This window comes from Haliotis rufescens, unplaced genomic scaffold (assembly GCF_023055435.1).
Source record: "Haliotis rufescens isolate VD_foot unplaced genomic scaffold, xgHalRufe1.0.p SCAF_8, whole genome shotgun sequence".
NCBI lineage: Eukaryota > Metazoa > Mollusca > Gastropoda > Lepetellida > Haliotidae > Haliotis > Haliotis rufescens.
The window spans coordinates 40031981-40320338 of NW_025964372.1; the positions used below are offsets into that span (position 1 = coordinate 40031981).

Sequence of the window (288358 nt, forward strand, 5' to 3'; positions counted from 1 at the left end):
TTTTGAAACGCTGCCGAAAATAAAGCATGCTACCATTTTGTTCTAATTATTTATCTATTTTAGTGATTGAAAAACAATAATTAAATGAAACCATAAAATTATTCTGTCACTAGTATTTATTATGTAGCTTTAAAACTGTTAATTGAGGTTTATAAAAATATAAATGGAGCTACTTGTCAATTCGTACGTATTTCAGCATGTAAACGACTCTATTCTCGTAACTTTCTCCGACAAAATCATCGAACCATTTACAAAAAATTGTTTCTTTATGAAAAGCATCACGAATGCGTGGGTAGGTGTTTCAATCATTCTATTATTGAGAATTAGCTGTGATCTCAGTGTTTTTCATGATATTCACACTGATCGCGAGCTAACGAGCAAATAGGCCGGATGTTGATATGCCAGTTCTGGCATTATCATGTGGAATTATGGGAATCGTGATCGCTGGGGCTATAAATAGACTCTGTCGCCGAAATACGCTGCGTTGGAGTTATTTTGGTATAAACTGAGACGGATATATACATGGGTCCAGAGGGTGGTCGAGTGTTGATTTGTTGCGGAAAAAGTGTTGCGATGTTAGATGTTTGATTCAACATAAATATCTCACGAGAAAATGGGATTTTGATTAAAGTAGCAAAACCACACTTGGCGGAAATTAATTTTGACGTGATGTGATTTGATGTCGTTTTGAAATAGAATGTTTACGACCACATGTATATTGATGAATTATGGCGAATTATATAATTTCTTGGTCTTGTTTTTAAGCTTAATTTATGCCTGTTACACATGGGAACAAAATAAGTTTTTTGGATGGAGTGGGGGGTGGTATTGGTTGTGCTGGAGGTGAACGCCCCAATGACAAATACCAAATAAAATATACCGGACCCTGCAAATCAAATTTTGTAAAATCTATTAGAGTCTTCTCAGATACCATAAGACCTTTGCATGAATTTTAGCAAGGCTATCCGCCTAAAAACTGTTCATGACAGTAGCGTAAACAAATATGATAAAATATCATTTTAACTTGGAAATGAGACAAATTGTTTGTTTTTTAATACATAAAAAATAATAATCCAAATGGGGAAAATATCCGACCTTCACAAGGCTCTGCCCTGTTGTAGAGCACTACAGTTGTCTTAGCGAGGCAAGACTGTCATCTAGCCTATATCAAAGCCTAGTTTCCTCCTTCACCACCATCATCTTCGCGTCATCGTCATCCTTATCAACATCACCGCCTCCGTGGTCTTGTGGTAGAGCATCCGCCCGGAGAGCGGAAGGTCCGGGGTTCGATCCCCGGCCGCGTCATACCAAAAGACGTTAAAAAGATGATACTTGTTGTTACCCTGTCTGGCGCTCGGCATTAAGGGGATAAAACAAGGACTGGTCGGCTCGGAGTCAGTATACTGTGTCTGAGTGGGGTATTCATGTTAAACTGCGGCATGGTATCTCAGTGAGCTAGCACTATAAATCGGCATCAGTCCGGACTAGTACAAGCAGCCACACACACACGTACATGCACGTCGCTATATAAGTGCAATAATCTTGGACGCGACGTTAAGCCCAATTTCACCTCACCTCACCTTATCAACATCACCACCGTCATCGTCATCACCACCATCGTCTTCATCACCAACATCATCGTCATCGTCATCAGCACCCCACATCATCACCGTTATCAACATCACCACCGTCATAAACATCATGATCAACATCACCACCGACATCATCAACGTCACCAGCATCGGCATAACCACCACCATAACCGCCAACATCTTCACCAATATGTCCTATTTCACATCATCTTAAGCATCAGCATCGTCATCCCCGTCATCATCAACGCCATCATTACCACTATCACCATCGCCAGCACAAATACCCGTGGAGATCCGGGGTAGAATAGGTCTTCACCAACCCATGCTTGCCGTAAAAGGCGACTATGCTTGTCGTAAGAGGCGACTAAGGGGATCGGGTGGTCAGGCACGCTGACTTGGTTGATGCATGTCATCGTATCCCAATTACGTGGATCGATGCTCATGATATCAATCACTGGATTGTCTGGTCCAGACTCGATTGTTTACAGACCGCCGTGATATAGCTGGAATATTGCTGAACGTCGGCGTGAAACAACAAACAAACAAACAAACAAACAAATCATCACCACAGTCAGCATCACTATCATATCATCATCACTATCATTCACATCAATATCACCAGTATCACTTCCATCACCATAATCACTAGTCATCTATCCCCGTGAAGATTCCGGGGTAGAATAGGTCTTCAGCAACCCATGCTTGCCGTAAAAGGCGACTATGCTTGTCGTAAAAGGCGACTAACGGGATTGGGTGGTCAGGCTCGCTGACTTGGTTGATTCAGGTCATCGATCACAATTGCGTGGATCGATGCTCATGATATCAATCACTGGATTGTCTGGTCCAGACTCGATTATTTACAGACCGCCGTCATATAGCTGGAATATTGCTGAACGTCGGCGTGAAACAACAACACTTCCATCACCATAATCACTAGTTATCTGGGCCGCTGAAAATCGCAGAGCAGAGTTGTGTCCCCTGGAAACCAGAAACCTGTGATCGTGGGTTCTAATCCCTCACATACCCCGATTATGTTTCAAGGTTTGTCGGCACCATACCCCTACCCGTTGGTATCACCAAGGTGGTAAATGTCTAAGACCTGATGCCTGTCTCCCTTATCAAACTGAGACACCGTAGTATATTGACATACGAAACTGAAATAATGGTCGTTAAACCAAACTCACTCACTCACTCACTCACTCATGATGCAAACACAATTTCTGCATGATGCATGTCGAACAGAAGGTATATCTAATTGATATAGGACTCATGACTCGACACCTGCATTAAACCCTCAGAATACCAGGGGGCACGTGTGGCCCAGTCGTCTAAGACGCCGCGATTCGCTGCGCAGAATTGCGTCCCTTGGGCACGCCCAAAACCTATGATTGTGGGTTCGAAGCCCTGTTCGCCCCGATTATGTTTCTAGGTTTGTCAGCACCATACCCGTGCTCGTGGGTTTCACCGAAGTGGTAAACGTCTGAGACCTGCTTCACTTCGGGCTTACCTCCCACATTAAGCTGGCACGCCGCGATATAACTAGAATACTGTTAAAAGCGGCGTTAATCCCAACTCACTCACTCAGAATACCACGGACCTCGTTCTAAATATCATTCAAAGACACGTTCACAAATACCATCATTAATACTCGCTATAATCTTTCCTCAATACCAAGTTGAACCATTCAATGGTTTTGAGGAAAGTAGTGTTCAAGATCATAGGGTTCCATCGCCTCACGCGCAGGTCACGTGGTCATACTTCAATCAAACGAAACGGAGACTGATTGATTGAATAAATCACGGCTTCAACTCTGACATTTCGAATGCTGGATATAGACACACAAGGTTGACACGGGGTCATGGAGACTTCAATCTGTGCACTAGGCAGGCACTCTTACATGGCTTCGATATGGCTGGCAGTCGACATTTATACTCCATCTTTGTCCTTCATATTGATACTGGCTCGCCAAGGTCACACTCAAGTCATCTGCTGCTCCATATAAGAGACCGCGCTCGAGACTAACGTCTAGAATATAATAAATCGTATTTGTTTGTTTGTTTGTTGCACCCAGCAATAGTTCAGCTATGTGAGTGAGTGAGTTTGGTTTAACGCCGCTTTTAACAGTTTTCCATGCAGTTATATCGCGGCACGGGTTATGGTGCTGACAAACCTAGAAACATAATCGGGGCGAACCAGGATTCGAACCCACAATCATAGGTTTCTGGCGTACCCAAGGGACGCAACTCTGCACAGCGAATCGCGGCGCCTTAGACGACTGGGCCACCCGTGCCCCCTTCAGCTATATGAAGGGGCCTGAAAGTAATCCAGTCTGACCAGACAATCCAGTGACTGATATTGTGAGCAAGGATCCAGGCCGTCAAGGTACAATGACATGCAATCCACTATTCTTCCGAGCCTGTCCACCCGATACATTAAGTCGCATCCTACGACCAGCTTAGGTTGATTGGGACCAATTCAGACCAGAGTCCCCAAGGGGAAACATTCATGTACAGTAATACCCCGTTAATCCGGAAACCTTGCCTTACGGACACTTACTGTTAGAGCCTCGATAGCCCGGACATGAGATTTTAAATTGATAAATGGGGTTGCGTAAAAGAATGTAATTGTTCGCTTTATATTTGGGGCAACATGTTATACAGTGAGTTTCTGCGGTACACTATTGAGTGAGTGAGTTGGGTTTAACGCCGCTTTTAACATTATTCCAGTTATATCACGGCGTGTCAGCTTAATGTGGGAGGAAAGCCCGAAGTGATGCAGGTCTCACACGTTTACCACTTCGGTGAAACCAACGAGCACGGGTATGGTGCTGACAAACCTAGAAACATAATCTGGGCGCGAACCGGGATTTGAACCCACAATCGTAGGTTTCTGGCGTGCCCAAGGGACGCAACTCTGCACAGCGAATCGCGGCGCCTTAGACGAATGGGACACCCGTGCCCCCCGTTAAAGTATGGGGTTACGATCACCTTAGCGCTCCGGTCATTTCAGCTCTTAAGACGAACCGGGATTTGAACCTACAATCACAGGTTTCTGGCATGACCAAGGGACGCAACTCTGCACGGCAAATTGCGGCGCAACTAGCGCCCCCATTCTGAGTTAGAACTTGTCCCCACCAACCTATGCTGTTTGTAAGAGGCGACTCAACGTATCGGGTGGTTATACTCGGTGACTTGTCTTTGCTTTGTTTGTTGTTTAACGCCGAACTCAGCAATATTCCAGCTGTAGGACGGCGGTCTGTAAATAATCGAGTCTTGACCAGGCATTCCAGTGATTGACATCATGAGCATCGATCCAAGCAATTGGGATACGATGACATGCACCAAGCAAGTCAGCGAGCCTGACCACCCGATCCCGTTAGTCGCTTCTTACGCCAATCATAGTCGCCTTTTACGGCAAGCATGGCTTGCTGAAGACCCTGGATCTTCACTGGTCGGTGACTTGGTTGATAGCGTATAATCGCATTATAAGGCTCACAATATAATGCTCCAATATCAAACACTGGTCGTCTGATCAAGACACGATTGTTAACAGACAGCCATCTTATTATTTGGTTACATATCTAGAATGTTTTACTTATCCGCCACGTCTTTGGACATACGGGCGGTCGGGTAGCCTAGTGGTTAAAGCGTTCGCTCGTCACGCCGAAGTCCCGGGTTCGATTCCGGACATGAGTACAATGTGTGAAGCTCACTTTTGACATACTGATGAAGTCAAACATGAACACATGTAGAACTTCTACTGGTTCGTAGGTGAGTGAGTGAGTATGGTTTTACGCCGATTTTAGCAATATTCCAGCAATATCACGGCGGGGGACACCAGAAATGAGCGTCACACATTGTACCCATGTCGGGAATCGAACCCGGGTCGTCGGCGTGACGAGCGAATGCTTGGTCGCAAGGATCGACTAAATGGATCGGGTGGTCAGGCTCGGTGACGTGGTGACGTTGTGTGTCATCGTACCCTGACGGCGTTGATCGTTGCTCACAATATCAATCACTGTACTCGATTATATACAAGCCGCCGTCATATAGCTGGAATATTGCTGAGTGGGGTGTTACACAAGAAAAAACGAACAAACAGTTCTTGAAGCACCACTTCCTGAGTGATGTTCGCACCCTGTCCTCAAAGTTACAAGAACTCGCAGGAGAGGATAGATTGCATGATATTATGACAGTAATTCCCAGTCTCGACCTTTCAAGTGCTTGCATCGTGTGTGACCGTCACTTACTTGCGCTGTCAAGGAATCAATTGAAGTCAAACATTTGTGACAGATTCCCATTTGACCATACATTATCGGTCTAATGGCTTGTTGGTTTGGGCAATTTCGTATAATGATTTTCTGTCGCCTTCACTGTGGAATACTATCCCTTTAATTGGAAGGGCCCCAGGTGTGAAGGTTTATTGACCAAGGTCACGGTCAAGGTCACGGCCAAGGTAGGTTGTGTAACTCGTGAACATGGAGATCGATTTCAAGAAAATTACCGGAAACCTGTCAATTCCCCATGAAGGCAAAGACTTGACAAAGAAACGAATCGTAATACAATTAGTGGCCAATATATATACTTAGTATCATTTGCTGTATAACGAGAAAGTGGGATTGGTCTTTGAACTATCATATCTTCGCCCCCCCCCCCCCCCCCCCACACACACACACTTTATGTAATATTTGTCCACTCAACCACCCCTAATGATTGATCAGTTGTGTTAATGTTCAAATCGCTAATTGTATATTTGAAAAAAAGGAACGGTGAAATTTTGTCATTCCCACCCCCGTCATATAATTGCGATATATTTTGGCCACTCCCCTCTTTCACTGTATCATGACTCACCCTGGCCTAATCTCACCAAATAGCTGGACTTAAAAAAGTGCTGTAAACAAATAAAAAAATAAATCCAGCGATTCCTCCTTGCGCAGAATAAGAAGGCAACTGCGTGTTTTGAAGCAGTAATCGAAAAAATGTCCTGTCTCAAACTAACTTCCACAATCAACAAGGTCACTGAGCTTGGGCACGTGCACCCGATTCATTTTGTCGCCTGTTACGGCCAGCATCGGTTGCTGGGGATCAGTGTAAACCCGGAATATCCACAGGGAACTCATGCTATCTGTGTGAGGTAATACCCTAACGGGAGAAAGAAACTATACATCCGTGTTTGATGGTGGCTGTAAATGAAACAAACAAGACATTGTTATTCGATTGTGATGTACCAATTACGTCCAGTGTTGTCTTGACCGTTTTATATCTACATCTACATCTCCATATTATTGTTCCTGTTTATCTCCCTCTCTCCCTCTCTCTCTCTCTCTCTCTCTCTCTCTCTCTCTCTCGTGCGTGCCTGCGTTCGTGTGCGTGTGTGTATGTACGCGTGTGTGTTTACGTGTGTTTTACTGCGTTTGTAACAGAGCATGTGTAAGTATGATCGTGCGGGATCACATTTTATTGTATTGTATTGTATTGTACTGTATTGTATTGTACTGAACAATATAATACAGTAAAATACAATTCAATACAATAAAAAGTTTAATGAAATCATTTTAAGGATATTTGTTCCAAACTGTTTCCATTGATTTTACTAGTCTCTCATGCCTCCGAGTGGTTTCAGTACATTTAGCTATTGACTATGTATAATGTATTCGGTATTGAAGGCCACATGGCCGATTGTACAATTGACATTTTCAGTCTCATTGGTTTAGTCACGTGATATACATGATATGTAAAATACTATCTGACAGAGAATATATGTTTCAACAATATGACTAATGAACGTATAACAGCAGAGTTGTTGGATTGATCATTAATATCTAGTTTTTATGTCTATTGTTAAACATCGGAAAATAATTTTCTCTAAGATGTTCATACTTATCACATACTAAACATGAAATTCATCAATTTCTCCTAAATGTCAGTTTTTACAGATACCCATTTCAACCATTCGTCACCACTCGCCCCTTTCCGTAACCTGCACGAGGACTCTTCCCCCTATCGATGAATGTTATGTGCGAAAATACGACAAACCAATCAGAATGCGCGTATGATTTCAATTTCTTCGTCAAAGAATCCCTCAGAAACAATTTTTGATTTAACATATGTCTTGCATCTAAAAATATACCCAAGACACAGTTAAATGTGGTCAATCATACTGTATGATTCCGCATGTCCCGATGTGCTTTAAATTGCATCTGAAATATATATAATATATGGGGAAATATATGGGAACCATTACTCAACGAGTTGACAATTGTTTTAGGTATGCCCGTTTGCGCTAAGACGGAACCCGGTCGCAAAAATGGCCATGAGAGGGGCACGAGTCGCTATTCGGCTTGTCCCGGAATAACACGAGTTGGTCACGAATGTCATTTCAACGTCCCTTTTTACACATCTACGTCTAAAATTTACGCTGAAATTGTGTAATGACACTCTGAATTAACATAATGCCCTAACAAGCGATTTACCATCCAACATACTTACACACTTCATCTGGTTCTATAGCCTCCTTGATATCCTTGTAATGGCTAAAGAAGCGCGAAGAACATATACTATCATGCCAGTTTTGACTATACATATCCTGTAACCTTTATTTCTAAGAGTATAAGAACAAATCCCCTACATCTTGGGATATCCACACAAAGGAATAGCCACCTGAAAATAATAAATATCTGACACTGGACGCTCAATTCGTTTTGCCTGTGTTATCGAGAGTTTCTGTAGTTTATAACATTGGTATGGATATCTTTGCGGCTCCATCCTCAGTAATTTTAACCAATATTTTGTCATTCGAAGTTGACTTAATACGTGAATAGGATAACGATCTGTTTCACCTAAATAGCTTTGGAAGCATATTTTCCAACCATTAAAAGCGCTTAAAGTAGGAAGCATGTAATTTTTCAATAACGCCATTATATTTTATGCCCCATATTTCTGCTCCATATTGCAAGATAGCTATATGATAATACATGCATCATATCAAGGAGTATCTCACACCACGTGACGTACACATGACGTCACAAGAAACATGGGGTCAGAAATGGGCAGAGTGAGGTGTCTGTATCTTCAAGTGTATTCTTACTTTAGCCCACCAGTTTATATTTTAGTATCGACTATTCAACGGGGAAGCGTGAGTTAGCGAGTAGGTTCGGTTTAACGCCGCGCTGAACAGTATTCTAGTTATATCACGGCGTGTCAACTTAATGTGTGAGGAAAGCCCGAAATGATGCAGGTCTTAGACGTTTACCACTTCGGTGAAACCCACGAGCACGGGTATGGTGCTGACAAACCTAGAAACATAATCGGGGCGAACCTTGATTCGAACCCACAATCAAAGGTTTCTGGCGTGCCCAAGGGACGCAACCCTGCGCAGCGAATTGCTGCCTTTTAGATGGCTGGGCCATCTGTTCCCCTCAAAGGAGCAGAATCTAATGCTTGCATGAAATATGTGAACTCGGAGCCTCAGGTATGTGAACAGGGAATAAAGAAGTGTTTTTGAGTAGTTTATTGACACATAAGACACCGTGTTAACACTTTTGGAAGAATGGAACAAGTCCAACTTCCGGATCATTAAGGAATCAGGTTGACGAACCTGTGTCTAACGGGGACCGTAACAACACTAACACCATCGACAAAACCAATATTGGCAATAGAGGCGGAAATTCAGAAGTTGCTAAATTACGGTTCGGCCTTGACGTCATTGCTACAAGGTGCTGGTAACGTTACGTCCGTGTTTACCTAATTATCCGATATCCGTGAGTAAAGGTGAGCTCCAGAACCTCATGTAGCCACAACAGTCATTAAGCTAGGTCGGGTGTTAATTGAAATGCCTCTATAATTCTACACCTACACCGTGTGATTATCAATTGGACAATGTGCCCCCGAACCTGTAATGCAATTTATTGCACTTGAGGATAATGAACCCCTTCCCTTACGAGTGGAGTTGTACGCAATATTCAGGCAGTATTACGAAAGAGGTGTGAATGGGTTTCAGAATTGTACGTAGTTTGGTCATCGAACCCATGTCTTGAACAGTGTGAGGAGACATCGCTTTAACCATCAGGCTCACAGGGACTGACAATATGATATTCTTGGAGCAGGGTTCTTTGGGGCTGTGGGTACTAGGGTCTGGGGCTGGGTTTTGGGGGGCTGGGGCTGGGGGCTGACTTCTCGGTGTCTGGGAGTACAAGGATCTGGGGGTACTAGGTTCTCGGGGTCTGGGAGCTGGGTTATACTTCACGAGGTCTGGGAGTACAAGGGTCTGGGGGTACTAGGTTCTCGGGGTCTGGGAGCTGGGTGCTTACTTCATGAGGTCTGGGGGTACAAGGATCTGGGGGTACTAGGTTCTCGAAGTCTGGGAGCTGGGTTCTTACTTCACGAGGTCTGGGAGTACAAGGGTCTGGGGGTACTAGGTTCTCTGGGTCTGGGAGCTGGGTGCTTACTTCACGAGGTCTGGGGGTACAAGGGTCTGGGGGTACTAGGTTCTCGGGGTCTGGGGGCTGGGTTATACTTCACGAGGTCTGGGAGTACAAGGATCTGGGGGTACTAGGTTCTCGGGGTCTGGGGGCTGGGTTATACTTCACGAGGTCTGGGAGTACAAGGATCTGGGGGTACTAGGTTCTCGGGGTCTGGGAGCTGGGTGCTTACTTCATGAGGTCTGGGAGTACAAGGATCTGGGGGTACTAGGTTCTCGGGGTCTGGGAACTGGGTGCTTACTTCACGAGGTCTGGGAACTGGGTGCTTACTTCACGAGATCTGGGAGTACAAGGATCTGGGGGTACTAGGTTCTCGGGGTCTGGGAACTGGGTGCTTACTTCACGAGGTCTGGGAGTACAAGGATCTGGGGGTACTAGGTTCTCGGGGTCTGGGAGCTGGGTGCTTACTTCACGAGGTCTGGGAGTACAAGGGTCTGGGGGTACTAGGTTCTCGGGGTCTGGGAACTGGGTGCTTACTTCACGAGGTCTGGGAGTACAAGGATCTGGGGGTACTAGGTTCTCGGGGTCTGGGAGCTGGGTGCTTACTTCATGAGGTCTGGGAGTACAAGGATCTTGGGGTACTAGGTTCTCGGGGTCTGGGAACTGGGTGCTTACTTCACGAGGTCTGGGAACTGGGTGCTTACTTCACGAGGTCTGGGAGTACAAGGATCTGGGGGTACTAGGTTCTCGGGGTCTGGGAACTGGGTGCTTACTTCACGAGGTCTGGGAGTACAAGGATCTGGGGGTACTAGGTTCTCGGGGTCTGGGAGCTGGGTGCTTACTTCACGAGGTCTGGGGGTACAAGGGTCTGGGGGTACTAGGTTCTCGGGGTCTCGGAGCTGGGTGCTTACTTCACGAGGTCTGGGAGTACAAGGATCAGGGGGTACTAGGTTCTCGGGGTCTGGGATACTAGGGTCTTGGGGTACTAGGTTCTCGGGGTCTAGAATACTAGGATCTGGGGTATTAGGTCTGGGGGCTGGGGGCTGGGGGCTGGGGGCTGGGGGCTTGGGGCTGGGTTTTCAGTGTCTTGGAGCTGGGTGCTGAGATCTCGGGGTCTAGGGCTAATAATGTCTGGGGGCTGGGAGCTGGGGCTGAGTTCTCGGGGTCTGAGAGTACAAGGGTCTAGGGGGACAAGGGTTCTCGGGTTTTTTAGTTCTCGGGGTACTAGTGTCTGGAGGCTGGGAGCTGATGGCTGAGTTCTCGGGGTCTGAGAGTACAAGGGACCCGGGGTCGGGGTTCTCGGTACTAGTGTGGGCCTGACGTGGGGGTAGGGGGCAGAGTTTGAGCGTCCTTGTGGGCGCTGGGAGGGTGGAGGAGGTCTGGGGTCTTGGGTGCTTGGGTCGAGGTAGCTCGAGGCTGAGATCGGTTTTTGTTATGTTTGTTCGGACCCTCCTTTCATAGAGTGAGTGAGTGAGTATGGTTTTACGCCGCTTTTAGCAATATTCGAGCAATATTACGGCGGGGGACACCAGAAAAGGGCTTCACACATTTTACCCATGTCGGGAATCGAACCCGGGTCTTCGGCGTGGCGAGCGAACGCTTTAACCACTAGGCTACCCGACCGCCCTCCTTTCATAGAAACAAATGGAAGGAACGCTGTTGGAAGACAGAATGTTACCGCGCTATTTTGGTGAACTGTGAAAGCGTGCAAAGGAACCTTGACTTTATATCGCCGAAATTATCTTTCACAGATTACGTTGCGGAACTTTACGTTTTCCGTATCACGATCCCGTTTCACGTTCTAACACGTTTGCTGTTCCCACGTCATCTCTGAAAACAGCATGAGTCACCGCATTTCCGTAACCTGCAAAGAAGATAATTCGGCTTGTCCCGTAAAGACACGAGTGGTCACGGATGAAAAAAGGCAACGTTCTAACTCAACAACAACTGACAACTTCATTTGGAGACACGTTACCGTCAGTGGCCTTAATGAATATATCCGTATCTGTTAGACAATCACTGTGCTGGATCTTGTTCCGCAGGACAGGAAGCCAACAGGATCAATTAGCACGTATTTTTATCAGTATTTCAGCTGTCCCTCTGCGCGGGAGGCAACCCCGGATCGTTCAGTGAAAATGTTGTAGCAAGTGTATCTGCTGAGATTAAGAACGCCAACTGACATTTACGTGTAAACGTTTATTTTCGCACTGTGCATTGACTTGATGACCGTGTATACAGTTTGAATATGACGTTGTGCCAAACTATCAAGTTACACTCGTACAGTTGGTGAAATAAGAAATTATACAAAATATGCTTTTTATTTTTTTTCTTAAAATGTATTGTCTGAAAAAAGTCAAACCATTGGCCCCCTTTCTCATTTCTAAATTATAGGGGGCACGGGTGGCCCAGCCGTCTAAGGCGCCGCGATTCGCTGTGCAGAGTTGCGTCCCTTGAGCACGCCAGAAATCTATGATTGTAGGTTCGAATCCCGGTTCGCCCCGATTATGTTTCTAGGTTTGTCGGCACCATACCCGTGCTCGTGGGTTTCACCGAAGTGGTAAACGTGTGAGACCCGCATCTCTTCGGGCTTTCCCCCTACATTAAGCTGACACGCCGTTATATAACTTGAATACTGTTAAAAGCGGCGTTAAACCCAACTCATTCACTCTAAATTATATTTTTAACATTTATGTGAACTGCAGGGCAACATAAAGTATACACTTGAAAATTGGACTTGAACAAAAATTACAAACGCTATAAAAACGTTACTAAGATGAAAATAGTCGCTGAAACACTGTGCATTTGAGGCCCATAACATTATTATGATACCAGTATCAAATGCATTACCATTTCGTGTTTGTTTCATTTTAGCCACCATCAAAACAACGGTATATACTTTCTTTTGCCCGACAGTTAAATTTGACCTATTTCATGATACAAAAAATATATACTTATCTTGTCAAATAACATGTTTGTTTCACCGTGTTTCCTCGTTTCATCAGTGAGTAAGTGAGTGAGTGAGTAACGGCACTTCAGATCCCTTGTATTGAGGTAGGGAAACTGCCATGGACGTGATATACAGGTCCCAGACTTATACCCCTTTGGTGAAGGGGGCACGGGTGGCCCAGTCGTCTGAGGCGCAGCGATTCGCTGTGCAGAGTTGCGTCCCTTGGGCACGCCAGAAACCTATGATTGTGGGTTCGAATCCCGGTTCGCCCCGATTATTTTTCTAGGTTTGTCAGCACCATACCCGTGCTCGTGGGTTTCACCGAAGCGGTAAACGTCTGATACCTGCATCACTTCGGGCTTTCCTCCCACATTAAGCTGACACGCCGCGATATAACTGGAATACTGTTTAAAGCCGTGTTAAACCCAACTCACTCACTTTGGTGAAACCCACGAGCACGGGTATGGTGCTGACAAATCATGAAACATTATGAAGGCAAACCAGAATTGGAACCCATGGTCTTGGACGCAAGTAAATGCACAGCAACTATCGACGCCTTATACACTGTTCGGGCGGTCGGGTAGCCTCGTGGTTAAAGCGTTAGCTCGTCACGCCGAAGACCTGGGTTCGATTCCCGATATGGGTACAATGTGTGAAGCCCATTTCTGGTGTCCCCCGCCGTGATATTGCTAGAATATTGCTAAAAGCGGCGTAAAACCGTACTCACTCACCTACTTATACACTTATAGTGTCAATTTCAGAATACAGAACTGTTGACAATTTGGTGGGTGTTGGTAAATAAACAGATCTATCCATTAGATCATCACAACATATAACATACAGTGCAAATTTACATTTACTTTTGCACCTGCTCCAGACATGATGCAAATTTGCTCCTTGTGAAAAATACACGCGTTCACACGACAAGCATACTCACGTATGTATATTGACACACTTATGCAAATATACACACATATGTTTAGAGGTGCATGTGAACGGGGTATGACACGACAGGGCCACCCACGCCACCAACAGCGAGTGTAGCAGTCCCTTCGCTGGAATAATACCCACGCACTCATGTTCAGTCGTGATTGTATGATTCGGTATGACCAAATTTTGCACGAGAATATCGAGACAACAGGCTACATACATCAAACTCAAGAGTTTTGCAATTATGTGAAATTTGTTGTTTTCCCAGGGCGAAAAAACCAACAACGTTATTTCTAATGATCTCGGGTTGAAATTGACTCGGACCCTGATAGACTGAAGTGCACATAATACTGAGGGTCAAGGAGCAGTTCACATGTAAGGTGTCTAATAAAAGAGGGCCTCCTGTAAAATTTCAGTCATCAAGCCTTTCTACGGAAGCCTTTTAGGGCCATTTGTTTAAAAAAAAAAAGATTTCGAAAGTATCTTGAAATTTCAAGATACTAAGTTGAAATTTCAAGAAGTTAAGTTGAAATTTTAAGATGTTAAGTTGAAATTTCAAGATATTAAGTTGAAATTTCAAGATACTAAGTTGAAATTCCAAGATACTAAGTTGAAATTTCAAGATAATAAGTTAACATCTTAAGATGTAAAATACGTTTGAAGTGAATAATCTTGAAATGTCAAGATCCCAAGGAAGCCTTTTAGGGGCATTTGTGTTTTTTTATTTTTTTTCGATACTATCTTGAAATTTCAAGATACTTAGTTGAAATTTCAAGAAACTAAGCCGAAATTTCAAGATAGTATCTTGAAATTTCAACTTAGTATCTTGAAATTTCAACTTCTATATCTTGAAATTTCAACTTAGTATCTTGAAATTTCAACTTAGTATCTTGAAATTTCAAGATAGTATCGAAAAAAACCCCCAAAACAATGGCCCTCAAAGGCTTCCGTACCTTTCTGATACCTGGCATGTTGCATCAAAGACTGGATCGCTGCCTTCACTCAAAAAATGTTTAGGCGGGTTCCTGCAAGACGATAACGATTATTGTTTGTTTGTTTGCTGTTTAACGCCACACTCAGCAATATTCCAGCTATTTGACGGCGGTCTGTAAATAATCATGTGATTAACATCTTGAGCATCGATCTACGCAATTGGGTACGATGACATGCATCAAACCAAGTCAGCGAGCCTGACCACTCGATCCCGTTAGCCGCCTTTTACGACAAGCATGGGCTGCTGAAGACCTATTTCTACCCGGATCTTCGCGGGTCTGACAGCAAGATGATTGCATTGTACTCAATGCTAATGGCCGCAATAACCGTCATATAGCTGGAATATTGCTCAGTGCGGAGTTAAACAACAAACAAACAGATCATACTGTCTCGCAGTCCTCATTCTTTGTCATGCTAGTAAATATTTACTGCTAAAGTCTTTTTCTTAGGTCTTCAGCAAATAATGCTTGCCGTGAAAGGCGACTATGCTTGCCAAAGAGGCGACTAGCGGGATCGGGTGGTCAGGCCCGCAGACTTGGTTGATATATGTCATAGTATCTCAATTGTGTAGATCGATTCTCATGATGTCAATCACTGGATTGTTTGGTCCAGACTCGATTATTTACAGACCGCCGTCATATAGCTGTAATATTGCGGAGTGCGGCGTTAAACAACAAACAAACGAACAAAAATATGTTCTACTAGGATAAGTATGTTCTAATAGGTTGTGTATGTTCTTACAGGTTTAATATCTTCAAAATGTTCTACTAGCTTGATAATCTTCCAATTGGTTCAGTATGTTCTCATAGGTTTAGTATGTTCTAATAGCTTTATTATGTTCTAATAGGTCTAGTATGTTCTGGGGCGTCAAATGGCTGGAATATTGCTGAGTGCAGCGTTTAAGAACAAACAAACAAGTATGTTCTGATAGGTTTTCAACCTTTCCAAAACCTGTGGGAAGTACTGCCACACAATCTTGGCCATATATCAGAGATTGCATAATTTTCGTTTTCAAATTTTGAATCGAGAGCTTCAGCAAAATATTTTTCAAGCTAATCTGGAATGGAAGTCACCCTTTTGACACGTGCACCGCACAGTTTGAGAAAGAAGCTTTCTGATTGGATAATGTTGAGCTTCCTGTTAGTGACTTCATTATGCGGTCAAAGTTTGGGAAAGGTCTTTCTGACCTGACCTGTAATGGGATGTCCTCAGATCTTTGTTAAGAGGCAGTGAGAAATAAGATCGGATATTTAATGAGACTGATTGTAAGAGGTGACTAACCAGATCTAGTTGGTTGATGTCATCGTATCTAAAGTACGTAGATTGATGCTCATGATATCCATCACTGGATTGTCAGGACCAGACTCGATTATTTACAGACCTCTGTCTTATAGCTGGAATATTGCTGAGTTCGGTGTCACACAATAAACAAACACTAACTTGGCCTGCTAATCTCATTAACATCAGATCTTGTACTCACTGCCTCTATCACATCAAACCAACTATCCAAAGGTCATGACGGGTCACCTCTCTCTAGCCAGTCAGAGATGAGGCTTCAAAACAAAGCTAGCAAAGCAATGAGAGCAGCATATCTGATTGTTCAGATCTGAATGAGTATTTTAAGGGACTGGAGTTTTGGATATTTAAAATCCTTTTCTTTCAGGGAGCAGTGGCATTGAAGCACAATGAGGATTACAATTGAGAATTGTCTGTGGGTATTCCTTAATTTAGGGCACAATTCCCGGAGTACAGAGGTCAGAGAAATGAATCTGTATTGTTTTAGGAAGCTAACATCTGATAGGCTCAAGAACCCAGGCATCCTTCATTTAAATTTCCTTGTTATTCGCTGTGAAGAGTTGTGTCCTGCGGGCATGCTTGGAACCTATATGATCGTGGATTCAAATCCTGGTTCGTCCTACAAATATTTATAGGTTAGTCAGCCCCATACTGTGTTCGTGTGTTTCACCAAAGTGGTAAACACCAACATCACTGGCTTGTCTCCCACAAGCTGCACAGGTTGATCCAGAGAGCCAGAGAGGGGGTCAGGGCAGTCTGGACCCCCCCCCCCCCTTTTGAAAACCAAATGTAGTATGTCGTAGGCAGTACAATTGACTGAGAGGATTTTGATATTTCGGCCCCCACCCTTTAAAAAATGCTGGATCTGCCCTTGAGGTGAAACACTGTGATATAACTGGAATACTGTTCAAAGCAGCATTAAACAAAACTCACTCACTCACTCATATTAGTTTTGTAGTAAATGAGTGAGTGAGTGACTTTGGTTTTACGCCGCTTTTACCAATATTCCAGCAATATCACGGCAGGGGGCCAGAAATGGGCTTCACACATTGTACCCATGTTGGAAATTGAACCTGGGTCTTCAGCGTGATGAGTGAACGCTGTAATCACTAGGCCACATGCCCGCCCCTAGTTTTGTAGTAAAACTTCCCATAAACAGATAACTATGACAAAAAATAGCAATAATAATAACTTTTATTTCTTTGGACAGTGGATCCATGTATAAAGCACAAAATACACAACTTCTCATTCAACATCGTACAATACAATAAAAATGTATTTTTATACGTTTTTTCCGTTTCTTTTTTCATTGACTCTATACAAAACATGGTATATAAAGTGTGAATGTTGGTAAATGAGTTTATAGTAGTGAAATTATGCACTATCAACTATTTGTTGATGACAACCACAACATCCAACTTTCTGCAACTTGTACCCCGGAAACCAGTCCAGGGAGAAAAAAACACCAAACTTATCAACAACAATAAAAAGTTGAATAACAAAAACAGGTTTGCATAACGAGTGTAGCATGTTCAAATTGCAGATGTCCCGACCCTGCCTAAACTCGACTACATGTATGTTTAAGATTTCATAACATTTTTTCATATAACAACTATTGCTCAGAATAATTGCACAATTAATTGAAAATGTGTCAATTTTAAAAGTCATTTCAAGAATTTCAGACACAATTCATTCACATTATATTTTCTTCCACATTAATGATTTGAGCTATGAATAATATCAATTTCGATTTATCAGTTGCCAGTATATCGTTGTCATTAGCATAAAACAGTTGAAAAACAAACCCTGATTATTGAAAAAACAAAGTATTAACAAAAAAGCTGTACATAATGTGAGGGATGTTTTGAGAGATATGGATTAGTCATGACTGTGATGGATTTGCATTAGGCATACAACTTTCATGCGATTCTTGTGTGATGGAGTGTCAATGTGCATATATATCCTATATGACACTGATATACGTTGTGATGAGTGGTAAAATAGGATATATCTTTCAGTGTACCGTATTCAACGTAATAAGCACCCAGGGCGCTCTCAAAATTAGAAATAGGAGGCTCTTATTAGAATATTATTTTGGTTGAAAGATCGTAAATTTCGTGGTTTATGCTGACGGCCTGAGATGTTAATATACGACATATATATTTTTCCAGAATTTAATTGCCCATAATTTAGGGTGCATATAACACACGAGTGCGTATTATACACGAATAAATAAGTCTTGTGTACATTGATCAATCGGAAGGGTGCTAATTGGGATTGTTCACTAGCCAATATATTTGCAAATATCGCCGTAGGCACTTATTATGTCGAATATGGTATTTGGAAACATGGTGAGCACTAATATGTTCTCCCACTCTTGCAAATTACACAAAACGCAATCTGCATTTACCCTGGTTCATCCCATGTCATGAACCCTGAGTCCACCAATGTGGAAGTGAGTTTCACCTTCCACTTCCACGTTCAATATCTGCCTTCTTCACAACTGGAAAAGGTGTTGAAGTCTGCACAAACAAGTCTGTCATGTTTTTAGCGCAAAGTTTCAACAGTTTGCAAAAAAAATGATTTGCAAATCACAGATTAGAAGTCTGTTTTTTTTCCATGTCACAGAATTGCAAGTCTTTCGAATGTTTGCATCGTGTCTCTTACACCGGGAGAGAGTTCAAGATTTCTGAGGGGTCATGAGAAGACGTTGGTATAGCTCTGACTGGAGGAAGCGTGGGTAGGAGTCCTTCTCCATCAGTGCCTGGACTCGCTTCTGAGCATCCTCAAACGTCTGTCGAGTCACCTGACTGAGATTTCCTAGGGTCTTCACTCGAGTCTTGGAGTCGAGATTGATCTGCCAGAAAAGAAAAGAAACATTAGTGAACTGCAAACACTAGACTGCTAAAGTCGACAGAAAGTATTTTATGATCCCAAACTGGCTTTCACAGATGCTACAACACGTGGGTGGGTTCAAGTGATATTTCTTAGGACCTACCACTACAATGAAAATGCATCACTATGCTTTGCCGACCATTGTGATGTCATCAGTTACCATGACAACACTAATCTCTCTGCTTCAGATATTTGTACCTGTGATCAACTTGCTTTGACATAGTTAATCTTGGAACAAACTTGGGTGAGATTCTCTATATCACTACAGGCACACCCAGTAGGCAAGAGACTGAACTAGGGCATTGGACAAACAATCCCAAATTATGAAAAGGCACCAGTTCACCACGAGACCTATCTATGTGCCATGTTTGGTTAAGATTATGCTCATGGTTTTTGAGTTCTGGGCCACAGCTGGTCCCACTTGCACAATTGATCTTAGCGCTAAGATTATTGTAACCCTATGCTAAAGTATGGGTATTACGATCATCTTAGCGCTAAGATCGCTTTGTGCAAGTGGGCCCAGCTCCGGCAATGAAACGTGATGGACGGACAGACGGAAATACAGCACCTTGGTGGCAGGAGCTAATAAACAAGCTGTAAGAGTAGACTCACCTCTCTTGGTGCTTGCACTGCCACAAAATCGGTGTAGATCTTGTTGGCAACAGAGGTGAGTTTGCTGGACTTAGTCGTCTTGAACTGCTCACAGGCAATCCAGAACTCAATGTTTTCCTCACTGAATTCCGACTTGAGGAAGCCTTTGAACAACTCCAGCCCATCTGGAACAAGAACAGGAACAGATAAAGAACAAGAACAGGTAAAGAACAAGCTACAAGTGTCAATGAGTTCAGTCTTACAGTGTTTCCAGCAATACCACGGTGAGCGATAGAATTGGGCTTCACAAACTGTACCCAGAATCAAACTGGGTTCTCGGTGTGACAAGCTAACAATTTAACCACTAGGCTAACCCACACATCTTTAAGGATATCAGTAAACTAGTGCCCTTGACATGAGTGATATAATCTGATTGTAATGGTTCATAAAATATTTGTTAAATCCTATATTCAGAGCTGACTTACTAATAAAATCAATCAGTATTATATCCTCATGAAAATTTGAAATATGTGGATTATATAGCCAAGTTACCATCAACCACAACCAGATATTAGACTTTAACCAAATTTCATTTGTATTGTTAATGTTCTTGAGACAACCTTCTGGAATGAGAGCAACTAGTTTGAGCGGGTACGGGTACTTACGTCTGTCGGTGAGGAGAGCCTCGAAGGACTTGCTCCACTGTTGGATGTCTTCCTGGTTGAGGTGGCAGATCTTGCCGTTCTCTCCTCGGAGCGTCACACCAAGAGATGTGTCTGTGTGTCTCCGACGCAGGAACTGGAGCTTCTTCTTCATGTTCTTTGCTCTGTGAATAAACACAACCTTGTCAACAACGAAAACAAAACACCATGTTCAAATCGGGCTGACTATAAATAGAAAAAAATATTATTGAGATACATTTACATTTATGTAAAATTTTCAAATATTGTACTTACAGTCCTCGGGACTTTGCCCTGGCCTGATTGCTGAATGATGGGATGTCATCTGATGCCATCATGGCAGCATCGGCTGAAGATGTCTTGTGTATCGGGCGTGGAGGTCGTCTGCCTGTCTCGCACTCAGTGGACTCGCTCGCCACAAGCTTCAGTCTTCGACTCTCAATCTGCAATAAATATCTGGCTTAGGAATTGTGGAATGTCGTGACATCCAATAATGAAACTGCTAGAAATAACGAAAGAGCTCGCAACGTGATGTGTCTGATGACAGTCACTTGGCAGCTGCCTGACTTTGTCATCAGGTGTATATATATTGCTTCGCACCTAACAACACAATCCCATGGAAACTGCCTGATCTTGTCATCATGTTTGTCATGTCCTTTTGTGAATCGTGTCATTGTGATCATAAATAAAGATCATTCAAAGATGATTCAACAGATCGGCCATTTCCTCAAACAAATCAGGATTACTGACATTTTAGATTGATAACAAAACTATGTGAGACCGAGACTAAATGTATACTGAACGATAAGTCCATGGATGTATACTAATTCCATCCTTATAACAGACAAGTCTAGATTAGCGAACAGTCTAAGGACATCAGACTTTTACAGGAACAACTTGTGCTTATTATACATAGAATCTAGGAATTATGATAAAAACTAATATTCATTGCCTTAGAGACTTGTGCCAGTCTAAAAAAACACCATTCAATACATAATTCTACAGCCGTTAATCATATGATGTAGTGGTACCCATATGGAATGTTCGACAAAAAAACCCACTTGCCTAAAGATCAAGAAGTTACACGCTAAATCCATTTCACAAAGAATCACCATGCATAATGCTTGTAAATTTGTTGAGGAAAATGCATCCTTAAATATGGCTTCACCTATCACTCACTAAGCTGCAACCCACGCATGATCTCTTGGAAGCAATTTCTCTTTCCTCAAAACAAGACCTTTTTGCTAAACCTATTTAACTATTAATTTGTCTGTTCTAAGGCCTGAAGAAAAGACCAACTTGCCATCAGAAATCCATATTCACGTGTAGCTGAACGTGAAAGAGGCACGTGGCAGTCCAACAAGGACCAACATCCATGTGACAAATATGCAAATATGGCTTGCCCCCATTTTAAAAACATTCCATCCGCCACGCCTAATTCGTTTGTTTAAACTAACTCATTGATCTAACCCATTTTGACATTAGTGACACATAAAGATTTCCTCAGCACATATATGTATATAAAATTGAATACGAAATATCTACAATTAATGACATCGCAAAAAAGAGAACTCACAGACAACAATGGCTGCACGGTAGAGTTGGAGGAGATGGTCGTTGAGTACTTTGAAATAGCTACACTTCCAGATGGCAGACACTATGATATATCAGCCGTGGCATAGTTAGAAGGCTGGACTGACTAACTGCTTTGATGAACTCTACAGAGATGCAGGAATATTTCTAATCAATAATGCCGATGTCTTGTGGCGTGTTTGTGGACGCAATGGGAAAATCGACATTAAGACCGGGGTTTGATCAATACAGGGACCTAGAGTTCATCACCCACGTCATTCCTCAGCTATATTCGTCACTACGTCTTCCTCATCAGCTTTTTCCAGGAGCTATTTTTAGCCTGCATACTATCCCCATAACCATTTTACAACCAGCACACATCCCTGCCATTCCAGTGTAGTTGTCGCTATATGGCGCCAATACTGCCTATGTTATATCTGAACATGCTCTAATATTCCAGTGCAGATCAAGAAGCAAATATTTCCTTAAACTTGTAGTGCAAATGGTAACTAGATTATGCAAAAAAAATTTCTACAAAGATACCTTAAATGTTAAAGAATAGGTTTTTTTTATAAGAAATATTGATCTCTAATTGTTTCTGAACTGTGACTGAGTGGGTTTGCTTCAGTGCTTAACTGAACAGCATCCTAATGAAAAGTTCAAGCTTGAGACAATTGAAATTCACAGATTATGTTCTCCAGTGTTAACCACCAATAGTGAGTGAGTGAGTGAGTGAGTGAGTGAGTGAGTGAGTGAGTGAGTGAGTGAGTGAGTGAGTTATGCCCCTTTGAAAACAGTATTTTCATGATGTCCCCCTAATCTGGGAGGAAAGCTCAAGGTGACAGACAGGATTACACATTTGGCAGAGTTATGGTGCTAAAATGACATTGCACAGTTACAGCTATTGTGCTAAAAAACCAATGTTCATAATCAGGATTCGAACCAACCCTAGCGTGATTATGGGATAAAACGCCACACAGTCAACTTCAGCGCCTTGGATGAGAAGAGATTTACTTACCGATTCTATCTCGGTGTCCCCCTGGTGTTGTAGAAATAAAGCATGAGCAGGTATGTCCTTGGCACATCCTGCGCTGTGACTCCGTCGCAGAGGTCGTGTCAGCATTTTGCGGAATCGCCTCCTTTTAGAGTCTTTTTTGCACGGGGTTACCTCCTCTTGAGGTTTATGTGTTGTATGTTCGGTGTCGGAACCGTCTGGGGAAGTGTCACATGTAAATGTCACATGATGCTCAACATGGTAGGGAGGGGATTTGAGCGGGAAGGTTTCGGACACGTCATAGATTCCATCGTCCCCCACAGAGCTGTTTGAGGCCTCTACAGTTTCAACACTGTCCCCTTCCGAACTTCGCTGTCTTGTTCGTCTTAATCTCCCCAGTTTGAATCGGGACTGGGATGTGGTGACGTCATCCGATTTGCCTCGAGTAACACAAGCGCGTCTCACTGTGCACTTTGTTTGAAAGTCTGTGCAAATGTCGGATGTTTGAGTTTTGTCCACACTGCCTTGTCGCGGTGATGTTACACATGGCTGTGTCGTGGATGTTGGTGACATTGGTGACGCTGATGACACTTTGGATATATGGTGTTTTGGGTTGGTCAGCTGACGCACAAATTCATCTAGGTCAGAGGTTGACCACTGCTGTTGTAAGGGCGATGATGGTTCTTCTAAATGAACCCCCTGAAACAACAAATAAATAAATACAGTTTAAAAAAATCAAACTTCACCTCAAACAGTTCTTTAAACTTAGCCTCTTGTAGCTAGACAAGACATCTGAAAAAATATTTTTAAGTAAAATGGTCAAAAGAGTTTTATTACTTCTTAAGGTCGGAAGTCTTACCCAAATTTTAGGCCAACAAGATATGCTTTGATTGCATATCAGCAAAATTACAGACTATAAATCTTTAAAATAGTACATTTTCATATTTTCAAGTGATATGTCCACTATTAACCATTCAATTACAAATCATGGATACGAAACTTAAAATATCTTCACCAAAAACATTTTTATCGCCTTTCAATCAGTGACAGTAACTCCATAACCTGTATGTATGAAAGATGTTTGTGAAATGGAAGTCTACAAGTAATTAATAGTAGGATTCTTAATACATCTTCAACAAACCCAGAGTGTTTCAAAGTGTAACAACAAACTTGGAGGTTTTGTACAAACACCACAAACTACAGTAAAAAATATACTACAAACCATTGTTGGCATAGGTGTCCTGGTAACTTAAAACAGACCCAGCAAACAACCACTTCTGGCACCGATAGTATCAAGCCTGGTACTCTTGCAATGGACTGCGGCGCTAACAAGAATAGACTTGGCAGCAAGCTTGCTCTCAGATACTACCTCCTCCTCTAATGATCTCTCTAGAACTGAAGAGCCAGCGCGGCTTGCCCAGCTATATATACCCACAGCATGAAAGCCAGTGTAATGTAATCAATGAGCACGCGCTATCGCACGGCTGCGATGATGCAACTGGGTGCAGAGCTACATGTTCACACTGAAGCTGATTGGTCGGGAGGTATTGACAGACAAGCTGAATATCAGGATTGGTCCAGCTGTGGTCAAGCTATAGCGTCATATCATTCAGGTGTGTGATATGTATGACTCAGAGGTTACCTGGGCTGGCCACGCCTCCTAGACGAGCAAGGCATTGTCACTGGCTACATCCTGTTTGGTACACCTGATGTCTGGATTAGGTGCATGTTGCATTAATTAGACACCAATCAATATGCACTTGATGAACTGGAGGAAAAGGGGACTTTTCAAAAATCATTTTCATCACTTTAGGTTTTCATCCTCTAAAATGAAGCACTGTGATGTAGATTAAATTTGTTATCCATGTAAATTCATACACAATGGAGTTGAAGGGACCCACACAGATAATCCAAGTTAACAGAGGTTTGATATAACTGAAAATGATGAATAAATACGGTGAGTTTGGTTTTACACCACTTTTAGCAATATTCCAGCAATATCACGGCGGGGGACACTAGAAATGGGCTTCACACATTGTACACATGTCGGGAATCGAACCCGGGTCTTCGGCATGACGAACTAACGCTTTAACCACTAGGCTACCCGACCTTCATGAATAATTAAGGAATACACAAGGACCAAGCTTTTACTTCAAGACAAGTGGTGGACACACCAGTGTTTAACTTTAATTGATCATCTCTTTTAATACTCCTACTGATATGAGTTTGGCATGTAGTACCCTATTAACTTGTGACACAGACAATATCATTCTTGTTGCCCTCACAGCCTCCCCCCCCCCCCCCCCTCCTCATTATCCTGATGTAAAACCTCATGTGATCATGAGTATTCTTGTCATGAATATCAGTATTATTATCAGTACTGCTGGGTTTGTTCGTTGTGTTTCACTGTCCACAATATTCACCAACTTTACATCACAACAGCCTGTAAATAATAGAGTCTGAACCAGTCAATCCAGTGATTGAGTACAATGACACACAATCCACAAGCTTGACCAACTGATCTAGTACAGCTACTGTCTACAAGCAGTCAGATGCTGGGGAACTATACTACACCACTCTTGATAGGGATATTTCCATCTTTCCATGATACAAAAGTGATTCTCATAACATCAAGTGTATAAACGGATGGACATATCTGCTTATGACCCTATCAACATCTGAGTAGCATAGTATAACTCCTGTTCCTGTAAGACATATGAATTAACCTCCATATCTTCATAAATTGGGTAAAATACTTAATCTGGACATAATAAGCAATTTTAATAAAATGAATATCAAATAAATTGTTAATCACATTAATTCTTGTAATCTTCAATGTGTTTTATCTGCCTGATAATTAAAACTATGTGCGTAAACACAGGGGTTATGGTCAAACATTTAGTCTATTTAATGAAACAAATAGTTTCTAGCAATTCACTTATCCATACGACATGTACTAATGTGATGTGAATTTCAAACTGGTCAAAATGAATCAAGATTTACTCTTCAGCCCTTCATAATCCATCAGAACCTTATATCACCATCTTGAAATAACATATCATATACATGTATCAAAATTTCCTCTAAAAACCCAATTTTCAAATCTCAGACTCTGTAGTGTCAGAAAACGTAGTTCAGGAAACAGTCATGATTCTATCAAACCAGAATTCTTAATTACAACCCCAAATAGCAGAACATACATCTGATGAAAGGTATGTGATTCAGTCAGCATCTGCACAACCCATAGACCTATATATTATCTCTGATCCATGACATATTTCCATCATGTTATTTTGACTGTATCCCTGGGGCTTCGCTCCGTCGCTGTTTTGCTGCCGGGGCTTCCAGGCCCTACACCGACGTCACTACCACTTCTTTGCATCGAAATCTGATAGATGGCGCTGACGTCAGAGACCCTCTCCACTTGCCGTAGAAAACAGAGCCCTCTACGGGCTGTACTTGCCTTGAAACTTAATGAAGCGTTAACTACGGTCTTTGGTATCGAGGGCATGGCAAGCACTCCAGAAATTTTCACTTGCTGATTGGACGTGTGAATATTGACCTCAAATTAGTCTTGCTCCCATCTGCACAACTATTTGTTTACCTAACTTGTTTGGTCAGACTTGTATTGTAATCCAATGATGCATAATTAATACTTGTGACGCAAATAAGCGTAAAACCCCTGTTTTCCTGTTCATGTTTTTCGTAAAGATACGTATCAGATGGTTATCCTGTGTTAACAATTACAGATAGTGTTCTCATGTTACCGATAAATAGATACTATTTCCCCAACAACAGCTTGCAAAACATGAAAACAAATTGTTGATAAGTACGTATTGGTCATGTGATAGTTTCCTAAATTTCGTAGATTTTGTGAAGTAAATTAAAAACTTGATAAGATAATTATCAACCATTATTGTTTTAACCACATGGGTATTGCACAGAGGAATCAACATGTCTGATTTGATATTTCTTCAATGAAATGTTTACACTTAAAAATCATTTCAAATATTAATATTTTCTTAAAACCTAACTTTGACCTCCGACCTTGTCTTTCCTCCCACCTTAATCTGACTTCTTGTGATATGCTACTCAAAAGAGGTTAAAGAACACTTTTTCTTTGATATTCCTATAGTTAATCTCTATCCTGCAATGACAGATTAACCACAGTAATAAAGAAGAATCAGGTGTTCTTTAACTCCTTCTGAGTAGTATATACTGAAACATTAACCGAAGTTCCACCAACATACCCAACAAATCATTAATATTTTTATGAAATAGTATCCTCAGAATCAATATTCATGATTCCTATTCATATTGTTCAAAATGGTTTTTAATTTCCACCCAGCTACAGTTGAGTGAGTGAGTGAGTGAGTATGGTTTTACGCCGCTTTTAGCAATATTCCAGCAATATCATGGCGGGGGACACCAGAAATGGGCTTCACACATTGTACCCATGTCTGGATTCGAACCCGGGTCTTCGGCGTGACGAGTGAACGCTTTAACCACTAGGCTAACCGACCGCCCCCAGCTACAGTTGAAGGGGTGCCTTGTCCAAAGTGCATCTGAACTGTTGTCTCTTTTAAGAATGATAACAGCAAGTTGTCCTCAAACCCATGAAACAAACCCAACCTTAATCTGAAGTATTTGTACCCAAAATAGCTCTGACATAACTGTACTCATCCTTGTTTCGGAAATGACAAAGCAATAGTTACAGATGTAAAACGTCATTGGTTGTATTTCCGAGAAGTTGTTGATAACAGATGTAGATCGTCTGTGTTCTCGAACGTTGATAATGCGCTGGCAGGTTCTGCAAATACTACACCTCTACTCTGCAACACTTAATCTACGGAAAAACCGGACACTCGTCTACGCTAACACCATCCCTGGTCCCACGTCATCCATTACAGAAAAATATTCATACAGAGCAGTCATGAGGAGGGTTGGAGCCGGAATCGTCTGGAAACATTTGTAACATAAACGTCTCCATGGATTGATTCCAAAAATCAAGCCGATTTCAAGGGTGCTTCAATCACTTATGGCAACACAACATCAATTTTGAAAGACAGTTTGGCAATATCAAATTTGGAATTGCTTCAAAGTATTGGTAGGTTAAATATCTAGCAAAATAAGCTTTGAAATTTTTTAACTTTTCGGACCTATGGTGAAATACCAAATGAAAATTCATTGCCCAAACTTGATGAAAATACAAAATATTGGAACTGAATATCCATTTGAATATAGTTTCTATGAAACTAGTTTGTTTTTCTACACATAGATCACTTAATATACGAGAATTCCCCTAGTAGCCTTTTTGTCATTTTCTTATAAACATATATCCTTTCCACACACAAGATTCCCAGCTCAAGGACAGAGTGACCCACTTGAAGAATGATGCTGTTCCTACACCAAATGCCAGAACAATTGGCGCTAGGCTCTTGAAGAATTCCTCCTACCATCAGCGTAACACCCATACTGTCAAAGACAATGGTCTTAACATTTATGAGTGCACCAGAAACATCCTCCTGACAAGTTATGACATTCTTGTGTGCAAGAAACTACCCTCCTCTCAACTACTAACCTTTATGAAAAGAAGGCACCTGAAGTTGGCAGGTGAATGAGGATATTTCTGGCAGAGGACGTGAATGATTTCCAAGAAGCAGTAACACAAGCCTATGGTGAGGGGGTGTGAAGCATTTGGTATAAACATCCCAAATAAAAATAGAACTTTGAGTAAACCAGAATCTTTACAAGCACCGAAATGGCACTGCTAAAAACTTAAACATCTGTAAAATGTAAAACCAATTGGAACTATTTGTGTGACAGACCTGTTTTCAAGGTGATCTTCGCCAAACGATTAAATTGAATGAACCTTTTTTCTTCTTTCACATATATAAATGACAATTACTTCTATGATGACAATATATTTTTTTAGCCAATAAAATTATTTATCTAACTTTTACGCCTGTTTTGGGTAAAATATAAAATTACAGTACAGATATAAAGCAATCTCATTAAAAATCGAATATTTTACTCCAATACAATACTTCTCGATGTAAAATCTGAAGATACCTCAATATCATAATTGCCTGAAATGAATATTTTCAATGGAAATTAAGAATTCCCATTTGGGAATCATAACTGATGGTTTGTTTATTTGTTTATTCTATTGACGCCACACTCAACAATATTTCAGCTATATGACGGCGGTCTGTAAACAATCGATTCTTTACCAGACAAAACAGTGGTTGATATCATGAGCATCAATCCACGCGATTGGGATCAATGACATGCATGAACCAAGTCAGCGAGCCTGAACACCCGATCCCCTTAGTCGCCTCTTACGACAAGTATAGTTGCCTTTTACGGCAAGCATGGGTTGGTGAACACCTATTCTACCCTGGATCTTCACGGGTCTATTCATAACTGAATAACGACCTGACAAATGTTCTGACAAATACCTGATGACATGTCTTTTACACCTGTGTCACACCTGTGCCACACCTGTGTTGACTGGGTGTTACACAGGTGGGTTAGAACTCATTCATAACAGGCGAGACAGAGATTTCTGACAGATGAACACTCATCATGCAACACTGGTTCACTGAGTTCATTACCAGCCTCATATTAATCAGATTTATTTAGTGGATGCTACATAATGAGTAAATAAACAATGCTAAGCAAACAGGTCCAACAAAAGCAGCAGGTGATGATGATGTCTCCCTCACTGTAAAGACTACTGTCCATTTATTATAGGGGGGAGTGGGTCAGAGAAAATCAGGGGAGGGTTACCCCAAAATTGACAATTTCTAGAGGTGGGTAAAAATTATAATACGCATACATGTAGAATGAAAAAATTGACATTTTATAAAAAACAAGCAAGAAATACCCATATCCCCCTCTAATATGACATGTCCAGTCTTATGCAAGGCGAAGTACAATACCTGCTCCAGATACTAGCACTACTGCGATTTTCAGTCTAAGTCACAGTAGTTGCTATGGAAACTCAAAAAATATTTTTTTCAAAAATCCCATATCCCAGCAATGTCATGGCAGGGGACACCAGAAATGGGCTTGATACACTGTCCCCATATCGGGAATCGACCCTGGGTCTTTGGCATGGTGAGCGGACGCTTTAACCATTAGGCTACCTGACCGCCCCAACCCACGCTGACAAACCACGTGTTATTCCTGCGACTGACATTATTCAAATCTTAGTAAGTTCCACAAAAACAAAGAACTCCCCCGCTTATTTCCCAATCAGCAAAATCATGTATTTAATGTGATTTGGGCCAAGTTACAATATCTTTCCTTTAACATTAATACGTTGTTCACACAAACCGCCAGTGTCAGTTGACAATGCATTAAAACAGACAGAAGCAGCTGAACTTGGAAGGACAGGTCTATTCCTGGGCTATAGTTATCTATATGGCCCCAAAATAGACGCAGTCATTACAAAGACATGAAAAAGTACAATCCATCAATTCAGCTGCCAGTATCTAGCACGAATCTGGTGAAAAATGTATCAGTGTCATCCTGTTTATCAGTCCACCTTCCGAAACAAGATACCCCACTCCCATCTTTGTGACTGTTCAGGGCATGACAAATTCAAGTCTTTTTAACATCTTGCTCAATAACTTTGGTCAGCAACTGGGGCTTGCTCAGTTCAAAATGATCATAGCGTTATGACTTTCATGAATACTAGTTCTCCCTTGTTACGTTTCAAGTTTTGTCAGCCCGATACCCGTGCGCAAGCGTTTCACCAAAGTTGCTAACATCTGATACCTGCATCCTTTCACTTTAAGCAGACAAGTTGTGATAAAACTAAAATATTGTTCAAACCGAAGTTAAAACAATTTACTCTCCCACTACAGTCTCAAATCCCATTGGAAACGATGTGACATCGTCAATGTCTTAATGTCCATGTCCATGTCCAGATAGATGAAGGACTGTTCAAAGCAGCATTAAAACCATCAACCTCCCATTTGCTGTCTGAGCAACAGTTAGACAGCGCTATTATTGATTTTTGATATATTGCGGTTGTGTGTTACTTGTCTGTTAGTATCATCAGAGTTGTCTCCCTTGTATTATGTCACACAGTTGAGAAATTCCAACTTTAGCTGTCAACACTGATCTTGTATTCTCTACACTCTTTCCAGGACTAGTTTTCTCATCGATTATATTAAAGTATAAAAAGTCTTGAAAATGAATATTTTTGTTGATCATCTCAGCTTAAGAACTCTCCCTTCAACTCATTAGTCTTCTTGTAAGACAACTTTGGTATTTTGAATTAAACATATAAAACGTTTTATTTTATAAAATAGAAAATTGATCCTGTGAGTGAGTGAGTATGCTTTAACGCCCCTTTACCAATATTCCAGCAATATTAAGGCGTGGGACACTAGAAATGGGCTTCACACACTGTACCCATGTCGGGAATTGAACCCGGGTCTTCGGCTGGCGAGCTAACGCTTTAACCACAAGGCTACCCGACCGCCCCAATCTAAAAGTGAATATATTAGGACACATGTTTTAATATAAATTACAACTATTAAGTGTATTTGACCTGGTTGGCAAGGAATAGTTTTCTGACTCGAACAATCTTCTTGAGCTTCTGGCCAGAACAAGAACAAGAACATGAAGGCAGTTCTTAAGCCAGGCAATCCATACACCACCAGAGGGAAGTTATCTAGTATGGAAGTAATTATACAAGTATATCAAATAATATTATCTTTGAGGTTCCAACACTCTTTAATTTCTAATTGTACGAGTATAAAGTAATTACACATTTTTTTGTCTGCAGTGCAATCTCTCTAAACTGATTGCCGATTCCCAGCTTCCAATTCTAAGTCTTTCAGGTAATTCAGTGCTTAGCATGTGGTGAGGCATCCAGTGAAAACACACAAACCAAATCTTTAAACGACCAACTGATGAATCGCACCATCTCAAGTTTGCCAAAACAATTACGCTTATACATCATCTTGAGGTCACGGCGAGGAACAAAGCTGGAATCGGTGGGCGATATGCTCTTAATTCCAGGCAGGTGCCACTTCAAACATACAACTTCAGTGAAAACGTTTACTTTTTTTGTTCTCATATCTGAATCTCAAGGTGACTGGTAAGTATGGCCGTCTGCTTCATTGCAGATTCCCACCTCCCACCATGAAGAGTGACTCATCTCATAATGAGGCTAGCATAAGGGAGGCAACTGCTGATTTACTGCTGCTATTGGCTGAGGAGTTCAACAGGTGGGTAAAGCCAGACAGACACTGCGGGGAGTCTGTGAGAAACTGTCTGCTGCTGAGACTAATTCTTCAGAAGTGTTTACACTAACCTATATAATGAGACTAGGTCACAAAATTTCCACTTACGTGTGAAACTTTACAGGTATAGTCACAGTTGTTGGACAATGTTTGGGTTGTTGGAAGGGATTTCTTGTAGGGGCTGACCAACCAGGTGTCTTACACCATCATCTTAATTAATTAGCAATCATGAACACTTCAGCCTGTTTGACTTTCTGCTTTTACGAACAATCTGAAACCACCCCTATGACAACTGCAACCATTTCTCAGATACAATGGCCCAAACCCACCAAATCCCTGATACTATTCACAGAACATCACCAAACCCCCCGAATCACCAAACCCCAAATACTATGTAACTACTTACCACAACTACCTCAAACCCCAGATACTTCACGCAAACCCCAAATACTATTCAACTAATAACCAGAATCCCCCAAACCCCAGAGACTTACCAAAACCCCTCAAACCCCAGATAATTCACCCAAACCCCAAATACTATTCAACTAATTACCAGAATCCCCCAAACCCCAGAGATTTACCAAAACCCCTCAGACCCCAGAGACTTCACCCAAACCCCAGAAACTTCACCAAAACCCCACCCAAGCCTAGATAATATTCACCCAAACCTCACCAAACTCCAGACACTATTCATCAAACCCCATTACTATTCACCAAAACCCCTCACCCCTCCATATACAAAACCTACAGAACCCACCCACCACTCTCCATCCCATCCCATCCCATCCCCACCCCACCCCCTCCACAAATCTTTTGTTCCTGCAACACAACCTATGACATGTTTAAGATTTGCTTCACATCACAAAAAGCAGAGCGCTTCAATAAATGTTTCCCCTAGAGATTCCCAGAGGACGGAGTTATCAGTATCGGTTCCGACTAAATCCTCTCACACTGTCCTGAGTGTATCTTCAGATAACATTCCCCTCATGAAAAACTCCTCCAGATAAGCCGAGGTGCAGCTTCCCCTGTAGAAAACCCGAGGGTGGGGTCTGTTTACATTCTGTCATGTTGAAATGACATGAAAAGAGTCGATCTGTCATTTGTGTGGGTGGGGCAATGTGATCCATTAAGATTAATCAAGTACGGTAAGAATCACATGGGTTTCAATGATCAGACTGAACTGTAATGAGAGTCATCGGGGCTGCTAGCTTTCAATTTCATCTTTGCATAAGATCAGAAGTTCTTTTTAATCGATCTTATATTATAGACATTTCACCATCCTGCGGTCCCTCTAATTCAATTCTAATTCAAAATCTTTGTACAAATCAATTCTTTTTGAATGTTTAAGGAGATCACTGTTTAAGGCCAAACTCAGCAATATTCCAGCTATGTGACGACGGTCTGTAAATAACAAAAACTGAACCACACAATCCAGTGGTTGATATGAAGAGAACTGATCCTTGTCGTCATGGTTTCATGACACGCTATCAAGTCACCTAGTCCAACCACCTGATCCTTAAAGTGGATTGCTATGACTAGCATAAGTTGACGGAGATATATTCTAACCCTGAATTCCAACAATATATGGGTCTATAAACAGATCAGACAAAATTCAAAATCTGGCTCTGATACAATTGAAAACAAGATAAGGGAAATCTACTCTGACAAAAATGTCCATCATTTTAAAAAAGACAAAAATCTACATTAATTTGCAAAACAAAATTTCCATCAAGCTCTTACAGCAATGACCAGAGATAATTCATCTTATTCTTGAGTGCTTTGGTTTTTACGTCAAACAACTTAAATTATGACAGATATCTATCAAATACCATATTCACCTTACACTCGGAAACATCAACAAAATATTTCAAATATGATCAGCCCCATGGCACCAACAAAAACCCATACAGACAGATATCGGAGTTTCAGGAAACATAAAACCGACATAATTTCTCCCTGGAATCATAAAAGTCGAGCTAAGATCATTTTGAAGAGCTTAGGCGACAATTTTTATGTTCTTAACGGTCTGTGGACTGGAGCCACAACCAACAAAACAATAAACGAGGATAATCTGATGTTATTTTTTGACAGTTCTGCATGTTTCGGATGATTTTTAATTTGATGAGATGAGTAAAAGGAATTTGACATGATCTGATAAGAACATTTATCTACCAGCAGCAACAGCTGTAGACTATTAGCTGTTGTCTAGTAATGGTGAACAGCCTAGCTTCCTCAAATGGGACCAGCCATTTTGGAGGTGAGAGAGGGGAGTGGAGAAAGGGGAGAGGGTGGTTGGTGGTAGACGGTGGTGGACGGTGGTGGACGGTGGTTGACGGTGGTGGACAGTGGTGGACGGTGGTTGCGGTGGTGGACGGTGGTGGACAGGGGTGGACAGGGGTGGACAGTGGTGGACAGTGGTTGACAGTGGCGGACGGCGGCGGACAGTGGTGGAAAGTGGTGGACGGTGGTGGACGGTGGCGGACAGGGGTTGACAGTGGTGGACGGTGGTGGACGGTGGTGGACAGTGGTGGGGTGTGCCTACTTATTATTGTCAGAGACTGAATTTTCTCTGTCATATTTATGACATACATTGTTTTCTCTTAAAGACTTGGCCAAACAGTTTGTGGTACTCTCAACACATATTTTATTCAGGACATGCAGTAGAGAAATATTTATTTGGGGGTTGAAACCATTGGCCAAATTACAATACAATACAATACTTATAGAATACTTGTAGAATAATCCACCAGGTACAAGTGAGTGCGGAAAATATGTCACTAGTGAAATTAATGGCTTAATATCCGAGCTTTAGTGAGTAGGCATGTAGTAGAGAAATACTTTTGGGGAAGAACTATAGACCAAATTAATATACAATACAATGCAAAATTTGCATAAACATAACAGTAAAATTAGATAGTTGTGACATCTATGATATATATACAAAGATGGACATTATATATATTTAGCTCTGACCTCACGCTTTGGATTTGCTATTACTATTTTTTTATAAGTTCTTGGACATCTTCTGAGTTCAAAACTTGATCAACATAAATCAACAATCTGGAAACATAAACACAAAGATTTGTCCTTACATTCCTGTTTACATTGCTCTCCTGATATTTGGGACAGAATTCAAAGACATTAAAGGATTGATTGATGAAAAACTTTATTTCAATTTTAAAATCAATTCCACATTAATCTCAGAAGATATCAAAGGAAGAACTAGATAATGAAAGGAAGAACCTAACTTAAAGTGCACCCTGAAACATGCCCTTTAAACATTAATGGCTTTGAAGTGAATATCCCATCACAGGCTTTTTGTCCAATGTCAATCGAGCAATGAGAACAAACGTCTTTGATTCTGAAAGCAATTTGGATTAAAGTAAAAACTAATCATTTTCGGAAGAAGCGCCGGGTACACCTTACCATGAATACAGCTGATTTCATCCTCAAAGGATGACTTTTTTAAGGTCAACTCAAGGCATCTTTTCCAGGTAAACACTAGTTTTCTAAAGGTTCACGGGAGCATATGTTCTGCTAACAGACTAGCTTATCATTGAGTTTATATTACATAGAGTAGGAAATATAGAAAATGAGTACTGTATTCGTCGTAATAAGCGCCCCACTCTAATAAGAGCCCACGGCGATATTTGCTAATATATTGGCTAGTGAACAATCCCAATTAGCACCCCTTCCGATTGATCAATGTACAAAAGACTTATTTATTTGCGTATAGTAAGCAATTATATTCTGGAAAAACATATTTGTCGTATATAAACAGTTCGGACCATCAGCTGACCATGAAATTTATCTTTCAACTCTGTTTTTTCCACCAAAATAATATTCTAATAAGAGCCCCCTATTTCTAATTTTGAGAGCGCCCTAGGCGCTTATTACATCGTATACGGTACATCTTTTATAAACATGAGGATTGAATCCATCTCCTTGAAGCAGTTTTTGGCTCCTCTGTCCAGAGTTGCGTCCCTTGGGCACGGCAGAAACCTATGATTGTGGGTTTGAATCCCGGTTCGCCCCAATTATGTTTCTAGCTTTGTCAGTACCATACCCGTGCTCGTGGGTTTCACCAAAGTGGTAAACGTCTGAGACCTGCATCATTTCGAGCTTTCCTCCCACATTAAGCTGACACGCCGCGATATAACTGTAATACTGTTAAAAGTGGCGTTAAACCCAACTCACTCACTCACTTACTTATCAAAGGCTTCTGACCATGGGTATTGTCTATGACATAGCCTGTCTCCCAGACCCAAGAGAATAAATGAATATAGTGAATCCCACTAATGTCTACAATGATTTGGCAAGTCTAGATTGCCTCAGCTCCAAAATTAAGCATTGTTCTGGGCTCTGTTTGGATTTTATTTTGTATTTTGTAGATAAATATTTTGAAATACGATAACTTTATTTCTTGGACTAAATGTTAGTCAATGACATAAGTAGGATTGTTGGAAGTCAAGCTAAGTGTGCCAGCATGGGTTGCCATGGTCATGCCTTGGATCTCCATATCTATTACAGAGACTCAACAACAACAACAACAACAACAACAACAAAACAAAAAACAAAAACACAATGTGCTCAGTTATAATGCGCCAAATCCACACCCTAAGGAGTGCTCAAAGCACTACATTATTACCAAGTCAATGGATCAGTGTGTACTTGAATTTCATACTCAACTTCCTGGGGAGTATACGACCCAGTAGTTATACTCCCAGCCTTACAACAGTATGATATGTCTTATAAAGAAACACCTGCATATCCATATACAAAGTTCAAGCATATATTTCAAGTAGTTTACACTTTAGAGGAATATCCCATTGCTGAAGCTCAGGAAACGGTCCCTTAATCTTTGAAGTTGCAGACCTACCTCTCAGACAAAATGGTAATGATATATCCCTAACATTCAGAATCACAGACGAGAAAACCACGACCTTATGACCTTCAACAGTGTAACTGGGCAGGTAACTTTGTTAGAGTTAGGAGAAGACTTCCCTTGATATTCTGTGAAAACTGACCTCGAGGTACCTCAGCTGACCTCACAGGTTACCTCGGTGCTACAGACCGAGTTAAAAAAATATGTTCCCACCATTGGTGCCGAGATGCGGCAGACCCAAAGCAGGTGGCAGACTTGTTACTCTGGCGCCTCAGCAGGTTTTAATTATCCAAAACTTGTCTATTGGCCAAATTATGAAGATGACAAGACTTGTTGAAGATGAAATGAGGTTAGCGATAGAAACGCAGGTTGCACGTCATGACAAAGACGTCTCGTCCATCGGTAGCATGGCTTGTGTTAAACTCTGACGTCATTGATAATCTAATGAAAGGTTTGGGTAATGTGTGTGATTATGAGGAGGAGGAATTCAAAGAATTTTGTTTTTTTGGGTGTTTTTGAGAGATGTGAAGATGCTTGAAAAGCATTTTGTTTCAAAGCCAACATATGTTTGCGGTAAGGTTGTTAAGTTTAATTTAGTTAGAAACTCTATTGCCATTTTCCCCTTAAATTAAACTTTAACATAATACAACACAAATTTTAATCAGTTAATTATCCTGTCTGGTGATGTTTTATCTTAAATTTGTATTGACCAAGTTCATTTGTTATCACCTGCGACTTAGAATCCAGGCTAGCAGTACATCAAGGAGCGTTATTTCGAGGAATCACTGCATTTCAATCGTCGACACCATACCTGTGATTGAGAGTTTCACAAAACACCTCCATCACTTAGAGCTTTTCTCCCAATTAAAATGACATGCCGTGATATAACTGGAATACTGTCCAAAGCAAGTTAAACACAACTCACACACATTTCAGTTTACAAATTTGTTAATGCAAACAAATTATTATCCACATTAAGAAATTTTTGAATTATTATAAAAAAAATATAAAAAATATTTGCATCACAAACATGACATAATATCTTCATAACAATAATCTTGTGAAAATAAGTAAGTTTCAATTTTTAACCACAGCACCAAACAATACTAAACCAATATCTAGTCAATAACTCCTGGAATAGCTGGAATACTAGTTAAAAAGGCAGCCAAAAAACCCATTGCTACAAATTCATGACTTCTGTTTAACTGCAATTCTAATCCATGAAATAAAAGCACCAAGAACACGTCTTCCAAATGCATTCGAAACCCCTTCATCATCAATACATCGGGTTACAAGGGCAGGAAAAGGCCATTAATTGTCCACATCCTCCAACGACCTCTAAGCCTCCTCACATTGGTAAGTTGGCCTAACGAACAGCAGTTACGCATGTTATCCAATTACACTCCTCAAGTCTGTTATCCCTGGCAGATCGATCCCTCCATTGTGTACAAGATGACTTTCCATGACGTTCGCCAACAAATGTCTGGAAGCAATGCATTATAAACCAACCTGCATCAGATTCACGTTGCAGTCGAGCATCGTACAGAACAACCCTGGCCATACTTTGTTTAATAATAGGAATTAAATAATATGTAAGTAGTATTCTGCATAAAATACATGTCCACACGCGCCATCATGGTCTTGGGTTCTGCTGGAGGAAATCTTCAATTTCTTTTTGAAAAAAAAGGTGGTCGGAGAGTGGTGGCAGCTGCACTGGTGGATTCTGATTGGGGTACAGGTGATGAACATCATTCTCTTTTGAATGGGTTCGAATCCTGGTTCGCCCCAATTATGTTTCTAGGTTTGTCAGCACCATACCCGTGCTCGTGGGTTTCACCAAAGTGGTAAACGTCTGAGACCTGCATCACTTCGGGCTTTCCTCCCACATTAAGCTGACACGCCGTGATATAACTGGAATATTGTTAAAAGCGGCGTTAAACCAAACTCACTCACTCTCTTTTGACACCTATTTCCTCTGTGGCTTGGGGTATAGTACCCTCAAACCCCCCCCCCCCCCCCCCCCCCCCCCACACACACACACACAGACACCACCCTCACCCAATTCAAGGAGATCAGGATATCTTGCAATTATTAATTGAATTACAAATTTCATGTAAAGTGCCTGAATGAAATATGCCTAAAGGGTTGTGATGCATCACTATTGTGTTAACTTAGCAAAACTGATACCTGATGTTCCGAAGATTATATCAGAAGAAGAAAGATGCCCTACGATTCTTTCCTTTTTATATTTAAATGTTATTTTTTATTAAACTTTTTAATCATTTTAGTAACTCACAAGCATTTATTGATTGGAAAAGGTTCAATTAAATTAAGAAATGTGCTCTGTGAACAATTTTTTCTTCTTATTTTAAGTGTTTAAAATTATCTTATCAAACATACCCAGGAACTATTCAGAACATTTCATTAAGCCATTTTGCTCAGAAATGAAGCAGTAAGTAGTTAGATGGAACTGTGCAAGATATCAGTTTATTGCAGCATTATGCATAAACACACTTTAAGCCCAGACAATAAATAAATTATACTTCGCATATAATGCCAAATTGTCAGACTTCCAGGAACTATAGTACCATGCTAGAAGCAATAGCCAAGTTTAGCCATGCTATGTATACAAAGACTGCAGTAGACAATTGACAACGAATAATACCGCTAGAAACCATTTTGAAACATTTTCAGCAAAAATAACGATGCTATTAAAGTTGACCTTCTTGCAGAAACTTAATTGAAATAGGAAATTGAATATTGAAATCCACACATCTTGTAAACTCAACACCAGACAAAAGTCTAGACAAGTAAGTCATAAGTCTTTACAAAAAGAAATAAGTCCATCTCTAAAACACCTCAGATTCTAGACATTAAAATAATTAGAATCTAATTATATTATTAACCAAGATAAAACAATTACCTCTTACAGGAAAATAATATTTCAAAACTGCATTAAGTTCTTCAAGGCAGATGTGAAAAATATATGCAATTATACCTTGAGTCAGTTAGAACACAAGAGCCAAATGTCACACAACATCAAAGTCCATGAAAAAAAATAAATAATAAATTCCTAAACATCCCACAAACTTCACCTACCCTCATATTATCCTCAAAGTCCACGATGTTGCGTGATCTCCTCAAAAGTTTCATTCCGCCGTTCAAGTCCCCCCAACAGGAGCAGTATGTGTGAATAGACCAAACACTTCTATACTCCTGTACTCCTCACACTTCTACACTCATCTGAAGCTCACCGCACTGCCCGCTACCTTTATCTATTCTGGGCACAGGTCTTCTCCAGCTCACTGAGCATGTGCAGAAGGGTTGGAGCGCAGTCCACTGCCTGGCTGACTTGCACAAACCAGCTGCTACTCGAAGGATGGGGGAATATTGCAAGACGTCACACTGAACTCTGCGAGACTGATGCTCCGCCAGGCTTTGACGTCATCAGGGAATCTCTACAATGATAGCTCGATCAGGTTCACGGCCCGGGAGCTTTGTATCTTCCATAACATTGATTGTGGCCAAGCTTTCTTCTAATTTCCTGAGCAGATCGACAATGATGCTAGTGCCTGCCCCACACAGAGATTCAGGTAGTGAGCGAGTGAGTGGGTCGGAGGAACATTGGCTGATGGTGCCTGGTACTGTACCGGACAGGCCATTAGTGGGTCAGGGGTGGGTCGGGGTGGGGAGGTGGTCTTATTTTGTTTGAGATAGAATATTTTTTCATTCAGTGCTTCAAGAAGCTTACTGCATCTTATGGAGAACAGATTTTTCGGGAATCCCTATTATTATCATTATTATTATTATTATTTACAGATTAAAATAAAAAATGCAGCAAAGAGGGTTTGGGTGATCCTGGCACAGTCAAACTGGTGAGGCTCATCATCAGCTCAGTGCCCTTGTCCCCTCTACACGCAGCCCCGACAGCAAATGGGACTACTCCCAGAAAATGCTGCCTAGTCAAATCCACAGAACTTTTCGGAGGATGTGAAGATTCCCCAACACTGCAGCCTTCTGCATTATTATGATTATGTTAATGATTATGATTATTATGATAAGGGGTAAGTCTTTTATTGGAGAGTTTGAATAATTGTATGAGAGCTTTCCTGATGTGCCATGTTCTACTCAGCTCGGTGCTACGTTCCGTGAAGATCTATTGACCGGTCTTGAGATAACTTCCCCAAATAGATTCCCCCTGAAATTGATTGTGGTTCCATGGAAATATCAAAGTTCAAATTCATCCGCAAAAGGCATCACGTCCATTATAGGTTGATAAGAAATATTGAATATGTGTGGTTTGTTTCCAAGTCAGGCCATATGCCAGCCTACCCAACGTCTAACTTGTTTCCATGACAATAGCAACATTTGAAATATCAAAACAAAAAAGGTACAACTTTTCTACAAGGTTGAATAACGTGCAGCTCTGTGATTCATTTTATGGTCTGTTCTGCAAAAACTCCAAATAGTCTTTCTTAAGTCTTATTTCCATGACAACAGCAAAATATTTTTTGAAATGATACTATTTGTCATCAAGGTTGAATAAAAGGCAAAGTGTTGTGTTGAAACTCAATAAAATAAGTTTTATTTTATATCTGCTCAGGGAACAACATGATTACAGACAGTAGAACCAAATGACCAAAGGAACAGACTAGTTCTAATCATCCCGAAATTATACGTATAACAGGCACAATCTTTACAATTAGTACTAGCAACTAGGCTTCAGAAACCCATGCTTACGTATAAACTGACTATGCTTGTCATAAAAGGTGACTAACAGGATCAGGTGGTCAGACTGACTTGGTTGATGCATGTCATTGTATCCCAATTGTGTAGATCAATGCTCATCATGTCAATCACTGGATTTTGTGGTCCAGACGCGTTTATTTACAGACAGCCGTAATATACCTGGAATGTTGATGAGTGTGGCATTAAACAAACAAACAAACAAACAAACTAGCGGGTATATGATCTTATGTTTACAATTTCACCTACTTCTGTTGCATTTCCTCAGAAGTTACGTAACCATCTCGTGGTGACGTCATCACTGCTTCTTGACTAACGTCACTGTCTCTTCTCATCACTTTCGCACAGCCTTTCATCGTGTCTCACATCACATTAGCATCGTCAGGCGATTTAGGCCTTTAATAGGATTATTCCATTTCTAAATTGGGTTAGCCCATTAGTATCTCAACACCCTGGGTCATTAAATCCAGTGTTGCGTCTTTGTCATTCTTTCAGCATAGCCCACCCTCCCCAGGTACGTGGGCCCTCGCCTTAATATCAAGCAATAATGTCCGGACATAATCACAATAAATTAATAAAACCGGCATGAGTCGGGATTATTTTATGCAGCCACACACACCTTGGCATACCCATCGCTATATAAGTGAATTAATCTTGAAAACAACGTTAAACCCCATTTCACCTCACTTAAACATAAATCAGAAAGTCTTCAAGAAACTGAACAACCCAAACATAAATGACAAACTTTTGAAAACTTTATTCTTCCTTTCATCTCATTATAAAAATCACAAAGTTATTATTCTGCATTGTCAGAAAACATATGATTGAATATGGCAAAATATTCTTTATATGAAGAACTCAAATGCTGATTCAGTGTGACCAGATAACCATTTTAACTACATACCCCTAACCCAGTATATAGAATGATTGATATTTCATTTGACTCATTAAAGGCTGATAAAAGTTGGCGCACGCAACATTATTCTCATAGTTAACAGAGTTTTAATTATGAAAGCAATTTGAATCTAATGTTTATAGAGACATGAAGATGAGAGCGTTCTAAATAAATTATAGATTTCCATCTCCACCTGCCTCCGTACCAAACACCAACCTGACATAATTTGATTATCCCTCCACGTGAAGAACATTGCTACATGTATCCCCTTCTTTCATAACTTAATGAAATACACCAATATACTACTTTAAACAAGTCAAACAACACCCAATTCTTTCATATTACTATAGTGAATCTGTCTCCATGACAGAAGAACACCCAATTCTCTAATATTACTATAGTAAATCTGTCACAATGACAGAACACCCAATTCTTTCATATTACTATAGTAAATCTGTCGCCATGACAGAAGAACACCCAATTCTTTAATATTACAATGGTTAATCGATTGCAATGACAGATTAACTATAGTAATATGAAAGAAACGGGTGTTGTTTAACTTCTTTTGAGCAGAATAAATAGCCTTTCCAAACATACACGCTTTCTGTGTATCACACCCTTCGGCAGTTGATATTCAGAGATGCTTCGGACATATTTTTTAAGCTTAGACATAAAAACCAAACTGCCTACTGCTTCAGATTTAAAAATAATAATCTATTGATGAAGTTTTCGCCTGAGCAAAGAACTGTCAGGCAGATGACTTCTTAAACCTCATATTGATTTCAAAACCAATCAATAGCTTCAACATCCACAATAGAAGAAATATTACAAGACTCAGTGCATGTGCACTAGAACGAACTGGTTTGGAATTTCACAGAACTATTCCAAGTTTTCTTTACATTCCATAAAATAAATTACAAATAAGATAAATATTTTTCTTGCACAGAGCTTACTTAACCGATTTCAATCAGAAAAAGAGAAGTTTTACTAATTATGCTTGTTTGTTTTTTTACAAGCCAGTTTTGGCTATAAAGTTTCAGATCCAATTGGTGATAAACGTTGGCATTTAACAATTATTTGTTCTGCCCCAATGGATGGTTAGTGGATATATTTAGAAAAAAATAATATCTTTTATTAAGATTACACAGAGATTCCCATCTATATTTGTTCCATTTCTATATCTTAATGAAGTCTTCAGGTAATGATCCTAATGAATACAAAGTGAAATAGTTATTCTCCAGAAAGGGCCTATACAAACAAGTGTTTTATGTGTGCTGGGCGTTTAAAACAAATATGTTGAATACAGCAAACCTCATTCAGGTCATGACAAACAGAAGCAAGACATTTGTTTCCAATGTTTTACATCCTCTATCTCTGTAAGTGATGCAGTCATCAATATTCACAATGATACTAGGGAGCAGAAATATGGTGCAGACAAACCGCGAATAATGATCAGTGCGAATCTTGGATTCGAACCAAAGATCAAGAATGTTAACATATTTCTATAATTCAACTCTGCACAGTGAATTGTGGCGCCTTAGATGACATGGCCACCAATGCCCCTGAACAAACAAATAAACAAACAAACACAGGCCAGAGAGACGCAAAGTGAATTTCGTCACTTTAGATGACTACATCACTGATGTCCCGTGGTATGGTGACCATCTTTATCCATCTACTTACTGTAAATTGTCATTTTTGTTCAATATTTGTTTAAAATAAATTCTGTTTCAAAATCAATAAAGACCTCAATGTACAATGTAAACCCTCACTAGTAACTTATTATTTCATACAGATTTTATATACATTTCAATAGCTCTTTCAGACCTCAGGCACATTTTTTATCACAGAGTTATGTCCCTTAGGATTGCAAGGAATCTATAAACATGGGTTTGACTCCCAGATTTGCCCTGATTGTGACTCTTGGTTTGACTGCAGTATTCTCCTGCTCAGGGTTTCATCAAACTGGTCAACATCTCAGACCTGCATCATCTCGAGCTGTGAGTGAAATACTGTTCCAAGCAGCCATAAATCCACTCACTCACAAATGAATGCGTGTACTTTAAGAGTGTGATAAATTGACTACAATAGCATAACAACCCTCCATAGTCAACCTCGTCACGCCAATACTGGGCTGGAACCTCCTCCATTGTCAGCTTCATCACCCTGATACAAGGACGAGCACGGTCAAGCTCTGTGACAAACGAAGGCACAGCGACTACTGATAGGACTGGCGTGCAGGGGCCAGCGAGGGTGAAACTAATTTTCCCACTGACACAAATCCTTTCAGGTCAAGACGTGACTGACCAGGGGGAATACACTGGACACGACAGGTGCATATGAAATGTGAGATGATTGTCCAGACACGATGGGGATCTTCCAATATCGCTGGGACGAATCCAAATTTACTGCCCGGGTACCCACCTCCCTATTACCCGACCCTACCCGGGTACCCACCCAATACAAAGACACGCTATTAACCAAGTCACCGAGCAGGACCACCTGATCCATTTGGTCACCTATCACAACCAGTATTGACCCGTGAAGATCCCGGGTAGAACAGGTCTTCAGCAACCCATGCTTGTCGTAAGAGGCGACTAATGGGATCGGGTGGTCAGACTCGCTAACTTGATTGATGCATGTCATCGTATCCCAATTGCATGGATCGATGCTCATGATGTCAGTCACTGGATTGTCTGGTCCAGACTTGATTATTTACAGACGGATTATTATCAGACTCGCTAACTTGATTGATGCATGTCATCGTATCCCAATTGCATGGATCGATGCTCATGATGTCAGTCACTGGATTGTCTGGTCCAGACTTGATTATTTACAGACGGATTATTATCAGACTCGCTAACTTGATTGATGCATGTCATCGTATCCCAATTGCATGGATCGATGCTCATGATGTCAGTCACTGGATTGTCTGGTCCAGACTCGATTATTTACAGACCGCCGTCATTTAGCTGGAATATTGCTGGGTGCGGCGTTAAACACCAAACAAACAAATAAACAACCAGTATAGGTTGCTGAAGACCTTTTCTAATCCGGAATCCCATACAGGATTGATATTAAATATGGATCTTAAGAGTAGGATCCAGGTTTGGTGTGTTAGCTTGGGATGTTGCTCATAGTATCAATCACTGGATTTCTGTGATGATCCAGAAATGATATGTAGGTACAGTTCTGATGTCACAAACGAAGAACATGAACTTCTGTCAAACAGACTGCTGCACCTTTCAAAGGGATTGACAGACAGTACAAACCGTGACAAACATCAGTCGATCATAACAACGATGACAATAACTGACCATGAAAAACATGAACATTAGAAGGTTGGAATCATCTGATTGTTAGATTGTACTTGCAAAATAGGAGAGCAGGTGATAGGGCTAGTAGGTCGGATAATGTGGGTACTCAGGTGGGTCCTGAATGGGACCCGGGTACCCACATCACCACCCGGACCCATGGTTACTTACATGATATATTGTTTAATGACCCAGTGACTGAAAATAATAGGATTAAAAGAAAATGAAAGTCAATGTATAATTTTCAATGGTTTTTTTTATAATTTTAATCCCAGCATAATGAGTCTACTGTGATGTTTTTAAGCCCTTTTGACCTTAATAACTTTTAGTTAATCTTGATGAAAAAATAATTGTAAAATGACTGAAATATTTTGGCATTTTGCAAAGTGTCTAGGTTAAAATTTCAGTCATCTTACACACTGTCTGTACCACATACAAGCTATACCTGGAGGAGCATGATTTTCACCTACCATATTCAATGTAATAAGCGCCCAGGGCGCTCTCAAAATTAGAAATAGGGGGCTCTTATTAGAATGTTATTTTGGTGAAAAAAAAACAAGAGTTGAAAGATAAATTTCGTGGTTTATGCTGACAGCCTGAAATGTTTATGTACAACAGATATATTTTTCCAGAATTAAATGCCCATAATTAAGGGTGCATATAACACACGAGAGCGTATTATACGCGAATAAATAAGTCTTGTGTACATTGATCAATCGGAAGGGGTGCTAATTTGGATTGTTCACTAGCAAATATCTTAGCAAATGTCGCCGTGGGCACTTATTAGGTCGAATACAGTATTATGAATTAGTTATAGTAACAGGCTGATTGTTGGTATGTCTGAGCGACTATGGTAATTATTTCATCACTCCCATCCGTCACCTCACACACAGTGAACATTAACGTCCATAAGCCAGATCATTCATCGTGCAATATTTTCTATTAGTCTGCTGTCACAGGCTCCAACTCTGAAGACCAAGGTGTTGACGGTTAACCTGCATGTCGCATGTCCAGTCACATCAAGGGCCGACAGTGATGCTTCACAGAGCTATGATCTGTGTGGACTCGCGGCTCATAATGTTGTTATTCAATCGATCTACTAGGGCGAACTTTATGATTATGAAGTCTTTACACAGATTTTTGCTGGAGTATTTGGTATCAAAGGATAATCTCTACATAAAAGGTTTTAACATCTGTCATTTTTTGAAGATTACAATCACAACAACCTTCAATGTCATCCACCTACACAACAACCTTTAATGTCATCCACCATCACAACAACCTTCAATGTCATCCACCATCACAACAACCTCCAATGTCATCCACCATCACAACAACCTCCAATGTCATCAACCATCACAACAACCTTCAATGTCATCCACCATCACAACAACCTTCAATGTCATCCACCATCACAACAACCTCCAATGTCATCCACCATCACAACAACCTTCAATGTCATCCACCATCACAACAACCTTCAATGACATCTACCATCACAACAACCTTCAATGACATCAACCATCACAACAACCTCCAATGTCATCCACCATCACAACAACCTTCAATGTCATCCACCATCACAACAACCTTCAATGACATCTACCATCACAACAACCTTCAATGACATCTACCATCACAACAACCTCCAATGTCATCCACCATCACAACAACCTTAATGTCATCCACCATCACAACAACCTTAATGTCATCAACCATCACAACAACCTTCAATGTCATCTACCATCACAACAACCTCCAATGTCATCCACCATCACAACAACCTTAATGTCATCCACCATCACAACAACCTTCAATGTCATCCACCATCACAACAACCTTAATGTCATCAACCATCACAACAACCTTAATGTCATCCACCATCACAACAACCTTAATGTCATCAACCATCACAACAACCTTCAATGTCATCTACCATCACAACAACCTTCAATGTCATCAACCATCACAACAACCTTCAATGTCATCCACCATCACAACCTTCAATGTAATCAACCATGACAACAACCTCCAATATGATCCACCATCACAACAACCTTCAATGTCATCCATCATCACAACAACCTCCAATATGATCCACCATCACAACAACCTCCAATGTCATCAACCATCACAACAACCTTCAATCACATCCACCATCACAACAACCTTTAATGTCATCAACCATCACAACAACCTTCAATGTCATCTACCATCACAACAACCTTCAATGTCATCTACCATCACAACAACCTTTAATGTCATCCACCATCACAACAACCTTCAATGACATCTACCATCACAACAACCTTCAATATCATCCACCATCACAACAACCTTTAATGTCATTGCAGCATTCTCCATATTGTTTTCAACACCAAGATGTTGTTTTTTTACTCGATGATCTATTCCCACTGTCACTGATGGGCTAATCTAACATTTACATCCAATTACAACTTCTCATTAGTAAACAATGTTAAAGACTTAATTGTCCACATACAACAATTAGACAATTAATGTGACAGTACTAATTATTGACATCTGATTCCAGCAGAAACAAGTCGGGAAACCACCCAGTTGATATTTCAGAGGTGAGGTTTTTGTTCGAGGCAGAACATATCCCTGTCACTACTCTTCTTTCAATTTCTCTCTCTGAAGGCGACCTCCTCCGTGGTCTTGTGGTAGAGTGTCCGCCTGGAGAGCCGAATGTCCGGGGTTCGATTCCCGGCCGCGTCATACCAAAAGACGTTAAAAGATGGTACTTGTTGTTACCCTGTCTGGCGCTCGGCATTAAGGGGCTAAAACAAGGACTGGTCGGCTCGGTGTCAGTATACTGTGTCTGAGTAGGGTATTCATGTTAAACTGCGGCATAGTATCTCAGTGAGCTAGCACTATTAATCGGCATCAGTCTGGACTAGTACAAGCAGCCAAACACACACACACACGTGCATACACGTCGCTATATAAGTGCAATAATCTTGGACGTTTAACCAAATTTCACCTCACCTCTCTCTGAAGGCAGGAATGGAACATTTTTTCATATAACGTTTTCCAAGTAACTCAGTTAACACAATATCACATTTGGTTTGTAAAACCTGAGCCACAAAATTTTTTTACCAGAAATTTCTGAAACAAAAAAAGCCGCAGTTTTTCTAAAGAATCCCAGGTACCAGTAGATCATGTGGAGAGTGTCTCTCCTATCTCAAATACCAGTATCTCATTGTCTACAGTGAAACCTCATTTATGTGAACTCAGAATACGCCACCGCTTGCTGTACTTAGCCCTTAATGGATGGCAAAAATAGGTTAAGTCAGCTTTCGATACCTGACATCAAAAGTCATTGAAATCTCCTAAAATTGTTTTCACAATCATGATGATATTAAAACCATGTGATTGCAAGCACGGTACCAGCATCTGGACCAAAGTGAGGCATTGGTTGAATACAGCAGATGAAATGCAAGTCAATGCTGTCTTCACCGATACCACAGCTACTAAATGCAGCCCAATGCCTTTCAATTTTTAATTAGTTGCTCTGAGCGAGTTACATCAACATCTCACTAATCATACCATGTTTTTTCGCGAATCGGAGGGTGGGCGTAAATATATTCAAAGTGAAAAATTGGAGGGACTGGCCCATGCTTGAGTCAGCCTGTTAGAATCATTTAATTTTATTAAGGCCTTTTATTTATTTCTAGGCGGCTTGAAAAAATAATAATATAATTTCAACTTCCAAATTAGTACTGCTACTAAAGAATGCAAAACAAACCCATTTTAACATGGCAAGATACTGAATTAAACTTTTATTGTAATTTTTAGTAAGAATAAAGATTTTTTGTTACAAACTGTGGTGATAAAATCTTGAATTATTCTCATTTCAGAATAAGAGTTGGCCCAAACAAAAATTATTCAAAGTAATTTTTTGTTTGTTCCCTTTTCAGCTATTTGTCGTTGGTTGGTCTCAAAAATCAACTGAAAGCAATAAACGGCCTAAAGATAATGACTATTATTGAGTAAACCTTCCAATGTTTGTCATGACAGTAACAAATAATAGCATCATCATCTCATTGACTGAAATCACAAGACTAATATTTGTTCATGATACCAAAATATTATTACAAAAATAAATACAGAAATTAAATTAAGCCTTTCAGATTAAGGGACCCCAAAATGAAATAATTTCATTTGATATAAAAACACCACCTCAATACAAACACATTGAATTTGGCCGTCTAGCCTGGTATTCAAAAGGCCTTGAATTTGGATGTCTGGCAATCAAAAGGCCTTGAATTTGGATGTCTGGCAATCAAAAGGCCTTGAATTTGGATGTCTAGCAATCAAAAGGCCTTGAATTTGGATGTCTGGCAATCAAAAGGCCTTGAATTTGGATGTCTAGCAATCAAAAGGCCTTGAATTTGGATGTCTGGCAATCAAAAGGCCTTGATTTTGGATGTCTGGCATTGAAAAGCCCTTGAATCTGTCAAACTAGCATTGAAAAGGCCTTGAATTTAAATCTACCTTGAAAAGATAGAAACTTTTGATCAAATGCGTTTGGCATTTGGCAACTCTGCTGTCACATAAAATACTACAATTACTTCGTTCTCTGATAAACCACGTTGACATAATTTAACAAGAGATTAGAACTTTGATAAAAAAGAGTGAAATGCTTGAGTGTAGACTTAATACCAAAGTGTACATGGATGTACAGGGCATCTTTCTTGCAATATGATACAGCATAAGTGTGCTGATACACCTGTTTAGACACACACTTGGGTCTCACTTTTAGCTTTGTAAAGTGGGATCAATGTTTTCAGAATGGTTGAGGATTGAAAGGTGTTAAAATGGCATTAAACTTAATGGCTCAAGTCTTACTTTTAAACAGTGGTCGTTGCCTAAAGGAGGTTCGAGAAGGCCGTAAATTGGCATTAAACTTGATGGCTCAAGTCTTACTTTTAAACAGTGGTCATTGCCTAAAGGAGGTTCGAGAAGGCCTTAAATCAGAATTAAACTTGGTTCAAACTTGCAGGAACCATACTTCAGCAGTGCCCCTCTCCATTGTTTCCAAAGTCAGCCCTGATTAATATCCTTGGTTCTTGGTACCTACCCTTGGCGCTCGTTCCACCAATGTGGTCAACACTTTGGTCTTCTTTGTCACATGTAACTGACATAATACTCAAAGAGGAAAAAACTCTTCTCCCTCACTCATGCACTGAGAATTCATGAACAACTTACCTGGAAGGACATGGTCCGAGAGATTTTGGAAAACAGTCTGCGTCTTTGTACAACATTTGACCCCGCCATTATGCCAGTCTTTCTCCACAATCCGAACTGGCGGCAATTAATGATAATTATATAGTCAAGTGATGAAGCTCTCGGAGGAATATCACATAACCTTGAGGAAAGGTCGGTCCATTAATCCATGCTGTCACTATAGCTATATACAGCTATACGCCATACACATATATTGCTGTACGTTCCCAGACTGGCGTACAGCCAAAAGTGTTGTATTTAATATCACATTGCTAATTATATGCCACTGTAACAAGTGTATATCATGAATAAGCAGGCAGCCTGTGTTTACACTTGAGGGTCGTAAATATGAAAAATATTAGGGCAAAATTATCAAATATTTGTTTGATTTCCGCTGTTGTGGATGATTTGGTGTTAGTGAAACTTTTCTAAATAATTGGTTTGCAGATTTTGCCAACCTTGAAATAATGAAATGTGAAAAAGTAAAAATATATGAAAAGCTCTACTTTTATTTTACCACAAAAAGTTGGCGTTTAATGGCAAGACATAGGACTAGTTTTGCTAACACTACTCACAAGGCAACATGTTTAGATAATATCTTGTAGAATTTATTTGTATTTTATCAATGTTTATGTATATGCTATTGTTTATTACATATATTATTTAGTAGGGGTAAACCTTGGCACCCCTTTTCTTAAAATATTTTTCCCCCTCCTTAATCCTGCAAATATACTGTCTTGATGTATACTAAACACACAAAATAATTTGGGGATATTTTTATGAAATTGTATGCTCAGTCTTCATGGAAAAAAATTCCCCAAAACATTCATGTTCCCTAACTTTTAACGGTTAAGTATACATCAGGATAGTCCTTAATTTGAGAAAATACCTTGATCTGGCAAAAAATGAAAATGCAAACATTTTCCCCAACCAAACAAGGTTAATACATTTCCTATTTTGGAAAACTGCTTAGCAGTGCAGTTTTTGGTTAATTAAAAGTGAATTAAATGTCTACCATTTCAGGGGGTTAGGCGCCACGATTCGCTGTGCAGAGTTGCATCCCTTGGGCACGCCAGAAACCTATGATTGTGGGTTCGAATCCCGATTCGCCCCGATTATGTTTCTAGGTTTGTCAGCACCATACCCGGGCTCGTGGGTTTCACCAAAGTGGTAAACGTCTGAGACCTTTCCTCACACATTAAGCTGACATGCCGCGATATAACTGGAATACTGTTAAGAGCGGCGTTAAACCCAACTCACTCACTCACTCACTCACTCTACCATTTCATTGTTTTCAAGACAAGGTCATTGCACATTTTGTATGTTTTATTTTCATTTATTCAACCTCAACTCACCGCCCCCCCACACAAAGTAAAACAGTCCAGTGAATGCATGGTTACAACGTATCAATAATGTCATTGTGTTGGATTCATAACAAGAATTTCCCTATTAAATATTTCTGACATGACTTTTCCCATGTTTACAGTCTTCGCCCTTCCCCTTGCATCACGGCAGGTCAAACTGCCCACTGTTTCCCCCCTTATCGTAATGACACCCCAACTGAACCCCCGCGACCTTGTCACAGACAGGAAGAGACTACTTCAAGGTCATCCATGACCTCTGATCCATGCTTTTTACTTCCACCAGTGTTCCCTCCCCCTACGTCGGCATGCTTACAACTACTAACGAGCTTCCGGCGCTTTGTTTCACCCACATCAAACACTCCTCTTATTGACAGGAATTCAGTCAGTTTTTTAAACCCTGAAACACTACATGAAAGGACTGACACTTCCAGTGCCATGTCAGCAGGATTGACACAGTCCGCGCCCTAAAACATGTTTCTAATGCTGTAAAATTATTGTGCGTCTATGTCTGATTTCTAATGGTAAATGAAAAAACATACAACACAGCTGTAGGGGACAACAACTGTAAAAGACAACAACTGTAAAGGACGGCTGTAAAGGACAACACAGCTGTAAAGAACTGTAAAGGACAACAGCTGTAAAGGACAACAGCTGTAAAGGACAACAGCTGTAAAGGACAACTGTAAAGGACAACACAGCTGTAAAGAACTGTAAAGGACAACAGCTTTAAAGGACAACAGCTGTAAAAGACAACAGCTGTAAAGGACAACTGTAAAGGACAACACAGCTGTAAAGAACAACTGTAAAGGACAACAGCTGTAAAAGACAACAGCTGTAAAGGACAACTGTAAAGGACAACACAGCTGTAAAGAACAACTGTAAAGGACAACAACTGTCAAGGACAACAACTATAAAAGGATGACAGCTGTAAAAGACAACAACTGTCAAGGCCAACAACCATAAAAGGATGACAGCTGTAAAGGACGAAAGTGCTTCAATGGACGACAATGCTGTAACACACAAGTCCATTCAAACCTCAGTGTATAGCAAGGCGTCTAAAGGCTCTGTTACTGATCACAGTTACTCGTCCTCAATGTACCACTAATATTTCCAGCATCTGAGATAGGTCTCCCTGCAACAACTAGTACACATGTTTACCTGCAGTTTGGCACCTCACAATCTGAAGCCAGCATCATACAATGCAAAACATAGTTAAAACCACAGCCTTGAAAACGATCATGTGAGAACATGAACACACAGTTTAAGCATACACAGATCACATGATTTTATTGGCACAGACTACACGGAAAATTTTCAAACGATCGTAGAATTAATACAGACCAGATACAAGTATGTTTTTTGTGAATATCAGCGCCGAGCGGAGCGTGAGAGCAGGCTGGAAGATGGTCCAGGTAAACACAGGTAACCAGCAACATCTGACAAATCAGCTGATCGAGAGATTTTAATGTCAAGGTGAAGGCCGCTCGGTACACCACGATGCACTGGCATGGTTTCATGTGTGCATGTGTTTTGGTTGTAACATAGGTGCTAACGTACCAGGTTATTCCGAATGGCGCCTACAAGACATTTCTGAAGAAAGGCAGCTTCCAAAAGAGGCCAAGGATTGAAGGAGCACTGTGAAATATTGACATCACTTTAAAATGTCTGTATTCACGAAAATATAAGAATAGAATCTTTTTTGCGAAATTATTTAAAAAATATACAACAAAATATTTTTGGGGCTTGGAAATACCAAAAACAATGTTTGGAAAATAATAATTGAAACACAACTTGTTCCCTGGATGGCCTAAAGAAACTTGGGTTGTTGGGCCCTTAACAAAAATTAAGCTTTGAGAACTTGTTCAGAATCATAGACCCAAATGCTACTGTCAAATGAGGACTACCATCATTGGATTTTTACTTGTCCTCATAGGGGGCACGGGTGGCCCAGTCGTCTAAGGCGCCGCGATTCGCTGTGCAGAGTTGCGTCACTTGGGCACGCCAGAAACCTATGATTGTTGGTTCGAATCCTGGTTCGCCCCAATTATGTTTCTAGGTTTGTCAGCACCATACCCGTGCTTGTGGGTTTCACCGAAGTGGTAAACGTCTGAGACCTGCATCACTTCGGGCTTTCCTCCCACATTAAGCTGACACGCCGTGATATAACTGGAATACTGTTAAAAGTGGCGTTAAACCAAACTCACTTGTCCTCATCACAATGTAGTAGTCTTAGGCTAGCAGACTAGCATGAATTTCATAGACTGCAACTATCACCCAACCCACCTGCCCCAGAATAGGAGTGAGTGAGTGAGTATGGTTTTATGCCGCTTTTAGCAATATTCCAGCAATATCACGGCGGGGGACACCAGAAATGGGCTTCACACATTGTACCTCTGTCAGGAATTGAACATGGGGCCTTCGGCATGATGAGAGAACGCTTTAACCACCGGGCTACCAGACGTTCATGTGGGATAGCATTAATGTACAAGGATAACAAGGTGATTGGGAAAGTACCACAATACATGAGGAGGCAGCCAATGACTGCACTGACAGGGACCGAGATTAACAATGGATTAGGTGCAAGGTTTTTTTTCAAAATGGCTGCCATGGTGGCCATATTTGAAGCTCTTGAACACATTGAACACAGTCAGGTGAGCTAAAATGACCCATTGATAAAAATCAAACCTACATAGATTGTGTAATAGTCACGGATTGTTCATTATTTTTCTGATAATAAGTGATGAGTGGAACTACAAATATTTAACATATTTGGTGACCTGAGGCTCACAAACAGATATTTTTCATTTGTCAATATCATATTCAAACCACCTTCCTTTGAAAACCAAACTCTTTTATGAATATTTTCCATCAATAAAACAGAACTGCATACAAATCTAGCAGACACGTATCCTGGATATAAAGAAGATGTGCACTCACACGCACTCAGGATGTAACTTGTAAGTTCGACATAGTGACACAATGCCCTATAATGATGGCCATGCCGTCGACTTTAATGAGTACACTCAAACAGAGAAACTTATCATTGATAATCCTTTTGACAAATCTCACAGGAGGGAATTATCCCAGTATTCAATAATTGTACATCAATTCCTGACAAACAGCACCCAAAGGAACTGGTCACAGAACGTGACATCAATTAGAATTGCCTGGTTTATTGTGGTATTTATGAGTTGTAGTGCGAGAAGGTCCTGTGAACCAAGCCTAGGAATGATCAAGTACAAACTGTTTTCATTTTCAAATTGCAGTTTTACTCTGATGCCTTGGTTTTGTTTGTTTGTTTTTTGTCTAACGCCGCAATCAGCAATATTCCAGTTATATGACGGCAGTCTGTAAATAATCGAGTCTGGACCAGACAATCCGGTGATTGTCATCATGAGCATCAATCTACGCAATTGGGATCGATGACATGCATCAACAAAGTCAGCGAGCCTGACTACCCTATCCCGTTAGTCGCCTTTCACGGCAAGCATGGGTTGTTGAAGACCTATTCTATCCTGGATCTTCATGGGTATGATGCCATGGTACCTAAGAAGGATGAATGTAGGGGACCGTGTCATCACATCCTGACAACATGCTCATGATATCAACCACTGGTTTGCCTATCCATAGAAAAGGGCCACTGTGGTAAACATTGAGCAAGTGAGTGAGTGATTTTACGCCGCTTTCAGCAATATTTCATCAATTTCAGACATTAAACCTGTGACAGCATTCAAACCCGGATCTTCAGCGTGACTGTAACATCTAGGCTACCCGACCGCCCCTTGGTAAATAGGTTCGATTCCCCATATGGGTACAAGTGTGTGAAGACCATTTCTGGGGGGTGGTGGGGTAGCCTGGAGGTCAAAGCATTCACTCGCCCCGCCGAAAACCCAGGTTCGATTCCCCACACGGGTACAATGTGTGTGAAGACCTTTTCTGGAGGGTGGTGGGGTAGCCTGGAGGTCAAAGCATTCACTCACCCCGCCGTAGGCCCCGGTTTGATTCCCCACACGGGTACAATGTGTGAAGCTCATTTGGAATATTATTAAAAGCAGTGTAAAGCCATACTCACTCACTCACCATTCCTTGTGTCCCGCCGTGAGTGACCATTGTTGATGTCAAAATCAGTGTTGAGCAAGACTCAAATCATACTTGAGATCATCATATTTGTGCTCAAGTTGAGCATAAAAACAGACTATTCATAACCTTCGTTTATTGGGTCACAGTTTTGAGAATGAAATCGTTATCAGAAAAGTTTTATAACCTTTTATAACATCTAGGCTACCCGACCGCCCCTTGGTAAATAGTGTGACTGGCATAACACATTCACTTCAAAGTTAACAGTAATATTTCTTAAAATTATCAATCAAAATGTTTTACATACAAATTTGTCTCAACAGTGACTTCCATACCCGGGGGTGGTGGGATAGCCTAGTGGTTAAAGCATTCGCTTGTCATGCCAAAGGCACTGGTTTCGATTCCCTATATGGGTACTATGTGCGAAGCCCATTTCTGGTGTCCCCCGCCATGATATTGCTGGAATATTGCTAAAAGTGCCGTAAAATCATACTCACTCACTAACTGAAATATATGCTTTCAGACAAAGTCTTATTGCTTGTTATCTCAAAAAGCTCAAACAAAATTTTAAGTGGCTAAATGAGCAGCAATTCACAGGTCAGAGTGGTGTGCCTTGGCTGTACCAGGATGCGCTGTTGAGGGGTTTGAATCCCAGATTTGCCCTGATTATCACCGTTGGATTGAAAGCATAAAACATGCCTAAATTAACTGAGCTTTCCTCAAATTAAGCTGACAGGCCATGATCACTCTTAGAAACACGTCAGGATTCAGGTTTATAATTGGTCCCCAACATCCTGCGCTTGTCATAAGAGGCTGTTTAATGGATTTGGGGGTCAGGATCGCTGACTTAGTTGATGCATGTCATCACATCCCAAATACATGAATCAATGCTCATGATGTCCATCAATGGACTGTCTGGTCTAGACTTGATTATTTACAGACAGCCATCATGTAGCTAGAAATATTGCTGAGTGTGGCATTAAACCCCAGAGGCAAAGTGAGGTGAAATGGGGTTTAATGTCGAGTCCAAGATTATTGCACTTACATAGCGACGTGCTTGCATGTGTATGTTTGGCTGCTTGTACAAGTCTGGACTGATGCCAACTTATAGTGCTAGCTCACTGAGATACCATCCTGCAGTTTAACATCAATACCCTACTCAGACACAGTATACTGACTCCGAGCCGACAGGTCCTTGTTTTAGCCCCTTAATGCCGAGCACCATACAGGGTAACAAAAAGTACCATCTTTTAACGTCTTTTGGTATGACGTGGCTGGGGATCGAACCCCGGACCTTCCGCTCTCCGGGTGAACGCTCTACCACTAGACCACGGAGGTGATCCAAACTCAAGAAACAAAGGTCTTTAAAATTCTACGTAACAGTGGACAGGAGGTGGCATTAAACAACAAACATTCTTTGAAATATCACGCTGAATATGTGCTGGTTGGCCAAAAGATCCCTACAAACAGGAACCACAGGATCAGAAGATTCATGTGCACCTGTTGACCTTCAGTGTTGGGTTGTCCAAGGGCATTCACCTCAAACTCCATTGATTTGTGACAAAATATTTATTATTACATAATGAAGGATATGCCTGGCCATATCGAAATAGTTTTTCCTAGGGCTTCAGAAAAACAATTCACAACAAGTATTTGTCACAGAGTGACGAAATATCCCCCGCCTGTACACCATACTACCAAATATGAAGACAATCCAGCGATTAGTTCTTGAGATATTGTGGCAACACCGTTTTCCAACTCCAAAAACAGATTTGCCTGCTGTGACCTTGAAAATGGGGTCAAGGTCACCAAATCTGACAGGTGTATGCGGTGTCTGTATATACACTATAGTTCCAAATATGAAGACAATCCAGCGATTAGTTCCTGAGATATCGCGGCAACACCGTTTTCTAACTCCAAAAGCAGATTTGCCTGCTGTGACCTTGACAATGGGGTCAAGGTCACCAAAACCGACTGGTGTCTGCGGTGTCTGTATATACACCACAGTTCCAAATATGAAGACAATCCAGTGTTTAGTTCTTGAGATATCGCGGCAACACCGTTTTCCAACTCCAAAAGCAGATTTGCCTGCTGTGACCTTGAAAATGGGATCAAGGTCACCAAAACCGACTGGTGTCTGCGGAGTCTGTATATACACCATAGTTCCAAATATGAAGACAATCCAGTGTTTAGTTCTTGAGATATCGCGGCAACACCGTTTTCCAACTCTAAAAGCAGATTTGTCTGCTGTGACCTTGAAAATGGGATCAAGGTCACCAAAACCGACTGGTGTCTGCGGAGTCTGTATATACACCATAGTTCCAAATATGAAGACAATCCAGTGTTTAGTTCTTGAGATATCGCGGCAACACCGTTTTCTAACTCCAAAAGCAGATTTGCCTGCTGTGACCTTGAAAATGGGGTCAAGGTCTCCAAAACCGACTGGTGTCTGCGGAGTCTGTATATACACCATAGTTCCAAATATGAAGACAATCCAGCGATTAGTTCTTGAGATATCGCGGCAACACCGTTTTCCAACTCCAAAAGCAGATTTGCCTGCTGTGACCTTGAAAATGGGGTCAAGGTCTCCAAAACCGACTGGTGTCTGCGGAGTCTGTATATACACCATAGTTCCAAATATGAAGACAATCCAGTGTTTAGTTCTTGAGATATCGCGGCAACAAACAGGTGGGACGTACGGACGGACGGACGTACGGACGGACGGACGGACAGACGGACGTACGGACGGTCGTGAATACTATATCCCCCGCTTCGCGCTTTCGCGCGGCGGGGGATAACTAGACATTATGTAACCAACTCTTGAGACCTACAGTGGGCACCTGAGGTCAGATACATGGTAGTATTGAAATATCGACTCATCCCAGACCTAACTGAGAGAATATTTATTTCTCATTTTGATCCATAAATTGCTTTGTACAGTGATACATGTTTAGATCACTGTTTGAGTTTGACAGCAGCCATTTTTAAATCACCTTGTTCATCATCATGTGATCACCACACGGAAAGGAAAATCCAGTATTATCCCGACCTATGTCATGAATATTTAATGTTCAGAAATGAATTCCTACGCTTTGGCACACTTTCTCAATCCTAATTGATCAAACAATGTTGCATCTGTTATTATTATAATTATATTATATTATGAATTTGAAGAATGTACCTTCCAATTTTAAACTGATCAAGTACAATTATAGACCATGATAGACATTATTACCCCAGTCACTGGATCAGTGTGCACTCGCGTTCAGTCTCATCACCCTGGGGAGTATAGCCTACAACCTAAACACTCTGTGAGGCACGAGAAGGTTAACAGCCACATTACCATCTCCTCCTACCGGACCGCCCCGTGGTCTAGTGGTAGAGCGTCCGCCCGGAGAGCGGAAGGCCAGGGGTTCGATCCCCGGCCGCGTCATAACAAAAGACGTTAAATGATGGTACTTGTTGTTACCCTGTCTGGCGCTCTGCATTAAGGGGTTAAAACAAGGACTGGTCGACTCGGAGTCAGTATACTGTGTCTGAGTGGGGTATTCGTGTTAAACTGAGGCATGGTATCTCAGTGAGCTAGCACTATAAATCGGCATCAGTCCAGGCTAGTACAAGCACAAACACACACACGTACATGCACGTCGCTATATAAGTGCAATAATCTTGGACAAGACGTTAAACCCCATTTCACCTCACCTCACCTCCTCCTTCCGGGTACCCATCTACTGCTGGGTGAACAGAGGCATATTTTGAACAAAGTCACTTGCCTTAGATGGAGACAGCACATGTGTTAAACGTGCCTTAGTGTTGTCAGCAAGAAGACAATAGTCTGTAGTCGGCAACATTACAGTGGTGCGTAATCAGAATCCCTCCGACTGATCCGACTGTCATCAATCATGCAGTGAGCAATAAAAGAGGCAGGAAAAACGTCTTTTATCCTAAAAATACTTCAAATTTGAAGCCTTTTATATTTCGTACTGTAAATCAAACAGGCCCCATAAATGATGACGAAAGTAAATGAGTTTTCCACATCCAGTGACAGTAAATCAAGGTTGAACTAGAGTTACTCATCCTGGCATGACGTCCTTGACCTTGTCCTCTCCCCGCTAGTGCACATCGAGCATGGCAGCAATGACAAATGCAACAATCGCAGAGGAAATGAGGCCCTCATCAGAAAATAAAATCCTCTTCAAGACATTTCTCATAATTAAGATACCATTACTTATAAACATATAATACTTCAACCAGACTAATAATTCCGAAATATCTCAGCTCATAATTCCAAAATAGCCCACTGGACCAATAAAGGTTGCTCAACGATGGCGTGTACCTGTTGTATACATCAGACAGACATGTCGACATTCATGGTATCAGTTATACTGCAACACTTAGTAGTCTAACAACTCGGGGCTTCTTTAAACAAGGGGTTGTTGGATGGATTCGTCGTGGTTAAACTGTTCTCTCGTCAAGCAAAGGCTGGGTTCGATTCCCCATGTGGGTACAAGTGTGTAAAGACCATTTCTGGGGGGGTAGCCTAGGTGTCAAAGCATTCACTCGCCCCGCCTAAGGCCCAGGTTCGATTCCCCATATGGGTACAAGTGTGTGAAGACCATTCCTCGGGGGTGGTGGGGTAGCCGAGGGGTCAAAGCATTCACTCGCCCTGCCTAAGGCCCGGGTTCGATTCCCCATATGGGTACAAGTGTGTAAAGACCATTTCTGGTGTCCCTGCCGTGATATTGCTGGAATATTATTAAAAGCAGCGTAAAGCCATACTCGCTCACTCACCATTCCTTGTGTCCCGCCGTGAGTGACCATTGTTGATGTCAAAATCATCGTGAGCAAGACTCAAATCATACTTGAGATCATCATATTTGTGCTCAAGTTGAGCATAAAAACAGACTATTCATAACCTTCGTTTATTGGGTCACAGTTTTGAGAATGAAATGGTTCTCAGAAAGGTTTTATAACCTTGGGGCCTGTGTCTCCTTAACTCAATGTGGACCAAGGTCATACATCCAAAGTCACATGACAAGGATTTTATCTTTCACATAACCATTCCTAAAAGTATAATGATACAGTTGCCAAGCTTGTGCAGGATGGCCGACAGTTAAAGTACAAGACAACTGATAAGGACTTACAAAGCAAGCACATGTAGAGATTAGCATCTGGCTGTATAATGGCAAGTAATTGATTGTAGAGGAGACATTAAGATGGCATGGGTATATGGTAATGTTACCTTTAAAGACAAGAATTATATGGGACAAAGGTTGTCACGAATTGGATACCATTACAATATTCTTGAAATATACCCCTCAAAAGAATTTAAAGAACATCTGAATTGCTCATATATGACTATAAGGAAGATTGATTGTTTGTTGTTTCATGCCTCACTCAGCAATATTCCAGCTGTATGACGGTGGTCTGTAAATAATAATCGACCAGACAATCCTGTGATTGACATCATGAGCATCGATCCACACAATTGACATGCATCAACCAAGTTAGCGAGCCTGACCACCCGATCACTTAGTCGCCTCTTACGACAAGCATATAGTCACCTTTTACGACAAGCATGGGTTGCTGAAGATCTATTCTACCCCGGATCTTCACGGGTTATGGATGTCAACTTCTTTATTATGAGAAACACAACATTTCAGAGTATCACCTGATGAAGGGGTAAGTATATACAGTGATCGCTCGCTATTGCGCTCTTCGATAAAGCGCTACTTCGGTTATTACGAGCGGTAACGCATGGCTCCCAAAATTTATGTACACTTTTAATACTGAGAGTTTTACACAGACATGATTGTATTGTTGTTCGTTGTTTATTTGCACATAACGCTTCTCATTGCATAATCAACGGTTTATCGCTGAATGGAGTTCTAATAATCTGTTTGAAAACATCCGCGGCAGGTCCCGGAAATACGATTGTTCTACTAGTTAACTTTTCACACTATACATCCTTTGATCTTAGAAGCGCATGCATGCAATAAAAGAGAACCACAAGCGAAGTTTATATTCTTAATTAGTGGGCAATCCAATTTAAGGCTAAACTGTCACACACATGTAGTTGCTGTCACAACACGGCGGTCATTCATTTCGTAATCGCGCTTTCGCAACATCGCCTGTTTTTTCCCCCGTAGTTATAACAAGCGATTTCATTGGATTAAAATTTGTTTCTAATGACGCTTTCTTGCCGAAATCTGCTACAAGTTTCGTGATTGGTCAATTTTGAGCACGTGACCTCAGGCAGCCAATCAAGCTGTGATACCAAGCTCGTGTTTGATAAATTTCAGAAGTTAGCGAAAGATTTTTGGTTAAATCGTGTTATTCTGAACGTTTTAAGCAGGAAATCAGGATATATATTAAAAATATGGAACTTCGCGAATGTATCGTGCTAGGTTACGAGCTGTGACAAAGATTTTTCATGCATATATTTTTGCATTAAACGTTGTGTCCGAGCCGAGAATTCAAGGTGACGAAAGCCGAGATGTCATTTGACTTACATTACACGCGATCGCACGAAACGATGGAAATAATAACTTAGATGTAAGTTTGATTACTTTTAGATATATTTTTGTTGATTTTATTTATCACTTTGTATAATATATTTAAAGATTTGCTTAAAATAGTCTTTATTTTGCTCTTTGACATGTTCGATGCGGACCCGTTGTCGAAATGTGTGTCCGAGAATTTTATTTTCAATAACATCGCGGGAAATAGTGAATAATTTTTTAATTTATTGATAAAAAATGATAAATTAGAATGGAATACGTATTTCAGACATTGTGAAATATGACAGATTTAATAAATGAATGATATTACAGGTAGATCTAGGTCCATAAAAATATATACTATTTTGACGTGACGTGAGATAAACACATAGGCCTATTGATGATTTGAGATTTGCCGAGCGCGCTCCCCCGCCTCGGCCTCGGTTAAACGGCTCATCGTCTATAACGCCCACCAATTATTTGGACCCCATTGGTAGCGCAATAGCGAGCGATCACTGTACTCCGAAACGTAGTGTTCCTCATAAAAAAAAATTGACATTCATGAATTCTCTTCCTTATGTGTATCTCTTTCAAAGACTTCATATGACTATAGTTAATCTTTCATGGGGGGCACGGGTGGCCCAGTCGTCTAAGGCGCCGCGATTCTCTGTGCAGATGATTGGGGGTTCGAATCCCGGTTCACCCCGATTATGTTTCTAGGTTTGTCAGCACAATACCCTTGCTCGTGGGTTTCACCGAAGTGGTAAACGTCTTGAGACCTGCATCACTTCGGGCTTTCCTCCCACATTAAGCTGACACGCCGCTATGTGACTGGAATACTGTTAAAAGCGGCATTAAACCCAACTCACTCACTCACTCACTAATCTTTCATGGCCATGTCAGACTGGGTATAGTCATAAACAAAAATAACTTCCTTTGGGTAGTATATATGTTTTGAAATGACAATCTTCCAAGTACAGGGGTACATGGTCGTCTAAGACGCAGCGATTCGCTTGGCAGAGTTGCGTCCCTGGGGCACGCTAGAAGCCTATGATTGTGGGCTCGAATCCCAGTTCGCACCGATTATGTTTCTAGGTTTGTCAGCACCATACCCCTGCTCGTGGGTTTTACCGAAGCGGTAAACATCTAAGACCTGCATCACTTTGAGCTTTCCTCCCTAATTAAGCTGACATGCCGCGATATAAATGGATTACTGCTAAAAGCGGCGTTAAAACCAACTCACTCTCCAAGTACACTTTCTGGTGTGAATGGATGGGGATGTCTAGGTGCACATGTGCAAGATATTTTCCACAACCTAAACGGGGTACTGCGGAGAGGTGAGAAAGTTTGCTTCCCTGGCCTCAAGCTGCTGACAATTGCTACAGTATTATCACACCTAGGGTAGATCCTGCTGCCATCTTGATTTCATTCATAGATAAGCAATATGGCCGCCATAAGAGCCACCGTTCTGACCTCTCAGCATTTGCTATAGTTTGTGTTCAGCTTTGGTTTCGTGTTACAATAGAGGTATTCCAAGGTGTAGATACCAACATAAACACCATAAAAAATATAATGATAATTGAAATACTTAGCATTTCTCACCAGTGTCTTTTCATATCAAGACTGTCTCCATGGTCTTGTGGTAGAGCGGAAGGTCCAGGGTTTAATCCCTGGCTGATCATACCAAAAGACATTAACAGATGGTATTTGTTGCTACCCTGTCTGGCGCTCGGCATTAAGGGGGAAAAACATGGACTGGTTACCTCGAAGTCAGTATTCTGTGTCTGAGTGGGTATACGGGTATACATGTTAAACTGAGGCATGGTATCTCCATGGGCCAACACTATAAAATCGACAGTAGTCCGGACTAGTACAAGCAGCCACACACACACATATGCATGCACATTGCTATGTACGTGCAATAATCTTGAACGTGATGTTAAACCCCATTTCACCTCACCTCACCTTTTCATATCAAATATACCATTGAGCTCTTAGTTGGGATATTTTAATCTTTCCATGATACATAAAACTGATTGTAATAATATGTTAGTCGTATGTTTAAATAGAATGACATATTTGACCATCCTATCAAAAGTTGGTCTGACATAAGTAAGGATAAGATATACGGATGAACAACTTCCTTATTACAATTAGGAGCGATGTTTCGGTGTAGGTTCTAACAGCGTTATCAAGCCAGTGATGTACAGAGTATGGTAGACAAGTATATATACAGGATAGGAGGCAGTGTTTAACCAGTTGAGTAGGTTTAAGATGCAGTGACACACTGGAGTGGAGAAGCCTGTTATCCTGGTTGGTTGGTTGGTTGGTTTGTTGTTTAACGCCGCACTCAGCAATATTCCAGCTATATGACGGCGGTCTGTAAATAATCGAGTCTGGACCAGACAATCCAGTGATTGATATCATGAGCATCAATCCACGCAATTGGGATCGTACACAGAAGGGTAAAACATATTGGCTGGTGATGCTTGTAATATAAACAAAAGGGTAAAGCCAGTAATATAAACAACAAAAGGATTATGACTGATTGGGGTCTTTGATGAATTGGTGGAACCTACACCGAAACGTCGCTCCTAATTGTAATAAAGAAGTTGTTCATCCATATATCTTATCCTTGATTAATACTTCAACTTCTTAATGCCTCTCAAAGAACTTCCTGGTCTGACATGGCTTGCTGTTTTTATTGACAAGAGTTGGTATTTGTTACATCAAAAGTCATGGGGGACATTTTATTTATGGTACAATATTATTCTAAAGCAATAACTATGCTGACAATATTATTAATTAAAATGTACATATAAAACAATTTTAGGATTAATCACTGCAAGAAATATTGACACTTGTTCTTTTCGACCAAACGGAACCATCTCACATAGAAGTATGAAACCTTTAATCAGTCACTACCAAGGTTAGGTTATTTGTTGTTTAACGCCGCACTCAGCAATATTCCAGCTATATGGCGGCGGACTGGAAATAATCGAGTCTGGATCAGACAATCCAGTGATTGATACCATGAGCATCAATCCATGCATTTGGGATATGATGACATGCAAGTCAGCGAGCCTGACCACCCGATCCTGTTAGTCGCCTCTTATGGCAAGCATGGGTTGCTGAAGACCTATTCTACCATAGATCTTCACGGGTTCACAACCAAGGTGTCTTCAGCAACCCATGCTTGCCGTAAATGGCAAAATCCAAATGCAATGTTGAAAAAAAGTCTTTTAAAGAACAAGAATCATCAGAAGATGACAAATCTCCCCAGCCCCCACAAATTCGAAAGAACAAACCAACTGACTGTTACTTTAAGTCCAACTTTATGAGAGAATTTCTAATCTGTCTGTCCATATACAAGAGTAGTTATTGAGCTATCAAAACAATACCATGGAATAGGGATTTGGAACTTTGTATTTCTATGTCAGGTACCCATGAGTCAAAGTTAAACTTGTTGCCATGGAAATGGAAAAAATATAAATTCTAAAAATCCCTTAATAGCAAAAGGCACCATTTCACAACCTGGTCTTTGTGTGTGCAAAGTGTCATGAAAGAATAGCAATTAGTTTTAGAGATATGATCCAGACATACACACAACTATGAAAAGAGTCAAACTTGTTGCTCTGGAAACATGAATTTATATTTTTTTTAAAGTTTCTATATAGCAAAAGTCACCACTTCAGCCCTTGATTAATTACTGTACCAAGCTTGGATGAAAATTTTTACATAGGTAGTTTTTTAGTTCTGCTCCAAAAAAGACACCTACCTCTGTTTCAGCTAAGTCTAACTTGTTTCCATGGAAACAGGAAAAAATCAAATGTTACAAAATTCCTAAATAGCAAAAGGCACCACTTCAGTCCTTGGTTAATACATGTACCAGTAAAATGTAAAATTACATTTTTAGTTATTTATCTATGTTGTTAGTGACAGTAAACGAGACTGTTCTTCTTTAACACTGAACATATTTCTGGTTGGCGGAATAAAAAATACACTGCTTCACATCTTTAAATATTTTCACATTTCAATTTTTTTAGTTTGTTGAATTGTAAACCAAATTAAAAAAAACTAGCCTGGTCTTATTTAGAAATTCCACAAGTGTCTTTGAGTGGTGATGTTTCTTTAATTATGACACTATCACTGAAAAAACAGTAAACACCCAAATGGAAGAAACAATATGACGCTATCTCCGATTCCGAGAACACAAAGAATGTCATATTTTTGTGGTAATTTCATAACAGCCTTGCAACTTAACATAAAGAAAATTTGTTTTTAAACAAAAAATGTTTATCAAAAATAGGGCCACAAAGCTGACTGAAGCTCACCTGGATTATGAAGAAATATTAGTAAAAATTGGATGTGAATTCTGTGTTCAGTTTTTATAGACACCACAGCATTCATACACAGTTTTAGTCCCATCAACGTCCCTGAAGAGACTGACAGATGATGGACGATGGACGACATACACTGACCCATGGCGCGGCATAACCTCTGTTGACTTTCAGTCAGGTGAGCTAATAAAAACAGTACTGTGAAAATATTTTAACAATGAATGAATACCATGTACAAATATAGAATCTTAAAAAGAAAATGTGTTGTTGCACGTAGGAAAAAATGTATTTTTAATGTTCTGAAATTTGAAATTACACTGTGAAGCTTACAAAAACTTCCCTACTCATGCAAATTCCAAGGATTATCAGGAGAAAAATGAAAAAATAGAAAAACTCCTGCCAGACATCATGTGATGGGCTATTTTATGTGTCCATTTCTTGCGGAGTAAGACTATCAGCTGATTACAAAATTCTGCTCCACCTCAAATCAACAGATAAGCTTCTCCTAACCATTTGTACATTTATAAACCAGACCCTGTTCCCCAATGGCACCTTCCACCATGCCAATATACCATCCAGTAAGTCCTGTGAAGATCCGGGCTACAATTGGTCTCCTGAAACCCATCCTTGTCACAAAAACGACTAACGGGATCGGGTGGTCAGACTCGCAGGCTTGGATGATGCATATCATTGTATCCCACTTGAGTGGATTGATGCTCATGATGTCAATCACTGGATTGTCCGATCTAGATTCAATTATTTACAGACAGCCATCACATTACTGGACTATTGCTGAGAGTGGCATTAAACAACAAACAAACAAACAAACAAACAAACAAACCATTCAGTAAATGACAAATGTTGATGACAGAGCTGTGGTTTATAAATATCTCTCCTAATATCATCCAATCTTAAAATAAATACATCAAACCATCATCTTCAACTTTCAAAATTGCTGAACGATTCCAACTGTGAAGAAGACGACTACATGAGCAGTGGCAACTTCAACATGACTACCGTCGTGCCCAGAATAGCAACAATGTAGCCATTTGTCTCATGAGAGTTTTTTTCCTGAAATGCCAATGCTGGTTTGCGTCAAATGGCAAATCAGCCCCGACATTACTGGAACACTTTTTGTTCTAGTTCTGGCAGTGCCACTGCAAATCTAATTTCCATCGATATCGGTTAAATAATAGTCCAAAAATAACAGATTATACAAGTTATGATGATGTCGGGAGACAGGTCGGACTGGACATTCGTGTCAGCACAAATCTAATAAGCTGTCCTCAAGCAGACACGGGCAATAGGTGCGGAATTAGGAACATAACTGATCATTGGAAATTTTGTGCTGTCTTTATATGGCGGGAGGGCCAGCAAACAAGGCTTCTCAAAATAATATTCATTTATCATTAACATTGAGAGATGCATCATTTCAGGACTGTATGTAGCAGGGTGTTGAAGCACTGTTGTAAGCAGGATGACTGCAGGACAAGGATGTAATGATATATGGATGCATTTGCTAATTGCTTTACTTTTTGTCCTGACTAGTTTTTGAAGATACATTTCAAGTGCACTTCTTAACAAGAAAGAAGAAAATGAGTGTGCATGTGTGTGGTATGGTGTGGTGTTTTGGTGTGGTGTGTGTGTGTTTTGGTGTGGTGTGGTGTGGTTTGGTGTGGTGTGGTGTGGTGTGGTGTGGTGTGGTGTGGTGTGGTGTGGTGTGGTGTGGTGTGGTGTGGTGTGGTGTGGTGTGGTGTGGTGTGTGTGTGGTGTGGTGTGGTGTGGTGTGGTGTGGTGTGGTGTGGTCTGGTCTGGGTGTTTTGGTGTGGTGTGGTGTGGTGTGGTGTGGTGTGGTGTGGTGTGGTGTGGTGTGTGGTGTGTGGTGTGTGTGTGGTGTGGTGTGGTGTGATGTGGGTGTTTTGGTGTGGTGTGGTGTGGTGTGGTGTGGTGTGGTGTGTGGTGTGTGGTGTGTGGTGTGTGTGTGGTGTGTGGGTGTGTGTCTGCTTGTAGTAGTTGGGACTAAATTTAGGATGAAACTTCTCATCACCTTCCCCGGTAGCTCAGTGGGTACACACAGTGGGTAAAAATACGTAACACAATATGTGAGGTTGCAGGTTAAATTCACATCATGAAATTTTCATTTTGAAAAAAAAAAATTGACTCTTAACCGGTCGCCAAACACAATTGTGTTAACATCAAGAGGCAAGTTAATAAAACGTTAATTGTGAAACCTAGGTATTACAATTGGAATGAATTCATCAGGTCCAAGGCATTCCACCGGAACACCAGGCATTGTTGATATTGCCTACCTTGGAACATTTAGAAGAACCTTCTGTAGTGTGACGTCAGAGGTTTATAATGCCAGTTTTATAGTGGCAGCCCACTGAGAAAACATGGCAGGTTTACCATGAATACCCCACTCAGCCACATTTCACAGTATGCTGACTCCGAGATGACCAGTCGTTGTTTCATCCCCTTAATGCCAAGGGCCAGGCAGGGCAAACAACAATACCATCTTTTGTTTGGTATGATGCAGCTGTGGATCGAACAACTGATTTGCTCTCCGTGCAGATGCTCTCCCCACTTCACCTCGATGGCAGTTGTACAAAAAGGTGAGGTGAGGTGAAATGGGGATTAACGTTGCGTTTAAGAGTATTGCACTTTTATAGCGGCGCGCATGAACGTGTGTGCACTTGTACTCAAGTCCGGACTTATAAATGCCGGTTTTATAGTGAGATACCACTGAGATACCATGCCGCAGTTTAACATGAATACCTTGACTCGGAGCCAGGCAGTCCTTGTTTTATCCCCTTAATGCCGAGCACCAGGCAGGGTAACAACAAGTACCATCTTTTAACATCTGAAATCATAAATCACCATCACTGTGTAAATGACACCTCCCCTGTGATAACGTCACAGGTACGTCTACCATCACAGATATCTTTACCATCACAGACACCTCTACCATCACAGACAGCTCTATCATCACAGATATCTCTTCTATCACAGACAGCTCTATCATCAGACAGCTCTATCATCACAGAGAGCTCTACTAACACAGACAGCTCTACCATCACAGACAGCTCTACCATCAGACACCTCTACCATCACAGATAGCTCTACCATCACAGACAGCTCTACCGTCACAGACAGCTCTACCGTCACAGACAGCTCTACTATCAGACAGCTCTACCATCACAGACAGCTCTACCATCACAGACAGCTCTACCATCACAGACAGCTCTACCATCAGATAGCTCTACTATCACAGACAGCTCTACCATCACAGACAGCTCTACCATCACAGACAGCTCTACCATCAGACAGCTCTACCGTCACAGACAGCTCTACCGTCACAGACAGCTCTACCATCAGATAGCTCTACCGTCACAGACAGCTCTACCGTCACAGACAGCTCTACTATCAGACAGCTCTACCATCACAGACAGCTCTACCATCACAGACAGCTCTACCATCAGACAGCTCTACCATAACAGACAGCTCTACCACCACAGACAGCTCTACCATAACAGACAGCTCTACCGTCACAGACAGCTCTACCATCAGATAGCTCTACCATCAGATAGCTCTACCACCACAGACAGCTCTACCATCACAGACAGCTCTACCGTCACAGACAGCTCTACCATCACAGACAGCTCTACCACCACAGACAGCTCTACCATCAGACAGCTCTACCATCACAGACAGCTCTACAATGAGACAGCTTGACCATCACAGATGTCTCTACCATCACAGATATCACTACCATCACAGACACCTCTACCATCAGACAGCATTATCATCACAGAGAGCTCTACTAACACGGAAAGCTCTACTAACACAGAGCTCTATCATCACAGACAGCTCTACCATCACAGGCAGCTCTACCATCAGACAGCATTATCATCACAGAGAGCTCTACTAACACAGATAGCTCTACTAACACAGAGCTCTACCATCACAGACAACTATACCGTCACAGACAGCTCTACAATCAGACAGCTCTACCATCACAGACAGCTCTACCATCACAGACAGCTCTACCATCACAGACAGCCCTACCATCAGACAGCTCTACCATCACAGACAGCTTGACCGTCACAGATGTCTCTACCATCACAGATATCACTACCATCACAGACAGCTCTACCATCAGACAGCATTATCATCACAGACAGCTCTACCATCACAGGCAGCTCTACCATCACAGACAGTTCTACCATCACAGATATCACTAACATTACAGACAGCTCTACCATCACAGACAGCTCTACCATCATAGACAGCTCTACCATCAGACACCTTTACCATCACAGACAGCTCTACCATCACAGACAGCTCTACCATAACAGACAGCTCTACCATCACAGACAGCTCTACAATGAGACAGCTCTACCATCACAGACAGCTCTACCATTACAGACAGCTCTACCATCAGACACCTTTACCATCACAGACAGCTCTACCATCACAGACAGCTCTACAATGAGACAGCTCTACCATCACAGACAGATCTACCATCACAGACAGCTCTACCATCAGACAGCTCTACCGTCACAGATAGATACCCCCTGCTTTGCTAATTTGTTGAAATCATTAATGTAGCTACAAAAGAGATCTATTTTAGGAAAGCTGAGGGGTTAACTAACACTGTGATATTGATGAAAGCATATGAAGAGGGCTTCCCCATTGAACAGAGGGACATTAACCAGCTTATAACGAGATGAAGGGCCCATCATCTTCAGCTCAAATTGGAAAAATACAAGTAGTATTTATATTGATTTTGTTTTTTCTTGTTTCCTGTGTTAAAGATGAGTGGGGTGAAAAAGATGAATGAAACTTTGAATTTGGAATGTGTGCATGTTTGAGTGAGTCATTCCATCTATAATCAGCTAATCCAATCTGGGGAAAACCAGTGGTTGATAGTGTGAGCAACGATTCATACCCTCAAAGTATCATGACACATTCCTGATGCTCAAAATTTTGGTACTGTGGGCCTTTTACGTCTCAAAATCCCAAAAGCAGAGAGGCATGGGGTATTGTGGACCTATTCTGCCTCCAAATCCCCAAAAGGGGACAGGCATAGGGTACTAGGGTCCTATTCTGCCATGGAATCCCAACAGGGTGAAAAAAGAAAAGGCGAGTTGTTGGACAAGGAAAGAGAAAAAAATGGTAAAACGATAAGAGTCTTGTTACTCTGACAGGTCATAATATATATCGATATCATCTCAAGGAATACAATTGTTTATCATATATTGTTTATTAATTTTTACAGACATTTACATTACTCAAAATCTCTCTCCCAACTGAGAAAAAAGGTTCCATCTCAGCACAGAATATTCAAGGGCAATATTCACCAGCAGTTTTACCATTGACCTTCACCATGCAATCAATGTCCAGAGAGCCGTCATTTCCAAAAATAGACAGAATCTCTACTCACTTTCACAATTTGATGGCCCAGATAATTCCGTGTTTGAGGGAGCTTGATATGTTTGATACACTACATAGGCAACGATAAAAACGATTATACTACCAGGTTGGCTATATCTCATCAAAATCACTGCCTAAGGCCAAAGATCAAGTGATTCCAGAATCCTACCAACTAGGGAGGTTCATATTCCTGTATTGGAATGAGATTCTTCTACAGTAGACCCGGTCTTATTGATCTGTGACGAAAATAGTGGACATAAACCTTAAACTCGTAATGATCTCTCGACTTAATTCTAGAATTCTTGGAATGTTAAAAAAGAGCGAGTAAGAGATTGAACTCAGAAATGGAGGATTTAACTAACGTTTGCATTAATTCCAACCGATCTAAAGGAAGCTGGAAATAGAAACGCACGAGAGGCATTCTCCTGTTTGACCGAGCTCTGTGTCAAATGAGGGAATATGTCAAACAGACTGATAGATTTGTAGGAGAGGGGTTTTCATTGTGGCATCTGCTTCAAACCAAACTGATAATATCTCAAAGTAGACATAATTTATGGATAATGTCTTTAATATACATGTACATATAGATATATAAACGTTATCTACTTTGTCATTTGTCAACTTCAAAGAAATGCCTATCAACCAATTCACTGACAATATTACTAGCTAAAGGGTAAGACCTTTCTTTTTCTCCTCTTTTCAATCTCTCTGGACCAAAGCTTATATAGCCAAGGTCACCTGACATTTAGTAAGTAATAAATATAAATGTAAACAGTAATTCATCAGCAGGATGGCAGACGGTCGATGTACACAAAAATGGGGATTAACAATTAGGATTAGCATCTTATAAATAACAGCAATTAAGTGTTTCAAGGCATATAGATGTCATGGCTCCAGGGTAATGAGCTTTTGCAATTAAATGTTCTTCAGACAATTGGTGTTGTAAATCAGTCGCTATGACAGTTCTCTGAAAGAAATTTCTCGACAATCAGGAAGTAGTTTTTCAAGCGATTTACCTGGGTTTGTCTATTAATGTTTTTTGTTCAATATTCCAGCAGCCTGTCAACAGTGTGGCCCAGACAAACCAGTGATTGATAGTGTGAACAACCATATCAACCAGGTCACCGAGACTGACCATCCGATCCATTTGGTGAACACTTACAAAATATTTCTTGCGGGAGACCGATTTTTAATAAATGTTGAATCCTAACAAAGTCTATCTATTTTTTAATCTTTGGGGCGCTCAGGTGTAATTTTGAGGTCCCAGGAATTGACATGGAGGTCCATGATATCACTGCAATCTATTTGACATCTTGTCTGGCTACATGGCACATGACATTTGACTTCCCAGAATCCTTATGACGTGACATAGCAATGCACGTGATCAGAAGCCTTACGCTAATTATGGTTGATGATTTCTTTCTTCTGTTAAGATTTTTGTTTGAGACGGAATATGTTTTTGGTCAGTGCTGTAAAACATACAGTAGTTTTCTGAAGGAGAAGCCAAACAATAGTTCCCTGGCTGATGCTCGTCATTACCGGGGAAAAAACAAGGACTGGTCGGACCTGAATAAGTGCAATAATGTGGAATACGACATTAAAACTCATTCCACCTTATCAGACCAAGCCTTGAAGCACTACGTATTTGGCCTCACCTAGACTTGATGATTTACAGACATGATATGTACTGATAATTACAGGCTAAAACATTCAGGCACTTTCACTGGACCAGATTTTTATTGATCCCCAAAAGTCAACACACAACAGTTGAAAAGAATCAGAAATACTAAAATGTCATGTTCAATTAGTTAGATAATATTATCTTACATAAATAAATAAATAAATAAATAAATAAATAAATAAATAAATAAATAAATAAATAAATAAACAAACAAACAAACAAACACTACTTAGAAAAATTCTAATTCTGTAACATATATTGGAATCACCCTTGTCACGTGAAATGTTTCAAAATATTTGTGAGCTATTTTGAAGATTCATTGCTCAGCGACCTAAACTCCTTTTCAATTTACGGACTCGAAGTCAAATCACTCTAGACCCTCGAAGATCCGGGGTAGAATAGGTCTTCAGCAACCCATGCTTGCCACAAAAGGCGACTATGCTTGTCGTAAAAGGCGACTCACGAAATTGGGTGGTCAATCTCGCTGACTTGGTTGATGCATGTCATCATTCCCAATTACGTGGATCGATGCTCATGATATCAATCACTGGATTGTCTGGTCCAGACTCGATTATTTACAGACCGCCGTCATATAGCTGGAATATTGCTGAGTGCAGCGTTAAACAACAAACCAACAACAAGAATGTCGGTGTGTCAAATGTTTGAACTTAATGTGTTTTAATGGAGTGATCTCTTTCGGTACGGTTATGTGGAGACATGTTGCGTTCTATGAGAGAGTTCAAGGCCCTTTATAAAAGGGTTGTATTGATGTTAATGTACCTTTCAACAATTCATATAGCTGGAATAGTGCTGAGTGCGGCGCTAAACAACATACAGATAAAGCAGCAGTAGCTCCATGTAAAGGAGGGGTTTCAAAGGTTTGAATGAATTGAGGGAGGGAGGGGAGATGGATGTGTTTGTTTTTCCAATTCTGAACAGAAGAGAAGAATAGAAGGGGATACTATTGAATTCTTTTATATTTTTCCAATAAAAAGGTTTGGTTCACATCACTGGGTCCCCCTTTCCCCCAGGACCCCCTGTTCATGGTGGATTCTCTATCCTCCTGTGATTGACCGCCTCCATGGTCGAGTGGTACAGCGTCCACCCAGAGAGCGGAAGGTCCGGGGTTCGATCTCCGGCCGCGTCATACCAAAAGACGTTAAAAGATGGTCCTTGTTGTTACCCTGTCTGGCGCTCGGCATTAAGGGGCTAAAATAAGGACTGGTCGGCTCGGAGTCAGTATACTGTGTCTTAGTGGGGTATTCATGTTAAACTGCGGCATGGTATCTCAGTGAGCTAGCACTATAAATCGGCATCAATCGGACTAGTACAAGCAGCCACACACACACACACACACACACGTACATGCACATCGCTATATAAGTGCAAGCAATATTCTTGGACGCGATGTTTAACCCCATTACACCCCCCCCCTTCTCCTGTGATTACTGCCAAACAGAGGACCACCATGAAGGTAGGTGTGGCACCAGATTTCCAATGTCTTCAAATCTCCAATGACTATGTTTTTGTTGTGTCCAACTTTCTTCTTGAGACTCTCTTGATCCCCGACTATTACAGTCTGCCTTGTGCCACAGATTACAGACTAATGCCTTTGGATTTGTCTACCTCCATGCAATGTCTCTGTGAAGTCAGACTAAAGTGGACCTTCAGTACAGCTGGAGTCAGCATATACATTATAGACCAATCAATGGACACTTTATCCTCATGACCATAGATGGTAACCATGTCAACATCCACATGATCATCGATGCTCATAAAGCCAGGCATCAATTGGACCAGATCAGGTTTCTGTCTGTGACACAGGCAAGTAAACATGCAAAAAATAGACATCAAATTTATTTCCCGTATTCTTGGTGAAAATAGCCTTGCTCTACGACTAGTATTCAGGAAAACAGTTCAGAGTCATTAAAGTGTCACACATAGCTTTTATGCGAAGGAAATCATCTAGGAGCTATGAAACTGTGGAGGATGAGGATGAAATGATACTCAGTGCACATTCACAAGCACTATAAAGCCTTGGTGAGGAGTTTGGGTATGTAGACGTCTCGTTGTGAGGACTGATTTACTCCTGGAACAAGGAGATCTAAACTAATTAAGACTCCCTTACATCTGTGCTATGTTCTTATCTCTTTCAAATGTCCCTCCTCAACGGAGATATTAACAAGTACAGCATGAGTGGATTCCCTTGTTTACCTCAATACTTCCTAATGGCCTTGGAATGGAAAATGCAAAATATGCAAATAAAAGCATTTGTGATGATGTCTGGAGGAAAAAAATTCAAAGTTATTTGATGATTTATTACAAAGGTATTCTGCCATCATTAAAGTGCCATTACTGACAAATCTGTTATTGCTAATCCTCACATGATAGACTATGAGGTCATTCTGCGGGTAGGCCAGTGCATGGACAGGTCATTCTTTGTTGTTTAACACTTCACTCATCAATATTCCAGTCATATGAGGCAGCCAACAAATAACTTAGTCTGGACTAGACAATCCAGTGATTGATATTGTGAGCAATGTTCCACATGTCATAAACCAATTCACTGAGTCTACCCGATCCATTTTGTGGCCTCTTATGATAACTCATACTGGAAACCAATTCTAACCCAGATTGGGTGGTGGAGGTATGGGAGGGGGGAAGATAAGGTCATGGCGATGTATGTTGAACGTTAAGTATCTTAATGCGTGTTTCTTCTCACTTGCTTGACAAGGTCATGTAGATGCATAAATATATTAAATACACAAGCATGTATGTACTTGATAAAAGCAAATAGTTCCTTCTTCCATGATTTTAAAAAATTTAATAAACATGTTCCCTGTAGACTGAAACAGATTAATAATACATCTTGGCTGATGTGGAGAGGTGTCAGTTGTCTAAGACATCTCAATTCTGTGGAGTGGTTTCCCTTTGCAAACCCAGGAAATGCTGATCATGGGATCAAATACTGGATTCAGCCTCGTTATAGTACCTGAACTGGTAGCATCATACCCATGGGTTTTACCAAAGAAGTAAACATGTGGAGGGTGCCGACAGATCGTGGATCATAATCAGGGAAAATCTAGGGTTCAAACACACAATTAGCAAATCCTGGCATAGCTAAAGGATGCAACTCTGAACAGAAGCTCGATTCGATGGTAGTCAGCAAGAAATTGACTCATCAGAACAGACCGCAACAGGAATTAATCTACACGTATATGGTGATGCTAAACAAATACAACCTGGGACAAGTCTAGATATCAGACACATTTTGGTGGCGTGGTGAACAATACGAGCTGAGGTGAGAAGTGGGATTAGCATTCTGTCCAAGATTGCACTTCTATAACATCAGACACTCCATATATTCACTACATCATGGAGGGGGTCCTTGAACCACAGCTCGCCTCTGTAGTCCAGTGGTAGAGCGTTCACCCGGAGAGCGGAAGGTCCAGGGTTCAATCCCCAGCCGCGTCATACCAAAAGACGTTAAAATATGGTACTTGTTGTTACCCTGTCTGGTGCTCGGCATTAAGGGGATAAAACAAGGACTGGTCGGCTCGGAGTCAGTTTACTGTGTCTGAGTGGGGTATTCATGTTAAACTGCGGCATGGTATCTTAGTGAGTTAGCACTATAAATTGGCATCAGACCGGACTAGCACAAGCAGCCACACAAACACACATACATACATGCACGTCGCTATATAAGTGCAATACTCTTGGACGCGACGTTAAACCCCATTTCACCTCACCTCACCTTGAACCACATCAACACACTTTGCAATTGTCATCAATCCACAGGATTACGATTTCTTTGTTCATCTTCGTTAGAATATGTAAAGAAATCACATTCCATAAAACAACCACGATATGTCTAGCACCTTGAGAACTGTTATGATGATCATAAGATATGAATATCATATTCAGGGTATTAAATATTCATTTTATATTCTTAAAACCGAACTTAATCTATAAATGTAATCATAAACTACCAACAGTTTAAAAACTCATCTCTATAGCTGAACCAACAGCTGACCCAAAACATTACCTATTAATGGAAACATCTCCAGGCACCGAGCAGGATATGTAGGTCAGTATTACTTGGCTGTGGCAATATTTGTCCGATTACTATATGGGGACCTCATCAAAGCCGGGTCATGATCACGTCCGGAAATAGCATTGCTAGGTGGCTCTTCTGTTACAAGGTAATCACCAGGACAAGATATTGGGGTAATTATTGATAATTCAAGGCAGGAGCTTCCAATTAGTGACTGCGCTCATTATCAGGAATTCTCTTTACCTACAATAGATCCATGCGGGGACATACCTCGTCACCTTGGCAACCTCATCTTCAACAACTACAGCTTGGAAGACAGTTTACTTACTTGACCCTTATTAATATGGACCTGTCAATATAGACATGTCGGTTAAGGTTGTGGACGGAGGGGCTCTAATTTTTTTCGAAAAACATAAATTCAAGAAAATGTTTGAAAACAGAAATTGTGCTTCCGAAATAAATATATTGTCTGCACAAAAGGTACATTGTGGCAAGGTGGCTTTAAAAAAAATGATTTAGGTTCAGTTTAAACTAAAACAGTATCTGGTTTTGCTTCTGTAGCTGGTCGATTATCTAAACCCCATACAAAATCCCTTGCAACTCCTGCTAACCCCTTCAACTTCTTATTTAGCAGACCCGTGAAGATCCGGGGTAGAATAGGTCTTCAGCAACCCATGCTTGCCGTAAAAGGCGACTATGCTTGTCGTAAAAGGCGACTGACGGGATCGGGTGGTCAGGCTCGCTGACTTGGTTGATGCATGTCATCGATCCCAGTTGCGTGGATCGATGCGCATGATATCAATCACTGGATTGTCTGGTCCAGACTTGATTATTTACAGACCGCCGTCATATAGCTGGAATATTGCTGAGTGCGGCGTTAAACAACAAACCAACCAACCAACCTCCTAACCTCATGCTGACAAATACCAAGGGGTGATTCTGGAGCAGAAGAGTTCTTAAGTACCCCCATGCTTGTCGACGCAAGTGAGAAATGAGGGTCACAATGTATTATCTGGCTAATTGTGTGTCATCATTCTACAGTGCTGGGGGGCGGTGCTCATTCTGTTAACTAAAGGTTTGTATGACCCACTTCAGACTTGTGTCAAAGTCACTGCGTCTGTCAGGATCAGATATGACCTTTCAAGGTCATTGCGAGACATCTTGAATGTTTCACACCAGTAATACCACATTCACTCACTCACTCTGTGTCAGTATGCCAGGAAACCACACCCCAAAGTGCACACAGTACCAAACTACATGGAACCAGAAAGTAGTTCAATGTCACCATGACGAATATTCCTAACGATGAGGGATACATTCATCATCCAAACATCAGGAATTCAGCCCACTCCCTTCTTTCCTTCTAATCCAATAAGATCTCCTGTCTATGATACTGCTATTGGATTATTCTCAGGGAGACTTAACAGATATCAATTAAATCTCGGTAATGCAGTAACAGATCTCAACTTTCAAAAGTAATGATCCAGAAGTAATGCTTTAATTCTGCAGCATCAGCACTTCTGTAGGTCAGGATAAGACCCAGATTGCAGGGGTGCTTGAGGGCAGTTTACTACAGCTGCTGTAGTTTGTTTGTTGTTTAACGCTGCACTCAGCAATATTCCAGTTATATGACGGCGGTCTGTAAATAATCAAGTCTGGACCAGACAATCCATTGATTGATGATATGATGGTTGGTTTGTTGGTTGGTTGTGTAACGCCGCACTCAGCAATATTACAGCTATATGACAGCGGTCTGTAAATAATCGAGTCTGGACCAGACAATCCAGTGATTGATATCCTGAGCATCGATCCACGCAACTGGGATCGATGACATGCATCAACCAAGTCAGCGAGCCTGACCACCCGATCCCGTCAGTCACCTTTTACGACAAGCATAGTCGCCTTTTACGGCAAGCATGGGTTGCTCAAGACCTATTCCACCCTGGAATCTTCACGGGTCTATTACATGAGCATCGATCTACGCAATATGATGACATGCATCAACCAAGTCAGCGAGTCTGATCACCTGATCCCTTTTCGGGAAGCATGGGGTACTGAGGACCTATTCTACCCCGGATCTTCACGGGCCAGCTGTAGTAGTGAGAGACATAATACTACTGGGGGCACGGGTCTAAGGTGCCGCGATTTGCTGTGCAGAGTTGCGTCCCTTGGGCATGCCAGAAACCTATGATTGAGGGTTCGAATCCCGGTTCGACACGATTATGTTTCTAGGTTTGTCAGCACCATACCCGTGCTCGTGGGTTTCACCGAAGTGGTAAACGTCTGAGACCTGCATCACTTCGGGCTTTCCTCCCACATTAAGCTGACACGCCGCGATATAACTGTAATACTGTTAAAAGCGGTGTTAAACCCAACTCACTCACTCACTCACATAATACTACTGTAATACTGGTACAACAATTGCCCCAGGACTGAGAGTTTCACTATTGAAATAGTGTTGTGATAGTTTGATAAGTGTGTGCATTCGTTGTTTAATGCCACACTCAGCAATATTGCGGCTATTATGACGGCAGCCTGTAAATAATCAAATCTGAACCAGTCAATCCAGTGTTTGATATTGTGAGCAATCCAGGCATCAGGGTACGATGACACAAGTCACTAAGCCTGACCTCACCTCCCATTAAGTCGCCTCTTCTGACAAGCATGGGTTGCTAGGGGCCAATTCCAATCCGGAATCCCCACAGAAAATTTCATAATTACTGTTTTACAATTTCTGTACATTTCACATGATGATGGTGGAAACAAAATACTTTGGGGGCGAATGACTGGGTATCCATGTCAAACTAAAAAATATGCTTAAATATGTTTATAAATATATAATCTAAACTTAAATGTCTAATATTTCAGCCAAATCCTTTTTTGGCCAAGGTCCAGAGTTGAATGAAAACAGGTTCAGGACACAAACATATTTACAGCTGAAAATGTCTACTTCATCAATACAAATCCATCTCTTTCAATGGCAGCCCACACATGAGAAATGAAAAACCTTAACATTGACGTCATAGATAAATGTAATATGACAATGTCGATCAAATTGTCCGCCATTTTAGTATATGCTGATATTTCTGCTGGTAAACAAGATACAACCTCAAACCCGGGGTCGGGAGAACTATCAACTACTCATAAACATCTCTAGTTACAGCTACAATTTCTCCAATTTCTTGTATTTGTAAACAATTCGACAATTATAAAGGAACACTTCAAGGTCATAAACTTTAACTTCAAAATGGCAACCCATAAATGGCAACATGTTTCACAAAAGATCCTATTTTTCAATTCTACATTCAGGAATGAGGTGCTGACATCACCAAGGTGAAATACGACACTCTTCTTGACATTTACCTGAAAAGTATTTCCCTTATGAAGGCAATTGTGCTGCCACTAATATCTTTAAGGTAAACAGACTTCCTTACATGTCAATAATTCATCTTGTTTGTCAAACAACAAACATGTTTATCATTTAGCACTGCTTTCTCAAAATACACATTAAAAAAATTCTTTTTTACTGATTACAGATTTTGGCTTACCAATCATCTTGAGTCAGTCAAAATATTAATACAATATATTTAAACTGTTCAATATTTATTTTTTATTTTTTTTTCACATGAAGTGGAAATTCTTTGAGTGGTCGGCTGAGTGTGAAAAAATGCTATAAGTCCAGCACAATACTATTTCTACAGTAATGTGTGTGTTGCTTAACGCGGCACGCATAAGAATTCTAGCTGAATGGCAGAGGCCTGTACATAATCCGGTATGGACCAGACAATCCAGTGATTGATATTGTGAGCAGCGATCTGTGCCATCTGGTTATGATGACCCACCATCAACCAAGTCTCCAAGCCTTTCCCCCCCAATCCAAAAAGTCGCCCCTTATAACAAGCATAGCTAACTAGGGACCTGAGTTCTAGTGAGTGATTGAGTATGGTTTTACGCCACTTTTAGCAATATTCCAGCAATATCACGGCGGGGACACCACACTTCACACATTGTACCCATGTCGGGAATCGAACCCGGGTCTTCGGAGTGACGAGCGAACGCTTTAACCACTAGGCTACCCAACAGCCCTCCTGAGTTCTAACCTAGATCGTTATGGGTTTCAAAATCTGCAAGACTACATGTACTATTATTGAACATTTTTTAAAGCACAACACTTACATTTAATTCCCACAAAGTTTCAACTCTGAGCCTTAAATACCTTCTACAGAGAATATGGCACATCATACAAGTTTTTCAATTGTTTTACAGTCAAATCTCAGAAAACAGTTTTATTAGATGATAAATTAAGTATTGGGCTAGGGCAAATATATGTAAAATATATATATTTCATATTTTCTGAATTGACCATTTTGCTCCATTGGTCAAATCTGTAATCTGAACAAGTTTGAAGTGCTAGACTATCCTAGTGTCTGGCTCATCTTTCAACCCATCTTGAAGAAGAAGTGAGCCTGCCAGTACCTCACTTTGACCTGTGGTCCTGGTGAGCTAAAAAGTGGACCCATCTTTGGTAAAACTGGACACCACATTGAAATTTTGAGAACATCTAAAATGTTCAAGTCAGAGAATCGAACTTGGACCTTCACCATAACAGGCGACCACCTTCACTGCCAAGTGGGCCACCTTCACCAGCCATCAATCATTGGGCGTAGCGTAGGCGTGGGCCTGGGCGTGGGCACACATGTTGAATTGAGGAGTCTTTACAGATTACCAGGAACAAACAGGTTAGCCAATCACCAATTATCTAATGTTTATTAACAAATGTCTTGGGGTTTCTTGTAGCCTTTCTGCAATACTGACCTGTCAGGTATAACAAGTGAACTCGTTAATCAATTGAGGGAGTGTGTGGGTGAGTGGGAGGGGGAGGAGGGGGGAGTATAAATTTATCATCACTTAACAGAGATAGATGATTTACTTCACTGATGCATTAGGATATCTCACACGCTTTCATTTAAAATAATTAAGCATGTTACCATCATTGGGCCAAACCGAGCCTATCCTAGCCCCAAGGGTTAAAGTAATGTTACGATTACAGTAAACAAATAACTAGGGTGTATGTATGCCGGAGCATCCATGGCGCTGCTGTTACAACAGAGGATGCTGTCGGACGTCATTGCAGCTCCGATAACTGATAATCTTTCCTCTCCCCACTAGGTGAAGGAGTGTGTGTGTGTGAGAAACAGGCAATGTGAGACCCTGTGGAATATATGGCTTCTATGAGTAGCTGTCATGCCAGTAGTATAAGTTAAGTGGGTTAAGAGTAGTTTCAGGTAGATATAATCAAGGGAGGGGGCGGCTAGGTTTATAGGGCATTGCTCTGGCACTTGAGCTGTGGGGTTGAGACAAGAAAAAACAATATTTAGATAATTCAGAGGATGACACACAAATTCTCCTTCAAAACAAAACATGTTTTAGTTGTGGAGATTTGATCAACTTGCAAATATTTTCTCCAGTAATCTTCAGGATTCAGTCCTCATAAAAAGGTGTAAATTTCAACTTTTTACGTAAATTTAGAAAGTTTGTGTTGTTTCTTTTCTTTTGTATAGCCTGAAATAGAATTCTCTGTAAGGTTGGAACATCACTGAGAAAACGAGGTATCAAATCGTTGAGAAAACCAGGGAAGAAAATGACTTGAAAATATAAGATAATATAACAAAAATAAAGGCACATGTTTCATTCACAATTTTTAAAAAAAATTGAAAGAGTCAAAATACAAAATACAGAAACAGAACTGAGCTGAAATACTACACAATGGACATGATCACTTATATATAGATCAAATGAAACACTAAAATAATGCATTTGATGTTGGTTTGTTGTTTAACACTGCACTTGGCAATGTTACTGCTATATGACGGCGGTCTGTAAATAATAGAGTCTGGACCAGACAATCCAGTGATTGACACCATGAACATCAATTGGGATATGATGACATACATCAACCAAATCAGCAAGCCTGACCACCTGATCCTGTTAGTCGCCTCTTACGGCAAGTATGGGTTGTTGAAGACACATTCAAAGCCGGATCTTCAAGGGTACCAAAATAATGACATTTTCAGACACACAACATATTGTCTTTGTTCAACTTTCAGTTCGGTTTTATGCCAGTTGTCAGGTCAACAAAGAAGGGCTGTGTTTTTGTTGTTGTTGGTTTGTTGTTTAACACCGCAGTCAGCAATATTCCAACTCTATGACGGCGGTCTGTAAATAAATGAGTCTGGACCAGACAATCAAGTGAGCCTGACCACCCGATCCCGTGAGTCGCCTCTTAGAAATATATCTGTAATTTGTTTAGGGGCGGTCGGGTAGCCTAGTGGTTAAAGCGTTCGCTCATCACGCCGAAGACCCGGGTTCGATTCCTGACATGGGTACAATGTGTGAAGCCCATTTCTGGTGTCCCCCGCCGTGATATTGCTGGAATATTGCGAAAAAGCAGCGTAAAACCATACTCACTCACTCACTTTAATTTGTTTAAAATACAGCATAAATATAACTTTTAATCTAAACTTAAATAATTGAATTCATTCATAAGATAACCCATTATGATGAAATAATAAACAAAATAATTTAAGTTAAACTGTAAATAAATTCAAGCTTGTTTTCATATAAAAATTGTTCTCTATTAGATGATCACACAGGCCACATTGACCATGTGTTTGTTCTGATAAGAAATTGAGGAAACCCGCTGAGAGAAACCAAACAGTTTGTTTTCAGATGAAATGGAAATGACTGAAGTATCATCTTGCCCATGGAGTTCAGACCCCACTCCAGTAATTGGGATAGAGTGAGTGAGGACGACGTACTACTTTGTTAAAAGGCTCTTTGCTATTTGAGAATGTTGTCAATGCCATGAGTGAGTGAGTGAGTGAGTGAGTGAGTTTGGATTTATGCCACTTTTAGCAATATTCCAGCAATATCACGGTGCGGGACACCAGAAATGGGCTTCAAACATTATACCCATGTCGGGAATCGAACCCGGGTCCTTGGCGTCCTTGAGCGAACGCTTTAACCACTAGGCTACCCGGCCGCCCCGCCAATGCCATGATGAAAATATCCTGACTATAGGAAACATGCTCCATTCATAAACATAATTTGAGGATGTAGCATTATGTCATGAACATTAAGCAATTTCTTCCGTTACATAATTCAATGTGTTGTGAAAAGGTCGCTTGTTTACTGTTGCGTATGAATACAACTGCTTTGCTTACAGCCACACTTAGAAGGTGGTTAGGGATGGGATCTGGAGACGTTTGCAGTCAATTTGATTATGGGTAAAAAGGAGAATAACCAGCTTGAAACTCGGAATTGTGGTTTATCTTTCAAAAGGGAATTAATGTCCTGGATCCCTTGTTCTCTTCTCTAACTCGGGATCTATGACATAAACTCGGGATCTATGACATTAACTCGGGATCTATGACATTACCTCGGGATCTATGATATTAACTCCCTCAGGAAAGACAAACCGTAATTCTTTGTAGCTCGTGAGTCATTTTCATAATAAGCTCTCTCACAAATCGGGAGACACGTTTAGTTTAAACTTTAAAATAAACAAACAACACCGCAGATACTAGGAAAATTTATTCTGGACTCCCCAACTGAATCAGTACTGGCGCTTAGACCGACTTAGAAATCCAAATTTCCGAGCAGACTTATTTCCATATACACTGTCTAATAACAAACAGCTATTCCAATAAATTATCAAACAATTTTCTGCAGATTTCATTTGCAAACCTATTTTCCTTACAGCTAGCTCCATTGACTACTGTTGTGTCAGTTGGACATAACAATAATTAATGAAAAAACAAAACAATTTGGTCATATTTTCCTCACAGCTGTCCATTATATATATAAAACCAGGTTAATGTTGCTGACCAATATCTAAGTATGTAGGTAGTTGAAGGGCATTAGCACCACTGGCTTGGTCAGCAGGATGATATGGAATACAGCTGTGTCTATTTATCTGTGTGTCAGTAAGACACTTCATTCCAGCCAACAGCCCATATCTAAATGATGTCAAAATAGCACTTTGTTGCCATCCAACTGTGTTCCGTGTTTTGCTTACATTATATATAGACTACAGCAGTGGCAGCCATCTTGGAAATCGGTCAAAATATTTTGACATGATAAATAACTCATGTCAAACGCATTTGTTCATATTTTCGCAGAAAATAGCCAGCCCAAACTAACTGGGGCAATGGAACGTTGCTGTTTATCAACATGACATTTCTGTTCCAAGTGCCAGCTATTTTGACGTGTGATGCATCACATTTTTTTCAAAAGACTTTATGCTTGTCATAAAAGGAGACCAACAAGATCGGGTGGTCAGGCTCGCTGACTTGGTTGATGCATGTCATCATATCCCTATTGCATAGATCAATGCTCATGATGTCAATCACTGGATTGTCTGGTCCAGACTCAATTATTTACAGACCCCCGTCATATACCTGGAATATTGCCGAATGTGGCTTTAAACAAACAAACAAACAAACACCATATCGTTACAATGATTATAGATATCAAAGTGTGGAATATATATATAGGGTAAACAAACAAAAATTTAATTTTCTTCAGCTGGATCTCAGGATAATAATAACCCTCATCTTCGGTATACTGAAGATTTAATTATACCATTATACCAACTACCAAAAGTAATGTGCTATGTAAACACAGAATTTCTTTCAATGTTTGCCACTAGAACACACAGAATAGAAGTCAGGTTCTCCCGCCTCAGTCTTGCACATGCAGCACGGGTAACAAGATCCTATTACCTGCACAACTAATTATCGATAGTTGACAGTGAAGAGCACTTCTGTTGAATATCTGAAGATCATATAGTGTGATGACAGCTTAAATATAGGATGCATGGCTATGATTAGGGCTAGGATGAGTCCAAATTTACTACCCGACCCTACCCCAGTACCCGCTGTAGGTCTCAAGAGATAGGTACGAAAGATTGGGAAACTTTAGATACACATATAAACCAATCTGATCATGCATACACTGAAGTTGTATCTTTATTATAAAGTCAGAAGGAATGTGAACATTTGTCACTTATAGGGTAATCATTATAGTTCTAGATAATTTCTGCCATTAAACAATATAATCATGTGACTAACACCGGGTCTGGGTAGTCCTGTGGGGACCCGGGTCCTACTCAGTACCCACCCGACCCGAGTACCTGAGTTACCCGTCACAGAATTATATGGTAACAAGCACCTACAAACTGATAAGGAAGTATAAGCAACTAATAATCCATTGAGATATATTCAATTATCACATAACGGGTACATTTTTTGGTAGGATAAAGCCAACAGATAAAAACAATATCCGTTGGGGTCATATGCAGATAGAGATGCAAATACCAAAGGTCAAGTCAGGGACTACTGTCAGTGTTACAAACAAACATGGCCTCACCCTTGTCATTCTGTGACCGAGTCAGAATTAACCATCGGGAATCTAGAGTTAGTTAGTTAGTTTGTTTGTTGTTTAACGCCGCACTCAGCAATATTACAGCTATATGACGGCAGTCTGTATAATAATCGAGTCTGGACCAGACAATCCAGTGACTGACATCATGAGCATCGATCCACGCAATTGGGATCGATGACATGTATCAACCAAGTCAGCGAGCCTGACCACCCGATCCCGTTAGTCGCCTTTTACGACATGCATAGTCGCCTTTTACGGCAAGCATGGGTTACTGAAGACCTATTCTACCCCGGATCTTCACGGGTCGGGGAATCTAGAGAAACTACTGGAACAATTGCTATAATTATCAGCAAAATAGTCTAATGTGTACCGAAAATCAGTATCTAACGGTGACGTAGCTGAGGCATTTTACAAATTTGGATAACTTTAGAGATATAAATTGCGAAAAAATTTAGCGAGGACACTAGCCTAGCGTGATCAGTAGCCATATCTGTGCTTGTAGACCTCTGCGGCTTGAAACATTTACCACAAATCAAAACAGTGGGATTTGGCCGAAATATGTCTGAATTTTTACCCTGTGTCGTCTTGTCGCGGTGTGTACATCTGACTGCACTTTGTAACGTTATGACAGGATGGGTTTACTGTCAACGAACGTGACGTCTCATAGACTAGTGTTAGAGTAGCTTCCCTTTGATAAAGGGCAGTTACTCTAGTGGACAGACCTATGGATTGCCGGGTAAGGCAAGGTGCAACAATTTGTGTTGGGGATTGTTGTTTTGCCTATATGTAGTTACACCACTGTATAAGAAACAGGTTTCAGTTGGAACTATATTGACTGTTGTCACTGTCTGACTGACACGTCACTTACCTTCTGACGTAATATATATTAATGCGCACATTCCAGAAAAACTTGCAATGTTTAGGTTATGTTTGTCAGAGATGGGAAGAGATTTTTCGAGCACAGAATTGAAGAATGACATTATATGATAAAGAGGTTCTCACGCTTGTGTTTTGGGGGACGGTAAATATACTTATTAGGAATAAATACTATGTATAATACAATGTTTATTCCTTATACAGGATATTTACCATCCCCAAACACACTCGCATGATAACCTTTATTTATTGTCCTGCAATATACATCCAAACATAATTATACCTACCGTATTCGACGTAATAATCGCCCCGCTATTATAAGCACCCACGGCGATATTTGCTAATATATTGGCAAGTGAACAATTAGGAGATAAACATACTGTGTTTTCAATGTAGAGCTAGGTTACCTGTAGATTTAACCCCGCTAAATTGAATTTTGAACCGAACGCGCAGCATTTTGTAACCTGTAATTGTAGATATAATTATTCAAATATGCCTACCGACAATGACTGAAAATAGTACTATTCTATGAATATTAGCTTCCGCGGTGATGCGGCCGTCAAACCAGCTGTTTCAATCAGAGGGGGTTTATCGTGATTTAATAGCCTCTGATTGACCAATCAGAATCGAGTAAATTCCAAATTCATGGTAGAATCCCAATTAGCACCCCTTCCGATTGATCAATATACACCAGACTTATTTATTCATGTATGATATGCATTGGTGTGTTATATACACCCTTAATAATGTGCAATTAAATATATCTGTTGTATATAAGCATTTCAGGCTGTCAGCATAAACCACGAAATCTATCTTTCAACTTTGTTTTTTCCACCCAAATAATATTCTAATAAGAGCCCCCTATTTCTATTTTTGAGAGCGCCCTGGGCGCTTATTACGTCGAATACGGTAATGACTAAATGAAGATAAAACAAATATCCTCCACAAAAACATTAAAAAAAATTCTTCTAAAAAGAATTTTAAGACCTACCTGAATCTGAAGCAATTACAGTGATGATGGCAGCAATACTATTTTCTGAACTCTCATATGGCCTCTGGCATGATTAGCCTTTGTAGCGATTAACACACGTCCAGTGGAAGGTCACTGACCGATCGGGTGTTGCTTGTCACCAGAAGGTAGACTTTCTGCGTGACACTTGATAGCGTCAATTATAGAATCCATATGCATCTATTCGCGCCTGAATACCAATCAATCTCTCACAAGAGGGAGGAAGAATGATGGGGTACTCTGGGTTCAAGGGACTTTCTTCTAAGGATTTGTATTACATCTTTGTTCGTTCCCAAGGCAACATCACTGGGTCAAAGCCCTACATAGTTGCACCAAAGAGCAGATTTTTCTTATCTGAAGCCCATCCCCCTCTCATCCAAACTTTATACAAGGAAACATCAATTAGCATTTCTGTAATTCAACCCAAAATACTTCATCTGTTTTTCCCCCTGTTCACTCAGTCTATGATAGATTAGAAAACTACAAACTGCCTGAATAAAACCCAGGGTTCTTAATTACTTGTATCAAAGTGCCAAAGACAAATTACATTCATGATATGATATGGTCTAGTGGTAGAGCGTCCGCCCGGAGAGCACTATAAATCGGCATCAGTCTGGACTAGTACAAGCAGCCACACAAACACACGCACACGTACATGCACGTCGCTATATAAGTGCAATAATATTGGACGCAACGTTAAACCCAATTTCACCTCACCTCACCTCCATCAGGGGCACACTTGGAAATTACATTTTCCTTCATAAAAATACTTTAAATAGTTTTATTATGTGAAGCCAGTGATACATGTCCTTTCACGCAAGTAAACTGGTCTAACTCATTGAAATATGATGGACTGATAAACGTATTGTCTCGATCTAAACTGACCACCGTGCATATTTTCATAAAACAGTTCCCCATTTTTTAGCCATGAAATAAAGAGTTCTTATAAAATAAGTTTTATATGACCAGGTATGTATCTTTGTTTCCAGAGCCAATTGTTAATCCAATGAGCATACCGTATTTGACGTAATAAGCGCCCAGGGCGCTCTCAAAGTTAGAAATAGGGGGCTCTTATTAGAATATTATTTTGGTGAAAAAACAAACAAAGTTGAAAGATAAATTTCGTGGTTTATGCTGACAGCCCGAAATGTCTATGTACGACAAATATATTTTTCTAGAATTTAATTGCCCATATTAGGTGCATATAACACACGAGTGTGTATTATACGCGAATAAATAAGTTTAGTGTACATTGATCAATCGGAAAGGGTGCTAATTGAGATTGTCCACTAGCATATATATCAGCAAATATCGCCGTGGGCGCTTATTACGTCATATACGGTACTTAATTAACAGAATTTAAAAAGTACTAATGAGTGAGTGAGTGAGTTTGGTTTAACGCCGCTTTTATCATTATTCCAGTTATATCACGGCGTGTCAGCTTAATGTGGGAGGAAAGCCCGAAGTGATGCAGGTCTCAGACGTTACCCCTTTGATGAAGCTTACGAGCACGGGTATGGCGCCGACATACCTAGAAACAATCGGGTCGAACTGGGATTCGTAACCACAATCATAGGTTTCTGGCGTGCACAAGGGACGCAACTCTGCACAGCGAATCACGGCGCCTTAGACAACTGGGCCACCCGTGACCCCTTCAAAAGTACTACTTGCCAGAAGTCAAAGAACACCCGATTCGTTTAACTGTAGTTACTAGTTTAGAGTTAACTGTAGTTACTAGTTTAGAGTTAACTGTAGTTACTAGTTTAGAGTTAACTGTAGTTACTAGTTTAGAGTTAACTGTAGTTACTAGTTTAGAGTTAACTGTAGTTACTAGTTTAGAGTTAACTGTAGTTACTAGTTTAGAGTTAACTGTAGTTTCTAGTTTAGAGTTAACTGTAGTTACTAGTTTAGAGTTAACTGTAGTTACTAGTTTAGAGTTAACTGTAGTTACTAGTTTAGAGTTAACTGTAGTTACTAGTTTAGAGTTAACTGTAGTTACTAGTTTAGAGTTAACTGTAGTTACTAGTTTAGAGTTAACTGTAGTTACTAGTTCAGAGTTAACTGTACATAGTACATGTAATATGAAATTTTTGGGTTTTCTTTTTTTTTTTTTGAGTGGTATAACGGATTACTACAGTGATCTCTCACTACAATGCTACCTGTAGAGCCCAAATAATTGATGAGCGTTATAGGCGATCTGTGGTTTAATGGAGGTGAAGTTGTAGGGGATACGTGCACAAACAATACCTAACACAATCTACGCCTCGGCACGTTGAATATCAGAGTGTGAAAAAGGATTAGAATATTGAAGTTGTTTATGATTCATAGCCCAAAAAAGAAGTAGGAATTAAAAATTATTATCGCAGTAAAGAACAAAATCATATAACTTTTGTGAATTCAGGTTAACGAAAGGGTGATAACAAATTTGGTCAATAAAAATGTGAATTTTGAAATAAAACATCACAAAACATGATGATTTACCATTTAATTAGTATTTCCTGTTCTGCTTGGCATTGTTTTATATGCAGAGATTACGATTACCGTGCATATTTTCTTTTCAACTTAGCTGGAAATAGCAATCGGCTGACAAAGTAGACACAATTTATGGATAACAACTTCTTTAATACTGTAAAGGCGACGTTTTGGTATAGATCCTTATACGGTTGTCAAGCAAGAATGACTGAGGAAAACCTATGCAAACATATCCTGTTTAATTGGCTTCATGTCCCATTGGCTTCCACCAATGTGTTCTCTGTCCATCGTGTTGTGACAGCATTATCCTTCTGTTGTCATTACTTACTCATGTTATCCAACACATGTATGCAATTGTTGTTACTGTTAATCCTCTACTGTGAATCCTCCACCTACAATATATATTCTGTACTATGTCCCTCATTCAGTCTGCTTGACAACGGTATAAGGATCTATACCGAAACGTCGCCTTTACAGTATTAAAGAAGTTTTTATCCATAAATTGTGTCCACTTTGTCATCTGTCAACTTCTAAGTAATGCCTATCAAACACTTCAGCCATCAGCTGATTCAGTCAAAAATACCAATGATATAACTATTAAGAATATTAATGCAATGATGGGAAGAAATTGTATCTGCACTTATTATTTTATCAGAAATAATGTATTCTAATACCATGTTATTTGAGTTGCAGCTTTTACAATATATATTTAAAATAATTACAACCATAAGCGTAGCACATTCGTACAGCTAACTGAAATTTAAGGGCGCAATTAAAGCAAGGGAACACTGTACGATAACAAGAAAGAATCCGGCATTCTTTAACTTCTTTTGAGCAGCATATTTTTGTTGTAAGATACATAATATGTTTCCTGTTAACTCTTCAAGAAGTACAATTTCTTTTCTCTAAGAGGAGGGCCCACTTGCACAAAGGGATCTTATAACGCTAAGACTATTGTAAGCCTATGTTAAAGTATGGGAGTTACGATCATCTGAGCACTAAGACTATCGTAAGCCTATGTTAAAGTATGGGAGTTACGATCATCTTAGCGCTAAGACTACCGTAAGCCTATGTTAAAGTATGGGAGTTACGATCATCTTAGCGCTAAGACTATTGTAAGCCTATGTTAAAGTGTGGGAGTTATGATCATCTTAGTGCTAAGACCACTTGGTGCAAGTGGGCCCAGGAGCATAACAACTCTTCTTGTAAAACATTACAAAACCTGCTGCAAATAATTGTTTTCCATATCTTCTGGAACAAATTACATATTCTGTCAAAAGTTTCAAAATATCATCTGGTCCGTTCCTTAACTGTGGCAATGTAAACCTACTTGATAGCCACCTGTTGGTGATATCGGGAACACTCACTTGACTTCTGATAATTTTAATGACGTCATCCCGCTGCTGGTGTTATGAAGCCTTACGTAGTGATTGAGGGAGGACAATTTGACTTGGACATTCTGAACTTGTTTTCAAGATCTATAAAAGATCAGGGTAAAACTTAATAACACTACACATGGGGGTAGTGCAAACTTTATTTCTCAATTAGAAAACTACAAACTGCCTCAACGATGAGGGTACTAAATTACTTGTATAATAGTGCCAATGCCAAATTAAATTCATGATCACATGGTTAAAAAAAGCCCGAGACAGTTGCACCAAAGAAACATATTTTTCTTATCTGACACCCATCTCTCATCCAAACTTTATACAAGGAAACATCAATTAGCATTTCTGTAATTCAACCAAAAAAATACTTAATCTTTTTTTTCCCTTGTTCACTCCATCTATGATAGATTAGAAAACTGAAAACTGCCTTAATAAAACCCAAGGTTCTTAATTACTTGCATCAAAGTGCCAAAGACACATTACATTCATGATATGGTTAAAATGATAAAATGAATGAGTGAATGAGTGAGTGAGTTGGGTTTTACGCCGCTTTTAACAGTAGTCCAGTTATATCACGGTGTGTCAGCTTAATGTGGGAGGAAAGCCCGAAGTGATGCAGGTCGCAGACGTTTACCACTTTGGTGAAACCCACGAGCACGGGTATGGTGCCGACAAACCTAGAAACATAATCAGGGTGAACGGGGATTCGAACCCACAATCATAGGTTTCTGGCATGCCCAATGGATGCAACTCTGCACAGCGAATCGCGGCGCCTTAGACGACTGGGCCACCCATGCCCCTGATATGGTTAAAAAGGTTCCAGTGCCTTAGGGGCACACTTGGATATTACATTTTCCTTTATGAAAATACTTTGAAGAGTTTTATTAAGAGTAGCAAGTGATGCATGTCCTTTCACAAGTAAACTGGTCCAACACTCAATCTCATTCAAATCAGATCTTAGTTCTCGCTACCGCCAAACATTGAAGATCTGAGGACATCCCATTAGTGGTCACGTCAGGATGACCTTTCATCCGACCAATCAGAACGTGGCTTACCAGATCATGAAAGTGACATTCGGAATGTGAATTCTGATAATGCAACCTCGAAAGCTTTAACGCGGGATATTACGAACGATAGTTACGGGTTTAACGACTGAATCCAGACAATGTAGGCCATTCCAGAATGTTCTTTTGTTCAGGTTTCAAATTTGTAATCGAGAATTTGTCAAAATATGTTTAGAAGCGTAGTCGCCAATTTGAAATTAGTGGCGTAAAGCACAAGAAAGCAGCCTTCTGATTGGCTAATGTCGACTTCTTGTCAGTCCTTCTATCGGTCGGTCAAAGTTCGCGCAAGGTTGGTCTGACGTGACCCCTAACGGGATGTCCTCAGATCTTTGTTTAGCGGTAGCGAGAACTAAAATCTGATTTCAATGAGATTGGTCCAACACTTTGAACATGATGGACATACGAACGTGTCTTCCCCCCAGCCAACCCTGAGCAGATTTTTATATAACAGCAGAAATGCCTTGCCTGATAACCTTCTGTTCAAGGCATCTAAATTTCCCAGTTATTTAGGTACTTAAGAGCTTGTACATAGTATTCAAATTTATAGAAAAAGACATTTAACTAGACTAACACTTAGTCACGGAAAACATTTCTTTAAAATGATTATAATTTTTTTTCTTCAAAAGACCTTTCCTCTGTTGTTTTCATACGGAAACTAGACTTGGTTTAGATTTGATCTAGACTTGCCTAGGCTTTTAGTAAAAAAATATCTGTATATACATACATATAAATTCAAAAATCATGGCGCAGGACCAACATTTTGTCCTACAGCTAAGCTTTTCAATCAATGTTCCACCATCAAAGGTCTTGTGAAGACATTCCAGAAATTATATGGTAGATATTCAAAGGAATTTTATGGTAGACATTCAGAATTTTTTTTCTAAGAATGACATGTTGTTGGTTGGTTGGTTTGTTGTTTAATGCCGCTCTCAGCAATATTCCAGCTATATGACGGCGGTCTGTAAAATAATCAAGTCTGGACCAGACAATCCAGTGATTGACATTATGAGCATCGATCCACGCAATTGGGATTGATGACATGTATCAACCAGGTCAGCGAGCCTTACCACCCGATCCCGTTAGTCGCCTTTTACGACAAGCATAGTTGCCTTTTACGGCAAGTATTGGCTGCTGAAGACCTATTCTACCCCGGAATCTTCACGTCATGTAGTTTGTCAACATGTGTGATGCTGTCCCATACCATGGAGCTCATCGGGAGATTTCACACAGCCTTATTGGCACATACTGCTGTGGATCGGGTGGTCATGCTTGGACCTGGATGACAGCGTGATGTTGTAGATCACTGCTCATGATACTGATCACAGCATTGTTCTATCCAGACTTGATTGTTTACAAGCCGCTGTTGTTTGGCAGGAGTATTGCTGGGTGCGGCACTGAGCACCAAATGGGCACTTACTTTTGAATGAAAATTATGTGAGTTGCAGGTGGTATCGTTAGAGCAGGACTCACATACCCTTTTTGCAAACACCTGGTGTCATCATATATATTCAATGTTCAATTCATATCGTTTTCATCACTATTTTGCCGTTCATGCCAACTGGAATATGTTCGACAGATGGCCAAGGCTTATTATTCCCTGGCGTTGACATCTTAAAACTAATAATTTTAAGGATTCAAACAGGCATATTTTATTGTCAAATCCGTATCACACAACATATCTTAATTTTTAATTGGGTTAACACTTTGATTGATTGATTGTTTGTTGTTTAACGCTGCACTCAACAATATTCCAGCTATATGACGGCAATCTATAAATAACTGAGTCTGAACCAGACAATCCAGTGATTGACATCATGGGCATCGATCCACGCAATTGGGATACGATGACAGTGACAGAAGTCAGTGAGCCTGATCACCTGATCCAGTTCGTCACCTCTTACGGCAAGTATGGGTTGCTGATGACCTATTCTAAACCGGATCTTCACGGGTACCAAAATAATGCCATTTTCAGGCATAGTCGTCTTTTTACGGCAAGCATGGGTTGCTGAAGACCTTTTCTGACCCGGATCTTCACGGGTCGGTTAACACTTTGGCCTCTATGTCATCAGTGTTTTGCTCACATGATATATAATGTTTCATGAAGTTCAATCTCGTTACAATCAGATTTTATTTTCCAATACATGCCTCTCTGCATGAACATCTGAGGACACTCCACAGAAGGTCGTACGAGGTGAAGCCGAAGTGAACTTTCAGACCTCCCACTCTATATAAAGGATGAGTGGGTTATTATTTATTCTTTACCATCCCACTTCAGGAGTTATAGAAATATTCCTTCGATGGTACTTCCTTTTGGGTGTAGATGCCATAATGATAATAAGTTCTCAGACACGACAGGGTTATAAAATATCCACAACAACATAATGGTGCAGCCTTCACTATTTCCATTTGGAACTGGACATATAAGTTTGTTTTCAAGACACAGAAATCAGACATGCTGTTCTGAATGTTGCTCACTCATACCAAAAATATGTGTCTTCACTCAATGGAGGTGATGTCACATCTTCCGCAGACGGGGTCATACTGGAGCAAAAGTTCTAATTTAATGAGTTTGTTTGAAGGTATATATATCATTTCGATTTTATATTAAAAAAAATAGTTTGGGATAATCCTATTCATCAAGGCAGTGTCAAACAATGGCTTCCAAATTTTTCCCCACTTCGAAATTCTATATCCTGTTGTAACCATATTTTGTAGATTATTGTTTATACATCATATTAAACAGATTATTGCACTTATATAGCAACATGCATGCATGTGTGTGTGTGGCTTGTACTTGTCCGGAGTAATGCATGCCAAATGAAATACAATGCCACAGTTTAACAAGAATACCCCACTCAGACACAGTATACTGACTCCGAGCCAACCGGTCCTTGTTTTAGCCCCTTAATGACAAGTGCCAGGCAGGGTAACAACAAGTACCATCTCTTAACATCTTTTGGTATGACACTGCTGGGGATCGAATCCCCCACCTTCCGCTCTCCAGGCGGACACTCTACCACTAGACCACGGAGGCGGTCAGTCTCCACAAGGAACTGTTATCTTGCTGGTATCTGAGACCACATTCATTCATTGCCGTTATTGTTTTTCCTTTATCTGTCAAGGCACATGTTTATAGTGTTCACAAAACACAGAAGCTTAACTGATATGTTTTAAACAAGCATTGTGTTTATCCCAATATACAACCATCAAACTCCCATTCAACATCGCGTGTTGATGTGACGTGACAAAAGTACAGCACTCAAGCCGTCATGGTGAGCCAGGATCGAGATACATTTGTATATTGACTCATATATGCCCCAAGATATTATCTTTTCTCTGCAATGTTTTGCCAATATGCCAAATTAATGGAATCAAATGTGAAAAGTACCTCGGTTAATCAGACAAGAGGCATCAAAGCCACCATTCAGTCTGGCAGATGAATATTAAATTTCGGTGGCAACCTTCTTCAGGGGCTGGGAATTGACTTTATGATGTCAGCACCTCACAGCGCTGTCAAAAGTTCATGGATTCCGACAGAGCAGTGATATTTGTTTTGTCTTGTGTTTTGTCTTCAGTTTGTCTGACAGGGCAGGTTTCCCCGAGAGCACTGCCACTGGGTAAATATCAGCTGATGGCCACCTGCTAAACTTGCACATGTCTCTAAGGCAATAAACATTAATATAAATCATAATTTCTAGATTATGTAAATAATAAGAACAAGCTGTCCCGAATAGAGACTGAGTCTACGTATCTAGACTCGCCTTTTTGGAGGATAGAATTACTACACATCCATGGACTTATCTTTCAGTTACAGACCTGTGAAGATCCGGGGTAGAATAGGTCTTCAGCAACCCATTCTTTCCGTAAAAAGCGACTATGCTTGTCGTAAGAGGCGACAAACGGAATCGGGTGGTCAGGCTCGCTGACTTGGTTGATGCATGTCATCGTATACCAGTTGTGTTGGTCGATGCTCATGATGTCAATCATTGGATTGTCTGGTCCAGACTTATTTACAGACTGCCGTCATATAGCTGGAATATTGCTGAGTAAGGCGTCAAACAACAAACAAACAAACAAATCTTTCAGTTACAGCCTTGGAGCAAGGCTAGCCATGATGCAGCCGTTCCGAGAGACTGAGGTGAACAGGGTGAGGGCTGGTGTGTGGTTTGGGCGGCAGGTCTCGGCAATAGTAGGTGGGGTGGTTGAAAGGTTGAAAGGGTCTAGAGGGGTTTGCCTGTTTCGTTACAAAAGAATCACTGGGCTAGAAGTGGGATTGGTGGGGTGTGTGTAGATTTGCACAAGTCTCTAAGGCAAAACTTATTAGTTCAAATCATAAGTTCTATATTATGTAAATAATAAGAACAAGATATCCCTAAAAGAGACTGCAGTCCTTAGACTTGAACAAGTCTCTAAGGCAATAATTATTAGATTAAATCATAATTTCTAGATTATGTAAATAATAAGAACAAGTTGTCCCAAATAGAGACTGGAGTCTACATATCTAGACTTGTCTATTAGGAGGATAGATTTACTACACACTCATGGACTTCTCTTTAAGTACAGCCTTGGAGCAAGGCTAGGGTGTGTGGCATCTTGATGGGGGGCAGGTTCAACAACTCCCAGACATGCAGAAGTGAGTGAGTAAATATGGTTTTACACTGCTTTTAGAAATATTCCTGCAATATCACGGCGGGGGACACCAGAAATGGGCTTCACACATTGTACCCATGTCGGGAATCACTAAGCTACCGGACCGCCCCCACACAGTAGGGTGGACATGGAGGATGAGGGGGTGAGGGTGTGGGAGAAGTGAGGTCTGGTTGGGTCATATATACCAAACAAAATAAATTAAGGGTCATGAGTTTGTTTTTTTCTTCAGTATATATACAGAAGTGGGGTGGTGGGGGTGACGTGGTGTCTGGCTGGGGTCAGACATATATGGATGTGTCAAACAGAAAAGTGTCAGACAACTGAAAAACTGCCATGATACAAGCTTGCTTGATCTTTCGCTTTCGCTACATGTGGACTTGACACAAAGCAATACATCAGTACTCAAGCACCAAGTTCTTGATTGGCAGTACATGATGACAAGTGGCATATTGATATCCGCAAATGAATACATGAATAAATAATAAACATCTCCATTATATCAAAGCTGGTGGTTCCCAGGCTCCTCAAGAATGCAGCAGCATCACTCAACCACCATCAGACCAGTTCCTGTTGACATCAGACTGACCAGGAACACACAGAGATTCTCATTCTAGCTGAAGGAATAACTTTCTCATATTTTTCCGTTCATGGAACCATAAATGTAAAAAACGGGATGATAAGTTGTAGCAGGATCACTCGGGGTACATGGGGTTTTATATATCACTCTTTACGTTTTATACCACGAGCCGGAGGTATATCGTACAATGCCGGAGGTATATCGTACAATGCCGGAGGTATATCGTATAAAACCTAACGAGAGATGCATAAAACTCCATGTACCCCAATTGATCCTCAGCTTCAACGAATGTTTCTTACCGACATGTTTTAATATGACATTGTAAAAGAATTAAAACAAATTCAAAATTAATAGAAAACAGTTGTTTGATTGAACAGAGGTTAACTTGTGCTTTGTCATGTAACTTCCATTGACTTGGAAAAAGCGTGCAGCTTTTTGCTTTGAAGTGGGGTATAAGTGATTTATTTGCTCGCTGAGAAACATATATATTCCCCTCCAAGCTGAGATACACAGTATTTTATCAAGATTACATGGACTAATCAGATCTCACATTCTCAAATGGTATGATAAGAACACTCAGTATCTCCACCGTGACCCAGGTTTCTACAGATGCAAAAGAAATTAAGCCAATTTTTAAGAAATTGAAAATGTATAAAAGATATGGACAACAATGGACATCTTGAAGAACATAAGCTCACATATTTCACAACAGGCGAGCTAAAACATTGTTGTAGTTCAAATTAAGAAAGGTAGGCTTGTTTAAATTTAAATCCTGCAAATTATTCTAAGTAAGTGAGCCTTAAAGTGGTCATGGACCATGGTAGACCATGGTAGACCATGGTACTTTCAGTGGTATTTTATGGTCCATGGTCCACGGTAATTGGCACCACAGAATTTGGTGGTAGACCATGGCTGGTATATTTTGACCATGGTAGACCATGGTGTATTTTGACCAGGGTATATTTAGCCTAGTATACCATGGTCAAATTGACCATTCTAATCCGTGGTGCCAATTACCGGCAGTGTCACACCATAGTGCACCTTGGTCTGTGGACCATGGTATACCATGGTGATTCCATCGCCATTTCAGCTGGGCATGTTTGGAATATATTCACTGTTTGCTTGGAGCAGTCAGACAGGTAAATGGAGCCACATCACGTTTTGAATAGCGTGACACAAGAGGACGTCACGAGAACTGACCATTCACAGAATGATCCTAATGTTTTCATGCACATGATGGAGGTCTGCAGGCAGTTGGATATGAAAGTGACGCTAGCGCTCATACATATATACAATGTCATTTACGTGCGACACAATACCTCCCCACCCTCAAGTGGTCTTATTATTGACATGTGATCTCCACCCACTGATGTCTGTGTTATTGGCCGAAGCTATGTATAGACTAAATGTGACCAAGTTTTCAAATAATATGATACACAAACTCATTCTTAGGTAACAAAAATATTCAGGTCAACATGATTGTTTGTTTGTTTGGTGTTTAACACTGCACTGCAATATTCCAGCTTTATGATGGCGGCCTGTAATAATTGAATCTGGGCCAGACAATCCAGTGATTGACATCATGAGCATAGATCCACGCAATTGAAATACAATGACATGCATCAACCAAGTCAGCGAGCCTGACCACCCGATCCCATTAGTCACCTCTTACGACAAGCATAGACACCTTTTATGGCAAGAATGGGTTGCTGAAGACCTATTCTACTAGGATCTTCATGGGTGTAACTCTAAGTAATGCCATTCAACAATACAAAGAGTTAGTCCATGGGTGTGGGATGACACAGTTCATAAATAACAACACCTTGCAGCTCTGGCGACACATTTCCCGATTCAGCTCAAAGGTCAACATGACCATTTCAGGAATAATGTTATCAACAACTGTCAGTGATACTCACGCTAGATAACTGCCAGTAGGGATCCCAGGTTATAAAGGTACTCATCAACCTATACTGGTTGTTAGAGGCTGTTCAATGATCAGGTGATCAAGCTCAGAGATTTGGTTGTTTGCATGTCATCATACCCGGATGGCAGGTAGTTGTCATCAAAGACCAATCACTGGATTATCTGGTCCCCACTCGATTATTTACAGGTTGTAGTCATATGGTTAGAATAGTGCTGAGGGAAGCGTTATATAGATGAATGATCTGAACAGTTCTTGTTAAAATGAAACTGAATGTGAGCATACAGAGATATTCCATTCAACTGAAGAAATAACTTTTTCATGTTTGCAGATGCATATTTATGATATGGCCATTTATTGTCTAATGTTGTTTGACCCCAAACTCAGCCAGCCCTAAATTCAATGTAAGTGGTCAAATGTTTTTGTTGTTTTCTAATTTCAACTTCCAGACTGGTATTGCTACAATTCAGTAAATGAGAAAGTCTTAACATGGCAACATGCAGAAAGATAATGGGTTGTGTTTTTGTTAGATTTTCATACATAATATCCACCATTTCTTATGAACAGTGGTGATAAAATGTTTTGTTTTCCATTCCACGTAATTGTAAAACAAAGGCTGCCAAAATATATTTTCTCAAAAAAGTAAAATATTTCACTTTTAATTCTAGGGTGTTTTTTTACAGTCGGTCTCGTTAACAACAAAAGTAAAATAATAGGACCAAGTATTGTCTATCATTAGTAATAAAAAAGTAATCATTTAGAAAGTATATCATCTTTTGTATCATATTTAACCAACAAAACTGTAAACCTTCCCTCAAGCTAAAACAAGTTACATTATTGATAGGATGTATATTTGACAATGCCTGTAGCAAAGGAAATATCAAGTTTAAATTAAAGGAGATGTGTTTTGGACAAAATTGACCAAAAAAACAATGATTTAATCGCACTTGGTTCAAAATATTGTGATGGTCCTGGCGAAATTGAAACGGTTTGCATGCCTGTACTTGGCTGTCACAATTAAGAACTCTTGGTTGAATTAAATAGACTTTCATGCACACAGCATTATATAATCATTGGGTAAACTGTATTTCAGAGTGAAATATTGGATAGACAGCAGAATTGTAATTTTGACACAAAATGAGTATATTGTTCTAAAAACAAAAATGCTAATAATGTGACTGAGTGAATGTTATTTTCTGCCATAGTCAGCACTATTACAACCATATTTCAACAACAAACAAACAAACAAACAAATAAACAAACATCACGTTTCAACAGCAATATTACAGCTAAATTTCAGCAGCCTGCAAAGAACGAAATCTTGGCAACCAGTGATTGATAGCATGAGCATGAACCACGTGGTCATGGCACACTTGCCATCCAGATCCCATATTTTAAACAACCAATCCTCATCAGTCATCAGTCAACCAGCATGGAGCCTGGATCCACTCGTCGCTGGAGCACCTCGGGGCCACACATCAAAGGAGTCGAATGCTTCCATTACTGGAGCCGATAGATGCTGGACTGCCTCAACTTGAGACGTCTACATTTGTTTAATGGCCCTACTCCTCCCCGGTGTGTGTATGCAATTAGCACAATGCTTTAATGTCCATCTTGTGGAAGCAGGCTCAAGCAGCATCCTCTCAATGATGCAACCCTGGATAATCTGCAGCCAGGATGATGATTCAGGAGGGACGCGACATGGTGCTGGGCACTGTCAAATACATCGGGTGTAGTGGTGCGATCTGATTGGTTGAAAAACTGATTTGAAACCTGATTCTGGGATTTGAAACCTGAAATTTTCTGGACTTTTCACTGTGAATGAATAACTCTTGATTACCTTTGAGTTCACAGATGTGTCATTTGGCTTGGCAATATGGATGCTGTATATATTAAATATTTGATAATTGTATGGATATGTTTTTGCGGTTTTGTTCTCTGCAATCTGATAAGCAGGAAGATCCAGTTGTCATGGAAACATAAGGCATCATCCATAATGTATTATGACTTCATACCAGTCTTGCGTGTAACAGAGTACTGGGATATATTACCTATGATGCTGTGGATGAATATTTCAATATTACATGATACTGAAGAAATTATTGACTATTTTTATGACAATTGTAACATTTGAAATCCAAAAAGATTTATGGGCACAACTCTTAGCAACATCTGCTGATCTAAAAATGTTGATAATAAAATGTCCTAATTAGTACAAGGACGGGTACTCGGGTACCCACAGGACTACCCGGACCCATGGTTGGTCACGTGATATATTGTTTAATGACAAATACTCTATACAGAACAGCTTAGTGGTTACACTACAGGTCGCAAATGATTTCTGACAATGCACCCACTCTTTCTGACTTTTCATATGGTTGAATAAAGATATAACTTAAGTCAACTTCAGTGCATGCATGATCAGATTGTTTAATACATGTATCTAAATATGTTTTGCCAGGGCTTTGGTAAAAAAATTCTAACCGACATTTTGTACCTTTCTCTTGAGACCTACAGCGGGTACCTGGGTAGGGTCGGGTAGTATGGGGGTGGGTACCCGAGTAGGGTCGGGTAGTATGGGGGTGGGTACCCGGGTAGGGTCGGGTAGTATGGGGGTGGGTACCCGGGTAGGGTCGGGTAGTATGGGGGTGGGTACCCGGGTAGGGTCGGGTAGTATGGGGGTGGGTACCCGGGTAGGGTTGGGTAGTATGGGGGTGGGTACCCGGGTAGGGTCGGGTAGTATGGGGGTCGGTACCCGGGTAGGGTCGGGTAGTATGGGGGTCGGTACCCAGGCAGTAAATTTGGACTCGTCCCAGCCCTAGTCCTAACTGTCCTGCATCAACATCTGTGCTTTGAGGAAGCCATAAGTACTAACAGGAATCAAACTTGAAAACACAACTGATTGCCTCCCCCAACGAGGTCACAGGCCAGTAGTGGGAAGGCAAATCTCAGTAGGGAATAACCACCACAGAACTCCAGATAAGCTGCGTATCTGCGTAAAATACGCAGTAAAATATAATCCAAGCGTATCAAATATGCAACGAACATTACAGATTCGCTACAAAAATAAAACTTGTGCGTATGATCAAAGTATTGTGAAGTAACCCTGTGTATTCGATTAGCAAATCAGCAACTTATTTTGAAATTATAAACGGACATTCAAACTCCACGATGACAGTTACATCATGATCATTTGCCATCACACTTTCTTGTGGAAGTATCGTGGTATTTTTGTGTCCTATAAAGCTCTCGAACCCACACGACACCAGTTTGCATGAATAGTGTTTTTAAATATTTAACTTAAATACCCACATGTGTAAAAACTAGTGGGTAACAGAAATTTGAATACCCAGATAGAATTACTGATACCCAATGATTTTAAAAATGCACGGGTAAAATACCCACAATACCAAAACCTTATCTGGAGCTCTGCCACCATCAAACCAAATCGGATGATGTCATCTTGACTTGTTGAACATCTAACGTCTGGTCCAGAATCTTAACACATTTCACAGCTATTAGCAGTATCATCAACAAATATAGCCTACTTCCGTCATTGTTCCACATTTATCCCAACTCTTCAGTATCCAAACCATCCTGTCCTTATCAAATCTTATAATAGTGCACAGCCTTCAATCCCTTTTTGGAGATTCAAAATGGCTTCCAACCAGATCTTCTCAAGGCTAATTTTATTCTTATCGCCACTCGTTATTTTCAAAGCAGTTCGAAATGGCTTTTACGTCGAAGATTTCTGTACTAATTAAGATACAGATTTGGTGTTCCACATTTCTTTAAAAAGGATTACAGTTTCTCTACCTTCAAACTGTTTCTTGTACTGGTACAATAATGCTTTCTTTATTACAAACTACAGCAGGTGATCATTTTTGTCATAACAAACCATCATTTTACATCAGCCGGGAGATATGGAAAACTGTCACAGCAGTGACAATTGTGGACATCGCAGTATGTGGGTTAAACCTCTCTCAACAGTCCCTAAAATAATCTTTGTACCATCAGCATCGCAATTTGCGTGTCTAATGGCCTTCATCTTCTTACGCTGGGATGAAAGATGATTTCGAAATTAGAAATAGGCATGGGCACAAAAGAATCTTAAAACTACTTCCTTGATCAGTAAACAAGCAGGTTCTTCAGGCACCATCAAAAGCTGCCATATAGTTCTATACAAAAATAGTTTATAGGACAAATCTGATGGATGGGGATTGGACTATTCTACCATGTTGAGATTCAGTGTTCTACAACTGCCTCCATCCATGGACTGAAGGGTCACTGTACAACGATGCCATCGCCATACATCATTAATCAACAAAATCCAGTAGTTCCGTGAAGATTTCAGGTTAGAATTGGTCTTCAGAAACCCATGCTTGTCGTAAGAGGCAACTATGCTTGTCGTAAGTGGCGACTAACGGGATCGGGTTGTCAGACTCACTGATTTGGTTTATGGGTGTCATCGTATCCCAAATGTGTGGATTGGTGCTCATGATGTCAATCACTGGATTTTCTGGACCAGATTTGATTATATACTGACTGCCACCATGTAGCTGGAATATTGCTGAGTGTGGTGTTAAACAACAAACAAACAGAACCATCGAAAGTACTTATGTAAAGTGAAAATAGCTGCCATCTAAAGTTCACAAATAACAGTGACAAAGCCATTTCCATAATCATAAGAAATCTCTGCAAAAAGCATCTTCCCGAGGCAAGAGAGTTAACTGACTTTAAAAGCCAAGTTTCCACCCTTGCCTAACTAGGCTGAAATTCCTGGGCTCGATCGTAGCGCCACCAGTGGCTATTACGAGTTATGTCCTTTCTATGTCTCTCCTACTGACCAATCAGATTCAACCTCTCGTATCACTTGCATTTGCTTCAAACAAAACGGTGGCGCCCAGTCAAGACGATCTGATCAACAATCAAGATCTATATTGTGATAAAACGAGTCTTACATCGGGAAGTGCATCAAATCACTTGAGCACCTTGATTAAAGATGAAAAGATTGACAACGAGTTAGCGGTGCACATGCTTTGTAAATGCTGCAGTCAACCGAAATCTGCATGACACTTTACGAACCGGATTTTGATTTAGGTGCGCGATTTTGATTGGACTATGCATAGACTCGTTAGTCCAGCCAAAATGTAACTCCATAAAACCAGCTTAGTTCGGCAAGGGTGGAAACTGGACTCATATAGTCAGTTAACTCACTTGCCTTACGGGAAGATGGCAAAAAGTAGAGTCCATTGCATGATTTTGACTACATCATAAGCAATTTGTTTGTATTAATGAATCACTATCTGATAGTGATGACACAGGTGCTTCTGAAAAGGTGAGCATATCCTGCCCCACCAGTGGCACCCATCACAAACACATGCAAAGGGAAGTCAATTGTTCACCTGAAAAACACCGAATATATGGAACAAGTGACAATAGTTGTTTCCCAACGTGTTGTTTAAATATGGCGATAAACAAGGCTGGAAGTAATTTCACACTGTGTGATAGTTTGGGCAGTTCACTCAAAACTTGTATTCATTCGCGAATTCTAAAGTTACTTTTGTCTTAAACATATATCATATTTCAGGAATATAAAATATGTCTTATGATTGTCAAAGGGCCATATAATAATTTTTTTGTTCCTAATATATTATATATATATATATGATACAGACACACCATGAGTGAGTGAGTGAGTGAGTGAGTGAGTGAGTGAGTGAGTGAGTGAGTGAGTGAGGCCAATCACAACCTTTTCCTGAACGCCTTGAAACTTTGCCTCAGTGCAACCCAAGCTGCCCATAACGTGCAAGGTTTGCAATCATATCATCCTCAGTTCCTACCGGGTACCCATTCACTGCTGATTGAACAAAATCAGCTTTTAATTCATAAATTCCCAGTATAAATACACAAAATACACAAAAAACATACACTGACACAGTGAATTTGAAAAAAATAAAATTTTATCAAAGATATTAAAACTTTCATCGAAGAGACTTTTTTCTTTCATGTAATAATGATATTAATTCCTGTTCCATGGTAATATCTAATAATAGCACCTAATCAAATTTGACTTGGCCTGAATAGATTCAACATCTGGATGCTGAGAAAGTACATAATTACATCATAACAGAAGTACTTTCTGCAGCCTGACTACGATCCCACCAAGGCTTTGGATTATTGCTAAAAATCTTGAAAGGGAAATGCTGGCGTTAGACAAAGCATTTTATTGATTGATAACAGAGAAAAATGATTTTGCATTAGCATTTGAGAAACTTCAAGAGCTAAAGCTTTCATGCTGAATTTATTTTAAGATATGAGGCAATTCCTTAATGGAAAGAATGTGACCTAGATGTAGTGATGGCAGAGTGAAACATCTAGCCACTGTGATAATGACAATATAGTACAGTAAACTACGATTATAACAAACTCAAAAGGATCACTAATTTGAGTTTGTAATAACCGTAGTTCGTTACAAGCATATATATAGCATATATACAACAAATGGCCGGAACTAAAAAATAAGTTCGTTATATCGGTCCGTTCGTTATAAGCGTGTTGTTATAAACATGTTTACTGTAATGAGATGGCAACAATGCCAGCATGGGAAACAACTGTGTTCCTATTGAACCACCAAGAACGTGTCCTCCAATGGCTTTCTAAATTGCCAGACAACAGCAGCATCTTGAACTGAGGACACTGTAGTGCTTGAACATGCACTACCGGTTGAGTCGGCTAACATTCTTCGACATCTCATCCAAACTCTCATTTCGTTCATGGGCAGGAGGAGCAAGGCAGTACTTAATGAAGGATAAACTATGAATCGTGATGTCAGTAAATATGTCACTGTCAATTCCAAACAAGCATGAAATACTCATATCCCCCACCAATAATACATGTCCGATTGTGTGCAAGCTAGGTAAGAAGTACGGTTTCCAAGATCTGCTCCAGAAACGAGCACTACTGCCATTTCAGTCTAAGTGAAAGTTATTGCCATGGGAACTCAAAAAATAAATTTATCAAAAATTCAAACTATTAATTTGCCACAAGACCTATCCATGTGCCAAGTTTGGTTAAGATATCTCTCATGGTTTTTGAGTTCTGCTCCGGAAATGAAACATGACGGATGGAAGGACTGAAGGACAGCACCGATTCCTAAATCCCCCTTCCACTTAGTGGCGGAGATAATGAAGGTTCCCATGTTACTGTGGCAGGGACCACATTTGTTAGCTATCAGTGAGAACCTAGCGGTTCACTGGCGGCACACATACTTTCTGAAATTGTTCAGCATCAGGGTACATGATAGGGAAAAAAGAAGTTTGTTAATTCAGTTTGTTAATGCATCGTCAAAACCAAAGGAGACATGGTTTAAATGAGTGTTACTTCCAATACTAAACATCTGATTATGCACTCCATATTTTTCCACATACAGTATTCAACGTAATAAGCACCCAAGGTGCTCTCAAAATTAGAAATAGGGGGCTCTTATTAGAACATAATTTTTGTGAGAAAAGAAAAAGAGTTGAAAGATCGTAAATTTCGTGGTTTATGCTGACAGCCTGAAATGATACAAAAGAAAAGTATTATATACAACAGATATATTTTCAAGAATTTAATTGCCCATAATAAAGGGTGCATATAACTCACAAGTGCATATTATACACGAAAAAATTATTCTTGTGTACATTGATCAATCGGAAGGGGTGCTAATTGGGATTGTTCACTAGCCAATATATTAGCAAATATCGCCGTGGGTGCTTATTTGAGCGGACGCTTATTACGTCAAATACGGAAACTGAAAAGTACTTTTGATGTTTGACACATGAGGGTATCGGTTGTGATCATCCAATATATTCTGTCGATTAACTGCTACAATATCTCTACACCTCTAGTGATCTTAATTATGACAGGTGACCGATGTGCCCAATATCCATGATCGAGTTATTGGCAGTCACGTGTACACAACAGGTGACCATGTTTTCATATAACATAATCACACAAACAACTAGAAGGCAACAAGGGAAATAGAATAGGTGCTTCTTGTCACCCTAGGCCAGGCGTTTTATATTTTTTGGATTACGGACCCACCCACTAATTTTTGAGAAAATGTAAAAAAATAAATAAATCAGATTTCCATTTTTTTTCCCCGCTAATAAATATAGTCAGTTAATTTATTTGTTATCATCACCTTTTAATAAAAAACATATGAATTTACCATTGTAAACTAGTAAAGAGATACATAATCGATCTTTGTTGATCTTGAAGCCGAACATGAATAGAGGCGCCTCCCTTGACAATTGTCCGTGTTGTAAGTGGTAGAATTTTTATTGTTACAAAAGGGCTTTTTCGCACAAATGGCGGTCTTTTGAGTACAGCATATGTTCATAAAGTATGCCAGAGGCATTCTGCATTAAAAAAAAATGTATGTGGCTTTTTTTTTTCCCCCTCCTCCAACCCTGACTTCGGGCTGAAAAATCCGTAATCCTAAAAATAAAAAAAGCCTGGCCTTAATATTAAATTTCTTGCTAGTCATGAATTCATGAATTCTCCACAGGCCGAGTCATGAAAGATCTGCACAGCCTGTGGATAGGACTTGTATTTTTTGGTTAACATAGAATGAAATAATTTTGGAAATGTGTTTAAGAAATTGTCATTCATTCCTCCACATTTATGACTCCCGATTTCTCAAAATGACAACATTTTGTCACTGGAGGGCACAACAAGGGTATCCGTTATGGTACTCCAATACATAGTGTCAATTAACTGCGACAGTAACCTCTACACCCTCAAGTGATCTTAATTATGACAGATGACCTGCTCTGCCCGATATCCATGATTGTGTTATCGGCAGTCATGTGTAGACTAAACGTGACCATGCTTCCATGTAATATAATCACACAAACACATTCTTAGGTCATATTATAATTCAATATCTATGACTATTTCAGGAAAGGTGTCAGTAATGGATATAATGACCTACTTTTTGCCACCGTTGGGCCCCAAATCAGAAGATATGGCAGCGATGACGTTATGAAAGTATTAGAAGATATACATTAAGCTTTTTTAGATTTGCTGGTTTTATTGAGTATTTCATGCCCAGAATTGTCATTATCAACCAACAGCAACAATTTATGTAATTATGTAACTTTCTGAAGCACTCTATCTGTTTGAACTTTTACAGGCCTGAAACAGACATGACATCACTCTGGAATGACATCATCATACAGTAGATGACGTCATATGTTCTGCAATAACTGAAATTGTCTGGTTGGCAGAATGTGGAATAAATACAAATGGTTCAGATAAATAATGATCCAACTTAAAATTTAATAAACGTGGTATCTATTTGGCCAATTATTGATTTAAAATGTGGGAGTGAGAACAAAAAGCTAACTTGTATCAAGAAAAGGCTTCAAATCCCATTTAATCCTGTTTTTCAACCTATCAGATGGCAGCATAATCTCCCCATTCATTTTACAACAGTTATATCGCCCTGGATTATCAAGCATGAGTTCAACATGGCGGTGTACTATGTCCAATGTTCTTACCCCAGCCCACACAGCAACAGCAAACTTGAGAGTAAATCACTGTACTTACCTGGAAAGGAAGAAAAGACAGGATTAGGAAAATATATGTGATCTAAATATGTGAAAGGTTTTTTACGCCTGTGTCAATGATTCATTGATGATTCCTCAAAAAGTTTTTTTTGTGTTGTTCAACAATATTCTGGCTATGAATAATGACAGCAGTCTGTAAATTATCAAGTCGGGATCAGACAATCCAATGAATGACATCATGAGCATCCATTTATGTGATTGTGATACGATGACATGCAACAACAAGTCAGCGAGCCTGACCACCCGATCCCGTTAATCGCCTCGTAAGACAAGCATAGTTGCCTCTTGAGACAAGCATGGGTTGCTGAAGACCTATTCTATGCTGGATCTTCACAGGTCCCTCATATTGCAACACTCCGTTACACTGTGGCAGGATGATGAGGCAAATCAACACCAGTACAGTGAATTTGGTGCCATTGACCTGAAGGTCACCTGTCCTGGCAAAGTCAGCGAGGTAAAACAATGTAAACATCTGACATGCGACGCAGAAGTCACAAAGGGGCACTGTCAGCCCTTGCCCATCACATGATGAGATGAGGATAAAATCCTCAATATCCCCAAAATGGCAAATACTTGTTGTGAATATGTCAATACACAGGTAGTTATATAGTCTAAGATGTTGCAATCGAAACTTGAAAAAATCATATTTCAAAAACCCAACTGTCAAAAGGCACCAGTTCACGACTGGACCTATCTGTGTGCCAAGTTTGGTGAAGAATTATTGTATGGTTTTCCAGATGAGCACAACCACATTTTCAGTCGAAGTCAAAATTGTTGCTATGGAAACTGAAAAAATACTTTAAAAAAAATCCCATACTATCAAACTATCAAAAAGTCAATGACTCAGAGTTGACACCAATTTTCTGAACACAGCATGCCTACTTTCTTGAAAAGGGAAGTTATAGTGTTTCCTAGGAACTTTTTTCTTTTATCATTATTGTGCATACATATAAACAAAAAATTAATTCATCTTCAATTTTACCAGTATAGCAATTCTGACAAAATAATGATGTATGTAAGCATTAGGAAGGGCTTTAAACCTTTCTATTCTTTGAGTTTCTGAACTCATAAATTGAACCTCACACAACAGATTAGGGTGAAGTGAGATGAGATTGGTACTAGTGTCACATTATTTCACTTATATAGCAAGTGCATGTATGTGTATGGCTGTTACCATGCTGCAGTTTAACATGGATACCCCTGTTGTCCTAGCATACAGACTCCGAGCCGACCAGTCCTTGTTTCAGCCCCTTAATGCCGAGCGCCAGGCAGGGTAACAACAAGTACCATCTTTTTACATCTTTTGGAATGTTGCGGACAGGGATCGAACCCCAGGCCTTCCGTTCTCTGGGCAGACGCTCTACCACTAGACCATGAAGGCGGTCTTCATCATTTACAGATCACCATCATATGGCTAGAATATAGCTGAATGATGCCTTAAAGGGCAAGTTCACACGGAAATGAACCTATTTTTCTTGTACTTTTTCCACATTAAAAGTGTTAACATAGAAGTGTCATAGACAAAAATATAAAAACATCAAATTTAATTAACATATTTTTTGCATTAAAACGATTTATATTTTTCACTTTTACCAAGTGTTCTATTTCCATAACAAAAACACCATGGCTTATGCCCCTTGCAATATGACGTCATTGGTGCCAATTGATAAACATTATGACGTCATCATGCTTTGTTAGAGCCATTTCACGTGGTGTAGGTACAGTTTTGTGATTCTAGCGTCTCAGATGCCAGCCAGAATTGTGTTATGCTGAGTCACCACTGCGCCGGAGTGTGTCGTAGACCATGTTGTTTTACCGCAAACTGGTCGTTGATATCTTTTGCGTTGAGAATAGACAGGGACCCAGTTGAATTGGCACGAATTACGTCATAATCTAAGGGGGATAACTCAGGCCTATTTCGCTCGTAAAACGAAGGCTTCATAACGGCATATCATTTTCACACTATTGTGAGCTTCCTACTTTCACTGTGAAACAAAATGAGTGTATATTTTCAAACACAGATACTAACTAATTCTAAAATTGCGTTTTGTTTAGAAAAAGAAAGAAAGTGATTTTTGCGTGTACACTTCCCCTTTAAACAACAGCCATAAGACACCCAGACTAACACTTAGCCAATGAGACCTGTGAAGATCCGGGGTAGAATAGGTCTTCAGCAACCCATGCTTGTGCCGTACAAGGCGACTATGCTTGTCGTAAAAGGCGACTAATGGGATCGGGTGGTCAGGCTTGCTGACTTGGTTGATGCATGTCATCAATCCCAATTGTGTGGATCGATGCTCAGGATGTCAATCACTGGATTGTCTGATCCAGACTTGATTATTTACAGACCGCCATCATGTAGCTGGAATATTGCTGAGTGCGTTGTTAAACAACAAACAAACAAACTTAGTCAATGAAAACATGTCTTTAAAGTATTACAAATATTTTTACGAAAGAACCTTTCCTCTTCTGCTGTTAATCAAGCAAACTAGACTTGGTTAGTTTGATCTAGACTTGCCTAGGCTTTAAATAAATAAAAAATACCTAAAAAATATAAATTCCACAGTCATGGTACAAGCAAACTAGAATTGGTTAGTTTGATCTAGACTTGCCTAGGCTTTTAGTATAAAAAAATACCTAAAAAATATAAATTCCACAGTCATGGTGCAGGACTACAAGACACACAATGACCTCCCATGACCCCATGTACAGGTACAACCACAGTAATCCTCTCATCATTACCAGTCCTGGATCACCACTCCAAGCACAACATTCACCATGGACAAAACACCAATCGTAACACGAATCAATCAATTCATATTTCCTTCATTTGCAAACATGTTCATCATCCTATACACACAGAGTACTCTTGCCGACTGCAAATCATCTTACAAATTGGAAACTTATCCACCCCCAAAATAGAACCTAATTCTGAATTTCCTGAGTAAATTATAAGAAGATGTCTGTACTAAGATGTCAGACTTTCATCCCAGTCTTATACGAGATGAAGTTCAAAGGAGTTCACTACGCAATAACTGTACTACAGCCATACCTGGGTGCAGAGAGCCAGATCAGGTTCCTCTGACACATCAAGGGCACTGTACTACCTGTCTCAGGATCTACCTTGGCCTATATATGTGTGAGTCTTGGCTTCTCTTCATAACATATTTTGGGGGTGTGAGAGTGACCCGCAGGTAACTGTGTTCCAGTAGATGGATGGATAGATGGAAGGAAAGAAGGATGGATGGGTGGATAGATGGAAGGAAGGGTGGGTGGGTGGGTGGATGGATGGATTGATTGATGGATAGAAGGAAGGAAAGAAGGAAGGGTGGGTGGGTGGGTGGGTGGATGGATGGATAGATTGATGGATGGAAGGAAGGAAAGAAGGAAGGATGGATGGGTGGATAGATGGAAGGATGGATGGATGGACGGATGAATGGATGGATAGATTGATGATGGAAGGAAGAAGGATGGATGGGTGGGTGGATGGATGGATAGATTGATGGATGGAAGGAAGGAAAGAAGGAAGGTTGGATGGGTGGATAGATGGAAGGAAGGATGGAATGATGGCTGAAAGGAAGAAAGGATGGATGGATGGAAGGAAGGAAAGAAGGATTGATGGATGGATAGATGGGTGGTGGGTGGATGGATGGATAGATGGAAGGAAGGATGGGAAGATGGATGATAGATGGATGGAATGATGGCTGAAAGGAAGAAAGGATGGATGGATGGATGGAAGGAAGGAAAGAAGGAAGGATTGACAGATGACGGATGGATGGGTGGATGGATGGATGGATGGATAGATTGATGGATGGAAGGAAGGAAGGAAAGAAGGAAGGAAGGAAGGATGGGTGGATGGATGGATAGATGGATGGATGGAAGGAAGGAAAGAAGGAAGGATAGATTGATAGATGGAAAGAAGAAGGAAGGAAGGGGATGGAAGGAAGGTAGGATGGATGGATTGAATGATGGCTGAAAGGAAGGATGGGAAGATGGATGGATAGATGAAAGGAAGGAAGGAAGGATGAAAAAAGGATAGAAGAAAGGTAGGATGAATGGAAGGATGACAGGATAGATGGAAAGGACGGATGGATGGGTGGTTGGATCGCTGATGGATGAATGAAGGAATGAATTGAATTGAATTGGAATTAAATTGATTGATTGATTGGAATTGAATTGATGGATGGATGGATCAATGATGGACAGATAGATTGATGAATAAATAAGTACTTGAGATGTCCTATGCTTATTAAAGATTGGCATTTCCTTGTTCAGATCCAAGGTCGTGATTGAGTACAGAAATATCATATGTCTACCATACATACTTCACTTTAATTATTATGAATCATGCCAACGTCCATACTATTATTGTTTGCATTCATTCTTAAATTTCATACGTAAAAGATGCAATATTGCGCATCCAATAAAACCCTGCTACTTCGTCATCAATGTGAACTAAATACTAAATATGAACACTTTGAAAAGTGGCATAGGTTTAAGGAAGAGAATTTATGGATGTCAACCTCTTTATTATAAGGAAAACAATGTTTCCGAAGAAAGACAAGTTCTATGGATGAACAACTTCTTTATTACAATTAGTTGTTCATCCATAGAACTTGTCTTTCTTCATCACACCAACTTCTAAATGCCACTAAAAGAAGTTAATGTTTCCGAATATATACTTACTCCTTCATCATTCACCTGATGAAGGAGTAAGCATATTCTCTGAAATGGTCTGTTCCTTATGATAAAGAAGTTGGCATCCATAAATTCTCTTCCCTACGTGCATCACTTCTAAATGCCATTCAAAGTCTTGGTATAGCTTTGCCCCTGGATGTTAGGTCATGACCTCCTCCCTCACACCATCAGCTGAAAGGGCTAGTTAGCTGATTAACACATCATCATTGTGGAAATAGAATAACATTTTGATGCCAAAACATAACACTGCAGGGGTTAAACAATTCTCACAAGGTGTGTTGGTCCAGACTAAGTGGAAATTGACATTTCCCATTCACACAACTACATTCACTTGCCCGAAGGATGAGGTGGAAAAAATAGTGAGTGAGTATGGTTTTATGCCGCTTTTAGCAATATTCCAGCAATATCACAGCGGGGGACACCAGAAATGGGCTTCACACATTGTACCCATGTTGGGAATCGAACCCGGGTCTTCAGCGTGACGAGCGAACGCTTTGACCACTAGGCCACCCGACCGCCCCCCAGGAATAAATAAGTAAGGGACTTTTGGGCCCAGTGGAAATGGCGAATGTTAAAGCTATGGCAAACTTGGGGTGTACTTAGGGTTGGTTGGTTAGTTTGTTGTTTAACGACGCACTCAGCAATATTACAGCTATATGACGGCAGTCTGTAAATAATTGAGTCTGGACCAGACAATCCAGTGATTGACATCATGAGCATCGATTTACACAATTTTGGTGGATGACATACATCAACCAAGTCAGCTAGCCTGACCACCCGATACCGTTAGTCGCCTATGAAGATCAGGGGTAGAACAGGTCATCAGCAACACGTTCTTGCAGTAAAAGACGTCTATGCTTGTCATAAGGGGTGACTAATGGAATCGGGTGGTCAGGCATGCTGACTTTGTTGATGTATGTCATCGTACCCCATTTGCGTAGATCGATGATCATGATGTCAATCCAGACTCGATTATTTACAGACCACTGACATATAGCTGGAATATTGCTGAGTGCGGCGTTGAAACAACAAACAAACGAAGAAACAAACATCATTCAATAAATAACCTCAGCTAAAAAGAGTGAAAGTGACAAAGAGTGAAAAAAGAGTCTGTGATCAAATTATGATCATATTATGATCAAATCTTAGACCAAGATGATACTTTTACCTTAAGTTTGCACTATTTTTATCTACATCTAACGTACTGTTTTTATCTACATCTATGAAAACTGGTTGGATCAAAGACTCGCTTGTGTTCATGCATCAGAGAAACTCCAAAAACATTTTGGACAGTTTAATGGTTTCTGTCTCAAACTGCCAGCTTGTTTTGCACATATTACTGTTTCCAGAAGGGTGTAACCCCTAACATTTCAAACTGCAGACATAGGCGGTGTTACAAGTGTAGAGGCTTTGTAGCATACTGTAAGTACAGTGTAAATCATACTGTCATCATTTTTTCAAAGAGACCCGTGAAGACACGGGTTAGAATTTGTCTGGGGCGGTCGGGTAGCCTAGTGGTTAAAGCGTTCGCTCGGCATCACACCAAAGAACAGGGTTCGACTCCCGACATGGGCACAATGTGTGAAGCCCATTTCTGGTGTCCCCTGCCATGATATTGCTGGAATATTGCTAAAAGCGGCGTAAAACCATACTCACTCACTCACTAGAATTTGTCTTCACAAACCCATGCTGTTAGGCAGCTGTAACATATTTCTCTGGTTCTCTAGCTCTCTCCCACAAGATCTGACACACCCTTGATGTAAGGCCATGTTAGGTGACCCTGAGCTAATGTTGACAAGCTTGTGTGGGTTTCTAAGTGCCAATCAACCAATCAGATGTCAGAAATGACATGGTTCATCAAATATACAGAACATATAGAGTGAGGGCTTTTTTAATCTCCATCCCAAACTGCCCATTAAGATTTGTTTTTGTGATGCTTCACACACACACAGGGGCGGTCGGGTAGCCTAGTGGTTAGAGCGTTGGCATGCCAAGCCAGAGACCCGGGTTCGATTCCCGACATGGGTACAATGTGTGAAGCCCATTTCTGGTGTCCCCTGCCGTGATATTGCTGGAATATTGCTAAAAGCGGCGTAAAACCATACGCACTCACTCACTCACTCACACACACACACACACTCGCGACACTGTTTAGAGGAGTAGAAAGTTTCCATGATCTTGACAGAGCAGTATTGAATCAAATTTAAAGATCTCATTTGAAAGAGATTAATTCAGAACGTGTGGCTAAAACCTGAACACTTTGGGCTTAAGTCGAGATGAAATGTTTACAATGGCTAAAGTTATTTGCTTGTCAGACAAACCTGGAAACACTTAGAATGGATCTGTCGGAACTGGACACGTGAGGGACCTAATGTTTTTGCAACATTTCTTGAATTTTTGAGAAAATATTAATGATTTTACAATTCAACACCTTAAACAAAAATCAGCCGCAGCCAATATTCCCTGTGCAGAAACTCTGAAAGTCCGAACAAAATCAACTTCCCCAAGCACCTGTTTTTCCAGTCCCCACAGACAGAAGCATCCACTGCTTCAGACATGCAGCATACCCCCCAGGGTTGTTTAAGTGTATTACTCAGAAAAAGTATTTCCTTGCTGTATAACCATCAAATGATGTATACACTGCAGGAAGCGATTTCCACTGAAGATACAAACATTCTTGGAATTTCAACTTGAAGTTTAAAGGAATAAAGTACTAACTGACCACTCCTAAAAAAGAATTATATTATCTCATTTCCTCAACAACATGTTTTTTGGGATGAGAAAAGACTGGAAAAATATCAGTCCTCACACTTACACCTCCAAATACACATAACATGCTTCAAGAATAAACACAGGTTCCTGCGAAGGTGGAAAAAGCTTGAAGCAAACTGCTGCCTCGGAACGTACACTCATCATTTCATAATAGCCAGGCTGATGTTGTGCATACCTGGAGGCATCTCTGAACTCCACGCTCGTTTGTCATGCTCGCGATGCATATGATGAGCATGTCAGTGAATTGTACTGAAAACTGGCCTGACTATTTCTGTGTGAGAGACACTGTAGAGTGAGTGAGTGAGTGAGTGAGTGAGTGAGAGACTGTGATACAGAGTGAGTGAGTGAGAGACTGTGATACAGAGTGAGTGAGTGAGAGACTGTGATACAGAGTGAGTGAGTGAGAGACTGTGATATAGAGTGAGTGAGTGAGTGAGTGAGTGAGTGAGAGACTGTGATACAGAGTGAGTGAGTGAGTGAGTGAGTGAGTGAGTGAGCGAGTAGGGTTTTTTACACCACTTTCAGCAATATTCCAACAGGGGACACCAGAAATGGGCTTCACACAATGCTTTAACCACAAGGCTACCCCACCGCCCCGAGTGAGTGAGTGAGTGAGAGAAGATGAGTGACAGAGAGTTATTAGTGAGAGATGTGAGTGATAAAGTATGTGAAAGTACGAAAGAGTTAGAGTGAGACATTGTGACAGTGAGTGAGTGAGAGAGAGGAGATGAGTGAGTAGTGAGAGTTGGGTTTAACGCCGCTTTTAATAGTATTCCAGTTATATCGCAGCATGTCAACTTTGTGTGGGAGGAAAGCCCAATGTGATGCAGGTCTCGGACTTTTACCACTTCGGTGAAACCAACGAGCACGGGCATGGTGCTGACAAACCTAGAAACATAATCAGGGCAAACTGGGATTCAAACCCACAATCATAGGTTTCTGGCGTGCCCAAGGGATGCAACTCTGCACATCGAATTGCAGCGCCTTAGACGACTGGGCCACCCGTGCCCCCCTGAGTAGTGAGAAGATGTGTGAGCATGAAAGATGTGAGAGTGAGTGTGTGAGAGACTGTGATAGAATGAGTGAGTGAGAGAAGATGAGTGAGTGAGAGTGTGTGAGAGACTGTGACAGAGTGAGTGAGTGAGAGAAGATGAGTGAGTGAGAGTGTGTGAGAGACTGTGACAGAGTGAGTGAGTGAGTGAGAGAAGATGAGTGAGTGAGAGTGGGTGAGAGACTGTGACAGAGTGAGTGAGAGAAGATGAGTGAGTGAGAGTGTGTGAGAGACTGTGACAGAGTGAGTGAGTGAGAGAAGATGAGTGAGTGAGAGTGTGTGAGAGACTGTGACAGAGTGAGTGAATGAGAGAAGATGAGTGAGTGAGAGTGTGTGAGACTGTGACAGAGTGAGTGAGTGAGAGAAGATGAGTGAGTGAGAGTGGGTGAGAGACTGTGACAGAGTGAGTGAGTGAGAGAAGATGAGTGAGTGAGAGTGGGTGAGAGACTGTGACAGAGTGAGTGAGAGAAGATGAGTGAGTGAGAGTGTGTGAGAGACTGTGACAGAGTGAGTGAGTGAGAGAAGATGAGTGAGTGAGAGAGTGTGTGAGAGACTGTGATAGAGTGAGTGAGTGAGTGAGAGAGAAGATGAGTGAGTGAGTGTGATACAGAGTAAGTGAGTGAGAGACTGATACAGTGAGTGAGTGAGTGAGTGAGTGAATGAGTGAGTGAGAGACTGTGATAGAGTGAGTAAGTGAGTGAGTGAGAGAAGATGAGTGAGTGAGAGAGTGTGTGAGAGACTGTGATAGAGTGAGTGAGTGAGTGAGAGAGAAGATGAGTGAGTGAGAGAGTGTGTGAGAGACTGTGATAGAGTGAGTGAGTGAGAGAGAAGATGAGTGAGTGAGAGAGTGTGTGAGAGACTGATAGAGTGAGTGAGTGAGTGAGAGAGAAGATGAGTGAGTGAGAGAGTGTGTGAGAGACTGTGATAGAGTGAGTGAGTGAGAGAGAAGATGAGTGAGTGAGAGAGTGTGTGAGAGACTGATAGAGTGAGTGAGTGAGTGAGAGAGAAGATGAGTGAGTGAGAGAGTGTGTGAGAGACTGTGATAGAGTGAGTGAGTGAGAGAGAAGATGAGTGAGTGAGAGAGTGTGTGAGAGACTGTGATAGAATGAGTGAGTGAGTGAGAGAGAAGATGAGTGAGTGAGAGAGTGTGTGAGAGACTGTGATAGAGTGAGTGAGTGAGAGAAGATGAGTGAGTGAGAGAATGGGTGAGAGACTGTGACAAAGAGTGAGTGAGTGAGAGACTGATACAGAGTGAGTGAGTGAGTGAGAGAAGATGTGTTGGTGATAAAGAGCATGAAAGATGTGAGAGTTTGAAAGAGTGAGAGTGAGTGAGAGATACAGTGATACAGAGTGAGTGAGTATCATGCATGAACCTTTCCTTTTTCACCAAAGTTGGTATTTTTTAAATAATGCTACCATACTCAACGTCACTCCAAACAGTTTCAACGAGTGTCCATGAGGCCACAATGAGTTGATGTCCTGGTTTAGAATCTCTTCCTAACCTAGGGTGTGTTTCCTTTTGGGGATCCACTGTACTCATACAGGCTGCAGTTTATAACTGAGTGCACAAGAGAAAAACTAGCTGCACCACATACTAGAAACTTTAAACAAAAAGACAGGATGTAAACATGAACATCATGCGAAATGAAAGAAATTTTATTTCAATTTGTTTACCATATTTTCTTGAGTATAGAGCGCACCCAAGCATACTGCAACTCCCCTCTAGGGAATGCAGTGATTTTGGGGAAAAGATTTTACAAGTATTTTGCGCAGTACAAAACTATCACTTCAGCGAATTCAGGTGAGACGAACATGTGATAACAAATTTGGTCAATAAAAATTTGAAAGTTGAGAGAGACAGCAACAGACATGAATTTCCAGGTCTGCTGGGCATTGTTTTCTATGCAGAGATTAAGATTACTGTGTGTGTTTTCTCATAAACTAAGTTACATATAGCAATCAGCTGTACACACTAATTCTCCAAGATCTAGCAGTGATTCAGTTAAAAATACAAAAAAATATCCCTTCAGAAAATTTTGATGTGAGGATCGGAAGAAATTGTAACTGAAACTTAATATTTTACCAGGATTATCATAATCCAGTATCATGTTATAGTTGCAGCTTTAACCATACATATTTAGAATAATCAATGATATCATATAATTATGATATTAATTAACCATAAGCGTAGCACAATGGTATATTGCCAGATATATTTTACATATGAGTCACCGTCACAATGTTGACTTTTCACGAGTCAAAGTATGACTTTTGTGATACATGTATCCATTCTCTGTCAATAAAAGTTTTCTCAAGATGTCAATTGTGGTAATCTGATCAGTGTTGCTGTCTTTGTTTGTTTGTTGTTTAACGCCGCACTCAGCAATAGTCCAGCTATATGACGGCGGTCTGTAAATAATCGAATCTTGACCAGACAATCCAGTGACTGACACCATGAGCATCGATCCACACAATTGGGATACGATGACATGTATCAACCAAGTCAGCGAGCCTGACCACCCGATGACTTGTTTGATGCATGTCATCGTGTCCCAATTGCGTGGATCGATGCTCATGGTGTCAGTCACTGGATTGCTGTCAATAATGGCGAGTTGGTGCGATCTGCTAATCACTTCTCACACAATTTCACAGTAATTAACCAATATTGATACAATTTTGAATAACATTAATAAAATGGATTACAAAGTCCAGATACACAATGATTGAGTGACTGAGTGAGAGGTTTTCCGCCGCTTTAAGCAATATTCCAGCAATATCACGGCGGGGGACACCAGAAATGGGCTTCACACATTGTACCCATGTCGGGAATCGAACCCGGGTCTTCGGCGTGACGAGTGAACGCTTTAACCACGAGGCTAACCGACCGCCCCAGATACACAATGAACATTTTATAGAACTAAATAGTGTTATTAACAGGATAAAATCACAAGCTTCAGTACGGACTTCTTGACATGGTATTTCAGGGTTCCAATGCAATGTGCTCATGGTAATAATGTCTTTGTATTGGGGAAAAAATCAAAACTCACTGTGCGGTGCATCCGTCTTCCCGAGACAAGAGAGTTAACTGACTTTAAAAGTCCAGTTTCCACCCTTGCCGAACTAGGCTGGTATTATGGAGTTACATTTTGGCTGGACCAGCGAGTCTACGCATAGTCCAATCAAAATCGTGCAACAAAATCGAAACCTGGTTTGTAAACTGCCATGCAGCTTTTGGTCGATTGCAGGATTTGCAAAGCATGTGCACCGCCAACTCGTTTTGAACAGATATTTTCGAAATCTTTTCATGTTTTTAATCAAGGTGCTCAAGTGATTTGATGCATTTCGCGATGTAAGATCTGTTTTATCACAATATAGATCTTGATTATCGATCAGATCATCCTGACAGTGCGCCGCAAATTTGTTTGAAGCAAATGTAAGTGATACAAGAGGTGGAATCTGATTGGCCCATAGAAGAGGCTTAGAAGGGACAAAACTCGTAATACCAAATGGTGGCGCTACGATCGAGCATACAAATTCCATCCTAGTTTGTCAAGGGTGGAAACTGGATTTTTATAGTCAATTTGCTCTCTTACCTCTGGAAGATGGAGCGTATTATGTGTACCCCCCCTCTACGCATCTGTGTCTTTCGAGAAAAACGTGCCCTATACTAAAAAAATAGTATTTTTTGTACATTGCGTTTGTATGGTATCAATTTGAAGCAAGTGATATTTATTAGCCTGTTTGTGCATCTGCTTATAAGCTTCACAAGATGCACAAGCAGATTTTAACCGGCGCCAGTGCATTCTCCTCAGTGAGATTCCACTTAGTGCAGGATGGTCATACTAGCAATAAATTTGTTGGACTACATTTTTGATCATATATCTTATGTAATTTTCCTCAGTTGTGTGGGAACTATTTGTTATTTCTGTCACTGTCTTTTTGCTTCAGTTGGTCAAATCTGTTAACAGTGTTGCCTCATCCCTAACATCACCAAGAGGGACCAGCAATGAACCCATTATCAATAACCTCGGTGATCTATACTGGAAGGAAGTGACTGCTTCCATGGTCGAGTGGTAGAGCGTCCGCCTGGAGGGCAGAAGGTTCGGGGCTCGATCCCCGGCCCCTTTAAACCCTATTTAACCTCACCTCTTCAACACTGGAAGTTATCAAGTTATCACATGGTCATGTGTACAGAGCACATGTCTCAATTCAGGTGAGTGAGTGAGTGAATATCGTTTTACGTCGCTTTTAGCAATACCACGGCGGGGGACACCAGAAATGGGCTTCACACATTGTACCCATGTCGGGAATCTAACCCGGGTCTTCAGTGTGACGAGCGAACGCTTTAACCACTAGGCTACCGGACCGCCCCTCAATTCAGGTGAAGTTAAGCAATGTCAGTCGTGGAGAGTAGTTGGATGGGTGACCACATAAGGCAGCTTGACACGTTAGAGTTTCTAGGGCTTCGGACCCACACTGAAGCACATGTGTCTCCTAAGGCAAGTGACTTTGTTCGAATTGTGCCTCTGATCACTCAGCAGTGAATGGGTACCCAGTAGGATGAGATGGTAATGTGGCAGTCAACCTTCTAGTGCCTTACATTCAGCTTAGGTTGTATACTTCCCAGGGAGCTGAGAATTATAATCATGTGCACACTGAGCCAATGGCCGGGTTATAATGTTAGCGCTTTGAGCATGCACCTTATGTCTGGAGTCTCGTGCAATTCAAGTACAAACATCAAGTGCAGTGATTAATGTCTGGGAATGTTTGCATGACAGCAAGACATTTTCACTGTGGAGGTATCATGTCCTTCTACTAACTCCCTGTCTGACAGACTGCAGACAGTTTGTGGTTGGCCTCCTCCACCGGGATTCAAACCCAACACCACACCAGTCTACTGCCGCAGTCATGTGATCTAGCAGCAAGCATCGCCCCGCCAAGAGATGGCCTTCTGGGACAGATCAGCAACGAAAACATGCACCGAATATTGAAGGTTGTCGGTTAGCTCCCTTTGGAGGAATGTGATGGATGGCCATTGACATAGGTGTCAGACACTTTCGATGATTCGTCTGCCCCTACAGTGCCCGTTTTGGCAGTCACCGTAAGTCATACAGGAAATAGTAGTCTGTGACCCAGCAGACATGTCGCTGGTCTGTTTGTTCTTAATGTCAGCAATATGGTGGCGATCTGTAAACAATTGAGACAGGACCAGGGATCAGTGATTGACACCATTAGCACTGATCCACGCAGTAAGGATACGATGACATGCATCAACCAAATCAGCTAGCCTGACCACCCGATCCATTTGGTCGCCTCTTATGACAAGCTGGGTTGCTGGGTCTCCATATTCTAACCCAGAATCCTGTGGGTACATGTTGCTGGTGATTCTGATAGATGTTAACTGTTTTTAATTAATCAGATTCCTGACTCAAAAAAGGTAAGTGAACAGGCTTTTGGGCCAACAAGAAATGTTAAAATACAAAACATGAAATAGTGTCATGAACCTTATCAGACAAGTATTGGTCTTTTGACATCCAGAACAATAAGTATTGTTTGAAGGGATGAGAATGCCAATGGTGTTTTCTGAACATCAAGAAATTATCAAACAATAAGTCTGTGCCCCAAGATGTCTAAAACTTGCTTATGTTCAAATATCAGAAAAACCCTTTCGATACACCTTGAACTATTTGGACACATTTGAGGTGCCGATTCAGTTGCCCCAGCCAATCAGTGAAGAGAGCTGCATTCATCAAGGCTTTTTATTGCTTGTCTATTGGACAGGAGGCAGCTCAGTCGTAATGTATATAATACAATGCGGTTTCTCAGCTTTGTTGATGATGATCGAGAGGTCAACAATTACCTTGTTTTCCTAATAACAGTGCTAATTGACTCTCTAGGTAAACACAAGCATTGCTTTCCAATCCAGATGTTTGCTGATAGCTGATTGTTACAGTAATCTTCTGGTGCTGGCAATCATGCCAGTGTATAGAGAGGAAATTGGAGATTGGGACCAATACTCCCGGAGGATTACACAGGTGCTGGAGGACAGATTATATATAGATATTATAACTAATAACAGATTATATATAGATATTATAACTAATAAGGGTGTGCAGTAGTACTGGTATATTGGTAAACTGAGGTTCTTTTTTTCCATGATACATGTACGTATCACAATATCATGTTTTAATGCACGGTATATCGGGTGATTTCAAATTGCAATTTTTATCACGTGTTTAATGTTATACACATGCCAAATACATGTACTGTCGAAATATTTCCGTAATTCCAAAATGAAAGTTCGCATTCTGGAGTTCTTCTGTGGCAGTGGTGTAACACCACTCATCACTGTCCCGGAGCGTGCATCCGTGTGTATTTATTGAATGAGTTAACATTATGCTGTTTCAGCATCTTTTTTGGTTCCATTTATGAACTTCAATTCCTGCAGTGATGTTTCAAATTGCTTCTGAATTCAAAATTTTGAATTATATAATATATTGTGATACGTATCGCAATACAGTCTTGTGCATTGGAAAATATTGTGATACACTTTAAACATCCAATACCCATCCCTAATGATTAATCTGGGACCAATAAATACTAGTTCACAGGAAGTGCCGGAATACTCAGATGCTGGCTTTTGGGCCTATTTTTATTAACAGTTTCTAAACCTGCAAGCCAAATTCTCATTCATATGAATGTTTTGAAACGTTTTTGGGGTGGTGGGGCAGCCTAGTGGTATAGTGTTTATTTGTCAAACCAAAGATCCAGGTTCTATTCCCCACAAGGCTACAATGAGTGAAGCCCATTTCTACCATGATATTGCTGAAATATTCAATCTCATTAAAATCAGACCTTAGTTCTCGCTACCGCTAAACAAAGATCTGAAGACATCCCATTAGGGGTCACATCAGAATGACCTTTCATCCGACCAATCAGTGCAGCGCTTACCAGATTATGAAAGTGACAGTTGGAATGTGATTTCAAATCATGCAATCTCGAAAACTTTAACATGGGGTATTCCGAACGATAGTTACGGGTTTAACGAATTAATCCTTACAATCTAGACCATCTATTAGCCATTCCAGAATGTTTTTTTGTTCAGGTTTCATATTTGTAATCGAGAATTTGTCAAAATATGTTTCGAAGCGTAGTTGCCAATTTGAAATTAGTGCCGTAAAGCTGGAGAAAGCTGCCTTCTGATTGGTCATTCCATTGGTCGGTCAAAGTTTGCACAAGGTAGGTCAGACGTGACCTATAATGGGATGTCCTCAGATCTTTGTTTAGCGGTAGCGAGAACTAAGATCTGATTTTAATGAGATTGCTGGAATATTGTTAAAAGCAGCATAAAACAATACTCACTTCCTAACTTACTCTAAAATGTTCCTATTTCTTAAATCAGGCAGAGTTTACGTGCCTTATTATGCCTTGTTCTTTCAAAAATGTGGAATAAAATCTGAGAAATGTGTGCATGGAGGATGGTGAAGCACAGCATCAATTTTCTTACTATTGATATTTTAACTTCTCGTTTTTCTATTGCCGTAGGGCCATGAACAATTGCAATGCATTCACTATTCAAATCAATATGATGGAGAAGGATGGAATTTAGACATTGTCTCAATGTAGTTTGGGGAACATTAATTTATACATTGCATTACAAAGTCTGACTTGCTCAGACTGCCGATCCAGAACTTAGTCCCCACACTGTTAAGATTATAGGCTTCTAGTTGCAGCCTTAGAAATTTGTCTGTTTCATGTGTACACCTATTGTTTGTTTGTAGTTCAGATTGAACGAGACAAAAATATTTTCTATGTTTACCTTTTCTGTCAGTTTTATTCAGTCCCAATTTGTACCAAAATTGAAACATTGAGAACAAGTTCACAATTATTGCCATCAATTGCTGCTACTCAATGAGGACAGCCTTCAATGGAGCATTACTTGTCCTCAGCAGAATCTCGGGCGAGTGGACTAGTGGACTAATGTGAATTTCAAAGGCTGTATTCGGAACACAAATGAGAGAATAAATGGTTTGAGCACTTTTCATAAAAGTGATGATGATGATGATGATGATGATGATTATGATGATGTTAATTGTTTAACGCCGCACTCAGCAATATTCCAGCTAGATGATGGTGGTTGGTAAATAATTGAGTCTGGACCATACAATCCAGTGATTGACATCATGAGCATCGATCCATGCATTTGGGATACGATGACACGCATCAACCAAGTCACCGAGCCTGACCACCCGATCCCATTAGTCACCTCTTAAGATAAGCATAGTTGCCTTTTACAGGCAGCATGGGTTGCTAAAGATCTATTCCGCCCCGGATCTTCACGGGTCTTTTCAGGAAAGTGTCCATCATGTTACAATTACACCCCATCAGCCAGGGCACACACCTTAACCAGCCAGGCCACATTGTAGTCAGCTGTTACAACAAAAGTGACAAAACCCTTTCCATATTCAATAGCAGTTTCTGCTAAAAGCAGAGTCAATTGTACGATTCTGACTATAATATGAGCATGTGTTTATGAATCACTATCAAATAGTGATACCAGAAGTTTGCGAAAAGGTGAGCGTATCCTGCACCCATCACAAACACATGCAAAGGCAAGTCAATTGTTCACCTGAAAAAACACAGGAACATATGGTACAAGTCAAAATAGGGAATTGCATCGGACATGATTTTTGTTACTGATGCGTCAAATTTGGAAACGTCCTCCACATGTCTACCATGAAACCTTTTGAAAGCTTCACTGAGGCCTTGAAGTTTGTAACCTTGATCTAACAACTTATGAGCAAGAGTTGCATGATGTTCTTTGATATCCTGGTAGAAAGAGAATGCTGATTGTATCTCAAAAGTGAAATGTAACCAAAGGGGTCCCAGTCATCAACAGTTGCCATGATTCACTGTGCAGAGTTGTGTACCTTGGTTGTAACAGGAATCCATGATCACATTCGTCCTGATTATGTTTCCAGGTTTGTCAGCGCCATGTCCGTGGGGTTTCACCAAACATCTCGGACTTACATCATGTACATCACTTTGGGATTTCCTTCTACATTGAGCTGACACGCTATGATATAAACTTCAAACCAACATTAACCTCAACCCACTAACACACAAGCGCTGGGGACACTGGGGACCTATTTGCACCCAGAATCCCCCAGGTGGCACAGAGAACAAGGGATGGGCCCTGTTCACACCTCATGCTCATCATTCACAACTTACTCACACATACAACATCCCATGCACAGAAACACAACCACATCATAACAATGCGGTGACCTTGCAGAGTGTGGAACCATTCAATGTACACATGAGTATACGTGGCCTTGAACAACTCACAGTGCTGCTTACTTCTTAACTTACATCACGTCTCGGACACTCATGGACCAATACTGTGGATTGTTGACGAGGAAACATGACTAGTGGCTGTTGACATTTAGTTTCACTGGGGAAATATGACTAGTGGCTGTAGACAAGTTGCATTGGGGAAACATGACTAGTGGCTGTAGACATTTAGTTGCACTGGGTGAGGTGAGGTGAAATGGGGTTTAACGTAGCGTCCAAGATTATTGCACTTATATAGCGACGTGCATGTACGTGTGTGTGTGTGGCTGCTTGTACTAGGCCGGACTGATGCCGATTTATAGTGCTAGCTCACTGAGATACCATGCCGCAGTTTAACATGAATACCCCACTCAGACACAGTATACTGACTCCGAGCCGACCAGTCCTTGTTTTAGCCCCTTAATGCCGAGCGCCAGACAGGGTAACAACAAGGACCATCATTTATCTTTTTTTTGGTATGATGCGGCCGGGGATCGAACTCCGGACCTTCCGCTCTCTGGGCGGACGCTCTACCACTAGACCACGGAGGCGGTCAGTTGCACTGGGGAAACATGACTAGTGGCTGTAGACAAGTTGCACTGGGGAAACATGACTAGTGGCTAGTAGACAAGTTGCACTGGGGAAACATGACTAGTGTCTAGTAGCAAGTTGCACTGGGGAAACATGAATAGTGGCTGTAGACAAGTTGCACTGGGGAAACATGACTAGTGGCTAGTAGACAAGTTGCACTGGGGAAACATGACTAGTGGCTAGTAGACAAGTTGCACTGGGGAAACATGACTAGTGGCTGTAGACAAGTTGCACTTGGGAAACATGACTATTGGCTGTAGACAAGTTGCACTGGGCAAACATGACTAGTGTCTGTAGACAAGTTGCACTGGGGAAACATGACAAGGTCATTGCCATCTGTCTTATTGTCAGATCTTCATGATGGAGGTCGGTAGAGATCTTCAGTATGAATTGAGAAGTTCAGTGTGGAGGGAGATCTTCGGGGTGGCTAGAGATCTTCAGTTTTGGTGGCTATCTTCAGGGTGGGTAGAGATCTATAGCCTGGGTGGAGATCTACAGTGTGAATGGGGATCTTCAGGGTGGGTGCAGATCTTTAGGGTGGGGATCTACAGGGTGGGTGGAGATCTTCAGTGTGGGTGTTATATTTTGGGATATAATATATTTTACATACATATTTGTATGTAAGTAACTCAGTATTAATTGGGTAATAGTGATTAGTTTCATGTAAGTAGACACCCATCTGGAGCTCTGTAATACGTCAGTTTCTCCTCTTTCTTTTGGTCAGAAGGTGCACGGTGGTAGCCTCGGGGTTCAAATGTTTGCTGCATAGTGTTCCAAGCCATAATATTGCGGGAATATTGCTCAAGCCCACTCACTCACTCACTCAACCGCTCACTCACTGACAGTTCACACACTGATGACCTTTTAATGAAATGGCCAAGCCATGGCTAACACCTGAACCCTCAGCGTCTTCCTCTGCCGTTACATCATCGTCAGCAACTGCACCTGCCTCCACAACATCGTAGTCAATACCATGTACACAAGCAGGCTGCGGTAGGGGCATGCTAATTGTACCGTGCTACCCCCTGCCTCCATCACTCACAACAACACAAACACAAACACAGGATGATTGTATATTGTGTGCAACATTACTGTTCTGCACTGAACATACTGTAGGTATGCACCAGAGGTCTTCTGTACTGTAGCTCACTGAACCAGGTATTAGGCAGCATCTGAGAGGGGCGCTAGGTGTGTGGGGTGGGGATCAGGATGAGGGTCAAGTGAATTAGGTCTTGGGATGAGGCTGAGGGTGTGGGTGGCATTTTAGGGTCGAGGATGTGCTTAGTGTGGAGGGCAAGATTGGTGTTTTAGGTTTGAAGTGGAGATGAGGGAGGTCTTGGGGGTGGGGTGAAGAAGGTAAGGATTGAGTGAGGGTGAAGATGAGGGTGAAAGTGCGGGGTGGGGTGAAGATGAGGGTGAGGAGGGGGGTGGGGTGAAGATGAAGGTGAGGATGGGGGTGGGGTGAGGATGAAGTTGAGGATGGGGTGGGGTGAGGATGGGTGAGGGGTGAGGATGAAGTTGAGGATGGGGTGGGGTGAGGATGAAGTTGAGGATGGGGTGGGGTGAGTATGGGGGTGGGGTGAAGATGAGGGTGAGGATGGGGATGGGGTGTAAGGCAGAGGGTGAGGATGGGGGTGGGGTGAAGATGAGGGTGAGGAAGGAGGTGGGGTGAAGATTAGGGTCAGCATGGGAGGTTGGGTGAAGATGAGGGTGAGGATGGGAGGTGGGGTGAGGATGAAGTTGAGGATGGGGTGGGGTGAGGATGGGTGAGGGGTGAGGATGGGGTGGGGTGAGTATGGGGGTGGGGTGAGTATGAGGGTGGGGAGGGGGCTGGGGTGAAGATGAGGGTGAGGATGGGGATGGGGTGTAAGGCAGAGGGTGAGGATGGGGGTGGGGTGAAGATGAGGGTGAGGAAGGGGGTGGGGTGAAGATGAGGGTGAGGAAGGGGGTGGGGTGAAGATGAGGGTGAGGAAGGGGGTGGGGTGAAGATGAGGGTGAGGAAGGGGGTGGGGTGAAGATGAGGGTGAGGATTGGATGGGGTGAAGAGGGTGAGGGTGGGGGTGAAGAAGGTAAGGATTGGGTGGGGTGTAGATGAGGGTGAGGATGGGATGGGGTGAAGATGAGGGTGAGGATGGGATGGGGTGAAGATGAAGATGGGGGTGGGGTAAAGAGGGTGAGGGTTGGGGTGAAGAAGGTAAGGATTGGGTGGGGTGTAGATGAGGGTGAGGATGGGAAGGGGTAAAGATGATGACAATGATGGGGATGGGGATGGGGTGTAAGGCAGAGGGTGAGGGTGGAGATGAAAGTGAGGATGAAGATGAGGGTGAGGATAGGGGTGAGGGTGAGGGTGAGGGTGGTGTTTATATTAGAGTCAGTGGCATTGGTGTCTAGTGTTTGGGTGCGGGTCTGAGTGAGAATGTAGGGTTGGGGATGGTGTACAAGGTACTCCATGAGGAGCTCCTTGTTATCACTCCATCAAATAGTCATGCATACGCATCATCTGCAGGATCACAAGTTCAAGTTCACTTCCTTTTAGCCAATTGGAGTAGAGTAAGATAATAATGTTCAGCTAGGTAGTAAGTTAATTATTATTGGATAATCAGTTTCTCCCGTGCCCACCATTAAATTAGGTTATTCCAGATAAACAAAAAGGAACAAAAGACAGTAAGTCTACAAACATATTATCAGTTTGTGACACACACGAAACACACACACGAAACACACACACACACACACACACACACACACACACACACACACATTCAAGTGAGAACTCAAGTAAAATAGTGACTTTAACAAGAAAAGTATTTATACACCAAACAACAACAGAATATTTCCTCTCGTGCTTGACAATGGAATAATCCCAAATCTATCCCTAAAGGTTGCATCATTATACAATAAAGAACTTGTCATCCATAAAATATCATGTCTTTACAGAATGTTTCCAGGCTATGAATCCCCATCTAAATATGTGTCAACCGATCAGATTACAGAACACTTACACACCCAGAATTAGTCTCCAACGAATGTCGCAATTCTTTAGCTAACATATAAATATTGAGCTGTTTCTCAAAACGCTCCGAGCTCTCAGCTGAACTGAATAATTTACCAACAGGCACTTGGTGCAAATTTTTGGAATTTCATTCAAGTGATTGCTGCATCACAAGTCTGTGAGAAGATAAACTGCTGCAATAACTGCTCCTGACACATACTGCTGCAATGACTGCTCCCTACAAATGGCCTTCAATTATCTATGCTCACTGCTGCTGTCAACAACAACATAATTTCTGCAATGAACCTTGAACATGACAATGACCTTCATTCACATGCTCAAATTTTAACTTTGCTGAATAATCTCTGATTGTAGGTTTTGAATTGATTGTTTCAATTATGAAATATGATGACGGAGACAGGGATATGAATAAAGATATCCTCAAGACATTCATAAATTCTCCACCTGGTAGACCGTGCTGCCATTACATTCCAGAATCCCAGGGTGGGATTCGAACCATGGACCATCTGAATCAAGGTCAGATGCTTTGTCCACATGACTAAATAGATTAACCCCCGTTAAGTTGAAAAAATAAGTAAGTCATCTGTGGAGTGACTCTGCACCAGGGGTCCGGAAACCGTCATATGCGCCGGACATGTCCGATTGGGAATCTCAAATGTCCGGTTTAAAATATCGCTTACCGGACATTTAAATTTTTCTGTTCGGGCATTTTAAAAAGTATTGTCCGGACATTCTTAAATTTTGACCGGACATGATCAACAGTTAGGACTGAGCAGTTTCTGTCTGCAGTTGTAACACAATGAAGATTATCTACACTGACAAGCTTTGTTTGTTTTGATTGCTGTAAATACATCGTACCGACAATGATAGTCCAATCGGTCAATCACTGTAATAGGCAATAAACTGAGTTGACACTGATTAATCGAGGATTAATTACTGAGAACATCTTGTTAATTTGAGTAAAATGTGTTTACAACTGTACATAAATACCTTGCATCATCGATGTACCTCATTATCCTCACAATGCTACGATACGTAACCTCAGACAAGAAGCAAAAGCGTGACGACAGCCAGTCGACCGATGCAGATCAGTCGAGCGGATCTGCCAAACCCTCAAAGTCTGAATGATCATTTTGTAAGTCGTGGCTCACGACTTTCACTTGGTTGACATACAATGAGGATTTGCAGATTTTATTGTTTTCAGTAGCTAGTCGTATATTGAATCTTGATTGACCGCCATTTTGCTTTCTGTGACGATCGATATCAAATTTTTTTATGGTCAATAATTAAGTACAGATGAAAAAGTATTCAAATAACTATTGCTATCAACGATAGTTTAGGATTTATGATTATATCATCTGTCTTGTTTTTAAATAATCTTTAGTTTAAAAAAAAACTTTTCCCGTGAGCTCACGTGATAACCAAATATGGGATAATAGTCTTGATCCAAATGTTACAACGCGTACACTTGAGCAGACTCATGAATATTATTTAGACCGTTCACAACGTTAACAGATCGTTATTATAACAGAAACAAACGTATGTTTTCCATATATATCTAAAATGATATTATTTGTTATTAATTGTCCGGTGAATTAAACAATTTAAATTGAAACAATTCATAATTCATCATATTATGAATACGTAACAACTTGTAATTTGTGTGTAAAAAGTCGTACTAAAATACGCTGTTTGAAGGGGGCGTGGCATAAATGTAAATGTCTGATTGGGATTTTAAATTTTCCCGTCCCCTGCTCTGCACCCAGCTACATCCTCCATCCCAACCAGTGAAAATCCGGGTTAGAACCTATGCTTGCTGAAAGAGGCGACAATGGTTGTTGTAAGAGGTGACTATGTATCAGGATCAGGTGTTCATGCTTGGTTGATGAATGTCATCATATCCCAATTGCGTGGACTGATGCTCATGATGTCAATCACTGGATTGTCTGGTCCAGACTTGATTATTTACAGACCGCCGTCATATAGCTGGAATATTGCTGAGTGCGGCGTTAAACAACAAGCAAACAACAAACAAATTAACAAACTCCATCAACAGTGAGTGAGTGAGTTGGGTTTAAAGCCGCTTTTAACATTATTCCAGTTATATCACGGCGTGTCAGCTTATGTGGGAGGAAAGCCCGAAGTGATGCAAGTCTCAGACGTTTACCACTTCGGTGAAACCCACGAGCACGGGTTTGGTGCTGACAAACCTAGAAACATAATCGGGGCGAACCCACAATCATAGGTTTCTGGCGTGCCCAAGGGACGCAACTCTGCACAGCGAATCCCGGCGCCTTAGACGACTGAGCCACCCATGCCCCCTCCATCAACAGAAGGCACGTTCCAGGCTGTATAGTAGGGTACTAAGACTTATTTTGACATGAAATTCTAAGCCCCATTTTGGCACCTACATAGTGGCAACAAATGCCTGAGTGGGATCCGAATCAAGATCTTTCTGATCCAAGGTCTGAGCAGAAGAGCTAATGATGTCATACGTGATAGTGACAAAAAATATTGAAGCATTCCAGTTTTTACTTTCTGCAATATTTACTTCATGTACTTTAAACTGAAAACACATTGATTTTCCTTCTGTTTTGAGATCAGTGTTGTCAGAGTCTGTTATACTGCACCCTATGCACTGGGAGTATTCAGACCTTGACAATATTTATTTTGGACTGGATACTGGCAATAAGTGCATCCTGTATGCTCACACATACATTTAGACTTTTTATCAATATAAATATCAACATTCATACCATAACCCTTTCCATATTGTAAACATTTTGTTTTGTATTTTGGCACTGTGCAGGGTGGATGCTTCAAAAGCTGCACATAGTTGAATTGTCTGCCAGCTTTATGTGGGAGGAGGCAATGCAGGTCTTATATGTTTACCACTTTGGTGAAATCCACAAGTGTGGTTTACCACTTTGGTGAAATCCACAAGCGATGTTTACCACTTTGGTGACATCCACAAACGTGGTTTACCACTTTGGTGAAATCCACAAGCGATGTTTACCACTTTGGTGACATCCACAAGCGATGTCTACCACTTTGGTGAAATCCACAAGTGATGTTTACCACTTTGGTGAAATCCACAAGTGATGTTTACCACTTTGGTGAAATCCACAAGCGATGTCTACCACTTTGGTGAAATCCACAAGTGATGTTTACCACTTTGGTGAAATCCACAAGTGATGTTTACCACTTTGGTGAAATCCACAAGCGATGTTTACCACTTTGGTGAAATCCACAAGCGATGTTTACCACTTTGGTGACATCCACAAGTGATGTTTACCACTTTGGTGAAATCCACAAGCGATGTTTACCACTTTGGTGAAATCCACAAGCGATGTTTACTACTTTGGTGAAATCCACAAGTGATGTTTACCACTTTGGTGAAATCCACAAGCGATGTTTACCACTTTGGTGAAATCCACAAGCGTGGTTTACCACTTTGGTGAAATCAACAAGCGTGGTTAACCACTTTGGTGAAATCCACAAGCGTGGTTTACCACTTTGGTGAAATCCACGAGCGATGTTTACCACTTTGGTGAAATCCACAAGCGTGGTTTACCACTTTGGTGAAATCCACGAGCGATGTTTACCACTTTGGTGAAATCCACGAGCGATGTTTACAACTTTGGTGAAATCCACGAGGGGTATGGGACTCAAACCTATGATCAGTGCTTTCTCAGGCTATGGCAGAGGCGACAGCTCTGGAAGGTGAACTGTGGTTCCTTGGACGACTGTCAGGGCAACCTGGGGCTCCCAGGATTTTGGAAAATGGGGTTACCACAGTTACACAGTAAACAAAAACACATGACTGTTTGACATGTAAGGCGTCTGATTTTTGTTTGTTTGTTTGTTTGTTGTTGTTTAATGCCACACTCATCAATATTCCAGCTATGTGACTGCGGTTTGTAAATAATCGAGTCTGGACCAGACAATCCAATGATGGATGTCATAAGCATCGATTCATACAATTGAAATACAATGACATGCATCAACCAAGTCAGCCAGCCTGATCACCTGATCCCATAAGTCCCTTCTTGCGAAAAGCATGTGTTGCTGAAGACCTCTTCCAACCTGGATCTTTGTGGGGAATAAATGTTTAAGGTGTATGATTTAGTTGGTTGGTTAGTTTGTTGTTTAACGCCACACTCAGCGATATTCCAGCTATATGACGGCGGTCTGAGTCTGGACCAGACAATCCAGTGATTAATATCATGAGCATAGATCCATGCTATTTACAGGGATCGATGACATGCATCAACCAAGTCAGCAAGCCTGACCGCCCAATCCCATCAGTTGCCTCTTACGACAAGCATTTTCCGCTTTTACGGCAAGCATGGGTTGCTGAATAGCTATGTGTGTGTGTGCATGCATATGTTTCTGTGTGTGCCTGTGTGTGTCTGCATGCATGTATGCATTTGTGCCTGTGTGTGTGTATGTATGTATGCATGTGTGCTTCTGAGTGTCTGCACCAACCCACCAACCTTATTTCCAACTTGACACTTTCCATCATTATCAAAAACACAATTTACATCATAAGTTGTCTTAAATAAAGGTGTCTGGGTTCGAACCCCAGCACCTCTGGATCTACTCGTGTTGGACACCAAGAACCATGCCACACTCACACCACCTCAGCCCTGATCAACTCATCCCAATTGCCATGACTTCATCCACAGAGCAGCCGTCTCCGTGGCCTTGTGATAGAGCGTCCGTTCGGAGAGCGGAAGGTCCGGGGTTCGATCCCCGGCCGCGTCATACCAAAAGACGTTAAAAGATGGTACTTGTTGTTACCCTGTCTGGCGCTCGGCATTAAGGGGATAAAAGAAGGACTGGTCGGCTCGGAGTCAGTATACTGTGTCTGAGTGGGGTATTCATGTTAAACTGCGGCATGGTATCTCAGTGAGCTAGCACTATAAATCGGCATGAGTCCGGACTAGTACAAGCAGCCACACACACACACACACACGTGTGCATGCACATCGCTATATAAGTGCAATAATCTTGGACGCGACGTTAAACCCAATTTCACCTCACCTCATCCACGGAGCACCTTATACACTCCTCACCTCCCACAGTGCAAGTCTAGGAATACATTTATAATTTCATTTCCCAATTTCCAATCAATTCGTAAAGATAGATGCTCCTTATTACCCTCGTCCTCATCCAGGATGCACCGAGCCTCCTTCTACTCCCTGTCGGTGTTCCAGTTCCCCGGATTCCACAAGGATTTGTCTACAAGCTTATTGAAGTCTTCATCAGACCCATTGGACGATGCTGGTGCTACTGACCTCCTGCTAGACATCTGCACCAGCGTCTGTACTGAAATGTTGGATTACCGAATAAAGAAGTTGAACCTATCAGTCAATCCCATTTTCACCGACAAAAGAATGTGATACGGCGATAATGAATATGTTATTCAACATGCGGTAAGTCCCCACTAAACACTCTTAATTACCATTTCCCGGGAGAAGGGTGGGGGCTGAGGCAAGAACATCAGCATTACAGACTTATTCTGTCATTTTCTTCTCCGGTGATCAGCAATCTCTGGAAGACTTGTAAACAGCTCTGCTACAGTGCAGAACACTGTGTCAAGTTCATTGCCCCTGGTGCCTCATAGTATCCTACCTGTCTGTTTCAGGGATGAGTGAGTGAGTGAGTGAGTGATGCAGCTTTCAGTATTCTGTTGTGTTTGCACCAGACACCAGTACACAGCGATAGGAAAGTCAACTTCGTCTGTGAGAAAACATGATGTACTTCATGCAGTGAAAAAGTGAGGACAGAGGTACTGAGAAACTGACTGCTTGTTTATCTACACATTGAGTGAGTGAGTGAGTGAGTGAGTGAGTGAGTGAGTGAGTGAGTGAGTGAGTATGAGTGAGTGAGTGTATGAGTGAGTGAGTATGAGTGAGTGAGTGAGTGAGTATGAGTGAGTGAGTGTATGAGTGAGTGAGTGAGTGAGTGAGTGAGTGAGTGAGTGAGTGAGTGAGTGAGTATGAGTGAGTGAGTGAGAGAGAGTGAGTGAGTGTCAAGTATAGAAATGGTGCTTTGAAGGATAATCATTGTCATATGAACAAAGTTTAAGCTCATTAATTGTGATATTACAGTATTTCATTTTCAGTTCAAATTTATATAAAGCAGCTTTAAATTATCATAAATGGAGTGATGAAATCAAATCTCCATCAGTCCATCATACCAAAACTTCAGCCTTCAGCCTTCATGAAAAAAAAGAAGCTTTGGAATTCCATTAGAGTGAGTGAGTCACAAAGAGCGGCGGAGTGAGTGAGTGTGTCACAAAGAGTGGCAGAGTGAGTGAGTGAGTCACAAAGAGTGGTGGAGTGAGTGAGTGTGTCACAAAGAGAGGGGGAGTGAGTGAGTGAGTCACAAAGAGTGACGGAGTGAGTGAATGAGTGTGTCACAAAGAGCGGCGGAGTGAGTGAGTGTGTCACAAAGAGTGGCGGAGTGAGTGAGTGTGTCACAAAGAGTGGCGGAGTGAGTGAGTGAGTGTGTCACAAAGAGTGGTGGAGTGAGTGAGTGTCACAAAGAGCGGCGGAGTGAGTGAGTGAGTCACATAGAGTGAGTGAGTGAGTGAGTGAGTGAGTCACAAAGAGTGGCAGAGTGAGTGAGTGAGTGTGTCACAAAGAGTGGTGGAGTGAGTGAGTGTCACAAAGAGTGGCGGAGTGAGTGAGTGAGTCACATAGAGTGAGTGAGTGAGTGAGTGAGTCACAAAGAGTGGCAGAGTGAGTGAGTGAGTGTGTCACAAAGAGTGGTGGAGTGAGTGAGTGTCACAAAGAGTGGCGGAGTGAGTGAGTGAGTCACATAGAGTGAGTGAGTGAGTGAGTGAGTCACAAAGAGTGGCAGAGTGAGTGAGTGAGTGTGTCACAAAGAGTGGTGGAGTGAGTGAGTGTCACAAAGAGCGGCGGAGTGAGTGAGTGAGTCACATAGAGTGAGTGAGTGAGTGAGTGAGTGAGTCACAAAGAGTGGCAGAGTGAGTGAGTGAGTGTGTCACAAAGAGTGGTGGAGTGAGTGAGTGTCACAAAGAGTGGCGGAGTGAGTGAGTGAGTCACATAGAGTGAGTGAGTGAGTGAGTGAGTGAGTGAGTCACAAAGAGTGGCAGAGTGAGTGAGTGAGTGTGTCACAAAGAGTGGTGGAGTGAGTGAGTGTCACAAAGAGTGGCGGAGTGAGTGAGTGAGTCACATAGAGTGAGTGAGTGAGTGAGTGAGTCACAAAGAGTGGCAGAGTGAGTGAGTGAGTGTGTCACAAAGAGTGGTGGAGTGAGTGAGTGTCACAAAGAGTGGCGGAGTGAGTGAGTGAGTCACATAGAGTGAGTGAGTGAGTGAGTCACAAAGAGTGACGGAGTGAGTGAATGAGTGTGTCACAAAGAGCGGCGGAGTGAGTGAGTGTGTCACAAAGAGTGGCGGAGTGAGTGAGTGTGTCACAAAGAGAGGCGGAGTGAGTGAGTGAGTGTGTCACAAAGAGTGGTGGAGTGAGTGAGTGTCACAAAGAGCGGCGGAGTGAGTGAGTGAGTCACATAGAGTGAGTGAGTGAGTGAGTGAGTGAGTGAGTCACAAAGAGTGGCAGAGTGAGTGAGTGAGTGTGTCACAAAGAGTGGTGGAGTGAGTGAGTGTCACAAAGAGTGGCGGAGTGAGTGAGTGAGTCACATAGAGTGAGTGAGTGAGTGAGTGAGTGAGTCACAAAGAGTGGCAGAGTGAGTGAGTGAGTGTGTCACAAAGAGTGGCGGAGTGAGTGAGTGAGTCACATAGAGTGAGTGAGTGAGTGAGTGAGTGAGTCACAAAGAGTGGCAGAGTGAGTGAGTGAGTGTGTCACAAAGAGTGGCAGAGTGAGTGAGTGAGTGTGTCACAAAGAGTGGCAGAGTGAGTGAGTGACTGAGTGAGTGATATGTGTAGACAGTCTTGGCACAGTGCACCCAAGTAGACAAATTTGAGTTCCATGAGTTCCACAACACACGATGGCTCATCGCTTCCTACGTCTGTTTCACGCAGGCATCAATTGCTATGAGATCTGGTCACTAGGGATGTGTTTATAATGACATTGTACTGCCTGAACTCATGACTCAATTGGCTTACATTACATGTTAAAAATAGCAGGTGTACACATGAACCTGGTGAAGACCTACTCAATGCTCTGGCAAAACTGGGCTAAAATATTTGAGTTTGGTAGTATTGTGTAACAGAAACTGGTGAGCTGTTTCACAAAGAAGACGAAGACATGTTGTCACTTAGATGATCTGGGACGAAAGAAATCATAATGAAAGACTGATTTTTTGGTATATTATTTCTAAGTACCAAAACTAACCTTGAGTGAGTAAAGAATATGAGATCTGGGCTCAGCCTGTGGCTTAGACTTCTCCCTCTTCACTCTGTCTGCAATTAGTGACTTAATTCAGGTGAGGTGGTGAGGGGAAAACCGGTTTAATATCACGCTCCAGATTGTTGCGCTAAGTAGCAAGGTGTGTGTGGCGGGTGGGTGGGGTGGTGGGTGATGGGGGTGGCTGCTGTACTAGTGCACTGAGATACCATGCATACCCAACCAACTCAGACACAGGACTGTATACTAACCCCGAGCTGACCAGTCCATGTTTTATCCCCTAATGCCGAGCACAATCACAGCAGCAGCAAGTATCATGTTTGGAACAAATGTTATACTTGGGATAACACTTTCTTAGTAAAGTACAGATTCTCGTACTTTTTCGAACCCACCAAGTATAACATTTGTTACATTTGACCACTTTCCAAATGAACCGCCGACCTTCTGCTCTCTAGGACAAGATGTAGGGCTAATGTGGGAGGACAGAGAGTGAGTGAGTGAGTATAGTTTTACGCCATTTTTCGCAATATTACAGGGAAACCACGCCAGGGACACAATGTACTCATGTGGGGATTGGAACCCGGGTCTTGTGGTGTGCACACACTTTCACCACTTGGTAATGGGAATAGATATCTCCATTAAAAGCCCAAGGTGCAAATACAAGCATAGACTTGCACAAGTCTCTAAGGCAATAATTATCGTTTAAAACATAAGTTCTAGATTATGAAATAATAAGAACAAGTTGTCCCCGATAGACTTTACTGTCCACATAACCAGTGGTAATAGATATCTCCATTAAAAGCCCAAGGTGCAAATACAAGCATAGACTTGCACAAGTCTCTAAGGCAATAATTATCATTTAAATCATAAGTTCTAGATTATGAAATAATAAGAACAAGTGGTCCCCGATAGACTTTACTGTCCACATAACTAGACTTGCGTATCAGGAGGATGGAATTACGACACATCTATGGACTTATCTTTCAGTACAGCCTTGGAGCAAGGCTAATACAAGTCACACACGGCCTGATACTGGAAGGAACTGTCACACGTCAACTGTCAAGCAACACAATTCAATTACTCATTGCTCCTTACAGTGAAATGTCAATTGTCAAGCTCAATCTTTTTTTCAGGATTTGTTTTTCTTCATGGATTGCTGTGAATGTCAGATACAACCTGAGACATGTCAGGGGACTTTCTTCGCACAGACAGCACCAGATCTGTTTAATCCTTTTTGCAGGAACAAAACAACTAGCGAAGATCGCAGGTCAATGACATAAAAATGAGTGTTACGTAAATACAGCAGTGGTGTTAATATACAGAACTACAGCAGACAACATGGCAACCAGTACATCAGCAAGTCTGGTCCAGTGGATGAACAACATGGCAAACAGTACATCAGCAAGTCTGGTCCAGTGGATGAACAACATGGCAACAAGTACATCAGCAAGTCTGGTCCAGTGGATGAGCAACATGGCAACCAGTACATCAGCAAGTCTGGTCCAGTGGATGAACAACATGGCAAACAGTACATCAGCAAGTCTGGTCCAGTGGATGAACAACATGGCAACAAGTACATCAGCAAGTCTGGTCCAGTGGATGAGCAACATGGCAACCAGTACATCAGCAAGTCTGGTCCAGTGGATGAACAACATGGCAACCAGTACATCGGCAAGTCTGGTCCAGTGGATGAACAACATGGCAACCAGTATATCAGGGAGTCTGGTCCAGTGGATGAACAACATGGCAACCAGTACATCAGCAAGTCTGGTCCAGTGGATGAACAACATGGCAAGCAGTACATCAGCAAGTCTGGTCCAGTGGATGAACAACATGGCAACCAGTACATCAGCAAGTCTGGTCCAGTGGATGAACAACATGGCAACCAGTACATCAGCAAGTCTGGTCCAGTGGATGAACAACATGGCAAGCAGTACATCACAAGTCTGGTCCAGTGGATGAACAACATGGCAACCAGTACATCAGCAAGTCTGGTCCAGTGGATGAACAACATGGCAACCAGTACATCAGGGAGTCTGGTCCAGTGGATGAACAACATGGCAAACAGTACATCAGCAAGTCTGGTCCAGTGGATGAACAACATGGCAACCAGTATATCAGGGAGTCTGGTCCAGTGGATGAACAACATGGCAACCAGTACATCAGCAAGTCTGGTCCAGTGGATGAACGGCATGGCAACCAGTATATCAGGGAGTCTGGTCCAGTGGATGAACAACATGGCAACCAGTACATCAGCAAGTCTGGTCCAGTGGATGAACAACATGGCAACCAGTACATCAGCAAGTCTGGTCCAGTGGGTGAACAACATGGCAACCAGTACATCAGGGAGTCTGGTCCAGTGGGTGAACAACATGGCAACAAGTACATCAGCAAGTCTGGTCCAGTGGATGAACAACATGGCAACAAGTACATCAGCAAGTCTGGTCAAGTGGATGAACAACATGGCAACCAGTACATCAGCAAGTCTGGTCCAGTGGATGAACAACATGGCAACCAGTATATCAGGGAGTCTGGTCCAGTGGTTGAACAACATGGCAACCAGTATATCAGCAAGTCTGGTCAAGTGGATGAACGGCAAAACCTGCATCTTCCTTTCCATCTGCATGCTCTCAATCTGCATCTCCTCTCTAGACCTTATAAATATTTGTATTCCTTTATGCATAGCGATGTTTATAACTAGTCATGTTCATGCTCTGCCCCCTCTGAGTGTTCTAGTCACGTTCATGCTCCGCCCCCTGAGTGTTCTAGTCATGTTCATGCTCCAGCCCCTCTTGAGTGTTCTAGTCATGTTCAGTCTCCACCCTCTGAGTGTTCTAGTCATGTTCATGCTCCGCCCCCTCTGAGTGTTCTAGTCATGTTCATGCTCCGCCCCCTCTGAGTCTTCTAGTCATGTTCATGCTCCACCCCCTCTGGGTCTTCTAGTCATGTTCATGCTCCACCCCTCTGAGGGTTCTAGTCATGTTCATGCTCCACCCTCTAAGGGTTCTAGTCATGTTCATGCTCCACCCCTCTGAGTGTTCTAGTCATGTTCATGCTCCGCCCTCTCTGAGGGTTCTAGTCATGTTCATGCTCCGCCCCCTCTGAGTGTTCTAGTCATGTTCATGCTCCGCCCCCTCTGAGTGTTCTAGTCATGTTCATGCTCCACCCCCTCTGAGTGTTCTAGTCATGTTCATGCTCCGCCCCCTCTGAGTGTTCTAGTCATGTTCATGCTCCACCCCCTCTGAGTGTTTTAGTCATGTTTATGCTCCGCCCCCTCTGAGTGTTCTAGTCATGTTCATGCTCCACCCCCCTCTCAGTGTTCATATACAATTAATCTTCTTGTTCTTCATCATCAGTGGTTTATATTGGGAAAGGGAGGTCATTCACAATCTGAAATTATTTACATCGTTTTAGCAAAAAAATCCATTAATCATGCACGTTGTCACTGGTCAAAGTACTACTTCGCCATCTAATCCTTAAGGTAAACAGTATTCTTGAACAAATAATTTAACATCTTATATTTTCCTCTTTCCATCTGTATTTTGAGGCAACTTAGAAACATTTTTCGACAATGAAATTAAAAACTTGTTAATATTGGTAATCCCCAAATGTGGGCCCACTAGCTAGCTGGTACTATTTGTTACAGCACTAATAACAATGGCAATACACAATGCTGATAATTAATTTTAACAGTGGGTCCCCAACATTGTTGTGATTGCAAAGGGAGCCATATTCATAAATTGTGAAGAACAATGGTTCAGTCACCTGGCCGCATCAAACCAAAAGACGATAGAAGGTGGTACTTCTTGTTACTCTGCCTGGTGGACGACAGAAAGGGGGGAAAAACAAGGAATGGTTGGCTTGGGCATTCTGCAACGGTTGTTGAAAAATGTCATCTATTCTTTCATAACAATTAACTTAAATGTGAAGAGTTGCTGATGAATGAGGATGATAAAGTGTCTGTTAATGTCGGGTGGCATGGGTACTCCACTGGTGAAGTCGGTATACTAACAGCGCGTTTGTCTGATGTTGATTAATATTTAATTTGCATAATCGTATATGCAAGGGGTTGGCTTATGGTTCTGGGTAGGAAGTGACAACTTGGAGTTGATGGCTTGCGGTATATACAGTTTTACTTTATACATATAGATATATACATACAAAAGACACACTGTGCCAGGTCAGCACATAGCGGTAGTGGTTGTTGTCTTGGTGCCCCGGAGCACCCAGCCTAACCCTAGCTAGGCTAAGGGTAAGACCTTTCTTTTCTCTTTTTCTCACGCTCTCTCTTTTTCTCTTCCTCGCTGGACCATTCACGCTTATGTAGCCAAGGTCACCTGACATTTAGTAAGTAATAAATATGAACAACAGTAATTCATCAGTGACATACTGCACATCTCGTTCATGATGGCAGACAGTCGATGTACAATACAATGGGAATTAACAATTTGGGTTGACATCTTATAAATAACGGCAATTAAGGCATATAGATGTCATGGCTTCAGGGTAATATTAGCCTTTGGAATTAAATGTTCATTCAGACAATGGTTGTCATAAATCAGTTGCTATGACAACTCTGTGACCATGTTTAAATGCGGCATGGCATGTCAGTTGCTAGCAGGGGCACAGTGCCTAGTCATCTAAGGCTTCGCAATTCGCTGTGCCGAGTAGGTTCTAGCCTTGCTCCAAGGCTGTACTTAAAGAAACGTCCATGGATGTGTAGTAATTCTATCCTCCTAATAGGGAAGTCTAGTGTCTTATAGGGACCAAACTGTTCTTATGTAGCAGGGCGTGGAGTCATCATTATTATGCCTACAGATGACATCCTTACCTTGTCAGCTTGCTGACTGGGTTAACCTCTTTGGTCATGTGGACAAGGCGTCCGACATCTGATCAGAAGGTCCGTGGTTCGAATCCCATCACAGGACTCGGAAATTTTATGGCCACTACACTTATTATTTACATAATCTAGAACTTATGACATAAAGAAATAATTATTGCCTAAGTGACTTGTGCAAGTCTAAGTGGGTTTCATCAAAGTAGTAAACGTCTGAGACCTGCATCACTTCAGGCTTTTCTCCCTTAGTTAGCTCACACACTGTGATCTTATAACAGGAAATACTGTTCATAGTGGCACTAAACCAAACTCACTCACTCACTCAGTCGGCACTTTAAAACTAGCATATGCACGCACACACCCATATAGAGATATAAGCATTACAGTCTTGAGCGCCATTAAACCCCATTTCACCTCACCTCTTTGTATTGAAGTACAAATATTGATCCACTGCTAGGCCACAATAAAATATTTATCAAATTTTCATCCAAATGTCTCAAGAATGTCAGGCAACTTATTTCTTTTCAAACAGTTCAAGGCATAAACTGATGGGTGGGATTCCAATGACGCCTGAGAGTTTGGTAGGACTAGACATATGGTGTGCTTCATCAAGTTGAGAAAGATGGCAACACATTTAGTGAATTTCGTGAGCAGGTACTTGGGGACAATAACAATTTATGAGCAATGTTTGGCCAGTGAAGCGGGCAGGAATGAAAATATAAATAATTTATTGTGGACATCCAGAGAATGGATACAAAATGCTTCAGACATCTAATTTTCCAAAGCCAAATTAAAGATTATTCTCGAACTCTGACAGATTGAGATAGTTGTTAAGTCCTTTAAGAGTGACTTGCCCACTTTTCACTTCACCTTTCGATGAATTTTCACTCAAAGTGCTTTGTGCCATTCATACATTTACACCTATGTAGAGTGCCAACACTTATCAAATCAGAAAGTAATTACAATTTTCCATCAGCACTTCTTACGTCACTTTGATTCGGAAAAGACAAATTCTGCTTATTGCAAAAAATCGCTGAAGAGTTTATGTCAGTCTGATAGTCCCAGGGACATTTGCCACAAAGCAATCTTAGCGCTAGGACAATTAAAATTGTAACCCCCATACCTTAACATAGACTTTGATGTTGGCAGCTCTAAGACTGCTATGTGGTACGGGGCCAGAGGTGTTACTTGTGTGATGCTTGGGGATTCGGAAACTGCTCTGATAAAAACCCTAGGTCTTAATTTGCACTTATATACATCAAAAGACATTTTTGCTGAATCCTTAGATTATAGAATTTATCTGCAGACATTTCAGGTTAGTATCAGTCTTGAACAATTAAAAGATGCAGCAATTTCCATGTTTCTGATGATGGATGCTAATATTTCAGGAAAGCTTTGGGAAATACTTGATTCTGATTTGTTTATCAGAGGTTTCAAATCAAAATAGCAACCTGTGTATGAAACAGCTTTTTTGATGGCCACATCAGTGCACAAGCTATATTTATTCTAATCAAAGTGTTTCTTTCTCATCAGCAATGTTGGGCTGTTTCAAATAAAAACATTTGCATATGGAGGTTATCAAATATTGTCCTTCTAAGAATATTTAATGTATCGGTTATCAAATATTGTGGTTACTAGAACATTTGAAGTCTCTGGTACATTTTGGACTAAAACACAATCAAAATACGAAGATTTTGACATTTCTTTATGGACTCCGCCCTACAACAGTAATGAATAGTGGAATGAACACAACATATTAACAGTACTACGATATTCTGAAATGATGAGACAAATTTACAGCTACCACTTCACACATGGCAATAACTTCAGATAACTTTTCAAAGAACAAAATAATAATAATAATAATAATAATAATAATAAAAATAAAATGATGATGATGATGATGATGATGATGATGATGATAATCTGGTGTCTTTTCTTCTTTCCCTTTTTCTCAGTCTCTTAACCTTAAAAAAATTGGACTATAAATACAAGTCTGGCCTGATAACACATGAGTTAAAAGAGGTGATGTGAAATTACATATAACATCATGTTCAAGACTGTTGGACTTATATAGCATCGTGCAGGCATGTGTGTATGTGTGTCTTCTTCGTTGCACTAGTCCAGACTTATACCGGAATTATAGCGCTTACTAAGCCCACTGAGATACCATGCCGCAGTTTAACAGCTGACCATTCCTTGCTTCATCCCTTTATTGCAGTACGCCAGGCAGGGTAACAACAAGTACCACGTATTAACCTCTGCTCGTACGACGCGTGCAGGGAACGAACCGCCGACCTTCCACACCGTATGAATGAAAGAAAATTCAATTGGCATCATTACCAGTGTTCATTCTAGTTCGCAGCATCTTAATGCACTGCCAAATCTATTTCAATCACATCTATTAACAACTTAGTGCAGTGGTTGGGTTCAAATGCAAATTAATCTCACATCGTAAATTTAACATGCACTTGTAACAAAACATCTGTCAAATGCTGGGTACAAGACGAGTGCATAATAGACATAAAACGAAGCAAGCTCCATCCCACTGCTTGACACCTTCATTACCCTCCCAGGCAAGAGCACTGGGAAGGAAGTGTCACTGTAAGGAGCCTTGTAGACTAACACTTAGTCTATGAAAAAATTTCTTTCAAATAATTGTAATTTTTTTTTTCAAAAGAACCTTTCTTCTTCCGCTGATTGTGGAATCAAGAAAACTAGACTGGGTTTAGTTTAATCTGGACTTGCCTAGGCCTTTAGTAAAAAAATTATAAAGATATTCCGGTCATGGCGCAGGAAGTCTGAGGAGCTATGTTGCAAAGCTCTGACATAGGTGTGAACAGGCTTGTTTGATTGGCCCTTACAGACACTTGTCTGAAGCTCCTTGTCCTCATGCCTGAACACTGACAGTTTAACATTGTTGGCAAAACTTTTTCAGTAGTTTTGAGAACAAACAAACTTACCATAAGTAAATTGACAATGCATTTGTGTATTTGACCCAGCCTAATTTTACTGAGTACCACGGTCAAGCAGGACATTCATAATTCTAAAAATCACAAGCTGAACAAAAAGTGGGAGTGGACGACCACTCAGTATTTTTTATATCCCAGACTACCATCATCCCTGACTGATTAAGGAAAGTTATTGCCTTTGTTTCTTAAGACTGGTATCTTTTCCACTTTTTTTAAGTGAGTGAGTGAGTGAGTGAGTTGGGTTTAACGCCGCTTTTAACTTTATTCCAGTTATATCACGGTGTGCCAGCTTAATGTGGGAGGAAAGCCTGAAGTGATGCAGGTCTCAGACGATTACCACTTCAGTGAAACACACGAGCACGGGTATGGTGCTGACAAACCTAGAAACATAAGTGGGGCGAACCGGGATTCGAACCCACAATCATAGGTTTCAAGGGATGCAACTCTGCACAGCGAATCGCGGCGCCTTAGATGACTGGGCCACCCGTGCCCCCAACTTTTTTTTAAGATGAACCTAAGATATTTTTATTTTTTTTAAATGACCCCATTGGTTTTAAATGACCTCACTTTCTTAAAATGACCTTACAGTATTTTCAACTAACCTTACTGTTAAAAAAATTACCCTTCTTTTTTTAAAATGACCCAACATATTTGACAACGATGATATGAAAGGCCCCTGCATTAATTTTTGTCAACTTGAATTGAACACCGCGTCAAGAAATATCTGTATTTGACAATTAATGTTTTATCTGAAACTGAAGTAAAAATCATTTTGGGGATGTTATTTGGGGGAAAAACAACAACCGATAAACATACATGGTCCCTAAATCATACAAAACAGAGAAAATGAAGGAAATTACAAAACAAGAAGGACGATTTTTCATGAGGAACCCAATTGACCTACTTAACTCAAAACACAGTCAAAACAAAAAACATTTCAGAGTAAATTAGGCCCAAAGTAGCTTCAAGTGGTCTCATAAAACACCACCCCCTCACAGCTTTACCCCGTCTGACATCCTCCCTCCCTCCCTGATCGGGTGTGTGTACAGTAAGCGGAGATATGCACTTTAGGGTAACCATGCTTCTATCAGTTACTGTTTATATTCTTTAACCAATGTTTTGACAGTTTAACACAAGTAGCAAGATTTGTGGTGTTTTTTAGGCCAGAACCAACGTCACAGTTCTTGGCAAATCATGCTTGAATTGAAACCTGGTGAATCACTGTGCACTGAGACAGGAGAATGTGGGTTAGGAACTCGGAAACACTTTTTACACCAGCATCTAGGCTGTTGAAATGCTTCTGATGAATTTCTTCCTGAAGTTGTGTTGACCTCTAAGGTCATTATCTTGAGATAAACAAAGACAGTTGTTACGTAAACAACATTTCTGTCATGGACAGGTAGAATTTACCATACCACTTTCAGCAAACAGGAAACAATTTTGAATCTGGAACTTAAACAACTCATAGCAATTCCTGGCACAAGTAAGGGGGATAACTCTGCAACATGAATTATTATGTCTTAAACCACTGGAGCAGTGGTGACCCCCACACTAAACAATCTGCCAGTCACACATTGTAACCATCCCTTCTTCAGTTTTGGGGACTGGGGACCGATTCTGAGCCTGAATCCCAATGATGTCACAGCCAAACCAGAGAATTCGCCACTCACACATTGTAACCAGCCAGCCTGTTCCACAAAGCGACCTTAGATCTAAGACGACCATAATACCCATCCTTCAACACTGACTTACAATAGTTGCAGGGCTATGAGCCTTTGTGGAATTGGACCCTGATAATCACCATAGCCTGCTCTAATGACGAGCCTGGTGCACCGGAGATGTACATGGGGGAGTCCAGTCATGCTATTTTAGGGCACCAGGAACAAAAATGGGTGTCCCAGGTTGGCCACATCTTCCCGAGGCAAGGGAGTTAAATGACTGTAAAAGTCAAGTTACCCTTGCCGAACTAGGCTGGAATTTCGCAGATCAGGGGAGCGCCACCATTGGCTATAATGAGTTATGTCCCTTCTATGTCCCTCCTATACACCAATTAGATTCCATCGCTCATATTGCTTGGATTTGCTTCAAACAAAATGCCGGCGCCCAGTCAAGGAGATCTGATCCATAATCAGTCACTATGTTGTCTATGAACCGGATGTCGATCTAGTAACGCAATTGGACTATGCATAGACTTGTTAGTCCAGCCAAAACTTTGGGAATGAGGTGAGGTGAAATGGTGTTCAACGTCGCATCCAAGATTATTGCACTTATATAGCGACGTGCATGCACGTGTGTGTCTATGTGGCTGCTTGTGCTAGTCCGGACTAATGCCGATTTATAGTACTAGCTCACTGAGTTACCATGCCACAGTTGAACATGAATACCCCACACAGACACAATATACAGACATTGAGCTGACCAGTCCTTGTTTTATCCCCTTAATGCAAAGCACCAGACAGGGTAACAACAAATACCATCTTTTAACGTCTTTTGGTATGACGCAGCCGGGGATCTAACCCTGAACCTTCGCTCTCCGGGCGGATAATCTACCACTAGACCAGGGATGAGGTTTGGAGGCGGTCTTGGGAATGAGAGAACATTTGACCAGGTTATCACAGTTCAGTCCATGCTACGATGAAATTGAATTTGTCTTTTGCAAATCATGGGTCTCGCAATGCAAACAATTTGCATCCATTTCCAATTTTCATGTGTAAAGGGTGCAACATTTTCATTTAAAACCATGGTGTACTGAGGTCATAGTTTCAACAGGAATCCAAATTGGGGTGACATGTTTACAAACATCATGTCCTTGACATGTTGACGAAAACCTTGACCTTTTGCCCACTAATGTGTGAGCCTGATTGGACCAAAACAAGATTAGCTATTAACTATTAGCTTCCAACCCTACACAGTCTGATCTCATTAGGATGACCAAACACAGGGCTCCACTGATTACAACAACAAGCCAGTAAGTTGATTGAGACCCAATAGAATGTCTTTCAGGCTACAATAAATAAATTATACGATTTAAAAAATTATTTTAAAAATTATTGCCATGTCACTGTAGCTCACCTGGATATGTAGTCAACAGAAGTGAGTGAATATGGTTTTACGCCGCTTTTAGCAATATTCCAGCAATATCACGGCGGGGAACACCAGAAATGGGCTTCACACATTGTACCCATGTCGGGAAACGAACCACTAAGGCTACCCGACCGCCCCAGTCAACAGAAGACTGACACTGAACAAAAGTTGTCACTACTAAAAACTACTAACTACACATGTACAAAATTTCATTACATTTTAAAAGAAAATTGTTGAATAATTGCCATAAGTAGTTTCAGCCATATATAAGGTCAAATAAGTTCAAAACAGCTCATGTTTAGTCCGGTGAGCTAAATAAGTATCCCGACGAAAATACGAAAAACAAACAAATCAAGAAATCAAGTGAATTCCACTGAAACCTAATCTAGAACTCTTTCAATACTTGAACAAATTATAAATTCTGTAAATAATCGAGTCTGGACCAGACAATCCAGTGATTGATATCATGAGCATCTGGGATAGAATAGGTCTTCAGCAACCCATGCTTGCTGTAAAAGACAACTATGCTTGTTGTAAGAGGAAACTAACGGGATCGGGTGGTCAGTCTCGCTGACTTGGTTGATGCATGTCATCGTACCCCAATTGCGTGGATCGATGCTCATGATGTCAATCACTGGATTGTCTGGTCCAGACTCGATTATTAACAGACTGCCCTCATATAGCAGGAATATTGCAGAGTATGGCGATAAACAACAAACAAACAAACACTAGGCTAAACATACAACCAGCATAGGTTACTAGAGAGCATGTGTAATTTTACTGCCATGAACAAATCTCATTCAAATTAATTTGATTAACTTTCACAAATCTCTCTCTCAATCAAGCCTTTTCTAAGAAGAGGCTGACAGATGGACCTTGGGTCTAGCTAAAAAATTCAATGAAGGTGTTTTATATTTAGATCGTAATTTATTTTCATGTTTTGCAAAATAGGTCAAACTCACCTGAGAAACAATAAACATATTGTTGGGCCTAATTTGAAAAAAAATAAATCTAATTTTACAAAACCCTTATGATTAGAGAACTCATATCTATATCCTTTCAAGAATAAACTCTCTTGTACATCCAGCAACACAATTCAAATTGCGAAGTTTCATTGAAAAACTGGAATAAAAAATCTCTTCATTTGGCAAGCAACTACTGAAACTAAGGCTGCTCATGAAGACTCAGATATCAGGTATGAAAGAAACACTATAAAATAATCGGATTACTCATGTTCCACAATCCCTTGAAACTCTGTATTTATCACATCTGCAGCAGATCCATTTCATCAAAGTTCCCGATCCTTTAACGTCTGCAGAGAATTCCAAATTGTGTAGAGAAAATCATTTAAAGAGCTATTCTTGGACTCATATGATTTGATAAGCATTCATTTGATGGTGAAATTTGATTTGTTTCCAGAGTTTAGGGAACATGAAGGACAAGTGACCTTATCAACCGCAATCTTCAGCATCTCCTTGGTGACGGCGCTAATCTGGCAACGATGACCTGATACCATGACGTGATTGCACGCGAGTCCAGGGAACTATTAAAAACAATCTCAGGCTACAAGAAACCATGGCGCTGCAATATTTCTTTTGTAGATGTGCTTGCCGAAAGAACAGTATATCAAACCATTTTGTAGAAGTGCTTGCCCACAGAACAGTATATAATACTGTTTGTAGATGTGCTTGCCCAGAGAACAGTATATCATACCATTTTGTAGATGTGCTTGCCCAGAGAACAGTATATCATACCGTTTTGTAGATGTGCTTGCCCAGACAACAGTATATCATACCGTTTTGTGGAAGTGCTTGCCCAGAGAACAGCATATCATTCTGTTTTGTAGAAGTGCTTGCCCAGAGAACAGTATATCATACTGTTTTGTAGATGTGCTTGCCCATAGAACAGTATAATATACCATTTTATTGCTGTTTTGACCAAACAACAATTTATTGGGGTCTTTTTGTGCTTTTGACCAACTAACACGTAAAAGCTATCAATCCAGGCACAGACATGTATTGCTGTCAAGTGTGCCACAGGTTGTGCAGGTTGGTTGGAATGTGTTTGTTGTTTAACGCTGCACTCAACATTCCAACTTATTGATGGCGGTCTGTAGTCTGAGTCTAGACCAAACAACCCAGTGATTGATATCATGAGCATCGATCCACGCAATTAGGATATGATGATATGTGACAAGCCAGTAAACCTGACCACCTGATTCATTCAGCCACCTCATACAAACAGCAGCGGTTGCTGGGGACACTTAAGATCTTACCCAGAATAATAGGTTTGGATATTTAGGTGTGCCCTTTAAAATGTAAGTGTGCAAACCAGAAAGAATACTTTCCAAAGAAAAACGAAAAAGTTTATTTGAAATTCTGATCATAAAGCATATTCATATGTCCATCCCTTTCAATGCATTCTCCATTTTACTTGCAGGAAAGTATAACTGGATTCACACAATGAAATTCTCACAGGGTTATTATTACCGTATTCGACGTAATAAGCGCCCCGGTCTAATAAGCACCAACAGCGATTTGTGCTAATATATTGGCTAGTGAACACAAGACTTTTTTATATGCACTCTTGTGTTATATGCACCCTTAATTATGGGCAATTAAATTCTGGAGAAATATATCTGTCGTATATAAACATTTCAGGCTGTCAGCATAAACAACGAAATTTACGATCTTTCAACTGGTTTTTTCCCCACCAAAATAGAATTCTAAAAAGAGCCCCCTATTTCTAATTTTGAGAGCGCCCTGGGCGCTTATTACGTCGAATACGGTATATAACAAAATGTGGTTTCAAAAAGTCCCCTTAAAGGGAGACTATGCTCCAATGCCAATCTCCAGTCTAGATCAATGGAATCTGTGAAACTGAAGCACTGTCTATGGAATTAAGGCAATCATTAACTTGATAACTAAACTACTCAAAAGAAGTTAAGGACCACCAGAGCCTTTCATATAACCGTATTCGGCGTATTAAGCGCCCAGGGTGCTCTCAAAATTAGGAATAGGGGGCTCTTATTAGAATATTATTTTGATGAAAAAATGAGTTGAAAGATAAATTTCGTGGTTTATGCTGACAGCCTGAAATGTTTATGTACGACAGATATATTTTTCCAGAATGTAATTGCCCATGATTAAGGATGCATATAACACACGAGTGCGTAATATACGTGAAAAAATAAGTCTTGTTATAAGTTGATCAATGGGAAGGGGTGCCAATTGGGATTGTTCACTAGCCAATATATTAACAAATGTCGCCTTGGGCGCTTAAAAGAGCGGGGCGCTTATTACGTCGAATACAGTACTTTAGTTTTTCTCTCAGTACATAGCCTTGTTTGTTCCATTGGAGTTTTGAACAGCAATAGTACACCATTAACAGTTTCTGAGGACATAGGCTTAAGCTTCAGATTTGGAACTGTGAACCATGTTTGCAAATAGTTTACAAAACAGACAAGACTTAACTCATCAAGCAAAGACATGACCTTCTGACTAATATCCAATAATCTTATGCCCTGACCCAGAAACATTATCCAAACATTGAGGCAATTGGTGGCTAAAATTGGACACTTTCAAAGACTTCTGTAATCATTACACTGTTTGTTTGTTGTTTAACCCCGCACTCAGCAATATTCCAGTTATATGACGGCCTTCTGTAAATAATCGAGTCTGTACCAGACAATCCATTGAGTGACATCGTGAGCATTGATCCACACATTGGGACATGATGTTTGTTTGTTTGTTTGTTGTTGTTTACAGCCGCACTCAGCAATATTCCAGCTATATGACAGCGGTCTGTAAATAATCAAATCTGGACCAGACAATCCATTGAGTGACATCATGAGCATCGATCCACGCATTGGAATATGATGACATGCATCAACCAGGTCAGCGAGCCTGACCATCTGATCCTGTTAGTCACCTCTTACAACAAGCATAGTTGCCTTTTATGGCAAACATGGGTTGCTGAAGACCTATTCTACCCCGGATCGTCACAGGTCGGGGTACTCAGGGAGGAACAAGATGAGACATGGTCAAAGTGGCTGACAAGACCTATTCTACCCCGGCTCATCACAGGTCGGGGTACTCAGGGAGGAACAAGATGAGACATGGTCAAAGTGGCTGACAAGACCTATTCTACCCCGGCTCATCACAGGTCGGGGTACTCAGGGAGGAACAAGATGAGACATGGTCAAAGTGGCTGACAAGATCTATTCTACCCCGGATCTTCACAGGTCAGGGTACTCAGGGAGGAACAAGATGAGACATGGTCAAAGTGGCTGACAAGACCTGGGAGGAAACCTCGAAGTGATGCAGGTCTCAGAGGTTTACCACTTCGGTGAAACCCACGAGCACGGGTATGGTGCTGACAAACCTAGAAACATAATCGGGGCGAACCGGGATTCGAACCCACAAAAATTAGGTTTCTGGGACGCAACTCTGCACAGTGAATTGCGGCGTCTTAGACGTGCCCCCAAGTAATTTGTTATTGATCACATATGTGACAATACCTGTAGCTCATTTTTTTGTCAAAGTTTACACTGCATTTCACAAATGGAATTTGATTCACAATATCATGATTTTACCAAAATCATAATGTTTGTTATATCTGCAGCTGACCACTCAAGCTCCTTCTGAAGATGGAGAAATATGAAATAATATGTCTAGCCTAATCAAGACAGTCTGTCCTTCATGCCCAGAGTCCAACTTGATTTATATTCAGGGTGCTTACAACACGAAGCCGTTTTAACCATCGGCGCCAACACCAACCATGAAACCCATTTCCTCTCTTGAAGTCTGTGGAATGGTGCTGTCACGCACAGACAAGTTCGACCATGACTATGTCATTAACAGAGGTCTCAGACAATGGGCGCCGTCTCTACCATAATACACACTCAGGGACTGGGAGCTGGTTATAATGAAACCAAAGAAAGACCAGAATATATGATTCCAGTGATTGCCAAGAGGAGTGGGTCAATTTGTGATCTGAAATTCTTATCAACATTTTAATAATGAAGCCCTTCTAAACTAAAGAAGTATAATGTATTTTGAATTTTCTGTTGAGGTAGTCACAATGTTAATATGAAGAATTATTTCATTTCCTGAGAATCCAGTGAGAGAATGAAATACATGAAGTGTTTTCTTCAGCTGTAGATACCTGGAGACATCAAAACAATGAGGTAGGTATATGGTACTGAGGAGGGAGGGGATGAAAATCTTATTATCAATTTTTTATGACCTTTAATATGGGAACTCTTCAAGATATTAAACATACACAGTAGAAATACATACACATTGAAGGTGTTTACCACTAAAGAAAATGAAGGAATATTTGATATTGAGGGATGCCTGGGATTTTATCAATAAAAAAACACTGACCCCTAAAAAACATGTTTTTGTTGTTGTTTTTTCTTCTTTTATTGTTTTTAAAAAGAAGTACCTGTTACATAAAATGCGCTTTTTTCTTCTTTTATTGTTTTTAACAAGAAGTACCTGTCACATAAAATGTGCTTCCGCCCACTAAAAGTGCATGTTAATAATAATTATTCTTTAGATTATTGAAAATATGAAAGTAATTGTCCCCAAAAATAATACATTCTGCAAGATGATTTTAATAGATGTATAATTAGGCTCACAGTCTTAATTAAACAGATCTCGTTTTGCAGATAAACGGTAAGAACAGAAGCGCATATTTTATTCCATATTTAAATTGGAGTGGTAGAGGTCGACCCAGAAACCAATAACTGTAATGTCGTGGGTATAAGACCATGGGCCTATTGCTCATTGATGAAAAGTGTGTGCTTGGAATATTCCCCTTGAGTTACCCTCCTCTCTGACATCTGCACATTCTGGAAACTAGATCTCTGCCATGTCACCCACTAAGCTACAATAGCTATTATTACACACACTTCTCTTTTCCATTGACGTCATGAAATAGTTAAAATAAACTAACAACACGTTCACGATCAGTAATTAAAGGTAAATTTTTACATTTCAGGTAAATAAATTAATTCTGCATCATCACTGCTTTCTCAGTTGGGTTTTACAAGTGGGTGGACTTATGTTTAATTTTTAATTTTTATGGAACTATTTGGTCTGAGATAATTTCCTACCTTCTTTTAAAATCAGATGCTTCTGAAGTATCAGGTTGTTATATTCTCAAGCTGGAAGAATGTGCGTCAGTGTTGCTAGGCATTGCTCACTTCAATGTCAATATCCTTACGTTCTTCAAGCAATATTTTTGAACAGATCAAATTAACATCAGTCATGGTGTTATTCCATACTGAAACCTACACCCAACATTCGAAATTGGTTGGTTGATGTAAATGTCAACCTGCCGGACAAAACACAACAATTTACATTAAAAAATTCTAACTATAAACGGGCATGAAATAATCTGTTTGTGTTGAATGCAATACTGAGGGTATTAGGATAATGAAAATGTTATGAATTGCAATATATCTCCAAATATAGCATTCGTGATTACCCAGATTACTATATCTCCATTTTATGATAATTGTAAACCCACATTTGTCTTAGGCCCTATATGAATGGATCAATTTTAAAGAAAGAGTATGGTTTTACGCTGCTTTTAGCAATATTCCAGCAATATCACGGCGGGGGACACCAGAAAATGGGCTTCACACATTGTACCCATGTCGGGATTCGAACCCGGGTCTTCGGCGTGACGAGCGAACGCTTTAACCACTAGGCTACCCGACCTCCCCTTAGCGATAAGAGGGAAGGGGACATTGACGACACTTCCAAAAAGAGGCGATGGATGGAACTGGCCGCGAGTATTCATCGTAATACAAAGGAGAGAAGATACATTGGAGAAATAAAAGATGCCAAAGGGGAACACTTTTGGGGACATCATTTATAGCCCGGTGTTAAGGGTTTTTCAGACGTTAAGAAACACTAATGTAGTAATATTCCTGTTAATCACAAGAACAACTGTAACACATCTCACTCACTTATAAAAGACAACTTTTTAAAAACAAGCCATCATCTGGGTATTTACAATGTCTGTGTGATGCCACACCCCTTGACTAATCGACTAATCGCGATTTACATGGCTGTCCGAAAACCTTTGATGTCTGAAAATCTATGATCCGGTGATAACATGTAAATCAGTGTGTACAATTCTTGTATTTAACCATGGTAAAATTCATAAGGGCACTGTGGGCACACTATCAAATTACATATTGTTGACCCGTGAAGATCCGGGGTAGAATAGGTCTTCAGCAACCCATGCTTGCTGTAAAAGGCAACTATGCTTGTCGTAAGAGGCGACTGATGGGATCGAGTGGTCAGGCTCGCTGACTTGGTTGATGTATGTCATCGTATCCCAAATGAGTGGATCGATGCTCATGATGTCAATCACTGAATTGTCTGGTGCAGACTCGATTATTTACAGACCGCTGCCATATAGCTGGAATATTGCTGAGTGCAGCGTTAAACAACAAACAAACAAACATACATATTGTTCTATTAAATTACCCCAAGAAGAGTTTTATAACAAGTGATAAATGTACTTTCATGCAAGTAAACTGGACAGAATCGGTCTGTAATGAAAACGCCAAATAAACAGAATTTTCAATAAATTATTTCTTCTTTTGAGAAAAGTATTCATGTTGGCCACTTAAGTTTCAAAAGGCACACCTACCCATCCATAGACTGCCCTGGAACTCACTGGACACAAGCCACATGTCTTAGCCTGGATGTGCTTCAACATCTAGCAAACCAGGTAGCCCATAAATCATAAAGTGTGTCTTGGATATTAGTGTGGGAAGTGGGAATGTGATAAGGGGAGGGGCACTTATTACTTTAATTATGGTAATCCATCTGTAGATGACTGGGAAGTGAGCTGGAGACTATACAGGCCACATATTCTGCGCATATGGAATATTCTGACGGATTGGAAATAATCATCAAGTCAATGTCGCTGACTTGATGTCGCGTCCGGAACTTCCCTGCTAAGGTTTCCTGACTTTAGGTTTATTATTCATAGGATATATTTCTATAATAAGCAGTTTTCTAATCTATCATAATATGAAAATAGCTGCTTAACCTAATTATTAAGAGACAGCATCCCACATTCACACAGGGCACTAATAATATCGTCTGATTAAGACTGGACACGTTCATCGAAGGAGCCATATAAATATGTCCTACAATAAATACAGGTGCCGAGCCTGGCAATCCAATGTTGAACTACAGTGGTTTTACCACATTTTACCTGCTGTAGATCTTCTTGAGATGCCCTATTTCACTGAAGTAGACCAATTATTAATAGTCCCACTATATTACTGCAGTAGACCACTATGTAACTGTGAGTAGACCTACTATTTGCCCCCCCCCCCCTGGATTTTTTATAGAAAACAGTTTTATATGAATCAAGTTGGGGACAAGTGATACTTGTCCAAATATTTGCTCCCCCTGTCAAAAATTGTTAACTACGGCCTTGATCGGGGTCCAGCCACACTCTCTACACACATGCTGATCTTCGCTGTAGTGAACTGTAGTGAACTGTAGTGAACTGTAGTCATGTGTTAGAGACCATGCACTTTCAGGCTTCACTGTACCAGAGTGAATGAGTGAGTTGGGTTAGCGCTTCTTTGAACAGTATTCCAGTTATATCACGGCGTGTCAGCTTAATGTGGGGGGAAAGCCTGAAGGGATGCAGGTGTCTGACATTTATCACTTCAGTGAAACCCACGAGCACGGGTATGGTGCCTTTCTTTTACAATTCCCTGTACACAGTTCCTAGCCAATAGCTGCTTGCCTGTGTTCTCCAACTCAGCATGACTCCTACTGACTTAGCCTGCTTGTTTGCCTTCTCTTTTTCTCAAACACTTGGTTAATAAATTAATAAACATAAAATTAGACTCTTTTGAAAAAGAAATACCGTATTCGACGTAATAAGCACCCAGGGCGCTCTCAAAATTAGAAATAGGGGCTCTTATTAGAATGGTATTTTGGTGAAAAAAAACAGAGTTGAAAGATTAATTTCGTGGTTTATGCTGACAGCCTGAAATGTTTATATACGACAGATATATTTTTCCAGAATGTATTGCCCATAATTAAGGTGCATATAACACACGCGAGCGTATTATACACGAATAAATAAGTCTTGTGTACATTGATCAATCGGAAGGGGTGCTAATTGGGATTGTTCACAAGCCAATATATTAATAAATATCGCCGTGGGCGCTTATTAGAGCGGGGCGCTTATTACGTCGAATACGGTAAACAATTTTGGTGGGCAGGATGCAAAATTAAAAACAACTTAAATTCTCTACTTCCATTTTTGTCAAAAGAGGAATCCTTATTAAAAATGAAAAGTAATTCCATGAGAAATAAAGTCAACAACTGCTTAGGTACCAGGAACCTATGAATAGCAGGTTTATAGTGCTAGCCCACTTTAAAACATTAAACTGGAATCTTAATTTTTTCCCACACCTGAATTTTAGGATCGCAGATACACATACCAGGAAATAAAAACTCAAACACCTTAAGCATGTTAAGGTGAAAGAGATGCAAGCACATAATCACAAAGGTCAACAAGCCAGAAGAAAAAAAACTAATATGGTTGAATATGCTAAGTGTGCATGTTACACTTCCAGGCAACAGGCAGTGTGTGAAGGAGTGGACCAGTGGGACTGGCTGAGAGAGCATTTCTTGCCCTCGGGGTCTGACGTCACACTGACACAGCCAGGTCATGTCCAAGATGGCCTCTCAAGTAGTATTCAAAGGTCTTCAGCCTATTTCTTTGGCTGTAGGAGCCAAGTATTTAATATACCGTATATCGCTGTGTATAAGGCGACCCCACGTATAAGACGACCCCCCTGTACACGCCTTAAAAATCAACCCAAAATTCTATACTCCGTGTCATTTCAACTTTATTTGCAGAAATTATTAACTTTATTCAAGGAAAAGAGATACAAATCATGTTTATGTATGGAAATAGTTATTGGAACAGTTATTTAGGACGAAATGCGAAGTTTTATTGTCAAATGCTGGGCTGGCTATCGGACGCCGGTTGACATCGCCAGTGGAAATAAATGTGAGATCTTCGACTCCATGTATAAGACGACCCCCCCTTCCTAGCCCCCTCATTTTAGGTACGAAAAACTCGCCTTATACACAGCGATATACGGTACCCTGATTTCAATGTTATATATGACTTAACTTTTGTTAGTGACATCTTTTTTTATCTTTCTAGGGTACACAAAACTGATTCTCATGTTATGTGAGGTGTATATTTAAATACGACGACGTATCTGATTATGCCCATCAAAGATTTGTATGTTTCTTTGTTGTTTAACGCCACACTCAGCAATAGTCCAGCTGTATGACAGTGGTCTGTAAATAATTGAGTCAGAACCAGACAATCCAGTGACTGACATCATGAGCATTGATCTACGCAATTGGGATTCGATGATATGCATCAACCAAGTCAGTAAGCCTGACCACCCGATCCTGTTAGTCACCTCTTACGGCAAGCATGGGTTGCTAATACATATTCTACCAAGATCTTTACGGTTCCTGTAAGATAAGAAGCCAAACATATTTGTGTTATTTTTTAACACATTTTTTAAGAACATTTAGCATGTCAATGGAACATATTTTTCATGAAACTCTGAGATTAAAATTTATGATGTTTTCTTGTAATCTTTTTTAAATCACATCACAATTTAATGTGCACACATAGTTCTCCATGCTCCTCTCAGCTCTATGTCAATTTCTGCCAACAATGAAAAATATTCCTTACAAAACAAAATCCAAAACATAAGTCACATAATCAAGACAAAGTACCAAAAGAATCATTCTACCCAGAATCCCCACAGGAACTCCTTGAGTGATGACCGACCTATTCCTTATCCTAATGCCCAAGACATTATCTTAATGACGAACTCAAAATACATGGCAATGGCCTATACCTATATACATATTTAACAAGACACTGTACCACAAGACTCATTCTGCCCAGAACCCCCACAGGACCTCCTTGAGTGATGGCCCACCTATTCCCTATCACAAAGCCAGGAACAACAACACAAATGGCCCCACACAGATTGAGACAAATCGACCATCAAGGATCAGGCTTAATTGTTGCCATCTGCAGACCCCCAGATCCGCATCTATTGGTGTGAGTGATTGTGTGTCTGTTCCACACTTCCAGATAGTCTCCAGGACCAAGGTGCCTCACAGTGATCCAATTCAGGATCCAGGTCAGTGTGCTGGCTGGCTGCAGTTGCTTGTGACAATCTAATTGTCATCTGGACAAAGATCATGGCAGGATGGGACAGGTCAATTGCCCCGAATGACACCCAGGGGCCTGCACCATGCCTCTGGGGCCTGTTCAACACCTCTACGACCTGGAGAAATAGCCTGGTATCACTTAAACCGTGTTTATCACCTCGTGGGCAAAGAGTAACGGACATTGACCTAAGTGTTGGAAGGAGCTTATGGTGTAAATATTCCCACTGTGATGAATATAGTTTAAAATAATCTTCCTACTAATCCATTCCTCGACATTAAGACATTAAATGGATGAAAATTGATGGGCAGTTCTGTGAGACGTATTCAGGTCAACAATTAACCATGATCTTGATTCTATATGTGCCCATCTAAAATAAGAAAACGACTTAATGGATTGGGTGGTCAGCTCAGTTGCTTGGCTGATTGCATGTCATTGTTTCCCAATTCCATTGATTGATGCTCATGATGTCAATCACTGGATTGTCTGGTCCAGACTTGATCATTAACATACTGCTGTCATATAAATGGAATATTCCTGAGTGCGGCGTTAAACAACAACCAAATCAGTGCGGTTTTAAGTTTTATGACAGGTTTAAGAAGTATGATTGAATGAGCTAGATCATATGAAATTTGTTACAATTTTACTTTGTGGCAAGTCCAACATATATCTACAGAAAAACAATTTTGTTCATTTATATGACAAAAAATTTCACTGATACAAGGGGCGGTCGGGTAGCCTTGTGGTTAAAGCGTTCGCTCGTCACGCCGAACACCCGGGTTTGATTCCCGCCATGGGTACAATGTGTGAAGCCCATTTCTGGTGTCCCCCCGCCGTGATATTGCTGGAATATTACTTAAAGCATTTATAAACAATAAAATCTAACAATGGTGTTGTGTACATGAAAGGAAGCCATTGTGACATATTACAGATTCATGTTTAGGTCTTCCAGCCTTTGAGTAATGTTTAGGTTTTTTCTGTGACATCACGCATGTCCAGTGAACGAGGTATGTTTTGGCAACTACCTGAGGACAAATTAATTTTTTCTCACAATTTTCAGGAACACAAAAAACAGCTTACACCCAATCCCCCATTAAGAACATCTAATGGCCATCCAAATGCTTGATGTTTGTTTGTTTATTTATTGTTTAACACTGCACTCCGCAATATTTCAGCTACATGACAGTGGTCGTCTGTAAATAATCGAGTCTGGACCAGACAATCCAGTGATCACATTATGAGCATCGATCCATGCAATTAAGATCATCAATCAAGTCAGTGAGCCTGACAACCCGATCCCGTTAGTCACCTTTTACGACTAGCATAGTCACCTTTTACGGCAAGCATGATGAGTGAGTGAGTGAGTGAGTTGGGTTTAACGCCGCTTTTAACGGTATTCCAGTTATATCGCAGCTTAATGTGGGAGGAAAGCTTGAAGTGATGCAGGTCTTGGACGTTTATCAGTTCGGTGAAACCCACGAGCATGGATATGGTGCTGACAAACCAAGAAACATTATCGGGGCAAGCTGGGATTCTAACCCACAATCATAGGCTTCTGGCGTGCCCAAGGTACGAACACGCCGCCTCAGACGACTGGGCCACCCGTGCCCCCAAGGCAAGCATGGGTTGCTGAAGACCTATTCTACCCCGGATCTTCACGGGTATGATGTTTGATGACTTCACAGGCAACATACACAGGTAGATGCAGTGAGTGAGTGAGTGAGTGAGTGAGTGAGTGAGTGAGTGAGTGAGTGAGTGAGTGAGTGAGTGAGTGAGTGAGTGAGTGAGTGAGTGAGTGAGTGAGTGAGTGAGTTAGTGAGTGAGTGTATGTCCAGTGCTACCATGGTGAGGATACCATGTGGGGAATAAAACCAGGGCATCTGACGTGATGAGCAAACACTTTAACCTCTCGACTAACCCACCCTCCACCCACTAAACTTTCATGTTGTGATATTACTGAGTGAGAGAGTTTGGGTTTAACAGTTTTGAAAAGTATTTTAATCATATCATGTCATTTCAGTTTGTTGTGTGAGGAAAGCCCAAGCTGTAAAAAAGTCGTAGACATGTGCCAATGACATTCACACACAGCATCGGCCACATTGTGCTGACAAACCAAGACAGGAAATATAATCAGTGCTAATCAGGGATTCAAATTCACGTTTAAAATCCCATGTTAACACCGATACAATACCACATTGCATTACCACCTTGATCCAGCAATTAGGGATCTAGCTAACAAAAACCACCCCCGAACTCAAATGCACCCTGGTTAGTGCGCCCTTTTAATATTTAGAATTCCTTAATTCCGTCCATTTTTAAGATGCAGAAACCATTTTTGGTTGTTTGAATGCATAGCTCGTTCACTGAGAATTTAAAAGCTTCGACACTGGTAAGCCAGGCCTCGAAGTTTACATTTTTACCAAGTAGCCATATGGCTACAAGTATTTTTTTCCAGGTAGCCAGTGTAAAAATTAAGAAGTCAAGCCAATATTGTAGGTAGCCAGAAGCATTTGAAATTATCTTTTATCAAATAACTATTATTGTATATTAGTGGAAACTGTACTTAGGTTGTGTTATTTGTGACTCGAATAGTGATGCAATTTATGTTACTAGATTATTTTGGCATATCCTTGCTTATCCAATAAACTATCAACTAAAATAAAATACTAATTACATTAATATTTATCTATTTCGGTTCATTGTTGACTTTAGGAGGAATTATTTGCGAGTACAAGAAGCAAACATGTTAATTTTTGTTGTCTACATATGTCTACTGTAACAATAGAATTTAGTCGCCACAAGATATTTTTCAAGGTAGTCATTTAGCTACCTCTGAATTTTAGACAGTAGAAAAATTTAAATTTAGGTGACTGTTTTAGTCGCATCTTTTAGGTCTATAAGCTAATTAGAAAATTCCCCTGACACAACCCCCTATTGATGTGTCCTTTGGTCTTCATGCAGAGAAGTATGGTATCGGAGTAAATTATCCGATTACAATCCTGCTCATTTAACTAACCCACTTCTCAAAGCTGCTACATCCACTCGCTCTGGACACACTCTCTCGACACTACAAACCATTTGCCGAACATTTCTTACACAAATATTTTCTGAACATTTGTCAAAAACATCTTCCCTTCCAAAAATACTCATTTAATCTTCCAAACAAATAGGCCTACCTGTGCCAAAAAAACTCAACATTTCATAAATCTCAAGGAATGAGTGGAACATTAAACAGAGGCTATTCCACATTCCTGAGTCTAAAACAAGCAGCACATTAGACCCATCCAAAAAGAGAAATGTGTGTGTTAGTTGTATCGTATAGATTCCACATATTTGCCATCTCTGTTAAGAGATATTTTGGAAAAACGACGACATGCATCCCTTTCGATGTTTTTGAAAAAATGTTCAATTACCCGGTCATGTCAACGGAGGGGGACCTTTTAAATAAGCGACCCAGTGACCTTCTCAAGGTCAAATGGATATAATTTCTCAGCTAAGACCATCATGCAATGGGTCCATCCCCAGACAACATCTGACAGACAATCCGTCAGTTCCCATGATCAATGTTCCGTCACAGTTCCGGCTGCAATTTCCTCAATACTCCAGGCACGGCTCCTTGCGGAAACAATAAAACAAACGGCGCTGATCACTTTGCTAACTAACTCCAAGACAGGAGAGTTCTCGAGGGAAACCGAACATCGAATAAGTCCCAATCTGGGTCAGGACATGCCTTCCATTAAACCTTCATTCCAACTTTTGAAAAGCCAGAAACCCAATAATGGTAACACGCAAATGGGAATATTTTCTTTTTGTGAGGAGGGATTATCAATAACTGTGGCGTTTTTATCCAAATGTCAGCACTTGCTTCCTTAATTGATTTCAGTGAGATCTCTGATCCTTGCTTAAAGTACATCGGGTGATGACATCGAAGGGATGCTATTGGCTTAACCTGAAGAAGCTTGTTTCTTCAAGGGTGCTAGAGCACTGCAAATGTCCCAACATGCACAGTCTAAACATTATACCAAGATAGAATCAAGTGTATTGGAAGTTCTTATTCTCTGTAATAAAAATGTCATTTCAATTGATTTAACTGAAAACAATACACACGTCATTCCATGTCAGAATTAAATTTCTTTTTCTTTTAAAAAAAATTCCTTTCTATCTTTTTAGGAAAAGATTTCAGGAACATTTTTATGAAATTAACCTAACCATCTCATCTTACTGGGTACCAATTTATTGCTTGGTGAACAGAGGCATGTTTCCAACAAAGTCATTTGCCCATAGGAGATACCAAATAAATAGTCCCGTGAAGGTTCCAGGTTAGAACTGGTCTTCAGTAACCCATACTTGTAAGAGGCAACTAATTGTTCCTGATTGTTCCTCCCTGAGTACCCCTACCCATGAGTTCCAGGGTAGAATAGGTCTTCAGCAACCCATGTTTGCCGTAACAGGTGACTATGCTTGTTGTAAGAGGTGACTAACGGTATTGGGTGGTCAGGCTCGCTGACTTGGTTGATGCATGTCATCTTATCCCAATTGTGAAGATTGATGCGCATGATGTCAATTACTGGATTGTCTGGTCCAGACTCGAGTATTTGCAGATCGCCGTCATATAGCTGGAATATTGCTGAGAGCGGCGTTAAACAACAAACCAACCAACAAACACCACATAATAATGTCCTGAACAATGAATTTCCCATCACAAGTATAACATATCTGTAGTATAGAAATAATAACGATAACATACCTTGCCCGAGATACACTGCTCCATCTTGACAGTGGTCATTTATGTTTTGTTGTGTTCCTAACTCTTGCATATATGAGTGAGACTCTTAATATTAATACAATTACAAGTCCAATACAAGACCTCCATAAATAACAGAGACAATGGGTCTCCTTGCCGTCACTTACCTACACCTTGCCATTCTGTTAAAAATACAAAGGTGGTGCGTTCAAAAGTCAGGCAATCTTACATTTCCACTCAACCATACCTCATCTTGTTAGCAGGACCTTCCAAGGCTTGAAGCTAAATGTACCATTAGGAAGATGACAATCAAGAGGCAAATGGAACCTATCACTTGAGACTTTTAAGTGCAGTTAACCAAATTAAAATGAACAGGAGATATTTCGGTACAGTATTTGTCACCCCATGATTATGTTATACTACTCCACTTTTGACAGGGATATTGAGAATCTCACCCGAGTGTCTTTTGATATCAAATATATCAACACGAGTTGATAAAAGTGGAAAAATTCCGAGGCTTGCCGAGGATTTTTGCCACTTTTATCAACGAGTGTTGATATATTTGATGTCAAAAGACACGAGGGTGAGATTTTATTTATCATCCAACATCATTCTTCCAACTTTTTCAATTTGGAGACAGTAATTAGCAGTGTCTTCAGTGTAAAAAGTACTGCTAACAGCTTCAGTAGCAGAGCCATTAGTGATGTCATTTGATTGTGATGTCATGGTAACCAGTGATGTCACAATGGTCTGCAAAGCATTGTGATGTAATTTCTCATCCAAGCGATATCTCCTGTGAGAGCCAGTTTTGGATGATAAATTCTTTTATTACTTGCCCGTGAAGAGATCACCCGTTTAATAAACATACAGCTTTATTACACATTGTGTAATACCAAAACGCGTGCTTATGTACTCTCTGAACACGTTTCACGAACAAATATTGAAAGCTCTCAACATCCCTTGGCTTATTCAACGACATTGCGTGTAGAGTTGATAGATCACTGAGAGGAGCTTATGCACACTCGATGACCCCAGCAACCTTGTTGCTAGGCTGACGTCACATGGCATTGTTTCGCCGATGGATCTTGCAACAAAATTCCACAAATTACGTCATCGGGTATTGTGACGTTATTGAAAACTTTGAGGCGCAAGGCCCGTTCCACAAGGCGATCGTATTGTAGCCCAACGGCAGTCGTTGGTCTAAGTTAAAGTATGTGAGATGCGAAAGTCTTAGCCCTACGATAATGTTGTGAATTCTAAAGGTAGACCCGTTGTATGGTATGAAATTCATACGTTTCAACTTTTGACGTGTTTGAAGTATTATTCTGTTAAACTCAATTGGAATATATCGTGGATCATGTAGGTGTCAGCCTATTCATACTCAACAGTATAATTCAAAAAACGTTATAAATTGCAAGTAATAAATAAAATATTAAACTCGCTCCCGTGTAAAACCAATTTTATGAAACTCGTGAATAGTTGTGGTATCTGACTCGCTTTCGCTCGTCAGATACCACAACTATTCACTCGTTTCATAAAATTGGTATTACACGGGAGCTCGTTTAGTATTCTATATATCTTCAGCAACCCATGCTGGCCGTAGAAGGCATTTACTATGCTTGTCGTAAGAGGGTGGTCAGGCTAGCTGACTTGTTTGATGCATGTCATCATATCCCTTTTGCATAGATCGATGCTCATGATGTCAATCACTGGATTGCCTGGTCAAGACTTGATTATTTACAGACCTCCATCATATAGCTGGAATATTGCTGAATGCGGCATTTAACAACAAACATACAAATCAAGAAGTTTGGATTCATTGTTTAGCTGACCCATGAAGATCCGGGGTAGAATAGGTCTTCAGCAACCCATGTTGGCGTAAGAGGCGACTAATAATCGAGTCTTCACCAGACAATCCAGTGATTAATATCTTGAGCATCGAGCCACGCAATTGGGATCGATGTCACGCATCAACCAAGTCGGCGAGCCTGACCACCAGATCCTGTTAGTCGCCTTTTACGACAAGCATAGTCGCCTTTTACGGCAAGCATGGGTTGCTGAAGACCTATTCTACCCCGGAATCTTCAGGGGGCTTTTTAAAAAGGACATATCTGATTTTCCCCATCAAAAGTTGAGCAGTATATTTCCATATCTTAAAAAGTAGCTTTCTTCTAGATATGAGTTATAATTTGAAATTTGAATATTAATCTAAAATTGGAATATAAATTTACTAGATTCAAATTTGAATTTGAAAATGTTCTTCTTTTCTCTAAGACTAAGTTGCAGCAAGCAAAATATTATAATTGAAGGCTTTACTATGTTTAGTACTATCCTGTTTGAAACATTCTTTCTAAAAACTTTCGACTGCATATTATTTATACATGTACAGTATAACACATAACTGAACAATATACTGATGAGTGATGATTTAATGTCACTTAATTAAACAGTTATTTAACAAATTATCATATAGATGATTTTATGTTCTGTCACAGATGGGGGTGGACACTACAAGGCACAGACTCGGGAGGCTTTCACCGTCATTGAATGGTCGACTGCAACAAATCAGTCAATCAGTTGTTCGGACAGCAGCTTTTGTAGAGAAGCTTGAGTGTAGAGTAAGACATCTTGCATCTGTGATTGGATGAGATTGTGCAAGTGTTGTAAGTTTATTAAATGCACATCCGTTCAGTATTTAAAACTGACCATGTTTCTCAATACTGTCTTTTTTAACATGATGACTTGCTGAATGTGACCACAGATATTTTCAACCAGGGGACATTTGTTTCAGAACTGGGATTGGTGTGTTTTGCTTCCTGTACTAGTAAAAGGAACTGGCAAATCTAGACAAAAAAATTGTTTTTATAGCAACTTTAAGGTCAGACTGTGCATACATGTACAAGTTATTTTCTTGAATGAATAGTGATTTTTTTTATAAACTATAACGTTACTATAGACATCTACCGGAAAATATTTGTTTTTTTGTAACCAGAATTGAAGGGACATATTAAATGAATAGCATGTGTTTTTTCTTACTTGGCTATTCCATGTAACACCCTCCACTGTGATAAAGCATGTGAAATCATAGCGCTTTGAAATATAAAGCCAAACATTTTTTCACTTAGAACACATTATTTTTCATGAAGTGAATGATTCATATTAGTTTCCAACCTTCGGACAATTTCTTTTTTGCACTTCCCCTCTATTATCAATAATATTAAAGAATTGGTGCATGACGAGACCACTTTATTTAATTGTTCTTCAAAATATTTCGAGCCACGAGGCTCTGTAGCTCACCTGAAACATGTAGAAAACAGGGCAGCTATGTCTACTGTGGGATAAAATTTGTGTGCACGTTTTAGAGACACAATAGCGGGGATCACTTCATACAAGTTTCAGCTTCACAGGCCTTGAAGTTTCAGAGGAGGCGTCAAAATGCAGTAACACTCATAAAAATGGGGTATGTGATCCCTCGATATACCGCTGTCATCGGGGTCCAAGAAACTGACCCCGCGGTGTAGGAAAGAGCGTTGTACAGATATTCCTTGCTGAGGTTCACATTACGTAATGATGGTAGTGAATGGAACAGTGGCGCAATTATTTCACAGTGGCATGGACATGTAGATCTATGTAACACTGATCGTGGACGATGATTCAAACTGCATGCGTAAAAAAATAAAAATACTTTGTGTAAATTAATCAAAGTAGTCTGTATTATTTTACAACTGGATGTTATACATGTAGAATCTAAATAAATGTTGTTATATTTTAAGTTTTTCGGGAGAAAATTGGTCCGATCGCCGACCTACTCACATTATCGATCGATGACAGTACATTACAAAGCCAAACCAGCCTTGTAACGAAACTTATGTGCAACCAAGGCTGTGATTGGTTAATAAATAATGACGTGTCAAAGTTATGAAAAACCCGGAAAACGGCCGGCTCTCTGTATGCACTTTATGTACAATAAACATTGACATGACGTGCGTAACTACACAGTCATTTGAGCGATTTATAAAAATCAAACACAAACACAAACGTAGATTTGAGTGGATAAGAGATATATTTAGTTCTGTTAATAATGATAATTATGCAAAGGGAAAATTGCACTCAAAATTCTTGATACCATGCAACTGGTGCGTGTACATGACGTAATGTATGAACACATTTCTATTTACTAAAAAAGTCACTAATTTTCAATTGTTTCTGACTGTCACGTTCCTCGTTTCTAAGTTGTGACAGTATGCAGCAAACTTGCATCACGTGTAACTGTTCGTATTTGTCACTTTTTTCTAAGTGCCGCAATAAAAGCTCGGCCCCATTAATGGCATCTCGAACGGAGGGTGCCATTGGCTGTACACTGTTTTCACTGTCACTGTTTTCCTCTTCCTCTTCATCGTCGATGATTTCGACGGGATTTTTTATAGGTCTCTCACGGTTATTCAAGTCCGGATTAAATACCGGAAGCCATTGTTTCGACTGTTGTTATTGCATTACACGCGGCCTGTTTGAAGTTCGAAGACATCTCACATGTTGTCTTACCAATCACAACAAGCTGAGATGAGTATTAAATCAAACAATGCGGCTTACGTTTGTTGTTGCTGTGATTTGATTTTATGTGAGTTAATGCCAGATCTGTGTACGATATGTTTTTTCACAACCGGAACAAAAGGCAGAATGGTTTTGATCACATTCAGCCGGATACAATGAACGTAATTGTTACAATACACACACGTGTACAAATACACACACGTATACATCGACTTGGAATTAAATTTCATCAGTTTATTTGTAACTTTATTTGCTTTAACGCGCTTTAACGCGCTTTAACGCGCTTTAACGTGCTTTTAGGGGAAAATTCTTCATGCATTTTTGGGAGCCATGGTTTACCCCGCGGTGCATCCGGAGTAGCGGTACATCGAGGAGCGTTAAGTCGAGGGACCACTGTATGCCAAAAAATGTATTATATGTTATTTTGCGTACCACATGCTTGCTGCATGTCAAATTCAAATACTGTGAGCATGTTTTACGGAAACCACAGCTCAGATCAGTCATACAAAGTCTCAGGGCCATCGGCCTGGTAGTTTCAGAGGAGATGTCAACATGGTCAAAATGTAAACTGACAAACGACAATGCACCGCGACATAAACTCACTTCACTTGTGTAACCCTGCACTCAGCAATATTCCAGCTATATGACGGCGGTCTGTAAACAATCGAGTCGGAAACAGACAATCCAGCGATTGATATCATGAGCATCGATCCACACAACTGGGATCGATGACATGCATCAACCAAGTCAGCGAGCCTGACCACCTGATCCCGTTAGTCGCCTCTTAGGACAAGCATGGGATGCTGAAGACCTATTCTACCCCGGATCTTCACAGGTCAGCTAAACAATGAATCCAAATAAAGTAATAATGATAATAATAATAAGCTATTTATATTGCGCATATTTCCACACCACTTAGGGGCATGCTCCAGTTTTGCGCTACTATTACCCCGGTCACTGGATTAGTATACACTCAAGAATCATTCTCAGCTCAATACAACCCAGGCTGCCTGTAAGGTAATAGGAAAAATGTTTTAATACAAATAATTTCAAAGACTGATATTTTAAAAGTGATATTTTTCCCTTTACCATAGCTACTGCCTTCAGAAATTTTGCAGGTAAAAAACTGCAAAACTCTGAATTTTTGGGTCCTGAAACTGGAATTTCTAATCAGTTTCTCAATTTTCTTATGTCATGAAACGTAATCAATAGCTACATTGCTTAAGGCACGTCCTATCAGCCTCAACATGGTCTGGGTGGTGTTTCACTCCGATAATTATGGAACTCCGTTGTTTCAGAGACAGTCATTATCTTACTGACCTCTCATACAAATCACAGACGAAACACTCCACCTTAAGAAGACAGGCAGAACTATATTTTCGGGACACTCCACACAGTATAAATAATAGCCCTATCAACAAGATCAAACCTTGTCCAAGCTCAGTACAGAAAGGGCAGAAGTGGTCTTGCAGATGATAAATTGAATAAGCTTTCCATCTCCTTGAACAAAGACGTTATAAACCGATATAAAGTATATTGCCTTCAACCAATCACATGTACACATTCGTCGTCACCAGATGAGATTTAGACAGAAAAGTTGCTGACACAATTTGTGACAGACTTTGGAAATGTCACTGTGGTTGAAACAGTGTACGGATCTTACAAGGAAAACAATTATTTGGAGTTATCCTTGCACTGAAGTCTCATTACATTACCAGACTGACATATGCTGTTATTGTGACCCTTCCGCACTTCCATCGTCGTGTAGAGCATTGACTTGAGAAGTGGAAGGTTTTGTTTGAATCACCAGCCGTTCCATACCAAGAGACGTGAAAAGATGGTTCTTGTTGCCTGGCATTCGTCAGTATGTGGCTAAAACAAGGACTTGTCGGCTCGTAGTCAGTATACTGTGTCTGAGTGGCGTGTGCAAAACTGGCATTAGCTGGGTAGTACACCCACATACACACATGTTAATTGTTACATAAGTGCAATAATCTGGAATGCGACTTACACCCCACTTCATCTCGTCTAACCTTTCTATATTTGACCATCAGATTGAGTTTCTAGCATGTTAAAAGTAGTGAGTGAGTTAGTTCTTTTAAAACAGCAGACCGCCTACATGGTCTAGTGGTAGAGCGTTTACCCGGAGAGAGGAAGGTCCGGGGTTTGATCCCCGGCCACGTCATACCAAAAGACGTTAAAACATGGTACTTGTTGTTACCCTGTCTGGCGCTCGGCATTAAGGGGCTAAACAAGGACTGGTCGGCTCGGAGTCAGTATACTGTGTCTGAGTGGGGTATTCATGTTAAACTGCGGCATGGTATCTCAGTGAGCTAGCACTATAAATCAGCATCAGTCCGGACTAGTACAAGCAGCCACACAAACACACACACGTACATGCACGTCGCTATATAAGTGCAATAATCTTGGACACGACGTTAAACCCCATTTCACCTCACCTCAACTTTAAAACAGCTTTCAGCAGTATTTGCTTATATCATGGCGTGTCAGCTTCATGTGAGAGCCACACCCGAGTGATGCCGGCACTAACCATGGTGGTGAAACGCAAGAGTAGGAGTTAAAACTTAAAGTCACACCGGCAGTTATTTCAGCCATATCGTGACAATCAAAGGTTATGCATAATAAAAAAATGTTAACTCTAAAAGCCTGTCAACAACGGATAGTAAAATAACTAGACTTATCACAAATTGATATTTAAAACTAGCATAGAACCATAAAAATATGTCACTTTACATAACAAAACACTATAAAAACGGGCCATAAATCGCCAACAACAAGCTCAAGAGCTGAACATGGTTTCCAAACTTTACACGCAAATCCTGCAAGAGACAAATGGTGCATCTCGAGTCATGGATCTATGACGTCACATGATGCATTCATGAGCGTCGGTTCACACAACATAACAGTATGTTTTTGCATCAAACCAATCTAATATGTCTTGAATAAGAGTAAGTCTTCATACACTAACCAACATGAACGGTATTCGTGATTCTTTTGTCAGTGAGAATAAAATACCAAGTATTACTGAGAGATACCTGTTGGAAACAAGTGATGGAGACAAGACATCATACTTGTTTTTCTTCTTCTTCAAAAAGTTCTACAATCCATATACAAAAGTGAGGAACAGAAAGTTGAATTTAAACAAAGTTCAAAACAATGACCCTTCTTTTCAAAGCAATTGGTCCATCTGTCATTCCGACCTGTAATCCTCTATTACAGAACTGATTGGCCCCTCCAACCAGTCCTCACGGCAGACTTCAAGGCATCATCGACAGCAAACTGTCCCTCCGGAGCAGAGCTGGTTGTCAATACATAATAGCTACTTGTGGCAGTGCTGCAGGGGGTGATTTAACCGGTCAAAGCTGCATTCCCTTAAAGCAGCCTGTTCCACTGTATACTTGTGAACGGGAGCATTGTGGTGCAACAGCAGAACCCACAGCGACAGATAAGCAGCGTATTTTTGGTTGTTTGGTTTGGTTTGTTTGTTGTTTAACGCCGCACTCAGCAATATTCCAGCCATATCACTGCGGTCTGTAAATAATCGAGTCTGGACCAGACAATCCAGTGATTAATATCATGAGCATCGATCCACGAAATTGGGATCGATGACATGCATCAACCAAGTCAGCGAGCCTGACCACCCGATCCTGTTAGTCGCCTTTTACGACAAGCATAGTCACCTTTTACGGCAAGCATGGGTTGCTGAAGACCTATATTCTACCCCAGAATCTTCACGGGTCAGCAGCATATTTGCGTAAAATAACCCCCTAAAATATTCAAAACCCAATTACTTTCAATTAACTTGCGTACAGAAACCCATGCATTAAATGAAAAACTCAAATGTATAAAAAAGGCATGCGTAAATACCCAATGAAGTTTTTCCAGCATGCGTACATTAATTTCTAAAACACAATTAGGCCAACGAGCTAATTTTCTTTCCGAGTCAAGCCTATATATCTAGAAAGTTATATACATCTAATCCATTATTTCATTTTTTTAAAATCTTAAAATGTTCACTAATTTTTGGAAAAACCCAATACACTATGATGAATAGATGAAAAAAATATTGGTTACCCAATGAAAAATGTAATAACCCAATTAAAAAAGAAACCCTAGAGTAAAAACTCAATTGCTCAAAAAGTTATCTGGAGCTCTGAGAACCAACCCCTTGTGTTCACATCCCTCTGCCTTGTGTGTGTACTGCATCCCTCAAATCAGTTGACTGCCTCCGTGGTCTAGTGGTAGAGCGTCGGCCCGGAGAGCGGAAGGTCCGGGGTTCGATCCCTGGCCACGTCATACCAAAAGACGTTAAAAGATGATACTTGTTGTAACCCTGTCTGGCGCTCGGCATTAAGGGGCTAAAACAAGGACTGGTCGGCTCGGAGTCAGTATACTGTGTCTGAGTGGGGTATTCATGTTAAACTGCGGCATGGTATCTCAGTGAGCTAGCACTATAAATCGGCATCAGTCCGGACTAGTACAAACACACACACATACATGCAGGTCGCTATATACCGTATTCGACATAATAAGCGCCCCGCTCTAATAAGCGACCACGGCGATATTTACTCATATATTCGCTAGTGAACAATCCCAATTAGCACCCCTTCCGATTGATCAATGTACAAAAGACTTGTTTATTCGCGTATAATACACACTCGTGTGTTATATGCACCTTAACTATTGGCAATTTAATTCTGGAAAAATATATCTGTCGTATATGAACATTTCAGGCTGTCAGCATAAGCCAAGAAATTTATCTTTCAATTTTAGTGGGTTTTTTTCACCAACATAACATAAGAGCCCCCTATTTCTAATTTTGAGAGCGCCCTGGGCGCTTATTACGTCGAATACAGTAAGTGCAATAATCTTGGACGCGACGTTAAACTCCATTTCACCTCACCTCAAATCAGTCAATACTTGTAACACTGACCTGTCACTGCAGTACTGCGGTTAAACTCTCTTGTCCATCGAGTTACAGTTTGTATTGAGGGGCATCACTCCCTAACACTTTGACCATTTGATCATTTATTTGTTTCGTAGCATACTCTTCCTTAGACTAAGGCTTACTCTTCAGAAATATAGAATTTTGATAAAAAAGCAACTACATTGTGAAAAGGATGGCCATAGAAATGGGATTTTCAGAACAAGTGTAAAATCTAGACTTGTTTCATTCAGAGCAATTAAACATTACAGTTTTATATTCACTGTTTACTTAATTCACTGTTTACTTATATCACTGTTTACTCTCACTCTCTCTCTCTCACTCACTCACTCAAACTGAAATATCCAAATAAAAACAAAATATTAAAAAAATTCTTTGTATTTTCCACCATTGTTCAAAATGTCTCCATTTCCGTTTCAGTACCTAGAAGCCAGCAATAACAGAAGACAACAGGTCACCCCCTAAGCCTTTGTCCTGTTCAACTGATTCTAGTTCATCCTGTCTGTGTCCGCTAAAGCGAAGAAGACCTGTGCATGAAGTACTGGTGTACTGGCTCAAATTCCGGAACAAAAGGCTATTCTAGACAAGAATTGCTTCATTATCGTCTAATCCCGCGAGTCTTCATATTGTTTACATAAATTCATTGCTTTGCTCGGCACTAACTGACTCATGCACTGACTCACCTCCTGTTTTAACCACTTGGTCTCAGACTTTTCCAAAAATGCAGGATCATCGTCAAAATAAAACTTACAGTCAAGAAAAAATGTCTCATTGTCAAGTATAGAAATGTTGCTTCGAAGGAATATCATTATCATCTGAACATAGTTTCAGATCAGTAACAGTGATATTACAGTATTTCATTTTCATTTCTTAACTCTTATCATAAATGGAGTGATAAAATCATATCTTCATCAATCCATCCTACCAAAGCACCAGATCTTCAGCCTTGGTTTCAAGATATGAAACATTTTACTCAATTTAACAATTTTTGTCAATTTGAAAAGAATTAACAAAATATTTTCAATTCCATGCCATGAACATATCCAAGTGACTTTATCAACAACACATCTAAAAAACAAAAAAACAAAAAAGCTTCAGATTTTTTGTCCTTTAGGTTTTTTTAGTATATCCTGATATATTTTAAAAGTTTTGTATTTATGCTTTCTAAAAACAGTTTTGTATCACTAAAATGGGATGAACAAATCTGAATTCCATCGGGTGGGTGGGTGTGTGTGTATTAAGTTATATCATGGCGTGTAAGCTTAATGTGAGAGGAAAGCCCAAAGTGATGCAGGTCTGAGACGTTTATCACTTTGGTGAAACCCAAAAGCACTCCTTCAGTTTCATGCCTAACCTCCTGTAGATTCAGAGAAGAAATAACAAATACTGCCACGGCACTGTAGCTCACCTGTATACAAAGTAAACGGTTTAAAATGTCAACAAAGACAGACACTTGACAAAGCTGCAGTAGTGTTGCTATTAAAATATTTTCTACATAAATACTAAAGATTAAAACAAACACAAAAATCTAATGTTTTGAACAGGAGGTGATGTCATAGGGAAAAGTTTGGAGAAAATACAAGACCATGGTCATAAAAAAGACCATATGAGTGAGTGAGTTAGTGAGTTTGGTTTTACGCCGCTTTTAGCAATATTCCAGCAATATCACGGCGGGGGACACCAGAAATGGGCTTCACACATTGTACCCATGTCGGAAATCGAACCCGGGTCTTAGGCATGACGAGCGAACGCTTAAACCACTAGGCTACCCGACCGCCCCTAAAGACCATATGAAATATGTAATATAGAATATATCAACTTTGACTACATTTTGTTAAAAAATGGCTGAGTAATGGATAGTTATCATACAAAAGTGTCTTCCACAGGAGATATTGCTTTGGTGAGATCAAGTGATATCTCCTGGGAGATACCACTACAATGAAACTGCATCACAATACTTTGCAGACCATGTGACATCATCAATTTTTCAAAATTTCTTCTGCAGCAGCCTTAGTGAAAATTAGATTCTAAGTTCTCAAAACAAATTCAGGATACACCATTGTTAGGGACAATCATGTTGTTTCTGAGAAGATAATGTTTATAGTGCAAGGAAATGCATTTTGAGAGCATCTACGAGAGGGTCGAAGTGCAAAGGTAAAAAAGGGTCACATTTAATAAAGTCGCCAAAAATAGAATATGTATTTAGGACGACTACTAACTACACGTTTCTAATTTCATTACATTTAAAACAAAAATGGCTGAGTAATGGCCACAAAATAGCTTTTTCAATATGGCTGTGGTGGCGGCCATATTGAAAATTGGTTTCAAACCTCTTGATTTGTATGTTTGTTGTTAAATGCCACACTCAGCAATATTCCAGCTATATGACGGCGGTCTGTAAATAATCGAGTCTGGACCAGACAATCCAGTGATTAATATCACGAGCACCGATCCACGCAATTGGGATCGATGACATGCATCAACCAAGTCATCGAGCCTGACCACCCGATCCCGTAAGTGGCCTCTTACGACAAGCATAGTCGCTTTTTAAGGCAGGCTGATGCAATGGGCAGTGGTTTGCTGAAGACCTATTCTACTCCGGATCTTCACAGGTCTCAAACCTCTTGAACAAATTTGAGTGTCAGCATGTGGGAAGAACTGTGCTTTATTGGTCCAGTGCTTTCTGATGAGATGTTTACGACACATGATGGACAAACCAGCCAGGACATATCTCACTCGACTTTCAGTCAGGTGAGCTAAAAATAAACATAGAACTGACAAGCCATACACATCATGACAGAACCTCGGAGGTGAGCTAATAAACCAAGGACAAAAAGACATATATATTCTGAGATCTGATTCCCAACAAAAAAATGTTTTGGCTTAAAGACTTCACATCAACTTCAAAATAGACATGAAAATAACATAGTAGGTTATCAAAACTCTTTTTACTGTGTTGCTGATTTTTTCTTCCATGGCCAAACCTTCCTGAAGACAAAGGACTGATTGATTGCCCAATGTTATACTAAGTGTGCATACGTGCTTCCAGGCCTGTTTCTCCACGGCAAGCAACCAGCATGGACAAGGCTGTGACTGTTCCAAATGATGTCGGTATCTCCAGGTCAGATTGTGTGCCCCACTGAACAAACCATGCACCAATATATAGATTCCTGGTCCATGCTATTTGAAGGGTTGGGTGGGAAGGGGTGTGTCAGGGATCAAATGTCAGGCAAGAGAGACTTCCATACACACTGTAGAAATTTGGCATAGGAATCTCTGAGACTTTGTACATGTCATTGAGACTTTGTACATACCATTGAGATTTTTAATGTGTCATTGAGATTTTGTACATGTCATTGAGAATTTGTACATACCATTGAGATTTTGTATGGGTCATTGAGATTTTTTACGTACCTTTGAAATTTTGTACGTCATTGAGACTTTGTACATCATTGAGACTTTGTACATGTCATTGAGACTTTGTACATACCATTGAGATTTTTAAAGTGTCATTGAGATTTTGTACATGTCATTGAGAATTTGTACATACCATTGAGATTTTGTATGGGTCATTGAGATTTTTTACGTACCTTTGAAATTTTGTACGTCATTGAGACTTTGTACATCATTGAGACTTTGTACATGTCATTGAGACTTTGTACATACCATTGAGATTTTGTATGTGTCATTGACATTTTGTACATCATTGAGACTTTGTACATACCATTGAGATTTTGAATGTGTCATTGAGACTTTGTACATCAGAGACTTTGTACATACCATTGAGATTTTGAATGTGTCATTGAGATTTTGTAAGTCATTGAGACTTTGTACATACCATTGAGATTTTGAATGTGTCATTGAGACTTTGTACATCAGAGACTTTGTACATACCATTGAGATGTTGAATGTGTCATTGAGATTTTGTAAGTCATTGAGACTTTGTACATACCATTGAGATTTTGTATGTGTCATTGAGATTTTGTACGTACCTTTGAGATTTTGTAGGTCATTGAGACTTTGTACATGTAATTGAGATTTTGTATGTGTCATTGAGACCTTGTACATACCATTGAGATTTTGTATGTCGTTGAGACTTTGTACATGTCATTGAGACTTTGGGTGTCATTGAGATTTGGTACATGTCATTGAGATTTTGTAGGTCATTGAGACTTTGTACATGTCATTGAGATTTTGTATGTGTCATTGAGACTTTGTACATACCATTGAGATTTTGTACAAGTCATTGAGACTTTGTATGTGTCATTGAGACTTTGGGTGTCATTGAGACTTTGTACGTCATTGAGATTTAGTATGTGTCATTGAGATTTTGTACGTACCTTTGAGATTTTGTACGTATTTGAGACTTTGTACGTCATTGATATTTTGCATGTGTCATTGATATTTTGTATGTACCTTTGAGATTTTGTACGTACCTTTTAGATTTTGTACATCATTTAGACTTTGTACATGTCATTGAGATTTGGTATGTGTCATTGAGATTTTGTACGTACCTTTCAGATTTTGTATGTCATTGAGACTTTGTACATGTCATTGAGATTTTGTACATCGTTGAGATTTTAAATATGTCATTGAGATTTTGTATGTCGTTGAGACTTTGTGTGTGTCATTGAGACTTTGGGTGTCATTGAGACTTTGTACGTCATTGAGATTTAGTATGTGTCATTGAGATTTTGTACGTACCTTTGAGATTTTGTACGTAATTGAGACTTGTACGTCATTGATATTTTGTATGTGTCATTGAGATTTTGTATGTACCTTTGAGATTTTGTACATGTCACTGAGACTTTGTACATGTCATTCAGAATTTGTACATGTCACTGAGAATTTGTACATGTCATTGAGATTTTGTACATGTCATTGAGACTTTGTATGTACCTTTGAGATTTTGTACGTCATTGAGACTTTGAACATGTCATTGAGATTTTGTATGTGTCATTGAGATTTTGTACGTACCTTTGAGACTTTGTACGTCATTGATATTTTGTATGTGTCATTGAGACCTTGTAAATACCATTGAGATTTTCTATGTCGTTGAGACTTTGTACATACCATTGAGATTTTTAATGTGTCATTGAGATTTTGTACATGTCATTGAGAATTTGTACATACCATTGAGATTTTGTATGGGTCATTGAGATTTTTTACGTACCTTTGAAATTTTGTACGTCATTGAGACTTTGTACATCATTGAGACTTTGTACATGTCATTGAGACTTTGTACATACCATTGAGATTTTGTATGTGTCATTGACATTTTGTACATCATTGAGACTTTGTACATACCATTGAGATTTTGAATGTGTCATTGAGACTTTGTACATCAGAGACTTTGTACATACCATTGAGATTTTGAATGTGTCATTGAGATTTTGTAAGTCATTGAGACTTTGTACATACCATTGAGATTTTGAATGTGTCATTGAGACTTTGTAAGTCATTGAGACTTTGTACATTCCATTGAGATTTTGTATGTGTCATTGAGATTTTGTACGTACCTTTGAGATTTTGTAGGTCATTGAGACTTTGTACATGTCATTGAGATTTTGTATGTGTCATTGAGACCTTGTACATACCATTGAGATTTTGTATGTCGTTGAGACTTTGTACATGTCATTGAGACTTTGGGTGTCATTGAGATTTGGTACATGTCATTGAGATTTTGTAGGTCATTGAGACTTTGTACATGTCATTGAGATTTTGTATGTGTCATTGAGACTTTGTACATACCATTGAGATTTTGTACATGTCATTGAGACTTTGTATGTGTCATTGAGACTTTGGGTGTCATTGAGACTTTGTACGTCATTGAGATTTAGTATGTGTCATTGAGATTTTGTACGTACCTTTGAGATTTTGTACGTATTTGAGACTTTGTACGTCATTGATATTTTGTATGTGTCATTGAGATTTTGTATGTACCTTTGAGATTTTGTACGTACCTTTTAGATTTTGTACATCATTAAGACTTTGTACATGTCATTGAGATTTGGTATGTGTCATTGAGATTTTGTACGTACCTTTCAGATTTTGTATGTCATTGAGACTTTGTACATGTCATTGAGATTTTGTACGTCGTTGAGATTTTAAATATGTCATTGAGATTTTGTATGTCGTTGAGACTTTGTGTGTGTCATTGAGACTTTGGGTGTCATTGAGACTTTGTACGTCATTAAGATTTAGTATGTGTCATTGAGATTTTGTACGTACCTTTGAGATTTTGTACGTAATTGAGACTTTGTACGTCATTGATATTTTGTATGTGTCATTGAGATTTTGTATGTACCTTTGAGATTTTGTACATGTCACTGAGACTTTGTACATGTCATTCAGAATTTGTACATGTCACTGAGAATTTGTACATGTCATTGAGATTTTGTACATGTCATTGAGACTTTGTATGTACCTTTGAGATTTTGTACGTCATTGAGACTTTGAACATGTCATTGAGATTTTGTATGTGTCATTGAGATTTTGTACGTACCTTTGAGACTTTGTACGTCATTGATATTTTGTATGTGTCATTGAGACCTTGTAAATACCATTGAGATTTTCTATGTCATTGAGACTTTGTAAGTGTCATTGAGACTTTGGGTGTCATTGAGACTTTGTACATGTTATTGACATTTTGTACATGTCATTGAGTCTTAGTACAGGTCATTGAGACTTTGTACATGTCATTGAGATTTTGTATGTCATTGAGACTTTGGACATGTCATTGAGATTTTGTACGTCATTGAGATTTTGTACGTACCTTTGAGATTTTGTATGTGTCATTGAGACCTTGTAAATACCATTGAGATTTTCTATGTCGTTGAGACTTTGTATGTGTCATTGAGACTTTGGGTGTCATTGAGACTTTGTACATGTTATTGACATTTTGTATATGTCATTGAGTCTTTGTACAGGTCATTGAGACTTTGTACATGTCACTGAGATTTTGTACGTCATTGAGACTTTGTACATACCATTGAGATTTTGTTTGTCGACGAGACTTTGTATGTGTCATTGAGACTTTGGGTGTCATTGAGATTTTGTAAATGTTATTGACATTTTGTACATGTCATTGAGACTTTGTACATGTCTCGAGACTTTGTACATGTCATTGAGATTTGGTACGTACCTTTGAGATTTTGTACGTCATTGAGATTTTGTACATGTCATTGAGACTTTGAACATGTCAATGAGATGTTGTATGTGTCATTGAGATTTTGTACGTACCTTTGAGATTTTGTGCGTCATTGAGACTTTGTACATGTCATTGAGACTTTGTACATGTTATTGAGATTTTGTATGTCTCATTGAGATTTTGTATGTCGTTGAGACTTTATATGTCATTGAGACTTTGTACATGTCATTGAGACTTTGTACATGTCATTGAGATTGGTATGTGTCATTGAGATTTTGTACGTACCTTTTAGATTTTGTACATCATTTAGACTTTGTTCATGTCATTGAGATTTTGTATGTGTCATTGAGATTTTGTACGTACCTTTCAGATTTTGTATGTCATTGAGATTTTGTACGTCGTTGAGATTTTAAATATGTCATTGAGATTTTGTATGTCGTTGAGACTTTGGGTGTCATTGAGATTTTGTACATCATTGAGATTTGGTACATGTCATTGAGATTTGGTACATGTCATTGAGACTTTGTACATGTCATTGAGATTTGGTATGTGTCATTGAGATTTTGTAACTGACATTCTGTGTCATTAAGATTTTGTCACTGACATTCTGTGTCATTAAGATTTTGTACAGAAAGTACATACCACTGAGACTGAAGGTCAAAGGTGTTATGTAATTCCTGTTAACTCATTGAACTACTTGAACAAAATTTGTCAACTGACCTGAAATTTCATTTCACATCGTGAAAATAAAGTGAGCAGAAATGTAAAGCATGTGATTAGAGAAAGCATTACAACACTATGTACGAGTTGACTTCTTGTGGTGCACCTTCACACACCATGCTGGAGCAAACTGACAAAATCCCTTTCATGCACATCACCTGTTTATTAATGCCCAAACCCGCTTCATACCATATTAGAAAACACTTCCCCTCCTTGACAGATTATTGCTATGCTGACAGAATGATGGAGATCTTTACGATATTATCACAATCAATCTACGACAGAATCACTCCTATACTGTGATAGATTTATCCAACTGCCCCAGTGTGCCGGAATCCCATAAACATACAGGTCTCCCAAACCCACACAGCCATCATAGTCTCATTACTGTCATAGGCAATTACCATATGACTGCCTCCACATAATGACTTGGGAGCTGTGTGCCACCCTGCAGAAGTGATTTCAATAGAAACTGTTATCCAAGACATGTTGTTGATTGCAGTGTGGAGATGGATGCACATAAGGAAGTCGTAAATGGAAAAAGTGAGGGGAGGGGAAAGAGGGTATAATGTGTGTGTGTGTGTGTGTGTGTGTGTGCGTGCGTGCGTGCGTGCGTGCGTGTGCGTGCATATGTGTGTGTATGTGTGCGTACATGTGCGTGTGTGTGTGCATGCGTGTGTGTGTATGTAACTCTGGGTGGGTGTATATGTGTGCGTGTGTATGTGTATGTGTCTGTATATATGTATGATTCTGATTGATGTATGTGTATGTGTGTGTATGTATGTGTGCATGTGTATGTGAATGTGTTCGTGTGTATGTGTGTATATGTGTATGTGTGTGTGTATATGAACGTGTGTGCATGTGTATGTGTGTGTATATGTATGCGTGTGTATGTGTATATGTATGTGTGCATGTGTATGTATATATGTATGCGTGTGCATGTGTATGTGTGTGTATATATGTGTAGATGTGTATGTGCATGTATATATGTGTAGATGTGTATGTGCACGATTTAGCTATAGAAAACATGCACCAAAGACTAACATCCAGTCTCTGAAATGAACATATTTTACAGAAAAAAACTGTTGTTAACTTAACTTAATAGAATATCATAAAAAGGAGCCCAGAGACTCTTCATTTCAGATACTGAAGTAATCTAGACTTGCCCACTATTATAGACTTGCATGGGCTGTATTGGAAATATTGTTTCAGGGTCTGTATGACAGACTTCATGTACTAGTGCAACCTATGATTGAAACATATAACCTCATATTTACACTTACATGCAGCATGTCAGACATTACTAAATTTGTGTCTGACTAACCGTTACTTGTCCACACAAACTCCATCTTTGAAAGCACAGAATACCTCTGAAGTTTATTGACCATACTACATCATCAGTAAATCCCTGTTTTGTGTAATTTGTCATGCTTTCTAAGATGTGATGTCATCAAACTGTGGGTAGATGACGTGCACATGTTCCTGTTATGTTTTACAGCAATACATCATTATTATATGTGACAATACGCAGCAGGCCGGCCTGCGTTTCAACTTTGATAAATTTATGGGACCAGGATGCAACCTGGTTTAGTCCAGTGCAACTTGGTTTTCATGTCAACATGCACCTGGTACAAGTTAGAGCAAGTTCCTTAAATCAAGCCCTGTAAGAGATGGTTCAATAAGGCAGCGGTCTTGGCCTTGTTGAAAATCAGATTTGAACCTCTTGTACAAATTGGGGGTGTCATCATTGAACAAGCATGTGAAGTATAAGTTTCAGTGGTCCAGTGGTGTCTGAGGAGAAGATGTTTAGGATGGACAACGTCCCCTGAAGATCTGGGTAGAGAATAGGTCTTCAGCAACCCATGCTTGCCGTAAGAGGCGACTATGCTTGTCATAAGGGGCGACTGACGGGATCGAGTGGTCAGGCTTGCTGACTTGGTTGATGCATGTCATCATATACCAAATTGTGTGAATCAATGGATTGTCTGGTCCAGATTCGATTTTTTACAGACCGTCGTCACATAGCTGGAATATTGCTGAATACTACATATAAATCTCACTTGACTTTTAATCTTGAATGGAATGATATAATTGGCCAGACTGAGTATGGTTTTACTCCGCTTTGAGCAATATTCCAACAAGATCATCACTAGGCAGGGGACACCAGAAATGGCTTCACACATTGTAGTGAGTGAGAGAGTTGGGTTTAACGCCGCTTTTATCAGTATTTAAACAGTTATATCGCAGCATGTCAGCTTAATGTGGGAGGAAAGCCCGAAGTGATGCAGGTCTCTGACGTTTACCACTTCGGTGAAACCAACGAGCACGGGTATGGTGCTGACAAACCTAAAAACATAATCGGGGCGAACCGGGATTCAAACCCACAATCATAGTTTTCTGGCGTGCCCAAGTGACGCAACTCTGCACAGCGAATCGCGGTGCCTTAGACGACTGGGCTACCCGTGCCCCTCACACATTGTACCCCACTACCCCATATATTCAGAGGGATAAATGGATTGTATCAAACGACCTTTATGAAATAATAACGCAAACAGAATAAAAATCCTCTTCTTCACCTGCATTAAGTCAATGAATGTGCAGCAAAGTTCTGTGAAAAAAACATGAACAGCTTTCAAGTCCATAAAAATATAAGCCTGTCTGTTGCTGAAACAAAGGCCCTGTTCATGTTATCCCAGTCTAACTTGATTCCAAGAAAATGCCAGTAGTCTGTCTTGCTAGACAGCAGAAGGCACCCAAATCACCATGAACTTGATGCGAGTTTCATTTTGAACAATCAGTGGCTTCAAAGTAATACTCCTCAACCAATCCCAACCATCAGTTGAGTAATACGTGGTATCCACCCAAATCTAAACTTGTTTCCCCTAAATGAGAAGATAATGTCAAATCAAAAAAATTCCTGTAGACCATAATGAACTTATTATTAGATCTACATCCAAATTTTTCAAAAATGTTAATGTCATTAATGTCATTTTTTTTTTTTTTGGTATACATATCTAATTTATTTCCTTTTTCACATTCTTGTTAAATATTTTATTTCATTTTTTTAATTTTGTTCAAGGCATCAGTGTACATAAACTGTTGATGGTGCTTCACATGAAGCAAAGAATGTTTGGAACCGCCAACCTTCCACTCTCCAGACAGAGAATAATTCAGTATAACAACCTTTTTGTGCGAAAATAATAACTTCCAGGAATTTAATATGACTTCCAAAACATTTCCTGGCTGTGAAATATTTTTAAACAATCCAGAGTTTAATGTTTAAACCATGTGATAAACAAGGCAGGCACTGGGAGGGATCTGAGATTTGAACACATCATCATCAGATCCTTGTGTGGCCAAGGGATGCAACTCTGAATGGTCAAATGCGCATCAAACAGCACTGGGCCACCCCTGACCAACCTATATATCTAAGACATGGGATTCCCAGACTAGGTCCCCAGTAACCTACGCTGATCGAAGTGGACAAGGTGTCAGGGGGAGGAATCATTGCCCACGTCCATCACTGGATTGTCTGGTCCAGATACCATTCTTTACAGGGCACAAACTTACTGGTGGAATTTTGCCAAGTGCAGAGTCAGACAGACAAACAACAGAACTGCACAGAAGGAATTGGCACAGATTTTAGGGGTGCATCTTTCAATCCTTGTTCTGATTACGTATATACAAACATTGACACTGAAACACATGTTGGTGGGAAGATCTAAAATGCGTAAACATTGCTATATCCGTATACAAAAAATAATAACAATTAATATATGTAGAACAAAAGAACTTGAATAATCAAAATGTTGTGAAAGAAGGAAGGGGGCGGTCGGGTAGCCTAGTGGTCATAGCGATCGCTTGTCACAAGACACTGGTTTGATTCCCGACATGGGTACAATGTGTGAAGCCCATTTCTGGTGTCCCCCGCCGTGATATTGCTGGAATATTGCTAAAAGCAGCGTAAAACCATACTCACTCAAAGAAGGAAGACTTAATTCACTATAACCTTGGTAATACTTTTTGACATTTCACCAGGATTTATCTCAGATTCCAAAATCTGTATATTTGTCACACAAATTGGGAATACATTTCAAAGTAGGGGCTGTTTTTTAAGTTCAAATTTTCTAAAAAATTCATAAGTATTTCAACATTGCATTCAGTGATTACGTAAAATTAAGTACTTAATCCTCTCTTCAATCAGTGAAACACAAGTCACCTCCACAAAACCATAACATTACAACTTTAATAAAATGAACTGGGACACTTTGAATTCCAGTTTGGGAATACATGTGCCATATTCAATGTAATAAGCGCCCAGGGCGCTCTCAAAATTAGAAATAGAGAGCTCTCATTAGAATATTATTTTGGTGGAAAGAACAGAGTTGAAAGATAAATTTTGTGGTTTATGCTGCCAGCCTGAAATGTTTATATACGACAGATATATTTTTCCAGAATTTAATTGCCCATAATTAAGGGTGCATATATCACACGAGTTTGTATTACACGTGAATAAATAAGTCTTTTGTACATTGATCAGTCAGAAGTGGTGCTAATTAGCAAATATTAAAATATATAAATAATATTAATTAAATATATTAGCAAATATCGCCATGGGTACATATTAGAGCGGGGCGTTTATTACGTCGAATACGATAATATTATTTGACATTAGGGATTAAATCTTTGCTTCTGAGTAGGTTTAGGCAAATCTATGTTACTGTCAGTTAATCCTGTCAAACTCTCACATCAACTCACTGTTCTACATCCCGAAAATCTGACAATTTACACTTATCACTTGAACAAAACGCTATGTTTATGTACCACTGAAGGCTAATGTGAGTGAGTGAGTGAGTGAGTGAGTGAGTGAGTGAGTGAGTGAGGTTTCACGCAGCTTCCGGCAATATTCCATCAATATCATTTCAGGGGACATCAGAAAGGGGCTTCACACACTGCACCCATGTGGAGAATCAAACCCTTTCTTCGGCATGAAAAGAAAAGGCTTTAACCACCAGCCTACGCCACCACCCCTTGAAAGCCGGTAATTGCATCATCCATTTTGTCGCCCATCAATATCAGCTTGTATTTTGTTATGTTGGAACCTGTCGCATGGCTACGGCACTGGGTCACTAGGTATCTGGGGATCACCCAGATACATTATCAACACACCATCAATACATCACCTGCTCCTTGCGTGATCAGCCGATGTGTCCCTACTGAGATGGGTCTTCAAGAACGTCCGAAAATAGACCTTTCTGACACAACTCTAACTGATAGGAACACTGACGACTCTCATAATGACTCGAAATTATTCTTAAATGACGCACATCACGTGAACCAAAAAGGACTATTATCCCACCTTGTCTTTGAAGTGTAGCTCAATATATTTCTATACGATCATTGATACGCCTATCGGACTCAACTTCGCAAAGTGATATGCAGAGCAAAAGATGACTAGGACCCCGGCCCCACAAACTGTGAGAAAGTGTCAAAATCATCAATCAGGAATTTTGGGGAACATTTCTAGTTACCGGTATGATGAATAATCAACAACAAAATTTTGAAGAAAAAGTCAGTTCTCATCGTGACCATTCACTTTAAATTAAGGAAGGGAGGGAAAACAAAATTGAATAAAAGCCTTATATTTGTCCTACCTGACTTGCGTTCTCACTTCCATGAAGTCGATGGCCGAACATTCACGATACATTCAATGAGGCAGGTCAGGCTAACCTCAGAAGATTGTAAAGGTTCCCAGTGTTGCTCTTTGAGTTTACTCAATGTTATCAGAGCAATACCCGAAACAGAAACAGCTAAATAATCTAAATCATGGGAGGAGTGAGTCAGGATTAAGGAGCATCATTTGGTAAAGGATGAGGCTGCCCCAAAAAATAAAATGTTTTTCGGAGACATTTTTCTCAAAAGTGAGGAGGGCGGTAGGACCTTATTTTTATTTTTCATTGAAAACAAAAGTGACGTTGGAGGAATGTTTTTTATTTGTTTCCCGTCAAGAAAACAAGCCCGACTGAACTCAACCATTTAAATACGTCGGTTGTCAAGCATTTTATTTTATGGATAATGGAGTATGGAGTATGACGCAGGAAATTTGAAGATATTTTTTTTATTGACAAAAAAAAGGACTGACATGCTGGATTTAAAGTGACAATGTTGATGCTCGAGACGCTTTTCTGTACTTTTTAACCTAAATTGGTCCTTTGACCTGTACTGTTAGGCCGCAAACCAGGATGAAGAAAGTGCTTATTCGACCCATTTACCAGACCATAAATTAACATCGTAAATTTGGGACCATAAATTTGGTCTAGTATCCTTGTCGTAAGAGACAGCTAACAGGATCGAGTGGCCAGGCTTGCTGACTTTGTTGATGCATGTCATCGTATCCCAATTGCGTGGATCAATACTCATGATGCCAATATCTATCTCTCGTTCATATCTATCTATCTATCTATCTATCTATCATTTTCTTTCTTTTTCATATATTTTTTTCTTTCTTTAATATATTTTTTTCTAAAATGCTTTAGTCGACCAAATCAGTAAACGAAAATAGTACAATTGTTGACTTACTTCATCTTCTTATTGATTTCTTACAAAATCAATCCAATGTCAAATAAACCTGTCACAACGTTATGTTATCTGAGCCTGATATCTTTCAGCACAGGTGATCTGTTCTCAGATAACCTCCTATCCAATGGCCTGTAAAAGATAATCTTCATGGGAAATATCAGTGAATTGTACATGCAAAATTCATGTTTCATCTTTGACATTTTACTAAATATTCCTTCGTTATGAGTATTTTAAAGCTTCCTTCCACGTATGACATCCGAAAATACCATCCAGGAAGTGGTCATTGATTTTACATTACGATAAAATAGCTCTTGAATTATTGATGTATGTTGAAAGTAAACTACTTAGTTTTCATCCCACCATATTTAGGGCACCTGCTCAGTGGAAGTGAATGTGCAGGGTGGTGCCACTTCAACAATAGTTCACTCATATAGCAAGACATGGAAACAACTTGTATTAGGGCTCATCACACATTCAGGATTTTTATTGCCGTCCTTGATAGGACCATTCCCGATTAAAATTTGTCAAAAGTCTGATCAAGATCCTGTGATTCGTGGTAGGAAATTTGTAAAAACATATATTTATTCCCCACAACAATCAGATATTGTTCAGGAAGCGTCCCGATTCAGCTGATTTCAGAAAATCCAAATCTGTCAGCAGAAACTAGGGCTGGGACGAGTCCAAATTTACTACCCGGGTACCTGATATCCTATTACCCGACCCTACCCGGGTACCCACTGTGTCAAGAGTTGCAAACAAAATGTCTGAAGTTGACTGAAGTTTTATCTTTATTCACACATATAAAGGTCAGAAGGAATGGGTGCATCGTCAGAAAGTAATACGAACATTAGTGACATGTAGTGTAACCATAGAATGTTAGATAACTTGTGTCATAAAACAATGCCTTGGAATGCAGGAAATATAATTTAAATGGTAAATTATCATGTCTAGTGATGTTTATATCAAATTTCATATTTGTATTGACCAAGTTCGTTATACCTGTTCTTCACCTCAATTTGCTGAAGGGATATGATGTGGTTTTTTTAAAGTTCATATTTATACTCGATAATCTTTTTTTACACTATGAATCATAAACAACTTTTGGATGGATTGGCCTGAAAGGTATAGAATGTAAACGTTGATCACTTCAGTGAAACCAATGAGCAAGGACAAGATAATCGGCTTAAAAATATCTGATATTGAAGATACTCAGGCAAAATGACGTCTGATATGGAATACAATCAAGAAATTATAGGCCTCAAATTAACCTGTCTAATTTTAGTGTATCTCTGCATGGGCAATTGAAATCTATTGGATAGGTTTTGATATGTTGTCATTGTATATCAATATAGTGACATAATCGTGATAATATTTCCCAAACATATCTTGAAATGTCATTCAGTCTTCCTGGTAATCATTACCTTTAAATAGATACCCTTAAGCTATTTCTGCTACAACACTACATAACTTGGCTTGGCTTGGCTTTTTTCTTTCAAAAAGGATGTATTTCCGTGTCTATGTTCTGCCTGTGTAACCTGAAATAAAACTGTTACACAATATTTAGATTCATATTGAACTCAGAAGGGACTAGACTTGACGTAATTGACATTCCTAGCAAACTTGAATTGGGAGGCAACTCCCGGAGAGTGAACTGGGACTCCGCGTACCTCCTGTATGTCTGAGCTGGAAACTCTGCTCACCTCCTGTATGTCTGAGCTGAAAACTCCCCTCACCTCCTGTATGTCTGAGCTGGAAACTCCCCTCACCTCCTGTATGTCTGAGCTGAAAACTCTGCTAACCTCCTGTATGTCTGAGCTGGAAACTCCCGACACCTCATGTATGTCTGAGCTGGAAACTCCCCACACTTCATGTATGTCTGGAAACTCTGCTCACCTCCTGTATGTCTGAGCTGAAAACTCCGCTCAACTCCTGTATGTCTGAGCTGGAAACTCCCAACACCTCCTGTATGTCTGAGCTGGAAACTCCGCTCACCTCCTGTATGTCTGAGCTGGAAACTCCCCACACTTCATGTATGCCTGGAAACTCTGCTCACCTCCTGTATGTCTGAGCTGAAAACTCCGCTCAACTCCTGTATGTCTGAGCTGGAAACTCCCCACACCTCCTGTATGTCTGAGCTGAATACTCCGCTCAACTCCTGTATGTCTGAGCTGGAAACTCCGCTCACCTCCTGTATGTCTGAGCTGAATACTCCGCTCAACTCCTGTATGTCTGAGCTGAATACTCCGCTCAACTCCTGTACGTCTGAGCTGAAAACTCCGCTCACCTCCTGTATGTCTGAGCTGGAAACTCCGCTCACCTCATGTATGTCTGAGCTGGAAACTCCCCACACCTCATGTATGTCTGAGCTGGAAACTCAGTTCACATGTATTTCTTGTTTAATTATTCATATGTAGTGTACTAAATGTTCTGGAACAGTGAGGTTATCCCATCAAGACAGCACAGTGTCACAATTCTTCAAATAGCAATTACCCTTTTTACATCATTTTTTGCACATCTGTGACCACTGTACCAATCAAAAAAAGCAAAATTGGCAAAAATGAGCTAAAAAGACAAATATTTCTTTTAAAAGATAACATAACTACGAGCATTCCGTCACCCATGCTGATATTTTTACCATTTGTTTGTATTGTCCTTACATCTTCTAAGTGTAAGCAACAAAAAAACAATTCCATAATCATGATAATTATAAATCTCGCTTTTTCTCAGAATCCATTGTATGATTCCGACTATACCATAAGCACACGTTCAATAATCACTATCAAATAGTGAGATGTCCACAAAAAGGTAAGCATATCTTGCCCCAATGGTGACACCTGTCACAAACACATGCAAAGGCAAGTCAATTGTTCACCTGAAAAAAAAACCACAGGAAACATTTGGTCCTTCCCAGAATAGGGAAGTACATCGTTCATCATGAGAAATAAGAAGCTTGGGTCGAAGACATGCTGATGTTACAAATATTAGAAAAATGACTGAAAACCTCTAAAATCAACCTTGTTATATATATTTTACCTTCACCTATACATTAAGTGTTGTTATAAATCCAAACCCAATGAAGGTGTGAGTAAGAATAGGTTTTCAGCAACCCATGCTTGCCGTAAAAGGCGACTATGCTTCTTGTCAAAGGCGACTAATGGGATCGGTTGGTCAGACTCGCTGACTTGGTTGATGCATGCCATTGTATCCAACTTGCATAGATCGATGCTCATGATGTCAATCACTGGACTGACTTATCCAGACTTGAATTTTTAAAGACTGCCATCATGTAGCTGGAATATTGCTGAGTGCGGCATTAAACAACAAACACAAACAAACGTTACACATCCAAACCATGCATGAGTTAATATGAACAATTTCTCATTCAAATGAACAGAGACAAAAACCTTCATGACAATTTCTGGAAGTATTGCTCCTTTCCTGAAACATGCAGATCTTGTGAGAGAAAAAAGTGCTTCTCTTATCGTTCATGGTCCTGTGTTATTGAACTGCACCAAAGATACACAAAAAGACCAAAGATGGAAAAAAGACATGGCATCTTGGGAGTAATGACTGTTGGAAATGTTTGTACAACATGAAACTGCATGACTTCAGTTAATCAGAACCCCGGAACATGTGCTAGAATTTCAAGCTGCAAACGCTGAAATGGCTATTTATAGCTCCACACATCTAAATATAGACACATTTAGACCTACTAAAACAAGCCTACAATCAAACAGACACACAACCCCACATCAAGTAGTTCCCATTTCTCACAGCCCTGATAGCGGTCTGGGTGGTGGCACTACTTTCAGTCTTGTATCTCTGGTGAACTAATAATACAACTGGGAGCTAATAATACCACTGAGAACTAACAATACCACCATGAGACTAAACATGACTAGAACTGTAGGACTTTGGCTAATTAACATTTGCAGGTGCTTCAGAATGGCCTTTGTGTCTGTCAGACATAAAGACCTACATCGTAGCCTGACATTTTGCTTGCTGCAAAAATATTCCCAATTATAAATCATGATATTTTTATTGCAAAACAATTCATTCTGAGTACTGAGTGAGAGAATGGGTGAGTGAATGGGTGAGCGAGTTAGTGAGTGAGTGAGTGAGTGAGCGAGCGAATGGGTGAGTGAATGGGTGAGCGAGTGAGTGAGTGAGTGAGTGAGTGAGCGAGCGAATGGGTGAGCGAATGGGTGAGCGAATGGGTGAGCGAGTGAGTGAGTACTTCAGTCTATGTGGATGAAAGCGCAAAAATATCTCCAGTGATAAATCCTGTCCAGACTATCCAGTGATTGACATCATGAGCATCGATCCACACAATTGGGATACAAATACATGCATCAATGAGATTATCGAGAATGACCACCCGATCACGTCATTGGCCTCTTATAATCTATTCTAACCTGGATCTTCACGGGTAGCATGTCTTAGAAGTGGATCAACAACCTCTGTGAAACCAATGAGCACAGGTATGAAGCTGACAACTCATTATTGGGCCTAATCTGGAAATCAAACAGATTCCTGACACACCTAAGGGGCACAACTCTGTGCAGGATATTGTGGCACCTTCAAGTAAGTTGTTAGTTTATTGCTTAACTCTGCACACAACATCAATCCCACAAAATGACAGCGATCCTTAACTAATAATCAAGTCTAGACCCAACAATCCAATGATTGATATTACAAGCAACAATCCACCACACTAGGGGTACACATGCATAATACCGGACACATCTGCCATGTTTGTTTGATGCTACTATTAAAGCTCCACACGATACCATCACTATTTAAAAAATAGGGCGATGAAGCTCAAAATAAGCAGATAAAATTAGCTGCTTGCATTTGTATGGTTTAATCAGATTAAACCTTGACTCTGAACATCAAAGCGATGCATAAATGTCGCAAATTGGACACCAACATCGAAAAAGTTTAAAAATAGAAGTTCCATTATGGAGATGACAAGCTCACCAGTGACATCCGTTGGAGCCACATTTCAGCGAACACGCTGTACTTAGTATCTTCTTTGTTAATTATTAATTAAACATTACATTAACTCATGAAAGCATTTAATTCAAGCCCCCTATTATTTTAGGCGACAAAAATGGCGTCTGAAAAACTAAGAAACCGTTACTAAGGAATGAGCTCGTGCACATCCCTTACCAAAATGGCAGAAGGTGTGCAGTATACTGCATTCTTGTCCATCGGGGTATGATGACGCGCTCTCACCCCAGTCACTGAGCCCAATCACCTGATTCATTAAATCATATACTATGACCAGCATAGGTCATCGACCTAGGCACCAATGCATACAGACAACAACGCTGTGACACTAACCTCAGTTTGTGCAAGCAGGCTCTTAAGGCCCAATTATGATCCACTGATGTTAAAAACCTACACTTATAACTTCAAAAGAAAATAATTTTCAAAGATTGAATAATTAGTTGTTCCTTTAAAGTCATAAATCAAAGAAAATAACTTCGGCAATCATGTGCCGTTATTTAGTGCACAGCGTTCATAATCCTCCAATCCCTGCCAAATCTTCACTTAGCTTCTGCTCTTCAAACAAATAAAGAGTATGTTTTTCTTTGCAATCATCAGTTGTAAGTTGCGTGTATTTCTCGGTACGGTAGAGAGTTCATGCCCTCTTATCACTGCTGCATTCAACTGGTGAATGACTCATCCTCTCTTAACCCTTGCTAGCCACACAATCACACAGTGGAGGAACTCATCCTCTCTAAACCCTTGCTAGCCACACAATCACACAGTGGAGGAACTCATCCTCTCTAAACCCTTGCTGGACACACAGTTACACAGTGGAGGAACTCATCCACTCTTAACCCTTGCTGGACACACAGTTACACAGTGTAGGAACTTGTCCTCTCTTAACCCTTGCTGGACACACAGTTACACAGTGGAGGAACTCATCCTCTCTTAACCCTTGCTGGACACACAGTTACACAGTGGAGGAACTCATCCTCTCTTAACCCTTGCTGGACACACAGTTACACAGTGGAGGAACTCATCGTCTCTTAACCCTTGCTAGCCACACAATCACACAGTCGAGGAAATCATCCACTCTTAACCCTTGCTGGACACACAGTTACACAGTGGAGGAACTCATCCTCTCTTAACCCTTGCTGGACACACAGTTACACAGTGGAGGAACTCATCCTCTCTTAACCCTTGCTGGACACACAGTTATACAGTGGAGGAACTCATCCTCTCTTAACCCTTGCTAGCCACACAGTTACACAGTGTAGGAACTCATCCTCTCTTAACCCTTGTTGGACAAACAGTTACACAGTGGAGGAACTCATCCTCCCTTAACCCTTGCTGGACACATAGTTACACAGTGGAGGAACTCATCCTTTCTTAACCCTTGCTGGACACACAGTTACATAGTGGAGGAACTCATCCCCTCTTAACCCTTGCTGGACACACAATCACACAGTGGAGGATCTCATCCTCTCTTAACCCTTGCTGGACACACAGTTACACAGTGGAGGAACTCATCCTCTCTTAACCCTTGCTGGACACACAGTTACACAGTGGAGGAACTCATCCTCTCTTAACCCTTGCTGGACACACAGTTACACAGTGGAGGATCTCATCCCCTCTTAACCCTTGCTGGACACACAGTCACACAGTGGAGGATCTCATCCTCTCTTAACCCTTGCTGGACACACAGTTATACAGTGGAGGAACTCATCCTCTCTTAACCCTTGCTGGACACACAGTTACACAGTGGAGGAACTCATCCTTTCTTAACCCTTGCTGGACACACAGTTACATAGTGGAGGAACTCATCCTCTCTTAACCCTTGCTGGACACACAGTTACACAGTGGAGGAACTCATCCCCTCTTAACCCTTGCTGGACAGACAATCACACAGTGGAGGATCTCATCCTCTCTTAACCCTTGCTGGACACACAGTTATACAGTGGAGGAACTCATCCTCTCTTAACCCTTGCTGGACACACAGTTACACAGTGGAGGAGCTCGTCCTCTCTTAACCCTTGCTGGACACACAGTTATACAGTGGAGGAACTCATCCTCTCTTAACCCTTGCTGGACACACAGTTACACAGTGGAGGATCTCATCCTCTCTTAACCCTTGCTGGACACATAGTTATACAGTGGAGGAACTCATCCTCTCTTAACCCTTGCTGGACACACAGTTACACAGTGGAGGAACTCATCCCCTCTTAACCCTTGCTGGACACACAGTTACACAGTGGAGGAACTCATCCTCTCTTAACCCTTGCTGGACACACAGTTACACAGTGGAGGAACTCATCCTCTCTTAACCCTTGCTGGACACACAGTTACACAGTGGAGGAACTCATCCTCTCTTAACCCTTGCTGGACACATAGTTACACAGTGGAGGAACTCATCCTCTCTTAACCCTTGCTGGACACACAGTTACACAGTGGAGGAACACATCCCCTCTTAACCCTTGCTGGACACACAGTTACATAGTGGAGGAACTCATCCTCTCTTAACCCTTGCTGGACACACAATCACACAGTGGAGGATCTCATCCTCTCTTAACCCTTGCTGGACACACAGTTATACAGTGGAGGAACTCGTCCTCTCTTAACCCTTGATGGACACACAGTTACACAGTGGAGGAACTCATCCTCTCTTTACCCTTGCTGGACACACAGTTACACAGTGGAGGATCTCATCCCCTCTTAACCCTTGCTGGACACACAGTCACACAGTGGAGGATCTCATCCTCTCTTAACCCTTGCTGGACACACAGTTATACAGTGGAGGAACTCATCCTCTCTTAACCCTTGCTGGAAACACAGTGACACAGTGGAAGAACTCGTCCTCTCTTAACCCTTGCTGGACACACAGTTACACAGTGGAGGAACTCATCCTCTCTTAACCCTTGCTGGACACACAGTTACACAGTGGAGGATCTCATCCCCTCTTAACCCTTGCTTGACACACAGTCACACAGTGGAGGATCTCATCCTCTCTTAACCCTTGCAGGACACACAGTTATACAGTGGAGGAACTCATCCTCTCTTAACCCTTGCTGGACACACAGTTACATAGTGGAGGAACTCATCCCCTCTAAACCCTTGCTAGCCACAAAATCACACAGTGGAGGAATTCATCCTCTCTAAACCCTTGCTGGACACACAGTTACACAGTGGAGGAACTCATCCTCTCTTAACCCTTGCTGGACACACAGTTACACAGTGGAGGAACTCGTCCCCTCTTAACCCTTGCTGGACACACAGTTACACAGTGGAGGAACTCGTCCTCTCTTAACCCTTGCTGGACACACAGTTACACAGTGGAGGAACTCGTCCTCTTTTAACCCTTGCTGGACACACAGATACACAATGGAGCAACTCGTCCTCTCTTAACCCTTGCTGGAATGAGTGAGTGAGTGAGTGAGTATGGTTTTACGCCACTTTTAGCAATATTCCAGCAATATCACGGCGGGGGACATCAGAAATGGGCTTCACACATTATACCTATGTCGATAATCGAACCCGGGCCTTCAGCGTGATGAGCGAAGGCTTTAACCACCAGGCTACCCGACCGCCCCTACCTTTGCTGGACACACGGTTACGCTAGCAGTGAGGTGAGGTGAGGTGAGGTGAGGTGCAGTGAGGTGAGGTGAAATCAGGTGAGGTGCAGTGTAGTGAGATGAGGTGTGGTGCGCTGCAGCAAGGTGAGGTGAGGTGAGGTGCAGTAAGGTGAGGTGAGGTGCAGTAAGGTGAGGTGTGGTGCAGTGAGGTGAGGTGTGGTGCAGTGAGGTGAGGTGTAGTAAGGTGAGGTGAGGTGCAGTAAGGTGAAGTGAGGTATGGTGCAGTGAGAAGGTGTGGTGCAGTAAGGTGAGGTGAGGTGTGGTGCAGTAAGGTGAGGTGAGTCAAGGTGTGGTGAGGTGAGGTGAGGTGCAGTGAGGTGAGATGGGGTTTAATGTTGTGTTCAAGATTATTTCACGTATACAGCGACGTACTTGTACTTATCTAAGCCTTATGCCAGTGTTATAGTGCTAGCCCACTGAAATACCATGCTAAAGCTCAACATAGACGCCCCACTCAGATACTACCTTCTCTGAGACTTCCAGTCTGACATTACAGGACAAAGGACAAGCTACAACAAAACATCGGGCATCAGCATTTCACTTTTAATCCTGCATGTCTGTCACTTTTATTGTCAATAAAAATAAACAATTCAAATTTCCTGCGTCATATGAAGAACATATTAAGCACCATGTTTCAATAAGCGACCCCTGACCAACCTCCACACCAATTTGTAAGTCATCTTTATAAGCACCTCTTACTAAAACTGAAAATTTACATAAATTTACATATTTTGTGCATATTAAAGTTTTTTGTTCACTACCACTTGATCTTGTCATAGATGGTGTTAATAGGTTCCCCCTGTCAATTTTCTAAGCATCCAGAGCATTTAATGTGGGGAATACGGTGAACATTATTATTACCCTATTCTAGCAATATTTGAACTTTTCCCCCAGTTATCACAGTATTAATAATGTGCATACACATGATGCACCAAATCCATGCCCTACAGTGTGCTCAAAGCGCTACATTATTACCCTGGCCAATGGATCAGTGTGCACTCGATTTTCATTCTCAGCTCCCTGGGGAGTATACAACCAACGCTGCCTCTGAGGCAGTAGAAGGTTAATAGCCACATCTCATCCTACCGGGTACCCATTCACTGTAGGGTTCCCCCTATCACATCCTGTGTTCACTCCCCTATATATTACATCAAATTTCCTTCATAATTTCTCCAGTCAAATGATACAGATACACAAATACAGATATATCATGAACAATTAAAAATGGCCTGTTTTAGTTATTTAAGTTAAGTGAGTGAGTGGGCGAAAACTGGTTTTGAATGATTTTAAGACCATTTTAATGGCCTTAGAGAGCATGTATTCTGAAAAATTATCTTTTTATCTAAATTTTATATGAATGCGTGAGAATTTTCCAACCTTGCATGTGAGCGTGACATAGGTGATAAATGCGTGAGACTCACACAAGATGCGTGAGAGTTGACAGGTATGCTTTTAATGAAAAGGAATTAATACAGATTGTTTCTCGACTTGCTTCACATGGTAAATATTGTTGTTGGGAAACATTGTGTGCAGCATGAAAAAATCAAATTGATGTAAAACACCACAAACACCTGCCCTGCACTGTATACCAACAATCCTCCAAGAGTTAGTTCCCTTTAAAAGACAGGTACCACATCCCTTGCTCACAGGACTAGCATTACACCAGAACTGTGAAGTTAGTTTACAGATATTATCTTAACTTACACATGAATGTCAGATTCCAACTGGCTGAGACCCATTCTGTTATTTTCAATTTATCCCACGAACATCTAAAGTACATTTCTCATTTTCACTACTCGAATTGCCTAACTGTTGGCATTACATTTGCAACATACCAACCGTAATTCTGTATCTCAAATAAATGATGTAAGATGCCGTTCTCTGGATATTTACGCTATTTTCTGAATGAAGAGATCCAAGATGAATAACTCCAAGTATGTTTTCTGTCATCTGCTGTTTTGCCTAACTGTGGTATTCTTCTATGATGTAAGATTGCACTCTCTGCATATTTACGCTATTTTCCGAATGAAAAGATCCAGGATGAATAAATCCAAGTATGTTTTCTGTCATCTGCTGTTTTGCCTAACTGTGGTATTCTCACGGAATCAGACCAAAGCATGCAGGCGGAAGACATACCTGCAATATAATTAGGTGTGGGGTATTCAAGATAAATCTGTTGTCTACCAGCCTCTCGAAGACATGGGTGGATGTACCCACGATGTTAGTTTATTTTCCCCGAGTGCGGTGGGTGAAATAACTCAAGTCTTTTGACTCACTCACTTTCAATAGCATTATTCTTCAAGATTGAAAAAGTTTTATTTTAACAGATGTGGAGAGACAAAACAAGAATAATGATAGGATGAATCTGAGATTATAACCAGTGATCACCGGATACTAGTAGAACTAAGGTAGGTAACTCTGCAAATTGAACTGCTGCACTTGAGACCACTGGTTGATAATGAGCAGGACAAGGTGAGCTGTTGTCACTTTCACAGGTGAGGTGAGGTGAGGTGAGGTGAGGTGAGGTGAGGTGAGGTGAGGTGGTGTTTAATGTCCCATTGAAGTTTATTGCATTTATATGTGTGTGTGGCTGCTTGTACTAGTTCTGATTTATGCCCGATTTATAGTGCTTTCCCACTGATATACCATGTCACAGTTTAACATTAAACCCCACTCAGACACAGTATACTGATTCCAAGCCGACCAGTCCTTGTGTTAGCCCCTGAAAGTCATGCGCCAGACAGGGAAACAAAACGTAGCATCTTTAACGTCTTTTTATGTGATGCGGCCAGGGGATTGAACCAACAAACTTCATCTCTCCAGGCATACGCTTTATCCAAAAGGCAACGAAGGCGGACCACTTTTCCAGACCACAAGAGCTCACTCATTCAACCATTGGCCATAATCTTTCCATAACCTGCAGGAAGACTCGTCCGCCTAATGATGAATGTTATTTGCGAAAATATGACAATCCAATCAGAATGCGCATATAATTTCAACTTCCTCATAAAAAAATCCCTCAGAAATAATTTTTGATTTAACATATGTCTTGCATGTTTAAATATACCCAAGACACAGTTAAATGTGTTCACTCATACTGTATGATTCCGCATGTTCAGATGTGCTTTAAATTGCATCTGAAATATATATAATATATGGGGAAATATATGTGAACCATTGCGCAACGAGTTGACAATTGTTTTGAGTATGCCCGTTTGCGCTAAGATGGAACCCGGTCACAAAAATCACCATGAAAGGGGCACGAGTCGCTATTCGGCTTGTCCCGGAATAACACGAGTTGGTCACGAATGGGGCTTCGCAATGCAGTGCAGGAGTGATTTAATCATTATAACTGAAAAAGAAACACGCTATCTGATTGGCTAGTCACTATCTTGCAAACACCCATTCAAGTTGGCTTGGCAGTCTGTACACAAGGATGCCAACCCTAACTGAAGCTTTGGAGAAACCAGTGGGGTAAAAAACGTAATTTCATGAAAAAAGGAACAATGCTAACAGTCCCCGCATGCAGGTTACCGCATCAACATTTTCGTAAGTCCCAGACGTAAGTGAAACACGTTGTGTCAGCACCACACATTTATACAATTCATCAAGTGACACTAATTAACTGTTTTTCAGAAAGACAACGTGGTGTTTCCAATTACGAGGTAATATTGGTGTACATGCAATTAGCTTCTTGTCTGCACCTGCAAAGATCAAGTGATAAAATGACTTGCGTGTGTTTTAACGTAACAACCAATCAGAGACCTCGTATCACTGAGCAATGGATATGTTAATACCATGTGAATTGAAAGCATGGCTCTCAAAGGTCAGCATGGTTCCAGTGTAGAATGCTTCATGTCACCATGCATTAACAGTTTGCTCTCCGTGATACTTTCTGCATGTAATTTATAAGTAATCAGTGTTCCTGTCGGCTTTTGAAACTGCCAACTCTAAATATTACCAGTCCCTACTTTTTTTTGTCAGTCCCAGCTTTCAATAAATAAAACAAGCATGAAATGCTCATATCCCCCGCCAATATGACATGTCCTGATATGTGCAATGCATTAGCTCCTGTGAACTATGTTCACTGGGCCTTTTCGTAAATGGCCTAATTGCAGCACTAAAAAAAGTTATTACTGGTGTTGTTTTGCCATCTGCGGTTTATGATAGACTATGTTACTGTATTTGTAATAAGTAAGGATGAGACATATGGACAAACAACTTCTTTATTACAATTAGGAGCGATGGTTTCGATGTAGGTTCTAACACCGTTATCAAGCAAGTGAAGTACAGAGTATGGTTGACAAGAATATATACAGGATAGGAGGCAGTGTTTATACAGTTGAGTAGGTTTAAGATCAGTTACACTGTTGTATTTGTAATGAGTTGTGTTTCTGCATGAAGTTAGTCAGTGAATGCAACAACCGTGTCCATGACACTTTTGGAGGAACATCACACAAGCAATGCAGAACTTACCAACAAGAAAGGAAATTTATGATCCAAAACTGGCTCCCACAGGAGATATCGCTTGGATTAGATCAAGCGATATCTACACTGTAGATATCGCTGCAATGAAATTACATCACAATGCTTTGCAGACCAGACGTCACAATCAAATGACATCACCAATGGCTCTGCTACTGAAGCTGTTAGCAGTACTTTTTACACTGAAGACACTGCTAATTAATGTCTACAAATTGAAAAAGTTGGAAAAATGATGTTGAACGATAAATAAAATCTCACCCTCGTGTCTTTTGATATCAAATATATCAACAGTTGTTGATAAAAGTGGCAAAAATTCTCGACAAGCCTCGGAATTTTTCCACTTTTATGAACTCATGTTGATATATTTGATATCAAAAGACAATCGGGGGAGATTCTCTATGTATTCAATACTGTGACATGACATAATGTGCCAAGTTATGTGAAAAAATATGTTACGGTTTTCAAGATCTGCTCCGGAAACGAGGACTACCGCCATTTTCAGTCTAAATCAAAGTCATTGCTATGGAAACTCAAAAAATAATTTTTTTAAAAGTCCCAAACTATCAAAAGGCACCAGTTCACCACTAGACCTATCTATGTGCGTGTGTATCTATGTGTTTGGTGAAGAAATATGGTACGGTTTTCAAGTTCTGCTCCGGAAACGAAATGTAACGGATGTAAGGACGGCACCCATTCCTATATCCCCCTTCCACTTTCTTGACGGGTGATAAAAACGTATGGCAATTACCTGGTTTTAATTCCTTCAACATCATGTTTAATACAATGACGTTTTCTCTGAAGTAACTTAGTTAGATCTACACGTCAATCACAAAAAGTCCAATCCCAAATTTCTCCTTTTTTTAATATTTCGAGACGTCGCTAAAAATAAATATTTAACCTCAAAGCAAGGCAAAATGTTTCTGTTATAATCCACATATTTTTACTGCAATATAACTTGTAATAAAATTTATCATATGTATCGCGATCGATGTATTGTAGCATGGGCCACAACGTGGGCCTATCGTTAAACAATACAGTATTGCCGTATAGTTACACCACTACTAACTATAATCAGACTATTGGCACAAAATCTGACACCAACATATCTAAACAACCATTGAACACATTCTGCACCAACAGAGCAACAACGAAAATGCTCAATCTGCAATATTTCAGCTGCATTATAATAATTCTGATTAAACTATCATGATGACATCACAATATTGTTCTTGAAGCTGAGCCAGTTATTCACTGGCCATTCTGCACATGCATTTTAAACAAGTAAAACTGACGCAACTACAGGTCATGATGCAAAATAATAAAGAAATTATATTTCAGAGCTCCAGATAAGCTGCGTATCTGCGTAAAATACGCATCAGAAATGCAGAAATACGCAGTAAAATAAAATCCGAGCGTATCAAATACGCAACGAACATTACAGATACGCTACAAAAATCAAACTTGTGCGTATCATCAAAATATTGTGAAGTAACCCTGCGTATTCGATTAGCAAATCAGCAACTTATTTTGAAATTATAAACGGGCATTCCGTCAACCTTGCCAAATTCCACGATGACAGTTACATCATGATCATTTGCCATCACACTTTCTTGTGGAAGTATCGTGGTATTTTTGAGTCCTATAAAGCTCTCGAACCCACACGACACCAGTTTGCAGGGCCTAGATGAATAGTGTTTTTAAATATTTAACTTAAATACCCACATGTGTAAAAACTAGTGGGTAACAGAAATTTGAATACCCAGATAGAATTACTGATACCCAATGATTTTAAAATGCATGGGTAAAATACCCACAACACCAAAAGCTTATCTGGAGCTCTGATATTTTGATCATAACATGGTTTAAGTCAGAGATCACGAGAATGTGTTGATTCTAGTAGTAAAATCCAGACATTCTAGTGATTTCTCCATAACATAACCCATAAGGCCAGCAAACCAATGGTTGATAGCATGAACAACAATCCACCTCGTTGGAGTGTGATGACCCACGATCAGCCAGGTCACAGAGTTTAACCACCCAATCCTCACTAGTTGCCCCTGACGACAAGCACAGGGAAGTGCATGTATTTTGCCCGCAATTTGTCATAGCCAGCGTGTTAATATAAACCCATGGAACAAGTCCACTTCGGGACAATATCGTGAGTTTTCTTCCATAACCTAACTTCATCTTAATGATTTCACTACAGACACGTCATAAATGTTTCAAATAAAACCTCGACATAAACCAAACTGTCTCTCACATTTAATCACCCACGTTATTAAACCAACCACCAAAACACATCTCAAAGACAAGTTGCTCATTCTTTCTTCATCCAAGCACCATTAAAATATCAAAGTGATAAAGTAATGTAATAAAATGTTGAACATAACGACCTAATCATCACAGCCGAACATCCCCGAATCGATCTTGGATCTTCATCACGACGGAGATGGCCATGGCCAGTATTGGCCACACAGACATTACACTAAATGTGCGGTGATAGAGGTTATGGCACATCGTAACCAGACTGTTCTCGTTAACTTAACATAAATTGTTCCACGAGTGAAGTCACAGATTGTTCTGGACAGGAAAATTGCTGACGAAGTATCGGCTTGCCATGATGCTTAGTGCCATCACCGATACTTTCAATCATCACCGATATCCTGCAGGTTCATAATGAACAGTCGACGGCCATTAGGGGTTCAGTAATTAGTCGGCCCTGTCTGGAAGGATGGAGCATGTTTTTTGGGTCAGTGACGGAGCCTGTCTGTACTGACTTTCAGTGTGGTATATACTCAAATTTGACCTTGAGTTTACCATATGACTTCGACCATAACTAAAGCTGAAGCTTCTGATGTCCATCATGTTGTCTCTATTACCATGACTACAAAGCCATTTATATTATAAATGAAATTTGGTCCGTGTGGAATCAAAATTGGAGCCAAACATACATGTTCGGTTTCATGCGATATCTTAAACTGTGACCTTTATTTGACCTTTGACCTTTGACCTAAATTCTCTCCAAATGCTTTTCCTGGCACTGTAAACATCTCTACAGAAACCTCTGTTTTTTGGAATGGCCAGTGTTTACCTGTTCGGGGTTGCATGATTAGAAAACACATTCCGACTGTCACATTCCCGATGTAAGCAACACTCTTATTGGTCGGGTGAGAGGTCGTTCTGACCTGACCTGTAATAGGATGTCCTCAGATCTATGTGTAACAATAGTGAGAAGGAAGATTAATATTAATGAGATTGGGTATTACACAGTGACCTCTGACCTTGCATGAAACATCACAAGTCTGTGTGCACAAACTACCACAATAATAACACACAATTGGGATCAATGACATGCATCAACCAAGTCAGCGAGCCTGACCACCCGATCCCGTTAGTCGCATTTCACGACAAGCATAGTCGCCTTTTACAGCAAGCATGGGTTGCTGAAGACCTATTCTACCCCGGATCTTCACAGGTCAGCTACTGAGTAAAGCACATGCTTCCAGGATGTTCAGTGGAACTGATTTATGAACATAATGTAAAAGTTGTTTACGCTTTCAGCTTCCTAGAATGTGAATTAACTATTATCACGCCTCCATGTTAGAATGAATCTGACTGGTTTACGTGATCTTAATCAAATACTATGTATCCTGCCAGGGACGGAATTAAATTTCTGAGCAGGAGTATAAATCCCTTATACCCCGCCAAGAAGAAGACAGGCTGAAGACATTGATTTCTGCGAGGGAGAAAATCCCTTATACTCTGCTTCAAAGCAGAAATCTGCACACATTTTCCATGTCAATGAAAGTCCCGTGACACTCTACAGGTTAACCTCAGCTCAATTGAACAGCTGTTTTCCATCAATTTTCAATTTGTCTTAATTCTTTTACAATGGCAGATGTTGGTATGATAAATTTATTGTAGCAGTATTGTGAGGGGTACATGGGGTTTTATGCATCCCTTGTTGCCATAAAACCTAACGCGGGTTGCACAAAACCCCATGTACCCCTCGTGATCCCGCTACAACTTATAATAACCCGACTGCATCATACCAAGGGACGTTAGTTTCGTCTCAGTTCAAAAAAATAATAAAAATCTAATTTTGATGTTCTAAGATCGTATTCAATACAATAATGTGAAACAAAGCATTAAAACCTATTTCTCCTTATTTGTCCTGTTAATACAAGTCACCTTACAAAGCCAAACCTTAGTTATTACTATATTAAAATGACATGGGAAGTCCAATTTGGGAAGTTTCATGGACATTTGCTGCAGACTTGGGGATGAATATCAGGCTCAGTACAGGTCTAGATAAATCCCCATTTGATTCATCACCAGTTCAAGTTCCTCTGAATAATAAAGCCCTGGAAAACCCCGATATAAAGAATGAAAATCTCATTCCACTTCGCCCTGCAACATATTTGGAACAGCTGCTCCCAAAATTAAGATTAATGTTAAAATGTCCCAAAATAATCCTACACATCCCAATCAGCAGCCATTTTGACTTTGAGCAGATAACCACAGCATGCTCAGAATTGTTGGTGTTCCCGCAGATAAACAAAGATAAACAATCCACACTGGAATTTCAATTTTAAAACAATAAAATTCACACACAATGAGTCATGGCCCTAAACTGAAGTTACACTGAAGCCAGAAATGACATACAAGTTGTCTCAAAATAACTGCGAATGAAAAGTCGGATAATTGGCAGAAATTCAAGATGGCTGCCAAAAGGACAGACATGACCAGTAACTGGGCTCTATTTACAGTTACGATGACGTACATGATCTCAATTCATGAGCACCTTGCAGACGTAAATATGAGTTGATCGGAAACACCTGCATGATGTATAATTAAAGAGTAGTCCTATCTTTGCAGATTATATTTTTTCTAAATTGTACACGTAATCCTGTTTTGTAGCTTTCATTATCATGGTTGATAAGTGGCCTCATTCCTAGATTTAAGTTCTAAATCCTGCAAAACAATTTCAATCTTAATTTCAGATATGCAATAATTGCCTACAAATAACTGCACTTAAAGTGGAAGATGAAAGATCTAGTTTTTTCTGCAATCTACCGGTATGATATTTTAGAGCCATTCTATTTAGATCCCGCGGGGCCATACATGTTAAGATTATTCATATCCGGTCATTTATCCTTCATTGGCAATTATCGTAATGTTAATTAAAAAAAAATATTTAAGAAACAAATCATTTTTAAAAAGACATGAATTTTTATATGTTAGCATTATATTTTATCATCTGAATAAATGAATGACTGTATTCACTGTAAAAATTGTCAAGGGACTCGTAAATTAACTAAGTGGGCGATTATTAAAACCATTAGTTGAATTTGTTTCCAGAGGGTCGAGCAGGTGTGGACAAACTAAAAACTTTTTCGAAAATAGTAACTGGGCAAATTATACCCCCTTCTGTTGGGTTTTCAGAAGAAAAAAAAATTTGGTCCTATATGGGGGCCCAAATAAAGATTACTGACGGATTGTGCTTAATAAGGTGAATACGGTATTGGGAGGTACAAATCTGAAATAATATCCATGTATATGGAGGAGGAGGCACAGGGGGCCCCAGTCATCTAAGACACCGCCATTTACTGTACAGAGTTGCATCCCTTTGACACACCAGGAATGTATGATTGTTAGTTCGAATCCCGGTTCACCATGATTATGCTTCAAGGTTTGTCAGCACAATACCTGTGCTCATGGGTTTCACCAAGAGTTCAACATCTAAGACCTGAATCACTTTCATCCCACATCAAGTGACATGCCATGATATAAATGAAATACTTTTCAAAGGGACACTAAATCAACTTTACTCACTCACTCACTCACGCATAAGATTGAGGAGGCTTGTTATATGTAGAGTTGGCTCCCACGCACCTTTTGGAAGCACACTAATATGGAAAGTCATAAGAAAATAAAAGTTTGTGATGGAAGAAATGAAACTCCACAAACACATAAACAAATAGGTCAACAATAACTTCTCAGACTGCTTAGTCAATGATAAAAACAAAAATAACTGTACACAACAATACAAAATCATTGACTTTGTTCAGCGCAATAATCACTGATGATGGAACACAAGCCCTGCTCGTTCTATTATCAGCCATTATCGAAACTTTGGCAAGCATGGCCTAAGTTTGGGGGTATTTATGGAATAATTGTGAAAAACTTGAATGGTTAGTCAATCAAATACCATGGAATCAAGTGCAACATATTCACATGTTTTCAACAATAGTCACACACTACCAATTTCAAATTGGTTAACTGTTTACTAATTAGAGTTGTATGTAAAGTGCTCCCATCGACCCCTCTACCATTTTTCATTAAAAAATGTATTCATGTATGCATGGTAGTGAGTGAGTGAGTTGGGTTTTACACCGTTTTTAGCAAGACAACAGAAATGGGCTTCATACATAGTACCCATGTTGGGAATCGAACACAGCCTTCAGCATGACGAGCAAACGCTTTACCCACTAGGCTACCCCACCAACCCCTATAAATAGTATGCCCTATTTATATCTTAGTGTAATATGTCAATAGCTGTCAAATAGTTGTTGGAGGAAATAATGTAAAAAAATGCCACCATCAATCAGGTCAGAGTGACCCAGCTGACCGCGGAACGTGTAGCCCGTGCAAAACATGTACTTTGATCGCCAGATATCTCTGTCGCATGTCGAAAATGACAATGTTAACAAAACCTTCATAGAAAAAATACATCATAGTATCACGAACTTATAGAGTTGATCATGTAATGAACTCACCGAATCTTCTCTGTCGGTGTATTCCAACTTCTCAATCTTCACACGCCATTTCTTGTCGCGTGCTCTTCTCGCCATCACGTGACCTCAACTCGACGACAACGGTATCAACTCAACAGGTGTGATGTCATCAGTCTTGAAACGTCATGCACCCAAAACCTCTGCGTGACGAATAAAACAACAACTTGTTCTGAACAGTTTGTTTACCTGCCACTTGACATTGGCTCAGACTATCGCCTTGGGCGCGTGAACTCTACAATTTCGCACGTGAACTGCCTTTGCTAGTGTCGGATGTCGTTCATTGAGAGATTTGCCACACCTGGCGAACAGTCACGTGTAACACATCAACCATTTCACACGCAAAGCATGGTATTTACTAGTTTTTCTAACAGAAAGGCCAGAAGAAAGTCAATCGCCACTAACTTCCTGGCCCCGGAAACTCTAAGATGTTTGGCATGGGCGAGTCCACTTTGGAAGCGGTGGGGTACAGGTAAATTTATGACTCGGCTCTTTACCTTAAAACGTTAAATATTTAAATGAAAAATATCGATTATTATGTTTCCGACTGTCACCAGTAAACTCGAATTGAAGAAAGAACGAAACATGTGTTTCGTATCAATGCGTAATAAACCATGACCCCTTCAGGAATGTCCCAAGATCTATGCGCATCTTGAATACCGCGTCGAGCGAGAGCACCTTGGGTGAATGTGTCTTGGGTTGTGTGGAGATATTAACGCCGCCTGCAGACGCACAGGTGGGGTTGGGCAACGTAGGAACATTCAAATATCATTTCACGTTGGCCACGAATAGATACCATTCTGCCTTCTTTCGGATCATAATCACACAGCAGCCATTTTAAATGCTTACATGAGAACAGTGCTTGGATTCTCGAACTTGAATCGTTGAACTGTGTGTTCACAGGAACGCGTTACTACTGTTCTATACTAACAACCTCGCCGGCCTCGACTTCAAGTTTGTTGGTATAGAATATTACTTACATGGTCCTGATGCGTGTTTCACTTGTACTGAACCTAGCTGTTCAAAGAATTCTATAAACTTACTGGCCCATAGTTTAACATCCGTTCGGACCCGCGAAGATCCGGGTCAGAATTTATCTGCAGCAAGCAATGCTTGTCGTAAGAGAAATTGGGATACTATGACATGCAAAAACGGAAGTCGGCGAGCCTGTGTCAGACTCGCCTCTTACGACAAGCACTTATGACAAGCATTGGTTACTGAAGACCAATTCTAACCCGGATCTTCACGGGTTTGCTGAGAATGGGATGAGTATAGGCTGCTAGTGCTGAGAATTGGATGAGTATAGTGCTGGGAATTGGATGAGTATAGGCTGCTAGTGCTGAGAATGGGATAAGTATAGGCTGCTAGTGCTGAGAATGGGATGAGTATAGTGCTGGGAATTGGATGAGTATAGGCTGCTAGTGCTGAGAATGGGATGAGTATAGGCTTCTGGTGCTGAGAATGGGATGAGTATAGGCTGCTAGTGCTGAGAATTGGATGAGTATAGTGCTGGGAATTGGATGAGTATAGGCTGCTAGTGCTGAGAATGGGATGAGTATAGGCTTCTGGTGCTGAGAATGGGATGAGTATAGGCTGCTAGTGCTGAGAATTGGATGAGTATAGTGCTGGGAATTGGATGAGTATAGGCTGCTAGTGCTGAGAATTTGATGAATATAGGCTGAGAATGGGATGAGTATAGGCTGCTGGTGCTGAGAAAGGGATGAGTATAGGCTGCTAAATCTGAGAATGGGATGAGTATAGGCTGCTAGTGCTAAGAAAGGGATGAGTATAGGCTGCTAAATCTGAGAATGGGATGAGTATAGGCTGCTAGTGCTGAGAAGGGGATGAGTATAGGCTTCTGGTGCTGATAATGGGATGAGTATAGGCTGCTAGTGCTGGGAATTGGATGAGTATAGTGCTGGGAATTGGATGAGTATAGGCTGCTAGTGCTGAGAATGGGATGAGTATAGGCTGCTAGTGCTGAGAATGGGATGAGTATAGTGCTGGGAATTGGATGAGTATAGGCTGCTAGTGCTGAGAATGGGATAAGTATAGGCTGCTAGTGCTGAGAATGGGATGAGTATAGTGCTGGGAATTGGATGAGTATAGGCTGCTAGTGCTGAGAATGGGATGAGTATAGGCTGCTAGTGCTGAGAATGGGATGAGTATGGGCTGAGAATGGGATGTGTGTATAGGCTGCTAATACTAAGAAAGGGATGAGTATAGGCTGCTAGTGCTAAGAAAGGGATGAGTATAGGCTGCTAGTGCTGAGAAAGGGATGAGTATAGTGCTGCTAGTTCTGAGAAAGGGATGGGTATAGTGCTGAGAAAGGGATGGGTATAGACTGCTAGAGATGAGAAGGGGATGGGTATAGGCTGCTAGGGCTGAGAATTGGATGAGTATAGGCTGCTAGTGCTGAGAAAGGGATGAGTATAGTGCTGCTAGTTCTGAGAAAGGGATGGGTATAGTGCTGAGAAAGGGATGGGTATAGACTGCTAGAGATGAGAAGGGGATGGGTATAGGCTGCTAGGGCTGAGAATGGGATGAGTATAGGCTTCTGGTGCTGATAATGGGATGAGTATAGGCTGCTAGTGCTGAGAATTGGATGAGTATAGTGCTGGGAATTGGATGAGTATAGGCTGCTAGTGCTGAGAATGGGATAAGTATAGGCTGCTAGTGCTGAGAATGGGATGAGTATAGTGCTGGGAATTGGATGAGTATAGGCTGCTAGTGCTGAGAATGGGATGAGTATAGGCTGCTAGTGCTGAGAATGGGATGAGTATGGGCTGAGAATGGGATGTGTGTATAGGCTGCTAATACTAAGAAAGGGATGAGTATAGGCTGCTAGATCTGAGAATGGGATGCGTATAGGCTGCTAGTGATAAGAAAGGGATGAGTATAGACTGCTAGTGCTAAGAAAGGGATGAGTATAGGCTGCTAGTGCTAAGAAAGGGATGAGTATAGGCTGCTAGTGCTGAGAAAGGGATGAGTATAGTGCTGCTAGTTCTGAGAAAGGGATGGGTATAGTGCTGAGAAAGGGATGGGTATAGACTGCTAGAGATGAGAAGGGGATGGGTATAGGCTGCTAGGGCTGAGAAAGGGATGAGTATAGGCTGCTAGACATGAGAATGGGATGAGTATAGTGCTGAGAGTGGAATGAGTATAGGCTGCTAAAATTGAGAAGAGGAATGTTTGATTTAATAGTTTCTCTTGGCTCTGTGGGATAGACCAGCTTGATTAAACGAGTGAGTGGGCGAGTATGGCTTAACACCCTTTGTAGTAATACTCCGGCAATATCACGGAAGGGACATCAGAAATGGTACCCGTGTAGGGAGAATCGAACCCGGGCCTTCGTCGACTAGCGAATGTTTTAACCACTAGACTACCCCACCGCCCCTTTGTAACACGAGGTAAACACCCCCAAATAACACCTTAATATTTTTTAGATACATTCAAAGTCATCAGTGAGTCCGCCATCCTAGTCCGATCGTCTTTGGCGGTACAAACTCCAACTGGTCCCCATTGGAGTTAAGAATTCAAAATGTGAGCTAAGCAAATCCAGGATCCGCCTCTGAACCCGAGCGAGTATAGTTTTACGCCGCTTTTAGGAATAATCCTGCAATATCATGGTGGGGCACCAAAAATAGGCTTCAAACTTTGCACCCGTTGTGGAATCGAACCCGGGCCTTCGGCGAACGCTTTAACCACTAGACTACCCTACCCTACCCCCTACCCCCCAAGCTAAGACAAACACCAACGTTGTCTTAACACATACCGTCAACAGTACCTTTAAATAAGGAACTCGGTGAATGGCAATATCTCATATTATACAAGAGCCTGTGCCTTTTAGTACATTCTGATAAAAAAGGACATTTCCATAATCAGAACAAATCTCTACTAAGTCCATTGTACGATTCCGACTATATTATAAGCATGTGTTTATGAATCACTATCAAAAAAGAAAAGATGAGCGTATCCTGACCCACCGGTGGCAGTCGTCACAAACGCATGCAAAGGTAAGTCAAATGTTCACCTGAAAATACCAAGGGAACATACAGTACAGTCAAAATAAGGAAGTGCGCAGGACATAATTGTTGGCATTGATGCGTTAAATTCAGAAATGTCCTCCACGCCCACCACCTTTTGAAAGTTTTGCCAAGGCCTTGAATGTTGTAGCCATGATCAAACACCATTTGAGCAAGTGTTTCATGACGCTTTTCGAAATCTTCGTAGAAAGAGGGGGCACGGGTGGCCTAGTCGTCTAAGGCGCCGCGATTCGCTGTGCAGACTTGCGTCCCTTGGGCACGCCAGAAACCTATGATTGAGGGTTCGAATCCCGGTTCGCCCCGATTATGTTTCTAGGGTTGTCAGCACCACACCCGTGCTCGTGGGTTTCACCCAAGTGGTAAACGTCTGAGACCTGCATCACTTCGGGCTTTCCTCCCACATTTAGCTGACACGCAGCGATATAACTGTAATAATGTTAAAAGCGGCGTTAAACCAAACTCACTCACTCACTCGTAGAAAGAGCATGCTCGGGTGTAAACTTTGAAAGGTAGACCCCACAGGTTGATCAAATTCTTACATGCATATTACAAAATCCAGCGTGCATAAAACTGAACCATTACAATATGTTTATGAAGTAGGACATTTTATCAGGTGAACAACTGACTTGCCTTTGCATGTGTTTGTGACAGTTGCCACCGGTTGGGCAGGATACGCTCACATTTTCGCACCTGGTATCATCACTATTTCATAGTGATTTATAAACACATGCTCATGATATAGTCGGAATCGTACAATCGACACTGCTTTCAGCAGAGATTTCTATTGAATATTTTTATTATAGATATTTTTAGTCATTTTCTGTACGCTCACGTATTGTTATTTCGTATACTTCTAATGATGGAGTTTACATTATAAAATGAGTCATTTCAATGATGAATAACCGTTCCAATATGGCGAACTAGATATCCGCCTCCGAGGTACAGTTCCGAAATGATAAGACCGATATGTTCAGATTGAAAGGTACACGCGCGGACTCAAACCGTTGGAAACATGAAGGCTGATAAGGTACGTCCAGGAATTTTGTGTTAAAAACAAACAAATAAACAGTGAGTCACTGATAACATATCAGAATGCAACAGCAAACTAACAGACAATGTTATCTTCAGGATAAGGGGCAATTCCAGAAGTTGGGAGATACTTCAAAACTTGAAGTGGATGTGCCAGCTTAAAACGGAAGGCATACAATGTATACTCGTTCGTCAAAGTTTATTTTTTAAATGTCTTTAAAAGTTTTTAAAATTTTTAAAACTGTCTTTGGCTTATTGCGGGAATGGGCGAGTTGGGTTCGGCGTCGCATTTAGTTTTGGTTTGGTTTGGTTTGTTGTTTTATGCCGCACTCACCAATATTCCAGCTATATGACGGCGATCTGAAAGTAATCGAGTCTGGACCAGACAATCCAGTGATTGACAACATGAGCATCGATCCACGCAATTGGGATCGAAGACCATGCATCAACCAAGTCAGCGAGCCTGACCACCCGATCTCGTTAGTCGCCCCTTACGACACGCAAGCATGGGTTGCTGACGCTTTTCAGCACTATAGTATTATGATGGAAATGGTCTTAACACATTGTACCCATCTAGGGAATCGAACCCGGACCTTCAGAGTTACGAGCGAACGCTTTAACCTGAAGGCTACCGCGCCGCTCTTATTTCGTGTATGAATACGAGGGCTAGTCAAAACGTTCTAAGTCTAACAAACAAAACCAACAATTGTGAAAGTGTTTTTAATTTAATTTTTCAACATAATCGCCCTGCTTTTCAATACACTTCTCATATCGATAGTGAAGCTTTTAAATTCCAGTCAGGAAGAAGTCTTCTGAAGCCACCCTGAAAACCCTATGGTTGTCGCCATAGCTCTTTCCACGAAGGTGTTCTTTCAGTTTAGGAAACAGGTGGAAATCACTTGGTGCCAGGTCTGGCGAGTATGGAGGGCGAGGAAGCTCTTAGAACATTGTCGCACAGCAGCCTTTGCAAGTCGAGAGGTGTGAGAAGAGGCACTGTCATGAAGTAGTAGAACTCCAACAGTCAGCATTCCTCGCCACTTTTCTTTGATAGAATCTCTCATGTGATGAAGCAAATCAGCTCAGTAGGCACCGGTAATCGTCTTTTGACTTTTTATGTAAAGAGCAAGGATCACACCCTTTGCATCCCAGAATACAGTGGCCATAACTTTCTTCACTGATCTTGAAGACTTGAATTTCTCTGGTGCCATTCCATGGATTGACGTTTTGATTCGGGATCATAGTGGAAGACCCATGTTTCATCACCCGTTACTAATCTCTTTTTGAATTTGACGAAATCCTCATCAATGAGTGCTAACTTTTCTCTGGCAATGTCAATTCCTTTTTCCTTAAGATCAGAATTTAGAAACTTTGGCACCCAACGAGCAGATATCTTATCCATCTGTAAATGTTCGTGAATAATAGATCTGTGTCTTCCTCAAGTCCTGGTAATACGTCTATCTGACACTATAAGTTTTTCTATGTCCTTGATTGAATCTTTATTGAGGGACGTTGAGGGACGTCCAGACCTGGGGGTCATCATCAAGGCTTGTTCTCCCAGCCTTAAACATAGCTGCCCAACATTTAACTGTGGAATAGCTAGGCCACGTATACCCATGCGGTCGTGAATTTCTTAGGAAGTATACTTTTCTCTAAAGTAAAACACCTGATGACTGTTCGGTACTCGTTCTTTTCCTGTGTCCATTTGGACCCCTATCTTGTTCATCTGGCTGTCCCTAATATACAAACGACCTCAACTACGGTGGCCCATAAGGGACATGGAGTCTGTTTTTCCACATTTTGATATATCACTTACTTTTATCGTAACGTTTTGCAAATCAACACGATTTGTCTTACAAATATGTGATAAATCATGTGTAAAGAAGATATTGAATCGCTGAAAAGTGAAACGAAAATGTCAAAAACTAAAATGAAAATGTAAAAAACAAAAACGAAAATTGAATAAGAAATTATTGGCTTATGCTTACCTTTTTAAATCCGCTACCACGAGTTACGAATGCCATAACATGCACGTGCATTTTGCTTTACTGTTTTCCTCCATGACATTTTAGTGACGTTAGTAGTGTTGTTGGGTTATGAGAGACTGTAATGAAAATACGAAAGTAGAATTAAATCAAAACGGAATCATGATAATGACATCTTGATAGAATGAATGAACGGATATCCTTTACACCTGTACGATAGAATGAATGAACGGATATCTTTTACACCTGTACGATAGAATAAATGAACGGATATCTTTTACACCTGTACGATAGAATGAGTGAACGGATATCTTTTACACCTGTACGATAGAATGAATGAACGGATATCTTTTACACCTGTACGATAGAATGAGTGAACGGATATCTTTTACACCTGTACGATAGAATGAGTGAACGGATATCTTTTACACCTGTACGATAGAATGAGTGAACGGATATCTTTTACACCTGTACGATAGAATGAGTGAACGGACATCTTTTACACCTGTACGATAGAATGAATGAACGGATATCTTTTACAACACATTGTACGATAGAATAAGTGAACGGATATCTTTTACACCTGTACGATAGAATGAATAAACGGATATCTTTTACACCTGTACGATAGAATGAGTGAACGGATATATTTTACACCTGTACGATAGAATGAGTGAACGGATATATTTTACACCTGTACGATAGAATGAGTGAACGGATATAATTTACACCTGTACGATAGAATGAGTGAACGGATATATTTTACACCTGTACGATAGAATGAGTGAACGGATATATATTACACCTGTACGATAGAATGAGTGAACGGATATATTTTACACCTGTACGATAGAATGAGTGAACGGATATATTTTACACCTGTACGATAGAATGAGTGAACGGATATATTTTACACCTGTACGATAAAATGAATGAACGGATATATTTTACACCTGTACGATAGAATGAGTGAACGGATATCTTTTACACCTGTACGATAGAATGAGTGAACGGACATCTTTTACACCTGTACGATAGAATGAGTGAACGGACATCTTTTACACCTGTACGATAGAATGAATGAACGGATATCTTTTACAACACATTGTACGATAGAATAAGTGAACGGATATCTTTTACACCTGTACGATAGAATGAATAAACGGATATCTTTTACACCTGTACGATAGAATGAGTGAACGGATATATTTTACACCTGTACGATACAATGAGTGAACGGATATATTTTACACCTGTACGATAGAATGAGTGAACGGATATATTTTACACCTGTACGATACAATGAGTGAACGGATATATTTTACACCTGTACGATAGAATGAGTGAACGGATATATTTTACACCTGTACGATAGAATGAGTGAACGGATATATTTTACACCTGTACGATAGAATGAGTGAACGGATATCTTTTACACCTGTACGATAGAATGAGTGAACGGATATATTTTACACCTGTACGATAGAATGAGTGAACGGATATATTTTACACCTGTACGATAGAATGAGTGAACGGATATATTTTACACCTGTACGATAAAATGAATGAACGGATATATTTTACACCTGTACGATAGAATGAGTGAACGGATATATTTTACACCTGTACGATAGAATGAATGAACGGATATATTTTACACCTGTACGATAGAATGAGTGAACAGATATCTTTTACACCTGTACGATAGAATGAGTGAACGGATATCTTTTACACCTGTACGATAGAATGAGTGAACGGATATATTTTACACCTGTACGATAGAATGAATGAACGGATATCTTTTACACCTGTACGATAGAATGAGTGAACGGATATATTTTACACCTGTACGATAGAATGAGTGAACGGATATCTTTTACACCTGTACGATAGAATGAGTGAACGGATATATTTTACACCTGTACGATAGAATGAGTGAACGGATATATTTTACACCTGTACGATAGAATGAGTGAACGGATATATTTTACACCTGTACGATAGAATAAGTGAACGGATATATTTTACACCTGTACGATAGAATGAGTAAACGGATATATTTTACACCTGTACGATAGAATGAATAAACGGATATATTTTACACCTGTACGATAGAATGAATGAACGGATATCTTTTACACCTGTACGATAGAATGAGTGAACGGATATATTTTACACCTGTACGATAGAATGAATGAACGGATATCTTTTACACCTGTACGATAGAATGAGTGAACGGATATATTTTACACCTGTACGATAGAATGAGTGAACGGATATATTTTACACCTGTACGATAGAATGAGTGAACGGATATATTTTACACCTGTACGATAGAATGAGTGAACCGATATATCTTACATCTGTACGATAGAATGAGTGAACGGATATCTTTTACACCTGTACGATAGAATGAATGAACGGATATCTTTTACACCTGTACTATAGAATGAGTGAACGGATATATTTTACACCTGTACGATAGAATGAGTGAACGGATATATTTTACACCTGTACGATAGAATGAGTGAACGGATATATTTTACACATGTTCGATAGAATGAGTGAACGGATATATTTTACACCTGTACGATAGAATGAGTGAACAGATATCTTTTACACCTGTACGATAGAATGAATGAACAGATATCTTTTATATCTGTACGAGAATGAATGAACGGATATCTTTTACACCTGTACGATAGAATGAGTGGACGGATATCTTTTACACCTGTACGATAGAATGAATGAACGGATATCTTTTACACCACATTGTACGATAGAATAAGTGAACGGATATCTTTTACACCTGTACGATAGAATGAATGAACGGATATCTTTTACACCTGTACGATGGAATGAGTGAACGGATATCTTTTACACCTGTACGATAGAATGAGTGAACGGACATCTTTTACACCTGTACGATAGAATGAATGAACGGATATCTTTTACAACACATTGTACGATAGAATAAGTGAACGGATATCTTTTACACCTGTACGATAGAATGAATAAACGGATATCTTTTACACCTGTACGATAGAATAAGTGAACGGATATCTTTTACACCTGTACGATAGAATGAATAAACGGACATCTTTTACACCTGTACGATGGAATGAATGAACGGATATCTTTTACACCTGTACGATGGAATGAGTGAACGGATATCTTTTACACCACATTGTACGACAGAACTGCTATTGCTCAACAGCATATTATTTCCAATGGAGCTCGCAAATCACCACAAAATCCTAAAAACCTATAACCAAAAAACACATTTCCCATCTTTATCTCAATGGCCTCATTATCGTAGCGACGTCATGCGAGTCTTGACTTCGTCTGGGCACTTAGCATCATCTTCAACAGCTGCTCTTAAAGCGAAAGAAGAAACCAGTCTACTTGTTCTCCTCTTTACACAAACAAAAGTACACCAACAGACCATTGTAACGTGAATTACGACATGCCGTAAAGCAGTCTGCGTCTGGCTCAAGGACAGCATTCCTCGATTTGGGCCAAGAATGTTTCATTCCAGCCCCTAACGTGGATCAAGCAAGATTGGTTTAACGCTTACAAAAGTACTTCGGTTAAAACCGACGAGTATCGGTTGTGGATGGGGAAGGGTTATGTGGAATGTATCAAGCTTAACATATACCGATGTTAAAGAACGCTTCTATTTAGGTAATCTGTTTTACGGTTATTTTTCACGGCGATACACTAAGCTCATGAGAATTGTGAGGAAGATTTGTTTCTAAGTGGCTGAGATGCTTGTTCACAGAAGGGTGCTGTGTTACCTACGTCATTCAATATTTGGTTCCCGTTATTAATATAAAAATTGTTGAGCTCCTAAAATGCGACATTTTAGCATCTGCTTTGAGTGAGGGAGTGTTATTTCCGTTTTAGTCGGGGAAAACAATATATCCAGCTCTCGTGACAAAAACTCATTTCCTGTTTGGAATCTTCGGAATTTCGGAGATTAAATTCTTTTTTTCTTCTGATTTTTTAATTTACATAATAATAATAATTTTGAAAACGTGTAAGTTGAATAACAACTGGTCTACACATTAGAACCCGGAGGCGGTGTGGTAGCCAAGTGGTTAAGTCGTTCGCTTGTCACGATGAAGATTCGGTTTGATTCCGAGAAATTCTGCTTAAACCGACATACCCACTCCCACTACTGAGTGTATTCTAACAGGTGAATTGAGATAAACGTCGGTTTGAACTAAATTTCAGTTATGTGGGAGGAAATCATAGTCCTTGGATTCGAACCCACGATCACCGAATTTTGTCCTCGCTGATACGCCAAGGCAACCTGCCCCTTTATTTAAAAACGTTTAAGGTACATGTTTACAGCAATGTTGACGAAAGCACGATTTGTACGTGCGCCGTACGAGGTATTTCTAGGCAACACAGTATAATATAAGTGTACCCATGTTAGAATAGGTCTTCAGCAACCCATGCTTGTCCCGAGAGGCGACTACATTTGTCGTAAAAGGCGACTGACGGGACTGGGTGGTCAGTTTCGTTGACTTGGTTGATGCATGTCATCGTATCCCAATTGCGTAGATTGATGCTCATGATGCCAATCACTTGATTGTCTGGCCCAGTCTCAATTATTTACAGACCGCCGTCACTTATCAGAAATATTGGTGAGTGCGGCGTTAAACAACAAACAAACGAACGAACAAATTTTGAAAAGGTCTCGTTTTGTGACTGTTTTGCAAAGCTCTTGTACCTTGCCATCAAACAATCCACGAGGAGGTTTATCAAATCCTAATCGTATCTTATAAATGACCATTTTATTTATTTCAACAAAAATCACAGGTGGTCTCAGACCGAAAGACGACATCGAACACTGCAACAAACATTCATATTGCTTGAGGAGTGACTGTGTGTCTGCGTGATACCATCTGCGCTACTTCAAAAAGCTGTCGGTGTTGCACGAGAAAATCGTGCTCTGAGTAACCCTCCCGACCTTGAAATATACAACACCAACAAACACATGCCGTGCACGGTCACATGTGTTTACGCGTGCTGGTGAGGTGTTAAAGAGCTATAAACACATCGATGAACGGCAAGGGATGGCCGTTTGATGGCGGAGAAGCACCCTGTACAGAAAATAGACTTCTTTGCGAATTTGTTCAAGTACAATTTCAGTTTATATGGCTACTGTTTGTCTGGGTAACTGTGTTTATCTCAAGGCGCTGTTATTAAGTACACAGAGGTTTTTAAGTGCATAGTTTTGAATTCACACGAAGATAACGGGTTATGGAAAAGTGCACTCTCTTGTCTGTTGTAGATTGTAGTATACTTTGGGTACGCTGTTACGACATCTTCGTGTTCCCACATGCCGAGTTTATTTTCAAAAGCAACTTTAAACATTTTTTTTATTATTTTCATTTCGAGATCAATGATAAATGAAGCGATACGTTATGAAAGTTCATTGCACGTGTAAACATGTATGTGTGTGTGTATATCTATATAAAACATGTCATTGTTGTTTTATGAAAGGGACTATTAACAACGTTTTTGCTGTTGTTTGTTTGTTTTGTTTTGTTTTTTTCTTTATATACAACTTTGAATTTTATGCATATCCACTAACGACAAGTACAGTTCACGTTCAATGTAAATGTGAAATTTAATGTTTAAGTGTGTATGTTATCTCGAATTCTACATCTGTGACATATATATGCTGTGAAATGTTGTAATATGTTTATGTAATATTATTTAAAGATTATTAAATACTGGGTCAAGCTATTAAATATGCCATCTTCAAGATACCCGAAAAAATGTTATAATATGATGCTTCTCTACGACAGCCATGGGAAACAAAATTGGGCATCAAAAGTTAAAAACATGTTATACGAATGTGGATATGGTTATATTTGGTTACAGCAACATGTAGATATGCCACAACATTTCTTCTCCCGTTTGACACAGACTTTAAAAGATATGTACATTCAAAAATGGCATTGTTCTTTGTCCGGTTCTAGAAAAGCAAACTACTACACTACATTTAAGACTACTATTATACTAGAACCTTATCTATTAAGCGTAAATTTACATAAGTTTAGAACAGCTCTTTCTCGATTCCGTTGTGGCTCACATGATCTATTTATTGAAACAGGCAGATATGAAGGTATTGCAAGAGAACACAGACTTTGTAGGATTTGTAAAACTGATTGTACTGAAGATGAATGTCACTTTTTATGTGTATGTCCAGTGTATGAAGATTTAAGAGCAAAATATCTAAATAACTATTTCTACCGCAACCCAAACGGTAACACATTTTGTAAATTAATGACTTGTGATTGTACAGAAACAATTAGAAATCTATCAATGTTCATTTATCATGCCATGAAACTAAGAAAATGTATGAATTTGTAACACGCCCCACACATTGTACTATAGGCCTTTGGCCTCATAAGTACCATGAATAAAGATTGATTGATTGATTGATTGATTGATTGATTAATATGTCTGGCCGCTTTTCACTCTCTGATACTAAAAGCGGAACAATACATGTGCCTGTTTCCTCTAATAGGCTCCGGTAACAGCGAGCGCCTGGTGCGAGGCAGCATACAACACAATAAGCGCCAGGTATGTTAGATTTAAATTACTTCTTGAAATAAACTCTGTATAAAAACACCGTTAAACAACTGGAATATTGCTGAGTGTTGCGTTAAACAACAAACAAACAAACTGTATCAAAACATAAAAGTGTATGTCAATTTATTACAGCGATTGTAACCTATGCCACACCGTAGTTGAAATATTAACTGCGGTGTCTCATTAGCGCCAGGTTTGGAAACTTGTTCAGGGAATAAGCTCCGATGCGCATTAATGGAAATACGGTAACTACCAGCCAAAGCGGGACGTATCATAATGGCGGTGAATTTTCATTATCTGTCAGGTAAACGCGATGGAGTCTTCAACGGCTGTTTGCATTTTCTTCTCATCCAGTCAGGAGCACACCACTTGTATCACTTGACGGCCGCCCCGTGAAGATCCGGGGTAGAATAGGTCTTCAGCAACCCATGCTTGCCGTAAAAGGTGACTATGCTTGTCGTAAGAGGCGACTAACGGGATCGGGTGGTCAGGCTTGCTGACTTGGTTGATGCATGTCATTCCCAATTGCGTGGGTCGATGCTCATGATGTCAAACATTGATTGTCTGGTCCAGACTCGATTATTTACAGACCGCCGTCATAAAGCTGGAATATTGCTGAGTGCGGCGTTAAACAATAAATAAACAAAATAACTTGACGGCCTGTTAAATTAAGTGACCCTTCCTACAGCGACAAGATATGTCCAAGGAGACATAAGGACTATTATCTATACCCGTGAACCACCGGGTTAGAATAGGTCTTCACCAACCCATGCTTGTCGTAAAGGGTGATTAACGGGATCGGGTGGTCAGGCTTGCTGACTTGGTTGATGCATGTCGCCGTATCCCAATTGCGTAGATCGATGTTCATGATGTCAATCACTTGATTGTCTGGTCCGGTTTCGATTATATACAGACCGTCGTCATATAGCTGGAATATTGCTGAGTGTGGCGTTAAACAACAAACACAAAAATATTTTCTAAGCACTAGAAACATTCAAGCACGTGCTCCAATAAGCAAGGTAGATCAATACCAAAGCCTCTTTACAGTGTCCATAGAAACTCTTTGATGCAATGGTTGTATACAAAATATTTAAAAGGTGTGGAGTGTGGTGTTTTAAGGATTCGTATGACTGTACACACCCGAAACGATCACCTTGTGGCAAGTCTTGTATCAGGTAACCCGAACTAACTTCACCTAAATATACGCTTAATCATCGCCAATGAACCAACGCCATCCCTCGCCTTCTGTTTGTGTTATAATATCTGCACTGCTCTTTCCCTAAAGGCTGATCCACAGCGCTGCTCAGCGCGTCGGCAACAACACAATCGCGACAGTGTTTTGGTTCATTAATAGCTACCCAAATTAAAGGCTTTCACACGCTAAACAAGCGCTGCGGCAGAGCTGTGCAGTGCAGTGCATCGGTGCGTTTTATTTTAACCCATAATGCTGTAAACTTGTCGATTATCAAATAAAGACGAATATTTATTTTTCTTAAGTAATATAGAAAATAAGATATCACATGAAAAGACGCGATCTTGCAGATCTTAAATGGAAATCGGGATCTGTTTTCAATTAATTATATTGACAATCTTGTCGATGGCTCTCTTAGAATTATTTTCCATTTCGGCGTCTTTGTAATACTTTGATTCAATGGCATACAGACATGCATGGATGTTTCTGAACTTCAAGAATCAATCATTCTTCATTTATGTGTGACTTTGGCATCGTGTTTACTTCAATGAAGACTGTATTTGTCAAACCACATGTTTTCGTTTCACCCAAAATGACATCATAAAAAGGGGATTTCCCAAAGCGTCGGGGCAGCAAGAGTAAAAATAGTTTTTCTACAATTAAAAAAATAACTGCCGTCGCGCTGTCGCTGCGTTGATAAAGGTTGATTACCTTTAAACAACTAGAGCGATCTTTTTTGCCGACGCTCTGCACTGAGCTACCAACGCGCTGGTTTAGTGTGCGAAGGCCTGCACGGCAGCAACGTGTCGACAAAAACGTCGATGGCTCAAAAAGTGATATATATTTTTCATGGATCCAGGATTCTTCTCCTTTCTTTCATGTTTGTTTGTCTTCTCTGACAGAGGTACATCATTATTAATGCATTCTTTTCACGCATCTTCCTATCCATCAAGTGTGACACGATTCTTAGTAGTTCCAGTGTAACGTCCAACCAGCGTTTATATGATACAACATCAATGTCCAATAATATTTTTACCCTTAAAAATATGTTTTTGTGTTCTTTTACCTGGCAGGTTAACGGATTTGTTTTTTTACAATCTTAGGGTTGGTGACTGAAACATAAATATGTGTAATAGTTGACTTCTTAATTTTGTTTTTGTTAGTGGAAAAAGTAGGGGGAAAATTCAAATTAATGCATGCTTGGAAACGAACGAAAATCGCAACCCGAAATGAAGTGCCTGTAAAGTCGTTCTTTATCGGCACGGCTTTTCAGTGAGTGAGTGAGTGAGTGAGTGGGTGAGTGGGTGGGTGGGTGGGTGAGTGAGTGAGTGGGTGAGTGGGTGGGTGGGTGGGTGAGTGAGTGAGTGAGTGAGTGTGTGTGTGTGTGTGTGTGTGTGTGAGTGAGTGAGTATATGATTGAGTGGGTGGGTGGGTTAGTGAGTTAGTGAATGGGTTAGTGAGTCAGTGAGTGAGTCGGGCCAAGCCACTATCAGCAGTTCCAAAAGGGCCAAGGGGCATATCTTGTTAATATGAATTTTGCGCCTTAGGCCTGGTGCGAGAAATGTAAAATTAGACTTCTGTTTCCCTCGTCTCATTTGTCAGCGATGTGACAGGCACGGCAGGATTATTCATGGAAGCATCTATGACCATACACGAATATGAAGCCTTAACAATAGAGGAACAGCTTAGCGTCTTAGGCTCTCAAATTGGCCGCGATGTGAGTGAGAGTGAGTGAGAGTGAGTGAGTGAGTGAGTGAGCGAGTGTTGCTTCAAGCCAGTTTTAGTCATATGCCAGCCTCATGACTTTAGAGGACACTAGGAATGGGCTTCACAATTGTACCTATGTCAGGAATCAGGGAATGATTCGAGTTTAACACAAACTGGTTGACAGCAACAACGACTTGTCAACCCGACCACGTGGTACTAACACTGAGTACCGTGACACAAGTATACAGAGCAATGATTAGTGCAACCGTCAGCACTGCCCCAGCTATTTCACCAAGATGGAAATAATGGCGTCTGGGCCAGGTAAACCAGTGACTGAAAGCATGAGCACCCACCCACGCCATCGGGGCATGCCGTCACCCAGTCAGCCAGGCCGTCCAGCCTGCAGCCCGACCCTCCACTCTGAACACGATCGCAACTTTCTGCTGAATTTGCGGTTAAGGAAAGAGGCGAGGTTTGCCGATTACCAATCCTCTTTTGTCGGCTCTTACGACAGGCATGGGCTTCTGGGCCAATGCTTCCTCGGATTTCCCCATTCGTCACCACTCGCATGTTTCCGTAACCCACAAAAGGGGTCCCGAATGGGATTCCCCAAAGGTCTCATTGAAAGAATCTTGGAGTGACATGTTCAGGCACGAGAGAGTGAATGTAGTTTTATGCCGCAATATTCATGCTATGTCACGGAAGCTTGTGAATATCCGACTCCAGGCCAGGATGCCGTTGTGCAAAGGGATCTTAGTGCTAAGGTGATCGCAACTCCCATATTTTAACATAGACTTACGATCACCGAAGCGCTAAGGTTGTTTTGTACAACGGCACCCTGACAATCACGTGTTTGACTGCAACGACGTCGTATATGTATGATGAAGCAGCACAAGCTCCGGAAGTTCATGGTTTGTTTGTTTGTTTGTTTAACGCCGCACTCAGCAATATTCCAGCTATATGACGGAATGATTTAAATGGACGATTGGGTGACTTTGTGGTTAAATGAGTGAGTGAGTTGGGTTTAACGCCGCTTTTTACAGTATTCCAGTTATATCACGGCGTGTCAGCTTAATGTGGGAGGAAAGCCCGAAGTGATGCAGGTCTCAGACGTTTACCACTTCGGTGAAACCCACGAGCACGGGTATGGTGCTGACAAACCTAGAAACATAATCGGGGCGAACCGTGATTCGAACCCACAATCATGGGTTTCTAGCGTGCCCAAGGGACGCAACTCTGCACAGCGAATCGCGGCGCCTTAGACGACTGGGCCACCTACCGTGCCCCCTTGTGGTTAATGCTTGTGTGTTCGTTACCCTGGGCCGGGCTGCCCTCCCCATATCGGTACACTGTGTGAAGACCATGTCTATTGTCTCCTGCCGTCAGGTATTACTGAGTGAGTGAGTGAATATGGTTTTACGCCGCTTTAAGCAATATTCCAGCAATATCACGGCGGGGGCACAAGAAATGGGCTTAACACATCGTACCCATGTCGGGAATCGAACCCGGGTCTTCGGCGTGACGAGCGAACGCTTTAACCACGTCAGGTATTACTTAGAGCGGCGTAAAACATCCTCACCCATTATTTAATATATCGAGTTTGATACAAATACGTGTTTTGTGTATAGTTTTTGTTTGTTTGTTTGTTGTTTAACGCCGCACTCAGCAATATTCCAGCTACATGACAGGTCGAGTTTGAAGCAGACAATTCAGTGACATCATGAGCATCGATCTACACAATTAGGATACGATGACATGCATCAATCAAGTCAGCGAGCCTGACCACCCGATCCCGTTACTCGCCTCATGGGATCGGGTGGTCAGGCTCGCTGACTTTGTTGATGCATGTCATCGATCCCATCGATTATCGATGCTCATGATATTAATCACTGGATTGTCTGGTCCAGGCTCGATTATTTACAGACCGCCGTCATATAGCTGGAATATTGCTGAGTGCGGCGGAAAACAACCAACCAACCAACTACTCGCCTCTTACGACAAGCATGTTTTGCTGAAGACGCTAGGGTTGTGTGTAGTGATGGACGCTAATAACTATCAACCATTGAAGTGAAAACACTAACACCACTGAAATACATGACGTTTCATAGAAATACTTTAGTTTTCTTAGGGAACCTTACCAGGAATGTAGACCTTCTTGTGTTAATATGTAGTCATTCAAACAAATACATTCATATTTGCCACCAAAAGGATAGACTAAAGCTTAATCTCTGAAAACATATAATTTTGATAGAAACAAACAGTTCCATATACAAAGTGAATAGGAGCCCCAGTAAGATAGGAATTTCAAAACCTATGGAAAATCTAGACTTGCTTCATTTAGGGCTGTGATGTTACAGAAATGACGGTATGGAATCGCTGAACGGCAGATTTGAAAATCCACCATCCAGTTTGAACGGATTACCTAGAAAATGGCGGCAAATTGCATGAAATACATGCAGGTAAATGAGCACAAATGTTTAAAGGTCAAGTTACCAGTCAGATTAGGCAAAACAGACTCTGAAATTCGATACCCTCATCTTTACAACAGAATATGAGAATTATTTTGCTTATAATAACATATATTATATAAATTATAAAAATTCATAATTCAAACTGAAAGACATGTTGAGATAAGAAAACTCAAATCGTCCCCAGGAGAGTAGCTCAGGGGTCAGAAAGAGTTTACCCTTAAAAATGTATGGAACGAATTATAATTATGATTCGATCAATGCCATTTAGAGTTAATCCGCTGTACTGGATTACTGGGTTGCAGACTTTCAGTACCCCTTCTTTCAAAGTTCAGGATAATCAAGATACAAAAAGCGTTAAATCAGCGCAGTGATTATCATAGGAATTATCCAAATGAAGAATACTTGTCAAATTTTGTAATTTAGCTGTGATATTATCAAAACAACAGTATTGTGGAATTTATCGCCTTACACAACACAGAGAACGGTCGGTATTACCAGTCGTGTGTGTTCTGACTTTAGTGTGGTAGTAATTATGCATATATACATCTAATGTGCCTATTTTAGTTGGTATATTCTGCTATTTATCTACTGGGGGGCACGGGTGACCCAGGCGTCTGAGGCGCCGCGATTCGCTGTGCAGAGTTGCGTCCCTTGGGCACGCCAGAAACCTATGATTGTGGGTTCGAATCCCGGTTCGCCCCGATTATGTTTCTAGTTTTGTCAGCACCATACCCGTGCTCGTGGGTTTCACCCAAGTGGTAAACGTCTGAGACCTCCATCACTTCGGGCTTTTCTCCCACATTAAGCTGACACGCCGTGATATAACTGGAATACTGTTAAAAGCGGCGTTAAACCCAACTCACTCACTCACTATTTTTATCTACTAAAAATATTAAATATTCTCTTGTCTTGGTGTAATCGATTCAAAATTCAGGGTATAGTTTAAATCTTCTGTCCACGATTCCATATCGTGGTAAGGGCTGGGTGGACGTGAAATGATATGGTTCGTGGATTGTGAGATGGACAACCACAGAGACTGTCGCGACAAATTGCAAGGAAAGCTTTCAAAGCGCTCGTAAATGACAGGATTAAGTTAGCACGACTTATCTCCCTTAGACCGTTTTCACAAGCAGCACGGGCAGTTTTATGTTTTTTTGGCCAACACGAGCGAGTTGGTAGGCTCTTGAACGTCGCTTCCGAGCTGTTTAGTCATTCGGCGTAACATTTTTATGGACAGTAATTAGATAGGTATATTTAATAAATCCATGTTTTTCACAGAAAGGAGCGAGTGGCGACGAATGACGCTTCGAAAATTATTTCAGCTGACCACGGAAGGGAAATAAAAAAAAAAATGAGTGAGTGAGTTGGGTTTAACGCCGCTTTTAACAGTATTCCAGTTATATCACGGTGTGTCAGCTTAATGTGGGAGGAAAGCCCGACGTGATGCAGGTCTCAGACGTTTACCACTTCGGTGAAACCCACGAGCACGGGTATGGTGCTGACAAACCTAGAAACATAATCGGGGCGAACCGGGATTCGAAGCCACAATCATAGGTTTCAGGCGTGCCCAAGGGACGCAAGATGATGTAGGTTAGACGGTTACTACTTTGGTCAACCGATAGAAATGGACATGGTGCTGACAAACGGCAAGAATCAAACCCGGGCAGAGACAATATCGGTATATCGGTATATCGTCTCTAAACGGGTATATTAAATATTAAACGGTATTAAGTTCGCACGGGCGGTTTTCTGTTTTTTGCCAACACGAGCGGTTGGTAGGCTCTTGGACGTCGCTTCCGAGCTGTTTAGTCATTCGTGGCGTAACATTTGTATGGACAATAATTGGATAGGCAATATTTATATAAATCCATGTATTTCAGTGCGAATCTAGGATTTAAACCATCCATAAATACATTCTGACATGCCTAATGGACGCAACTCTGCACAGAGCATTGCAGTGGCCTATACCATTCGGCCATCCAACCTAACCTTATCGAATCCTGGCCTTTGAAGAGCGCGAACTGACACTGTCTTCCAAACATCATTGATTCTATTTGGGGTTAGAACAGGCCCTCAGCATCCATGCTTGTCGTCAGTGGGGACTTAATTGAGAGCTCAGGTTCAGTGGCTGGTTTGTTTGTTGTTTAACGCCGCACTCAGCAATATTCAAGCTATATAACGGCGGTGTGTAAATAATCGAGTCTGGACCAGACGATCCAGTGATTGACATCATGAGCATCGATCCGCGCAATTGGGATAGGATGACATGTATCTGACCACCCGATCCCGTTAGTCGCCTCTTACGACAAGCATAGTCGCCATTTACGGCAAGCATGGGTTGCTGAAGACCAATTCTACCCCGGATCTTCACGGGTAGACTTGTTTAATTATGTGGCATAGTACCCAGATGACGGATATCGTTGCTTATTATCAGTCGCTGGTTCTGCCCAAACTCGATTACTATTATTTACAGGTCGCCGTTACACAGCTGGAATATTGCTGAATGCGGCTTTGAACAAGAAAGAAAGAAAGAAAGAAAGAAAGAAACAAACAGACAAAGAGAGAAAGAAGCAAACAGCCAAAGCAAATAACAGAACAGTGAATGATGTGGTTCACGTGGCGTTTTGATAATAATAAACTGACCACGTGAACCAAGAACTGAAATATTGTAGTAATATTGATAACTATCGTGACGAGAAAATATCAAACTGACAGGAAATAGCCACAGTTATCAAAGACAGACACTCTTTTAATCAAATCCTTTTACAGATGTACATCAAAGCACTGTCACCTTGTCTCAGGGTCATTTGAATTCTTTGAAGACAGACTTTGGCTTTATTGACTGTTCAAACAATGTCATGACCGGCGACCTCTGCTTCACGTCTGTACAAAACGTCGACGAATTAAGATTAATTAACACTTTCAATTTTCTTCGATCTGTTAAGACATTATCGTGCTAATTATAGGGGACCTCCTACCGCATGGCACAGGTATTGTCTGCCTCTCAGATTGATGGAAATCTTTGTTAAAGGAGTGATTATTCTCTAATGAGTCTTCAAGAGTTGGGATGATTGACAGAAACTGTCATCGTTCTCAAACGCAGGTGAAGGTCAGTCGCCATTTGTTCTCCATTCTCAGGGGCACCGGACTTTCGCCGGAACGAGAAGGGATGGGAGTGGGGGGTGGAGGATGGGGGGTGGGGGTGGAAAGCGGGACATTTTCTCTTGTATTGGAATTATGGCAGGCGTTGAGACCTTGAAACCAAAACACTTCACCCCGAGAAGCGTATGATGAGTGACATTGATGGTCTATAGCAGCTGAAGAGATAATACAAATATTTTGAGGGAGCACTTAAACACTTCTAGACGTCTAGTTGTTTGATTAAGACACTGAGGTTGCGGCGTGAAAGGGAACTGTCAATCAATATTTGATTGCTGTGTGTTATTGAAGACAATAATATATTACTGCTGTTCAAAATACGTATTTATCCACTTTTGTTCAAATGGGGAACTTCCGCTTGTTTTGTAAATAGTGTTATAAATTGTTAAAGATTTTGCCTCGTACCCAACCATCCGACCTACAAACATTTGTTTCTAACCGTGAATTTTCTGGACCATGTTAATTCTTTGTGAAAGAGTGAGCCGTTTGTAATTTATAGTGTCGTGTAGATCTTTTGGCGTACAGGTCTTATAGAAATAAATATGACCAAACTATCTTATTAAATATGACCAAACTATCTTATTAAAATCAGATCTTTTAACGCTGTTTGTATCGAATCAAAAGATACGATTTTAATCAGGTGGTTGCTTGTACTAGTCCGGGCTAATGCCGGTTTTATGGTGCTAGCCCACTGAGACACCATGCCACAGTTTAACATGAATACCCGCCACAGTTTAACATGAATACTCCACTCACACGCAATATACTGGCTCCGAGCCGACCAGTCCTTATTTTAGCACCTTAATGCCGAGCGCTAGGCAGGGTAACAACAAGTATGATATTGGAACGTCTTATGGTGTGACGGGGTCGGGAATCAAACCCCAGACATTCCGCTCTCCAAGCAGACGCTCTATCCACTACACCACGGAGGTGGGCGATTTTAATGAGATTGCCGAACCGGAGTTTAAGGAGTGTTGTTAGTTTGTCTGTCCGTCTGTTAACAGTCGAGTCCTTCGCCAAACCGTCTGAAGGATGAGTCCGAGATGTATGGGGGATGTCTAGCAGAATAAAAGGATTCAGAATTTCTCGTTGCGTTTTTGTGTTTTGTGTTCTCAAAATTGAAACTGTGAAACATCGCAAAGAATCGTCTTCCAGGGAACCCCCTCGTCTCGCAATCCTAAACATGGAGATCACATGTTTTTTTTATGTTTAAGTAAAATTAAAAAATAATTTTGTTTTAGAAATTGATGAAAATTGAACTTTAAAACCTTCAAAAGTTAAACAGGTATTTTTTGTTGTGGTAAAACATAATCCTTTCAGAAACCAAAGAATCAGGGCCCAGTTCCCAAAAGGGATCGTAGCGCTACGTTTGTTTGTTTGTTTGTTGTTTAACGCCGCACTCTGCAATATTCGAGCTATATGACGGCGGTCTGTAAAAAATCGAGTCTGGACCAGACAATCCAATGATTGACATCATGAGCATCGATCCACGCAGCCTGACCACCTGATCCCGTTAGTCGCCTCTTTCGACAAGCATAGTCGCATTTCACGGCAAGCATGGGTTGCTGAAGACCTATTCTACCTCGGACCTTCACGGGTCTCGTAGCGCTACGATTGTCGCGAGTCTGTTATAAGTATATGCATTTCGGTCACCTTAGCACTATGGTGGTTTTGTGAAACGTACCCCAGACAACTGCAGTATAAGACTTAGTGATGTTTGTTCTGTCAGTATAGTAAAACAAAACAAAACAAAAGCATGATCATGCATGCGCATTTTATGTCATATTTACAATTTGGTTACATGATATAAAAATAGACAGACATTTCTGATAATAATGCTCTTACTATGAATGGTAGGAATAAAAGTATTAATTGTAGGATATTTACTAAAATATTTTACAACAAAGTTGTTCCTCAATTCAGAAAAGGAATCACATACATAGACAATGTGTAATTCATCTTCAACAGAAACATAGCGTGAAGGACTGTTATAAGGGCATGTTATAATACATGTATTAGTATGAACAAACACATTCACAAACAAACACAAGGATCATTTTGGTCAACAAGGCTGTTAAAATGGGATTTTCAATAATGTTGTGTTTCTAAGGCGCTTGAGTATATTAGCTTGGGAGAATACCAATAAGCTTATTTCCATCCTCGTTTATCCAGTGTATGATACACTGCTGGGCAAAAGATAGTATACACTCATTTTTGGAAATGAAACAAGAAACGGTTATTCCATGATACGATAGTATTATTTTGGACCTTAAGTTTGCAGTGTTTCGGGGACTGTTTTCAAATCCATTTTTTTAAGCGTATACCCTCTTTTCCCCGGCAGTTTATTTCCATTCTATTCGGTTACTAATCTAATAAATAATTTGTTTCATAGGGTATCACGAATATTTATCATAACAGAGTGGCGAAAAACACAGTGGGTAATACAGGATTTACTTCATCGTTACAGAGAAGTGTGACAGTTTTCAGTGATGTCTGAACAAGCCAGTTTGTATCAGATGGATGGGTTCATGTACCCGGTACCAGAGACTCACACGGGTCATAACTCATACCCGTCACCCGATGCCCTGTAATGTCAACCCAGCAATATTTGCATCTACCCGCAATACATCAACCTCGACAAGTCAGGCGCTAATTGCAGGGATGTAGGTTCGGGATATCGCCGGCTGTGGACGGACACACTGTTGGGCATCTGTTGTGCTATAAACCCTCAACTGGGTTGATTGTAGACTTGCACAAGATTTTCCTACATGTTCTTAATCTCCCAAATGAGTCTCCTTTTCAGTTTATATCTATTTGCTCGTTTCTGTCAAACTTACATATTTTCAGAGACTAAGCGTTAGTTTAGGATCATTGTTGGAGGGTAGTCAACTTAATATAGAGTAATGGTAGTCGCTGTGAAACACCAGGAAAAGAATTATGCACCTCTGTCTCTATATTTCCATATCAAACAGAATTTTTTAATAATCGTATCATGTAGTTATTTTACTGACGACACACATGTATGTTTGTTTACAAAGTAATATACTCATATTGAAACATACAAACAGGAATCTATTATCGAATGACGTTTTGTAACTCTTGAAAGGCAAGAACATATCGTTCAGAAAAATAGTTGTTAAATTATCTTAATAAAAATTTATTAAAAAGGAGCCCACAGACTCTCTTTATTTTCAGATACTGCAGAAATTTAGAATTGCCAAACATTATAGACTTGCTTGGGCTGTATTTGATATATTTGTATCAGGGTCTGTAAGAAAGACTACTTCTTCGTCTGAGGCGCCGAGTTAAAATTGATCTTCAGCAACCCATGCCTGTCGTAAGAGGCGACTATGCTTGTCGTAAGAGGCGACTTAAAGGGATCGGGTGGTCAGGCTAGCTGACTTGGTTGATGCATGTCATCGTATCCCAACTGCATGGATCGAAGCTCATGATATCAAGAATGCTTTGTCTGATCCAGAATGAATTATTTACAGACCGCCGTCATGAAGCTGGAGTGAGTGAGTGAGTATGGTTTTACGCCGCTTTTAGCAATATTCCAGCAATCACGGCGGGGGACACCAGAAATGGGCTTCACACATTGTACCCATGTCGGGAATCGAACCCGGGTCTTCGGCGTGACTAGCGAACGCTTTAACCACGAGGCTACCCGACCGGCCCCATGAAGCTGGAATATTGCTGAGTACGGCGTTAAACAACAAATAAACAAACAAAACTACGTCAGCCAGTGATACATCTGCACCTGTGTTTACAGCTATCACTATGACACACGTCACGCATCACAGAGCCACGCCATCCGATCCCCATCCTCCGACCCTCACGTCCAGCGTGGGACTCTGGGGATGGCCAGGGGTCTTGAAATAGGAGTCACCTCCAACGTAGGACATGAAAAGAAAAAGAAGACGCTCCCACAAAAATTCGCATCCCCGAAGGTCGAAAACAAACTTGTTGTATTTGAAATCTGTAAGATGAAGAGACGAATCCTGGAGACAACGGAGATCCCTGGGGCAGCTCGGACAGTACCGGACCTCATTGACGCCGTCGTGGTCATAATCAGTTCGACCTCAACGGCGTTGGTCAGCGGAGTCCCAATGTCTGACCACTGTTATCTTAATTAGCCAAATATAGCATCGGTGATGTCCATAGTGTCACCCCGAGAGGAGAAGACGGGGATGGGTTTATCATATTGTTCCACTTCAATCATCTCTTGCTCGGCCCTTGGTTTCAATTGGGCTTATTAATCTGCACCCCGTGGGTGTTCCGGGTGGAATACACCCATAGTTCACCAGTTCGTGGCTGAGGATCACGAATAGAAATAGAAACTAAACCTTGAACTGTTTTTCTTCTGTGACTTTAAAAAACCCAACTCGTACTGTGAATTTGAAATGCATTGGCTTCTATTAGTAAGGCATGTTTTTGTTACTATGGAATCATCTTTTTGTAACTATGGTAACACTTATATTTTTGGCAGACTGTGTGAGTGGCGGATGCTATCGGTACAGGACATGCTTTCCCCTTTTGCGAACACCTGGTGTCATCACTGATTTTCGGGGATCCATTCATACAATGTTCACTACTGTTTTGCCATTTACACCAAATGGAATCGGTTTCGACTGATAATCGGGACTGATGATTCTCAGGCGTTAACCTTTTACGTTTGTTATGACGGTAATCTTGTTTTTGTAACTGTTGTAATCATGTTTTGTTACTATAGTAATCATGTTTTGTTACTATGGTAATCATGTTTTGTTACTATAGTAATCATGTTTGTTTTACTATGGTAATCATGTTTTTGTTACTATGGTAATCATGTTTTTGTTACTACGGTAATCATGTTTCGTTACTATGGTAATCATGTTTGTTTTACTATGGAAATCATGTTTTTGTTACTATGTCAATCATGGTTTTGTTACTATGGAAATCAGGTTTCGTTACTATGGTAATCATGTTTGTGTTACTATGGTAACCATGTTTTGGTTACTATGGTAATCATGTTTTGTTACTATGGCAATCACGTTTGTTTTACTTTGGTAAACATGTTGTGGTTACTGTGGTAATCATGTTTGTTTTATTATGGTAATCATGCTTTTGCTACTCTGGCAGAAACGTCATAAGACAACAGGGTAGATGTTAAATCGATCTCAACGTGTCCACTGATTAAGTGCATTGGTGGATCCGGGAAGGGGCAGGGGTGGTTCGAATCCCCTCTCCCCTTTGAAGGAATGACCATTGCTTACTGCACCAACCGTGCCCTGTGTGAAGCAATGTCTCTCTACATGTGTAAGAGTGTTTGTGATTGTGTCGGTGAGTCAATTAGTCAGTGAGTCCTTGAACGTGTTACCTAGGATTTTACGTCGATTGTAGCAATATTCTAGCAATTTCACGGCGGGGGACACCAGAAATGGGCTTCACACATTATACCAATATGGGGAATCGAACTTCAGCGTGACTAGCAACATCTTTACCACTAGGCTACCCCACCGCCCCTCTCATTTTATGAAATTATTCATTGGGTAGCCTAGTAGTTGAATCATTCGCTTAAAATCCGAGTTTGGATCCCAGTAAATGTAAAACATGTGCATCTCATTCCTGGTGGCCTTTCAGTGATTTTATTGAATGTTTTGAAAAAGTAGTTTCATCCCTTCAGACCCCTTCACGAACAATAGAAAGTTATATTTATTATTTACATAAAACACAAGCGCTATTTTCACCACAGCAAGTACTGCTTTGCTAACTTGGTTAATTGACAATGAATAATGGAACAATTGAAAACTTAAATAAATTCAATAAACCGACAACAAATATCACCGCCGAATATCTCAAGGCCATGATAATCATTATCATCGTTTCATGTTCATGTCGGACCGCCTCCGTGGTCTTGTGGTAGAGCGTCCGCCCGGGCCGCGTCATACAAAAAGACGTTAAAAGATTGTACTTGTTGTTACCCTGTCTGGCGCTCGGCATTAAGGGGCTAAAACAAGGACTGGTCGGCTCGGAGTCAGTATACTGTGTCTGAGTGGGGTATTCATGTTAAACTGCGGCATGGTATCTCAGTGAGCTAGCACTATAAATCGGCATCAGTCCGGACTACTACAAGCAGCCACACACACATACACGTGCATGCACGTCGCTATATAAGTGCAATAATCTTGGACGCGACGTTAAACCCAATTTCACCTCACCTCATGTTCATGTCATTTTAAGCCGACACAGGACGAACGTGTCCAGCATACTGGTGATGATATACGGTGCTCAGTTCCATCTCCATAGGGGACTAATTACCAAAGCAGTGATCTCCTATATCTTATAATATGCGTCTTCGAAGAACTATTACCATAATTCGGTTGGATTCTATAAGGCGCTGATCTCGCAAAATCCCTTCCGTGTAAAATAATTATCACCCCTTCATGGGAAAATAACGAATAATCAATCTCAACATTTTCTAATTGCCCTACCTTCACAAACCCACTGCCTGGAGATTTCCTCGAGGTCATACGACCTCTGTCATAAGGGCCAACACTATCGCCACATTAACGTTTTAAACACAGAAAGTCATTATATCAGAAACGACCCAGAAAGCAAAGGTCACGTCCAATAATTCACAAGGTTAAATCCAATCCTTTGTGTTGCAACGAGAGGGGAGGCTTACCCTCATAAAGACGGCAAGATTAGTCGTTGTTTGCAAAACCAACCATATTTAATCAAAGATGAAAACGTTATTATGGTCATTGTGTTTCAGAGTCGTCGAAATTTGATGTCCGTCTAACACCTATTGTGTTGCTGCAAGTCTGTTTCACTTACAGGGATTTGCGTTGAGATTTTAAGTGGGATCCTTCATTAATGAGTATATACGGATTGTGTATAGGTGCTTGTCGTTCAATGTATACGGTACATGTTCTCTGTGTTAACACTAACATGCAATAACTTGTTGTTAAGTAGCTTGTGAAAGAGAGAAGTATAACGCTACGTAAGAACGGTGTACGAGATGTGTTTGGTTTATGCGTAAGAGCGTTTGGTTTACATACCATTAAAGTGGTTCAGTAGGAAAATTCTGTTGATTGTTCTATCAATTTTGATTCAAGTCCTTCAACGAACACCACTTTGTCTGTCTGCTAACTCAAATTTTATGTGTCAGTGAAACACCTTATTGCGTAGAGATGTGTCTCCGTTTCACCCACGACTCCAATTACAACGTCTGACCGTGGGACATAGCTTTAGGCGCAAGTCAGATTAATTTCGAATGCACCCTCAGATTTATATTCCGCCTGTAAACATTGTTTGGTTTAACCAAAGACCATATAATCTATTATATGGTTTCTAGTTTAAGGCTTATCATACCAACCTCATTCATTGACGAGCGCCATCAACGCTGACGTAACGCGTTGAAGCACCGTCACACCTCTAAGTATTCGACTGCTATATGGGTTTTTTCCTTTACCTTGAATTTCAAATTCGAATAGGGCATCGATATATTTCCACAAAAAAGTATTTCATGGGATTTCGTAGATCTACAATATCAATGCCTGATCTTCCAACTGCAGTATGGAAAAACATTCATCTTCTCGCTCCATTCACCGACCTCTTTCCTCAAACAGCCATTCAATATCATCCTGTTCTGGTATCAATACAGGGAGTTGCTCTCAAAGATCAACAAACACGGTAAAGAGGATTAAAAAACACCCGTTCTGAACGGATGAAAGTGCACAAAAACTCTCTTCAAGTGTCAAAACATATTCAAGCTTTCTTTTTCCACAACTGACCCTTTCACACGGAAGTGGAGGAGTGCAAGGAGATTATCTTTGTCCCCCTTATTTTTCCCCGTTTTCATTTTTTTTATTGTTACGAGCGATATGGAAACGCCCCGCGTGGCAGTTTCAGCGGGCCTTAGAATAAGCTTTATCCTTAAAGTGCAAAGCAACAATACACGAGGAATTGGGTTGTATTTGTGTACATATCGTCAGTATTCAATCGGAAGTGTTGTTTAAACAGTCTTTGTGAACACTGGCGCCGCATTGTATTGTGAAGCGTGCCCATGCATGACCAAGGTCTACATGTCTTTGCAATGTAAGGAATCGGTCATTAATTCATGCCATATGGTGTCTGGGACCAGGGGCTTGGACATTGAGATCTGTGCCAGCAAGGACCGCTGCAACACCAACAACAGCATCGGGATTAAATGGGGAGGAGTGATCGCAAACGATCATCACATATCACGTCCTATGCTATTTTAATGACCAAGTAAAATAATTATTTTATTGACCAGATCCATATTTTCACTTCCAGGATATAATTGGTCTTCAGCAACCCATGCTTGTCGAAAAAAGCGACTAACGGGATCAATCACTGGATTGTCTGGTACAGACTCGACTATTTACAGATCGCCGTCATATAGCTGGAATATAACTGAGTTCGGCGTTAAGCAACAAACAAACAAACAAACAAACAAACAAACGCTGTATCTCTTCTTGTGTATCCACCGGAACATGGTCAAGTACAGCTGCGCTTTTGTGCTAATGGTGTTGGAAAATAAGGGAACAGAAATAAATGGAAGCATGTGTTAGGCAACCGACACCTACTTTTTATGCAAGTCATGTGAGTGGCGGGTGCTACCGGTAGAGCAGGACATGCGTACCCTTTTCTCGAACACTCGATTTTCAGTGAGCCATTCATATAATTGTCAGTACTATTTTACCTTTTAAAGGCGACTACGCTTGTCGTAAAAGGCGACTAACGGGATCGGGTGGTCAGGCTCGCTGACTTGGTTGAAGCATGTCATCGACCCCAATTGCGTGGATCGATGCTCATGATGTCAATCACTGGATAGTCTGGTCCAGACTCGATTATTTACAGACCGCCGTCATATAGCTGGGATATTGCTGAGTGCGGCGTAAAACAACAAACCAAACAAATAAAATTTGTCTTTTTGTCTTTTACGCCCATTTGAATCCGTTTGTTAGATAATCGAGACTGGTTATTCTCTTGCCTTGACGTTTAATAATAGACATCTCGTGTATTCTGGAACATAGCCGGAATTTCTTTGGCGATGTAGCGACACACCTCAGACTAACATTTCACGATGTGAGGTCTTTGTTGATAGGATGCGTCTATAAATATATACAGGATGAAAATAGTTAAGCACCGTCCCTTCCGTATTTCCATTTGTACCGATCTTCCATGTATCTTATTGAAATATCTTCATACCACATTGATGTCACCTAGATGAGTATCTGACATACCACCCGTATCTGCTGAAATGTTCTTATTACACTGCCGGACAAAAGATAGTATACACCCATGTTTGATAGTGGCAGACCCGTGAAGATTCCGGGGTAGAATAGGTCTTCACCAACCCTATGCTTGCCGTATGCTTGTCGTAAAAGGCGACTAACGGGATCGGGTGGTCAGGCTCGCTGACTTGGTTGATGCATGTCATCGACCCCAATTGCGTGGATCGATGCTCATGATATTAATCACTGGATTGTCTGGTCCAGACTCAATTATTTGCAGACCGCCGTCATACAGCTGGAATATTGCTGAGTGCGGCGTTAAACAACAAACAAACCAACCAAAACTGATAGTGGCTAAATATGAAACAAACAAGAATTGGAAATTCGATGGTGATGTATTTGAGTACGTAGGGGTCACAGTTGTGTTTTGCGCCTTAAGTTTCAGTTTTTCAGCAACTGCTTTCGGCCTAGTAACGTTTTGATCACGTTTGTAATTGTTTGGGTCAAGTCCAATTTTCGAGTGTATACTTTCTTTTGCCCGGCAGTTTATAAAACAGTATGTTCCTCCAGATGATCACAGCCACTGAATCATCTCATGTGATGCAAAGAAGCCGAGAAGAAACAATTTTAGGATTGTCAAATAATTTTGGCCATTGAACAGTTTCAAAACATTGTTTATATCAGCGAGCTTCTTGAAGAGTACGTGCCTTGGAGATCTCTCAGATCAAGCTGGCAGTCCCTACTCTCTGTGCCTAATGTTAGAACGGCGAGTTTTGGAGGTCGGAGTTTCGCCAAAGTTGCCTCTGAGCTATGGAATAGGCTGCCATTGGATATCAGGAACATTGACAGTCCTACTTTGTTCCGATCAAGACCCAAAACCTATCTTTTCACCAAATCTTTCTTGGAGTATTAAGGCTTTGTGTTTTCCTAGCTGTGTAATGTCTCTTTTTTGTGTAGACTCAAATGAAGCGCTTTTGAGCAGTTCTTCGAACTGGATACCAGCGCTATATAAATCTGTAGTTATTATCATCAGTTTTGTTTCTGTGTTTGAAAACTGAGTATGTCGTTCACTTAGTAAAACAACTTCACAGCCTGTAAATTAATACAGAACATGGTTTTAATGAGTGAATGGTTCAAATGCGCTTTGAATGTTATTTCAGATAAAGCCGAAGTCCAAAATGGGATACGATTATTTAAAGATGTTTTTTTTCCAAATAGGAAACCATAGTCAGTGGAGTTTATGTTTTATCTAGGTGTACATATGTGTCCCCTTATTTTCTTGCTTCAGTATATGTATTTTCCGTTCCCACACTCCAAATTTCCCACTTTTCTGCCATTTTCCCAACAGCTGTTTCTTTGAATGACGATGTCGTAAACGTCATGGGATGTGGCTACGGCTTTAACCCCCATCAACGCCAATCAACCCTAACAAGCGCTGAATTCTTGACAGTTTTATCTGCGCCCGGCTTATTCACACGGATGGACTAATGTTCTGTCAACTGGTAGTTACCCCCCTTTGTTACGACGTCGATGGTTGTCGATCACAAAGCAGTATGTTGGAGACAAGTTTGGTCACCAATGTTACTGTTGCTGCCTCTGAGGCTACTACTACTACTACCACCACCACTACTACTACTACCACTGCTACTACCGTCATGTAGCTGGAATGTTGCTGAGTGCGGCGTTAAACAAACAAAACTACAACTACCACCATAACTACTACATCTACTAGCACATCTACTACTACAACTACTACTACAACAGCAACTACTACTACTTTTTACCAACATTCGTCCAGAAATAATTGCCAAGATTTGTTATCATGTCTACAATTTTATATATATTCCTTGTATGTACAATATTGCCCAGTTTTTACTCAATTCTAACATCATGTTCACAGCTCATAATATAACATTTGTTTTCAAATGAAAATGTTATAATATACCTCATTTATATGTAGAATGTGCCTGTATGTTTTGTACTTATTTATTTTAAATTTGTAGTTTGTGGAATTCTGCCACTATTTCTCTATGGATAATTGCAATACATTCTTATCTTATCTTATAGCTAGAATATTGCTGAGTGTGGCGAAAAACAACAAACTAAAAAACTACAACAACTGTTACTTCTTCTGCCCACATCTTTTGTTTGTTTGTTTGTTTAACGCCGCACTCAGCAATATTCCAGCTATGTGACGGTGGTCTGTAAATAATCGAGTCAGGACCAGCCAAATCCAGTGATTGATATCCTGAGTATCGATCCACGCAATTGGGATACGATGACATGGGTCAACCGATCCCGTTAGTTGCCTCTTACGACAAGCATTGTCGCCTCTAACGGCAAGCATGGGTTGGTGAAGACATATTCTACCACGGATCTTCACGGGTTTGGCAACAAGCGTGTTAATCAGGAAGTCTTCAGTGGGAGGAGATCTCCAGATGAAGGAGACCACGCTGTCTGAAGCAGCACACTATGGGTGCTTGTTAAGAAACAAATCTCTCAATGCAGAGAACTGGTCCCCTGGGAGCGCTAATGATAACGCAATAACGTAAACAATCAGTATTCCCCCATCACATTACCCTGTTTGAAATCGTGTTAATTTTTCGCTTATAGTTACCGAGCCAATTAACAGCTGTTAATGACAGCAATGTACATCACACCTGTCACATCTGACATAAATGTGATTGACACACGCCATGTTCAGATGATTGGGGCTTTATGAAAACACTCCGAGGTGATTTAAGAATTTTATGTCTCTAAATAACATCTGTCAGTTTACAAGACGCTGTCTTTCACTGACATAATTAAATATGGCCTCTGTCAGTTTGTGACGGACAGTATCTGTCGGCTGACCGTCAAACTGTGACATACCTCTGAAATAGACAACCTGGATGTCTTCAAAATATATTTATGATGACGGGTACTGAATATCACAGATCCGTTCTCACACTCCCCGTGTAATATCTTCCGTTTCGTTGGATTGTGGGAACTCCTTTTGTTCGGAAACTAAAGAAAAATCACGACCTTGTTGACCTCGAGGAATTATCATAGATATCACACATTTAATAGGAAGGATCGCAGTGTGTAAAGACCTAATCAGCTGTCTTTACACGTGCAAAACGAGCGTTTTGGGATAGATATCATATTTTTTCGATGTTTTCTTTTTTACACGTAAAGAATACCCGAAACACATCAATATTGAAGTTGTCATTAAGAAGATAATCACGATAACCCGGATTAATGAGTAGTGTCCTTAATTCTGTATAATTTGAGGTTCTCAAAAGTCCGAACCAGCGCACTGGGGATTCAGGTGCTTGAATAAAGAATCTGAATTCAGTTGATCTCGTTTGATTGCTTTTCAAAGTCGCTACTATCTAAAATGTTGATTTATGGTTGAAGAACAATTTGCGTTGATTCGTCACACGAGTGTCAATCCTCTTCTAATCCCCCAAAGTAATAGAGATTTGGCCGATTTCCTTGTAATCGCTTCTCGAACAAGGCTAGGTCCGAGCGACCTCGATGTCAACTATCTCCCCGGGGGCACCTGCGCATACCACGACGGCACACCCTATAATTCACCCCTGACGGCGGAGTAGGATCTTTGGGGGTGAGTTTTGGATAGTCTGACAATGAAAGTCACGAGGGGCGAAATATTCGTGACAGAAATGGATGTATCATTCCACCCTTTCCCGGAAAGGAATAACATTCGCCATTCCTCAGTGAATTCAAAATTAATAACCAATAAAATCTCCAGATGAAGGGTACCACGCTGTCTGAAGCAGCACACCGTGGATGCTTGTTAAGAAACAAATCTCTCAATGCAGAGAACTGGTCCCCTGGGAGCGCTAATGATAACGCAATAACGTAAACAATCAGTATTCCCTATCACATTACCCTGTTGGAAATCGTGTTCATTTTTCGCTTATAGTTACCGAGCCTATTAACAGCTGTTAATGACAGCAATGTAGACAGACAGACAGACAGACAGACAATTGTTTATTTACGTCTCACTTCTGTACAACATACTACTTACATATATACATAGAACATAGATAAAAGTACAGAACCACTCAATATGAGTTATGAGAGACGAGGTCACATAAAAATAAATACAAGTAGAATTTATAAGGGTAAAATATATCACGAAGGTAAATCTAAGCATTATATAAAATATTCTTGCGTTTTTCAAGTAAAAGTTTGCAGGTTTTGGCCGTTAGAAACAACACATCATCATTGGGTATAATAAAAGAGAACTTATCAACATCAGATAAAACTTGAAAAGTATCACAGAGATTCGCACATGTAGTTAAAAGGCTATCAGTAATGTTTTTATATAAAGGACAATGAAATAAAACATGGCTTTCATCCTCCGCGCATTCATGACAGTTAAAACACACCCGTTCATTCAATGGTATATTATTGTAGCGACCTGTCTCAACACGGAGCGGGGCAACACCACAGCTGAATAGAGCTATAGCACGACGGTGAGACCGGGGTAGGGGAAACTGCAAATACCGTTCAACTTCAAAACTTGTCTTAATGTACATCACAGTCTTAATTCAATACCCTATTCTTTAACTTACTTCAGGATACACCAGCTTTTAAAGATACGGGGAAATAAACTAAGGACAGATAAACTAAACAGATTAGTAAACAATGAAATAAAACTAGAACCGTATCTCAGCCACATACACAGGCGACTCAAAACATGTTCATCTTGCTAAACTACGTCTTAGAGACCACAAACAAATCATAGCATTAGGAAGACGCTCCAGACGTTAAGACCTTTAAATCAACGGCTTTGTTCTAACTGTGCCATTATTGAAGATGAAAACACTATATATTGCACTGTACCAAACATAATCATCAAAGATTTCTTCTACATTAAAGGTCAGAGAAAGATTTAATAAATTTAGCAAATTGACGAAAAGAATTTATTCTTATACATTTTATCAAATAATGACTTCAACTCCATAAATAATATCTGTCACCATGTTTACAATTTCAGAAATTAATGTTCCAAATCACTTATTTAACAAGAGCTATATCTGTATGTATGTATGTATGTATGTATGTATGTATGTATGTGCATATCTTATATTTTGTTTCTTTTACTTCTTCTGTAAAAACTGTCTAAATGTTACATGTATGTTTATGGCATTTGATAACATGTACATGTATGTCTATAAAACTGCCTCTGTTCCACAATGGAATGTTTCTCGCAATAAATATATCTTATCTATCTTATCTTATCTCCATCTAGGTTTCTCAAATGTAATTGGTAAAAATTACACAAAACTTGAAATATATTTTTAACATCTGTCAAAAACTCGTAATAATTGGACAAATGTGTCAGTGCTAACTTCGCTTTTAGAATTAATGGCACAACAGTGATCATGTCAATTTCTAAATTTTCACCGTCATTAAATAAACGTTTTGGGGCTGATACAAATCCAGTGAAAGCATTGTTCATCTTAGAGTTGCATTATGTGGTTTTGATTCAGAATTTTGGATTCAATAACTCTCTTGCCGATTAGCTTTATTACATTTTTATTGCACACACCACAATTTTCAGAACCCATAAATTTATTTCACTATTAAAATTTAATGTTTATAATTCCAATGCACCAGCAAGGCACAGTCAACTTCAGGGTCGGGAGTGCACTGTCTCGCGACTCACCGACCACCTGTGAATAAACCAGCACGAGGCACGTGGCACGTGCAATATCATTTCTCACGCCTGGATGGCCGTGCTCATTGCGACGCGTCAATCAACCACGTTGCAATTCACAAGCTGCATGTTTCTATAGGCAGTGATAATCGACGCGAAATGACATTTCTTTGAATAATATCATGTTTCTGTCTAAATTATTATGACTACCTTTAGGCAAATTTGGCGTTTGAGAGTACAAAGAAGAGGTGTTTGGATATTAATGAAAGGGCTACTTCCACACATAATTGAAAATTAAACGACAGAAAGAAAACATTAAATGCTTTTGATGGAAAATATTTCCGGAAAATAAGCTGATGGGGTGTTGAAAAAGTTATAAAAAATTCTGTGATGTATTTGAAGAAGAATGGAACTATATATTTATGAGATCAGCAAATCGATGTCAACTAATTTTTTTAAGGTAAACGGGTACACAACTGAATTCCTGTGTCTTGGTGAAGAAAAACGTCTAGAATTTTATCTCAGTTCAACTCAAGGTTGAAGGTTCATCAGGAACACCAACTGACGAGGTTAGGAACCTCTGTGTCGTTTCCAACAACGCTCTGTCTCCAGCGAGTCGCTATATGGCTGAAATAATGCGGATGCGACGTTAAAATTTAATTTTCTCACTCACTCTCCAGCGAAACAAGCCCTCGCGACAGCTGGACGGACCATCGGGAAAATACGCAAATATTTTGACATCGAAACACCAAAATGACTTGTTCAAACCTAGATTACACCAAATATTGAATACTGCAATTTAGTGCTTTTCCCATCTACAGAGAGTGCATAATACAACTGGCGCATCATGATGACGTTGGTTTGTTGTTTAACGCCGCACTCAGCAATATTCCAGCTATATGACGGTGGTCTGCAAATAATCGAGTCTGGACCAGACAATCCGGTGATTGACAACATGAGCATCGATCCATGCGATTGGGATCGATGACATGCATCAACCAAGTCAGCGAGCCTAACCACCCGATCCCGTTAGTCGCCTCTGACGACAAGCATAGTCGCCTTTTAGGGCAAGCATGGGTTGCTGAAGACCTATTCTACCCCGCAGTCAGCTTACTGTCGATCCTTGTAAGAGCCGACTAATTGGATCGGGTGGTCAGGCTCTGACTTGGTTAATGCATGTCATCGATCCCAAGGGCGTGGGTCGATGCTCATAATATTAATCACTGGATTGTCTGGTCCAGACTCAATTATTTACAGACCGCCGTCATATAGCTGGAATATTGCAGAGTGCGGCGTTAAACAACAAACCCACCAACCAACTACTGTCGATCCTCAGGCGGATTGTAATCACGTGATCAAAACTCAATGCTGATGTTTATAGTTAAGAATATGGAAATTTCTTGAAAAGCGCACTCTGCAATTTTTGTCGTCACTGTAATATTCCTTGTTTGTTTTCACTTTTTCACAAGTATTAGCACACATGAAATATCTGATGGAACACCTTTTTTCCTAAAACCAATAGTAAAAATGCCCCTTGCTCGAAATTCTATGAAGCCCTCTAAACAACGTTTAGAAATATATTTCTCATTGAAAGTGACCAAGTAAACACTGACAGCTCCCACAAACGTAGGCATCTAGGACTTATTAAAGATAAATTTTAACAAAAGAAGTATGTTTCAGCTGTAAAATGTAAAGATCAAAGATCAGCTTTAACTGAATGAAGACTCAGTTGCCATAATCTTGAGATTGAAAGAGGTAGATACACTAAGACGCCTGTCGACCAGGGAAAATGCATTATATGTAACTTAAACAAGATAGGAGATGAAAAACGCTTCCTTTTGTACTGCTTTGATTCTTGAATCAAGAAGCTATCTTCATCAGACCGCCTCCGTGGTCTAGTGGTAGAGCGTCCGCCCGGAGAGCGGAAGGTCCGGGGTTCGATCCCCGGCCGCGTCATACCAAAAGACGTTAAAAGATGGTACTTGTTGTTACCCTGTCTGGCGCTCGGCATTAAGGGGCTAAAACAAGGACTGGTCGGCTCGGAGTCAGTATACTGTGTCTGAGTGGGATATTCATGTTAAACTGCGGCATGGTATCTCAGTGAGCTAGCACTATAAATCGGCATCAGTCCGGACTAGTACAAGCAGCCACACAAACACACACACGTACATGCACGTCGCTATATGAGTGGACGCGACGTTAAACCCCATTTCACCTCACCACCTATCTTCATCAATTAATCAACGCGATGTTTCCTGATTCTGTTCAAAGTGGCGAGGACTACAAACAACAATACAGTCATCTCTTTTCCAATCACGAAGAACGAGAGCAGCCCTCCCCTAACTTCCGCATGTCTGTAGTTGGAGCGAATTTTAACAAGTTTTTTTAACGGTGTCCAATAAAATTAATTTCAAAGCGCTAACATCACATCTGATTCGAAGATGATCTTTTCAATAAGAATCATACAAAGGGAGGTAACCGCCGTGTGCCCAGCTACCAGTCAACCACCTGTCACAGCGCTCGACTGGGCGGTATTGTCCTCACAAAGAAAGGGGCGACTCAGAAAGAGCGAAATCTGACGATAACAATAAAAAACCAACTCCAGTGAATAGTGCGGTAACAGGATGGAGGTCCATATTTACATTCGGTATCTAGGTGAATGGACTTTTTCAAATTGATGTTAATGTCAATTAGATACAAAATTCAAAATTTGAATCGTTTTTTGAAATCCAACAAAGGCGAAGGTGGGTTTTCGCCTGTGCCGCTCCCTTTGTTTTGACATGATACTTCAAGTGTGGGAGTTGTCATGTGATGTGCATAGCATAGTCTGATAATTTGTTTAATGGAGAGATTGTTTTATGAAATCGGTGCGGACAGCGGATGGTGACATCATTGTGAAACTACTACTACTACTACTACTACTACTACTACTACTACTACTACTACTACTACCTCGTGAAGATCCGGGTTAAGACAGGTTTGCAGCAACCCATGCTACTGTAAAAGGCTTGCCGTAACAGGCGACTATGCTTGCCGTAACAGGCGACTATGCTTGCCGTAACAGGGGACTATGCTTGCCGTAACAGGGGACTATGCTTGCCGTAACAGGGGACTATGCTTGCCGTAACATGGGACTATGCTTGCCGTAACAGGCGACTATGCTTGCCGTAACAGGGGACTATGCTTGCCGTAACAGGGGACTATGCTTGCCGTAACAGGGGACTATGCTTGCCGTAACAGGGGACTATGCTTGCCGTAACAGGCGACTATGCTTGCCGTAACAGGCGACTATGCTTGCCGTAACAGGGGACTATGCTTGCCGTAACAGGCGACTATGCTTGCCGTAACAGGCGACTATGCTTGTCGTAACAGGGGACTATGCTTGCCGTAACAGGGGACTATGCTTGCCGTAACAGGGGACTATGCTTGCCGTAAAAGGGGACTATGCTGGCCGTAACAGGGGACTATGCTTGCCGTAACAGGCGACTATGCTTGCCGTAACAGGCGACTATGCTTGCCGTAACAGGGGACTATGCTTGTCGTAACAGGCGACTATACTTGTCGTAACAGGGGACTAACAGGGTCGGGTGGTCAGGCTCGCTGACTTCGTTGATGTATTTCATCGTATACCAATTTCGTGGATCGATGCTCATGATGTCAGTCAGTGGATTGTCTGCTCCAGACTCGATTATTTATAGACCGAGTGCGGCGCTAAACAACAAACAAACAACAACAACAACAACTTCTTCTACTACTACTACTACTACTACTACTACTGGCACTAATGCTACTACTATTTTACTACTGCAACTACTTCTGATGTTATCGCTACTACTACAACCACCACAGCTGCTATCAACACTGATACATCTACAACAACAACTACTACTACTACTACTACTACTACTACTACTACTACTACTACTTCTACTACTACTACTACTTCAACCATTACAACTGCCACTACCAACACTACGACTTCTGCTACCACCACTACAACTGTTACTGCAACCACAACAATTACCACTCTAGGATCCACAAGGGCCTTTATTGCAAGTATTGCAAGTCAAACTTGAAGTATACGGTTTACAACCGTCGTAGAAGGGCGTTCAATTGGTTCCCCATTACATACGCTAAACTAGTACGACATCTTCAACTACTGCTGCCACCATCACAACAACTACAACTACTACAACCACCGCCACCACTAGAACTACTACTACTACTACTACTACTACAACTGCTTCTGCCACTACTACTACTACTACTACTACTACAACTACTACAACTACTACCAGTACTGCTAGCTGAGAGGGCGATCGGATAGCCTAGTGGTTAAAGCGTTCGCTCGTCACGCCAAAGCCCCGGGTTCGATTCCCGACATGGGTACAATGTGTGAAGCCCATTTCTTGTGTCCCCTACCGTGATAATGCTGGAATATTGCTAAAAGCGGCGTAAACCCATACTCACTCACTCTCTATTCCTACCACCCCTACTACTGCTACTGCTACTACTAGTACTAATATTACTACCACTACTGCTACTACTACCACTTCTACTACAAACACTACAACTGTGACTACCGCGAATCCCGCTATACTACTACTGTATCTACCAATATGAATTCCTGCATCGTCTACAACAACGACTACCTGCGTTACGCCTACTAACTACAGGCCACGGCTCCAATGACCTCCACCTGTACACGCAACACGTAACATGTACAATGAATCTTGACATTTATTTCCTTCTCCGTTCATCATTCGATTCAATCCAAAGATTTCGTAATGACCCTAAATTGACGAGGAAGGGTCACGGCCGCCATGCATTGACTTGGGTCGTGTTCCTGGCCATTTATTACGAATTGTAGCCACAATAAAATGACCATTTTCTTTCACGAAATTATCATGACAACACCGTACAAGTGACCTAACTAACGACTGACACGACTCTCGGACACTTGAACTTGTCTGTTTTAAATTCCCTCCCAACACGTGACGGCTGACCACTAACTGGCCACCGGTCAATTCAGGGTTACCACTGTGTGTAACTGGTCGTGTGGAAAATATTATGTTGGAGCCATCACACCTGACAAGTCGTGTGGAAGATGTTATGTATACGACATCGCACGTAATGAGTCCCACTTGTGGGCTGTTTACCTTTCGCAGATTCAATTACACGGCATTCAAAAACCCGCCATTTGCATCACGTGTTTGTGTCGTCTGCAACAATACAAAATGGCGGCTTGATTCGCACGTGCAACAATAGGACGCTCGGAAAACAGATCATTTGATGAAGTTACGGTTTTTGAAAACATGGACCCTGGATGTTGCTCAATACGGACTTGATGAGTTCAAAAACAAACATGGCGGGAAAGGTGATGTCTTTGATCACGCGGGTGGGCCCGAGGCGTAACATCATTGATTGAATCCAAATAAACATGGAGAGTCAATAACGGATAACGCACCAAACAAGTCAAGAGCTTACGTACTGGTATTTGAAAAAGTCAATTCTAGAATAACGAAAGTAAAGAACATGAAGTATAGGTATCGTGGCATATTCATGTCAGTTCTGAAATGAAATAGTTTTGTTTGTTGCAAAACCTAGACACTGAGTGTGTTGCGCAGTGGAACTGAATATTTGAGCGTGGTTTCACTTAAATACGGAAGCCTTTTAGGGCCATTTGTTTTTTTTATTATTTTCGATACTATCTTGTAATTTCAAGATATTAAGTTGAAATTTCAAGATACTACGTTGAAATTTCAAGATACTATCTTGAAATTTCAACTTAGTATCTTGAAATTTGAAGATAGTATCGAAAAAATTAAAAAAAACAAATGGCCCTAAAAGGCTTCCGTACTTAAACAAAAACCTAATCTTAAATTTGTATGACTTACCTTTTTTGAATGAAACAAGGAACTAAACGTGATAACCTATTAAAATACCATGACGATCTATGAGGAACTAATCGTGATTACCTGTTATTATGTGAAGGAAAGATGAATAAAACTTTAATGAAAGAAACTAATGCTAATTCTAACAGGTACTGTATGCTGATGTGTTGGTTACTCCTACGGGAGTCTTAACACTGTCTAACGCTGTCTAACGCTGTCTAACACCATCTCTCTAACCATCTAACTAACCAGCTGTCTAACGCTGTCTAACACCATCTCTCTAAGCATCTAACTAACCAGCTCTCTAACGAACATGTCTTCAGAACAGAGTGAGTTTGATTTTACGCCACAGTGAGCAATTTGCAAACATATCACAGCAATGGACAACATAAAGTATGCTGGGAATCGAACCCGGACTTCGGCGTGGCGGGCAAACACTTTAACCACTAGACCTCCACACCTCTAAGTATTGTATCCAGTCGGATGTTTGTGCTTGGTGGAGTGAAGTTTGTGTTTTACGCCGCATTAGCAATATTTCATCTGTATTCAGGTCGGGATGACATCCAGATAGAAAAACCATCATCTACCTACACAGAAAATATGACAAAAGCAAAATATATTTTTGACTCCGAATTTACAAGTCGAACAATCCTACTTATATAAAACTAACCTCGTTAAGTCACACATTTTGGTCGGATAATGCGGTTTTTTTAACAGCAACCGATGGTTACCTTCTGGCGTTCGTTACATAGAGCATAGTGCACTTTCAGCGTGTGTTCCGTGTCAGATAACTGGGCACCTGTCTACATTTATCTGCGCTGAAATCATCGAAGCAGCTAATACCATGAGCTCTCCAGCGGAGGTCCGGGTTGGTATGTGAAACAGACAAGGTGTATATCTGACTATTAATCTGTCTAGCGTCTGTCTGCGGCTGATGCAGAGAGATGCATGCTGTTTTGTTGTCTAAATCAGGGGGTGATGATAGGGTAGTAATGTGCTTAAAGCATGAATTGTCTCAGCATGTGATATTTGAAGTTTAGTGGTCATGAAGAATCGCCTGTCAAAAAGTGCATTGAAAAAAAAAATGTAGCAGATTTTTCGAGTCACTTGCGCAAAATTTTGTTTTTATTATTGTTATCTTATTATAATCCCTGTGTTGACTTGTACCATGGGAATCAAGAATCAAGAATTTTAATGCTACAGAACACCTTTGTAGGACAGGGCACAAAGAGAGAGAGAGAGAGAGAGAGAGAGAGAGAGAGAGAGAGTTGGACTGCATTTTGCAGACATTTCTTTGATTTCATTAAAAGGGTTGTGTCGTTTTTATTGTATTCATCATGTCTATGATTAATATATACCATTCTGTGAACATTATTTATTAATAATTTATATGTCCTATTTTCGGTTCCTTTACTTTTATATCTGTTTTAATCTTCACGATCATTATCAGCCTCGTTTTCAACACATCACCCGCCTCATTTCCCAGACTGCCCCGCTGTGTGATACAGAAGTGGGGTCAAAAGCGTCCAGTTGGGAGTCTCATCATTGGATATTGTGTTTCATCCTTGTCTCTTACTTAGATAATTGGTAAATGACCAACTGGCTCCTACAAATAAACCAGATAACAACCAAACAAGGGAGTTTCATATTCAAAGGGAGATAACTGCTATGAAAAGATGTCGCTGAAAAAGAAGATGGCGGCCCAGTGGGGTGTCCCGATTTCGATCAGGAAGATGCGCATGTCAATCATTTTGGCAGCCAAGGTGTGAAATGTTGAGACACCCAGGGGCTCTGCCAATTCTTGATAACCTCTAGCGAAATGACCCCTTCTGGTTTCGGTGAAATACATTTAGGCTGCAGAGTTACCGGGCTGTTTGATCGAAGTCATTGGATCGCGAGGAGACCCGTGAAGATTCCGGGGTAGAATAGGTCTCGATTATTTTCAGACCGCCGTCATATAGCTGGAATATTGCTGAGTGCGGCGTAAAACAACAAACCAACCAACTTCAGCAACCCAGATATACGACTATGCTTGTCGGGATCGGGTGGTCATGCTCGCTGACTTGGTTGATGCATGTCATCGATCCTAATTGCGTGGATCAATGCTTATGATATTAATCACTGGATTGTCTGGTCCAGACTCGATTATTTACAGACCGCCGTCATATAGCTGGAATATTGCTGAGTACAGCGTTAAACAACAAACCAAACCAAAACTGATCGCGAGGAGTGTATTGTTAATCCAAACTAGTTTTTGCCGACCAGACCAGATATTATCCCTGGTTATTATTGTCTATCCCCTAGTCGATACCGGGATAATAGTGATTCCCAGCGCCTATGTAACGTATGAGGAGACCTAATGGATTGGATGGTCAGGCTCGGTGACTTGGTTGATGTGTGGCATCGTATATCCCCGGTCTCGATCGTTGTCCAACTACTATGAGACCTGTGAAGATTCCGGGTTAGAATAGGTCTTCAGCAACTATGCTTGTCGTAAGAGGCGACTAACGGGATCTGGTGGTCAAGCTCGCTGACTTTGTTGATGCATGTCACCGTATCCCAATTGTGTAGATCGTTGCGCATGATGTCAATCACTGGATTGTCTGGTCCAGACTCGTTTATCTACATACCGCCGTCATTTTGCTGGAATTTTGCTGATTGCGGCGTTAAACAACAAACAAACAAACTTGGAGATGACTACAGAGTGAGAGCATATATTCTGGAGTAACTACAGTTAAGACGACTATAGCAACTAAATCAATATTCACCCAGACGGTATACTCAATTTATAATACATAACATTCTGTAGTATCTAACTTGGCTACGCATTTAAGTCGTATTGATCTCTAAAACTTTGATAAATGACTTGCTGGGCACATCCCACGTGTTACTGTATTCACCGCAGTGAGATTCCAGCATGCAGAATGAGTGAGTATGGTTTTACACCGCTTTTAGCAATATTCCAGCAATATCACGGCGGGGGACACCAGAAATGGGCTTCACACATTGTACCCATGTCGGGAATCGAACCCGGGTCTTCGGCGTGACGAGCGAACGCTTTAACCACTAGGCTACCCGACCGCCCCTCAGCATGCAGAATGTTTTCACTGATTTCTCGTCACCTTCAAACACAATTTATTTTAAGATTAGCACATGGCAGGGACTGTTATTTATGAATGAAAACAATGATTAAACATTTGACAGTCATTGTGCTGAGAAATTGTTGTTAACGCTAGAATATATTTTTCTGTCACACTCCTGAAAGTACAAATTCACTTTGGATAAGATCCAAACAATTGTCTTTACCCACGGGACTCGCCTGAACAATTAATACGCATTTGTGAAGCAGAGACCATTGTACGATTAGGACTAAACTGATGGGCAAAAGAAAGTATACAATTGAAACCAGTCGCCGAAATTGCGACCGCCATGTTTCTTGTGACGTCATGTACACGTCACCTGTTGTGAGGTACTCATTCATACCCGTATCAAATACATCACTATGGGCTATCTTGTTTATTTGTTAAGAAACAGCGATATTAAAACCGAGATTTATTCATTTAAATTATTAATTATTATTTATAATTTATTTCAAACAAAAAATAAAATAGACAAAGACCAGTCATCACGTGGAGCGTCCTTACAACGGCAGAATGAATATCATGAGAGTTTATGTTTATTGGTGGCTTTGCTACTGCAAAAATGCCTTCAGTTCTTTCAATAAGTTTATGATTATTTAAGTCACGTCACTTAACTTCAAATTAAATGTGATCCTTTTAGCCGCATTGATGGCCTTCGCCATTGGCTTATTGGTAAACTCAAACGCTGCGGTGTCTTCACACCGGACGGAACCGACAGAGCAAAGGTAAAATACACACTCAAGTGCATTGTGCCATGCTTTTGATAGCTTATGTTTTCAATATAACCCTTGTAAAATACTTTCAGTAATAATTTTTAACACATCCGTTTCTTTTCCACAAATAAAATTTATTCCATCCTGAAATGAGATAATCCAGAAATCAAGTGAAGTGTGACCCTAAAGCCATATTCGGAATCCCCTTAATCCATCTCAGCTCTCCCCCCACTCCCGACCCGACACACCACACACCACCACCCTACCCCCCTCCCCAAGTCTTACCATCTTTTATCCCGTGTCCAGGTGACGGGAGACGGGAGCAACACCACTACCACTACATTAAATTTAACCTCTGTTGTTTCTGGAGTGCTCTCTTGTGGATATACGTAGTTGAAAGACCAGAAGGCTTGGAGTTAACCTTGACGCGACCTTGGCGACAATGTCCAGCTACATTGACAGACCGCACGCGCATCTGTCCGCCCCTCTCTGCGGTGACCTTGGCAAAGAACAGGGAGTACATATGTCAACTGCCATACTTGAAAAAAATCTAAATTACGGTCTGCGGATAGTGGTTGATTGGGTATTTGTGTTCCATTGAGTGGTCATTACCACTTGAAAATTTCTTTTTCGTCAAGATTGGATTTACCTTTTAATAGTTGATACTAGAAATGCTGAAGATACGGCATAGGAATATGAGTCAGTTATAGACTTCGATCATTGTTCGTCCATAGCCCAATAGAACACAGCGATCGGGTCACTCACGGACACAGGCCATTGTCCACCCATTGTCCATTGTGCAGAACGGACAATGCTGCATAGCAGCAACAGACTATTCCGGACACTGGTCACTACTCCACACCTGCCGGCGGGTGAACCTGCACAAGGTTTCTCAGTGTTGTAGTTTAACACCGCACTCAGCAATATTATGGATATATGACGGCGGCCTGTGAATAATCAAGTCTGGAACAGACAAACCAGAGATTGATATTGAGAACAACGTCGCACGCGGGTACAATGACACGAAATCAAAAGACGTAGAACAGGAAATGAATCTTAAGGGACAGACCATTTGATCTGCTATCGAATAAAACACTTTTTTACCCCAAAATTCTTGAACAAAAAATAATTATGTTTCAGACTGTTGAAAAAAAGAGAATAGAAATTGCCTGCCTCAAAAAATACGTTGGTTGCAAGGTGAAAAATATAATCCAGATACCACCTCAAGCCACCCCCGGGCATTAACGTTTTCTTATACGTTTATTCTATGTGTGTGTGTGTGTGTTGGGGGGGGGGGGGGGGGGGGGGTACGTGTGTGTGTTTGTGTGTGTGTGGTGTGGTGTGGTGTGTGTGTGTGGTGTGGTGTGGTGTTGGGTGGTGTGGTGTGGTGGGGTGTGTGTATGATTGTGTTAGTGTGTGGTGTGAGTGTGCACGTGCATGCATGCGTGTGTTGCGTGCGTGCGTGCGTGCGTGTGTTGTGCGGTATGTGGTGTGGTGTGTGTGTTGAGTGCGCGCGTGCATGCATGTAGTGTGCGTGCGTGCGTGCGTGCGTGTGTGCGTGCATGCGTGCGTGTGTGCGCGCTTTCCGGAAATATTGATATTAGTCAGAGTAAGAAACAGCGAAATCGAACATATTATGTATTCTATATATACAAGATTAGAGTCTATACTGAACGATATGTCCATGGAATTATGGTAACTCTATCCGTAATGTAATAGACAAGTCTTGATACGCAGACAGTCTAAACACGCCAGTCTTTTATAGGGACTTGTTCGTATTATGTATACAATCTAGGAATTATGATCTGATCTAATAATCCTTTCCTGTAGACTTGTGTAAGTCTAGGTCCTGTTCCAGAAGTGAACCTATGACGACGACCATTGCCGATGGAGGCAGTCGGAGGGGCCCTTGATCGACATAAACGCCACACGTTTTAGAGTTAACTGAAAGCATTACCGCAGTAAATTTGGTTTTACGAAATTGTGGACTGTTTATCCCAATTCTGGTCGTGTCCCAGTAATGGACGCTACACACGTCCCTCTGCATTTTAAACAGGCACCTGTTGGTACGGGAGTTTCTGCGCGTGCTGACTGACCAGTGAGACTGACCACTTGACCCTCCCAGACCGTCACGTCGGGTAAGCCAGTCGTCTCAAGGGGGTGCTGTGACCCATCTTTGAAGTTGGACACTGGTCACTATCAATGACCAAAACACAAGGCGGTGTCTTATGTCAGCCGGTTGGGCATCGTAGCACTGAATCCGGATCCGATCCTTTCCTTCGAGACAATAAAACCGTTTTATCAACAAGTGTTGTTTTACAGGTGTTGACAATTAACGCATTTGTCGCCGTCCCAAATGTCGCAAGATCAATATCCTTCGAGTGTTGGTTTCAAATAATCTGTTTCACGTGGAAAGGATAAGACGTAAAATGACGTTTTAATTTGCCGCCATCTTTGATCTGAGGCAAAGAAAATATCTAATCGTCAGGATTGCTGTCAGGTGACCTATAGAGCGTTGTTGTTGTGTCGAATGTGGTCAGAACTTGAATTTTCGAATGAGAACTACGTGCATCTCAAAACTGCCATTTGATTCAAAGTTTGATTCGCGTATCAATGGCCTGCACTGTTTGTTTGTTTGTTTGTTGTTTAACGCCGCACTCAGCAATATTCCAGCTATATGACGGCGGTCTGTAAATAATCGAGTCTGGACCAGACAATCCAGTGATTAATATCATGAGCATCGATCCACGCAGTTGGGATCGATGACATGCATCAACCAAGTCAGCGAGCCTGACCACCCGATCCCGTTAGTCACCTCTTACGACAAGTGAATAAAGATGGAATATTGTTTTACACCGCTTCAGCAGTAGTCGAGCAATGTCATGAATGGGACACTAGAAATGGACTTCATACGTTGTACCCCAGTGGGAATCGAACCTGGACCTCCGGCGTAACGAGCGAACACTTTAACCACTAGACTTCCCCAACGTGCCGGTACTGATTATATATTAGATATGTCAATTGACAAGATCGCGAAATTATTTTCGTTGTGCTTTTAGGCATATGACGTGCACTTATGATTTAGTATAGTTTTACGCCGCTTGTATAGACATTCAATCAAAATCACGGCGGATGAACAACAAACATGGGCAAATTTAATTTTCACTTGTAGGGAATCGAACACGTACCATAGGCGGGACAGGACAACGCTTTAACCAGTACACCCCCCTTGCATGACCCTGCGCTTTTCACTTAAAAAAAACTGCACTTTCACAACAAACGTATAATTTGGTAACACATAGTAAGTGAGTGATAATGTGGTGAACCGAACCTACACCATCAGCCTGACGAGCGAAGGCTTTAACCACTAGGCTACCCCACCGCCCCCTACTAACAAACGAGTAAGTGAGTGAGTAAAGCTTTATCCCGCTGTTAGCAATATTCCAGAAATATCACGGCGGGGGACACCGGGAAATGTCTTAACACATTGTACCCATGTGGAGAATCGAACCCGGGTCTTCGGCGTGACCAGTGAACGCTTTAACCACTGGGCTACCCCACCGCCCCTCACTGATAAACGAGCATCTATTAGTTGGAGTGGGCCCCTTCATTACTGGTCGTTATCGGCGACGATACTGCATTTGGAGGTGAGACCTAGTAATGCACCGTGACCGTGGAATATATTTATTTTATGAATTTTTTTTTATCTAGAAATGCATACAAAAGCAAGTCTAGCCAGCTCAAGCAAGCTCTATTCCATCAGCATAGGGATTTTTTTTGGTATTTTTAGAGTCAAGAAGGATATTGTGTAATATAAGATTTCAGAGGCTAAATGTCAGTCTAGGCGAGACCCTGTGACCTGGCCACCTAGTGGGGGATTAATCTTTGGCTGACAAACGCAAATTGTTCCCGAACTATCACTCTCTTATCCTGAACAGGATACTATGAAAAAGTATCGATATTTATCGATCATATTTTAGAACTCCAGGTTTAGGTTCTGGGTGAGTATGGTTTTACGCCGCTTTTAGAAAAAATCCAGTTATACCACGGCGGGAGACACCAGAAACGGGCTTCACACATTGGTACCAATCTGGGGAATCGAACCCGGGCTCTCAGGTTGACGAGCGAAAACTGTATCCTCCAGCCTACCCCACCGCCCTTTTCTCGATGAACTCATGAAATAGACGTGTTGCTTTGTATATGCGTAAAAACGTAACTGGAATCATAGAGTTCATTTCAAACTTTGTGATCTTAATTTAGCACATTTTAAAAACATAAATGTTAATTATCATATCATTTATGTTGTTTCACAAATTACTGATATTATTTTTAAAGATTATGTACATAAATGGAAACATGAAATGTCGCAAGCAGGCAGTAAAACTGGAAGAACCTAGCCTACTTTTAAATATGAATTTGGTTGTGAATTTTCTGTAAATTGTAACATGTCTCGTCCATATGGAGGGGCACTTGCTGTTTAGATGTGCTGTGGCTCCCCTAGGAGTCGAAACTGGAAGATATAATGGATGTCCTTTATCTGAAAGAATTTGTTTCTATTGCAAAGATTTTATCGAAGATGAATGTCACGTTTTACTGCAATGTCCATTATATCACGTGGAACGTTTTAACCTTTTTAACAAGTGTACCCAAAATGAAGAAGGTTTTATGTCCTTTAACGATAAAGATGAAGTTAGTTTTATACTGTCAAACCCTGAACTGTCCTTTTAAACTGCCCAAACCTGCCATAATATCTTTAAATAAACGTGCTGCCAATTTGTATATTCCTACGTAATATTTATTTTATTGTAATTGTTTACGGTGTTATCTAATCCCCTTAGTTCACAGTTTGTTGTGTTGTATGGATAATAGTCTCTCGTGATTCCCCATGGAAGGGCTCAACTTGTTTTTTTAAGTGAGTGAGTGAGTGAGTTGGGTTTAACGCCGCTTTTAACATTATTCCAGATATATCACGGCACTTATTTTTAAGAATGTCTGTGTATAATTGTATGTGTCAATTGTTGAGGTGAGACTTTAATAAATCTGTCTGTCTGTATTGTGTAATCGCATGTCCCAGCTCTCGTGGCTTCTGAGAGAAACAATCAAAGGTATTGTTCTCTGGAGATCATCGAGCCCCCGTGTTTCGGAATGACGTCACACGCGAACGCTTCGATAGAACAAAAGACAATCCAACTTGACAGCACCAGGCACAGGTGTCGTCATCAACTCGACATAAACATGGAACTATCTGAGGTGAAAAACACACAGGTTATCTTACCTGTAATAAACTTGATTACATCAGGACAGGTAACACTCACAGGTAGGCACGTGACAGGTGTTTCAAGTGGGTGGAGACACGTGGTATGAACGTCGCGCCTGAACAGGGCCGTAGCATCGAAGCACTCGTCACGTTACCTAACAGAACCAATATTCTTTCACCTGTGAAAACGATCTGAAAATGTACCCCATGACCGCTATAATTTCTCTAAATTATATTTATTATATATTTTAAATTATACTTCTATTTGATGACAATTAGCCTTGTTGAATGTTGATGTGAAGAGAAATAGCTTCAAGAGATACATATTATATGTACATGAAGAAATGAAGTTGAGACGTTGACGATGTTTTATTTATCAGAAAAGACTGTTTTTTATCCTGCCTTCAACTTCCAAAGTCTAAAGCGGCAGTAATGATAATACGAACACTGTGTAAAGGTGAAATGATTTACTGACTGACTAAATAACATTTCGTGTAGTAAAATAATTGAATGAGATGTAAAACACAAAATAACGACTTTAATTTCAATAAAAAGTTTAAATAATAACATTACTCTTAAAACGGCAGTTCTTTTTACAGACAATTGATGAGTCGGCCAAGTGTCACCCATCCAGAGACCTATTTGTATCAAAGACAAAAACCTATCATTTATTTATCAGTCAGTTACTAGCAGCTATCATAATTCAATATTAAAATTAATTACAACAGAAGAGGGGGAGGGGGGGGGGGGGGGGGGGGGGGGGGGGGGGTTGGGGGTGGAAGCTGAAGACCGGGTCCGATGCAGCTCATGGGTACAATGCGTAAAGCCCATTTCTTGTGAAAACCCCGTCGACATAATGCTAGACTATTGATTGCTAAAAGTGGCTTAAAAGGTCGCTGACACGCAAATGAACCAGGAAGTAAAGATTGTGAGCTTTCTAATGAAAACATGCATTTCATCACATATTTACCCATAAAACAATTTCATTGCATCGTATTTTAAATGAACTGGAGCTATTTCTTCCTTTTCTTTATGAAAATAACATTTTGGCACTGTGAAAAAGTGTCTGTTTCAATTATATTTCATCAATAGAATTTTTCTTGAAAAATGTTTTGCCTCGGGATTGGCTCCTCGCGGGACATCTAATGTTCGATCCCCTATTTTAAATAATACCATTATATCTGTATCAACGAACAGCTTGTTGGAAAAGACATATGAATAATTTACAACATTGTTACAATAACACAAGCAGGAAATGGCATCTCGTATGGGTCGTATGTCCGGGTTAGACACCCCGGCTAAAGGTTGTTCCAGTGACTAGACTAAACACAGCTGTCTACCAGTTCGTCTACTGTGACAAGCCAGATGTGGACGAGCTATGCGTCTATCCTGTTCACGGCTTGTCAATAATACATAAAGATATCCTACTAAACGGCTCCAGTATGTTGGGGTTAGAGACGGTTCACTTCCGACAGCTTAACCCGGGGCGGGGGGAGAACGATCCCCACAGACGCCGCACGTGGCAGGCGTGATACACTGACGCTTCTGGATATCGAACGTTGTTCTACCCCCTCCCTGTTGTACCCCCACCCCATCCCGACCCCACCCCCAGATCCACCACACCCCATCTTCAACCTCACACTATGGACAATAATTATGCTCTGCTGACTATGAAATGTCTTTATTTTCTGACGAAACACATTTGTTTGTCTTAACAAAATGACATACTCATATTGAAATTCAGAAACAGAAATTGATTAAGTAGTGACATATTTTGTATTTTTACGACGGACGAGCAATTTTTCGAGTTTCCTTTCCTGTCTGACTAATGGTTCAGTGAGTGAGTGAGTGGGTTGAGTTTAACACCGCTTTGAACAGTATTCTGGTTATATCACGGCGTGTCAGCTTAATGTTGGAGGAAAGCCTGAAGTGATGCAGGTCTCAGACTTTTACCACTTTGTGTAACCCACGAGCCAGGGTTTGGTGCCGACAAAACAAGAACCAAAATTGGGGCGAACCGGGATTCGAACCCACGATCAGATGTTTCCGGCGTGCCCAAGTGGCACAACTCTGCACAGCGAATTTTGGGCGCCTTAGACAGCTAGGCCACCCATGTCCCCGTGTAATGATATAATTCAGTTACTAAATGATAAAGGTGTTCAAATGTTTGTTGTTTACCGCGGCCAGTCTTATTTGTGGTGACTGACGTCGGTCAGGCCGCTTCCGTGGTCTTGTACATAGCGTCTACCCGGAGAACGGAGAGGTCGGTGGTTCGATCCCGGGTGGCGTCATATAAATGGAGTATAGCTGAGCACGTATACCAACACCCACACCCACACACCCCACACCCACACCCACACTCACACACCCTCATCGGAACGAAGCAAACTTAGCGCTACGGTGAGGTGAGGTGAAATTGGGTTTAACGTCGCGTCCAAGATTATTGCACTTATATAGCGACGTGCATGTACGTGTGTGTGTTTGTGTGGCTGCTTGTACTAGTCCGGACTGATGCCGATTTATAGTGCTAGCTCACTGAGATACCATGCCGCAGTTTAACATGAATACCCCAATCAGACACAGTATATATACTGACTCCGAGCCGACCAGTCCTTGTTTTAGCCCCTTAATGCCGAGCGCCAGACAGGGTAACAACAAGTACCATCTTTCAACGTCTTTTGGTATGACGCGGCCGGGGATCGAACCCCGGACCTTCCGCTCTCCGGGCGGACGCTCTACCATTAGACCACGGAGGCGGTCACTTAGCGACACAACAATAGAAGGTCTTTGCCACAGTATGGGTAGCAAGGTGGTCACAGCGCAAAGATCGTTTTGTTGAACAAGATCAGGGTGTTGGAATTAAATATTATTAATAATACCCATAAACGCTGATCTTGGAACAACGTTGGCTATTTTATGATACCTAATTGGGATTTTGCTGCGCCAGGATAAAATAGATAATCGTGGGTTCGAATCCCAAATTCGACAAGACAAATCGTGAGCAAATTGGGAGGTGTCCGGTGTGGGCGAGTGGTCGTTGTTGGGGGATAGTATTACTGAGTGGTTACTAGTCCACATAGTCATTCACATATTCGTGATAAATAAAACGCTGATACAGATCAATGAAACATTTATTCTCTGAAAGAAAATATTTTAAAACGTTTTGTTAAATTGTCTTTGGATACATAATAGAAAAGGGCACAGCGAATATCTTCATTGTCACAAACTGAAGAAATTTAGGCTTGCAAAAGTATTGTAGATTTTCTACAGATTGTTCGGATATTTTCTATTTCAGGGTTTGTATGAAAGACAAACAAGCTCTCTCATATGGTTGCTGAATTTTAAGTTTTCTCAACAATTTATTCGAGGGTCGTAGCCTGTCATTTAGTCCCAGAAATAAGTTATCTTATCGAAAAATATACAAATCTAAAAAAAAATAAAAAAAATCCAAAGTGAGCTTTTTTCCGTAAATTCAGGATGAGACAATCTAGACTTGCCAAATCATTCTGGACTTGAGTTGGACTCCTTTTTCAATTTTATTGTCGGGGGTCTGGGAGAGAGACTACGCGGGTCGGTGCGTTTCTACTTCCACGTTCATTGGAGCATTAAACCATGTTGAATAATAATTTTGATAAAAATTACCAGTCGATAATATCATTTAAATCATCATCAAAGATACATTAACATCGATGACTCGACGGACGTGTAATCAACCGATGAATACCTGTCAAAAACTGGAGTGTATTTGTGACAGGAAAATCTCCAGTAATGTAACCAGGCTTGAAATCACTTTCACAATGATGGTAAAGCAGGCAATCACCACTATCAGAAAGTGATCGCAGATGGCGCAAGATATCGACTGACACGTTTTCATACCTTTGAGCATGCGCAGTGGCCCATGAAGAGGATGCCGGAATGGCGTTATCGAGATATTTATGATTAAAATTTGATACAAATTTAATTCATGATATAGGCAGGATGTGTACTTGTAGATTTTAAAAGATAAATTCAGTTGGTTTGAACTAGAAGAGTTGAATATTAAAAACAGGAGTTGTGGGACATTCATTTTTGTGGTGGCTGAGTTGTTTAGATCGCTGACTTTGTGTGCTGGCGATTTGGTGCCTCACTCTGGCAGTGTGGGTTCGAATCCCAGATGGGACTCAACCAAAAAAAGTACAAAAATATGTACTTTTCTAAGGAAGTGTTATCCAAGAATTATGCTTTGTTTTACAAATACTTTTTATATACTAGGAAAAACATCGCTTGCTGGTCATGTTTTTGTTCCCAGCGTAACATACTCATATTGCAATACTGAAACCGATATCAATTATCCAATAACATGTTTCATAAGTGTCACATGGTAATATGTATTCAATGGCTTCCTCTGCATCAGATCAGTATGTCGTATGACGTGAACCAGTACGTGTGTCCATCCAGAATAACACACAGTGAATCTTTACCAGGTATCGGTGGTATGTGAACCAGTTCGGTGGTATGTGAACCAGTACGCGTGTCCATCCAGAACAACACACAGTGATCCTTTACCAGGTATCGGTTGTATGTGAACCAGTGCGGTGGTATGTGAACCAGTACGCGTGTCCATCCCGAAGAACACACAGTGATCCTTTACCAGGTATCGGTGGAATGTGAACCAGTACGGTGGTATGTGAACCAGTACGTGTGTCCGTTCACAAGAACACACAGTGACCTTTTACCAGGTATCGGTGGAATGTGAACCACTACGGTGGTATGTGAACCAGTACGCGTGTCCATCCAGAACAACACACAGTGATCGTTTACCAGGTATCGGTTGTATGTGAACCAGTGCGGTGGTATGTGAACCAGTACGCGTGTCCATCCCGAAGAACACACAGTGATCCTTTACCAGGTATCGGTGGAATGTGAACCAGTACGGTGGTATGTGAACCTGGTATATATTAAAATGAAAAGGGTCATCTGATGGTTAACCACAAGCATCATGTTTATACTTGATGCTAATGGAGGAGACCCGTCAGCGCTGAGCGCATTTTCAAATAATATAACATTATAATGGAGTGCTCCATCTTCGTCGATACACATACCCGACTCAGTAGCGCCAGGGAGTTGACCACGATCGCTGCATTGAATTAATGACCTTCACTTGTAATCGAGTACACACTGATCCAGAGGAATTTGACGCATTATAATTTGACTTCTTCTGGGTGGGGTAGCCTAGTGGTTAAAGCGTTCGCTCATCACGCCACAGACGCAGGTTCGAATCCTTACATTAGTGGAGCCCATTTCTGGTGTCCCCCACCGTGATATTGCTGGAATACTGCTAAAGGCGGCGTAAATCCATACTCATTCTTCTCCTTTTTCTTCTTGGGGCGGTCGGGTAGCCTAGTGGTTAAAGCGTTCGATCGTCACGCCGAAGACCCGGGTTCGAATCCCGACAGGGTACAATGCGTGAAGCCCATTTCTGGTGTCCCCCGCCGTGATATTGCTGGAATATTGCTAAAAGTGGCGTAAAACCATACTCACTCACTCACTCTTCTGAATTAGGACGATGATCTGATCACTTGGGGATACAGGTATTTGAGACGGGTTTTATGCGGTGGCAAGCTTCACAATTCGACACTCTCCCCTGCTCGTTCCTTTTGGTAACCTGCACTTCGGCTAGTACAGGAGTGCCACGAGTGGTCAATGGATGGTCAATGATGCTGGAATTCAGATCCTGGCCGAAGTGGACATCTAGCTGCGGGCAAAACCTCAAGCCACTAATGAACATGAATGACGAATGAACTTGACCTCTACTGACAAGGGAGACAAATCAGATGTCAATGGCTTCGTGGACGTGACAGGTGATCGCACCCCCTTGTCACACTGTTAATTACCATACGCAGGGAACAGAACACATGTAATCCTCACTCTCAACATAAGAATAATTACTCTAGATCTTTCTAACCGTCTTAACCACTACAATTTATGTGGCAAATTGAACGCGTGTCCTCCTAGTTGAGAGAAGCTGTGTCATTGTCACCGGCACGTGCGGATAACGCTTATCATTACCCGTAGTTCCAGTGTCCATGATCCGCCTTGGCTCCGCCCCTCATCTCACCATCCCTTCAACCCTCGTCTTTTACATCCACCCCTTCTTCTAACCCCCTCGTCTTTTATATCCGACCCTCCCTCAAACCCCTCGTATTTTCCACCCCGTTTTTCAATATGCTGGAACTAGCTTTTGTCTTGCCCACGTTCCTGATCATAACGTTGTTCAATCAAAGAGCGCGCTCCAGGTGATCATTAACCTAAGCAGATTGTGTTCACTCCCCTGGTTTTTGTCAAACACTGCTGAGCCAGATCCTCTAAAGAATGTCAACCACTAGTGGTGTAGGGTTCTTGTACTTAATACCTGAGAGTTTTATAGACGTGCTCGAATCAAGTCACTATATGGTGCCAGGTTGTACTATGTAAACTACCGGGCAAAAGGAAGTACCCATGTTTGATGGTGGCTAAAAATGAAACAGAAAATAGAGATTATACGAGCATGTGTGTCATACGGATTTTATGAAACTCATTTTATGAGTTGTTTTTGTGGTTTTGCCGAGCGAGAGCGAAACTTACACGAGTTTCGTAAAATCAGTGTAACACACATGCTCGTATAATAATTTCTTTAACTTCTTTGATAGGCATTTAGAAGTTGGGTACTAGGTAAGGAAAGAAGTTGTTCATCCACAAATTCTTATCCTTACTTAATAATTTCTTTATTACCAATAATTGCTATTTCATTTTAGCTCCCCCTTTGAACAATTCACTGATCACGACTGTCGTCTTAGAAAACCAAAATTGTCGAATGACGTCAACAATATTCAGCTATGACGTCGTTCCCAGTGTGATGTCATTCCGATCTTACGTCATGATAAGATCCGAATGACGTCACAATGCCGTCCACATGACGTAAACAATACACTGGTGCGCGTGAAGTGATATTTGCACTTGTGCACGTAGGATTTTATAAACTAAGCTTGAGGGTAACACATAGTAATGCTGGTGTATTGATCCGGGTATCAAATGCTTTGAACCTTAAGTCTGCAGTGTTTCGGAGATTGTTTTAGTCAAATCCAAATTCCAAATGTATACTTTCTTATGTATCCTTCCACCTTCCAATGGATCGGGTGGTCAGTCTCGGTTACTTGGTTGATTGTATGTTATCGCACCCCGATGCGTGGGATGTTGTTCATAATATCAATCACTGGGTTATGTGGTTCAGATTCGATTGCTGACATGCCGCTGTTATATTAATGGAATATTGCTGGGTGCTGCGTTACAATAACAAACAAACAAACAAAATAAATAAATTTATCTTAACGCTGGGTTAGTATCCTGGATATGCTGCATTTATTGTGTCTTTGTATGTGTTGACTGAACTATGCGACCGGCTGTTATCGGTTAGGCGTTAAACCGATTTAAACCTCAAATTACAGACAAGAAAATTCCTGGGTTTGGGTTAACGTCGATTTGAGCAATATTCCGGCCACATCGGGGTGGCTTCCCCAGAAATACATTAATTCCGGAAGGGAAATCGAATCCGGGTGTTTGGTTTCCCGAGTGAACCCTTCAATCACGAGGCACACTAAAATGCTTCTATACAAAGGAAGCGAGGGTGGCCCAGTCACCTGAGGTGCCGCACTGTTCAGGGTTAGGCGAGCAGTTAGGCTGTTCCATGGCCTGGATCCACTGATCGTAGGTTCGAATCCCACATTCGCTCTGAATATGTCCCTAGATTTGTCAGCACTGTTCCCGTAATCCCGGGTTTCACCGGAGTGGAAATTGTGGGAGACTTGCATCACTTCGGGCTTTCCTCCCACACCGATCTGACACGCTTGAAATACATATAAATGGCCGTCTCTTCAAAGATGCATTAAGTTCTACTTGTTCACTCTTCAAGACTTCATTGTATGTATTCTATCCCAATTGTTACAAGTTTTTACACTAATATCATTGAATATTTTGAGCCATGAAGATCTGGGGTAGAATAGGTCTTCAGCAACCCATGCTTGCCGTAAGAGGTGACTATGCTTGTCGTAAGAGGTTACTAACGGGATCGGGTGGTCATGCTCGCTGACTTGGTTAATGCATGCCATCGTATCAGAATTACGTGGATCCATGCTCATGATGTCAATCACTGGAAAGACTGGTTCAGACTCGATTATTTACAGACCGCCGTCATATAGCTTGAATATTGCTGAGAGTGGCGTTAAACAACAAACAAACAAACATAGATCGAACTTAGGTATTCGGTTTGAAAAGCGAACAACTTGACCATTAAACAGAAGTTAAATGAGAAAACCTGATTGTCGTGATCTGACATGCGGTTGTTCTCTATTATCCCGTGCGTCACTTGGGCATGCCAGAAACCTATGATTGTGGGTTCGAATCCCGGTTCGCCCCGATTATGTTTCTAGGTTTGTCAGCACCACACCCGTGCTCGTGGGTTTCACCGAAGTGGTAAACGTCTAAGACCTGCATCACTTGGGGCTTTCCTCCCACATTAAGCTGACACGCCGTGATAAAACTGGAATAGTGTTAAAAAGCGGATTTAAACCCAACTCACTCACTCACTATTATCCCGACAATGTCATATAGACCCTGATACAAATATAGCCAATACAGCCCATCCAAATCTATAATGTTTGGCAAGTCTAGATTACTGCAGTATCAGAAAATGAAGAGAGTCTCTGGGCTCATTTTTATTATATTTTTATTAAGATAACTACTGTTTTCTTTCTGTAAGATATGTTCATTTCTGAGACTAGATGTTAGTCTACCGACAATGTAACGCCACGAGTTATCCTTCGTGCCCCAAACACGTACCCCGATCACACTGCCCTGTAATGCACGTGCAGTACACATTTCTAGGAATTCAGCCCGTTTTCCATGCTGAGATATAAATACACACCACGTGATCATATGGCGATCTATCTTTGGACAGGTTCCAGATAGGCTAAAGGTGACAAGAGATTACACACGTTTCATCTAATAATGAACAAATGTATATAAACGAGCACTTGTGTGAAAAGGATAAAACGAAATCGACTCTCAGATCAGTTTGGGCGTATTGTTGAAAAATATACAACAGCGTCCCGAAACAAGATGGATGAAGAAAAAATATACACGTGTCATCGCGACCTTCAGCCAAAGGACAAAGTGTCTTGTAATAGTTACCAAACACATCATTCGACCAGAAAACGTCTTTTATGTATTTTTAATCAGCTTTGACTAATTATATCCCAATTTCGTACTTCATTATTTTCTTACACAAGGTCACCGATGCTTGTCGCGCGTGCTGTAATGTTGTGGCTTAAGCGTCTTTGATTACCTGAAAGTTGGCGGTCCAGAAACCTTTGATGTTTGCCGACAGGTGTGAATGATTGGTGATTATTTGATTGCCCTGTCCGAGTGCACTGACCACTTAAGCGGTTTTATATGTGTGTGAAAGACGTTTGTATGCGATGTATGTGGGTTTTAGTACTTTCCCCATTTTTTAGAAGCTGTTTACTTTTCCGCTGATTTAGAAATAATGCAGGGATGATATATTTGTCAGTAACATTTCGATTTACAATGACCACCTCGGCACCGTCGAAATTATACGACGTTGTCAAGAGTCTTGGAATGTGAATAAGATATTATACATTATCTTAGTATTTTAATTTTGTAAATATTGCTTTAATACGTATAATGTGCACATTGTATTAGCACCTGAATAATATGCACATTGTCTTTGTATATGCATAACATACATTGTCTAGGCGTCTTCGTAACATGATACACGTTGCTTTTGTACCTAGTTGTACCAAGTTGCCTTATTATTTACATAACAGACGTTGTGTAATCATCTACCTAATACAGCGATTGTCTTTGCACCTGTATGTAGTATTTTTCCTCAAAGGACAAATACACTTCCACACATATAAACATTAAGCGCATGTATACAGCACGGACAATGTTCCCCATCCCGACCCACCTGCACATTCCATCCCTGGCAGCAAAATTAGATAATATGGATATAACCTCCAGTTCATGGCAAAATATCATTATAATTATCTCTAACTTCAAAGATATGAAATACAAATTTGGATAAATTATAACCAGTTTCAGGGCGACCAACATTGCAACATATTGTAAACTTAAGTACATGATCAGGTAGATATCGTTTTCTAAGTTTGCTTGTTTGTTGTTTAACGCCGCACTCATTCAAGCTATATGACGGCAGTCTGTAAATACTAGAGTCTGGACCAGACATTCCAGTGATTTACATCGTTGAGGATCGATCCACGCAATTGAGATACGATCACATGCATCAACCAAGTCAGCGAGCCTGACCACCCGATCCCATTAGTCGCCTCTTTCGACAAGCAATGTCGCCTTTTACGGCAAGCATGGGTTGGTGAAGACCTATTCTACCTCGGATCTTCACGGGTTCGTTTTCTAAGAAAATGATACTTAGGACAGACCACAATCACATGATATTCGTCTTCCATATTGTTAAAACAGAAAGGGTAAGTACCATTTTTCAGTTGTACCTTAGGATTAACCCATCTACCTTTTTCAGTCATAAGATTATGAGAACCCAATCTAAAGCGTGTGAGAGCTATTCTTCATTTAGTAACATCAATTAAAGTCAAATATTTATTTTTATATTTATTTATTAATATCTACTGTTACTCTACTTCTACAATCAAAATGCGTCATCAAATCAGGGCATATGACAAATGTGTCAATCGTAACTCGGAGAACCTTAATTATTGCTCTTGTAAAGACAGGTCAGTGTGTATTAAACATGAAACAGACCCGCCATTATTTATGAGTGAGTGAGTATGGTTTTACGCCGCTTTTAGCAATATTCCAGCAATATCGCAGCAGGGGACACCAGAAATGGGCTTCACACATTGTACCCATGTCGGGAAACGAACCCGGGTCTTCGGCGTGACGAGCGAACGTTTTAACCACTAGGCTACCCGACCGACCCCCATTTTTTCTGTGTTAGTTGTTATACATCCCTTCACAACAATCTAAATCTAATACACAAGAGTACAACGCCTCGAGCGGAGTAACAGTAGTAAGACTGCAGTAGCAAATAATAAACATCATCATCTTCAAATAACCCTCTATCCTTTAATAACATACTTGGGGAGCAAATAGCGTTAACGAACATTACCTTTCTGAACACCTGTCAAACGGCGGCGAATCTCTTTGAAGTTTACCTGTGTGGTAGGTTCAAGGTGTAAAACTGCCGGTCTTAATCTGTTATACGTAGATCATCGCCATGATAGAGATTAAAGTGCGGGGTGGGCCGTAAGCCCCTGAGGGTGGGGACTGTTAAGGGAATGGGGGCAGGAACAAAAAGGCACTCGGATTGCTCAAAAAGGTATTAAATGGCCGCGATTACAGGGGAAATATGGCCCCGATTGTATCAATGTTTATATTATTTGCCGTACAACATTATTTGACAGTGGGGTGGCTCCTGACTTTCTTTCTTGTCGACAGGAGAGGATGCTGAGGTAGCTGGGTACTGCATCATAATGAGGTGTTTCCAGCTGTTCATTTCAACACGTGTCCGTCACAACCTTGATTTTACGGACGATATGTTCCCGTTTGTCCGGATACACGGGTTCTCTTTGAGGATACATTAAATATATATTTCGCAATGGATAGTTATTGCCTTAGCTGGGTGTGGTATTCGTTATAACGAGGGAATGGGGTATAGCGAGGTTCTCGGGCATGTGCTTAGATTTTAGTGCAATTGATGGAAGGAACAGAGGGTTTTTTCCAGGTATATATTATTAGTAAGATGCATTATGCTTCATTTTCACAATTAATTCAGATAATTTCAAATATCGTTCCCTGTGTTTTGTCAGCGCCATATCGCGAATTTTATAAATTTGTAAAGAAAATAAGATAATGCACGCAATGCATTTACCGTAAAGAGTAAAGAGTATTTCAATTATGTAGCGACGTGCATGCGTACACGTGCGTGCGTGCTTGTACTAGTCCGGACTATAGCCAGTTTTAAAGTGCAATCCCACTGAGATACCATGCTGAAGTTTGAACATGGGTAAAATCACTGTTAAAAAGCACTTGAATTTGACAGTGGATCTTAAGGGGCTGACCATTAATATTCTTGGGAGAAGAGGGCAAATTGTTCCAGTGAATGCTGAATTTTGTCATTTTAATTCAAGCTCTACTCTTCAATTCATCCACTGGATATGCTGAAAGTCCAGAAAGCGTGTGGTGGTTACCCAAACATACATTGTCATTACTGAAGGATCACCGAGGTATGTTGGTTGTCAAACATGAACCTATGTCAACCAGTGTCATGTCTGAGTAGGGCGACAATGAGAGAGAGAGAGAGAGAGAGAGAGAGAGAGAGAGAGAGAGAGAGAGAGAGAGAGAGAGAGAGAGCGAAAGAGAGAGAGAGAGAGAGAGAAAGAGAGAGAGAAAGAGAGAGAGTGAGAGAGAGAAAGAGAGAGAGAGAAAGAGAGAGAGCGAGAGAGAGAGCGAGAGAGAGAGAAAGAGAGAGAGAGCGAGCGAGAGAGAGAGAGAGAGAGAGAGAGAGAGAGATTGTTTATGCCTATGTCACACAGATTGGACGGTTTTTTTGTGAAACTGGAAAAATGGACAACGACAGTTATAAACAACGAAAAGTGCAAGGTTGGAGGTGATGGAAAAAGCTACCCAAAACACACGCCTGAACGCAACCAGTGGTTTAGCCCATGCACGTGCAATACATGACAAGTAACAGTCAATGTGGACATATAAAGGCTACAAACACATTTCCACATTCCTGAGAAATCTGCAAAAAGCATAGTCGATATAGGATACAGAGAGTATAAAATGGTTCATTCCCGATGCAGTTGATCTCCACGCTTGGAAGTTGAAAATGCGACGCTATTTAAATACATTTATCTGTTATTAACAGCGTGACCCCTTAATAATGACGCTGAGTATACACCTTCTGTCTCTCACAAACATCCCAAGCTCCCTAAAACATTAAATGGTCGACCGCTAAGTACCGTGATTGTTGGTTTTCATCAATATACTTCATAAAATAGATCTCTTAAACGTATCAAATCCATATCCGACAGGACATAATTATTTTTGAATGACAATAGCACTGCACGCTAATGAACAGCTGCTGGGTCACTCACTATTCATGTCCGATCTGAGCATCTGCTTTGAATACCAACACCTTGATGTGTCGAACATCGAGTACAATAAATCAACAAACATATCACCCGTATATCATTCATCAACACGTTCAACAAATCTAGAATAACTCCCTGAATACGAAACATGAGCGATACGAATAATCATCAATTCGGTTTCCCGTGTCACAAGCGTATCGTTTGTCCACCGAAGAGAGCACAATCGGAACGACCCTATCTGATTATCAGAGCCTCGATTTCAAATGCTTAAACAAGACAGTTCCGAGTCACATTTCATCTGCATGGAATACAGATTGTTCATAATTAGTCCCTGGTTGTAGATACAATCGGAACATACCCTATCTCGGAATCTTTTTCTTGTTTCTGCTATTAAATCAGCCATGTTTTGGGGATGTTTCAGCAGATGAACGCTATTAGATTGCTATCGTAGGTACTTCGGTCTTGTCGTGCTATTGCAAATTGAGGTGAAATGACTATTAAATCAAATCCATTGTTTGTAGGTTTAATGCAGGAGTGTTTATTTGTCGCTGTGTATCACGGGTAGTCATGTGTGACCCCTGTGTGACCTATGTGACAATGAGATTCACAGACAAACCAACTGATGGAACTGTCACATTGTGTGTCTCTAACGCGGCATGAAACGTGATTGTGACGCGTGACCAGGTGACAAAGAACGCGAGGGGGGGATTCTTCTCTTGACAAAAAGATGGCTCTTGGAGAGGGTTAACATAATATCGACTTTGTAGCATTTTGACTGAGGTTTATAAACCGAGTTTGTCAACAGGTTCTGTGTTGAAAGTTGAGGATAAAGGCTGAAGATGCTCTGCTGAAGGCGACGTTTCTCGCCCGAATGACGTTACTGTTTTTTTCGGGTGTTCTGAGATATTCAACTAACCGCATTATGTGGTAATCCCTTTGGGTACCCCTTTATGAAGGAGGGATACCAGCACTGTCATGAGAAGTTAGTAATTTCCTTCAAACATCGATGGACTCAGAGATGAAAAGATCGTAATTGTGTGAAACATGTCTCTGCATGCTGTGTAAACCCCCCAGACACAAAGCACACTGTTAACATTTTAAACACATTCTTATGAAATCACATTAAATCATAATAAACAAATGTTGAGTTAGTCTACAGGCCCCGTTGTATGGTAGGAGTACTGCTTTGCCGCGTTAGAAAACAAACACTTACTTTTTATGCAAATTTTGTGAATGGCGGGTCCTACCGGTAGAGAAGGGCAGGCTTACCCTTTCGCGAACACCTGGTGTCATTACTGATTTTCAGTGATCGATTCATATAATCTTTACCTCTATTTGGCCTTTTACGCCCAATGGAATCTGTATCGGCAGACAATCGAGACAGAGTGCTACATGTATGTCCTTAATAAGTGACCTCAGAAAAAAGAACGGAAAGTGAGTGAGTGAGTGAGTTGGGTTTAACGCCGCTTTTAACAGTATTCCAGTTATATCATAGCGTGTTAGCTTAATGTGGGAGGAAAGCCCGAAGTGATGCAGGTCTCGGACGTTTACCACTTCGGTGAAACCCACGAGCACGGGTATGGTGCTGACAAACCTAGAAACATAATCGGGGCGAACCTGGATTCGAACCCTCAATCATAGGTTTCTGGCTCGCCCAAGGGACGCAACTCTGCACAGCGAATCGCGGCGTCTTAGACGACTGGGCCACCCGTGCCCGCTAGAACGGAAAGTGACGTCGTTGCAGGGACAGAAGTTGTAGTGTGGTGGTATTAAATTCAACAGTGGTTTTATAAATAGAATGTAAGTTGTATTATTTGAGTTTGTTTGCATTGTTATGATACAGACACCAATATCCCAGCTCTATACCACAGCAGCCTGTAAATAATCGAGTTTTGGTCAAGCAAACCAGTGATTGATATAATGAGCAACGTCCAATGACGTCGGGGTACAGTGACAAGTCACCGAAACTCAACACCAGTCTGTGATAAAGAAACATAAAATCAATTGTTCCAGAAAATAACTGACAAAAAAGTATTGTCCCTCCGGTTTTACAAAACAATGTATGCTGGACATGACGCTTACTGAGGAAGTATTAAATAATTCGACTCTTCATTTCACAGATATTTTGACCGAAAATATTCTATGTTTCTAACAAAAGACAAGTGATATATAACTATACATTTATTTAGCACAAATATCCAGTAAACGACTGCTCAAAGGCGCTTTGTGCAGATCACAGCCTGCTTTAAAAAAAATGTTTTCGGTTTACTCTTAATGGTTGCAAGTTTAAATTGAGTGAGCGTGCTAAGGTAGATTAATCCACAGATTGGACCTGCTGACGTTCTGTCACCAAATGTCTTGGTCCTGGATGATCACAAGATCACATTGACACTCAGGTTATTGTTTGTTTGTTGTTTAATGCCACACACAGCAATATTCCAGCTATTTGACGGAAGTCTATAAATAATCAGTTTTGACCAGACAATCAAGTAATTGACATCATGAGCAATGATTTACTCTACTGGGATACGATGACATGCATCAACCAAGTCAGCAGCCTGACCACCCGATCCCGTTAGTCGCCTCTTTCGACAAGCATAGTCGCCTTTTCCGGCAAGCATGGGTTGCTGAAGACCTATTCTACCCCGGATCTTCACGAGTCCACCAGGTTATTATGTGGTCGGGTCTTATCGCCCCTGACCTCCCTTTCCCTGCCCCGTGATAAAGATGCTTTTTAGAAATGATTCAGATGATAGGTTTTGGGGTGAACCCCACGACATCCCCGCAGAATAATGACTTCTGTCAGACAACTGTAGGTCAATGGCCATCCATCTCTGGCGGTTGTCCACTTACTCTGACCACTGCATACAATAGAAGGGGCGTCTACACTGTTCTCGTACAATGTTTGCGATTTATGACTTTATGACAGTGCCAAACTTTAACGATTCAATAATAGGGTTTTCACATCCTTCCCGAAGAACGAATGTTTTCTGTTAAGCTCATAATTCGTTTTTATTGCATTTATATTCTTTTGCTAATTTATTTGTTTTCTTTATCTTGATTTTTCCACAAACGAAATATTCTCAGAGATACCTGTACCAATTCATAAAAGGAATTTCAATGTTTCTTTTCTCAAGGTAAATATGTCGTTAGGTAGCATAATACAATCCTGGTTAATTTAAACATTTGATATTTCAGGCGAAGTTTGATTTTACTGTGAACGATTATCAGATCAGGTCAACATTGATAAATAGCCAGATTGTAGTGTTAATAAGGTCTAGTCGCACAATTCATAGTTTCCATGTAGGATTAAGCAAATCTCTTAATTCATTCACTCTAGAACCAAGGATATTTGGTAGATAATGTGTCACTGGTCGATTTCTGTAGGAAAAGAGTTTAATGGTCGATTCATTATGAAACCTGGTTGACTTGAAAATGATTATCGGATTACAGAAAAAAAACGACCTTATCACCGATTTTAATGCTTAGCTTTACATAAAGAGAGGTGGGTTTTAAAGTCGCTAATTAAACTACGGAGGTTTCAACCGTAACTTAACAACGCGAAACTTCTTCATTGGTTTTCAGAGACATGTTCATCACTGAGGTGGAAAATATATACACCTGTCATATCAACTTGCGTGATTTCAATGATCCATTCAATAATTTTCATCTCTAATTTGCATTTTACGCCCAATGGAATCTGTTTCGGCGGATAATCGAGACTGGTTATTCTCTGGCTTTGACGTTTTATGTTATACATGAAGTTACGCCTGATAAGAGCAAATGTTACTTTTTATTGCGTTCAAATAATCCTGTATTAAATGCCTCCTAGAATGTAGAATAATTTAACAGCATTTCCTATAAATTAACCAACACATACCTTCAAAAGTATGTTTGATCATTAAGATTCATCGAACATTTTCCCATGTATGTTTGCCTGTTATTGACTTGTGAAATAGAGACTAATTGTATCATTATCTCATGTCTGAGAGACAAAGGGTTAAATTGTGATTTAGTTGGACAATAAAGTAAAAATTCGATATATTACGCGGATTTGTAATTCTAGTTTATAAGTATCGGATCAAAGAAGGATTATCGCGCATACCTCTGTAAATTGGTAGTGATGTTAATTTGTTTTAAGAGGGGCTTGACATCAGAAAGGGTAAAAATAATATATATTTAAATTTAAAGTTTTTAACAAAAATAACATATATTGAACAAATGATATATCCGTAGTGCGTGTGGTGTGTGTGTGTGTGTGTGTGTGTGTGTGTGTGTGTGAACAATATGTTGTTTCGTGTCATTCAACGATTCACCTCATATAATTCTTCTAGTCATATTTTTATTGCCCTTATTTCTGTGATTTAATTGTCTTTTTTTCCGTGACTTCCTGTATACCAGTGGCTTCCCAGGCATATCACCTGCCTAACGAGACATGCAAATCCAGGCCAGATGTATCAGATAGTTTTCGACTAAAAAGATTAAAATGATCAAATTATTTGAACAAAAGTAATTGGCAGCAAGATGCTTGACGTGAGTTTATTAGACGTAGACAAACCATTATAATGAATAGATAAAGTCCTAAGAGAGGATAAGGATAAGAGAGGGGTTGGACGAGGTGGTTAAACACCATCAAATACCGGGCCTGGAAATTTATACAGAGGTTGAATGTTCATGCTTTCATACGCCCTAAGTGTTCAACCCCGAAACTCTGTTATATATTCATACATTTTATATACAGCGAACCCCCGTTAAACCGTACTTTGATAGTACCTAAGTGTTTAATCTCGATGAATTAAGTTTTTAAGTTTTAAAGATGAATACACGCACACATGATACATACATATTCATATAGAGAACCTCGTAAACCAGGACTCCGTTAAGAGAGTGGAAGGTTGGAGTTTCGTTCCCCGGGCCGTGTCATACCAAAATACGTTAAAAGATGCGTGTTGTTACCCTGCCTGGCGCCCGGCATTAGGGAGATACTACAAGGACTGGTCAGCTCGATAAACCGGACGCTATCTTCCTCAGTGGTACCGTCCGGATTAACATATGTCTGGAATACAGAGTTTCACGCGATGAGTTTGGTTTAACGTCGCTCTGAACAATATTTCAGTTATATCACGGCGTGTCAGCTTGAAACTTCTTTTAAACATTCTTTATTTTAGTAACGAAATCGTATATCTTCTTTACTGTCAAACACCAGTCTCTCTCTGATATATGTATATATAATATATAGAGAAGGGTGTTTGAAAGTAAGATAAATGACAAAAAATCGTTGTTTTAATCCGAACATCAAATACCAGCTCTTTGGCTTCTCATAAGTGTTAATTGATCAAAATAACTCAAAAGCGTGTTTTTTTAACTCAGGAGCGAGATTATATATTTTTCACGAAGACATTTCTACTCGTTCTGATTACGTGGCATATAATGGTGTGTCCTTGAACTGTGAGGTACGACACTTCAACAGTGTCAATTTTCAATTATAAAAACACTTAGGATAATCCCATATGAGTTGGCAACACTTGACATTGCTAACATCACACTCATAAATTATTAGGGAGATTAAATCTTTGAAACATTTAGTCCTTATAGATTGTCAGTACAGCTACTAAACGCCACCGAAGTGAATTACTGAAGCAATAAAGTGAAACCTAGACAACTGACCGTCGAAAGTGCACCCGTCTGTAAAATAGCTTTGTTTGTAACGAACTAAACTGTTTGTTTTTTGGTGAAAAGAATATGTAAGGTTACAAAACGTAATCCACAAGGATTACCTACAAGCACGCTTCCGTCTGTTCGTCCCCTCCCATAATGCACCAGTTACGTCAAATCTCGCGAGAAGGAATTGAATATGAACACAAAAGTCAAGATGGCGTAGTGTTTCGGCCTTGTTTCTAAATCAAACATTTGACAGACACAGCTTTGAATGTCAGGGCAATAATTTATGGAGGATTAGAGTTGGACTCCTTTAGTGTTGGTTGCACCAAAAGCTTGGACCCGGTCAGTCTTTTAATGGTACCCTAATGGGTTTGCCTGAATAGCGTTAACAGACTAGAAACACTATCGCAAGCTTTCGATTGGCCTGGATTGTATTGATAATGTTGAACGTAAAACGATTATGGAAAATCCGTCTATTGTTACTAGCTTGAGATGGTTTGAGAAAGTTTTTTGGCTAAATTTGAATTCCATTAAAACAAAACGAAGCTAGGCAGAATTAAGAACAAATATTGCTGTTACCAGCATCCAGTGACTAAATAAGATTACTGTACACCGTTGCTTGGATTTTAGCTATTATTTTCTCAGGTTGGGTTTGGCGAAATGGAGTTTAACGTCGTGGTCAAGGTTAACTCACTTACATAGCGACGTGCATGCACGTGTGTGTGTGTGGCTGCTTGTGCTAGGTTGGACTTATGCCGGCTTTATAGTGCAAGCCCACCAGGATACCATGCCACCGTTTATCATGCAATAACCAAGACACATTATACTGACTCTGTTTCATCCCCCTTAATTCCGAGCACCAGGCAAAGTAACAACAACCACCATCTTTTATGATTCAGCTACGACGCGACAGGGAATCGACCCACCGAAAACTCTATCCACTACACCGTAGAGGCAGTCCCGGTTCAACGGGGTAAGCTCTATACGAGACTGATTAATGAGTGATTTCGGTAATTCGTTGCAAATTAGGTGTGTCGGAGTCGGAGTGCGAGAATGTCGGATTAACGGGACTAAATAGCACTGAATCAATCGGTTCCCATCATTTGTGTCGGATAAAGCCGAGTGTCGGATTAACGAGTGTCGAATTAACGAGACTTGACTGTATATGTATGTATGTATGTATGTATGTATGTATGTATGTATGTATGTATGTATGTATGTATGTATGTGCATATCTTATATTTTGTTTCTTTTACTTCTTCTGTAAAAACTGTCTAAATGTTACATGTATGTTTATGGCATTTGATAACATGTACATGTATGTCTATAAAACTGCCTCTGTTTCACAATGGAATGTTTCTCGCAATAAATATATCTTATCAATCTTATCTTATCTCCATCTAGGTTTCTCAAATGTAATTGGTGAAAATTACACAAAACTTGAAATATATTTTTAACATCTGTCAAAAACTCGTAATAATTGGACAAATGTGTCAGTGCGCGTGTGTCTATCTTCAAAACATAGTTTCGGGGTTGAACGCTTAGGTTGTATTAAAGCACGAACAATCAAACTCTGTAAACATTTCCAGGCCCTGCATTTGAGGGAGTGATGCACCTTGCCCCACCCCTCCCTCCTGGGTAACAAAGGAACTATCGCTGCTCGGGGTTGTCCACCTTGGAATCCAATAAGCAATCACGGCCATCATCCTACTGCCAATTACTTTTGTTACTTTGTTAAAAAAATTGATCAGTTTAAGTCGAAAACTATCTGACATGGATTTATATATGTCTCGTTAGGCAGTTGATATGCCTGGGAAAGCGCTGGTTACAGCAAGTCACGGTAGAGAAGAGACAATTAAATCACAGAAATGAGGGCATAAAAATAAGAATGGAACGAAGATGAAAATTAAGTTGTCCTCTCTCACGACTATGGATATGTCTTTTTCTTCAAGATAAGTTTTTTAAAAAGATCTTGGAATTTAAAATTTAAAAAAAATATATATATATAAATATCAACACCCGAAATATCCTTCGTGATGTTAAGTCCCTCTTTAAACCACGGAGGTTTGAACAAATCAGAACCACTATCGATTTACAGAGGGTGTACGCGGTTAATTATCGATAATCCTTCTTTAATCCGATACTTATAATATGTAATTACAAACGTTTGGGGTTCTACGCCCTATGGAATCTGCTTCGGCAAACAATTCCACTGCATATATTGTTACTTGTATGAGACAGTTTAAGAAATCTGTTTCGTTAAATACGAATTCCATAAAATGGAAACGAAACTGAACAAAATTAAGAACAAAATGTTGCTGTTTTCAACCATTTCATGGACTACGTAATATTCTTGTTCACCTAGCAATTATTTGTACATGTGAGGTTTAATTTCGCGTTAAAAATTATTTGACTTTTATACACGCGTTTGTGTCGCCATAATGCCGAGCGCCAGGCAGGGTAACACCAAGTACCATCTTTTCACGTCTTTGAGTATGACGCGGCCAGGGCCCGGGGGTCAAACCGCCGACTTCCGGGCAGACGCTCCATCCATTACACCGGTCACATCAGTGTGTAAATGGTCGAATCTGGGACATACGACCCAGTGGTTGATAGCATGAACAACGACGTCGCGGTACGATGACACACAATCAGCAGGTCAATTGTGACCACCCGATCCGCATGTTAATCTGACCTTACGCACGTGTACAGGGTCCTGGGGAACTATTCCACCCGCTAATGGCTAATGGCTAATGGCTAATGGCTAATGGCGAATGGCTAGTAGCTAATGGTTATATTGAGTCCCGATAGGTTTAAATATATAAAGACTCGAACACGTCCAAGGTAACCCCATGAGAGGAGGTAGGTTCACGAGGTAGGTTGCAGAAATATTGGTATGAAAATTATCAGATATGTTGAAATCGCTGACAACTAGCCTTATTTTTTTCTTACACTTTCAAGTATGAACTTCTGACATGGTCAAACACATACGTCTGGCCTATATAAATTAAAAGAACTTTGTTTCAAACTTCAGGAAGGGGGCACGGGTGGCCCAGTCGTCTAAGGCGCCGCGATTCGCTGTGCAGAGTTGCGTCCCTTAGGCGAGCCAGAAACCTATGTATGTGGGTTCGAATCCCGGTTCGCACCGATTATGTTTCTAGGTTTGTCAGCACCATACCCGTGCTCGTGGGTTTCACCGAAGTTGTAAACGTCTGAGACCTGCATCACTTGGGGCTTTCCTCCCACATTAAGCTGACACGCCGTGATATGACTGGAATACTGTTAAAAGCGGCGTTAAACCCAACTCACTCACTCAAACTTCAGGATAAGATCCAAGTCCGTGTTCCAAGATAATCATCTCAAATCATAATAGATTCCGTTAGCCCCAAAACATAGCCCTTGTTCAACCTCTTCATTTGAACACAAAAGTGATTTTTATAAAGTTTATATGTCAGGGCACGTTGTCGGGTGTCTAAGAATTTCATCTTGAGAGCTGACAACATCTGTATAATTGTTCTCTAAGCCATGCTTGGTTAAACCGAAACACGCGTGACGATGAGATATCCTCTTAAAACTTTTTATCTTGCTCGTGGCGACATAATGAGACACGTTCGATTTCATATCAACCTCTTCAGCGAACGTGTCTCAAGTGGCCATATTGAAAGAAGAGATTGGCCGCAAGGGGAGATAATCGTTTAAGCTTCAGTAACCACACGGCACGTGTACCTTCTTAAGGCGTCACCATGGTGACGGTGGCTTCTACATCTGGCATTCATAACTCTATTTGCTCAAATAAAACCATAAAAATAATAACATATGGTCCCTGGAGTGTGTTTGTTTTCATTACCTTTGATCATGTTTGAGCAGGCGCTTGAGGTTTGGAAAAGCCTGCGAGGGGTAGGGTGTAGGGCCAGTCTGCGTCTGTGAGGGATTATCCCCTTTACTCTTGAGTTTGTATTCCATGCAAGAAGACATACACATTTTATTGATGAAAACTATTTTTATTATTTCTAACGACGCGTCACGGATACTATTTGTCCTTCGTCGCCAGGGCAAGATATGGTCCTGAAACGGTGTTAGAGAAAACCAGGATGTATGCAGAGTTTCATGTCGGAGTGAGACTGCTTTGTTTTGGTGGTAATGTGTGCGCATCATCATCATCATCATCATCATCATCATCATCTCTACTGACACCTCCATGACTTCCAAAATCCTCACTATCATCACAAGGTATATTCAGCATCATCGTCAAAATCATTTTTAAAATCAAAATCAAAATTCCGTGGTCTAGTGGGAGAGCGTCCGCCCGGAGAGCGGAAGGTTCGATCCCGGCCCCGTCATACCAATAAACGTTAAAATATGGTACTTGTTGCTACCCTGTCCGGCGCTCGGCATTAAGGGGCTAAAACAAGGACTGGTCGGCTCGGAGTCAGCATACTGTGTCTGAGTGTGGTATTCATGTTAAACATCATCATCATAATCATCATCAATTTAACGTTTATCATCATCTTCACAATCATCACAACATATATTCATCATCCCAAAGTATCATCGTCGTCATCATTTTAACCATCATCATCATCATCACAACGTTTTTTCATAATCCAATTTTTCACCTTCGTCGTCGTCGTCGTCATCATCATCATCATCATCATCATCATCATCCTCACGCTGTCCCCACTTCATGATAACGGACACTATCACTACCTTCACCATCAGGGGCGTTAGCGTCGTCAGTTGACACTGCTGCAATATAGCACCAAGTACCGTGGTACCATCATCACAGCTTTACCTTCATCATCAGTATTACCTGTATCGTCACATCCATACCCACCAACATCAGCATTGTTATCATGATCACCATCCACACCACCAGCATCACTGCAGGCATAACCACCTTCTCTTGCTACTGAACATTCAGTTAATTCGTCCCTTCGGTTCCCCATGTCGACTTGAACCATACATTCCCCTGTTCGTTCGGGTGGGTTCACGTGTTTGTGACGGGTCCCATGAGTGGGTCATCATTACTATTTTTCTTTGATAGTAATTCATAAACACATATTTATGTTATAGTCGGAATCGTACTGTTTATGATTA

General features: G+C 40.7%; 2 protein-coding genes across 5 annotated transcripts; both read right to left on the reverse strand.

Annotated features, from left to right (window-relative positions):
• Positions 1-9825: 9825 nt before the first annotated feature.
• Positions 9826-18720, reverse strand: LOC124151067 (vegetative cell wall protein gp1-like). The gene is made up of 4 exons (XM_048389814.1): positions 18644-18720; positions 10687-11082; positions 10313-10558; positions 9826-10048 (listed from the first exon to the last, which is right to left on the reverse strand). Exons 1-4 carry the CDS (start codon positions 18718-18720, stop codon positions 9826-9828), a joined length of 942 nt encoding a protein of 313 aa, XP_048245771.1.
• On the reverse strand, positions 17354-212718 carry LOC124151086. 4 transcript variants are annotated; one of them, XM_046523387.2, is made up of 6 exons: positions 212284-212718; positions 22934-23608; positions 20620-20786; positions 20329-20489; positions 19685-19848; positions 17354-19034 (listed from the first exon to the last, which is right to left on the reverse strand). In XM_046523387.2, exons 1-6 carry the CDS (start codon positions 212356-212358, stop codon positions 18858-18860), a joined length of 1419 nt encoding a protein of 472 aa, XP_046379343.2. In that variant the 5' UTR covers positions 212359-212718; the 3' UTR covers positions 17354-18857. The 4 variants fall into 4 exon arrangements, with proteins under 4 accessions (XP_046379343.2, XP_046379345.2, XP_046379346.2 ...); XM_046523389.2 differs by lacking the exon at positions 212284-212718 and adding an exon at positions 51242-51480; XM_046523390.2 differs by lacking the exon at positions 212284-212718 and adding an exon at positions 40157-40349.
• Between the last annotated feature and the right edge of the window lie 75640 nt (positions 212719-288358).

What these genes read in the sequence shown, in the direction of transcription:
- LOC124151086 (XM_046523387.2), bottom strand. Translation starts at nt 212,358, where the DNA reads ATGGCGAGAAGAGCACGCGACAAGAAATGGCGTGTGAAGATTGAGAAG. An exon ending in GGCTCTCCTCACCGACAGAC is followed by an intron (nt 19,849 to 20,328) that starts GTAAGTACCCGT and finishes TTCTTGTTCCAG; the next exon opens with ATGGGCTGGAGTTGTTCAAA. An exon ending in CAGTGCAAGCACCAAGAGAG is followed by an intron (nt 19,035 to 19,684) that starts GTGAGTCTACTC and finishes CTTTTCTGGCAG; the next exon opens with ATCAATCTCGACTCCAAGAC.
- LOC124151067 (XM_048389814.1), bottom strand. Translation starts at nt 18,720, where the DNA reads ATGACAGACTTGTTTGTGCAGACTTCAACACCTTTTCCAGTTGTGAAG. An exon ending in ATTGAACGTGGAAGTGGAAG is followed by an intron (nt 11,083 to 18,643) that starts GTGAAACTCACT and finishes CTGAAAACCCAG; the next exon opens with CCCCAAGCCCCCAGCCCCCA. An exon ending in CAGTTCCCAGACCTCGTGAA is followed by an intron (nt 10,049 to 10,312) that starts GTAAGCACCCAG and finishes TTGTACCCCCAG; the next exon opens with ACCTCGTGAAGTAAGCACCC.